At 51.1% G+C, this 238,345-nt stretch overlaps 82 protein-coding genes across 82 annotated transcripts; 46 read left to right on the forward strand and 36 right to left on the reverse strand.

The window, feature by feature from the left end:
• Positions 1-591: 591 nt before the first annotated feature.
• alkA (DNA-3-methyladenine glycosylase II) lies at positions 592-1,895 on the forward strand (the record flags this gene model as incomplete). Its single annotated transcript, XM_025546526.1, has 3 exons — positions 592-1,565; positions 1,643-1,765; positions 1,832-1,895. 3 exons carry the CDS (start codon positions 592-594, stop codon positions 1,893-1,895), a joined length of 1,161 nt encoding a protein of 386 aa, XP_025400785.1.
• A 296-nt stretch (positions 1,896-2,191) lies between these two features.
• On the reverse strand, positions 2,192-3,233 carry BO70DRAFT_334426 (ubiquinol--cytochrome-c reductase subunit 7; the record flags this gene model as incomplete). The annotated part of the gene is made up of 4 exons (XM_025541016.1): positions 2,192-2,480; positions 2,689-2,742; positions 2,812-2,920; positions 3,118-3,233. The coding sequence occupies 4 exons, from the start codon at positions 3,231-3,233 to the stop codon at positions 2,391-2,393; spliced, it is 369 nt and encodes a 122-aa protein (XP_025400786.1). The 3' UTR covers positions 2,192-2,390.
• A 1,096-nt stretch (positions 3,234-4,329) lies between these two features.
• BO70DRAFT_361064 (putative mitochondrial carrier protein) lies at positions 4,330-5,814 on the forward strand. Its single transcript, XM_025542958.1, has 2 exons — positions 4,330-4,501; positions 4,552-5,814. Exons 1-2 carry the CDS (start codon positions 4,420-4,422, stop codon positions 5,322-5,324), a joined length of 855 nt encoding a protein of 284 aa, XP_025400787.1. The 5' UTR covers positions 4,330-4,419; the 3' UTR covers positions 5,325-5,814.
• An 813-nt stretch (positions 5,815-6,627) lies between these two features.
• BO70DRAFT_361065 (uncharacterized protein) lies at positions 6,628-7,219 on the reverse strand. Its single transcript, XM_025542959.1, has 2 exons — positions 7,128-7,219; positions 6,628-6,880 (listed from the first exon to the last, which is right to left on the reverse strand). The coding sequence occupies exons 1-2, from the start codon at positions 7,167-7,169 to the stop codon at positions 6,650-6,652; spliced, it is 273 nt and encodes a 90-aa protein (XP_025400788.1). The 5' UTR covers positions 7,170-7,219; the 3' UTR covers positions 6,628-6,649.
• A 403-nt stretch (positions 7,220-7,622) lies between these two features.
• BO70DRAFT_361066 (uncharacterized protein) lies at positions 7,623-8,224 on the forward strand. The gene has a single exon (XM_025542960.1). It carries the CDS (start codon positions 7,892-7,894, stop codon positions 8,093-8,095), a length of 204 nt encoding a protein of 67 aa, XP_025400789.1. The 5' UTR covers positions 7,623-7,891; the 3' UTR covers positions 8,096-8,224.
• Positions 8,120-8,938, forward strand: BO70DRAFT_361068 (iron sulfur cluster assembly protein 1). Its single transcript, XM_025542961.1, has 2 exons — positions 8,120-8,524; positions 8,624-8,938. The coding sequence occupies exons 1-2, from the start codon at positions 8,272-8,274 to the stop codon at positions 8,779-8,781; spliced, it is 411 nt and encodes a 136-aa protein (XP_025400790.1). The 5' UTR covers positions 8,120-8,271; the 3' UTR covers positions 8,782-8,938.
• Positions 8,939-10,171: 1,233 nt separating this feature from the next.
• BO70DRAFT_361069 (ABC1 kinase family protein) lies at positions 10,172-12,795 on the reverse strand. The gene is made up of 4 exons (XM_025542962.1): positions 12,198-12,795; positions 11,527-12,131; positions 10,901-11,473; positions 10,172-10,792 (listed from the first exon to the last, which is right to left on the reverse strand). Exons 1-4 carry the CDS (start codon positions 12,638-12,640, stop codon positions 10,545-10,547), a joined length of 1,869 nt encoding a protein of 622 aa, XP_025400791.1. The 5' UTR covers positions 12,641-12,795; the 3' UTR covers positions 10,172-10,544.
• Positions 12,796-12,990: 195 nt separating this feature from the next.
• On the reverse strand, positions 12,991-17,669 carry BO70DRAFT_378864 (serine/threonine-protein kinase; the record flags this gene model as incomplete). The annotated part of the gene is made up of 10 exons (XM_025545296.1): positions 12,991-14,021; positions 14,069-14,519; positions 14,567-14,771; positions 14,819-15,709; positions 15,756-16,544; positions 16,594-17,026; positions 17,078-17,142; positions 17,200-17,229; positions 17,289-17,423; positions 17,457-17,669. 10 exons carry the CDS (start codon positions 17,667-17,669, stop codon positions 13,193-13,195), a joined length of 4,041 nt encoding a protein of 1,346 aa, XP_025400792.1. The 3' UTR covers positions 12,991-13,192.
• Positions 17,670-18,509: 840 nt separating this feature from the next.
• On the reverse strand, positions 18,510-20,339 carry BO70DRAFT_224106 (dihydrofolate synthase). The gene has a single exon (XM_025538752.1). It carries the CDS (start codon positions 19,889-19,891, stop codon positions 18,641-18,643), a length of 1,251 nt encoding a protein of 416 aa, XP_025400793.1. The 5' UTR covers positions 19,892-20,339; the 3' UTR covers positions 18,510-18,640.
• A 488-nt stretch (positions 20,340-20,827) lies between these two features.
• On the forward strand, positions 20,828-22,090 carry BO70DRAFT_289116 (uncharacterized protein; the record flags this gene model as incomplete). Its single annotated transcript, XM_025539305.1, has 1 exon — positions 20,828-22,090. A coding segment is annotated over one exon (1,263 nt), but the record flags the coding sequence as incomplete, so codon positions are not given.
• Positions 22,091-22,645: 555 nt separating this feature from the next.
• Positions 22,646-24,057, forward strand: BO70DRAFT_312747 (kinase-related protein). Its single transcript, XM_025540220.1, has 2 exons — positions 22,646-22,962; positions 23,052-24,057. The coding sequence occupies exons 1-2, from the start codon at positions 22,923-22,925 to the stop codon at positions 23,720-23,722; spliced, it is 711 nt and encodes a 236-aa protein (XP_025400795.1). The 5' UTR covers positions 22,646-22,922; the 3' UTR covers positions 23,723-24,057.
• A 1,533-nt stretch (positions 24,058-25,590) lies between these two features.
• BO70DRAFT_312749 (putative GPI anchored cell wall protein) lies at positions 25,591-26,614 on the forward strand. Its single transcript, XM_025540221.1, has 3 exons — positions 25,591-25,861; positions 25,913-26,061; positions 26,114-26,614. The coding sequence occupies exons 1-3, from the start codon at positions 25,764-25,766 to the stop codon at positions 26,356-26,358; spliced, it is 492 nt and encodes a 163-aa protein (XP_025400796.1). The 5' UTR covers positions 25,591-25,763; the 3' UTR covers positions 26,359-26,614.
• A 506-nt stretch (positions 26,615-27,120) lies between these two features.
• On the forward strand, positions 27,121-29,922 carry BO70DRAFT_428293 (ribonucleotide-diphosphate reductase subunit RNR1; the record flags this gene model as incomplete). The annotated part of the gene is made up of 4 exons (XM_025547958.1): positions 27,121-27,139; positions 27,258-27,415; positions 27,468-28,408; positions 28,455-29,922. 4 exons carry the CDS (start codon positions 27,121-27,123, stop codon positions 29,920-29,922), a joined length of 2,586 nt encoding a protein of 861 aa, XP_025400797.1.
• Positions 29,923-30,092: 170 nt separating this feature from the next.
• On the reverse strand, positions 30,093-30,780 carry BO70DRAFT_361078 (uncharacterized protein). Its single transcript, XM_025542963.1, has 3 exons — positions 30,667-30,780; positions 30,487-30,568; positions 30,093-30,403 (listed from the first exon to the last, which is right to left on the reverse strand). The coding sequence occupies exons 2-3, from the start codon at positions 30,566-30,568 to the stop codon at positions 30,294-30,296; spliced, it is 192 nt and encodes a 63-aa protein (XP_025400798.1). The 5' UTR covers positions 30,667-30,780; the 3' UTR covers positions 30,093-30,293.
• Positions 30,781-34,158: 3,378 nt separating this feature from the next.
• On the forward strand, positions 34,159-34,476 carry BO70DRAFT_277263 (RlpA-like double-psi beta-barrel domain-containing protein; the record flags this gene model as incomplete). Its single annotated transcript, XM_025538995.1, has 1 exon — positions 34,159-34,476. A coding segment is annotated over one exon (318 nt), but the record flags the coding sequence as incomplete, so codon positions are not given.
• A 1,163-nt stretch (positions 34,477-35,639) lies between these two features.
• On the forward strand, positions 35,640-37,986 carry BO70DRAFT_386502 (putative MFS monosaccharide transporter; the record flags this gene model as incomplete). The annotated part of the gene is made up of 2 exons (XM_025545826.1): positions 35,640-36,276; positions 36,323-37,986. Coding segments are annotated over exons 1-2 (2,121 nt in total), but the record flags the coding sequence as incomplete, so codon positions are not given.
• Positions 37,987-38,574: 588 nt separating this feature from the next.
• Positions 38,575-40,587, reverse strand: BO70DRAFT_361080 (glutamate dehydrogenase). Its single transcript, XM_025542964.1, has 4 exons — positions 40,482-40,587; positions 40,025-40,300; positions 39,634-39,920; positions 38,575-39,524 (listed from the first exon to the last, which is right to left on the reverse strand). The coding sequence occupies exons 1-4, from the start codon at positions 40,525-40,527 to the stop codon at positions 38,754-38,756; spliced, it is 1,380 nt and encodes a 459-aa protein (XP_025400801.1). The 5' UTR covers positions 40,528-40,587; the 3' UTR covers positions 38,575-38,753.
• A 5,675-nt stretch (positions 40,588-46,262) lies between these two features.
• BO70DRAFT_423553 (uncharacterized protein) lies at positions 46,263-47,211 on the forward strand (the record flags this gene model as incomplete). The annotated part of the gene is made up of 4 exons (XM_025547595.1): positions 46,263-46,517; positions 46,677-46,693; positions 46,760-46,778; positions 46,819-47,211. Exons 1-4 carry the CDS (start codon positions 46,311-46,313, stop codon positions 47,209-47,211), a joined length of 636 nt encoding a protein of 211 aa, XP_025400802.1. The 5' UTR covers positions 46,263-46,310.
• A 1,936-nt stretch (positions 47,212-49,147) lies between these two features.
• On the forward strand, positions 49,148-50,481 carry BO70DRAFT_423555 (uncharacterized protein; the record flags this gene model as incomplete). Its single annotated transcript, XM_025547596.1, has 8 exons — positions 49,148-49,212; positions 49,288-49,293; positions 49,323-49,432; positions 49,567-49,591; positions 49,736-49,756; positions 49,814-49,915; positions 49,967-50,063; positions 50,211-50,481. The coding sequence occupies 8 exons, from the start codon at positions 49,148-49,150 to the stop codon at positions 50,460-50,462; spliced, it is 678 nt and encodes a 225-aa protein (XP_025400803.1). The 3' UTR covers positions 50,463-50,481.
• On the reverse strand, positions 50,482-51,157 carry BO70DRAFT_224275 (uncharacterized protein). Its single transcript, XM_025538753.1, has one exon. It carries the CDS (start codon positions 50,917-50,919, stop codon positions 50,515-50,517), a length of 405 nt encoding a protein of 134 aa, XP_025400804.1. The 5' UTR covers positions 50,920-51,157; the 3' UTR covers positions 50,482-50,514.
• Positions 51,158-51,396: 239 nt separating this feature from the next.
• On the reverse strand, positions 51,397-55,143 carry BO70DRAFT_395360 (uncharacterized protein; the record flags this gene model as incomplete). Its single annotated transcript, XM_025546527.1, has 2 exons — positions 51,397-52,104; positions 55,060-55,143. 2 exons carry the CDS (start codon positions 55,141-55,143, stop codon positions 51,397-51,399), a joined length of 792 nt encoding a protein of 263 aa, XP_025400805.1.
• Positions 55,144-55,445: 302 nt separating this feature from the next.
• On the reverse strand, positions 55,446-56,782 carry BO70DRAFT_378874 (uncharacterized protein; the record flags this gene model as incomplete). The annotated part of the gene is made up of 4 exons (XM_025545297.1): positions 55,446-56,100; positions 56,378-56,469; positions 56,516-56,635; positions 56,718-56,782. The coding sequence occupies 4 exons, from the start codon at positions 56,780-56,782 to the stop codon at positions 55,745-55,747; spliced, it is 633 nt and encodes a 210-aa protein (XP_025400806.1). The 3' UTR covers positions 55,446-55,744.
• Positions 56,783-59,059: 2,277 nt separating this feature from the next.
• BO70DRAFT_351844 (uncharacterized protein) lies at positions 59,060-60,206 on the reverse strand (the record flags this gene model as incomplete). The annotated part of the gene is made up of 10 exons (XM_025541758.1): positions 59,060-59,155; positions 59,229-59,231; positions 59,334-59,354; positions 59,440-59,455; positions 59,525-59,679; positions 59,737-59,738; positions 59,790-59,811; positions 59,866-59,898; positions 59,961-60,006; positions 60,139-60,206. The coding sequence occupies 10 exons, from the start codon at positions 60,204-60,206 to the stop codon at positions 59,060-59,062; spliced, it is 462 nt and encodes a 153-aa protein (XP_025400807.1).
• A 454-nt stretch (positions 60,207-60,660) lies between these two features.
• nut1 (putative RNA polymerase II mediator complex subunit Nut1) lies at positions 60,661-64,256 on the forward strand. Its single transcript, XM_025541017.1, has 6 exons — positions 60,661-61,388; positions 61,445-61,695; positions 61,743-61,805; positions 61,852-62,358; positions 62,407-62,938; positions 62,993-64,256. The coding sequence occupies exons 1-6, from the start codon at positions 60,773-60,775 to the stop codon at positions 64,084-64,086; spliced, it is 3,063 nt and encodes a 1,020-aa protein (XP_025400808.1). The 5' UTR covers positions 60,661-60,772; the 3' UTR covers positions 64,087-64,256.
• Positions 64,257-65,115: 859 nt separating this feature from the next.
• On the forward strand, positions 65,116-67,026 carry BO70DRAFT_395362 (uncharacterized protein; the record flags this gene model as incomplete). Its single annotated transcript, XM_025546528.1, has 4 exons — positions 65,116-65,279; positions 65,346-65,379; positions 66,582-66,838; positions 66,921-67,026. The coding sequence occupies 4 exons, from the start codon at positions 65,116-65,118 to the stop codon at positions 67,024-67,026; spliced, it is 561 nt and encodes a 186-aa protein (XP_025400809.1).
• Positions 67,027-69,558: 2,532 nt separating this feature from the next.
• Positions 69,559-70,168, forward strand: BO70DRAFT_361086 (uncharacterized protein). The gene has a single exon (XM_025542965.1). The coding sequence runs from the start codon at positions 69,571-69,573 to the stop codon at positions 69,817-69,819; it is 249 nt and encodes an 82-aa protein (XP_025400810.1). The 5' UTR covers positions 69,559-69,570; the 3' UTR covers positions 69,820-70,168.
• A 175-nt stretch (positions 70,169-70,343) lies between these two features.
• On the forward strand, positions 70,344-70,613 carry BO70DRAFT_361087 (uncharacterized protein). The gene has a single exon (XM_025542966.1). The coding sequence runs from the start codon at positions 70,450-70,452 to the stop codon at positions 70,606-70,608; it is 159 nt and encodes a 52-aa protein (XP_025400811.1). The 5' UTR covers positions 70,344-70,449; the 3' UTR covers positions 70,609-70,613.
• Positions 70,614-74,064: 3,451 nt separating this feature from the next.
• Positions 74,065-78,237, forward strand: BO70DRAFT_224527 (ras GEF). The gene is made up of 3 exons (XM_025538755.1): positions 74,065-74,082; positions 74,273-75,014; positions 75,086-78,237. The coding sequence occupies exons 2-3, from the start codon at positions 74,511-74,513 to the stop codon at positions 78,158-78,160; spliced, it is 3,579 nt and encodes a 1,192-aa protein (XP_025400812.1). The 5' UTR covers positions 74,065-74,082; positions 74,273-74,510; the 3' UTR covers positions 78,161-78,237.
• A 412-nt stretch (positions 78,238-78,649) lies between these two features.
• BO70DRAFT_224512 (uncharacterized protein) lies at positions 78,650-79,273 on the forward strand. The gene has a single exon (XM_025538754.1). It carries the CDS (start codon positions 78,830-78,832, stop codon positions 79,181-79,183), a length of 354 nt encoding a protein of 117 aa, XP_025400813.1. The 5' UTR covers positions 78,650-78,829; the 3' UTR covers positions 79,184-79,273.
• Positions 79,199-82,434, reverse strand: BO70DRAFT_312767 (putative DNA mismatch repair protein (Mlh3)). Its single transcript, XM_025540222.1, has 2 exons — positions 81,986-82,434; positions 79,199-81,933 (listed from the first exon to the last, which is right to left on the reverse strand). Exons 1-2 carry the CDS (start codon positions 82,230-82,232, stop codon positions 79,364-79,366), a joined length of 2,817 nt encoding a protein of 938 aa, XP_025400814.1. The 5' UTR covers positions 82,233-82,434; the 3' UTR covers positions 79,199-79,363.
• A 4,122-nt stretch (positions 82,435-86,556) lies between these two features.
• BO70DRAFT_361092 (putative bZIP transcription factor (MetR)) lies at positions 86,557-87,321 on the reverse strand. The gene has a single exon (XM_025542967.1). The coding sequence runs from the start codon at positions 87,285-87,287 to the stop codon at positions 86,706-86,708; it is 582 nt and encodes a 193-aa protein (XP_025400815.1). The 5' UTR covers positions 87,288-87,321; the 3' UTR covers positions 86,557-86,705.
• Positions 87,322-89,985: 2,664 nt separating this feature from the next.
• Positions 89,986-91,464, forward strand: BO70DRAFT_370295 (CENP-N/CHL4 family protein; the record flags this gene model as incomplete). Its single annotated transcript, XM_025544727.1, has 1 exon — positions 89,986-91,464. The coding sequence occupies one exon, from the start codon at positions 89,986-89,988 to the stop codon at positions 91,462-91,464; it is 1,479 nt and encodes a 492-aa protein (XP_025400816.1).
• Positions 91,465-92,186: 722 nt separating this feature from the next.
• Positions 92,187-93,561, reverse strand: BO70DRAFT_370296 (RING finger protein; the record flags this gene model as incomplete). The annotated part of the gene is made up of 6 exons (XM_025544728.1): positions 92,187-92,281; positions 92,363-92,484; positions 92,549-92,793; positions 92,851-92,912; positions 93,023-93,189; positions 93,248-93,561. The coding sequence occupies 6 exons, from the start codon at positions 93,559-93,561 to the stop codon at positions 92,187-92,189; spliced, it is 1,005 nt and encodes a 334-aa protein (XP_025400817.1).
• Positions 93,562-93,667: 106 nt separating this feature from the next.
• On the forward strand, positions 93,668-95,470 carry BO70DRAFT_224765 (trafficking protein particle complex subunit 13). The gene is made up of 6 exons (XM_025538756.1): positions 93,668-94,063; positions 94,119-94,125; positions 94,180-94,303; positions 94,356-94,874; positions 94,930-95,414; position 95,470. Exons 1-5 carry the CDS (start codon positions 93,997-93,999, stop codon positions 95,221-95,223), a joined length of 1,011 nt encoding a protein of 336 aa, XP_025400818.1. The 5' UTR covers positions 93,668-93,996; the 3' UTR covers positions 95,224-95,414; position 95,470.
• Positions 95,471-96,171: 701 nt separating this feature from the next.
• BO70DRAFT_378883 (uncharacterized protein) lies at positions 96,172-97,576 on the reverse strand (the record flags this gene model as incomplete). Its single annotated transcript, XM_025545298.1, has 7 exons — positions 96,172-96,398; positions 96,684-96,742; positions 96,805-96,867; positions 96,926-97,011; positions 97,062-97,134; positions 97,195-97,317; positions 97,552-97,576. 7 exons carry the CDS (start codon positions 97,574-97,576, stop codon positions 96,216-96,218), a joined length of 612 nt encoding a protein of 203 aa, XP_025400819.1. The 3' UTR covers positions 96,172-96,215.
• A 1,591-nt stretch (positions 97,577-99,167) lies between these two features.
• Positions 99,168-99,763, reverse strand: BO70DRAFT_224779 (uncharacterized protein). The gene has a single exon (XM_025538757.1). The coding sequence runs from the start codon at positions 99,676-99,678 to the stop codon at positions 99,307-99,309; it is 372 nt and encodes a 123-aa protein (XP_025400820.1). The 5' UTR covers positions 99,679-99,763; the 3' UTR covers positions 99,168-99,306.
• Positions 99,764-100,088: 325 nt separating this feature from the next.
• On the forward strand, positions 100,089-100,427 carry BO70DRAFT_361099 (uncharacterized protein). The gene has a single exon (XM_025542968.1). It carries the CDS (start codon positions 100,204-100,206, stop codon positions 100,402-100,404), a length of 201 nt encoding a protein of 66 aa, XP_025400821.1. The 5' UTR covers positions 100,089-100,203; the 3' UTR covers positions 100,405-100,427.
• A 172-nt stretch (positions 100,428-100,599) lies between these two features.
• BO70DRAFT_395370 (dDENN domain protein) lies at positions 100,600-104,149 on the forward strand (the record flags this gene model as incomplete). The annotated part of the gene is made up of 4 exons (XM_025546529.1): positions 100,600-101,245; positions 101,323-103,635; positions 103,690-103,944; positions 104,010-104,149. The coding sequence occupies 4 exons, from the start codon at positions 100,600-100,602 to the stop codon at positions 104,147-104,149; spliced, it is 3,354 nt and encodes a 1,117-aa protein (XP_025400822.1).
• A 1,688-nt stretch (positions 104,150-105,837) lies between these two features.
• On the forward strand, positions 105,838-108,394 carry BO70DRAFT_361100 (type I 3-dehydroquinate dehydratase). The gene has a single exon (XM_025542969.1). The coding sequence runs from the start codon at positions 106,238-106,240 to the stop codon at positions 108,305-108,307; it is 2,070 nt and encodes a 689-aa protein (XP_025400823.1). The 5' UTR covers positions 105,838-106,237; the 3' UTR covers positions 108,308-108,394.
• An 805-nt stretch (positions 108,395-109,199) lies between these two features.
• Positions 109,200-111,753, forward strand: BO70DRAFT_370301 (transcription factor domain-containing protein; the record flags this gene model as incomplete). Its single annotated transcript, XM_025544729.1, has 7 exons — positions 109,200-109,298; positions 109,368-109,434; positions 109,492-109,882; positions 109,934-110,097; positions 110,147-111,161; positions 111,217-111,513; positions 111,549-111,753. The coding sequence occupies 7 exons, from the start codon at positions 109,200-109,202 to the stop codon at positions 111,751-111,753; spliced, it is 2,238 nt and encodes a 745-aa protein (XP_025400824.1).
• On the forward strand, positions 111,576-113,898 carry BO70DRAFT_428310 (uncharacterized protein; the record flags this gene model as incomplete). Its single annotated transcript, XM_025547959.1, has 4 exons — positions 111,576-112,193; positions 112,244-113,572; positions 113,726-113,784; positions 113,845-113,898. The coding sequence occupies exons 1-4, from the start codon at positions 111,959-111,961 to the stop codon at positions 113,896-113,898; spliced, it is 1,677 nt and encodes a 558-aa protein (XP_025400825.1). The 5' UTR covers positions 111,576-111,958.
• Positions 113,899-114,004: 106 nt separating this feature from the next.
• Positions 114,005-116,959, reverse strand: BO70DRAFT_386518 (putative pH signal transduction protein PalA). Its single transcript, XM_025545827.1, has 7 exons — positions 116,921-116,959; positions 116,630-116,867; positions 116,519-116,573; positions 115,570-116,464; positions 114,944-115,518; positions 114,494-114,896; positions 114,005-114,438 (listed from the first exon to the last, which is right to left on the reverse strand). Exons 1-7 carry the CDS (start codon positions 116,926-116,928, stop codon positions 114,111-114,113), a joined length of 2,502 nt encoding a protein of 833 aa, XP_025400826.1. The 5' UTR covers positions 116,929-116,959; the 3' UTR covers positions 114,005-114,110.
• A 1,091-nt stretch (positions 116,960-118,050) lies between these two features.
• Positions 118,051-119,309, reverse strand: BO70DRAFT_288813 (putative mitochondrial carrier protein; the record flags this gene model as incomplete). The annotated part of the gene is made up of 6 exons (XM_025539296.1): positions 118,051-118,254; positions 118,307-118,644; positions 118,702-118,920; positions 118,981-119,054; positions 119,105-119,139; positions 119,196-119,309. The coding sequence occupies 6 exons, from the start codon at positions 119,307-119,309 to the stop codon at positions 118,051-118,053; spliced, it is 984 nt and encodes a 327-aa protein (XP_025400827.1).
• Positions 119,310-122,145: 2,836 nt separating this feature from the next.
• BO70DRAFT_361106 (putative sterol carrier protein) lies at positions 122,146-123,788 on the forward strand. The gene is made up of 2 exons (XM_025542970.1): positions 122,146-122,654; positions 122,719-123,788. Exons 1-2 carry the CDS (start codon positions 122,161-122,163, stop codon positions 123,599-123,601), a joined length of 1,377 nt encoding a protein of 458 aa, XP_025400828.1. The 5' UTR covers positions 122,146-122,160; the 3' UTR covers positions 123,602-123,788.
• A 261-nt stretch (positions 123,789-124,049) lies between these two features.
• BO70DRAFT_334498 (putative oxidoreductase, 2OG-Fe(II) oxygenase family) lies at positions 124,050-125,272 on the reverse strand (the record flags this gene model as incomplete). Its single annotated transcript, XM_025541018.1, has 3 exons — positions 124,740-125,272; positions 124,645-124,678; positions 124,050-124,571 (listed from the first exon to the last, which is right to left on the reverse strand). The coding sequence occupies exons 1-3, from the start codon at positions 125,003-125,005 to the stop codon at positions 124,050-124,052; spliced, it is 822 nt and encodes a 273-aa protein (XP_025400829.1). The 5' UTR covers positions 125,006-125,272.
• Positions 125,273-126,262: 990 nt separating this feature from the next.
• Positions 126,263-128,503, forward strand: BO70DRAFT_288869 (iron-containing redox enzyme family protein; the record flags this gene model as incomplete). The annotated part of the gene is made up of 1 exon (XM_025539300.1): positions 126,263-128,503. The coding sequence occupies one exon, from the start codon at positions 126,263-126,265 to the stop codon at positions 128,501-128,503; it is 2,241 nt and encodes a 746-aa protein (XP_025400830.1).
• Positions 128,504-129,737: 1,234 nt separating this feature from the next.
• Positions 129,738-130,858, reverse strand: BO70DRAFT_428317 (gamma-glutamylcyclotransferase family protein). Its single transcript, XM_025547960.1, has 3 exons — positions 130,738-130,858; positions 130,107-130,638; positions 129,738-130,048 (listed from the first exon to the last, which is right to left on the reverse strand). The coding sequence occupies exons 2-3, from the start codon at positions 130,552-130,554 to the stop codon at positions 129,795-129,797; spliced, it is 702 nt and encodes a 233-aa protein (XP_025400831.1). The 5' UTR covers positions 130,555-130,638; positions 130,738-130,858; the 3' UTR covers positions 129,738-129,794.
• Positions 130,756-131,291, forward strand: BO70DRAFT_224954 (uncharacterized protein). Its single transcript, XM_025538758.1, has one exon. It carries the CDS (start codon positions 130,957-130,959, stop codon positions 131,224-131,226), a length of 270 nt encoding a protein of 89 aa, XP_025400832.1. The 5' UTR covers positions 130,756-130,956; the 3' UTR covers positions 131,227-131,291.
• A 105-nt stretch (positions 131,292-131,396) lies between these two features.
• On the forward strand, positions 131,397-133,364 carry BO70DRAFT_428318 (putative aspartate-tRNA ligase). The gene is made up of 4 exons (XM_025547961.1): positions 131,397-131,617; positions 131,671-132,411; positions 132,470-132,744; positions 132,824-133,364. The coding sequence occupies exons 1-4, from the start codon at positions 131,573-131,575 to the stop codon at positions 133,248-133,250; spliced, it is 1,488 nt and encodes a 495-aa protein (XP_025400833.1). The 5' UTR covers positions 131,397-131,572; the 3' UTR covers positions 133,251-133,364.
• Positions 133,365-133,759: 395 nt separating this feature from the next.
• On the forward strand, positions 133,760-135,454 carry BO70DRAFT_289460 (MFS general substrate transporter; the record flags this gene model as incomplete). Its single annotated transcript, XM_025539316.1, has 3 exons — positions 133,760-134,285; positions 134,536-134,792; positions 134,885-135,454. The coding sequence occupies 3 exons, from the start codon at positions 133,760-133,762 to the stop codon at positions 135,452-135,454; spliced, it is 1,353 nt and encodes a 450-aa protein (XP_025400834.1).
• Positions 135,455-137,432: 1,978 nt separating this feature from the next.
• BO70DRAFT_378895 (uncharacterized protein) lies at positions 137,433-138,030 on the forward strand (the record flags this gene model as incomplete). Its single annotated transcript, XM_025545299.1, has 2 exons — positions 137,433-137,585; positions 137,642-138,030. 2 exons carry the CDS (start codon positions 137,433-137,435, stop codon positions 137,921-137,923), a joined length of 435 nt encoding a protein of 144 aa, XP_025400835.1. The 3' UTR covers positions 137,924-138,030.
• Positions 138,031-140,953: 2,923 nt separating this feature from the next.
• Positions 140,954-141,743, reverse strand: BO70DRAFT_225000 (uncharacterized protein). The gene is made up of 4 exons (XM_025538759.1): positions 141,614-141,743; positions 141,343-141,558; positions 141,182-141,293; positions 140,954-141,128 (listed from the first exon to the last, which is right to left on the reverse strand). Exons 1-4 carry the CDS (start codon positions 141,713-141,715, stop codon positions 141,022-141,024), a joined length of 537 nt encoding a protein of 178 aa, XP_025400836.1. The 5' UTR covers positions 141,716-141,743; the 3' UTR covers positions 140,954-141,021.
• A 139-nt stretch (positions 141,744-141,882) lies between these two features.
• Positions 141,883-143,561, forward strand: BO70DRAFT_386526 (uncharacterized protein). Its single transcript, XM_025545828.1, has 3 exons — positions 141,883-141,970; positions 142,041-142,674; positions 142,731-143,561. The coding sequence occupies exons 1-3, from the start codon at positions 141,937-141,939 to the stop codon at positions 143,458-143,460; spliced, it is 1,398 nt and encodes a 465-aa protein (XP_025400837.1). The 5' UTR covers positions 141,883-141,936; the 3' UTR covers positions 143,461-143,561.
• Positions 143,562-144,740: 1,179 nt separating this feature from the next.
• BO70DRAFT_428323 (guided entry of tail-anchored proteins factor 1) lies at positions 144,741-145,788 on the reverse strand (the record flags this gene model as incomplete). Its single annotated transcript, XM_025547962.1, has 3 exons — positions 145,477-145,788; positions 145,176-145,362; positions 144,741-145,072 (listed from the first exon to the last, which is right to left on the reverse strand). Exons 1-3 carry the CDS (start codon positions 145,561-145,563, stop codon positions 144,741-144,743), a joined length of 606 nt encoding a protein of 201 aa, XP_025400838.1. The 5' UTR covers positions 145,564-145,788.
• Positions 145,789-145,867: 79 nt separating this feature from the next.
• BO70DRAFT_312821 (uncharacterized protein) lies at positions 145,868-147,224 on the forward strand. The gene has a single exon (XM_025540223.1). It carries the CDS (start codon positions 145,898-145,900, stop codon positions 147,071-147,073), a length of 1,176 nt encoding a protein of 391 aa, XP_025400839.1. The 5' UTR covers positions 145,868-145,897; the 3' UTR covers positions 147,074-147,224.
• BO70DRAFT_361119 (4F5 domain protein) lies at positions 147,098-147,883 on the reverse strand. Its single transcript, XM_025542971.1, has 3 exons — positions 147,792-147,883; positions 147,630-147,714; positions 147,098-147,549 (listed from the first exon to the last, which is right to left on the reverse strand). Exons 1-3 carry the CDS (start codon positions 147,852-147,854, stop codon positions 147,509-147,511), a joined length of 189 nt encoding a protein of 62 aa, XP_025400840.1. The 5' UTR covers positions 147,855-147,883; the 3' UTR covers positions 147,098-147,508.
• A 185-nt stretch (positions 147,884-148,068) lies between these two features.
• On the reverse strand, positions 148,069-150,520 carry BO70DRAFT_386529 (uncharacterized protein; the record flags this gene model as incomplete). The annotated part of the gene is made up of 10 exons (XM_025545829.1): positions 148,069-148,950; positions 148,990-149,064; positions 149,095-149,274; positions 149,305-149,481; positions 149,512-149,545; positions 149,579-149,715; positions 149,755-149,878; positions 149,922-150,084; positions 150,151-150,320; positions 150,467-150,520. The coding sequence occupies 10 exons, from the start codon at positions 150,518-150,520 to the stop codon at positions 148,325-148,327; spliced, it is 1,740 nt and encodes a 579-aa protein (XP_025400841.1). The 3' UTR covers positions 148,069-148,324.
• A 2,438-nt stretch (positions 150,521-152,958) lies between these two features.
• On the forward strand, positions 152,959-155,759 carry BO70DRAFT_378902 (uncharacterized protein; the record flags this gene model as incomplete). Its single annotated transcript, XM_025545300.1, has 4 exons — positions 152,959-153,428; positions 153,488-153,729; positions 153,785-154,117; positions 154,563-155,759. The coding sequence occupies exons 1-4, from the start codon at positions 153,239-153,241 to the stop codon at positions 155,757-155,759; spliced, it is 1,962 nt and encodes a 653-aa protein (XP_025400842.1). The 5' UTR covers positions 152,959-153,238.
• A 671-nt stretch (positions 155,760-156,430) lies between these two features.
• BO70DRAFT_334526 (hydroxymethylglutaryl-coenzyme A reductase) lies at positions 156,431-160,293 on the forward strand. Its single transcript, XM_025541019.1, has 2 exons — positions 156,431-159,735; positions 159,789-160,293. Exons 1-2 carry the CDS (start codon positions 156,683-156,685, stop codon positions 160,066-160,068), a joined length of 3,333 nt encoding a protein of 1,110 aa, XP_025400843.1. The 5' UTR covers positions 156,431-156,682; the 3' UTR covers positions 160,069-160,293.
• A 1,377-nt stretch (positions 160,294-161,670) lies between these two features.
• BO70DRAFT_395394 (putative longevity-assurance protein (LAC1)) lies at positions 161,671-163,296 on the forward strand (the record flags this gene model as incomplete). The annotated part of the gene is made up of 4 exons (XM_025546530.1): positions 161,671-161,827; positions 161,970-162,280; positions 162,348-162,635; positions 162,703-163,296. 4 exons carry the CDS (start codon positions 161,671-161,673, stop codon positions 163,294-163,296), a joined length of 1,350 nt encoding a protein of 449 aa, XP_025400844.1.
• Positions 163,297-163,878: 582 nt separating this feature from the next.
• BO70DRAFT_312837 (uncharacterized protein) lies at positions 163,879-166,592 on the reverse strand. The gene is made up of 4 exons (XM_025540224.1): positions 165,719-166,592; positions 165,313-165,599; positions 165,136-165,260; positions 163,879-165,087 (listed from the first exon to the last, which is right to left on the reverse strand). The coding sequence occupies exons 1-4, from the start codon at positions 166,374-166,376 to the stop codon at positions 164,214-164,216; spliced, it is 1,944 nt and encodes a 647-aa protein (XP_025400845.1). The 5' UTR covers positions 166,377-166,592; the 3' UTR covers positions 163,879-164,213.
• A 979-nt stretch (positions 166,593-167,571) lies between these two features.
• On the reverse strand, positions 167,572-168,564 carry BO70DRAFT_395396 (DNA repair protein RAD10; the record flags this gene model as incomplete). Its single annotated transcript, XM_025546531.1, has 2 exons — positions 167,572-167,805; positions 167,860-168,564. 2 exons carry the CDS (start codon positions 168,562-168,564, stop codon positions 167,572-167,574), a joined length of 939 nt encoding a protein of 312 aa, XP_025400846.1.
• Positions 168,565-168,887: 323 nt separating this feature from the next.
• On the forward strand, positions 168,888-171,387 carry BO70DRAFT_361128 (mRNA-binding ribosome biosynthesis protein NOP4). Its single transcript, XM_025542972.1, has one exon. It carries the CDS (start codon positions 169,065-169,067, stop codon positions 171,315-171,317), a length of 2,253 nt encoding a protein of 750 aa, XP_025400847.1. The 5' UTR covers positions 168,888-169,064; the 3' UTR covers positions 171,318-171,387.
• A 180-nt stretch (positions 171,388-171,567) lies between these two features.
• On the reverse strand, positions 171,568-172,111 carry BO70DRAFT_386536 (putative progesterone binding protein; the record flags this gene model as incomplete). Its single annotated transcript, XM_025545830.1, has 3 exons — positions 171,568-171,746; positions 171,826-171,921; positions 172,003-172,111. 3 exons carry the CDS (start codon positions 172,109-172,111, stop codon positions 171,568-171,570), a joined length of 384 nt encoding a protein of 127 aa, XP_025400848.1.
• Positions 172,112-174,427: 2,316 nt separating this feature from the next.
• BO70DRAFT_395399 (uncharacterized protein) lies at positions 174,428-175,243 on the forward strand (the record flags this gene model as incomplete). Its single annotated transcript, XM_025546532.1, has 2 exons — positions 174,428-174,669; positions 175,159-175,243. 2 exons carry the CDS (start codon positions 174,428-174,430, stop codon positions 175,241-175,243), a joined length of 327 nt encoding a protein of 108 aa, XP_025400849.1.
• A 62-nt stretch (positions 175,244-175,305) lies between these two features.
• BO70DRAFT_395400 (general amino acid permease) lies at positions 175,306-176,851 on the forward strand (the record flags this gene model as incomplete). Its single annotated transcript, XM_025546533.1, has 4 exons — positions 175,306-175,517; positions 175,582-176,317; positions 176,384-176,760; positions 176,812-176,851. 4 exons carry the CDS (start codon positions 175,306-175,308, stop codon positions 176,849-176,851), a joined length of 1,365 nt encoding a protein of 454 aa, XP_025400850.1.
• A 107-nt stretch (positions 176,852-176,958) lies between these two features.
• BO70DRAFT_361131 (uncharacterized protein) lies at positions 176,959-177,699 on the reverse strand. Its single transcript, XM_025542973.1, has one exon. It carries the CDS (start codon positions 177,609-177,611, stop codon positions 177,102-177,104), a length of 510 nt encoding a protein of 169 aa, XP_025400851.1. The 5' UTR covers positions 177,612-177,699; the 3' UTR covers positions 176,959-177,101.
• A 219-nt stretch (positions 177,700-177,918) lies between these two features.
• Positions 177,919-179,451, reverse strand: BO70DRAFT_361132 (putative JmjC domain protein). Its single transcript, XM_025542974.1, has 2 exons — positions 179,428-179,451; positions 177,919-179,355 (listed from the first exon to the last, which is right to left on the reverse strand). The coding sequence occupies exon 2, from the start codon at positions 179,032-179,034 to the stop codon at positions 178,006-178,008; it is 1,029 nt and encodes a 342-aa protein (XP_025400852.1). The 5' UTR covers positions 179,035-179,355; positions 179,428-179,451; the 3' UTR covers positions 177,919-178,005.
• A 275-nt stretch (positions 179,452-179,726) lies between these two features.
• BO70DRAFT_289415 (transcription factor domain-containing protein) lies at positions 179,727-182,345 on the forward strand (the record flags this gene model as incomplete). The annotated part of the gene is made up of 6 exons (XM_025539314.1): positions 179,727-179,884; positions 179,997-180,073; positions 180,159-180,204; positions 180,268-181,009; positions 181,063-181,314; positions 181,371-182,345. 6 exons carry the CDS (start codon positions 179,727-179,729, stop codon positions 182,343-182,345), a joined length of 2,250 nt encoding a protein of 749 aa, XP_025400853.1.
• A 702-nt stretch (positions 182,346-183,047) lies between these two features.
• Positions 183,048-184,897, forward strand: BO70DRAFT_225372 (casein kinase II subunit beta). The gene has a single exon (XM_025538760.1). The coding sequence runs from the start codon at positions 183,356-183,358 to the stop codon at positions 184,436-184,438; it is 1,083 nt and encodes a 360-aa protein (XP_025400854.1). The 5' UTR covers positions 183,048-183,355; the 3' UTR covers positions 184,439-184,897.
• Positions 184,898-185,329: 432 nt separating this feature from the next.
• Positions 185,330-185,910, reverse strand: BO70DRAFT_225384 (uncharacterized protein). Its single transcript, XM_025538761.1, has 2 exons — positions 185,622-185,910; positions 185,330-185,566 (listed from the first exon to the last, which is right to left on the reverse strand). The coding sequence occupies exons 1-2, from the start codon at positions 185,818-185,820 to the stop codon at positions 185,478-185,480; spliced, it is 288 nt and encodes a 95-aa protein (XP_025400855.1). The 5' UTR covers positions 185,821-185,910; the 3' UTR covers positions 185,330-185,477.
• A 3,575-nt stretch (positions 185,911-189,485) lies between these two features.
• On the reverse strand, positions 189,486-196,475 carry BO70DRAFT_395405 (bZIP transcription factor; the record flags this gene model as incomplete). Its single annotated transcript, XM_025546534.1, has 5 exons — positions 189,486-189,620; positions 189,697-190,268; positions 190,328-190,458; positions 196,306-196,361; positions 196,431-196,475. 5 exons carry the CDS (start codon positions 196,473-196,475, stop codon positions 189,486-189,488), a joined length of 939 nt encoding a protein of 312 aa, XP_025400856.1.
• A 2,248-nt stretch (positions 196,476-198,723) lies between these two features.
• BO70DRAFT_225568 (branched-chain amino acid aminotransferase, cytosolic) lies at positions 198,724-200,376 on the reverse strand. Its single transcript, XM_025538762.1, has 4 exons — positions 200,028-200,376; positions 199,669-199,966; positions 198,911-199,609; positions 198,724-198,852 (listed from the first exon to the last, which is right to left on the reverse strand). Exons 1-4 carry the CDS (start codon positions 200,254-200,256, stop codon positions 198,840-198,842), a joined length of 1,239 nt encoding a protein of 412 aa, XP_025400857.1. The 5' UTR covers positions 200,257-200,376; the 3' UTR covers positions 198,724-198,839.
• Positions 200,377-200,841: 465 nt separating this feature from the next.
• BO70DRAFT_428343 (putative protein kinase Scy1) lies at positions 200,842-204,240 on the forward strand. Its single transcript, XM_025547963.1, has 2 exons — positions 200,842-202,579; positions 202,650-204,240. The coding sequence occupies exons 1-2, from the start codon at positions 201,142-201,144 to the stop codon at positions 203,960-203,962; spliced, it is 2,751 nt and encodes a 916-aa protein (XP_025400858.1). The 5' UTR covers positions 200,842-201,141; the 3' UTR covers positions 203,963-204,240.
• A 370-nt stretch (positions 204,241-204,610) lies between these two features.
• BO70DRAFT_370329 (dipeptidyl peptidase 3) lies at positions 204,611-209,389 on the forward strand (the record flags this gene model as incomplete). The annotated part of the gene is made up of 9 exons (XM_025544730.1): positions 204,611-204,738; positions 204,818-205,697; positions 205,762-206,854; positions 207,674-208,234; positions 208,302-208,338; positions 208,407-208,542; positions 208,627-208,979; positions 209,052-209,316; positions 209,369-209,389. 9 exons carry the CDS (start codon positions 204,611-204,613, stop codon positions 209,387-209,389), a joined length of 3,474 nt encoding a protein of 1,157 aa, XP_025400859.1.
• A 580-nt stretch (positions 209,390-209,969) lies between these two features.
• On the forward strand, positions 209,970-212,568 carry BO70DRAFT_361149 (putative RSC complex subunit Sfh1). Its single transcript, XM_025542975.1, has 4 exons — positions 209,970-210,582; positions 210,678-211,844; positions 211,913-211,997; positions 212,064-212,568. Exons 1-4 carry the CDS (start codon positions 210,230-210,232, stop codon positions 212,160-212,162), a joined length of 1,704 nt encoding a protein of 567 aa, XP_025400860.1. The 5' UTR covers positions 209,970-210,229; the 3' UTR covers positions 212,163-212,568.
• Positions 212,236-213,159, forward strand: BO70DRAFT_225664 (uncharacterized protein). Its single transcript, XM_025538763.1, has one exon. It carries the CDS (start codon positions 212,470-212,472, stop codon positions 213,118-213,120), a length of 651 nt encoding a protein of 216 aa, XP_025400861.1. The 5' UTR covers positions 212,236-212,469; the 3' UTR covers positions 213,121-213,159.
• A 40-nt stretch (positions 213,160-213,199) lies between these two features.
• BO70DRAFT_288768 (uncharacterized protein) lies at positions 213,200-213,979 on the reverse strand (the record flags this gene model as incomplete). The annotated part of the gene is made up of 2 exons (XM_025539290.1): positions 213,200-213,256; positions 213,350-213,979. The coding sequence occupies 2 exons, from the start codon at positions 213,977-213,979 to the stop codon at positions 213,200-213,202; spliced, it is 687 nt and encodes a 228-aa protein (XP_025400862.1).
• Positions 213,980-215,174: 1,195 nt separating this feature from the next.
• pex20 lies at positions 215,175-216,167 on the reverse strand (the record flags this gene model as incomplete). The annotated part of the gene is made up of 2 exons (XM_025546535.1): positions 215,175-215,993; positions 216,054-216,167. The coding sequence occupies 2 exons, from the start codon at positions 216,165-216,167 to the stop codon at positions 215,175-215,177; spliced, it is 933 nt and encodes a 310-aa protein (XP_025400863.1).
• Positions 216,168-216,547: 380 nt separating this feature from the next.
• Positions 216,548-218,218, forward strand: sec13 (GTPase-activating protein SEC13). The gene is made up of 6 exons (XM_025547964.1): positions 216,548-216,717; positions 216,779-216,823; positions 216,917-217,032; positions 217,102-217,132; positions 217,225-217,634; positions 217,704-218,218. Exons 1-6 carry the CDS (start codon positions 216,715-216,717, stop codon positions 218,026-218,028), a joined length of 930 nt encoding a protein of 309 aa, XP_025400864.1. The 5' UTR covers positions 216,548-216,714; the 3' UTR covers positions 218,029-218,218.
• Positions 218,173-222,299, reverse strand: BO70DRAFT_334583 (putative MFS myo-inositol transporter; the record flags this gene model as incomplete). The annotated part of the gene is made up of 7 exons (XM_025541020.1): positions 221,997-222,299; positions 221,630-221,926; positions 220,420-221,560; positions 219,201-219,641; positions 218,847-219,147; positions 218,685-218,779; positions 218,173-218,625 (listed from the first exon to the last, which is right to left on the reverse strand). The coding sequence occupies exons 1-7, from the start codon at positions 222,188-222,190 to the stop codon at positions 218,173-218,175; spliced, it is 2,922 nt and encodes a 973-aa protein (XP_025400865.1). The 5' UTR covers positions 222,191-222,299.
• Positions 222,300-222,393: 94 nt separating this feature from the next.
• BO70DRAFT_361154 (putative AAA family ATPase GCN20) lies at positions 222,394-225,273 on the reverse strand. The gene is made up of 8 exons (XM_025542976.1): positions 225,143-225,273; positions 224,364-225,089; positions 224,232-224,312; positions 223,873-224,176; positions 223,636-223,809; positions 223,499-223,585; positions 222,969-223,437; positions 222,394-222,895 (listed from the first exon to the last, which is right to left on the reverse strand). Exons 1-8 carry the CDS (start codon positions 225,203-225,205, stop codon positions 222,544-222,546), a joined length of 2,256 nt encoding a protein of 751 aa, XP_025400866.1. The 5' UTR covers positions 225,206-225,273; the 3' UTR covers positions 222,394-222,543.
• Positions 225,274-238,345: the final 13,072 nt, after the last annotated feature.

Consider the following 238,345-nt stretch of genomic DNA (forward strand, 5'->3'; position numbering starts at 1 on the left):
GGAGAACGTGATCAACCCCTCTCAGGGAGCACTGAGTCAAGCTCGGTGGAACTGTCCTGTACCACTACTGAAGCTTATGTCGGACTGAGACCATGATGTCGATGGTCTTGACCGGCATTGGCATTACTCATGGGGAAGATATCCTTTGAACGAGGCAAGCCAGAGTCAGAGTTCGTCCATCCATCATACCCCTATCCTGGCATCGACCAGCTCGTGTTTCTGCACGGGGACTGTTGCTCAGCAGCAGACGGGGAGGAGAGGTTGCGCACGAATGTCAGAATGACATCACATCAGTAGAACTGACCGTCGATTGAACGCCTCTGGCAGTGGCTTGCATCTTCCAAATGCGGGGGAGAAGAAGTAAACCTGCGACGAAGAGGCGGTATCGTATGGCTTCAAGTCCGGATGCGAGGCTCGTGACTTCCCGAGCTTATGTACTCCAACCGCCCAGGCTAGCCCCATGAACGCTGACAACAACAGTGACTTCCACAACCTCACCCAATGCCTATTAACCTGCAGGTATACATACATGCATACATCCATCTATAGTACTCGGTACATCTCATCTGAAACAGCAGCTCTATGATGACAATGACACTACGACGCTCCGCTCGTCTGAGCGCCGTACCCAACAACTCCATACCGCTCCTGCAACCGGCGGTCCAAGCAAAGCGCGCCATCAAAACCACCAACCCCAATGGCATCTCCAAGACACGAAAGCCCTCCGCAACAGCAAGGGGGAAGAAGAAAGCCCGGAATCTCAACCCAGAACACCCTCCCCTCACCTCCGCCCCGAAACCCCAACCTCAATCCAAGACACCACCACCACTCCCGTCCACCAACATCTGGGACCCCTCCCCCACTAATCAAACCACACGCAGGCTACACTCCACTCCTCCCCCTCCCCCGCTTAACCGACCAGTCGAACCGCACCTCACCAACGCAACGCTCCTAACTCCCCACGGCTCATCGCTGGTCGCCTACCCAGCCGGCACGGAGGACGCATCGCCCAGCAAGACCGGCCGACCGCGTCCCACAGCCACCACAGGCACGCTTCTCGAACAGGCCGTTGCGCACTTGATCGCCACGGACCCGCGTCTAGAGCCCGTGATCAAGCAGCACCCGTGCTTGCTGTTCACACCGGAGGGCCTCGCCGAGCAGATCGATCCGTTTCGGAGCCTCGTGTGCAGCATCATCGGGCAGCAAGTCTCGGGCGCCGCGGCTAAGTCAATCAGGGATAGATTCGTGGCGCTGTTCGATGTCGATGGTCACACGGGCGCGGGCGCGGGCGCGGGGTTCCCATCCCCCGGGGATATTATCAAGAAGGATATCGACACCCTGCGCACAGCGGGTCTCTCGCAGCGGAAAGCGGAATATATCCATGGGCTGTCGGAGAAGTTTGCCGCCGGCGAGCTGAGTGCCCGCATGCTGCTGAATGCGAGTGATGAGGAGCTGGTGGAGAAGTTGACTGCCGTACGGGGGCTGGGGAAGTGGTCTGTGGAGATGTTTGCCTGCTTTGCGCTGAAGCGCACCGATGTGTTCTCGACGGGGGACTTGGGCGTGCAGTATGTTGTTAACTGACTGCGCTATGGTTGCATGCATGTGCGCTGGAAAGTATGACCCGCTGACTGACCGGTTATAGGCGAGGGTGTGCGGTGTTCATGGGTAAGGATGTAAGTAAGTTGAAGGGCAAGGGCGGTGGTAAGTTCAAGTATATGCCGGAGAAAGATATGTTGGAGCTGGCGGCAAAGTTCGCTCCGTATAGGTATGTGCTATGTGTGCTACGTGCTACAGTCAGGCTTGGCCAAGCGTCTTCTAACGGCTGGCGTAGGAGTCTGTTCATGTGGTATATGTGGCGGGTTACGGATGTTAATATCGCCGTGCTGAGTTCCTAGCGCTGGCGTGGTTTGTAAATGTGTATGATATAATGTGTAGAGATGTTACAGTTATGTGGCTGATAAGCATGGATAGTGTAGGATTGTGGTGGTGGTGTAGATAAAGTATTGGACTTGGGAAGCGTTGTCGGATGAATTGGCTTCATCCGAGCTACAACCGACATCGTAGCGTCATGCATAGTACCCTGACGACCAGCAGCCCCTCCTCACTCAGACAGCAACATCAAGCCAGCGTCATATAAAACCACCAACACTACAACATACAGCTTACAGGTACAAGGCAAGAAGAGAACGAAGACGAGTGAATTTGTACAGTATCAGTACACATAATTGAGTGCATAAATCAAAAGCTTCAATTAAACGACCAGCCAAATGCGCTCATCGCAGCATCATGACCGCCAAGCCGGACAGCAAGTGTGTCTCATCTTGTCCCGCCCATCTATAAGCCCCAGCGGCATTTTGAAGGATACCGATCAACCACTTTCGACAAGCCATTTACCGCTTGACGACGAGGGCGTCGAGGTCGACACGCTCCTGCTTCTCCTTCTCGATCTCGCGGATGATGGGGCTGAGGTACTCGACGTCCTGTTGGAGAATCAATCAGTATCAGGATATGTAATGAAGGGTTGTTGCCGGCCAGGGTAGGTAGGCATCTGATATGGGGTCCCCATCGGGTTGCCAATCCGCCTCACGGGATTGGCCGAGACGGAATGGATTGCGGAGAAACCGAACACGGGCCCATCGGTCTGATGCATGAAGGGGAAGGATCTGAATTCGACTCGATTCGACTCACCTCGGAGGCCTTGGTCTGCTCAGCAGCGGGGAGAAGGGTGTGGGAGACGGAGCACTATATCACACGCGAGTTGTGGTTAGATGATGAGGTTGGGTTTCGTAGGGTTGCATCGTCCCGACGCACCTGGAATGCTCTGCGGATACGGAAGACACGGTCGTAGGCCTCCTTGGGGGGGAGACGCTTGAGGGCCGTCTGGACGGTCTCGCTCTCCTCGGGGATCAGGTCATCGGCCCTGTCTTGGTCAGCTCGTCGTGCTGTGGGGATGTGGTGAGGTGTGAGTTGAGGGTCCAATCCCGGGACAGGCGGCGACCGGAATCGGGTCTGGAAGGTGATTGTAGCTCAATTGACACCCGTGATTCCATCCGTTCCCTAGATATCGGATCGCTGCTGCTGTCCGGGCCCCGGTGGGCAGGAGGGCAGGATGCCTACCTCAAGCCGAGTCTCCTGTAGCCGGCGGCGTCGGTGTACCACTGGGCCAGAGGCATCATCCAGCGGTTGAGCCATGGGCGCTTGACGATATAGGAGGCGAGGGAGGGAGCGGACATGGTGACTGATCCCGTGCGGGTATGAAGGGGTCCAATTGACGGGGGGTGGTGGTGTGGAGGGAGGATCGCGAAATGTCAGTCAAGCTGAGTAGGAGTTGGCCCGACGTTGGAGATTGTGCAAAACGGAGGTTCGGCGGGTGACTTTCCCAAAAACATCCGGCTGCGTGCCTGAGGCAGACCGCTCGTTCCGAGGGGGGCTGCACGTGACGGGTGTGTGTGTCTGGTGTGTCTGGTGTGTCTGCCCCAGGCATCCGCCGGCCTCAACACCGAGTCACCGACTCCACCTGACTGCCATAACGACTAAGACACCCTCCCAGCTTAATTCATCCCGTCCACATTGATCCCCTCCTGATCCATCCTGTTCCATCCGCTCCGGCTCACCCGACTGCCCGGACATCACCCCCCAGCGGCTCGATTCTTCTCCTCCGTTCTGGCTGGCGGGGATATCGGTCATTGGCCGTTGAACTTTTTTCTAGATCTTCTCTCTTCACTCCGATAGGGACGCTGCTTTGCCCCCTACACCCCGCCCCGTCTGTGCTCCAGATAGAGCGACCTTATCACACGCACGCACGCACACATATATAACGGTCCGACAACATCGCCTTGCTCGCGAAATCTTTTCTACCACCCCCGCCACGGTAGATTTCCTCTCCACCTGTGCTCCGAACGACACCCCTCCTCCCTCTCACCACGACTCGACAAGGCTTCTGCTGGGTTCCGGAGCGAGCACCGACATGCTCGGATCCGGGAACCCTCGGTGACATAACAGACGGATAAGAGTACTGCTTGAGCGCTGGCTGGAAAGATGTTTTCTGAAGGGCATGGCCCTTCCGGGGCCAGCGGCTCTCAAGAGCAGCAGGATACACCGTCTGACGGCACTCCATCGCCCGCCGTTCACGCATCGGCCGAGCCTTCCGCCCCGACGCTATACGATCGCCTCCAGATGATCTCAACGCGCGTGCCGGATTACTATATCACACCGTTCTGCGGGGCCAGTGCCGGTGTAGCGTCTGGGATTGTGACATGTCCGCTCGATGTGATCAAGACCAAGTTGCAGGCGCAGGGGGGTTTCGCGCGGAGACGGGGCTCGGCGGTCACCAAGACATTGTACCGAGGCATGCTGGGTACGGGGAGAATAATATGGCGGGAGGACGGCGTGCGGGGGCTTTATCAAGGGCTGGGGCCCATGCTGCTGGGATATCTCCCGACGTGGGCGGTCTACCTGGCTGTCTATGATCGATCTCGGGAGTATTTCTACGGCACGACAGGTGAGGGTATTGGATCTGCTGCTCTGGCAACGGTGCTGACGGTGGAACAGATAGCTGGTGGCTTTCAAGAGGATACGCTTCGATAACAGCGGGCGCATGCTCGACACTAGTGACGAACCCGATCTGGGTGATCAAAACACGACTCATGTCCCAAAGCCTCCGGCGCAGCAGCTCGGAAGGCTATCGGGCCCCATGGCAATACAACAGCACGTGGGATGCGGCTCGCAAGATGTACAGAAGCGAGGGAATCCGATCGTTCTACTCGGGTCTCACCCCCGCACTGCTGGGACTCGCGCATGTCGCCATTCAGTTCCCGCTCTACGAATACCTCAAGATGGCATTTACGGGCTATGGGATCGGAGAACACCCGGATACGGGCAGCTCGCACTGGATAGGGATCACGTCCGCGACGTTCCTCAGCAAAGTCTGTGCCAGCACCGTGACGTACCCGCACGAGGTGCTCCGGACCCGGCTGCAGACGCAGCAGAGGACGTCGCCGACATCATCCCCGGAAGAGATCTCATTTCGCGGGGGGGTTGACCATCCCCAGGATCGGGGCAGACGTGCGGGTGCGTCGTCGTCGGATGGGATGCCCAATCGGCCCCGATACGCGGGGGTTATTCGCACATGCCAGACCATTCTGAAAGAGGAAGGCTGGCGTGCATTCTACTCCGGGATCGGCACGAACCTGTTCCGGGCTGTCCCGGCGGCCATGACGACCATGCTTACTTACGAGTATTTGAAGAAGACGATCAGTCATATGAAGCATGAGGGGGAGATGAAGCTGCAGATGCACGAGGGCCGAGTGAGCGAAGGAATTTAACAAACACCCCTGAACTTGAAGGCGTACGAGCAGCAGGCTATCCATGCTGGAGTGGCGGGCATTTAAACTTAGTGCCACAGGCCCATTTACATCCCTGCTAGCCGTACCCAAGTCGTTATCATACCTGATATCTTCTACCCGGGCCCGCGCGCCCTATCCCATCCCCAATCATCCTCCTGCTTGCACATCGTCCACGAGACACCCTCGGCACATTAAACCCAAACAGGGGCTAGGTTAGACCAAAGCTCTGACATGTGAAAGCATCAGCCAACAATTCCATTCCCTCTGTTGACGGTCCTTGGTGGCATGAGTTTGAGCGTCCTTTGTTGTGTTTCGATAAACCCGCAGTTGCAATTGTACATACACACACTTGATATCTGCCCTTCCTAGAATATATGTTTTCTGTCAGTTATCTTGTTCATAGTTGTTCACCGTGTTTGCTTTGCTGCGGGATTATTGTCATTTCGACTAGTACGACTAGCAGTACGGAATAGTTAACATGCATAATTGTATAGCGTGTACGGAATAACTACTTAGTGTGTACACTGTAACTAGTTACAGGGTCCGGAATGACATCACCCATCTTCAAGATCACGTGCCTCGCACACTAAAACCGCCGCGCGCGAAATTCTCTGCGGTTTCTTGTTCCCGTCGCACAACCTCGTCGCTTTCTTTCTGGCTATATGAAGCCATTGAGGCTGACATGTTGTTATGATTCCAACCAGATTGGCCTGTCTATAATGGATTGACGGGTTGATTGGTACGCCTATCAGTTTACATCTATTTATCTATCCATTCATCCTTGCTCCAGGGCAAAGGATAAGCAGATTGATCAATCTGTTGATGACAGCCTCTGACTGACATGGGGGTTATCATTGTGTTGATTCCATTTATATGATGAATACTTTTTAATGGTAGATCCGGTTTTCAAACATGGATATGATCATTGATACACTGAAAATTCTGATTATGGATGATGATACTTTGATTCTTTGATTCTGTCTGCTGGCTGTCTACTATCTGGGTGCTGGACTGGGTGGTTGTTGGTTATTATTTATTGGATGGAATTGGGGGGGATAGTACTGCGTACTCGAGAGCAATGAGCAATGAGCAATCAATCGATGATAATAACTTTTTATTATTTCATATTCAAATTGAAGAAGAGAATCTCTATAAACATGCCAGATGTTGGACCGTCCTTCCCCCCCCTACCGTAGAGGGTTTATGTACCATAACCACAGCCACAACCATCACTACCTTTATTTACACAACCACCCCCCCCTCCTCCTCTTCTTCCCACCAAACCATAATACTACATACTGAACTTAATTCTTCTTCGCCCCCTGATTCTGACTCTGGCTCTGACTCTCCTCCAACGCCTGCTGCACCCACGCGTTCTGCGAATCGGTCTTCGCACGGGCCGCGGTGGTAGCGGTGGAAGTAGTGCCGACAGTCGGCGCAGACTGGGCCTCGCGACGGGCAGTGCGGATGGAACTGATGCAATAGGACCCGAGGATGAGGGCCATGGTGAAGGCGGCTATTGGGGCATTGAGGGACTGGGTTTCTTTTGTTAATAATACAGGATCATTTCATATCTGATTCATGGAAATGAAGTCATAGGTGTAGAATCTATCACCGCGAGAGGGAGAGAAGTGGGAGGGAGGGGATTAGTCATTTTTGATATTCCCCTTGGGATGGAATGGAATGAATATATATATAGTATATACTTTGCGCCAAACAGGACGGATGGGATCATGGAATCGGGACAGGAAGGAAGGAGAGACGATGGAGATGGTGACTCACCCCTGATGATCGACCGAGGGTGTTTCCGTTTGCTTTGGCCATTGAGGTATAGATAGATAGATAATAAGATCAAGGTATGGACGGGTCTGGGCTATGTATGCTATCTACTGTACGGAGAGTAAGTACTGTGTAGTGTAGTCCAAGGTACGGAGGCGTAGACCCTCGGCCCGGGTTAATCCGCCGCCGTTATCAGATGGAGGAGGCGGTAAGAAGGATCAAGGAAGAAATACCAACCGGCCGTTCGCGCCGTCTTGCTTGGTAATGCCGCCTGCAGAAGTTCCCGTTGGCCGAACTGCCGGGGGGAACCACGGGGAACCACTCCAACATCTGCCTCGCGACACATACAATGGCCCCCCTGACGTGGTCCCCTCAAAATTATCGCGTAGAGGGAATAGAAATATAAAGAAAAGGCTCAGCATCGTCCTCCCGATACACCGTGTACACATCCATAGCCAGTCAGCGACCACCCACCACCGGTTCACTGGAACGTCATCGCCTATCTCCGAGGCCGGTCCGCGGAGGCGACGGGGTTTCCCGAGGAGGAATAGCGCCGGTGCAGAAACGCCGTGGAATCTCTTCCCCCCCAATTAATCAATCGCCGCGGTCTATCAATCTTTCATCACATCACTTACACCTTCTCTCTCTCTCTCTCTCCTCTCCTCCCACCTGTTCACCACCACCACCACACCACATCACATCACATCAAGGATACCTCTCAACTCTTTCTAATTTCTTTTCCTCACACACACACACACACACACATCATGTTCCGTCGTCTCGTAACGGTCGCTCCTCGCGCAGGCAGCGTCCTCGCCTCTCCTCGCATCGTCGCCCCGGCCGTCTCCGGCCTGCAGTCCCAGACCCAGTCCATCCTGCGCTCATCTGCTCCCCAGCGGAGGGGATACCACGAGAAAGATATGTCCCCCGATCCCCTTCTATTGTTTTTTTATCAGCGAGGAAAATACTGACAACAATGCACTGCTGGACCACTACTCCAACCCACGTAGGTAGCTCCCAACACCATCACCATCACCCCAAACGTCATCACCAGCGAACGGAAAAAACCACCCAACTCGCGCATCCCACCCCCATACCCCACATCTAGAGTTATTAACCAAGGACGGAAATAGGAAACGTCGGCTCGATGAGCAAATCCATCGACGTGGGCACCGGGCTGGTCGGCGCGCCCGCCTGCGGCGACGTCATGAAGCTCCAGATCCGCGTCGACAAGGACACCAACAAGATCAGCGATGTCAAGTTCAAGACCTTCGGATGCGGCAGTGCCATCGCCAGTTCGAGTTACCTGACTGAGTTGGTCCGCGGCATGACCCTCGATGAGGCGGCTAAGATCCGGAATACCGATATCGCGAAGGAGCTGTGTTTGCCTCCTGTTAAGTGTGAGTTTCCCTTCCTCTCTTCTCTTCTGCTTTGTATTCTATGAATTTTGTGTATGAAGGTGGTGTTGGGATGCGATGGCGATGCTAATAATTCGATAGTGCACTGCTCCATGCTTGCCGAAGACGCCATCAAGTCCGCCATCACGGATTACTACACCAAGAACCCCCGCGCCGTGAAGACCGATCTGTCGGGCACTGGTGCGTCGATGGCCGATGTGCAGGTCGAGATTGAGAAGACCAGCAGTGCTACCATCTAAGGTCTTTACTCTTTAGTACCTTCTTTCTTATCTGAAAAAAAAAATCGACCAAAAAAAGGAGTTTTTTCGTGACGGAGGAAAAGTTGACGCTGGGATACCATTGATTACTACTACTAGTACCACCACTACTACTATTTTATTGAAGGAAGAATGGGAGCAAGGAAGTTCCATCTACGACGGCTGTAGATGGCAGACTGACTGATCGAACTGGATGGCACTGAATGAGCGAAGTGCGATAAAAACGAGGAGGACACGGAATAAGGATTTGATTCCCGGGCAATAAATACTAGCCTACCTTTTTTTTTTTTTTTTTTCCTTTTCTTTTGTTTGTTTTGTTTTCTTTTATCTGTTTTGTTTTGATTTGTGTGATGTACAGCATTCAGTACAGGTTTCACACCGGGGTGACATTATTCTTTTTTACTCTCTTTTTCTTCTTCTTTCCCCCCCCCGCTCTTGAATTAGCAAGACAGGAAGATTAGCAAGACAGGAAGGTTCTCTTGCTCTTGCTCTTGCTCTTGCTCTTGCTATCACTGTCGCTGATGACGAACACAACTCATGGAGCGAGTGGGAGAGTATAAATCAATACAGTACAGGGTGTTCTGTTACCTTATCCTTGGAATTAAATTAAATTAAATATCCTCTCTACTCAACTATGCATATACTGGCATCTCCGTATGTACTATATTTCTAGCAAGAATTTTACTGGGCGTATACCGGATATGTACTTGATACCGATACTGAGCAAAAAGAATGAGTGAGGGAGAGATGAGGGGAAGGGGGGAGGGACACGCATGTGTGATTCGCCACAAAACTGACATCATCATCGCCCATCATAATCATCCAGCATCCAGAGTTTAATCTGATAACTCGACCCGGATCACCAGACCCGACCCCAGACCCAGAGTTAGGGAGAAGTATAATTTGGGTACTAATCGAACTAGCTAGCTAGCTAGCTATTTGGGTTGTTAGTTAAGTATGCTATTTATGGTTGACGTGCATGGATGGGATGGGGCTTGGCTCGCAGGGTTCTTTCTTGTAGAACTGGCTGGGTTTGGAGTCTGGATTGGACGGTCTGAGGATCTGATAAGGGAGGAGTGTCTCCAAGGTACTTACTCTCTTCTCTATTCTTCTCTACTCTTTTCTATTCTGCACTGCTCTACTCTAGTCTAGTCTACTCTGCACTGCTCTACTCTAGTCTACTCTCTACTCAGTGACAGTGACAGTGATCAGTTGATTAGAGCACGGAAGTGAGGTGGTTAGTAAGTATCTATTCTATTGGAGGTGTGAGTGTCAGTGTCAGTGTCAGTATCTACGCATTTAAATACCTAGAAGATACCTGGGTAGGTAGGTAGGTAGGTAGTAAGTGGGAAGAAAGTCAACCATTACTGCCCTGATATCTGATATCTGAATCTGATCCTATGTATTCTCTCCTCTCTATAATAATAAGTATACAGCTTTTTCAAGACAAACCAACAAATCAACAACGTAGTCTAGAAACAAGGAAAGATAACAGAGAAAAGAGAAAAGAGAAAAAGAAGAAAGATGAAAGAAAAAGCCACAATGATAAAGAACAGTAACAGTGACAGTGAAATAACAGTACAGCAAAAATAATAAAAACGCCATATGTGCCATGCACATGCCTTCTAATCAACAAGGCAGAAAGATCAAACATAGACAGACAGGCAACTCACTCCTTGAACAGAAAAGCAAACTATAAATCAGTATTCCAAGAAGAAAAAGGAGGGAGAAAAGATATAGTCTATCTATAACCACCCAAACCGACTCTTCAGCGCCAACAGCGTCTCGTAAACAGATAACTTCAGCTCCACGCGCAGAAACCCGGTCCAGGCGCAGAGGAAGCGCCAGAAGTTGCGCGGACGGAGCAGGCCGCCTGTTTCGCGGACGGCGTCCATCTGCTCCTCGAAGACGGTGCGGGTGGCGTAGCGCGCGAGGATGAGGAATGTGCGCATGGGGCCTTGGCGGGTGTGTAGGTTTTCGTCGAGACTGCGGGCTGTTTTGGTCGTTAGTGGGTGGATGTGGATGTGGATGTAGGTGAAGATGTAGATGTGGATAGGAATATGGATGGGGGAGGAAAAGTGTAGGGAGAAGGATGACTTACTCAGGTCATTAGTTTTGAGAATCAACAGAATGATCCGGGGGACCTGCCCAAGCAACTCCACAAGTTGCTGCAGCATGCCCTCCGCCAGCGAGCCAGACATATTATCTCTCTCCGCGGACGTGCGCGCAGACGCGATATCCTTCTTCTTGAGCACCAGGTAATCTCGGCCCGTGATAGCGCTCGCGAAGAGCGGGAACTGTTCATCGGTAATGCCGGCGACCTTGCGGGCGTATTCGCGCATGCGGGGGATGTCCGAATCGATGACCGCCAGCCAGAGGTGGGCGTAGTTGCGGCGCAGGTCCGTGGGGATGTCGCGGTACAGACCGTGGTCGTAGAGGATGATGTCGAAGTTCTGGTGACGGCGGGTGGGGTTCAGACGGATGGCGATGTTGCCGCCGTGGGGGTCGCAGTGCAGAGGCGCGTTTTCACCGAAGATCATCTCGTTGAAGATGTGCGCCAGGGCGGCGGACACTTCGTCGCGGTTGATGTGGTTGGCGTCGAGGAATTCCAAGTCGTCCGGGCGGCGGCCGGAGATGAATTCCATGACGAGGATTCGTTTTTGAGCCCACATGACTGGGTGGATGGGTTAGTGTGTGTATGTGTGTGCATCGGGGATGGGACAATACCATCAGGGATGACCAGCGGCGCGTCCGAATGCTGCTTGAAGTACTCGCTGGCCCGCATGGCATTCTCGGCCTCCATGCGGAAATCCAGCTCCTGGGGCAGAGACAGATCCATTTCCCGGGACAGCCACTCCAGGTCGTATTCCGGGAAGAAGCGTTTCAGCATCGAGAAGGTGAACCGAGTCAGGGCCAGATCCAAGGGCACCCATTCGGCCAGTGCCGGATGCTGCACCTTGACGGCAACCTTCTGGCCCGTTTCCTTCAGTGTACCAATATGCACCTGCGCCAGGGAAGCGGCGCCGATCGGCTCCGGGTCGAAGGACGAGAACAGCTCGTCGATGGGACGGCCCGTGTCGGCGAGGAACATCTGCTCGATGGATTCGATCGACGAGACGGGGCACTTGTCCTGGAGCGGGATGAAGGTCGTGGTCCATTCGATCGGAAGCAGATAGCCCATGCTACTCAGGTGTTGTCCCAGCTTGATGAAAATCGATCCATTCTTCTCCAGAACCCGGAGAGTCCGTTCCGCGCATCGCTTGTGACAGGCTCGAATCGCCTCGCTCCGCTCCTCCGGCGTGGAGGTTTCTTGCTTAAGCGTGACCCGATAGCTGTGCAATTGGATGAGTATGCCGTATCCTTGTGAGGTGCGCAGTGCGCAGTGCACTTCCACTTACTCGTTGATACAGACCGCCAATGCGCCGACAACCCGCCCTGTTCTCGCCGCCGCACGGTAGAGATGCTGGGCCTGATCCGAGAACACCACCGCCCCAACAACGATTGTACCTCCAATCACGGCATACTTGATGACCCTGCGGCGCGACTGACCCGGTCCGGACTGGTTCTGATTCCTGTCATTGTGTTCCGGTTCCGATCTGGCGGTCTCGAGCAACGGAGAGGTGCGGGTGGCGTAGGAAGCCCGGAAGATGGACGGGGCAGCAGCAGCCTGGGCGAGGGAACGTGAAGGACAGATCGCAGCAGGCGGACGGGTCGAGGTGGAAGTCGTGGAGATGGGGCGGTGGGAAAGGAGAGGCCGCCAGGCGACTTGGGCAGGAGATCGTATGACCGCTGCGGGATCAAAATTGGACGCCCGCAGCGGAATGCGGAGCGCCGCCCTCATCCCGAACAAGTGTCCACAAGGCGAGACCAGGCGAGTTCAGCAGGGCACTGGACGGGGTGGCTCATCCGTGCCAGCACACAGCCTGGAGAGGGAGGGAGGGAGGGAGGGAGAGGGAAGAGGGGAGGGAGGGACTGGAGGACGAGAGTCGGGGTGAAGGTGGAAGGTTGAAGATCCGCAGCGGTGGCCGCGGCGCATTTTCGTGGCTCTTCCTGCGCCGGGCCCGAATCGAGCCGTCGCCACCACAGCATAGCGTCTACTTCATGTACTCCAACACATTCAATGTACTTCGTATGTTCTCGGCGAATATCTACACAGACAATATCCCCCCCCCCCCCCCCCCCCCCCAGGCGGTCCCGCCTTCCTGTACCTGATCCCTGCCAACGCACTCGGACAAAAGCATAATCCCCCGTTCCCCATTACCATTACTCCTTCCTATGCAATGCAATCCCCTGCGCCGATACCTACCACGTTTCTACCTCCAGACACCGTTTGACATGGCCCGAAAGACAAGGAACCGCCCAGTAGTTGATTAGGAAGTCCAACGACCGTCAACTATGCACCCCAATCCGAATCAGTATGGGTCGGCCGTCGGCGCTGAGGAAGGATGGATCGTCGACGAGACATCGCAGTCGACGGCCTGGGCTCCTCTTCCGCCAGAAGGTCCACCTGCGACAGTCGGTTGGCGACGTTTCGCGACATGCGGTTTCTCGACGCAGCCGCACCGCCGCTTCCACCCAGTCCCACCGAAAGAGCTGGGCCAGTACCATCTCGACTCCCGGGTCGCAGTGCCAGCCCGGAACCGCTGAGAGTAGGCCGCGTGTGTCGCTGGCTTTCGCGTCCGTCGAAATACTGCTTCGATTGACTGAACCGGCTGATCTGGGGGGTCGCGGGGGCGGACTGGTTCGTGAGCAGGCCCGGGGACGTCGTCGATGTGCTCTTCCGTCTCATGCCGGGCTTGCGCTTCTCCATGTTGTACACTTCACTCCGTTCGTTAGACTGGACCAGCTTGCCCGCCATGTCTCGCACCAGAATGGCTGGGTCGTGCTCCAGTTCGCGGATCGCTTCCAGAAGACCGTATCGCGCAAGAAGGCCGCCTTGTTCGTCGCTGGAGTCGCATATACTCGAGATGATACGCAGCAGGTTCAGTCGTACCGCGGCCTTGTTGTGGTGCAATTTCTGGCCCAGTCTCATGAACAGATCGGGCCGTGCGAAGGTCGAGGCAATAGGCGGGCTCAATCGCAGGAGTTTCTGCAGCGGTTCGAGGATGTTTTCAAATGCGTTCGCTTTGGATACCGTCAGGCACCGGACAATCGAGTCCGTAAACGTGTCAAAGCGGTTATCCAAAAGATGTTCCTCAACCTTGGCCGTCTCCTCTTGAAGCCTGTCGACGGGTTAGCTCGGAACTGACGCTGCATGGACACAACTTACCAGGTGAAGATGGCGTCCAAAGCAGTCACCTGCCAGTACGGATCAGAGAGCAACGAGATGTAAAAGGCCAGACCCTTGTTGCGCCACAGTTCACGGCGTCCAACCTTTCCTGAATGCGCCATATCGCACAGGATGGGCAGGGCGAACTCCTTAAGCGGTCGCTCAGTCTTTACGATCTTCTGAAGCAGCGGGACAATGCCATTCAGCGCCGCATCCTCCTGGCGGGACTTGTTCAGACGGCACATGTTGTAGATCGTATTCAGGATCTGGTTGGAGACTTCGCGGAAGTGCGGCCGTTTCATGGTCGACCGCAGCAGATCCGTCAGCACGTCGATGGCGTTGGAATTCTGGAGGGAGTCAAGGGTCGTGGACAGCATCGACAGGTTCTTAATAAACTTCAACATGGTTATCTGATGCACGGGCGTCATCCGCTTCAGCTCTTTCAAGACTCCTGCGAAGGGGTTAGCAGAGCACACCCGGGTGTTGCGTATGACTTACTGTGCAGCACCGTCCGCTCCGCAACCATCTCCTTGACATGGTTCTCGGCCTGCGAGAAGATGAAGAAAATGTTCGCGATCCGGCCCTCAACAATCTCAGCCAATGTCCCCTGTTCGTCCAACACTCGGCTCAAAACAAGTGACAGTGGATCTAGGACAGAGTTTCGAGACAGAATCCTGCAGAAGTCGTTTTTCGGCGTCGATCCCTGGTTCTCGTCAGCATCCAAAAGGCAATTTGTCCAAGGGCACTCACCTGTAGTTCAAAAACGCTCCAGATACCGTTCACTCCGATGAGAACCAAGTCCCGTTCGTCTTCATAGTCATCTTCCAAGAACTCGACCAGTACATTCAAACCGCCCGCGCTGACGAACATCTGAAGGGTCAGAGTAGACGTTTGATACATCTGCTGCACGAAGGCCGCGGCTTCCAGTCGGATTTCCTGCGGATACTTCTTGGCGGCAAACTCGTTAATGATGGGAATGCCTCCCACAAAGCAAAGATTTTCCTGGACCTCGTAGTCATTGAAGATGATAGCGTTGACAATGCGCAACAAGCAGAGAATAATATCGCGACGACGGCATATGTCCAGAATCTCGAGGATCGGGAGCATCCCGTGCGCGCTGATGATGATGTTTTTTGTCTCCGGAAGATCACAGAAGACATTCAACAGCTGCTCTGAGATTTCACCGAGCACATCTTCATCTTGAGAGGTTTTCAAATCGCTGACGAAAGTCTCGACCTGACCCCGAAGCCGAGCATATTTGTCACGGGCGATGTTGGCCTCCAGGTCCATTTCATCGAGCCCTTCTTCGAGCTGGGCGAACGGATCATCCTCATCGTCTTGGTCACCCAGCCATGAGTTGTTCGACAGCTTGGTATTCAGCATCAACGTGCTTTGACCCGAGCTACCCTCACTCTCCGGCTTGTCTAGAGTGACCTCTTCGGCCCCCAGGATATCGGAGAAATCCTCGTCGCGTTCGTTCTCGGTGAATTTCTGAATCTCGATGGACGATGGGTGACGCTTAACAGATAGCCGCTTCCTGAGCTGAGGCTGGTGGTCTTCTTCGTGACCTGCGGATGCCTGATATCGGACCACCTCCTTTGAAGGCGACGGCATCATATCACTGTCTTCCTCGTCGGTTTCCTAGGAGTTGTTAGAAGAGATTCCGCCACAGTATGGGCATGCTCACCTGAAAAGCGCTCAGCTTGTCATCTAGGACATCTTCATTGGCCTTGATGAGGTCGGAGTAATCTTCGATCGAGTTTTCTTTGAAATAAGATGCCGGGCGCTGCAGTCTCAATGGTGGCACAGGCGTCTGCAGAACTGGCACATTGTGGTGCATCGCGGCCAGGGCGGCCTTTGACTGAGGTGTGTTCTCGTATCCAGTTTGCTTCGATGTAAAGGGCCGAATGGTTCGAAGAGGGTCCGCTTCACCGGACTGCTGCGAGAAGGAATCATCGAAGTCGTCGAAGCCGTCATCGGACCTCAATACTGTACCATCAAGAGACGCAAATGCCTTGAGCTTCTCAGACGAGAGCATTCCCCCGAAGTTGTCCTGTGGTTGCAGATGAGGTAGCTGCAACGCACTGGGAGAAATAGCCGTGGCGAAGTCGTCATCCCAGTTGTCTTCTTGAGTAGAGGCGGGGGAGCGAAATCGATCTGTCACATGCTTCGAGACCGGGCTAGGGAGTATGTCTTTGGTTGGTGTGTACCGCGAAGGAACCATATCCGTGCGCAGAGGAGCGCCCTGGTTGTCGTATCTGTACGGCTTCCGGACGGTTCCAGCATCGGGGGATCGCAGAGCCTCGTTCCACTCCTGGACACTTTTGACCGCTTCCTCATACTCAGTCGATTTCTTGGGGACCACGGAGTCAGACCGACGGGCATTGACTATCCACGGGTGCTTGAGAAGCTTCCTCGCCGAGACACGGAGGTTTGGATCCTTCTGGAAGCACTGCATCAAGAAGTCCTTCACAGCCTGTGGTACTAGTCAGAGACGGAAACCCAAGGGGAAGGAATGGACTCACTGGTGAAGCTCCCTGGGGCAAAGGAGGGTGGTCATCATTGACAATGCGGAACAGGGCTGGCATGGGTTGGAGGCTATAGTACGGCGGTTTACCCTCCAGAAGCTCGATAACAGTGCAACCAAGACTCCATATGTCCGAAGCTGTCGTGGCACCCGAAAGCTCAATCACCTCCGGGGCCATCCAGTAGGGCGTGCCAACAACACTTGATTCGCTAAGACCTGTTGTCCTGCTGGCGACACCAAAGTCTGCCAGCTTGACGAGGCCCTCTTTGGTAGTGAGGATATTGGCTCCTTTGATGTCTCGGTGGATAACACCTTGCTCGTGGAGATAGAGAAGGCCATGAAGGACCTGGGACATGTAGAGGCCAACCAAGTTTTCCGGGAATCGACCGAAATTCTTTGCGATGGAGTGTAGAGAACCATTTTCGCAGTACCTGGATTGGTCAGCCCATCCACTTCGGATAACAGTCCACAAAGCGACTCACTCGAGTATGATGTTTAAGGTTTCAGCAGACTTCACGAATCCTTGGTACTTGACGATGTTGGGGTGCTGCAACCATAGATCAGCACGGATCAGATAGCACAAGTGCAGGGGCAAACAACTTACATCCAGGTTCTTCAGCAGATCGATCTCCAGCTACAAAGCATGATATCAGTGAGAGCGCTTCAGCGTCACGTTGCACGAAGGACCGTTACCATAATCACACGTAGTTCGCTCTTGGGGAGATCCGCCAGTTTGATCTGTTTTACAGCGACGGTCTCCCCCGTGTTCCAGTTCAGTGCCCTGTAGACGGACCCAAACGCACCTTTACCCAGACAGTCGCCCAATTGCTACAACGTGCCGCGGTTAGCATCTCATCACACCAAGGCCAAAGGCCACAGGAACGGCATCCATACATAATCCTTGAGCTCCGCGACATCCTTGGCCGACGACTTGATGACCCGGTCATCCTTCGCCTTATCCTCGCGTTTGGCCGGGCTGGTGTTGAGTCTGGTCAGTCGTGTTTTGGCCGGCGTGCCCTGCACCTTGGACGGCGGCTGCGGCCCCTCACTGGCGTCGCTGGCTCGGGAGACCATCGTCAGGAAATATGTGGACCCCGGCGTCCCTTCGAGTCAAGTACACTAAGCTTCAGCAGACAGACAGACAGACAGTCGCAGTATCAGTTAGACGACGGACGAGCAGCGGGTGGAAAAGGCAGGCGCCAGGAAAGCGATCGGATCGTTCATTTCATGTCAGCACGACCTGGGATACAGCAGAGAGCTTGGGTCAGTGAAGGTCAGGTCATGTAACACATTGCGGGGCAACAGCAGGGGAAACAGAAAAACAAACGGCGCCGAAAACCCACGACAGAAAACATGGCATGATCGAGGGGAGCGAGGAAGGCAGGGAGGGAGCAACACATACAGGAGCGAGCGATCCTTGGTTCTTCTCGCAGTCGAAAGAGCCGCGTCCGTTGCACGCGTCGGTCTCTCTGCCCATCGAAGAGTTCGCCTTCAAAAGCGACAGGACCGGGACTGGCGCCGGTCAGTGAAGGACCCGGAAAACCGCAAAGCTGGATCCTGCAGACGGACTTGACTGTTCGAGGAGCGAGGGGGGGGGGGAGGGAGGGGGAGGAGAAGACCACCGCTGAGGGCCGATGCAGGGAAATCAGGCGGGTGTTTTGAACTTTCCTTTTCTCCACAGACCACCAGCTGGCTTGGGCCATGACGCAGCGCCCGGCCGCTGCTGGAGTATCTCCGGTCAGCCTTATCAGACCCCAGCTGGAGCTCCGGACTGGAGGAGCTGTCGGCCATTTTTCTGGGGTCGAATTTACTGGGTCTGCATGCTGGGGTGGAAGGCTATCCGATGATCCGATACTGTTCTGCACATGCGCAAATCCTCATCACTACAGTACTTACTAGTACTACTGTTTTACAGTGGAAGGACAAGGAAGGGATACAAAGACTTCCGGATGGAATTACCAAGGAAACACTCGCTCATATACAGATACGCCAAAATGCTGCGATGGAAAAAAGGGTATCTCTCGGTCGGCTACAGGATGTCTGCCTCATGTTTGCTCCCGTGCCCCGCGGAGAAGTCGTAGAACGTCCGACACCAGGTAAAGACTGCCAGCAATCACCATCGGCTCGCCCTGCGCTTCCCGACAGGCCCAGTTGATGGCAGCCACGATATCCTCCCCAAACCCCTGGATTGGTCCGATCCCCGCGATGGAACTGACACACGCAGCAACTTCCTCGGTATCGGTCGCTTTGACCCACGGCATGCCATCGACATCGCCAAAGGCCGTCACTGCCACGCGGTCGCCAGCCTTGATTATCGAGTGGAACAAAGAGGCGATATCCTTCCCACGAGACGCGGCGATGACCCAGGTGACGCTTGTCCCGTGGGGACGCAGTTTGTGGTCCACGTACTGCCCCAGAACTTCCGCCGACTGAGTATTATGCGCACCATCCAGCAGCACAGGCTCTTCGCGAGCCGCCAACGGCTGCAGGACAATCTTCTGCAGGCGCCCCGGCCACTCCACGTCACACAGTCTTGGGATAAGCGCATCGACCTCAACTTCCGGGCGATACTGAGCGAGGGCCAGTTTCAGGGCCGATACCGCACAGGACATGTTCGCTCGTTGGTGGGGTTGTAGGTCAAGCGTAGCGAAGAGACGGGCGAGCGACGGCGAATGGCTCTCCGGCGCATCGGGGCGCGTGTAAACCGCATCGATCTGGAGCTCCTTGATGCGGTCCTCGAGAGTCCGGATCGCCTCGGGCGAGTTGGTGCTATCCACCACACACGGGACTCCCGGCTTCAAGATCCCCGCCTTTTCCCGGGTAATCTGCTCGATGGTATCTCCGAGGAGGGACTGGTGGTCCAGGCCGATCTTCGCGATGACCGAGACCAGGACCTCGGTCAAGATATTTGTGGCATCCAGCCGCCCGCCCATGCCGACCTCCACCACCCCGACATCGACGCGCTCATGGTTGAAGATTTCGAAGGCCGTCGCCGTCAGCAGCTCAAACTCGCTGGCTCCGATGCCCAGGGTCTGGTCGCGCAGCTTGACTCGAGCCTCGATCTGCCGGAATAGCGACTCTTGGACGACTTGCTCGCCGATGGTGATGCAGTCCCATCGGTCAATCAGGTGGGGGGAGGTGAAACGGCCGCAGCGCACGCCTCCAGCGGACAGCAGGTGGGACAGGTAGGCACTGATCGAGCCTTTGCCATTGGTGCCGGCGATGTGGATGGCCTTCCAGGTCAGCGGCGTCTGCTGGACGAGCCGCGTGATACGGCTTAGGCCGAGCTCGATCATGGCTCCAAGTGTGCGGTGGATGTGGTAAGGACGGAAGAAAGCCTCATGGTCGGGGAGACGACGAGGGGTGAGGGTGTCATGGGGGAGGAGGAGGAGGCTAAGAGGGCGTTATCAGTGGAACTTTCACCGGTTCTCGAAAGCCGCCGATCGCTGTGACTTTCCGCGGGCTTCGGCAAGACGATCGGGGAAGTGTCAGGTCACGTGAGACGATAATGGTGCGCCTGAGGCAGGTCTGCCAGACGCGAGCGTGATTACACTTACGCAATACAGAACGGTAAGTTTCGGGAGGAGCAACGACGGGACCCAGTCCGTACGGGGCAGATACGGGGGCAGTTACGGAGTCGATACCCCGTTCATAAATTGCCCTTGGGGGTTTTATTGATTCTAGATTGATTCTAGATATAGAGCAAAGGCATCAAGGGCAACTACTTCCCACTTCGTACAAGGTAGGGATATGAATAGACAGCAGGCTGAGTGCAATGTGGCTGTACTGGATTGTACGCCGGGACTGTGGCACCATCCACAGCGTCACGCTACGGCAGCCTGAGGCGCGAAATCTCTTCGCCTCCGCTATTCATTCAAGGAAAACCGAACGTCGCCGCCCTTCTCCATCAACACACGCCTGGCCGTTGTCGTTGTCCCCGCAATCCGGGCTCCTCTCGCGTCGCCTCACCGTCTTCTGGATGTGGCTGCCCCTTTAGATTCAATTTGTTGAACTGTCTCTCTTTGCTCTCCCCTTCCCCTTCCCTTCCCTTCCCTTCCCATCCATCCACTTAGCACTTAGCCATACCTAGCCATGGGTATCCCGTAAGTTTCCAAGTTTTTCTCTCTCTGCCTGCTGTCGGGTTACGCGCTCGTTGCTGCATTAGGCTAGGCCAGAGCGCACGAAACCAGCTGTCATGACTGACCGATCGGGGCAGACTGTTTTGCGAGTCTTCCTCCACGGAGGCCCCGAAGAACAATGCCATCAAAGACCCGTGTGCCGCTGCGCGCTCCGCAATCCGTCGCCAGCCTACCCTCCGCCGCCCTTCGCGCTATGGCTCCACCCTGCGCAGCGCAACCCTCCGATCGCCCTTCCCTCGTCCGCTGGTGGATGAGATCGAGCGCGAGGCGAATGGCCTCCCCCGCCATGTCCGCTCTCCGCTGTCGAACCCCAGCACCGCCGACGACCCGTTCGATCTGACCACCGGCCTCCTGGATTCAAGTCGACGCGAAGCGGGTCAGCGGCTGCTGAGCGATGCGCTCCGTCATGACCGTCCGGGCCAGCGCCTCAGAATTCCACAAAACTCGTCTTTCCCCGACTTCTACCGCCGCCCGTCGCCCGGGGTCGAGGTGAACAACAACAGGCCGGAGCAGGATGCTCCATCCTTCACACCACGCTTCGCCCCTGCGATCGCATACCACAGGACGTCGTCTCCTCAGGCGCACCCCGATGCCCTCCGCCTGTCGCGGTTCCTTCGACCGGATAGCCTGGGGGATCTCTCGATCGCGGCGGCCTTTCCGTCATTGCGACGCGTCGGACAGCGATCGATCAATGAGGCGACCCGCCCTGCCCGCGAAGCGATGGTCGATGGCCTCGGCGATCGCCAGAGAAGTGTCAGTCCGGACGACGACCATGCCAATGATGCGTGGGAGACTCTCCTCACTACGATCACACCGGATACCAGCCTCCCCAGCGCCGATTCCTCCTTCACGTCGGCCTCTGCATCGGGGACGACTGCTTCGACGATCGGGACGACCCGGAGCTCCGCAACCTCACTGCAACCCATGTCCAACCCCATGGACTCGGGTGCGAATGCCCTACAAAGAGCGCTTGATCCGTACCCCGAGTTTCTGAACCCGTGTGACTATTCGAGCTCGACCGACTCGGAAAGCGATTCGGAGTCGGGGATCTCGCAGCAGTCGCTGTTCCGGCGGTACCGACGTATCCGGCAGATGGAGTCGCTGCGACGTGCCCAGCATCTCCAGTCGACGATGAGCAACCATCCTCCAATTCCCACCATCTCCTTTGCATTCTCCGATTCTTCTTCCTCGGACCCCGACCTGCACCAGATGCAGGCCATCCTCGACCGACTGGCGCGCCGGGAGGATATTCCGGACGAGTGGTGGGCGGCAGCGGGCCTGTCTCGCACCCTTGGGCGTCGGATCGGGGAATCGCATGGCGCCGAGACGGTGGACGGGCCACTTCCGCCGCGATGAACGCATCGTTTTTAATCTTCTGTTACTGTGTCAGATATCGAAATATTGGCCTGTCGGCTCTCACCTGCGGCGACAGGCTCGCGGTTAATTTAGCGAGGGGATCTTTGTGAATTGTTTGGCGTTATGGTGTTCTCAGCTGCAGGGGGTCGGTGTCTCGTGACCTCTGGGCTAAGGGCGGGGGAACGGCCTCTTTTTTTTTTTCGGACTGGGATGTTGATACTAGGAGTACATATCACTGAATCCACTTGTACCCATAAATATTGTTGGCTGTGTACGTAGTAATCAAAGCTGGCTGCTGTGGGCATGTGACCGACAATCCCTGGAATCCCAATCCCAGTCCCTGAGAACAAACAGTCACATCACCGCCTCCGTCCAACCCGGCGCGGTCCCGCCGGTCCCCTGTGACGTATTACTATTGGAGCTCCGTAGTCCGGCGGCAAGGCGATCGCGAAAGCCCCCACTCTGACGACAAGCCCCGCCGACGCATTTATCCCATTAAACTGCCGAGCTTCCACTGCCATCCAGACCTGCCATCGCCTGCTTGATTCGGTACCCGAAGCATCCACCTCCGCCTATCGACGATTCCTATTCTAGAGGGGAATATCACATCCTCGTCGCCCTCAGCTCCCACACCACCCACCCACCCACCCCCGCACTTTCTCCCCATAGAGGCACGCCTCGCCGCACCGCCGATTGCTGTCCGCTACGGGACCGCGGATCTCTGTGCTGGATCGATCCATCCATCCATTCATCCATATAAACAACCGCAACCGTCTCTGGGTCTCTCGCGCCGCATAGATAATAATCATAGCTCATAACACACTCTGCAAGAATGGACGACCAGGTGGAAAGGCTGGTCGATAAGATCTGGAGTAAGTCTGTCGCGTGCTCAGCTCAGCAGCCCCATTATCCCCCAACGACCATTACCAAAGCACAACAACTAACTAAACCCCCTCCCCAGACAAATTCCAATCCCAACCCCCCTCCACCCGCCTCCTCGTCGCCATCAGCGGGATCCCCGGCTCCGGCAAAACCGGCCTCGCAACAACGATGTCCAACCGAATCAACCACCTGCACACCACCCAACACCCGCAATCACCACAAATCGCGACCTTCGTCCCCATGGACGGCTACCACCTGACCCGCGCGCAGCTCTCGCGGATGCCCGACCCGGCGTACGCGGTCGCCCGCCGCGGCGCGGCCTTCACGTTCGACGGCGAGAAGTTCCTGAAGCTGGTGCAGGCGCTGCGGGAGCCGGTGACGGCGGAGACGCAGAGCCTGTTCGCGCCGAGCTTCGACCACGCGGTCAAGGATCCGGTGGACGACGATATCTCGATCCCGGCGTCGTGTCGCGTCGTGTTTTTCGAGGGGAATTATCTGAGTTTGGATCGCGAGCCGTGGAGGGCCGCCGCCGGGTTGATGGATGAGTTGTGGTTTGTGGAGGTCGATTTCGAGGTCGCGAGGAAGAGGTTGGTTAGGAGGCATGTTAGGGCTGGTATTGCGAGGGATGAGGAGGAGGCGGAGAAGAGGGTCGCTGAGAATGATCTGGTTAATGGGAAGGAGATCGTCGAGTGTAGGTTGGGGTTGCAGGAGGTGGTGGTTAGTCGGTTTGATCCGGCTTGGGATGCGTAGGGGGTTGGTGGTGGTGGTGGTGGTGTTGGTGTGAATGGGGATAGGGATGGGGCTTACGGGGAGTGGGTTTGGTGAAGCGTTGCAGACTATAGATGTCGTCAAGATTTGATGTTACCTAGATTTATGATTACCCTGGCCGATGGACGGCCGATGATGAAGACGCTAGCATATGGTTGCGGAGGATGGTTGAATGGACTCGGGCTACTGCAGGAGAAATAAGAATAGGTGTGGTATACAGTAACTGCTAAGGTTGGCAATGTAGACCACAGGGGAGACATAGACGGGATGTTCTTTTGCCGCAGCGGTCTCCCTGAGTCGAAAGTAATGAGAATCTGTGATCGATCCTGTCTTGGAAAGCTCTACCCAATGGATGAATGCCGATATAGAAACTTGATATCGATAGTATGAAGTTGATGGATATTTTCTCGCGGAGACAGAAAGTACCTAAGTAGGGGGTTTTGAGCCCGATATCACCCTAATAACACCAGCTATAATCACAATGCCGGTGTTCGTTCAAGATGGGACGAGTATCCAGAGTGATATTTCTACCACCTGACAGACTTCATCTACTTGGATTAAAGTCTCTCTGGTTGAACTGGTTACAACCGTTGGGAAACCTAATCCTTGATTCTAGAATCGCCTTACTACAACGGTGTATTTCTTCCTTGATAGGGTATGCCCATTTTGCATACATCAGTCTGGCTTGCACCACATAGTTCTTGCACGAGGCAAGTATCAACCTTTGTAGATCTTTTGAGAAAAGACTTCGTTTTGCGGCCTTTTCTACACACAAGAGTTCAGTAGAGATTTCGCATAAATGTCAGCAGTGAAAGAGCTGTGCTCCTCTATCGGCACTTGACATCAGTCTTGAACTCTTTCTGAGTCCTTGAATCATCGCCGCTAATTTAGTTTAGTATCATCTGTAGCCCGCAGATTAAAGTCACCGAATAACCTGAAATAATGATTGCTTCTCGAAGCTGAAACGGACCGTTGGAAAATGCAGACGGTGTTCTGCAGCAAGGGCAATGGCAGTGATCTCCGCCGCAATTCTCATCGGAAAACCATGGCCGAGGGGTCGAATGGCAAGACGTTGGATGCAACTGGAAATAAACTATCCGCTAGTATTATCCCGGTTATCATCGACGCTGTCTCGATAACCTCTAGAATTATGTTGCGGCCTGGGTATAACAACTTAACAGGATTGTTACCTAAAACCGCCGTAGTGTTTGCTACGCAAAGTTAAATTGTCCCCGCGCAGCCATGCCTTACGGGCTACATCGTAGGGATAAACATAAACAGCCCCAGACCCTTGCCTCGGCCCCTATGGTAAGGAGGGCAAGTTACAGCCCCAAGCCTTATGACTGACCCTGGTTGATCTTGCGCATTCTTGAGTACAGTTACTGTGCAGTGGCGGTTAAACTCGACCTGTATATACTCTGCAATAGATGCTTACTAGCTAGGAGTCGCGGTTGTTGCAAGGTCTTGCTAATGGGTGGGATATTGGTGGGGAATGGCTTGTACTATGTAATCTCAGAATTTAGCATGGCTCAAAGGCCAACCGAGATTCGGATGACACTTACCCGTCCGATGAAGTTTGAACCCCCCATTATTAGCCTGACCTGTGCAAGCAAAAGAGATAGGATTCTTAGTGTGACCTGGGGAAGTCCGCGGGCACTAGCCAGAGGAGTACTAGTGCACCCCACATATGCTGTTCAACTACCAGAATTCACCCTCTGATTGGCCAATAATTCGAGTCCCGACCAGACCAGATGATCGGCAGGGTCAATACTCGATTGGGAAGCTGCCTGTTGGGGGCTTCGAGATGCCAGTCGCTCTTTCTCTTCTTGACTTGATCTTTCTCGCGGTCTTCTGAATCTCTTTCCATCCTGTCGCTCTCTTCCTTCACAGTCTCTCATCCAGCCAGCACCCGGCCAGTCGTTCGTTCTCACGCTCTTTTGTGCTTTCATCACCCCGCAAGAACCCATTCCCCAAGAAACTTGAATCTAACTAAACGTGTCGCTCCCATCTCAAATCTACCATCATGTTGTTCGCCAAGTCCACTCTCCTTGCCACTTTGGTGGTTCTCTGCAACGCCGTTGTTGCCTCACAGACCAACGCTTGTCTGCTTTCTGCAGTGGGGTATGAATTGTCGCTGCGACGATTGTAAGGCCATGCTAACGTCGAGTCTAGCTCCCAGCCAAACCCCGCTGATCTCCAGGCTATCTGCGTCACAAACGTCGACAAAGTGAAGACCAAGATTGCGGATCTCTGCGGAGACGAGACCCAAATGGCTATGGTGCAGTTTGAGGACACTTGCGCGTCCGCAGGCTACAAGGACGGTACGTGGTTGACCATGCCGGCGGAAGAACAGCAATTGACATTTCTGTCTAGTGAACCACACATTTACAGCTTCCTCTGGCATCGCCTCTTCTACCTCCGGACCCAAGACCACCAAGACGGGCCCTGTCATTGTCAACCCCACTGCGTCTCGTTCTAGTGTGATTCCCTCCTCCAGCTCTAGCCAGTCCCATAGTGCCTATCCGAGTCAGACCGTCTCGTCGGGCTCGTCTGACCGCCAGCTCTCTGCTGCTGCGTTTGCGGCGGTTGTGTTTGTGGGATTTGCAGCGACGCTGTAGGTCGATCCACTTCTGTTTCCAAGCCGTGGCTTTGCGTCACCCGTGTATCTCGTTCGATTCGTGTCGCATTTATTCGGCCACTGTCACATGTTATATGAGCGTATCCATCTGCAGGGACATGATGTTCGGGTTCGGCAACGGGCGTGATTTCCTCACGAGCTCTGTATAGTTAGCAATGGTAATTATTCTCGTGCGATGGGTCCCAGTGGGACTCTATTAGTAGCTCTGAAGCAGTGCTGCTGCCCAAGCTCCGAAGGCCGCGTAGAGTTGTAGACATCGGATATAGCGTCCGAGATTCGGGCTGATTTGTAAGAGGCGACTCGGCTCGTCGCGGCGGACGTGGCGTGAGATTACCAACCAATACTTTGGTTGTTGTCGCGAGGGCACGTGACCGCGCACGTCGCGTTCCCGAACCCAGTACGGAGTAGTACTACAGTAGTACTGGTAGCGGCGAGATGCAAGGGCAGCCCATTTGGTCCAAACACGAAAATTCGCGTGGCTATCCACCGTAACGCGTTGGCCCCGGCGACGTCAAATATCTACCCTCTGCCCCTCCCTCCTCTTTTCTCCCACCCTCTCCCATCCTCTCCTCTCCTCTCCTCAGCTTCGGTCCGCAGGACTTACCATCACGAATTTTCTCCTCTTCTTCTTCTTAATCATATCCTAAGACTCTAGGCTTTCTTTTTCTCTGCAGTAATCTTTCATTCATATACCCTCTGATAATCTTTTTCTTTGCCCGTCTTCACAATTTCACCACCCAAAATGTTTGTCTACAAGAGAGGTGAGCGTCTGCCGTCGCTTTGGATCCTGTCTGGCACGTCGTTGCTGTCTATCGGACGAGCTATTGGGCGTTGCCACCCATTTCTGGACATCGCTGACATCGTTGACGCCTCGATCAGATGGACGCAAGGAACGCGTACAGTTCGACAAGATCACGGCCCGCGTGTCGAGGCTCTGTTATGGCCTTGATCCCGAGCATGTCGATGCTGCTGCTATCACCCAGAAGGTCATCTCTGGTGTCTACCAGGGTGTCACCACCGTTGAGCTGGACAACTTGGTACGTATTTCTCAGCCCCGACCCCCGATCAACTGCTGACTTGACCAACCAGGCTGCCGAGACTGCGGCCTACATGACCGTCACACACCCGGACTACGCCATCCTCGCCGCTCGTATCGCCGTTTCCAACCTCCACAAGCAGACCAAGAAGCAGTTCTCCCTGGTCATCTCAGATCTCTACCACTACATCAACCCGAAGAACAATAATCCCGCCCCGATGATCTCGCAAGAAACATACGAGATTATCATGAAACACGCAGATGAGCTTAACTCGGCCATCGTGTACGACCGCGATTTCAACTACAACTTCTTCGGCTTCAAGACTCTGGAGCGGTCGTACCTGCTGCGGGTCAACGGCAAGGTGGCGGAGCGTCCCCAGCACCTGCTGATGCGTGTGTCCGTGGGAATCCACGGCAACGACATCGAGAAGGCCATTGAGACCTACCACCTGATGTCCCAGAAGTTCTTCACCCACGCCTCCCCCACCCTGTTCAACGCTGGTACCCCCCAGCCCCAGCTCGCCTCTTGCTTCCTGGTCGACATGAAGTCGGACAGCATTGACGGTATCTACGACACCCTGAAGACCTGTGCGTTGATCTCCAAGACCGCGGGTGGTATCGGCCTGAACGTTCACCGCATCCGTTCCACCGGCTCCTACATCGGTGGTACCAACGGTACCTCCAACGGTTTGGTCCCCATGCTTCGGGTCTTCAACAACACTGCCAGATATGTTGACCAGGGCGGTAACAAGCGCCCCGGTGCCTTTGCCATCTACCTGGAGCCCTGGCACTCGGACGTCTTCGAGTTCTTGGATCTCCGCAAGAACCACGGTAAGGAGGAGGTCAGAGCTCGTGATCTGTTCTACGCTCTGTGGACCCCGGATCTGTTCATGAAGCGTGTTGAGGCGAACGGTGACTGGACTCTGTTCTGCCCCAACGAGGCTCCTGGCTTGGCCGATGTCTACGGTGATGAGTTCGAGGCTCTCTACGAGAAGTAAGTCTGCTGCCCAGTGTGTGATTGCTCCTACTAACAGCCCCAGGTACGAGAAGGAAGGCCGCGGCCGTAAGACCATCAAGGCCCAGAAGCTCTGGTATGCCATCCTCGAGGCCCAGACCGAGACCGGAAACCCCTTCATGATGTACAAGGATGCCTGCAACAGGAAGAGCAACCAGAAGAACCTGGGTACGATCCGTAGCTCCAACCTCTGCACTGAGATCGTCGAATACACTGCTCCGGATGAGGTTGCTGTGTGTAACTTGGCTTCTCTGGCTCTGCCGACTTTCGTCGATGCTGCCCGTGGCGAGTACGACTTCGGCCGTCTCCACGAGGTGGTGCAGGTCCTGGTCCGCAACTTGAACAAGATCATCGACATCAACTACTACCCCGTCCCCGAGGCGGAGAAGAGCAACTTCCGTCACCGCCCCATCGCTCTGGGTGTCAACGGTCTGGCGGACGCTTTCCTCGCTCTGCGCCTGCCCTTCGACTCGGCGGAGGCCCGCCAGCTGAACATCCAGATCTTCGAGACCATCTACCACGCCGCTTTGACCGCGTCGTCTGATCTGGCCAAGCAGCTCGGCCCCTACGAGACCTACGAGGGCTCGCCTGTCTCTCAGGGCATCCTCCAGTACGACATGTGGGACCGCACCCCCACTGACCTGTGGGACTGGGACGCGCTCAAGGCCAAGATCGCGCAGACGGGTGTCCGCAACAGTCTGCTGGTGGCGCCCATGCCGACGGCCAGCACCAGCCAGATCCTGGGCTTCAACGAGTGCTTCGAGCCGTACACGTCGAACATCTACTCGCGCCGTGTGCTGGCGGGTGAGTTCCAGGTGGTCAACCCCTGGCTGCTGAAGGACCTGGTCGACCTGGGCCTGTGGTCCGACAACATGAAGAACCGCATCATCGCGGACGGCGGCTCCGTCCAGAACATCCCCAACATCCCCGCGGACATCAAGGCGCTGTACAAGACGGTGTGGGAGCTCTCCCAGCGCACGATCCTGCAGATGGCGGCCGACCGTGGCGCGTTCATCGACCAGTCGCAGTCCCTCAACATCCACCTGAAGGAGCCCACCATGGGCAAGATCACCAGCATGCACTTCGCCGGATGGAAGATGGGTCTGAAGACCGGCATGTACTACCTGCGTACGATGGCCGCGTCCGCGCCCATCCAGTTCACCGTCGACCAGGAGCAGCTGAAGGTCGAGGACACCAACGTGGCCCGCCAGAACCTCTCCCTGAAGAAGCGGGGCACGGGCGCCGCCTCCAACACCTACTCGGCGGTCCCTCGCGGCCAGACCCAGGTCAGCGGCGACAGCGAAGACGAGACCACCGGCAGCCCGCGGACGCTGGCCGCGGACTCGGCCCCTCGGGCGCAGGAGGCCGAGAACGCCGGACAGGAGGAGGACGGTGAGCGGGCCAGCGAGGCGCGCGAGAACGACATCTACTCGCAGCAGGTCCTCCAGTGCAGCATCGAGAACAAGGAGGCGTGCGTGATGTGCCAGGGCTGAGATCTCTCTCTCTCCTCTCTTTCTCTTTTTCTGCTTCTGGACCGGGCGTCAGGGGGGGTTTCTTTTTTCTTTTTTTTTTTTTTGTTGCTGTAATTATTATATCACGAGACTGATGGATACTGTCTTGCTATGCTATGGTACGGGTTATGGGCTGTTATGTTATGATGGATGTAGTTAGTTATTTTCACGTGATACATATTCGGGTTATTTCCTTTTCCAAAATTTGAATGAAATCAGAGTTTGTTTATTATATGAACGAGGGTCTTTCATCTTTGGATCGTATTTATTTCTCGATGATTATTTATTGGAGTGGGGTAAAGTAAAGAAAGTAAAGTAAAGTAGAGTAGATAGAGAGACGAGAGGAGGGACAGTTAATGATCGCCCTTCGACTCCGGAATGGTATCCTTGGTGTGATCCTTTGCCTTGTTCATGATGTCGTCCGCCTTGTCCTTGGCTTGGCCGGTGTAGTTGGATCCGGAGTCTGCAGGGTCAGCTTCCGTTCTTGGGAGTTGTATATATGTAGATGATAGGGATAGATGAATGGTGGGTGGTATATTTATGTACCTCCAGCCTGATTCATCATCTTGTCATAGTAATCCTTGCCCTTAGACTTGACGTTCTCGAGGTTCTGCTTGAAGGCGTCCATCTAGGTAGGTAAGTAGGTGGGGTATTTTGTCAGCTTTTTTTTTTTTTTTTTTTTCTGGTTAGAGAGAGGTATGTGATGTGATGTGATGTGATGCGTACTTTTGATTATTGTAGGTAAGTAAGTAGGTATTAGATATTTTAGAGATAGGATAAAATAGAAAATGGCAAAGACAAAACGCAACCACTCTCTCCTACTCATACGCATACTTATACCTTCCATGGAAGATAAGAAAGAAGATGAATCATAGACTTGCTTCTCCATCATGACGTTGGACAGTCTGGATTTATCTGTGGCGAAAACAGGTGGGAGTAAGGTTTGGGGAGATAGCATGAAGTATGTATGTATGTAAGTAAGTAAGTAAGTATGTAGGTAGATATGCAGGCAAGTGTTGAGGTAGGCGATTGGTTGTAACTTTGGATGAAGTCTGGTTGGCAACTCTATCCCCACGGCTGGGCTGCTGCATCCATCGTGAGTGAGTTGGGATTGTGACATCGTCGACTTTTAGTCATCCATCTTCTCTTCTTTTTTTTTTCCCTTCATTATTATTCACTGCTTATGTGGTGTATTTCTTGGGATGGTTGTGAATGTGATTAAACAGACCTCTTATTATTAGTTACCAAGAAGGGGTTCTAAACCCTACACTTGACTGGCTCTCTCGGTTCTGTTTTCCTGTTCCTGCTTACATAACTCCATCTCCATCTCCATTCCCACCAGCTGTCAGTCAGTCAGTCAGCAACAGTGACAGCTCAGCTACACCCGCTGACCAACACAACCTTTTTTTTATTTTTATTTTTATTTTTATTTTTATTTTTATTTTTATTTCTTCAGTCTCAGCCGGGTACCTGCACCTGTCTTCTCATCTCCGATCCTCGCCCCCAGGGTATCTCAAGGGAAGAAGAAGAAGAAGAAGGAAGAAGTTGGATCGGGCGGTGGGGGCTAGTTGTTTGGGTGCGGTGATGTTGGTGGAAGACACTCGATTGTATAGGTTATGTTCGAGGTCTGCCAGCTTCGCCACCACCACCACCACGGATTCCAAAAGAATGAATGGGAATACTACTTCGTACTTAGTACCCCGGCACTTTCTGCAGGATTGTTGGTTTCATATCCGGTCCGGTGGATTATTGGGTTTGGGCTGGATTAGGTAGTGAGTACTATCTAGTCGATAGGTAATAAATACCTGGTGTAATAGTGAGAGGAAATGCTCCGATGTGATGAATGGCGACATTCATTGATTATTGATGCATGGATACATGGATACTTAGTAGGACTCGGGTCTGTCTGTGCCTTTGTGGAGGGTGGGTTACACAGACCCAGATGGTTGAACAACGGAGATGAAAGTCTGCAGACGACAGACAATGGTCGTGGAACATATCAGAAACCCAGAATGGCGGACTCGAGGGGGATTTTAATTAATTGCCTGGACCGTGTGTCCCCCCGTCCAGTCCACAGTCCACGCGAGTGATGGAAGGCTGAAACGGGACGGTCGGGTTGTCAGACAGTACGGAGTAGATACCAACTAGATACTCTATAGATACCATGTACAAACGGGCAAACCAGTACTTAACAACCCCTCTTTGGCGGTTTGACAGTGGACTGGACTGCCCCCGTCACACGATGCTCCCGGTGTATTCAATCAGATCGCAGCCTGGAAAGAGGGGGTTTGCGGAACTGCTGGTCGGCCTGGGCTGGACTCTCTGCAGCCCACCAGTAGGGCCCTCCATTGTCTCCATCTTGCAGCCTCTGGAATCCTCTGGCCCTCTCGATGAAATAGAAAAAAAAAAAAAAAAGTCAAAAACGCCGTCCATCAGGGCCTGTGGCGATGTGACTGGTCGGTGCCTGACTGCGTCGAGGCGCGCGACACGTCATGCGAGTGAGAGTGGTTTGCCACTGCCCGATGCGATGATGATGACAGATGATTATTACCTAGTTATTACCTGTTACCTACATATTGACTAGATACTACTCCGTACTTACCTAGTAGTACTACCTACCTACACTGAAAGACAAGAAAGAACAAAGAGCGCAAGTGGCACACTCAGGGGTCTGTGTGCCATCCAGGGACCGCCACGCCGATCCCCCTGAGGGCGGAAAAGAGAGCCCGCCCGCAAGTCCGGCGTACAACCACCACACCACAAAAACAGGCACCACCACCACCACCCGACTGGAGGGTGACCCAGTGGCTGAGGCACCACCGCAAAGTCAATCCGGAAGGCTAAGCAGAACTTTTTAGCACACTTTATCCCTGCTGGCCATTCAGCGCCGCCCCGGAAGCCCAGGAACGCCCGGCTGAGACACCGGCGCCAACGGGGCCCGCCAATCAGCCGATCTGCTGGGGCTGTCTCGAACCGGAGGGTTCGAGACGGCTCTTGGATGCGAAGTCACTTTTCAGACAGGTCTTACCGGAGAGACGTTTCGTTTGCTTGCGTCTGTCGGTGTCCGAGGGAATAATCAGGTCAGGTACCTACGACCTACTGACGGTAAGAGTAACAGGAACAGTCAGGAACAGTCAGGTACAACCCAACCAGGCTGCTACATGCACCAGGACAGCTGTCGGCCCGTCCTTCGCCAACCAGGGGAGTGCCCTGGCAGAACCGGTGTGGACTGGATGAGGGCATTGGCGGAGATCGAGGGTTCAGCAGACCGTTCCGTTCACGAGCTGGCAGTGGGGTTGGGTGGATCCCTGTGGCTTTTCCTTGTTGTTGGTTCTTCCTCTTTGACTCTCGCTTTCACTTTCACATCCAGCCCTGGCCAGTTCCGTCCAATCCAATCCAATCCAATCCAATCCAGTCCAGCCCAGCCCAGTCCAGTTTAGTCCAGTCCTTAGCCTACCAGTCATGGAGGGGTCTTTCCGGCGCAATAATGCACTTCCCGTCTGCATACAAATACTCTCCGCGGCCCTCGCTTCATCTCTCTCTTCTTCCTCCACTACACAGTCCCGTCCTTCCTTGACAGCTCGGTCATTCCTTCTTTGCAACCCTCACTCCTTCTTGGGTTTCTTGCTTCGTACTGCTGCGCAGTCTCATTCCTTACCTCTGTCGACCAGAGCACCGTCAATCCAATCCTTAAACCCTCATCCCCCCCACCACACACAAAAGCCTTCCTCGACCATCCATATAGACCACCAACTCTATACAATGGCTCCTCTCTCCAAGACTCTGGCTGTCGCCGCCCTCTTTGCGGCCCTGGGTTCCGCCGCCCCCGTCGAGAAGCGTGAGACTGTCGTCGTCTACGAGACCGTCACCGACGTCGTCTGGACCACCGTCGATGTCACCAGCACCGTGAACGCTGCCGGTGCCGCCGTCACCCCGGCTGCTGACGACGAGGAGTGGCAGAAGAAGAAGCCCACCACCACCACCACCGAGGAGTGGGAGGCTGCCTGGACTCCTTCTATCCCCGCCTGGACTCCCTCCATCCCGACCTTCACCCCCTCCGAGCCCGCCTGGACTCCTGAGCCCGAGCCCGAGGCCTGGACCTCTTCCTTCTCCACAACCTGGGCTGCCGCCACCACCTGGGCTGCCACCACCACCTGGGCCGCTCCCACCACCATCCAGACCACCACCGCTGCCGCCGCCACCACTGCTTCCTCCAGCAGCGGCAGCTACAGCGGCAGCTGTGACGAAGGCTCTCCCTGCACGGGTGACCTGACCTACTACGTCGCGGGCCTGGGATCCTGCGGCATCACCAGCGACGGCACGACGCAGAACGTGGTTGCGCTGCCCGTGGGCATGATGCAGGACAGCGACTGCGGCAAGACCGTGACCATCACGTACGAGGGCAAGACCAGCACCGGGACCGTGTGGGACAAGTGCATGGGCTGCGACGACGTGTCGATCGATCTGTCCGAGAAGTTGTTCGGCGAGCTGGGCAGCATGGCGGCTGGTCGTCTGAAGGGCGCCAAGTGGTACATTGAGTAGATTGTCGAGTCGACTCTGCTCGATGACCGACTTTTGATTGACGACCATGACTACCTGCAACCAGCCCTTCCTTCTGTCTTTCTCTTGGGATTCTTGAGATCCTTGAGATCCTTTTTTGTCACTCGTTGACTGTTCTTGTGCATATTGTTCTGTCTGATGGCGATGGTCCAGGGGACTATCGATGATTCTTCTCTTCATGACACCACTGGCTGTCTGGGTATCTTGCTTGGATAGTCTTCGTATATACCATTTGCTTTTGCCGATCTGGCTACTTGAACTGTTACCTCCCTGTAGTTGGCCATCAGCCGTATGTCCACTATAGAAATGTAGTATTCGGTTCCAGACACCGGATGAAAAAAAAAAAGAAGAAAGAAAAAAGTTAAACATACCCAAACAGTGCCCCACAACTGACAACTCTCCCTTGGCAGTTGGCACACTCACCATCATCCTCCACCATCATCATCATCATCATCATTCATTCCACGCACGCGTGCAGCACGTTGACGCAGACGTACTTAGCGTAGCGGCTGGGCGGGCAGGCAGGAGTCAGCCTCGGAATGGGAAGGGGCGTGAAAAAAAAGGAAAGGAGACGAGGTGAAGTACTGCCGTCTGCCCTCAGCGGCCCCTGCTGAGCGGAGGCGCTGCCGGAATTCCAGAAGATGCAGATTGATAAACGCCACGTCGAGTAAGGACAATAAACATTAGCTAAGCCCCACAGCCACGCCGGCGCCTCTCCGCTTTCCCCTCAATTTCTGTTTCCTCAACTCCTCACTCCTTCATCTTCATCTTCCTCCTCCTTCCTTGCTTCCCGGCTTACTCTTGAGAATTTTATCTCCTATATTATATTCCTCTCTCCCCATCTCCCCATCTCCCCATCTCCCCATAGCATGCCCTGAGCCATGGCCCTCCCCCCCTTCCCTTCGCAGCCATGGAAGACCAGCGGCCCACCGTCCTCACCGTCTCCATCGTCCTCTTCGTCATCGCCTCCGTCTTCGTCGCCCTGCGCTTCGTCTCCCGCATCTTCATCGTCAAGCGCGTCGCCCTGCACGACTATTTGATGCTATTAGCCTGGGTATCCCCCCCCCAGTCAATTGCCCACGTCCCCATCCCCTGCTAACCCTCTAGATCCTCGACTTCGGCTTCTCCTTCTCCCTCTTCTACGCGACCCGCAAAGGCCTCGGCCTGCACGATGTCGACATCCGTCCCGACCAGCGCCCTGGCCTCAACCGCGCCGACTATGCCTTCACCGTCCTCTACGTGAGTGATCATCCTGATCCTCCCGATCCTCATCCTCAGCGCCGCAGCCTCACCCTCCCTCCTCCCAGAATCCCGCCCTCATGGCCGTCAAATCCTCCATCCTCGTCTTCTACCTCACCCTCACCCAGGGCGAAAAGATCTTCCGCTGGGCTAACTACGTCACCCTCTTCGTCGTCAACGCCGCCGGCCTCGCCCTGACCTTGGTCAATGTCTTCCAATGCGACCCCGTCAGCGCCGCCGTCGCCTATCCCCTCCCCGCCGGCGCCCAGTGCATCGACATCCTCACCCTCTACCTTTCCTCCTCTCCCGTCAACATCGTCACCGACCTAGCCATCCTCTTCCTGCCCAACCCCATCCTCACCCAGATGCGACTCCCGCGCAAGCAGAAGATCATCCTCGTCATCACCTTCAGCTTCGGCTTTTTTGTAGCGGTTGTCGACGTCATCCGCATCGTCTACATCCAGGACGCCGCCACCTCGCGCCAGATCGCCTTGAAGGAGATCCACCTCCAAGATCCCCAGGGCGACGACCTGAGCTGTACGTTGCTCCTGCCTCTCTGGTAATAATGTGCTGATTGGTGTAGGGTATGGCGCGCTCTCCTTCATGTGGTCCGTCGTGGAAGTCAACGTCTCCGTCATTTGCGCCTGTGTCCCGAGTCTCAAGCCGCTCGTCGCGCGCATCATCCCTAAGCTGATCCGCGACACCGATGGCAGCTCGCAAGCCGCCGACGGGCTGCCGCCGGCCGCCCCAGACCTCCCCCTTCCCCCGGAAATGGCCGCCATCACCGGACCCACGCGCACTTCGCCCTCGCAGCCGGATAACAAGGCGTCGCACACGGAAAGCCACAGCAGCGCGAGCCAACTGGGGTCCGCGCGCGTCGACCTCGCCGATGTCCTGACGTCCGCCCCCGACCCGCCCCCGGATGCTGAAAACCGCACCAACACCGTGACCAGCACCTCGTACCCGCCCAGCATCACCTTCTTCGATTTTGTGAACATGAAGAAACCGGCCAACATGCTCAAATTGAGCAACAAGGAGTCCATCACGCCGATCGCGCTGACGACCATCCTGTTCTTCCTCTGGGGCTTCGCGTACGGGCTGCTGGACATCCTGAACGAGCAGTTCCAGCAGATCCTGCGCCTCGACATCTACCGCTCGTTCGGGCTGCACGCGGTCTACTTCGGGGGCTACCTCGTGGCGCCGTCGCTGGTGGGCCGCGTGGTGCTGAAGCGCGGCGGGTTCAAGTCGACGTTCATCACGGGGCTGTGCATCTACGCGTGCGGGGCGCTGGTGTTCTGGCCGTCGGCGGTGCTGACCTCGTACGTGGCGTTCGCGCTGTCGAACTTCATCGTGGGCTGCGGGCTGGCGGTGCTGGAGACGGCGGCCAACCCGTTCATCGCGCTGTGCGGGCCGCTGGAGAACTCGGAGATCCGACTCAACATCTCGCAGGGAGTGCAGGCGATCGGCAGCGTGGTGTCGCCGCTGCTGGCCAAGAAGGTGCTGTTCAAGAGCGTGACGGACGTGTCGGCGCTGGTGGAGGTGCAGTGGACGTACCTGGGCATCGCGCTGTTCGACGTGCTGCTGGCGCTGGCGTTTTATTACTTGCCGATCCCCGAGGCGTCGGACGAGGACCTGGAGGAGCTGGCCAACCGGCGGCGGGCGGACAACCGCGCCAAGGTGCTGGGGGTGCCGGTGGTGTGGCTGACGCTGGGGCTGGGGGTGTGGTCGCTGTTCTTCTACGTGGCCGGGCAGGAGGCGCTGTCGATGAGTTTCGAGACGTACGTCCAAACGGTGCATCCGGACAGCTCCCTGGGCGGGTTCGAGCGGCTGACGGTCGCGCACACGGTCTTCGCGGTGGGGCGGTTCCTGGCGGCCTTGCTGCAGTGGTTCCTCAAGCCGCGGTGGATCCTGATGCTGTCGTACGTCGGGATGATCGTGTTCTCGGTGCTGTGCATGAAGACGACGGGGCGGCCGGCCGAGGCGATGGCGCAGATGGTGTACCTGTTCGAGAGCGGCGCATTCAGCATCATCTTCGCGATCGCGCTGCGCGGCACCGGCCGCCACACCAAGACGGCCGCCGTCCTCCTGACGGTCGCCATCAGCGGCGGCGCCTTCTTCCCCTTCGCGCAGTACGCCGCGCAGCTGGCCGGCGGCGTGCGCCACTCGTACTGCGTGCTGGTCGCGCTGTTCGGCGCCGGCGCCATCTTCCCCGTGTATCTGAACCTGGTGCCGGCGGCCAAGAAGCAGGTCGACCCCGTGCCGAACGAGCACCTGCGCCATCACCACCGGCGCCGCAGCCGCGTCAAGCCGAACGTCGTGCCGCGCGAGAAGGAGAACCCGTCCATTGGGGGGGTGTTGTCGCGGCGTCGCAGCGTCGTGGCTGACCCGCTGCCGACGCTGCAGCTGGAGGCGTCGAAACGGGCGTCGGGGGGGATCATGCATGAGCTGGCACCGTGGCCGGAGCAATCGTGATGTGAGACATTGTATATAGTTGGGATTTACTTGATACCCATAGGTTTTTCGCACAATCGCTGGTTGGGGGTTTGTATATATAGACTAGACCTGACTAGAGCTGACCTGATTAGATGAGAGATAATTTAATGAATGACTTATGCTTGATAGAGTGATTGATACTGTGCTTCAACCTGGGGTATATGTTACTGCAGTGCACTCACGAGCCTAAGGGCACAATTTCTACTTTACTCACATTTTGACATGTACAGTTTACATCTAGAGAGTAAACTTACTCTTCTACTTCCACTCACCGTCCAGTATAGTCCAGTCTACTACGCCTTAGATAACTCCATCCATCCCTTTACGAAGAAAATAAAAAGTGACAAAGCAAGGATTCATCATCATCATGCAAGCTCATCTAAGCATAAGCCGAGAAGAAGAAGAAGGAAACAAGAAGGCGCCTCTATCCATCGCGTCGCGCTGAAAAAACCAACCAAGCATATAGGTACTATACGTTATCATCAACCATAAGCAGCAGCAACAGCCAGCGTCGGATCGATCTACCACCAATCACCCTGGTCCTTCATAGCGGCAGCGACCTTGGTGAAGCCGGCAATGTTGGAGCCGGTGACGAGAGAAGGCAAGACACCCTCGGCGGGGGTGGCGTACTGGACGGCGGTGTCGAAGCCGTTCTTGAAGCACTCGCGCATGATATCCTTCAGGCGGGCATCGACCTCCTCGGTGGTCCAGCTCAGACGGGCCGAGTTCTGGGCCATCTCCAGGCCGGAGACGGCGACACCACCGGCGTTGGCGGCCTTGCCGGGGGCGTACCAGATGGCGGCGGCGCCGGGGTTCGCCGAGCGGTGCGCCTCGAAGATGTCGATGGCCTCCTGCGTGCAGCCCATGTTGGAGCCCTCGGCGATGAACTTGGCGCCCGCCGCGATCAGCGCCTGCGCCTCCTCGCCCGACACCTCGTTCTGGGTGGCCGACGGCAGCGCCACGTCCACCTGGCCGACGTGCACCCACGGACGGGCGCCGGCGATGTACTTGAACTTGGCGTCGCTGAAGGTGCCCGCGCCCACGATGCTGGCCAGCTGCTTCCGCTCGACCTTGACCTGCGCGATCTCCTCGATCTCGGCGGGGGTGAAGCTGCCTTCACCGTTGATGATCAGGGAGCCCTGGCTGTCGCTCAGCGACACCACCGATCCACCCAGCTCGATCACCTTCAGCGCGGCGTACTGCGCCACGTTGCCCGACCCGGAGATCGCCACGCGCTTGCCCTGGAAGCTCTCCGCGCCGTTGGTGGCGTGTGCGATCATATGCTCGACGTACTGTACATACGGATCAGCCTAGCCCTAACCAAGACCCAACCCAACCCCCGGTAGGTTCAAACAGAACCAAACATGAAAGGAAAGGAAAGGAAAGGAAAGAAAGACATACGTAAACAACACCATACCCAGTGGCCTCGGGACGGATGAGAGAACCACCCCAGCTGCCACCCTTACCGGTGAGGACACCCTCCCACTGGTTGCGGATCTTGCGGTACTGGCCGAAGAGGAAGCCGACCTCGCGGCCGGTCACGCCGATGTCGCCGGCGGGCACGTCGGTGTCGGCGCCAATGTGCTTGCACAGTTCCGTCATGAACGAGACGCAGAACCGCCGGATCTCATTGTCCGACTTGCCCTTGGGGTCAAAGTCGGATCCTCCCTTACCACCACCCATGTTCACTGCATCCTCACAATTAGCATCATCATCATCATCATCATCATCATCTTCTTCTTCTTCATATATATCATGTGAAGATGGAAGAGAGAAAGGAAGGAAGACATACACCCAGTCAACGCATTCTTGAAAATCTGCTCGAAACCCAAGAACTTCAGGATGGACAGGTTGACGGAGGGGTGGAAGCGCAGACCACCCTTGTAGGGGCCCAGGGCGCTGTTGAACTGCACGCGGAATCCCCGGTTGACCTGCACATTGCCGGCGTCGTCCTCCCACACCACGCGGAACTGGATGATGCGCTCCGGCACCGACACCACCGCCAGCGCCTTGCGGTATTCGGGGTTCTGCTGGAAGAGGGTGCTGTTTTCGAGGGTGGAGGCGAGCTCTATTATTATTATTATTATTATTATTATTTTAGTATCAATATGGATCAAGTTTGAGGGGATGGAGGGTGGAGGGGGGTTGAGTATTTTTGTGGATTGGGGGGGGGGGGGGGGGGGATTAGGGTTGAGGTTGAGAAGAATGTGAGAGGAGAGAGAGGGAGGAGAGAAATGGCGTAAACGTACCCTTGTAGGCCTGCTCGAACTCGGGCTCGTGGGGAAGGTTAGACATGATGATTAGATAGGAGGAAAGAACTTTTTTTTTTAAACCGGAGGAGGGGGGGGGGGGGGGTATAGTAAAGAGACCGGGGTATATGCAAGAGGAATGAGAGTGTGAGAAGAGAAGGAAGAGAGAAGAAGAAGAAGAAGAAGAGAAAGAGGGAATGCGCAGATTTATGTCTGTCTCCCTTCTTTTCTCCCTCTCCCTCTCTCTCTCTCTCTCTCTCTCTCTCTCTCTCTCGGTCGACTCGAGGGGCAACCCGCCAACCCGCCAACCCGCAGCGGAGACTCTCCTCCGGACAGCAGCACCACGGTTCCCATCCACCATCCACATTCCACCATCCGGAGTCGGACAATACAGACAGACGGCGGCAGGCACCACGACCACGGTAAGTGCAAGCCGGCTGCCGAGCGGGTTGCGGTGGCGCCGAACTTCGGGGCGCCTTAGTCGATACTCTCAGGTCACAGTTTCGCCCCGTTATCAGCCGGCTCTATCGGCGGGAATCCGCTGGCTGGTCCGCCGCGATCGGTGGCGATATTCCTTTCTTCTTTTTGGCAGTACTCAGTACTTCTTACTCCCTTGCCTACTGTGTATGTAGTTTGTCTCTTTCAACAAGGGAGGGGAAATTTTATAAAATTTTACCCTGAATAAAGATACACATGACACGACACTACACTACACTACACTACACTATACTACACGCACACGCACATTGGCCCTGGCAGGAAGCAAGATAATGCACGCCAAGAGATCCCATCCCATCCATATCCCTACTAGACCAGTAACTACTTTACTTACTTTACTTTGACTTTTTTCCTCCTGCCACTGCAGAGTGCAGAGTGGCGGACCAATCACCTTGATCCTCCTCCCCATCCCATTGGCCCATCCACCCTCGGAAGGGTGTCCGCCCCACGTGCCTCTTATCTGATGGCGTTTGCAATTTCAATTTCTTTCTTGTTACACTTTTTGGCACGCCATCCATATCTCGACCCTCAAGTCTCAAGTCAAGTCAAGTCGCCTCCTCGCTCCGAAAATAGGACGATAATTTGCCCCCCCCCCCCCCCCCCCCCTCCTTGTTCCTTGTTCCGAATCCAAACTTCCCCGGTGAGCCCCGATGTGTGGATTGTGGACGACGGACGTGGGGATGACTCCAGGTGTGTGGACTGTGGACGGCACGGGTCTGAGGGGGAGGGGTCTGATCATGCAACCTTTCTACCACCTGTCTGTCTGTCTGTCTGTCTGGAGTGGAGTGGACTGGTCTAAGTCTGACACGGGTTTGGAGTAGTGTGGGTGGTGGTGGTGGTGGATTTTATTTCACCGGTTTCACCGGTGAGATTGAGATTTGACGGTACACCATTTATCCAACAGTAACAGTAGATAAAGAGAGAGTCTGCTATGAGTGTGTTGTATGCTGTATACTGTGTGATGCCTGAAGAAAAAGAAGGATGGATAGGGTTAAGTGGACCAGTCAGACCAGTCAGATCAGTCAGATCAGTCAGTCTTGGTCTTGGTCTTGCTTGGTACAGTGTGCCCCTCCCGTAGGTGAACAATCTCAAAAGTTCAGTCACACATCGACTCGGGGACTTCATCAAGATCCATCCGAGTCCAATTTCCCGGGAGGAGAGGGGGGGATAGTTACTAGGTAGTTAGTCAGTGGGTGGGATGGGGGATGGGGGCATGTGAGTTGAGCCAGATAATAAGGTTAGGGTTGGGTTGGTTGGTGTGTTGGACCGGATTGGCGGGGGTAGTTTAACCAGTAGATATGTACGGGTGACTGACATTAGTACCATGCATATTATACTAATTCACAGGATGGCAAGTAGAGTAAAGTATCCCTACCTAGATAGATATAGATAAATACCCATTCCGATATCCCAAAACCAAGACGGAACCGCCCGGAACAGAAGAATCCCCCCCACCACCGGAGTCATCAGCAGGGTCCGGCAAAGACCAACCCACATAGACAGACATACTTAAGCACACCGAAAACAGCTTGTTCGCCTTAGTTAGGGTCGCAGTGGCCTTCGCTAAGCCCCCGTGGATGCCTCCGGGCCAATCAGCGTCCCCGGCGACAAAACTAGTCCCGCCCCACCGGGGCTGGACGATCGGATCGCCCAAGAGGTCGGACGGACTGACTGACCATTTGGCCGGTGGTGTGGTTTGTTCGCCTGGAAGGCTTGTTTGGGGGGATCTTAGTTTTGTGATTGGGTTTGGGGTTTAAAGTGATTAGGTTGGAGGGGATGGGGTGAGTTTGGGAGGGCTGGGTATGATTCAATGGGAAAGGACGAAAGGGGAGGGGGGGAGGGTCTGGTGGCTTGACTTGACTTGACTTGATTTGACTTGATCGGGAGGGGATTCAATATGATTAAGGTTGGGTTGGGTTGGGTTGGGTGGGTGGATGGATGGATGGATGGGAATACCTGTTTGCTGGGCCATTCAATTAGGGTTGCTTGGGAGGGGGTGAATCAATCGCTGCTTGGGAATGGGAGTCTTCACTGCTGATAGCTAGTCAGTGGGTATATCAGCCTCTCCTCTGCTCTCCATTTCCATCTTTCGTAAATACTCTGGTCGGTAATCACCACATCTGATTTCTGCTCGATCACACTGGTGTCATGGCCTACCTATCAGCCATATCTGTCATAATGAGGCACTCATATTGAAATACCATTGCCAGGATGGCATCAATGCAATCTGCAATACCATCACGCATGTGGAAAGTCATTGGAAGGATTGATATTTCGATTCGGAACTTATCCGGAATCCAATGTCTCGCGCTTAGGATGTTATATCTGCTGCACTCTGTCGCTGTCTTCCATCTGTCCTAGCGTGGAGATCCTGGCCCGGCTTCAGGGCTTCGAATCCAAACTCTTCACGGACTCCACTGCGGGTGATGCTTGGTCACATTAGTATCACCCCTTCGGGGGTTAACTAGATACCGCCTGTGACTGTTTTCTTCTTTTCTCGCTGGATGTCCATTGAAGGCTCGTTTGCTTTCGAAGATTCAGATTCAGCGAAAGTCTGCCAGGTTGAATCACTTCTCCTGGCGGAACAAACGCCGCAAGCGTATCCTGCTTGTGCAAGAAACGGCAGACCTCTATATGATGTATGGCGTTCAAATTGCAACGCATCCAGAGAGTACTCGGACGAAGACGGGGAAGAAAGCGTCCCCTGTCCGATTTTGGGACGCATTGGAGGCTGGGAAAAGTGTCTTTCCTGTCTTTCGGTCCTGTGAGTAGCAGAGCTGGAGCGTCTCTTTCGAGGGTGGAGAGATATATCGCGAATTATGTTTGCGAAACCCAGATATTGGGTGGTGTCCGAATCATTCTACATGTCCTTGACGACTGGACGGCAGGGAATGGACATGGTAGTTCCATTCCAGCATCAGATCATCGCATTAAGGTGCTGTCATGCGGTCATTGATGAGTCCCTACCAGCTTGGTCAGTTATCCGTGCTTAGAATAGCTGCGTGCGCGGAGCAGACATCTACGGAGATCCCAGTCATACAGTGTACCGAGGCACTCAGTCTCTTGGTGCTGTACAGTCAGGTCATCTCCTCTGGCTGAGAGAGCTTTATATTCTGAGATATATCGGGTCTGTTCTCGCCCCCATGCGGTCTAATCGAATGAGCACGCAGAAATATGATGTTTCAAGGACAGTGACGGCCAGATACAACAAACAACAAGGGATAGAGAGTTTGGTCCTCCGGCATTTGCACCATGCAGCGTGCCCGAAAGCCCGAGTTAACTCGGGGCACAGCATAATGTGACCCTATCAGGTGGTGGTGGTGGAAGCCCTATGCGTCGGTATCAGCTTCTTCTCAGTCCCGCTGTGTTTGTGTTTGCGTCTACACAGACTGGAGCCGTACTGCTGCTAATTAGCCTGGAGAGCTATTGGTAAGATGGGTACGATGCCTTACGGTGGATATGCGGCAAGACGAGGCAGAGATCTCCTCCTTATTGCGGAGGAAGTTTACATTACATCCTAGGGAAGAGAGCCCACGGACGGATCTATTGCTGTCATCTCGCAATAGTCGGATCATGTCAGACTGGTGCATGCAGAGGAGCTTTGGTTCCGCTGTCTGTCTCGGGACCCAGAAAACCCTGTATAGGGCACGCTCCTTATGCTCATGCTCTCTATAGTACTATTGGGGGTAAATGCTGGCCCGCAAATACGCCAGAGACCGCTATGATATCTGTCTTTGAGCGGCGCTGAAGTATTTGCCATTCAAGTCTTATTACCCCTGCCAGGACGTTGAACCAACACAAGCATATCAATTCGATGGATATGTCAGGGTCGATATACGCGAAGGAAACGCTGTCTTTGGTCACACATCTCATATCTTCCTGAAAGATACATGCATTGGCATCGCGAAGGCCGCCAATTAATTGGTGTCGGCTCAGAGAGAACAGAAGAACCAACCACCCCCCATGGGGGCAACATTTCTGGATATCTCAAGACACCATGGATACTGAAAGATTGATGTCGTGGACATTGCACTCCGCAAAGGACATCTTATATGGGCGTTATAAGAAGACAATGATTCTATGATCGGCTTAAAATCATACAACTCACTGTTCAGTGCGCAGGTTGTTGCATGGGTCTCGACAAACGGCGAGCAGCAAGTGTGGCTGAGTGCTGTTCGAGAAAAAGGTCATATTGACAGACTATATACAGCACCTATTGATCCTGTGGTCTTGTTATGACTGAAAAGCTGGGGGATATCATCCTAGAGACTAACATCGGGATGAATTCGATGGGAACTAAACTCCTATAACACCAGATTATCTGCATACTGCCAGTCATGCGCTATTGACAGTCGATTTATTTGTCGGCATCAAGAATGTTTCGAACCTAAATGTTAGTGTTGACAACAAAATATCCAACGCATCCGGTGGCATCAGGACATCATTGTATGCCACACTCTCTGTCATCCATACGGATATCACCACGATACAAAGAACGATACTATGCTTCGAGAATACTCTACCTTTTGCATCGGCTTGTGTCGCACAGTAGCCATGGCACGAATCTTCAGTGGACCAAAGGAAAGTTGTTTCTTCTCAGATAATGACGACTTCGGCGATACACGGCTTTCCTTAATCCGACTCTGAACGATCATATCGGAGTTTTATCAAAACAGACAATGACAGATTCCAACTTGGGTCTCATATGGGGAGCTGGAGACTAATGGGTCCAGGATCATGATAGATGTGCCGCCAAAGAAGCATAAGGGGGTTTTTCACGAGCTGTTTACAGGCTAGAGCCCCCAGAGGATTATAATCCAACCTCTGAGCAGTACTGGGAAGCATAGTGTTCGATGAAGGGCATTATCCGAAGAGAACCACTAGGCCTGCTATGTTGACACACATATTGTCCAGGTCCTCACTGGAACCAGCCCACGGACATATGTGGTGTCCTATAATTATATCAGTATACCACGACAGAGATCCATCATCGAGATTCATTCTGGATGGTGTTGCTCGCGGCAAGCCTTGGTATTCCTATTCCATGATCATCACAGAAGACCATACTTTGAATACGTTTTCGTTGAAAGGGATATGCTTTATATGATATATCATGACTGCGAAAAGCGCAAAGCACAAAGAACCTTATGCATGCGTGGGAAATTTCCAAGAGCGACTGGCTCTGTATTATCTGGTTTTGTTATCTTTCTTGGCCCGTGTCGACCAACATGTCTCGCGTGCGCCAGTCAGGGGCTCTGTTACTCGAGAAATGAAGCATATCGGGAACTTTTGAATGTCTCAGAGGCGGCTCTCTCCAGTGCCTGAAGCTGAATGCGAGTTTCCGCCTGGACTACGTCGCGAGTAGTAGTCGGCTATCTGCCAGAAAATCGGCCGTGTGTGTCGCGTGGCACGAATAAAATGAGTCCTAGTTCTATGACTGTGGCTATTGTGAGCTGGACATGCCAGAAGAAGGGCAAGACGATGCCATCTATGACAGACTGCATGGTAGATTTTGGGGCAGAGGGTGTCGGGCAGTGCGTACGTTGTTGAAAAGAAGAACATACTCGACCCTGATATTCAACATATTACCGTTTTCAGGCATTACCCTGAGCAGTCATGACGTTTTACGAACCCTCCTATTGCTGGTGAGCAGAAACCTGGAGTTTTATATCAACACCGAACATTATTATAAAATAGCTTCGGCTGCGGGTTAGGTATGTCTCTCTCTCTCTCTCTCTCTCTCTCTCTCTTTTGGCATAGAGTGTTGATTTTGTGTATAGTCCAGATATGTCGGCCCTCGTATATCAACGCGATAGCGTCTTAGAACTTCCCTGAGCAGAATTTCATTCAAATGGCATCAAGTCTGTCCATACATGAGACATACGACTCCCAGGGTACTGCTCCGCTGTCTTCTATGCAGGATGCAAGTGGAAAGACCATGCGTTGCGTTTTTGGCCCGCCAGTTCGTCATATTCCGATCTTCTGGATTAGAGCAAAAGCAGTCATCTCGCTAGGTATCAATTCACACGATGACCCAGAAAAAGATCTAGTCCCAGGCTATGCTCTATCGACTGTTCATTATCGTCGCCTCATGGATGCAAGCCATCATTTACCTGCAGACGCCAGCAGCGATTATTTGGTTGCTGGCGCCGTTGGGATATCATATCCAAAGAATATGTCCGGGAAAGGTGCCATGGGCAATGGATATGAGCCCATCTTTGATGTCGAATGAAGAAAGACTGACGCGATTGGCACAGATCACAAACTATTTTCTGGGAATTGTTCATGGACAGGTTGCGTAGAGACGATCTTCCGTCGACATGGTATATCTGATGATATGCTTATATATTAGCTCCACATTTCGAACACGGAACTGGGAGGATCTGTCCGCAGCGGACGAAAGTTCGAAGGACATTCCTCGGCTTATCGAAGGGTCTTCTGTGTCCATCCATCCATTGGATTAGCCCCCAGACGTTCTGCTTCAGATCTATCCGCATGGTGTATGGCGTCCAGTGGATCATGGAGTTTCGTGACTTGGGTCCTTGTCAGGCCTTTGATATCATGACCTCGCTAAAGAAATCGTCCGACGACAGGAGTGTAGAGAAGACCAAGGTCGCCAGGCCCTTCCATCCGTGTGTTGCAAGGACTATACGCCCAGTTCCGCGATGATTGGAAATGCAGAATGGGACGACGACCCAGCTGCGTGCTCGCCTCATCAAAAAGTGTGCTGCCATCGCTTCAGTCCAAATCATCTCCTTGGCCCACTCTCCCGACACGTATCAAAGCAACTCTTTGATAGAATAGAGGATTCAAAGCCGAAACATGGAGTCGGATAGCAACCACCCACATACTCGCCGCGCGCAAAGGGTAAATCAATCAATACACTGCTGATTCTCTTCTTTAACCGCTCGATCGTCGATCCTGTCTCTCGTGACCAGGCGCTTCTCCTTAGCTTGTTGTGCGAATCATATCGTGTGTACTATACCTTGTGCACTGCATGAGAGATCGAGTCGGTCTGCGAAATCTCTCGGCCTTTTCACGGTCGGAAATGGCGTCCCAAGACCGACCTGGCTGGGAAGATTGCCTTCGTTGGGGAGGCGAGGCAATCTTCCCACTTTTCAGACTCTATTGTCTTTGCTTGCGTATGATGATTATGGCAGTACTGTCGCCTTCGAAGCGCTGCGCCCAGGGAAGGACAGTGAATGAAGATATCGAGAAACCGATGCGGATATTGGAACACGCCCTCCTTATGCGCTGAGCGCGGAACATTGCAAAGAGGCTAGAAGGCCCCCCATGCTGACTGACCTTTTTGTCTAAAGTGCTGATGTCCGGGATGCGACTCGGACGCGATTGTATACTCGCTTCTGAGAGAGGGTTCGCACATCCGATCAAGGGATCCAAGCTGGTGGTCGGCAATTACAACGCCGCACCGAGGCGTTTGGAGTGAACGCCATTTAATCAGACTGAAGAAGCATTCACCATGCTAGCTGAGAAGTGATAGCATCAGAAACCTTTGATGTAAATCATGTTTATTTTCTCTCGGGTTTGTCACCAGTGATGTGATGTAAACCGAGGTGATATATATGATATATATCTCTTCAAACTTAGTATAGCGAACATCAAGAACTGAACGGATGCCACTGTTTAGACAAATCGATCAAATAACAAAATTGGCAAACGTACTAGATAAGCTAACTATACAGGAGGGAGTGCCCCGACATTTAATACCTGTACACATACAGGTCCTTCTGTATATAAATACCGTATGGTAAAACTGATGCCATGTATTTGTTGTTCCACACAATACATCCTCGCTGTCAGGAACATGACTAGATAACTACAAAGTACACTAGCCAACACTACTTCCCTTAGTACAAAGTAGATAGTAAGTTGGTAAGTCTTAGATCGTACAAAACAGCCCTAGTCTCCTCTCCCCCCGCCCGACCTTCAAACTTAGCACTAGCACTAGTACTAGTACGAGTGCTAGTCTTCAGACTTCAGAGTTCAGTTCAGCCGCGCCACCAACCCGCCAAATCGAAAACTCCAGAAGAAGTTTAAATAACGCCAGGAGAGAGGAGTTTTAACCCGGTTGAGGCTAGGGGGGGGGGGGTTCGTGTTGTCCTAGGTACCGTACCTACATTAATAGTAACTTCCTTTGTTTACATGCCATGTCTCTCGCCTATCTCAATCTATCGTCATCGGCATCGTCATCGTCATGCTCAATTGCTTCTAGGTAGGGTAGTCTGCTTTGTCAATTACCATAAGTGTGTATGTAGTAAATAGACTACCTACCTACCTACCTACGGAGTACTTTGTAAGTATGGATAACTAACTACTATCTAGTATATGGATAAGCAGTAATGCCAAACCAACCAACCAACCAACCAATTTCAATCAAATCCACCCCGATCTCAGTCCGCCGTCCGGGTTGTCATCACATCAGATCAGATCAGGTAGTTAACCGATCGATGGACGCGATCCGCGAACCAAACCACACACCACAACATGAACTAAACTGGCCCCAATTATTTTCTCTTGTTTTGATGCCGTCATGCATTTTGCATTACCTACCTGCCTATGTAGGTAGGTAGATGGTTACTATGGAGTATGGGGTATGTGCCAGAAAGAAAGAAAGAAAAGGTTAGGAGTTTTTGGTTGGTGTTTAGTTGGGGTAGGTTGGTGCTGTTTATATCATCTCTTGCTCCCCCCCTCCCTCTCCCTCTCTCTTTGCTGTGTGGGTACTATGTATGGAATAGGAAGGTAGACAGTCTATATAGGTAAGTAATTACACAGTAGCTACCTACCTACCTACCAACCTATCCATCCATGCCTAGGCAAATAGTCCCTAGTAGGGGGGGGGGGGGGGGAAAGTACTATACGTACTCCGGACAAACCGGTGGGGCGCGGTCGGCTACCTACACAGTACTACACAGTATGTAAGTAAGTATGTATGTATGTATGTATGCATACTGTATGTAGTGTCTCAGTTGTCTGCTCTACTCTACTCCTCTCTCTACCCAGCTGTCTATTCTAATAGGTACACAGCATACGCAGCTTGCTGTCTTACAATTCAGTTCACGGTCGGTACCTTACCTACATTCTAATTCCAGATTACAGAGTACCAGATGGTAAGGAGTAACTATAGTAAGTACCTAAGTAAGTAGTGGGCTATCGAAGTGGGGGTGGGTACATAGTACTTTAGTCAGCTACTGCCTAGCTAACTACCTACAGAGCAGCGCAGCGCATAATAACGACTACTACCGCGTCCAGTCGATCCAGAGTCCCGAGTCCCGACAGACAAAATATTACTACTATGTACAAACTACGGAGTACAGTATATCATACTATATCGCCTCAGCACGCAAGCTAATGCCGCAATCCGCCTCCCAACACCCGGAGCTGGGAATCGTCAGGGGTCGGGGTCAGGGTCAGGGTCAGGGTCAGGTTCAGGCACCAGAATACTCATCTGAGGGCCTGACCTGACCGAGCTGAGCGGCGGGGGTTTGGTGGTGGCGACCAGCCCGGCCCAGCCGACTCAACTCACTAGTATCTTCACTATCTTCAGTCTTGAGTCGCTACCCGACAAGTGCAGGGGTTGGGTGGACACGCACACGGACACGGAACACGGAACACGGAACACGGACATGGACAAGGACTCGGACTCGGACTCGGATATGGTCACGGTCAAGTCACGGCCAGGGCCAGGTAGACATGCCCATGGACTGGAACACTTCCTTGGAAATGGACGCAAGCCATGTTGCCAGTTGCCAGGCACCAGGCCATTGGGGTGAAAAAGGGGCAGATAGAAAAGGTGTAAGGGGGAGAGAGAGAGGGGCCAGGGTCCAAGGACAAGGGCAAGGACCAAAGACCAGCTACGGAAACAGGTAAGCAAGCAAGCAAGCAAGAAAAATAAAAAAAAGAATCCCGGTTCGTGTTGCATGTAGAGTGAATAAGTGGAAGAGTGAGTGAGTAAGTGGTATTCGGATAATTAATTTTTCCCCTTGATTGTTTTCTCCTTCGTATTTTCCCGTGTTCCTTCAGTCGTATAATCACCAACCCCTTGCGAGAGGGCAGTACGCCGTGCGCAATAATTGAAGCCAGAGAACCAATGTGGGCCCCGCGAAATCTATCACGCTCAATATCATCCAAAGTAATCAATCAATCAATCAAATCGTATGATCGTCGTTCTCTCATGGCAGAAAACAATAATAAAAAAAAATATTCGCTATGAGGGTCACCAACTCCGTGCTACCGCCAGCGTATTCTGGTGTTGTGTTGTTGTTGAAGATGGGTAAAAGAATAAGAGAAGGGAAAAAAAATTATATGAGAAAGAGAACCGTGTTCTCCTCGGGAGAAGGGAATAGGAGGACACGCACGCGCGCTGTTGTACTGGTGCCGGTGCTGGGGTGAGACTGGCTCACCCTTGCGAACTCTGTGGTTGTGACAGCTGCGATGACGAATCTCGGAGGACATCAGGCGCTCGCGGCCCGACCATCCAGTCCTCCATCGCTAGCCACTCGCTCCAGCTCCGCTCCGCCGCCTCGATCTCCGAATCTAGCGGCCCTTGCAACGGACGCAGGAACGGGATCGTCTCCAGCGGCGGGATGTCGTAGTCCTTCTTCACCGCCGCCCAACCGCCGCTTTTCGCCGCGAACAGGTAATTGCGCCGTTCCTGTTCGTGCAGAGACCCGATGCCCGTGCTCCAGTCGTCGCCGAAGAAGCCGTGCAGCACCCCGGGGAAGTCCATCCCCGTGGCCACGAGCCGGCGAATGTATGGGATCAGCGAGACGGCGGACAGCGGCGTCGATGTTATCGGGGAGGCGGAGGCGGAGGAGGCGGAGGAGGCGGGGGAGGGCGATTCAGCGCGCGAGTTGGCGACAGGGTTCGTTTGCCATTGGCAGGGGAGGCGGATGTTCAGGAACGCCGACAGCGCTTGCACGGGGACGCTGTGCTGCGCATGGTCCAGGAAGTAACGCTGGCAGTTCTGATATCGCGGGTACCATTCGAAGATGTCGAAGTTGTCGCCCGACGCCTCGGCAAGTCCCACCATCGTAGCCGGGTTGAGGGCTGGCTGGCGTTCATCTGGGGCCCGGGGGTCGGCTGATGGCTCGAATTTCGGGGGTTCCTGTTGAGAGCATGCTTCTTAGTCTTGTTTCTTTTATTTCACTTTGGTCGAGACTCGAGTCCTGCCCGCGAATCGAGCCATGGAGAGGGGAGAGGTGAGGCCCGGTCGATCTGCGACGGCGAGGCAGTGACGTCGACGGCTCGCGCACCGCATCCATGCAACACCCACCCGCCCGATCGCGTCGAGCTCAGAGACTGGAAGAAGGGGGGGGGAATTACTGGTGCGAAAATATACTCCTGCCACGGCGGACGAGGACCGACACTCGGTGTCGCGGGTTCGGGGCGGGCGACGGGGAGGGGGAGGAGCGGAACAGATTCCTGATCGCGAAACCTAAGCCTCTACCCGGGTGAGATTCGTTCATGGACATCTGCTAGGCGTGGTCCATTTATGGGGAGAACAGGAACGGTTCATGACAGGGCATGGGGTCGGGCCAGCAGAGAGCAAGAGAGAGACAAAAGAGAGAGCGAGAGCAGCCCGACAAGGTGGAGGAGGGACGAGGCCTGGATGACGGGGGGGGGAAACGGGGCGCATTGGAAGACATAAAACGGGGAGCATGGGACATACATAAAGCTTCGGACTGAGACAAGGGAAAAGCAAGCGAGCCAGAAGGGACGGGCGACAGGGAAAAAAGAGTCAGGTTGCGGAGCTGCGCTGGAGTGGACTTGTATGATTGTTTGGGATTGGGAGGGGACTAGAACGAGAACGGGTCTACCCGATAAAGCCAGGCCGCGAACTGAGACTGACTGGGTTGGGAAAGACAGGAAGACGAGGTCGAGAAAACGGTATCATATAAATAATAAGTAGCAGCAGATTCGGTACTTTCTTCTTTCTTTCTTTTTTTTCTTTTTTTTTCTGATCATCACATTTTTGCCCATGTAGTGAATTTTGGAGACGCAGCCAATAGTGGGAGGGGAGAGCAATAATGGCACAGCAGCTAACCCTCCCCCAAACTGGGTAGTGGTCCGTTGGGGAGTTTCAAGGGGAGAGGCACTGGAGGGCCATCGGCAGGTGGATAATTGGCAGATTGGATTGGCAATTGGCAGGGGGGAGAAAAAGCAGAATAATCATCAATAAACTGTAAGTGTAAATGCATTAACTTTCACGGCTCCCCTTCTCTTCCAAAAATAAAAATTAAAAAAAAAAAAAAAAAAAGACGAAACCAGGTACAGATCGGATGAAAAGGGTGTTTGGTGCCCCGTCCCTGGGCTGAGGGCCGTAGTTAGTGGATGGCGAAAAGCGCTGGTCATCGCGTGTCCTTTTGCCCAGTGGATCCGGGAAAATGCTGATAGGACCATCGCCAGATCCAAGATATCCGTGCAGCTGCACGCTACCTTCCTCCAGTGCTACTACTTAGGTACTTATCTGGTAGATACGGAGTACCTGGATAGGTGGTATCATACCTTTCTACCTATCGGTCATGAGTCTATCCCCGGGTCAGCCGGGGTATGAAGCAAGTAATAGTCGCCTCGAGGCGGCATCCTTCCGACTATAGTGCCTGGGTAGTACGGAGTAGGTATACCACACTCTCTCTATAGTACTACTCATACCGTGCACCGGTTGGGTGGAACCGGTTTATCTGATGTCCATGCAGTCGGCAATTCTTCCTGGCTCAGTGGGAATCCGTGGGATGATGGGAACGGAAAACAAACGCATATATTATACCAATCAGGAAAATACAAGAGATGCAAGATCGTCCCCTCGATCAGACCCAGTAACTATCTCGCGCGGTACGCGGACGGTACGTACCAGACAAACAACCCCAGTCCCCATACCGAACAGCGTACCGTGGACGGTACCAAAGTAACAAGCAGCGATCAATAATCGTACAGTAAAAGTAGTAAGGTAACTTCCCTCCCAGGTACCCAGGCAAGGTGGTCGGTATATAGATTCTAGCCGGGTGGAATCACGATGGGAATCAGGGCATCCCTTCCATCCCCTTCATTTGTCAACCATGTGGATCGTGATACCAGGGAACAGCTGCTTCACTTGTACAACCCATGTCGCTACCTAGTAGTTATCTAGTAGTATATCCAGGCGGGATGCGGTGTAAGTGGCGTTTCCATAGTTTTGTCTGCTAGTCGCACACCCGGCGGTCAGAACCCCCTTCCTTGGGCCATCGTCTCTCTCTCTCTCTCTCTCTCTCCAACTCCCGAAGTAATGCGTCGGTTCTTAATCATCCGAGAAGCTCAATAGTGACATCGGGGGCTGACAAGAGGCCTGACCTGACAGACAGGTAGGCCAAGCTGGCAAGGGCGTCCTAGGTCCTGCATGCTGGGGATTGGCGGGGTACAGCCCTGACGACCCTTTTCTTTTCTTTTCTTTCTTTTTTCTTTTTTCCACTGGCGTCATCCATTTGACTCCCAGGAACAGAGTTTCCGCCGTAAGGATGAGCTGATGAGCTGGTCAACGGCTTCACGGCCTTATTTCCCCTTGACGGGGACTGGCACCGCCACAGCCGCTTGACGGCCGTCGACTGTTCGACGGTCCTCTCCTCTCCTCGGTAATCGACCCTCGACAATGCCTTTCTTGTCGCATCCCGATCATGACCCAAATCCCGATCGATGGGTCTGATATAGTGCAAGTCATGAACCACGAACCTATCCCTAATCCCTACACGGTAATGGGCGGGCAGGGATGGCCAATGGTCGGGATCTGTGGTAGGCTGCAGCAAGACAAGTACTGCTACTAGAGTAGGAGTCTAGGACGAAGACAGCAGCCCCCCCACTGCATCTTAGTTGCTAGTCCTGTGGCTCCGTCTATGCAGCTTTCTCAGGGCTCACACGCAGAGGGGAGGTAAAGTAAGGTATGGTATGGTAACGAGTCCCGATCCCGATCTGCCTCTCTTTGCCTGCTTCAATTCCCACAATCAGTCAATATTTCGGCTCTTCATCAATAAGTAACTCCCCAAGTGATCCAGCGTGATCTTCCGATCCTCGTTGCACCCGTGCTAATCACGACGTCGTCGTCGTCGTCGTAGTAGGACTGTTGTCGCTGGACTCCTTCGCTCTCCGCTGAGCCGGCGCCAGAAATTTGCCACATCGTGACGCCCGCGGAATTTTGACACCAGCTCAGCTCCACTTGCTGCAATATCGAAAAAAAAAAAGGTCGCCGCTGCACCTTACGGGGTGAGTTATTGTGCCGCTAGGCCAATCGCATGGCACACGCCCGCGTCGATGACGTCTCGTCTCGGTCTCTGTTGACGTTTTCCCTCTTCGGTCAGCGCGTACCTGCCCCAGCTGATACACAAGCGCAGCTGCGGCAGAGAAGGCCCTCCGCTGGTTCTGCGACGGTGCGTGGATGTTTTGGATCCCAACCCTTAACAGGCCATTCGATTCTTCGGAGGCGCGGGATCGCATCATCTGCAGGTATCTATCTCCAGGCAGGCATTCACACATTGCAGCAGGGTCAGAGAGCGGAGGATGAGCGGTGAGGGTAGCAGGGCTCAGAAGGTACTAACTGGCCATTCAGTACCCGCACCTTGCGGCTTACCAGACGCCATGCTCAGGCCCCAGGGTGTAGGTGATGTACGTCCTCCCTGACGGCTCTGACAGACAGATACCTACCGAGGGCCCGAGACAATACCGTGCGATGCACCTGGGTCGTATCTCTGCACTCTGAACCACGGGTCACTGTGGCTCGTTCAGCCCGGTGGCTGTGTGTCTTGCTTTCGTTGGTTGATCAGCGACAACTTTTGCTTTTTCGCGTCAAGATCCTCAATGCGCGCCGCCCCAGAAGGGGCTAGGTGCAGATACTGAGGGCTTTGATGCATATCCCGCGGTTGAGCATCATCCCCTACGGTACGACATCCCACTAGGCCAATGCGAGATAGCCGTTGACCGCGGTATATGACACCGACTTCGCTGGGGTAGGAAGCATTTTCCGTTCTGTCAGGGGGTGGCAGAAAGGGACCCGTATTGCAGGGGAAAAGCGCCGAATGGAGCCCAGATGGGGAAGATTTCTGAGAGCTCAAACCAATATACGAACGGACCCCGCCTGCTATTTGGTGGTTCAATTCATGCAAGGTGAGCGAGCCCTTGGGCCTTAACCGCCCACACCTCTGGTTATGTGTCCAAGTCACCTGCGACCTTGCGATGGGACAGCATCACCGATTCCTGGAACTCATGGGCATAACGTATGCAAGAGCACGTTCCCATACCCCACTGATACAGTTCCAGCCCCTCCAATTGGCCGCCTAATAAGCTAAAGGTGCATCATGCATTGTGCTCATGTTGGTCCGCATGCATTTTTGCCACAAAATTTGGCCCGTACCTACCGACCGGCCTCAATAGGGTCGGGAAGAAGCCATGGAAGTGTGATATCTCATTGAGCAGCGAAGGCCGACTCGGATCCGAGACGGCCATGCAACTATTGGGGCGGTAGATGTAGGGGATGATCGGATCAATGAGCTTACCTTGGTTCGATGCATGTTTTTCCACGGATGTAATTTACGCATCCGTTCGGTACCGCTGTACGGTCCCTCTCTGCGGCCCCTACTCCGTAGATACCATAGGTACCATGGAACTTTTTCTGACTGCGTCAAAGGCAGGCATTCCTTCAATCGCCTCCAGTTACTTCCGTGACTGCAACAACTGCAACTTCCTGCTGACACTTACTATACCGTGCAGCACGCACGGGGTTCTAGGTGAGTCCGGAGACGCCGAGCCACAGGGATCGGCATTGCAGCCACACGCCCTTGCCACCGTGGCGCATCGGCCGGCTCCAGCCACAGATTATTGCCACTAGTCGACACTAGCCACAGATCACTGCATGGATCAAGGGTTTGAGCAACACTAGCTGCGTTTTAGTGTGTCGCAAGGTTTCAGCGGTGATCCCAAACAGTAGCCCGTGCTGCCCAGTCAGTTTGGCCTGGGATTCCTCTTTGCGCGATATGAGGTCTCCACTGATGGCTCCGGTTGCAGTGAGCAAGTTCGACCACTAGTTCTACTAGTGACTGATAATGTTATACGAGCAGGATATGTTCTAGCTTGCCCTGTCTGAAGATCAGCGCCAGTATGCTTATTTCTGAGGAAATGAGATCACGGTTCATGAGGTGAGTATCAGTCCTCCATGCCCACATCAATGGCTAACTATAGCCTGGCCATGTCTTATCCCGAAGCAGAAAGGATTGACGGTTGAGCAATAACACAAGTGGCCTGAAGACAAATGCTCTCGCCAGGTATCAATACTCCCACTAGGATGGGTTCATCATGTCGGCTCTCCTTCAAATCCCCACCCGAAGCGGGGGAGAGTCGTCTACTGATACAGAATAGCCCTAGCAGATAGAACGGTGCCTTTCTAGTGCTTTTTAACACACATAGGAAGGACTATTCTGGGTACATTTTCTGGAGTCGCTGCATATGTGGCATCCGAGTACCTCCAACTGGCCTATAATGTGCAGTTGCTAGCATCAGTATCCATCTAGGTGCCTGCTGATCCAGACCAATGCGATGCCCATGCACAGGGCTACAAGGTGGTCTTCCTTCGATTTTCGAGGGCTATACGAGCCTAGACGCAATCCTGGTCGCACTTTGAATCGGTCTGGGCGCTAGAGGTACGTACACCTGATGTCTCAGAGAAGGCTCAAAGCATGCTATTAGAGATGCTTTTGTCCGCCGCTTCTTGATGTAACACCAATGTTTGTAAGCGGTCTGGAGATGAAAGCAGCCCCCTGTACTCTCGTATATAACACGAGCTAAAATAAGGACCTGCTTACCTCTGTGCTTGTCGTGTTACAGATGTCGTTTGTTGCGTAGTAACGATGACATTGGTTTTAGGTTCATTCTGTGTGAAAGGCAGATTTGGTATGGATAAGCACCAAACCAAAGACCGCGTCATCAGATGAGAATGACTACCATATCACGGTGTACCTGGAAAGCCTTTGAGGCGTCAAATAGGGCGCACGCTATCTTTGGTTTTTGAAGTCTCAACCAAGGTTCGGCACCAGTTTAACTTTCGAGGGCCATGAGCTGCTGAATCAGCGCTCTCAGGGCTAGCCACGTCCAGTAAGTTGCCCCGTTGTTTTCGGCGTACGAGACGGCCAGGAACCGTCATCTCTTTACCTCTGTTGTAACTAATCCTGGTGTTTTAGTCAGGATAGAGTAGTCCCACCGACCCATCCGTTTGTCAGGAACCACCTTCCGATCTCCGGCCCACTATCTTTAGTCGACAGGAGTCTCAAGTGTGTAGCGAGTCAGAATTTGAACCCGTTGACTTTGATTGGCAGACGGCGTGCTATTAAGGGCTTCGATTTAGGTTCAGCACTTGCCAACCCTACCCCCCACCCAGAACGTTCCTTTATACCGACGGCCTTTCCGCAAGCGGTAACCGGTACTCTGCCACTCTGGATGGCGATTTTCGACATGCTTGGCCCGGCTAAACAAAAAAGAGAGCATCTTGGTTCCCAGAAACTCTCTTCCCTACTTAATCTGAAACCAAACGGCCGATGGATCCTTGGGGGCCCAAACCCACTTAAGGAGACCAACCATATACGACTGATTATTTGTCCTTCTAGTACAGAGTACTAGCTAGACTCGGCACTCACAGTAGATAGTAGTATACTTCAAGTAACAACCGAGAAGCTAGATAGCCAATGAATGGATGGGGTCTGCGATGGATCTCCTACTCCTTTTGTCTTTCTGTCCGATATCCCCGTTCACATGAGAAGACCCAGAGAAGTCAAGTCGTCTATGTCTTCCTTTTGAGTAAATGCCCTTTGCGATGGCCTCTTAGTCGATGGTGTCTGTGTCTGTTCATCTGATGACTATTCTTTGTTTCGGCACGGCAATGCCGGGTAGTTATAGTTTACCGCTTACTCATTCCTCGGCAGGGACGGGCATTTCGGATGTTTCTACTACCTTAGGTACCTATGTATGTATGTATGTATGTATGTATTTTGGATGTTGGACGTGCTGCATCTGTCTGACTCTGAGGGAGGCCTTGGAGACCGAAGACTAAGTCACTGAAGAGACGGTGTGGTGTGGTTGTTTATCTGTGTGGATGGAATCTTCAGGTTGGTGCTGAGTAGACCGTAGGGACTAGTTACTCCTAGGGACTACACATTATACATGTCATTTAGGCAACTACACATGCATATGACAGTCAAGCCTAGTGTACGGAGTACATACTACCTAGATAGGAGTAGTATGTGCACTAAAAGCAGGCTCTACGTATGTAGCGTGGTTCGGAGAATTTTAATATTTCATGTCATGTCATGTCATATTCTGTCATACCATGTTGGGCGGTACCTTAGGCTTGGAATGTTAGAGTGTGACGCGTCATCGAAACAGGGAGATATGGAGATATGGAGATAGTTATGGGTCGAGGTGGCTGACAAACCTGGCTGGCTGAAAGACTGAAAAATATGGAGTGTCTATGCTATACCCTGTCTTCTTTGTCGCTGTCTTGTGGGGGTTGGACGCACTGTGTAACCATACAGAATCTTGCTGTATGTGCATTGGGGTTGGAGTATAAAGAATAGAGATCGTATATGTAATACGGAATAGTTACATGGTATGGAAGTGTGGTATTGCGTGTATTGGTATTGTACCGTAGGTAGATCAGATCGGAACCACCATACTGCATGGATAAGTAGTAGGTGACTCTCCACCTAGATACTAGATATCTAGCGCATACCTCTGTATATAGTACATATTACCCATCACATTTCTGCTAGGAGCAAGACATACCTAAGCTAATCCTGTATGTATCCTGCCAGAGTGCCAATATAAAATAGAGGAAATACGATTCCGAGATGCTGCATACCGTACATCCCCTCTCCAACTGAATCTTCATGTTCTGTAACAACATACCGTACCGCAGTCAGTCCTGTAGTGATTGTTTGATACTGCTATGCTTACTCCGTACCCTGACTGGAGGTGTGTAGGTCGGGACCATAAGAAGTACCTAGGTAGGTAGGTAGATGATAATATCACATGTACTCTGTACTCCAAAAAAACCCAGAGATCGGCAAGGAAACCATCCCCAGTCCGCACAAGATCTTATCCTCTTAACTATCTTGGGAAGTAGTTTGCGTACTCTTCATCGGAACCCCCCACGCGGCCTCCAATCCGATTGTCCGCGTCCGTTGAGCCGCCGATGAGCATTCCATGGTTCAACTCGTGGGATCGGTGAACTTGTGAAGATGGGCATAACTCGGTAGACGTCTTCAATACGGGTGGTACGGAGACAAACGGCGAGCGTGAACCTCGGTATGAACGCTGACTCGATGAGATGTTCCCAGTTTCTTCAGACCAGACTCGCCAATTCGGGTATCATGTCCGGTGCGATCGCCTCAGACTGCGTGTGTTTGAAGCACGGGTCATGTCTATCGATCGGGTATTGGTCCTGGATGCCACGGTCTCTGTGCACCGATATGTAACTACACGATGTATAGGTAAGCATAAGTTGTCCAAGTTGTCCAGTTGTCGGTCGCTGACTACGACCATGTCATGTGATGTGTGCTGAGATAAGCCCACGTGACCAGCACCTGACGTCGTCCAAACAATAATGATTGAAGGCTTCCCGAATCGACAACAATCAAGACACCCCCGGCAAGATGTCCAAGCCATGCTATCAGGGTGATCGCCTGGGTGTATGAACTGATAACTCGGGCTCGCGTGTCTGATATGCCCGCCTCAAGATCCGGAATCATCGCAAAGAGATCTGGAACATGACGTCCTCCGAACAATGGGGGATCTTCCTCCGACGATGTTTGCTGCATCGCATCGATGCCGCTGAGTTCAAGAGCCTGACGCGGCTCCTATTGCAACGATGCCCCATTGCTGAAGCCCCGCTGCTGGACGTGCTACTGGAGACGCGACTCGCCACCGGCATCAAATGGGACCCGCTCCTCCCCCTGTATATCGACTGTCTTTGCAAGATGGGTTTGGTTCAGACCTCCACGGTGCTGAACTGTCTCCTGAAGTACTCGTCCATTCATGATAAACCGCAGCCACCGGGCCAGGAGGCTGTGCAGATCAAGCAGAGACAAAAGTGCTACACTCTGATGACCGATATCCGAGTCGTCCAGGATGCCATGCTTTCCGTCTCCACTGGGACCACACCAAAGACGTTTTCAGAAGCCATTTGCATATTCAATGCCATTGTGGATTGGATCCAGGCCGTGGTGGCCTGGCACAATGGTCATATGGATGCAAGCCATCAGACGGGGGGGTTGATGGGCTCCCCGGATGCTGTTTCCTTATTTGAGTCGTTGGGGATTTTGCTCGCTGCCCTATCGGGCACTGGAAAGGGCTTAGAGGTTCTTTCCGCCGTTTCTCATGAAGGTACGTAGCTTCTGAGCCTTGCTGTCCCGCTTTTCTTAGGCACTGACATCTGCTAGCGCTGAAAATAAAGCTTGGACAGGCTCTTTCGGCTTATCTTCCCCTCTGCGTGGAAGTGTCGCTGCCGCTCCGCAACCGTTTGGATAGTCTGCAGAAGGAGTTTGGACTTTTTGGAGAGCCACCGTCCAAGGCATTGGATGTTTCGATGATGGGGAACGTGAATGTCAATGCGCTTCAGTTCGAGGACTCGGTCATGGATGGGCCCATGATTAACTCGAGAGCTGGTCTCTACGTCTATATAAATGCCATGGTATTTTTCTTGCCCTATACGTTATTGATCATCACTGACTTTTTCAGCTGGTGGGCCGCCCCTTGGTCGACGACAGCATGTTGCTTAATTATCTTTCTAATCGATATGGGGTAAGTGAGACATCCCAAATTGTTGTTGCAATACTGACTATTGCAGGGACACTATCAAGCTCTCATTGAGGAGACCATCACCGCTACATTCGATGTGCTGTCTAATGCCAGCTATCGTAACGAATCCAGCCGATCAATGTTCCTATTCCGTTCATTTTTGGTAAACAAGCTGCCCTCCTTTATCGCAGCCATGCTGGCAGCTTCAATGGTGTCCTTGCCTATGGAGCTTTGCATCAGTCACGCTCTGAGTCGACTGGATCCAAACACGTTCCCATCGTTTTCGCAAATGTTTGCTATGCAGAGCAACACGGCCCTGTCCGACGTGCGGCAGGAGTTCCTATTCGCCTGTGCCTTGCATAAGTTGATCCCCGAGTCCAGTATTGAACGACTTTTGGGCGAGAATCCAATGCAGACCCTTCCTGTCGGGGGCCCGTACAACAAAGATGAGCTTGTGTCGCAAATAAATGCCAATCCGGAGCGCGCAGAGCAGCTGATCAATGAAATCGAATCAATGGAGGGCAATGCGGGGGCGATCGTGGGGGCTATTACAGATGTATGTTTTGATATGGATGTGTTTCCAGCTTGAGACTGACTTCTTTAGGTTATGCATCACCTCTGCAATCAGAAGGAAACCATGACCCTGAAAAACATCTGCAATTCGCTCTCCCGTCGGGTCCAGGCCTTAGATGTCATCCTGCTTTTCCGCAGTGCGAGACAAGTGCTGCAACCGCTCTGCGCTCTACTGGATGCATGGCACTGGGACGAGGATCAGGGAGAAAGTCAGCCCGTCTACGACGAGTTTGGAAGCATCCTATTGCTCGTGTTGACTTTCAAATACCGATACGATTTGCGACCATGTGACATCGGAATTGGAGGCAACCCTTCCTTTGTCCTGCGTCTGCTCGAGGGTGGCTCCGGTAGTGAGAAGCTTGATGATCTGAATGAGAAACAGAACAAAAACCTTGGCGCCTGGATCAATGCCTTGTTTATCGCCGAAGGAATCAGCGAGGAAACCATGTCGTCATGCAGTCCGCAAGAGTTCTACATTCTGGTGACTACGCTGTTCAGCCAGAGTCTGGGAGCATGTGAGGCTGGGAAGCTTGAGTTCGACACCCTCAAGGGAGGTTTTGAATGTGAGTATCATATCGATAAATCAACACCTTATAACACGTCTTAATAACAAACAGATCTTCTGGAACCCTTCCTCCTCCCATCGCTTGTCCTGGCTTTGAATTGGCTAGGCAACCACATCTGGGAGACCGAAAATGACCCGACAATCTCACTCAAAGCGCTACAGTCCCTGGTAACTCCCAGCTCGATCTCTGGAGAAGCGAAAGAAATCCACCGGACGGTACTGAACATCACCGCCCGCTCTCTGGAGGAACAGCTCAAGGACGTCCGAGCCCGACACCCATCCCGCACAGACATCAAACCCATCATGGACGCCCTCGAACCGTACCTATCGTTCCAACGCAGCGGCAGCTGCCATCGCAGCGAGTTCGAGCCCTGGACCACTCATTCCCCCGGAGGACTGCTAGGCAGCATGCGAAACACCTTCCAATCCCTCGTACTGTGGAGCACAAGCCCAGACATGAGCATGGCCCCGCAATCATACACGCACCGACAGCTCATCGCAGGCATCCGGGTGCAGGGGTCAACGCGCGTCCTCGCCGCCTTGGTCGAGGAACTAAAGCTCCAGACCGAAGCCGGTAACGGCGACCTGGCACTAGACATCGTGGCAACCCTGATCTGCGCTCCGCTCGCCGAGTCCTTCGCCGTCGACCAAAACAACTACTCCCAGCACCCCATCGACCCAACCAAGGAACCCCTCCCTCGCTGCCCGATCCTCACGCTCCGCGACGCCCTCTTCCTGCTGCACGAGAACGTGCCTAAGATCTCCGAGAAAGACCCCCTCCGCGCAGAGGTCATCGTCCGTCTCTACCGCCGCGTCAACGTCCTCATGACCCCGCCCACCCAGGTCCCTAACCTGGACATGAACAACATCATCCAGAACATGCAGCTCGGCGTCGGCGGCCCGGGACAAATGGATCTCGATTCCTCCGGTGGCCCTGGCCACGACGATAACATTAATCAGATCCTGGATAGCGCCGCCGCCGCTGTTGGAATGGACGGCGGACAGAGTATGGGTGGTATGGGCAATATGGGCCTTGAGTCCTCCGGTGGAGGCCTCGACACGAGTATTGATGATGTGTTGAATGCGGCGGATATGGCTGTTGGGAATCCCGAATTTTTGGATTTGGATATGGAGGGTTTGTTTTAGGTTATGTTATGCTATGCTATGCGTCTTCTTAGGTTTTAGGTTTTGGGTTGTTTTGTTGGTTATATATAGCGCAGTTACTATATATCAACCACATTTCCTTTTTTTTTTTTTCTCTATTTGTGTGCTTTGGATAGTAGATGTTTATTAACCAATGTGCATTATTGTCATTGTTCTCTCTCTTTTTCTTTTGTTATATGCACAGTAGAGAGTATATATAGTAGTGTGAATTGCTTCACATTGCCCTTCAAGGCTGCGATATCTCAGAATAAACAACTCATTGTTGGAGATTCCTCAGGGAAGTGATAGCCATGAATAGCCAAGTACTACCTACCCACAATCATAGACTCCAGCGCAATTTTCATTTTATCTCATCTCATCTCAATTATTAACCGCATCGACTATATATATATATATATTACTGGTAATAGCATAAATTCATTCCCGCCCACTGATGCATAGTATTTTCGGTAAATGCCACACATACTACTAGTTAGTAGTTAATACATACATTATATATATAAAACAAATCCAACTTGAAGGATTATACGCAGTATATGTACGGATAATCAAACAATCAGGATTAATGCGCCTGAAGTTGAATACGAATACACTAATTCCAACATGTGCGATTTAGTTTAGCTGGTAATGCTAAGAAGCTTCCAGCGATACTGCTGCTTTTACGGCTGGTTTGGAATTGGATTGGATTGGATTGGAATGGACTGGGTAATTATAAAAAAGAGCTTCAATCCCCGCAGGAATATAACGGCTAGGAATATTATTTAGGAGAGGCAATCTGTAGATGTGAACGCGCTTTGGCTGATTTGGGCTCCGCTGGTGGGTTTGGACGTATATCTACTAGGGTTTTACTCATTCTATGAGAGAGACATTCGGGGGCGACGGTGGTCGGTAGTAGGGTTGAATTATCGCTGGAGAGAGGAAATCGCACAATGTGTGCTGTTGCTCTCTATTAAGTCTCCAATCCGTCAAATTCTCAATGTTAAAGAGCTTTTCATCGTGTTGTGTCGCATGATGCCACTCCTTACTGGACTTCGCGTCGAACATAGGAATTTTGAAGAGCTAGGATATTATCGCAATGCGGCATTCTCCACCAAAATCCTGTCTCAACTGTCCAGACTCCAGTCTAGACACCGCTATGTAAATGTTTGCGTCCTGCATGTCTTGAATGTACAAATGTACGTGCAGATGGTTGTTGTTCCGACCAGGGGATGGCAAACAACCAACTGACCACTCGGGAATAGGCAAACGCTGACCTCATACCATGTCAAGTATATGGTACCTCCGAGCCCCTTGACCCGTCGGACACGATCCGTCGCTGAAGGAAAAACTACCCGATGTGATAATGCAGCCGAGTCACACCGCACGTGAAAGGGGCACCTGTCAACAAGAAGCCGCGTTGCAGCCCAACCACTGGCTGACACTGTGAAATACTGTCCTACGAGTGAGTCTGCATGACTTGGTTAGCGTGCATAAGCTAGGCTGCTTACCCGGATCGGGAGGCCAGCGAGGCATTTTGAGTGGCTGAGGCTTCTGATACTGGTGGCCAGCTGCAGTAGCCCTCCCTCTAGTACGGAATCCTCGTGGTCGCTTCCAATGGCATCGCTGGTTTGGGAGATAATCCCGACAGAAGGCACCGATACGCTCACCTGCCGACATATAGCCCCCTTCCGTCGGTATTTCTTATTATAGATGGATCAAGAATCGGACTGTTGCTTGTTCCGATCCCTGATTTCGAGGTGGTGGCTGCAGCTGCCTAGATTCTGCAGCGTAACATTGGCATTCTTTCCCTGGCAAAGGATTGTCATAGCGAAGATCATGATTATTGTGCGGCAAACACCCCGTCAAAGGACCAGCACTAGCCTCTAGTCGATTGCGGAGTAGGCTCAAGCATCGGGCGCTCCGTACCAATAGCGAATGTGGCAGCGGATGAGGCAACTAATATGGCTCGTGCTTGACTTCCCGAGGTCCCGAGGGTCAAACTCCTGGGTATCCGGCACAGATTGGTGGCCCAGGCAGGTAAGCCGTGCCCAGCTTCAACTGACAACTGCACACCGATCGTGAATCCACCGCAACGACTGTCGGCTAGTGCGCCCAGCCCTGCCTGTCTGCCAGTGCCCCGACCACAGCAAACTGACAGCTGCCAATCAGACCGCCTATCACGAAAATGGCTTGCGCGCTGATCCTTCGGTGGAATCGCCTATCAAGGAAATGCAATGCTCGCATCATCTATAGCATGCATCCGCAGGATCCAGCTTCAGCTTCACTTTCGGGATTTGCCATCTGCATTGGCGGAGTAATCCGTACGCCGCAGTAGGAGAAATTGACCGCTCTCTACTAGTTGGGTCCGGGTTGTATGCAGGTCCTGCAGAATCTGGTCGCACAAGCGAATGGGAATGTGTGAGGTTTCCCGCCGTCAGAAGCAAAATGGACCGTGCATAGTGGAAGTCACCTGGGTAGTACTAATTCTGGTTCTTCAGGACCAGGTGGACGTGCGCTCGTGCAGAATCAAGGCGTCGAGAGCACGAGTGGGGAGGCATACGAGATGGCTGGAGTCCGAAGTCGCTGGTCAAGTCGCTAATTCACACCTTGGTCGGACGCTAAATGGCAACGAGGATCCACAGTCCACTGTGTTCAGTGTTCACCCGGACGGCAACTCGACAAACCTCACGGAGCGAAGGGGATTTGATCTATCTACTCCGAATGATCTCATCGACTCATCTGGGAATTCCCTGCCGTGAGAAGTAGGTATACTCTTCCTGCATAGATCGACGGAGGCGGTTCCAACCCGACATACCAACCTCCACTCTCATGTACAGTGAGTCAGATGCCATCAGTACCGGCACGACGCATGAGAAGGAGCAGAGTCCCATCTGGCGAAGACCGTGGTCCGAATCGATGGTTATCACTCGAGCGACGGTGTAGATTTGTACAATAGGTTGCGATGATGCGGAGACAGTTCCACAGTTCTTCACTGACTCGAATAGGACGATGCGGTGAATGTTCGTGAGTGGCGGCTCCACATACCTTCAGAGTTTAAGATACCCGATGCTCCGCAGACGGGATATCTGGACTTGACGTCTGGCGTTGCTTTTATTATTAGACTTTAAGATAGTTGTTGGCGAGTGAACGTGCGATGTGATTGTTGTGGATCGATGGGGCAAGGGACGGTTGAGAGATCCATCGATGGAGCAAGCAGTTGAGAGCAAATGAAACGCCAGGCCGTAGCAGTTTGATTGCGTAGAGTGTGTAAGGTAAGGACTGCCACCGAGGATGACGAGAGACAAGAAGGCGAAACCCGAGAGAAATCGCCTCGAGGAAGGAGCCCGACACGTGACGGTCACCGTCCTGAGATCTCAGGCGCTCCACGATCACGGGGCGCGGCCGCGACTTGCTGGATTCCTTCGCGACCGCTGCAATGGTGGACTGACTGACATCCCTTTAATCACATCATTGACATCACCCCCCCCCCTGTTACCCGACGAAGTACGGAGTATCTACACCCTGGACTCGATAGACGGTGCCACTTGCCCCATCGACTCATCGAGCTCCTGTCATCGACGCGCGACGCGGTCAATCCACTGACCCAGGCTGGCACGCACCTCCTCCCCTCCTTCGCCAGAACAAGGGCTGAGCACGACGTCGACTGCATTACTAGCCTGGCTCGGACTCAATGCCAGTCGTGCCGTCCCGCGTTGCTGCGGTTTCCCAAGTGGGGTGAAGCTGTCGCGGTGATTTCGACCAGACTATCTACTTGTCGACGGTCCTCGCCCACTCGTCGAGGATCCCGTCTTTTGAGAACGCGCGGTGGGCGATGGACGACGGAATCTAGCGCTTTAGTGCCTGGTGGTGGAGACGGATGGGCATAATGAGGCCGATGTAATTTCGGATCCATCCTTTTTCAGTCCTAGCGGCTGGCACGGGGAGGCTCGACAGCCGTTCCTGCTGTTAGTGTCCTCCTGAGTCGGTCTTGGGGCCTTGGGAGTTTAAGGAGCTAACCAGCATCTGCTCCGCGCTCTCTGATTGCTGCAATCTGCGTCATTACACAGTAGCACTATGTATCACTGTGTGTACGGAGTCGACAGGAGGCATCAAAAGCCTAGCGGTGACGGGGATCGTGATGGGAAGCTCATACGTTAGCAGCGCCGACCCCTGTTAGTCGAGTTAGTCCCGCATACGACGCTGAGCACGTGCTGTTTCTAGGCCCGGCCGATGAACAAGCCTGCAAGCCTTGTCCACCAGCTCTGTCAGGATCTCTTTGTTCCAAAAGACCAGGATTTACGGCTCTGTGCTAGGCAGCGCGGTGCTTCCTGTTAGCTCGGCAGACTAACTGACAGGGGCAAGTAGAGCTGACATCCATTTTGCCTCTCCGCTGGTCTGGACTCGAGCTTGCCGGCATCAACGGTCGGGCTGTCAGCAATCCTACTAAGCACTTAATGGGGACACGACGTGACGACAGCGCCGTAGCGCTCCTCCATATAACTATAGTTCAATAATCGAATCAGCTCCCTTTGTCCCTTGTGGCTCGGGGATCAGCACTTGCGACCTGTTATTTGATCTATCATATATTGGTCGGCCCAGTGTCGGCCACCTCTATCTATTCCAGTTTCCTGGTGTCTTTGTCCCCCTCTGGCCTGAACCTTCTCGGCACGGGAAACAGCCATGTTCAGTACTCCGTAACTACATCATAATATCGTTAATCAGGTGTACGGCTGGCGGAAGACATGTGAATCATCCGATCTGGGGCTTACCAGATCCGGCATTACGCAGCCATTTGGCATCTCTGGGGTTACCCATCACCTCCCTTCTCAATCGGGCCTGCTACATAAGCGAGGTCTAATGATAGGGGCGATCAGACCCGAGAACCAAAGGGAGGGATGGAATCATGTGGGAGGATGGTCTCAATTCTTGGTACTCATGTGGGGAATATCGTGGAAGGCCATGCCCATGGCATTGCCATGCCTTTTGCCCATGTTGCATCCACGTTATCCGATCCGCCCGGGGACCATCCCATGGTCACCTATCGGCATATCAAGCCATGTCTCCTCTCCCGCGCGCGCGGAGGGGGGAACCTGGTTGAGATGCGGATAGAGTTCGCGACTATCCAGGGGCCCAACCCGCCACCGATGGAGAGGTTAAAAGAACAAAGGACTACGAACATAGTTGGAGATGGAAGTGAAACATCTCTACGAAGTACTTACATATGATGTACGGGGGACGGCGTCCTGGGCACGGCATGCATTCTCGATGGATATGTGGCACCGGGCCGGCAAGTAATCAATCCGCTTCGAAACTCAGCAATGCGGCCGGTGGAGACATTATTAATGATTGGGGATGGGATGTCTCGGTCGGTAGACCTGGTCCTGGGAGGTAGAGTTGGGGATCGGCAACGGTTAGCGAAGTCTACCATGATCCATTTGTCAGACCCGAAACACAATATATACTATACCAACTATCTCGGACGGAACCATGGTAGGGCTGTGTTGGTGCCCTTGCATCGCAGATAATCTATTGGCATGGATGATCCTGAGCACTGATAATTCGGACTGTCCGTGTCTATCTACCACCTACGTAAGTATCGCCGTGAAACAAGAGCTCCTTCCCCTGTGTCACTGTCACTGCCACGGCCGTTCATCCCGGAGTCAGGATTCAGGTACAGGACATATGTCAGGAGTTAGTAGTGTGCTTCAGAGTGACTGGCCGTACGACCTTAAGTGAGACCGAGACCTGTCCGTCTGTCAAGATCTAGAACCCAAACCAACGGCACTGTGATGTGATGCGACGTGAGGCGACGTGAGGCGACGCGATGCGATGCGACGATATCCGAATCCTAAGCTATAACTACTCCTTGGGTAGGCGGAGACAACCCTCCGCAGGGCCGGTGGATTGGGATTTTGATTTTCTGTAGTGAGTGAGTGAGTGAGGTACCTGGGTAATGATGGAGATACGCTCACTGATCCTCGCCTAGTGCGCCACTCAGCTCCGAGCAAGAAGTATTGTCTCCCGTCTCCAAGACCGATGGAGCAGCCAGATACCCAAGAGTTGAGCCCGGGAGCCGCTCCCCGGCCGTCATTAGAAGGCAGAACAGAAGGGACAGGGACCACTATCTAGTCTATCTGCTATGAGCTGGGCAGCAAAGCAGCCCGAACCAGTGAGGGAGGGAGTGGGTCGCCATGCAATCCTTCAGGCCCCATCATCCTGTGACAGTCGACAGGTCAGGTTCTTTCCCCATTGGTCTCCTGGGGTTGATTGGCGCGGATTTGCGCCCATCGGTTTCTATTTCGAGGATCCGTTTACTGCATTCTGCTACTGTGGTTATTTAGTGCCCGTACGGAGTAGATACTCAGGATGGCAGATAGACAGACACAGAGACAGTTAGTCAGTCAGTCAGTTAGGAAACGCGGGTGTGTTTTGATAATCCGAATATTCAGATTGCCCCTGCCGCTGCCACTGACCGTCACTGTCACTGTCACTGTCACTGTCACTGTCACTACTAGTCTGGTCTAGTTGAGGCGAAGGATCGCCTGACATTATAGTAGAGTAGAGTAGATAGATACGTAAGTACGCAGTCAGCAGCATGCCAGCAACATCAGCAGCAGCAGCAGCAGCACCCCCCCGGCCCAGAGCCAAAAAAGCACACCACAGGCGTGGGTAGGATCCCAAATTCCCCCCGACCCAAGCCCAAAGTACCGGACCAATGGCGAAAAGCAAAAAAAGCGGATAATGGACGGATGGGAGGGCCTCGAGAAAGTTCTCTGGGAATCCCGGTGGGATGGTTAACTACTCACTATCTATCTAGGTATGGTACTCTGCTTGCCTTGCCCTTGTCGATCTTGCGAATTTGCCCAATTTTTTTGCCTTTTCTCGGCGTACCGGTACCGTCCTTGGGATGATCCCACATGGGAGGGGGGTAGTTATGGGGTGCTTTTTTTTTTTTTTTTTTTGACTTTTAGGTAGGTGGGTAGTAGGGAGCTCTTTTAGGTTTCTGGGTCGGCTTTTATGGGCTTTTGTATGTACCGGGATGTGCATCATAGGTGGGTGGGTGTAAGTATGTCCGTTGCTATATATACAAACGTGAGGAGTTCGAGTTCATGTGTCTTCGCCACCAAGTCTGGGTTGGCATCTTGGCCGGGCAGTAAGTAGGTAGTAAGCAAGTAAATAAGTATTCCGTACATAAGTACATATAAAAAAGAAAGAAAGAAAGAAAGAAAAAAAAAAAAAAAAAGGAAGCCTGGCCTTAAACTCAAACCCCTGTTGTTTGTTGCGCATGCAGGTCTTTTTTTCCTTCCTCCTCTGCTTCCTTCGGTCGGTGGGACCCCCCGACCGGGCCTAGTGGCAAAGCTCAAGGTTCGTCCGTTTGTTCGTTCCCTCTCGACTCTCGACAGATTAATTAATTATTATTATTTGCTTCCCCTCTCCCCTCCCCTCTTCAATTTAATTTGGGGAAGCTATGGAGTAGATATGGTGGACCTTTTTTTTTTTTTTTTTTTTTTTTTTTTTTTTTTTTTTAATCGTGCTTTCTTCGAATGAGCTTGCGCGGTCATTTCATTTGGGAGGGGAATATATGGGGTCTTGGGAGGCTGTCAAACTCAAGGCAGGCGAGTTTTGCTTCCCAATTGAGTCCCCCGTCCATTCACATTGCCTCTATTGGGGAAAGGGCCGACCGACCGTTTTTAATATGGGTGCTCTTCTTGTCTAATGTCTTGACCTGACTGGACTGGACTCGGCTTTCCACCCTGTCTCCTCCGTAGGTTCTCCGGACTGCTACTCCGTACCTCGATGCTAGATCAGCTAGATATCTACGCTACACTACGGTCTACCTAGCTGGCTGGCTAGTCGCAAGCCCGGCGATGGGCAAAATAATAATAAGACATAATAAATAATAATATAAACAATAATAATAGTATCCCTGCTGCGGCGGCGCAGGCGGCGACGGTGGTGGCAACTGGCTGGCCTGGCCATAATATTAATGAATTTTAATACTCCGGAAGAATCCTAAATGAATGAACAACGCGACTCGCGATCGCACATCGGCAACCGGGGAAAAGTGTTCCACTTCCCACTTCCAAATTATGACTCCAATTCCATTTCCAATTCCGTATCACTGATGGATTGACAAGTCCATCGTTATCGAGGATCGAGGTGCAAGGATCGAGGATCAAGTGCCTATCATATCGCATGTGAAACATGGTCGAAAGGATATTTTGAATGCCCCATCCTTCCATCTCATCCATCCATTGCCTGATCCAACCCAGAACCCAGATAGACGGTAGCCCCTGCAAGTGCGGACGGACTGACTGACTGTACCCTGGTTTGGCGTCGGGTGTGTGATGGCAGATCATAACCGTTTAGGCAGGACTAAAAGGTTAGCCGCGTTCGCTGGGGGAGAGGTAAAAGAGAGAGAGAGAGGATTAAAAATAAATTCATAGAGGAGAGAGGGGGGGGGGGGGGGGAATATTAAAAAAAAAAAAAAGAAAAAGAAAGGGAAAAGAAAATAACAAGAAAAGAAGGACCAAGACCCGACCCGACCAGACCAGACCCGAACGGGCGATTGTACTTACTGTGTACATACTGGCGGTTTAATTGCTTTTGAGCTTGGATGCTGGATGGAAGTACTTGGGTAGATAGATACGGTATATGTGCTTGAGATTATTAGCAGGGCTGTTATTTATTGTTATTTTGGTGTTCATTTATTTTATCTCGAGTATCTATCTGTCTGCGCCGCATTATCTATATCCATCTCAATCAATCCCTATCCCCATCTCTCGATTAATCAGTCCATCAACGGTCGGGTTGTACGGAGTAGAGTGTAGATATACTATGTTCCATGATCCGACGCATCCTTCTGATCCAAAGAACACCACAACAACTCACACGGGGACCGATCGGCTGCTCCACGTCCCAATCGAGTCAGGGATGCGCCGCTGGCATATCCACCGGTTCATCCAGTGGATACTGGATAACCATCACTAGGCCCATCACCTAACCAACTAGCTTGGCCAGTCCGTCAGTCCGTCCGTCAGTCCGTCACTCGGTACCTGCCTGGTACTTTCCTGCGTTCCCTTCCCCTCATGGGGGTGGCATCCTCCTCCTCCTTCTCTATCCGTATATACACACAGACATCCCTCCACCCTCCCGCACCTCCCCTCCGCCTTCTCCTCTCCTCTCCTTCCTCTTCTCCCACTTCCGCTCCTTTTCTCCTCCTCCCCCTCCCCCTTCCCTTCACGACTCCCCACCAACCCACCCTGGAGCCTTCGGTCCTTCATTCATTTGCTGCTGGTGGCAATTGACCTCGTCCTCGGAATCGACCGAGTACATCCCCGTGAACGACCCGGCCCGCATTGCGTTCATTCCCGCCCTTTCGCTCCTGCTCCCTCCTGCTCGCTCGCTCGCTCGTGTCTTGGATCTGTCGCGGCCCTTGCGTGTTTCCCTGCGGCCGACACCATCCCATCCCCCTCCTCCTTCACCACCAGGAGATTGAGCTCGTCCGCCCTGTCGTCATCGCCGCTGCAACCCCGTCGATCGGTCTTGTTTGGAGGAAAAGCTCCCCCTCCGTTGTCCCGGCTTCCTTCTTCCTCGCGCCGCTGTGGGACGCCCATCTCGAGATCTAGTCCGGGGTCGGATCGGGATCCTTGCGTGCAACCCAACCAACCCACTTGATCCTCGTTCGAGTCAGTCCCTTCGACGTCGAGGCAGGTTTTCCTCATCCCGGTTTTTCACTGGCTGCTGTTGTTTGCCACCCCTCGAGCTTGCTTGTCCTGTGCGGCCTGGTTACTCGCTCGCTTTTTCTCCCACCAACCTACATTTTCCCGTCCCTCGTGCTCAACCGTGCTCCTCGTTTTGCCCCGGCACCAGGAAACGTGTCTACCCTCGCTACAAAGCAACTGGTATATAACTTTGCTCCTGTGCTACTCCTAGTATACGCGACGGCATCCGAACTCCTTTCGTCGCTATCCGACGTGCCCTAGGTCCGCGTTCAAGGTACGTTAGCAACCGGTTGCCCTTCCCCGGCATTCCTTCCATTCCCTCCCCTAGAAGCGAGCATTCCCCGGGAGACATGCAGAACCCATCCCCTCCCAAACATCCTCCAAACACCCCTAGACGCCCTCCGGTAGAAAGCAGACCATCAACGTTCCTGCTGGCCCAAGCCTCCCATTGACCTCTCCGACAGGATTCGACTACATTGCGGCCACCGACATCATCGCGGCTCGACTAGCTCGACTATCTTCTTTGTCTATACCGCCGGCTCGAACAGACCCGACCCTTCTACGAATCTAGCAATTGAACAGAGTGATGAGAATGATCGCTGCATCTTCCCTCGTTTAAGCCTTGGTCAATGACCGTTGTGCGTCCGGCTGGGCCTATCCAAACCGAGGACGATCTCCCATCAACTCGAACAGCAAGAAGAAATGGACCCAATGAAGCGACACATTGCGCCGTTGAAGATCGAAAAGGGAAACTTCAACTTTCACACCGACCGCTACCACCACGCTCAACATCACTTGGAAATGAGCCCTCCGTTGACGCCCTACAATTCCAAAGACAACAACATGGAACCCACGGAAACGCCGAGGGCCGTCTTCCACAACTACCTCCGTGCATTCTACCCTTACCACCCATCCGGAAACTTGTCCCCGTCGACAGTCACCCTGCCCTTGGATCAGGGGGACGTCATCTTGGTGCATTCGGTACACACCAATGGCTGGGCCGACGGCACACTCCTAGACACCGGCGCTCGGGGCTGGCTACCCACCAACTACTGCGAGGCGTATGATCAACAACCCATGCGTCCGCTCCTGAAGGCGTTGACCGACTTTTGGGATATCATCCGAGGAGGCTGTGGGTTCCCTCTCAATAACGCTGGCAACCAGGACCTCGTGCGAGGCCTGATTGCGGGCGTGCGTTATCTGCTGGTGAGTCTCTGACACCCTCTGAACTTTTTTTTTTTTTTTTCGGAACCGGTTGGTGGCTGATGTGCTGGAAGCAAAAATCGGAATGTCTCACCCGGGATTGTATGCTGGTAACCGGCCACGACGGCCTGCGCCGGAACCGCAAGGCATTGTTGGCGGATCTCTCGTCCCTGGTCCGGACCACCAAAAAATTCCAGGAGGTCGGTACTGGCGCGGCGATGCAGGATGACATCGATTACATGGTGGATGAGATGCTGCTGAAGGCCTTTCGCATTGTGACGCGAGGCGTCCGGTTCCTGGATGTGTGGAACGAGGATGTTGGTCTGAGCAGGACGATCGCGGAGCTAGAGCAGCAATCGGCACAGCACCAGCAGGACCAAGTCCCACTCGGGACTGAGACATGCCCCATAGCCGAACCCGCCCCATCAGAGGCCGATACCGAGCGCAACGAGTCGAGACTTCTCAACCGGAGCCGATTGGACATGAGCCGGGCCTCCACTCGCCTGGACGACGCGCTTCCGCCCCGCCCGGTGTCCGTGACGACCAAGCGGATTTCCATCTCCCACCGGGTCTCCTGCTCGGCTCCAGCTGCCGCGGTCCGCAACCCCAACTTAGCGTCCGAGCGACTGAACGCCGCTTACGATGCCTTCCTGGGCGTCCTGGGCTCCTTCATCGGCCTCCACCTGCACTCTCGCTCCTCCACGGAGCTGGTGGTGACGACCGAACAGGCCGTGCGCTCCTGCCGGGCTCTGCTGACCGTCGTGGAGGCCACCTGCGAGCATGACCCGCAGGGAAGTGGACTTCTGGAGCACGCCCGGGACACCATGTACGAGCGGTTGTCCGAGCTGGTCTATGCGGCGCGGGACGCCTTCCGACCGGCCCATTCCCCCGACGATGAGCTGGTGTTTTTGCCCGATGAGGGGAAGCGTCTGGTGGATGCCGCCACCGACTGCGTGCGCGCTGCGGGGAACTGCCTGGCCAAGGCTCGCCTGATGCTGGAGCAATGCGGCGATTTTGAGCTCGAGGCCATGCCCCAGGATGTGGCCCCGGTGGCCCCGGTGGCGGCCAGCCCGCTCCCCGACGCCAACAAGACCCCGAAGTCGCCCAAGACCAGCACCTTTGCGGGCGACCAGCCGCCGCGTTCCCAGGAGGCTTCCCTCCGTCTGCCTCCGCCGCCCATCCAGATCCCCAAGACCAACAACCGCTACTCCCCTCCCACCCCAGGCTTGACGGAGGACAACACGCCCTCCTCCTTCCAGTCCTTCCAGTCCCGCGGGGGAGCCGGCACCCCCGTTACCGCCAACACCGACCAGTCCTCCTTCCCCTCCACCTTCTGCACCGACCAGTCTTCCTTCCCCTCCACTATCAACACCGACATGTCCTCCTTCCCCTCCACCACCAATCTCTGCACCAGCCTCGACAAACTCTCCTTTTCCTCCCATGACACCCAGCCTATCGAAGCCACCCCCCACAGGGACAGCCAGCCCAAGTCGGAGTTTGGTGAGTCCTTTGGTCGCGGCGTGACTAGCAATGGGAGTAGCTTCACTTTCAATAGCCGCCTGCGCGATTCGGAGATGAGTGGCGTATCTCAGACGTCGACTCGGGCCACCTCGCCTGACATTGGCAACCACTACCAAGTTCCCTCATTGAAGGGTAGCATCAGCCACTCCACCCTCGCGGAGGAGAATGAAGAGACAGAAGCCAACATCTTGGAGAAGACATACGCACACGAGCTGATCTTTAAAGATGGCGCCGTGATGGGCGGAAGCTTGCGCGCCCTTGTTGAGAAGCTGACTGCTCACCAATCCACTCCAGACGCCCTGTTTGTGTCAACCTTCTACCTTACCTTCCGTCTGTTTGCCACGCCCCTCGACTTTGCGGAAACCCTCGTTGATCGATTCAACTACATCGGGGACACCCCTCACGCGGCGGGGCCCGTCCGTCTTCGGGTTTACAATGTTTTCAAGGGCTGGCTCGAATCGCACTGGCGCCATGACTGCGACAACAACACGCTGGAGTATATCGTCCACTTCGCCAACACCACGCTCATGTACAACCTTCCCTCTGCAGGAAGGCGACTGGCCGAGCTTGCAGAGAAGGTCTCCATGGTGCATGGCCCGGTTGTTCCCCGCCTGGTGTCCTCCATGGGAAAGACCAACACTGCGACCGCACAGTATGTGCATCCCGACACTCCCCTGCCACCGCCCATTCTGGGCAAGAAGGAAATCAACCTCCTGAAGCAGTGGAAGAACGGGGATGGGACCATCACCATTCTGGATTTCGATCCGATGGAATTGGCCCGCCAGTTCACAATCAAGGAGTCGCGGATCTTTTGCACCATTCTTCCGGAAGAGCTGTTGGCGACCGAATGGATGAAGAAATCGGGGTCCTTGGCGGTCAACGTTCGGGCGATGTCGACTCTGTCGACGGACCTGGCGCATCTGGTGGCGGACTCGATCCTTCAGCTGGAGGAGCCGAAGAAGCGTGCGGCGATCATCAAGCACTGGGTCAAGATTGCCAACAAGTGCCTGGAGCTCAGCAACTACGACTCATTGATGGCCATCATCTGCTCCCTGAACTCGTCGATGATCTCCCGTCTGAAGCGGACGTGGGAGGTGGTGTCGCAGAAGACCAAGACAATCCTGGAGTTTCTCCGTGGCATTGTCGACGTCTCGCGCAACTACGCCGTTCTGCGACAGCGCCTGCAGAACCACGTGCCCCCTTGTCTGCCATTCGTGGGCACATACCTCACGGACCTGACCTTCGTGGACCACGGCAACCAGCCGTTGCGCAACCTGCCCACGGACGAGGGCGAGATGGCGGTGATCAACTTCGACAAGCATGTCAAGACCGCCAAGATCATCAGCGAGCTGCAGCGCTTCCAGATCCCGTACCGGTTGGCGGAAGTGCCCGAGCTGCAGGCGTGGATGCAGAACGAGCTGATCCGCGTGCGATCGAGCGGCGAAAAGGGTGCGCAGACCTTCTACCGTCGCTCGCTGGTCCTGGAGCCCCGGGAGGCGCCCCAACAACGCAACATCCAGCCCGAATCCAGCTCCTCGTCCATCCTAGAGAACGCCAAGGACAAGTTCGACTTCCTCTCCTGGACGCATCCCTCCTCCAAGGCCAAGTCGGTCGCAACAAATGGTTAACCGCGCTGCTCGATTGCTCACTCTTAACGGCAGCCTCTTCACGATTTATGATAGTCACTTCTCTTCATGTCTTCCACGGCTTTACCCTGATACCTCTCACATCACACCTACTCTCTCATCTTACTCTTACCCTCTCACATCACACCTACTCTCTCATCTTACTCTTACCCTCTCACCCACTCTCCTGCACACACACACACACACACACACATACCCTTGGAAACACCCCCCCATCCTCCTTCTACTGTGTATACCTTCAACCTTATTACCTGCTACCTGCTTTCCTCTCTCTTCTACCACCATCCCCATCCCTTAATTTCTATTTCTTTTTTTTTCTGGGCGGCGGCACTCGTGATCTTTCCTCATCATATCGGTCTGGTTGGTTCCAAAAGCGGGATTGCAAAATCATCCATCATTCGTCATTCGTCATACGGGAATGTGTGTACATGCATACATGCAACAGGGGTGAGCATGGTCAAAAAAAAGGCGTGATTCCCTTTTTTTCGTTTTTATTATATACAGGTCGGAAAGAGCCTCGCGGCTCGTTGATATAAGCAGAGTTGGGTTATTCTTATTCCTACTTCTGATGTTGTTGTTGTCATTGCTGTCATTGATAAGATGCTTTGATGCCTGACTTGACCTGACCTGACCTGATTGCTCAGCTTTTTCATGATTGCGTCTCTTTCCTGTTTCTCTCTTTTGGATCCCGTTTTCGCGAGCCTTCTGTCTCACTACTTACTGTCTACGACTGACTGCCGTTGCTTTTTTGTTTTTGATTATTATTTTTTTTTAACATTTACATTCTTATCACTGTTTTACTGGTTGACTTTGGAGGGTTATATGGATGCATTGCTTGGGATTGGATTGGATTTGGAATGGACTTGGACTTGGATTTTGATTTGGATTGGCCTGGTTTTGGTATGGATCTGGGCCCGGAATGGATGGATGGATGGATCTTGGGAGGAAAGCCTTGTACTATCTCTGTATATACCATGTTTCAACATCTATCATATCATATTATAACATAACATAGTGTCTGACTGACTAATTGATCACTCTGATCTTGTTCCATTTCGCTCTCTGTTCATGCATGGTAATCTGACTATACAGTGACATAACATAATATAACATAACAGTAACTGTAAAATCATATACTGTAGTTGTGGTTGGTCCTAAGTGCCAGAAATAATTTGTACGGTTGAATCAATCCACCTGTGTATCCTGCCAGGATTTGAATGCGTCGATGAACCCGGGACCGTCATACTCGTCATACTCGGACGAGGGATCTTGATCCAAAGCACCGCCCATATCCAAGATAGGGATCATCGAAGGCCGACCGTGCGCGCACTGGAAGGGAAAGACACAGTCCGCCACTCGGCCGACCAAGCTCTGGCATTCATCCACGCCCAGGGCATCATTGAACATGATTGCCGTGCGACACGCACGAGAATTCAGCAGGTCAATGATCCCTCGAGGACATCCATCCAGTCGCTCTACCCAGCCGTTTTTGTCAGGGTCCACCCGGTCGTCCAGATCGACTGAACGGCCCTGGCCATTTTCTTCTTCGCGTCTCCAGATCTCTCCGCGAATGAGATCGGTCACCAAACCGGCCTCGGTCCGGCAACGCTCTGCAATGAGGGCTGGGAGCGTGCGTACGAAAATAAAGGCGTTGACGTCTTTGGGCCCCTGTTCCACGGTATATTCTATGCCCCAAAATGCAAAGAACTTCTTATACTGTCCAAAAAGGGACGCCTCCGGGGTTGGTATCTCAAAAATGATTGGTTCCAGATTGATGGTTTGGATGCGTCCAGGGTCACCGCTGGACGCGAACAACCCTGCCAGAAGCGCCTCGACCCGGCATCGCTCGTCAGCGGCGTGCTGGTCGATCAAGACCAGACTTGAACCAGGATCACCGGGACTACTGGACACCGCCCGCATCTTCGCCAAGATGAATTTCTGGTCCACCTGGGCAATGATTTTTGCATCTCTTAGGCCCTGCTTTTGTAGCTTGCCCTTGAACTTCGACACTCCCAAACTATCCACTCCGAAGAGCTCACCTGATCTGTCATTGGAACTAGATCCAGGGCGGCCTGCTGCATCATGACCTGCACTGATGTCTATAATGCCAATAGGCTTCTCAGGGCGTTCAAAAATGGGATTTTTCCAATTGTTCAAAATGTTTTCGACCCATTCGTTTTGGGATTTACCCGAAGCAGCCGACCTTGGCCGCTTCACGCCATTCGCAGCCATCGTTGGTCCTAACAGAGCACCGGTTGAATGGGGCCTCTCCAAAGCTGACACCGCCGAAGGTTCGAGGAGCATTGACTGCCCGGTTCTGGAATTGACCATGTGGCTCCTCCCAGTATAGGGATCAACCCATGGCACCATGGTGTCAGCCTGTGTCGCATCTTGGTTGTCAGTCGCAATGGATTGATCTGCATCCTGCGGCAGAAGGTCTGGGTGTTCGGTAGGAGAGCCCTTAGTGTGACGAACTCCGGACATTGGTTCGGACTGCTGCAACGGAGAAGTTTTGACGGGCGTTACAGGAGCAATTTCCGAGGGGACCGTCAACTTAGGTTCCGCTGCACGTAGGGGCGAACGTTTGGTGAACGGATCGTTTTTGGCACTTTTGATCCTGGACCAGTTCCCAAAATGATGACTGACATTGGAGGGTCTCCGAAGGGAAGGGAGTTTTAATTTCCCACGAAAGACATCTTCCGTGCTAGAAAGGTGATTCTTCGTGTTTGAAGACCTTCCAGTCATAGAACTGTGGGAACTCGTGTTTGGTTTCGATATTTTCGGTGCCTCTCGTTTCCTCTTCCTAGAACGCGGGCGTAGACCACCTTGCCTCAGGAACTCATTGATCATGGCAGAAAGAACGTCGATGATACGCTGAAGCGACCTTTCCGATTCTGGCAAGTCTTGTGCATCGCCATCGATGCCCCGGGGATCTTGAGTATTGATACGTATGTAAAACATAGGCCACTTGTTAACCGCTTTGGACGTAGATATAGCCTGCAAACCATGGCCATAATCATCCTTGAATGGCATACCACTTCCCGCTAAGGTCGAAAACCCTCCCGCAGTTCCAAAATCGGACAGAGCGAACAAGCGATTGACTTCGCTATAGATGAGATTCGCATTGCTCCTGGAAAACACCGGATCTGGACCCATAGAAACAAATTGAACCTTCTTGGTGGGACAGGGCGTCAGTGAAAGAGCAGCATGGATCGAAAAGTCAGAAACGTTGGCTGACACAGCATCCCAACTGCTGGTATTCTGATGATCAGCCAGCCCCGCCTGGGCTAGGATGGAGCTGATGCGATGGAGGTCCAGCTCATCGCTACTCACTCGTCCCCGTGTTCGGGGGCAAACCGTAAGTCTTCTCTCTCTACCGACGGAGACCACCAATTTGGCCATTTGGTCATTAGCGATCATCAAAGATACCAAAAGTTGCCTGAGCTCCCCCCACTGCCGTTCCAGTTCATCCGGCCGCTGGAGCGCCACAGCCCGACTTTTTACACGCACAGGCATGTTCCCGAATAGGTCGTTCACCGTGACACTGGTCCCATGGGCGCTGAACCTCAGCTCCTGGTATACTGGGGCTGGCATCAACCTGGCAACAGGCGTCGAGTGATGGAAGGTGACCGTGTTTGTACTCGGATGATGGAGATGATGAGAAGTGATAGTAAGCAGGGAAAGTGCAGAAAGTGAGGCTAAGAAGAGCCCTCTGCGACTGAGTACGTCGTGATTCGAATGGGATTTCGAAGTATCTGCACCATCGTCAGTGAGCCGATGAGGTTATCAGGTGACAGTCCAACATACGGTGTGCCTTCGCTAGCCCTCCGCCTAGTTCGAATTCAGATGGCGGAATCCCATCTCCGTCATCCTCGACGACGCATCCGCCACGCAGAAAATCGACCGTGACATAGAGGGTGCGGGCATGTGCATCCAAGGCATTCTTGACTAGCTCCACAATGACTCCATTGAGGTGAGTGATGGCCGTTGAGGACTTGATCTTTGCCACTACATCTGGCGGCAAAGGGTGGATCCTCGAGTCGATTGGGGGCATGGCAAGGGGTATAGGAATCGGCTAGTCCTTTTGAAGGGTCATATTGGCATGAAGCGGAACCGCTCCCGGATGGTAGACCCCGGCGGGTTGACACGTAAGTCTGTCACACGACAGACAGGTCGGGACCTGAGAGTGCATGAAACCAGGGAACAAAAGCACGAAGCACTAAGGTTGCCGAGTGGAGGTGGTTGCCATGTTGAATTGTTGATGCTGGAAGGCGGAGAAGCGAGGCTCAGGAAGGAAGCGGCGGGCGGGCCGATGATGTCGCAGGTCACGTGATGAGGGGAGCTCTTGCCAAGACGAGGTATACGAAAAGAGCAGGAGCGATGGACATGTCAAAGGTCCTTCCTCTACAAAGGATACTATGTATACTAAGTACTTTAATTAGTAGTAGTAATCTTCCCCTTCCCATGCAGTTGGCCTGTTTTGATATCGTCGGTAGTCGGCCTTTTGAGTCAATAAACAAACAGCTATGCACCAAGACAAGAGACGATGATGACCCATACTCAAAAAGTCTACACCGTGGAAAGCCCCCGTTTACAGTTTGTACGCCCGTGTTCGGTTCATGGATTGCCGATCGAGCTTGATGTCCAGATCTAGCAGTCCCCCCCCCAACAACATAGAGCAACATAGCCGAAGTGGGTTCGACATCTCGCCCCTGGTTATTAAATCTCCATGCAGGCAGTCGATCCATCCATGATTTGCTTTTTTGCGTGCCCGTCGGGAGTGTTTCACAAGGGCCAGGCAATTGGACACGAGGGCATCGCGCGGGATGACATGCACCAGGCTAGGTGGGATCCGTAAGCAGGAGTCCATGCCACCCATGGATGATGGCTCGAGCACGCGGCCATGATTCGCCGGGCATGCCCACGACCAGGGGGGTCGAGTAAGCGAGCACCCGAGATACGCGCCATCGCATCATTGCATTTGCAGTAGCCCAGATGGTCAATGGTGGCAGGTCCTGTAGGCTGTTGGCCCGAGCCCCTGTCAGTTTCAGAGCCCAGACTGGAGACTGGCGGGGAGATGATTGTCGGGAGGAAGGGTGAGGGCAGAAGCACGGGGAAAGACAGCAGAAGACAAGAGAATGGAGATACGGACGGAGTATACGGAGTACTTGTATACTATACTTACTAGTACGTCGTAGTCCTACATTAATAGATGCATGGAGGCGCCAATCACGTGCCCCTCCCTCCCGAGGAACTCCTGACTTGGAAGGCCTCAGTCATGATTCCCTTTCTCACTTCTCTCTCCATCGCTCCATTTCCCTTCGTTCTGTTCCGCGGCTTTCTCTGTGGCTCTTTTTTCTTCTTGAATCCTCCCTTCCCCCTTCCCCCTTCCCCTTCCCCCTTCCCCCTTCCCCTTCCCCTTCCCCTTCTCCCCCTTGCCCGTCCGTCCTCCCTTTCTTTGCTCCCACGCTGCCACCACCCCCCGTTCGTTTCCTCGGGCATCCTCTCGATCGATCAACCGCCTAATCGCCCACTCTCCACTCGCCTACTCAAATTATCTGCGACACTGACGGTTCCGGTGGTCGGCCAGAAACAACCCCCCCTGTTGTCCCGCTGGCTATCTTACCTGTGTATTGCTGGAAGGCCAGGATGGCTACCGCCGAGGGGCCCGCCAGGGCGCATGGTGCGTTGCTCTGCTTGACAACCCCTACAGTGCTATACGTTCTCTGAGCTGTCTAACGCGCGTGGGAAACAGATCGCAATGGACGCCGCCACCCCTTTTCCAGCTGGATGAAGCGACTCGCCAGCCTAAAACATTCGACCGATTCGGGCGCCAACCGCTGGTCCAACAAGCGCCATGCGATGCCCAAGCACAAGAGCCGAAGCTCGAAAAACAACCCTTACCCGCTGTCGGGCACCCCCAACTTCGTCGGCGACTACACTAGCGATCTCAATCCCTCCGAGGCGAGCGGCGATTCCGAACAGAGATCGTGCTCCCAGAGCGAACCCTCCCTCGCGTACTCCGGCTACGAGCAACATATCCCCGCCACCAGTGCCAAGTCAACCGCCCCCACCATCTCGACCAACGGCGACACAGCCATCTCCGATGCTGCGTATTCCAAGGCAGGGACCATGGCCACGGCGGGGGGCGGCATCAGTTCGCAGGGCGGGGGTGAGGGGAGCACTTTCTCGTCGCCCGCGCCCTCGGTGCGGTCCTTGACCACGACCTTGACCACGGTGCAGTCGGCAGCGCCGTCGGGACATCTCTACAATGCGCAAAACCCACATCACACGACTCATTCCAATTCACTGCACAACCCGACTCAACAAGTGCAATTTTCCCATCAATTTCCCTCATCTCCAGCCACGGCAGTGCCGCCCCACCTTGCCCCTCATGGCCAGTCGGTCACCTATAGCACTGCGACGGCCAACAACCTCCTCACCGACAACGCGTCCATCTTGACCCTTGCCTCGTCCTCCAAGCGACGCCGGAGAAACTCACTGGACACGAATGCCTCGGTTCGGGCCCTGGCCCCGTCCTCGGTGTTCGGGGGTAGCCGCGAGAGCCTGCCCCTGAGCGTGCTGAGCGGTAACGTCGGAGAGCCGTCAACCGCCTCGTCCTTCAACACACCGGGTGTTCTCAACAGACCCAGCTTGGTGGGATTGGCCAGTGTGGAGCGCGCCAGCGTCTACTCGGCCTCTGGCACTGCGCCCTTGCCAGGGAGCGGTGAACGCGGCAGCTTCCACAAGGGCGCCACCGCAGGAGACGGTGCTAGCATCATCAGTGCGGCCCAATCGCACAGCCGTCACGACAGCAACACGGCCAGTATCACCGGAACCGGCATCAGCAGCGCATGGCCCGGTCCGTCGAACAACCAAACAATACCCGCCACGGGGCGCATCAGCCGTCGCAGCTCAGGATGGGGAGAAATCACCGGCGAGGAAAGCGACGAGGAGAAGCTAGCCGACAGGAAAGACGACGAACCCGAGCCCAAAGCCGACCCAACCGACGGGACAAAGGAGTCACCTGAGGAGTAGGGGGGGAGGGGAATCTAAAATCAGATTCTGGCTTGTTATCCATCTCCATCAGCCATTCAAGCCGAATCTTTTTTTTTCTTCCCTACCCACATCCAATTTTTGTTTACTGCAACGAAGTTACGCAAGATAAGATATTCCATGACAGATTGAGTGACCGGATCCGCTACATATTGCTTTTAGTGTGTGTGTGTGTGTGTTTTCTTTTTTACTCGGCTTCAGTAATGACTAATGCAAGGAGGGTGAATAGAGACCTTCCCCTCCCCCCTCTAGGTACATACCATGCCTATACTTACCTACTTACCTACTTTAACTACCTACCTCCCTACCTCCCCACCTTACTTCATCTTACCTACCCATCCTATGAGGCGTTAACCAGCGTTTACCACCACCCTCCTGGCTTGTTTTATGCACGCGTGCTTCTCCTTCTTCCTCTTCCTCTTCTTCTTATTCGGTAGGATGGATGGACAAACAGAATAAGGAATCGAGGCGCTTACCTATCTGATATCCCATACATGCATGGTGTTGAGAATTGATGTCTATGTCTATGTCCATGTTTATGTTTATGTTTATGTTTATGTTTACAGAGGTGTCTACAAAGTATTATTTATGCTTGCAGAGTATCATTCATATTTACAAAGTATCCCTTCTTCCCTTTTCTTGTGCCTGACAAGCACCATCGTACCTTCTCTTAAAAAAAATCAAAAATCAAAACTTTGCATACGGACTGACTGGGGTTGCATTTTAGGCTAGATATGTACCTAACTGTGTATCCCGTACGAGACAGTTGGGTCTGGGTCTGGTTCTGGGTCTGGGTCTGGTTCTGGTGCTCAAGCGGGTCATTTGTATGGGTCCGTGGGGCAACTTGGTCTGGCCTGGCTTGGCTTGGCCTATCGCTCTGCCTGCCTGTCTGGTTGGTTGGTTGGTTTGGTGGTGCCTGATGGATTGAATTGATACGATAAATAGATGGATAGATGCCCTTAAATAACGCGATAGGGATTTGGTCGTGTATACAGCTACGAATATGCGATGTAGAATCGACTATCAATATCATGAGATACTCCAGTAAAAAGATGCAGTGACCATAAAATAAAGCTAGCAATGGAAGGTAAACAAATAGGTATAATCATTCATTATCGTGCTTTTAAACAGGGGGCTGCATAACAATCGCAGCTATCTGATCAGATCATATCGGATCTTTACTTCAGACGGTAAAAATAAAGTAAAAACATCACTCATACCTCCGACGACCTCAGGCAGGCGGGTATCCTCCACTTTCCGTGCACCACAGACGCCATCCCCTTCATGTACACCATTGGATATGAGAAAAACAGGAAACAGAAGGGGGGGGGGGGGGGATAAAAATGAAAAAAGAGGAAGGGGAGATTCAATGACTCTGCATAACATCTCATCATCTACAAAAAAAAGCTCAAATGAACAAGAAGAGGCAAAATAGACAAACCAACCAACCCATATTTTCAAGGGACTAAGGTTAAGCGGTGCCCACGCCGATCTTCGACTCGGAGCTACTCGACGCACTGTCCTTCTGCTGGTGAGTAGCCAAGAACTTCTTGAACATGGTAGCGATGTCGTGCTCCGACTGCCGGGCCTCTTCCGAGGTCTGGCCGTTCTTCTCGGTGATGAGGTTCTTGAGCCATTGGTTTTCCAGCTCCAGGGCGGTGACTCGGGCCTCCAGGGCGTTGTTCTTGTCCGTGGTCTCCTTGACCGTCTTTTCCAGGGTCTGCTCGCGCATCTTCTTCTTCACGCGGAACCGGGCACTGGCCGCGGTGTTGCGGCGGCGCTTGTCTTCTTCGGCAGCTAGGCGCGAGGCCTCCTCTACGCTCATAGCCGCAGTCTTCTGTGTGTTCTTGCGCTTCGGTGCGGGGGGAGACGCAGCGGTGGTAGGGGCAGGAGTGGGGGCCTCGACTGGCGATGTCACCGATGACTGAGGAGAGTGCTGCGAAGCGGGTTGGCTGGGAGCGGTGTTGACTTCCAGAGGAGCATTCGACAGGGATGGGATGGCAGGGAACTGGTTGTTCTGGACGGGCATAGGCCGTGTGTTGACGGAGTTCATAGTAGAGGGGACGTTGTTGACATTGCCGAAGCCTTCTAGGGGGCGTTAGTCAAGGGTCTGCAATCGAATCGTTTGGAATGATGTGATCAAGTGTTCGGGAAAGGGAATAGATGCCCAAGCCGGGCGAAGGGGATATAAAGCAAGGCATCATTGGCATCGACCGCGGCCAGATCCTCATGATGTGCCACGACCCAAGGCTGTATGCACCCTTCCACCAGATGGAGGTCACGTGGTATGGCGCAATAAGGCGAGCAGTTGGCGCATTCCACGCCAATGGAAAGCCGCTGCACGTTCTGCGATCGCCGCACAGACGAAGGGGTCTCATGCAGGAAGCGGGCCAATCAAAACACGTGCAGATGATGCCAGTGGGAGGAGCAGCCGGTGTCTCAGAAATATAGTACCTCATCCACCGCTAGTACAAGGCTCCACGAGGAAGGGATTTTTGCACACAATGGCAGGGATGGAAATCAAAGGTAGTGGGCAGATATGGGGTATGACGGATATGGAGACAGATACAACACGGTCAAATCCACAGCCATCCAGGAACGGTGCAATGGCTTTTTTCAGCACTTCGTAACATAGTACTACCGTTGCGACCGTAGTTGCCCGCATTCGCCCAGCTCGGTTCCAAGGGTATCGAACGGATGACTTGAAGAAAACTGTATTCACTCACCTCCCAGGAGGTTCAAGAAATCCATGTCCGAACTGGCATCACGAGAGGGTTCCCTCTTCACATTGTTGTCCTCCAACGAGTCAAACGACGGCAGGTTGAGATCGCCAAACTGATCGAAATCGAAGAATTCGGCATTGGTGAAGAGCGACAGTTCGGAATCGAAGTTGTAGGATTCCTGCTGTTGCTGCTGCAGGGCCTGGTCGTAGGGCGACGGGATGGCATTCAGATCGTCGAGGTATTGGGAGAAGTTGGGGGGCCGGCGGCCGTTGAATTCGGACATGATGGCGATAAGGCTTCTGGGGCCTCTTTCTCACAAGGCTTGACAATCCAAGGGGGTCGAGGTATTCGAATGTGACGTTGTAATCAAAGCCTCTGGCCGACGCCTCTCTTCACCGAGGCGCCTTCTCGTCCGATCTACCACAAGGCAGTGTGTCGACAAGTATAAATTCCGCCGGGGAGTGGCGTGCCACGAGGGTGTCGTAGAATGGGGACCAATCGATGGGGATGGAGTCGGGGTTGCGAGGTGGGTGGTGGGTTGCTGGGTGGTCGGTGGGCGATATGGAGATGAAAGGGAAGGAGAGAGAGAGGGAGAGAGAGGGAGAGTCTCGTTCGAATGTGGGACGCGCGGGTGGCCGGAGTCGAAAAGAGTGGGATTTTGCGCCAGGCGGGGGTGGAGCGAGGGCTGGATTGGATTATTAAGGCAGGAAGTTATCGGCGGTCGCCGTGTGTAATACGAGTGACTAACCTTCCCACCACTTGCCCGTACTCCGTACCGTGTACTTACCACACTAATCCTATGCACTTCCCTTTGTCTGCCTGCATCATCACTGAATTGTGCCATTAATATTGTCCTCTATCCTGGTCTGATTGTGTCCCCCACCCCCCCCTCCAGAGCGACCGCTGGGGCCCTGAGTACCTGCATTGGGTGACCGGGAGCCTCACGTTGCCACCCTCCAGAGGCCTTTCCCGCCCATGACATCGAAGCCGAGTCATCCATCCCTCTTCCGGTGGCCGAAGTCGGGCTTGCGGAACCATACTTCAGGCCTTCCGTCCTGCCCGGTTCGGATCTTGGGGCCAACCGGGTGAACCTAGGGACCAACCCAGCAACTAGAACCACCAAGCAAGTCCGGTTGAGCAAATTACACGATGCTAGATAGACACCTCGCACTTGGAGCATAGGCCGAATCCTAAGGGTCGCACCCCCGAGTCTCCGCCAAAGCCTTCCTGGTACTGTGCAGGGTGCCCGCTGGAGACACCCTGGTTGGTCTGCGGGGGAAGACGACTTCGGCGACTAAGCCCGGAGAATGCATTGTTGTGGTGGGCTGGTGGGTTCTGGTGGTGGGTTCAACCACGGGGTTTTCCGCGGGTTGCGAGGAATAATCACCACCCTGCTTATAAACCCCGTCTCCTATTGACTGGCATGCCCCCAAGAGGTAAGCCTATTGGGTTCAAAAGGGTAAGAGTTTCCGCTAGCTTCACTTTCACTTTCACTTGTAAGTACTTGCATTCTCATGCTTCCTGACCACTGGCTGCGCGTGAAGTAGTAGCATTCGTCGTATGATAATGAATTGGTCCATTCGTGCAGGGGATTGCATCTTTTGGAGTGAAAGTGTCGACATGTAGCCAGTCATGAGACCGTTATGAGGATCGGCAACGCCCGTGAATCAGCGACGCAACTAGAGATTAGACACAGGCCGACGCATGAATCCCATGTTGGAACCTGAGGGGCCCTCATTATTGTTGTTGAAAGGAAACCATGCGGGAGTCCAAGCGCCTAAGAGACTGACTGTATTAGTGATTTAGTGTAGGCCCGCGCCCAATCACCACGTGACTACGTAACTGCTGTTGATGCCTCAGGAACCAACCAACAGCTCGCATTCCGAGGCTCCGCGGCCCATGAGATTGTTTTCCTCCACCAAGCAAAACCACAACAACAACCACAATAACACCACCCCGCAACATCAACCACCGCGGCGATAATGCCTAACACCCCTATCCGCTAGGCCAACCTTCGACGCAAGAGCAATGGCCCGTCCCAAGTCCATTCGCGCGCCCACCACCGCCAGTCTTCCTAGCAACCTCCGCCTCCCCTCCTCCACCCCGTCGCTAGTCAAATCCTTTGGGAAGCTCACCCGGCAGGCCCTGCTGGATCTCGCGTTCCAATGGCTCGATGATCGCAATGTCCAGTCCTTCCCGCCGTACCTCCAAGAGAACGAAGACCAGAAAGAGGACGAGGACGAGGGACTCAGCCCCTACCCGGCCGAGCGCACCATCAACGATGTCCGAAACGCCTACCAGGAGCTGCAATTGCGCAAAGGCGGCAAGCGCGAAGTCATCGATCGCATCCTCGAAGGCGACTGGCGACACGGAATCACCTTGCGCCAGCTGGCCATGGTCGATCTCCGCTACATCGACGACCACCCCGCAAGTCTGCGATGGACAGCGCTGGAGCTCGCGCGCATCGGCGCCCAACAATATCCCCCGGATTCCTCCGCCGACATGACCGCATGTCTCCCGCGCCTCCATGCCTCGACCTTCCTGAACAGCCTCCAGCAACAGATCGCCCCGTTAGTGAAAGCGCACTACTATCTCGGCCGCTCGACCTCCCTCCCGCTCACCTTCCTCCGCATCTTCGTCACCAACTCCCCTTACCAACACCCGCGCCAGGCCGCCGACTCCCTCACCGACGCATCCCGAGTCATCTACATCGCCTTCCCGGATAGCTGCCCCTTTATCTACACGTCCATCGCCTCAACGACCGGCTCCAAAGCCAGCACAACCGCGACCCCCCACCCCGTCGCAACAGACCCGCGCAGTCTGCAGCGTCTCGTCCGAGACGCCATCCCCAAAGCCCTTTCCCTCCCTCACCAGCGCTACACCCTCAAAGCCACCTCTCTGACCGCCAAGAGCCTCCAGGCTCTCCTGGCCCTCCGCGGCCCCGGCCGATCCAACCAATCCAATGGCGCCTTCAGCATATTCGCCGACGCCGCACTCGAAGGCAGCCCCCTGGACCCGCGTCCATCCAACACCGTCTCCCCAGAAGAGCACATGAACCAGCAATTCCACCAACAAAAGACCACAGAACCATCCGAACCAACAGACTCCACGGACGAAAAGAAACTCTCCAAACGCCCAAACCCCCACACAGACCCCCGCGAAGATCCACACGTCTCCAAAAAGCGCTCCCTCGCCGTTCAATCCCGCTTCGGCACCTCCGGCTCCTTATCCTCTGCTCCTCTCGACCGTCTCGACGTCCGACTCCTCGATCCCCCAACCCCCACATCAAACCCCGCCTCCAGGCAAACACCAACCCAAACCCAAACACAAACAACCCCATCCCTATCCCTCACCTTCACCGGCACAGACATAATCTCGGGGATCCGCAAACTCGCCGAGCTAGGCGTCGTCGACGCGAAACGGATGCCGTCCTGGATGACGGGCGAAGAAGCGGTTAGTGTGGCCGTGGTGCGACAGGGCAGTCGGGTCGTCAAGGACAGTGGATGAAGGTAGCGGAAAGGAAAGGAATTAATGGGCTGGTTGCTCTTGGATTCTTCTCTGTGCTGCGGTCTGGAGATGAAACTTCATACGTGGTGGGTGGGATGGATATATATGACCTGCGCGGCTGCGTGTGTCGCAACCCGCGGTATCGCGCTGCGCTTGGGCGGGCGGGCGTGGTATCGCAATCCCGACCGTGTTGGTCGTGGGCGTGCACGCGGCTTATCTGGAGGATTAGTTCGTCGGGCGGTATATAGCTTGTGAGCTTGTTCCCCTAAAAGGCTTCCTCACTTGGATGTGTTGAACGGGCCGTGGGTGGTCGGTTCTTATGGTGCAGAGCAGACATGTCGAGAACAACCTTGATAGTATGAGATGGGGTGTCGGGTTCAGTGTCTTGGACCCTGAAGCTAGAGGACCCTGCATCTAGCATTGAACGGAAATACGATGGCAATTTAGATGTCCAATACCTGGACCAGATGTGAACATTGAGCCTTCTTTATCTTACGAAGCGAGAACTACCATCTAGCGCTGGAGTGAAATTAAGTTGAATATTAATACCCCAAAAGCCTGTATGATACAAGTTGTGCTGAAAATGCCTGAACCGCCCTAGTCGTACACTCCCCATTACCCAGAATACTCCAGCAAAATCCCAGCCGTACCGGACGGAAGCTGAGGGTTCAAGGAAAGTTGCATGGGTTGAACGTCCATTGAGACATGACCCAATTCCATACTTATGAACCGCCGTAGTGATATGAATGTCTACCACTGTGCGAACCATAGGGATACGATTGCTGGTGCACCCAGTAAGGATGATAGGTTGAATAATCTAGGAAAACCATAGTCAGCATGGATCCTTAACTGGAATCGCAAACCTATGACAGGGGCAGTCACAGTGTCGGTCTCATACCGCGCATCCTGGAAAGACCAAACTGGTCAGCCACGTTGACGTATCCGTCAGCAGAGACGTTGCCCTCCTGCACGAGCTTGTCAAGATCCACGTTGCTGGGCTTTGTTTCCCAGGGGGAACGGCTGAGGAACGTAGATATGGCGTTAGAGAGATGTTTTCTGAGAAGACGTCTAGAATCGAACATACCAATAGACGCATCTGACTTCCTGCCGTTGCCGGGTCTGGGTAGCGGCCCACTGCTGGAAACAAGTCTTGTGGATATTGTTTCCACATGCCGCTTGGCACCAGACTGTCTCTTCTCTGTCCGGCTCAAATTCCATGAAGCAGATCGGACAGTCTCCTTCAACTGGCTTTCTATTTCCATCGTTGTTCTCGGTGGCCTTGGGCTGCTCACGGCTGATGGGGGAGGCATTGTACATCTCCCGGAGCTCCTGTGGTATGGACAGTTACCATCACGAGTCTAATTGGATACTACATTGGCTACTTACCGACGACAAGAATGCTAGCTGGTACTGGAGATGATGAGGAGCTTTCAGGGCCTTGACTAGGACTTCATATGCCACGGTTCTCAGCGTCACGGACATTAAGAATAACGGGCACGCATATGGTGGTAATAATGACATGGTTGTAGGGAGATAGGTACTAGTGTGTTAGACGTACCGTAGCAGATATGCTTGCATTGGTTACCCTTTCTAGCATCCGGACAGCTGCAGGTCGGCACCTTCCCTATCACCGTCTTGTAGATATTACCAGTTGTCCCGACAATGTCGAAACTCATCTCGGGGGCAACTTCAACATTAGTGGCTGTATGTCCAACCACAAACATTCTACACGCGGCAATGAACATCAGCTTCGGATATGACCAAGATGGTAGATGCAGCATACCGCTGGGATAAAGCACGCGCGGCCCTCTCGAGGTAGGTCTTAGGAGGATGAGTGCGAAACCTCTTCGCTCGACGTTCAGGGGGTGGCTCATCTGATGATGTTTTCGCTTTCGCTTTCGCCCTTTTCTTCCAGGGGGCAGCAGAGCCACTAACCAGAGTGTGACCGGGGGGACATGTCAGTTCATGTACGTTTCGCCGTCTTCTCGATGACGCGGGTATGCGTGTTGTGGGTCTTGAACGTGGAGCTCGAGGGTTGGCTGGTATGAGGGTGCTGGCATACTGCCGTTGAGCAGCAGTCATCTTTGAGATCCCCATTCTCGAATCGACAGCTGCCTTGAGAGAGAAAAAGACGTTCCTGGATGCGAGTCGCGGTGGCGATTTCGGTGTAGTTGATGTGTAGACCACCGCTAATCGATAAGCAATCGGGGCCCCAGGATGACATAATCATCACGTACCTGTGGAGGGGAGACGGAGCAGAGCAAACGGCCACAGCATCAGATGTCAGACGCCGTGCAGTAAGTCTGTGCAATAAGTCTGCCTCATTTAAACGTTCATCTTGGATCGTCGTCACGATCCTTTCGTGTGGAGGCGAGAGATCGAAGCATTCCGGGGTTCATTTCGAGATCCTGGTCGATGCGGAGGTTTGCAGCGTTTGGCCTGTTTGGCCTGTTTGCCTGTCCTTAGCGTTGCGCGATAACGACGGAATGACGCCGCCTCCAGCTTCGCTTCAATCGACAATTACTCCCCTCCATGGCACGCCCTCGCGCTCTCTCGGGCGCCGACGCCCCCAAAGAACCACATGCCGTCTCCCTGAAAGGTAGGAACTGCCGGAGGACTTGTCCCACGCGGGCCCTTGGCTGACCTCTGTCCAGTACTGCGGTAAGCAATGCCTTCCACCAGCCGTCGACCCTTCCTGAATCCTGACCTTGCAAGGCTATCACGGCCTTCTTTATCCTATCAGTACCCCCTCCCGGTGGCGGAGACGAAGATCTCGAATAAAGCTTCGCTGAGCTATCCCGCGGACAACATCGATGATCAGTTTATCCTCACGCCCAATGTATGCGGGACTTCCCGGCCGATCCCCGTCTCTTCGCTGACAGCTCAACTAGTTAACACTGCCCCCGGCCTTCGGATCCGCATACGTCGGGGAGACATTTGCATGCACCCTGAGCGCCAACAATGAATTGCCAGAAGAAGAGACATCGCGGGTCGTCACGTCGGTCCGCATAGTGGCGGAGATGCAGACACCATCGCAGGTAGCGGCTTTGGACCTGGAGCCGGCCGAAGATACGGCTTCGAAGGACGGGATACAGAAGGGCTTTTCTCTACAGAAGATCGTGCGGTTCGATCTGAAGGAGGAGGGAAATCACATCCTGGCGGTCAGCGTCAGCTACACGGAAACGCTGATCGGGTCGGACGCGCAAGCCGCCAGTGGGCGAGTGAGAACGTTCCGCAAGCTCTACCAGTTCGTCGCGCAGCCCTGTCTCAGCGTGCGAACGAAGTCCTCGGAACTAGCGCCATTGGAGGTCGAGAATAAAGCGCTGGGTCCTTATGGGAAAACCCGTCTGCTCCGATTCGCGCTGGAGGCGCAACTGGAGAATGTGGGCGATGGGCCTGTTGTGGTCAAGGTAGGTCGCGGGGGTGGATATTTATAGCAGCGTGTAAAGAATCTAATTTTGACAGCAAACGAGGCTCAACCCGAAACCCCCGTTCAAATCGGTATCCCTGAACTGGGATCAGGAGGGTCCGGAGCAGACGGATCCGCAGCCACCGACGCTACACCCGCGCGATGTCCTGCAGGTCGCGTTTCTGGTCGAGCAGGAAGAAGGGCAGCAGGAAGGCCTTGAGACACTCCAGAAGGAGATGAAACGTGACGGACGAGCGGTTCTGGGCCAATTGTCAATCGAGTGGCGAGGCGCGATGGGAGACAAGGGGTTTCTGACCACGGGCAATTTGTTGACGCGCAGACGCGCATGAGAGAGTCAGTCAGACAAGGAGTAAAATGTACGGATGCATGTCCGGAGTACCGTGTACCTGAGAGATGCAGTGGTTCCTTTGCCCCTGTCCCCTGTGTAACCACCACCACCACCATCACCACCTACCTACGGAGTACCTACCTATCTAGATACCATTCCGGACACCGCAACAGCAAACGCCGACCGGTGCAGATCACAAGTATGTACCGTCTACACATCTACCTACCGGACTGCAGTCCTGATACACACACAACCCAGCGGTGATTTACCCGGCCAATCAGCCATGCATCCATCCCTCCATCCACCGCGCTTGCAGGATGGATGAGCATGAAGCCAAGTCGAGATGTGTAGCACAGATGCAACCCTTTCCAGGGCAGCCAATCCCGAGCTTCCGGCATGTGTGGTAGTGGTTACACGGGAATAACGGGAAGAACATCATATGTTTGGCCCATCTGTATGTACCTACATCAAAATATGTACGTACCTATCTATGTATGTACCTAGGTACATCAGTAGTATTTCTGGTGCGGTCGGTAGGAGGAGCAGGAGGAGGGCGCGCAAAGGTACGACGCAACGGGAACTTCGGTGGCAGTCTAGCCTTTCTTTTGTTCTTTCTATAGATAGATTTAATTCTGGGGAGGGATAGGTAGTAGATAGATAGCCTAGTTAGTTTGATCCAGGCCAGGGCCAGCCATGTGCTATTTGTGTGACAAACAATATCTAGTTAGGTGATCATCAATTCTGGCCCAGGAGATATCTAGGTAGGTAGGACAGACATCTGTTACCTTGTTTTGTTGTACATACGCAGTTCCATACATAGATATTATTTTTGGGTTGCGCAGAGACACAACCCACCCACCCTCAGCCTAAATTTACCTCACTCAGCCCACACATCTCCCGGATGGATCATGGATGGGATGGGACGACGAGCCGTGTGTTGTGCATGTGTGTCGTGTCGTGTGCGTCTGCCCCTCGGCCCCTTCCATCCTAGTCTTACCAGTAAGAGTGTAGACTGCGGGATGGGTGAAACGGCATGTTGGCGCTGCTGTGCTGTTGGGTTGGTTGGTCGGTCGGCATTTGCATCTGAGAGTCTAGCCCTTCCTTTGGACCTTGCATGCCGATGACAACGACACCGTCACCGACACCGACAATGTCATTCACCCTACTACTCACAGGCTAGGTTGGTTAGAAGTTAGAACACCCGTATGACTGGGATTACTATTAATAAGGGTATGACTGTGACTACTATTCAGTCAGGATGGATGTGAAACCGAAGGCTGGACACGACATCTCGAACATCGAGAGAACATGTAACACTGCGCTGAAGGAGTGCTAAATCTGGATGTGGGACGGAGTTGCTAGTAGTGACAGACTGAGAAGAGGAGATAGTTATCCCATCTCATCCCTATTATTATGGATGTTGGATGGACGGAAAACAATACCATACGGAGTGTCACATACCTTAGTACATAGTACCCACTTATTCACACCCACCACCCCCTTTCTTTCACCTCCCCTCCCTGATCACATAATATTTATCCCATGTGTGATCCATCCTGCAAATTGAAAATAGTTTAGTTACCGTCCCTGTCACCGGCACGTTTCCACTTAACCCACTGTCCACTTGGTCTGTTTGTAGTTTGTACTGTCGAGGACGGTGTACTCCGTACATATCGTACCTAATGTAGGTAGTATGTACATACCTGGTCGACAGATGGACTGGACTGGACCAGGCTGGACCGCACTGGGCGAGTGTTGTAACAGCCCTAGGAACAGATCGGAAGCAGTTCTAGCTCCCCGAAGCAGTAGTAACACCACTACTCAGACGGGCATATGTACCGTAGGTCCGTAGGCAGGTGAGATGCTTGGTTCTTGGCCCTCATGTAGACCGTACATAGGTTGATGCAGAGTCCTGCGGGTCAGCAGCAGTCTGGGGAAGTAGGGCTATGCAAGGAACCATTATTGGAATCACCATCATCTCGTTCATTCTTCTTCTTCTTCTTCTTCTTCTTTCTTTCGTTTTCTTTCTTGCTTTCTTTTTTCGAGGGGCTGAAAGTTCCCATGGCAGCGAGTATCCAAGGGTTAAAAATAAAACCTAAAATTTAAAAATAAATGCATTATTCCGTATAGATAATAATATCTGCAGGGTTGAGGCTGGTTGGGTTTGGGTTTTGGTTTGGGGGGTTTTTTTTTTCTTTTGCATGGTGGTGTTGTGTGCTGCGATGGAGGGAGACCGCTTATTTGGTTAGTGTTTGGTGGCTTGTTCTTTTTCTGCCACTCTGTTTGATCAGACATAATGGGATTTGTTATTCCACTGGGTGGGACGCACAACTGGGATTTAGGTTTGAAGGCATGGTGAAACGGAATCATCGGCATCGGCCTTATCTGTTCTGTCGGAATGGGTTCGTGGTAGGAGGGGGGGAGGGGGGGAGGGGGGGATGAAACCGCGAATCGGTGTGCACTATGGACAGGGTGTTCATCGCAATAAGATTTGATTAGGATTCATCATTATCCTCTCAAATTTAATATCTGGTCCTGTCCGGGGTGTCGACCGGCGAAGTGTAGCTTTTGGCACCGCATTATCGTCATTGCTTCGGCTCCACATGGATCATCAGCCCAACCCCGGGCCATTTCCCTGGGAATTCTGGGTGGTCGGGAGTGGTGGCCCAGAGGATCATGTCGGGTGGCTCTCAATATCCGTCCTATCATTTTCCACTCCTTTTTGTCGGAGGTAGAGGCTGGGGGATTGATTGGGGATTTCCGTCCCCACTCGAGTTTGCTTGCTTATCTGTCGCAGATTTGTACAAAGTAAATGCAGTCTGTTCCTGTTCCTGTTCCCGTTACCGTGTAAACTCTTCCACCATGCCAGTGATGGCGGCGGCGGCGGACTGGACCTCGGCAGCCATGTTCCGCAGGAGGCAATCGGCATCCTTTTCCCCTTTTCAGGAACCATTGTCCAGTTCCAGCTCTAGCACCGCCGGTTCCATGGCTGCGATGCTGGTCGTCCAATCATGGAAATGCTGGAGTACCAAGCAACTTACTGTACATCCTCTGAGGGCGACATAAGTACGGGGTACTGTGTACTACTATTCGCACCGCGTGGCTCAATGCCCCCCCAAAAGCGTCAGTCGTAAGAAGGATGGCTGTGCGCGTGCGTGGATTGTGGGCGTAGGTCGCAAGTACATAGGTACCCCTCCGTTGGTCCAATCCACCGCACGATCAAGATTCCCGATCGGAGTCCCAATGGGGACGATAATGATCGGACCATGTGTCCTAGGAATGTATAATGGGAATAATAATGGATGGGCTCCATGGCAAAGACTCGCATCGCAGTGAGTCGTGAGCTGGCCCACATGGCCTTGGACCTTGATTCTCTCAGCCCCAAAAGTTCAGCACTCGGAGATATATGATCCTAGCCGACGTAATGGTCTGTGTTTCCATGGTTGTCCCGAACGGTAGTTCTCTGGCCTCAATGCAACGAGGGCCATTCAGGAGGAAGAGTCGCCGGTGAGCCAAGCCATTTGTGCGCGACGGGTTCCACCGGGCCCAGCGATTGATATGCTCCCGTCCCTGTCCCTCACAGATGGGGGATGCAAGCAGCAAGTGGGTGCCTCGAGTCGAAGGGCTGTCCGGTCAGTATATACGCTACCTACCTCATTGTACTGGAGTGGTCGTGAAATAGAGCCAGGACCAGGTAAGCTTCGGGGGTTATTATTGGCGGTGGTACCAGTACCTTGCGTGTTTCCTTTTTTTTTTTTTTTTTTTTTTGACCTTCCGGACAAGGCGGGCGGAACAGAAGATCCTGGTACCACCGCTGATGCCGGGAGTTGCTGGCTGGTTGGGTGAATGCACCCATCCATGCACACTTGCAGTAGTTCGTTCCTGGCTGCCTGGAGCACGGAATACCCATCTGGGGCCCGAGGACGATTATGTACTGTGTATGTGGTTGTATGTAGTAGTACTGATGTGGTAGTACTGTAGCAGTAAGTAGTACTGTGGGAGGGAGAGGAGTCGTCGTCGCAGCAGCAGCAGCAGCAGCAGCAGCAGGGATGTTCCCGTTTCCCATCTAGGAAGGCCTGCACGTTTATTTGGGATGGTTTTCTTTTCTTTCCCTGCCAGCTTCTTCCTTTTGATCTTTCTTTGTTTGACATGGTGATCCACCTGCAATTGATATCCCAACCATTGGTACCGCCTTTTTTCTGTCTTTTTGCCTTTTTGTCTTTTTTTTTCTTCTTCTTTTCTTTTTTGCTCCTCCGTATTTTCTTTTTTTTGGGGGGGGGTCTAGAATAGTAATGGATTGAAATTCCCTGAGGGAGGTTTCATCATCGATCGGTAGTTGGCAGTGGTAGTGTGGTAGTACTCCGTACTTAGTTGAGGAACAACAATAATAATAATAATAAATGTCGCGGTGACAGTCAGTCGTGCGTGTGCGCAGGGGAAGCGGGGAGTCAAGCATCTGCTACTGCTAAATAGATACTAGGCAGTCGTACTCCGTAGTTGATAGTATTGGTGAATACCGAGTGGTTAGTGAAGGGACCGAGCAGGAGGGAAAGAGGGGACACACGGGGGGCGCCTGGGCTGGAATTGATTGGGCTTTTGGCAGCCGTTTCGCTTCCCCCCCCCCCCCCCCCCCTTCTAGTACTCCGTAGTAGTAGTGTCGACGGCCTACGCAACCATCCGTCTGCATGCTGCGCTCTAGTTCGAAAAAAAAAAAAATAATATCCCAACGCCAAAAGAAACCCGGGATGTTCAATCTTGCCAAATAAAATAGAAACGACAGGCCCAGGAGGTCTGAAATAATTAAGAAGCAGGATAATAATACGACGAACCCACCACGGAGTCAGTCACTCTTCCCATTCCCATTCCTCTACACAAAGAGACACCTGTCAAAGCATTCCTCCTTTTCTAGTTTGTCTCGTCCTTCCTCTCCGGCCCCTCACCTGTCTCTCCTCTACTGACCCGGTACTCCTTTTTCTCGTCAATGCGCAGATCAACACTCCGCATCCTCCTCCTCCTCCTCTTCCTCCCTTCTCACCTTTTGTCCTTGCCCTTCCACCTTCCATCCTCTCGTTCCCCTCTCTTGCGTCTGTACCGCCGACGCCGGAGTCTCCCCGTCCCCGTCCCAGCCTTCCTCCCCCCCGCGGTCGCGACAGCGTCGCATTTCCAGACTTATGCGTTCTAGCTCCCACTGCCTTCCCTACCCACCACCCGTCCCCTCCAGAGCCCCTGATTGCTGAAAATTACCCTGCCCATTGATGTTCGCCGCAGACTAGGAGCATCCTGGGATCGTGTTCGCTTCATGCTGTGACGAAGTCGACGAATTGTGACGATTGATGAGAACAACCCTGCGCCCTCTCCTCCGCGATCATTCGACGAGATGCCCTTCTCCTCCTTCTCCTCCTCCTCTTCCTCCTCCGCCCCCGAGGCGCCCACCACCCCGCTCGCAGACTACTTTTGGATCGCTGGTGTCGATGGCACAGAGGTCCTGGATACATATCGCAGGCTAGGGGAGGAATACCGGGCCAACAATGCCACTTCGCCGGGTCCCGCCGTGACCGATACCATCGAGGAAGATGCGGACGCCGAGTCCCACGATCTCCATCTGGACAGCCTTTCCCGTCCCATCTCCATGGCTGGGAACCGCAGCTCCGTCCAGCGGTTCTCCATGCGTCCAGGAGACTCCGAGCCGAACGAGAATGGCTCCCATAGCAACCGGAGCAGTATGACCATCAAGGGTGCCCCCTCCCCCCGAGGTTCCTCCTTCCTAGATGACTTCGATTTCGATCAAGCATTGGTCAAGTTTGCGTCCGAGCGGGAATCGTTCCTGTGCGATCTTAGCCTCAGCGCAGGTGCCATCACCCCCTCGTCACGTCCCCGCTCTAGACTACGCACCCAGAAGATCGTCTCCGAGGAGACTCCCCAGCCTACGGGCTTGATCCGGTCCAGCATTGGTAGCGTGCGGCGACACATGGCATTTAGGGATATGAACAGTATGAAAAGACAGCCATCGATCGCCCGCCAAGGTAAGTCGTGATCCCGTCGAGGGGAAAGTATGGGGCAAGGGATAAAGGCGGCGATTGCTAACTGGAGGCATCTACAGCTTCTATCCGGACCTCGCGACGCCTTAGCAATTACAACTCAGTCATACCCGTCCCCCAGCCGTTGGAGATCTCCCCCACCATGCATCCCTTGAAACGAAGATTCGAGCCTGTCCTGCTCGATCGCTATCCCACCAAGGGAATGTCGGACGAATTGAAGCAGCGGGGAAACTTCCCAGATTACGTGCCTATGTTTGCTTTCCCGAACGACATCAATATCGTCTCGTCCGATCAGAGGCCGCGCTCCACCTGGCACGGATTCGTCATGACGACCGACAACGGTTCGCGCCTGCACGCCATCTGCATTATCATCTGGATCCCGTTGAACCAGCAAGCGGCCGAGGAATTGGAGAAGCGTTGCGAGGAATGGAGAAAGGACAACATGACGGATGAGGAACGAGAGCTGGCAGCAAGTCTTGGTGAGAGGCTGGCAAGCGAGCGGGCCAAGCTCTCAAGACTTCTGGCTCAGCTTCCCACGGTCCCTTCGGGCTCCGAGTCGCGAGAACAGTTGGAGGATGAAATCAGTGCGGTCGAAGAAAAGATCGGGCTGATGACCGACCTCCTGCGGCCGGTGCGCCACGGCGCAGCATCGAAAATCGAGGGGCTGACTGATGGAGACACCGGATTCTGGATCCCCCGCGCCTACGGTATTCTTGGACGGGAGGAGAATATGACCAGTTTCTGGAAGGAGTGGCTCAAGGCCGTCGTTATCCCCATGACCGACGGCAGCATCCAACGAATCCCCCCAAGTTCCCCGCGGATGGGCATCTGGCAGCCATTGGAGCGATACGTGATGAATCTGTGCACCGAGGCGTTCAGCCCCAACTCGTCCAAAACCCAGGTGGAGCTCTCTGTGCGCGAACTTCGTCTTTTTGCCCGCAAGGAGGCGACGAATGAGCTGCCAGGTGCTCGCAACACCGATATCTATGCCTTGTTTCGGGCGCTATCTTTACCGAACATCGTCATCCTGTTCGAGTACGCTCTCACCGAATCGCGCATTATCTTCTTGTCATCCCACACCTCGATGCTGTACCTGGCAACCAAAGCACTCGTCGATCTATTGTTCCCGATCCAATGGACTGGAGTGCTGATCCCCATCCTCCCCGCACGACTGGTCCAGGCCATCGAAGCCCCCTGTCCTTACATCATAGGTATTGAGCGCCGATACGAGAAGGTCGAACTACCCTCGGATGATTTCGTGCTGGTAGATCTGGATGCCGACCTTATTGAAAGCACGGTTCGGCCGACTCCTCTCCCACGCCACCAGCGGAGGAAGCTGCTTTCCCTTCTTCAGCTGGCAGCCCCTCACCATAGCCGATGCGGAGTTCCCACCGGGCCGCCTGCTTATGCTGTTGAAACGTACCCGTTCGATTCCTTCATGTCGGAGAACTCCTCCATCTTTACCTCCAAGGCACAATCGACGCAGTTGGCGAAATACGTCAGTCTGAATTCGAGTGCGTTCGGACAGAGCTCCGTCCATCCGAGTTCGTACCAGCCACTGATTTTCAACGCCTATCTGCACGCCCGCTACGAGCAGGCTGTCTCGAGGGGGTATTCATCCAGGGGTCCCGACCGACCGGGAACTGGATCGACATCCAAGACTGGCTCTCCCCCGTCCCCTAGAGACATCTCCCCAACGTCCGGACATTTCCCACCAGGTCCTGGCTCCTCCGGAACGGCCTTGCAGGCATCGTTGCGAGAGAAACGCTCCGGTCACTTTGATGCGGCCTCTCGGCGTAGTTCTTCGTTCGGAATGGAGATGCGAACCGGTGTTCCTCGGCGGCCGAGCGCTCCTTTCTTGGGCCACGCTCCCAACCTGTCTGTTACGACACTGAACACCGACTACAACCCCGGGTCTACCTATGCGCCATCGGTTTATGCACAGTCCACGGTGGCCGCGTCGACAATTGTTCCCACGGCTTCCGCACAGCCTATTCACAACTCCGAGGGTACCTGCTGGGTGGAGGGACATTGCTTGCAGGTGCAGCCGTGGGACGACAAGGCCACTTGTGCAATCTGCGATGACCGGGCTGAGGATAACATGTACAAGTGCACTGCCTGCAAGACCGTGGTGCACAACCGTTGTGCTCTCCAGATATGCATCGTATGCCCGGCCGCGTTCCATCCCGAGCAAATCCGTGCCGCATTTGTTAGATGCTTTGCCAGTTTGTTCTACACTTACAAGAAGTTCCTTCAGCCGGCTACCGGCGACAAGAAGAAAGCTGGGTTGACTTACAACTTCAACGTGGAGGCATTCATGAAGAGTTTGCCGGGGGAACACGCGGAATATATCGCGGTTCTGCAACAGACCCAAGGTAAGGCGAACTAGCCCTTCGCATGTGAAGTTGCAATGTCTGACATGTCGCTAGGCTTCAACGAGTTTATCAGCGAAAGGGAGCGGATCAACCCCAAATCCCGGGATCCTCGGATGGCACTCTTTGACGAGATCATCCTATCAAAGCGCAATCGGGGCCGGTCCTCCATTTTCTCCAGCCGTAGTATGACCGACTTCCTATCTGACACGTCAAACCACCTCTGGCGAACGGCGAGTGCCACCTCCTTTGCAGGGGGAAGCAGAAGCCAGCAGAGCATCTCCGGGGATTACACCCGTGTGATTTCAAGAGGTTTGTGTGGTCTATTCTCCGCTCACCCAGGCGACCTTGGCTAACGCTGAAGCTTTCATTGACAGCACCGGCAAAGCTCGATACAAGCCTGATGAAAGAACCCCGCATGATCCATGGGGCGCCTCGGGTTTCGAAGACGGCAAATACTGCACGCAGGAAGCCGCTCCCCAAACTCATGAACGGCCTCGCCATTTCACCTCCGTAAAGATGAAAGATCACATTGGTGGAGTGCACATTCCGAACGATCACTATTGGATATAGCACCGCCCCGTGTGACACACGTTTGCCACGTATTCTTACGTCTCTCTTGGCTATGGCCTATTTGCTATTGCATGCAGATAGCTCCGTCCTGTGGATACGTGCTGTGGGTTGCTATTACGAAAAGCACTTGCGAGTGGCCCGTCACAACGTTTGAAACACTCGTCGCACGGTGCGCCAAATGCCGGTACAACAAAATTCCTTTAGATTGCAGACCATGACAAACTGCAGTCGGAGCTTCTTTCATACTGAAAACTGAGCAGCTCGTACAGCAGAGGGCTAAGATAGACGGCCTCGGAGCATGTACAGGTTCACATGAACAGAATCCAGTCTCCCGCTCGTCTCCCGGGCAGGATTGCTCTGGGGCTGCTGATCCTGCGCCCGTGGAGATGACGAATCTCAATTGGTGTCTCGCAGGTTGATGATCTTTTGGCGTGCCACTCACCCCCGGCCCTTGCAGTCTCAAGTACATACATCAGTCATCGCATGCATATGGGCATCCCTGTACACATACCTTCACATACCTCCCCTCCCCCATACATACATCGTGTCGCACCGATTCCCCTGAACATGAACGAGCATCCACCGGTTTTGGAGCAGGTCTACTTTCTTCCCTGATGTTATTTACTGTATTTCCCCTTCTTCGTCGTGCCCTTTTGACTTCTGATTTCTAATACCCCTTTCGATTGGTTGGTATTTTCTTTTAATTTATTTTGAATGCCGTCTGAGCTATTGGTGGATTCTGTCGTCATGTTACATAAGGACTCGCCTGTACCAATTGACCACTTCCTGCACCTTGGATACATTGGAGTAACATCAGATGCCCTGGCTGTAAGGCTGGTTGATGTGGCCGTTGCGGCGGACCGTCCGGAGTCTCCGGGTACATCCTGAGCCACGACGAAGACGGTGGCCAATCCGAGGGATGCAACGTCAACTGGCCTCCTGGGTACTACGCTGGGTCACCGCTATTACTGTGTAGACCCGGGCGCTGGTAGTGGATAGACGGGTAGGTACGGGCCAACAAGATGCGACCTAGATAACGTTATGGGGGTTTTTTCCTCGTATCATGGGAGCCTTATGGAGCGTGGACGGTAGAAGGATCGGCCTGATAGACGTGGCTCTGTCCAATGACAGGGATGAGGGATGGTGATCGCTGGAACCACCTATTTGGCTGCCTGGATATTTGGCTGAGGCTATTGTCAGATAGGGCACGGGGTACTGTCCGGGGCTACAAGCCTCCCTGGTAGGTACCTCGTAGGTTTTACTTAGGTAGACGAAAGTCAATCTGGGCAGTAACTGCAAAACCCTGAACCCGCTCATGGCGATCGTCTCGGTATGGGTACTGCGTCTTCCGTCCGGATGAAGAGAAGCATCCCCCAGCAGAGACACCTTAGTAGATAGATCTCAGGGCTGCATTCTCCGGCCTGAGGCCTGAGGCGGGAGAGGACCAGCCGGGCCCGCCGGTGATTGGCGGAGAAATGGACTCCGCCCCCCGGCAGGCGGAGTTGGGATTCCGGGGAAATTCAGCCGTCATCCAAACCTCCACAACCTCCAATCTTCCTCCCATCCCATCCATCCATTGTCGGGTTAATCTTCTCGCGTTGTCCCGAGCAGATGTCGTCCCTTTTCTCGCCTCCCCCCCCCTTGTCCTCCGGTCCCCTCTTCCACGCTTTCTCCCACTTCGTTGGTCAGCTTTAGTCCCCTAGTATCGCCCCCCCCCAGGCCTCCCCCGTCCGGCTATTAAACACTACGCTCTAACCCGCCCGCTCTCCGCCCGCTCCCGTCTGTGGTACTTGACATCCTCACTGTTTCTGTTCTGGTCGGTGTACTCAGGCCCTCGTGCAGACAGCCTTTACTTACATTCCCTCCCCTTTCCGACATCGGTTGGCCATCATCAATGCCACTCCAGCCCTACATCCCGTCATTCTACTGCTGCTAAACAATCAGGCGGTGAAGTCGCATTCGATCACCGGCATCCGACCGCCACTGGGATCAAGTATGAGAACGTGCAGTACACTGCGTATGCAATGAGATGATGCAGACGGCCCTTCATCAGCCTTTGGGCATGACACTTCTAGCTGATGCCGCTGCCTCAACTCTTACCGCTATCAAAGGCTCCACTTCATCGGCCTTCGCTTCGACCTCCCAGATCCTCCCCCCTGAACCCGCGCGGACGGTAGTGACGGTCTACACGCCAGGACAGGAGGCTATCGTTCAAGTCGTTGCAGAGATCCTCGGCAAGCCATGGACCACAGAAGCGTCGCTGTCCACCTTGGGCAGGGGTAGTACCGCGGTTGTTGTGGGGATTTTGGCTACGGAGGATTCAATTCGGAGTCTGCAAGATGACGACCACACGGCCTGCATTCTGGTCAATACCCATTGTGTCGACGACGGTTCGTTTCCGGTCGAAGCGCTCAGCGACTGCTGCCATTATGAATTCCTCTATTCTCTCCGGAGTCCCTTCTTCCGCCGTGACCTCACCCGTTTCCTATCGCTGATACTGGGCCAAACAAGACCGCACGAGGACCTGAAGACCAAGAGTCGGACCAACTTCATCTCGACTACGTTCCCGGACGTCCATGCAGCTCTTCCCAACCTCGACATCCTCTCCGTGGGATCGGATGCTGTCGAGATCCGCGTCGATCTACTGGTCGATCCCTCTCCGCAGGGGATGTCCAGCCCGGTCCCGAGCCTGCGCTATGTGGGACAGCAGCTGATTTTACTGCGGCAGCATACGGAACTGCCGATCATCTTCACCACTCGGTGCACGAAGGAGAACGGCAAGTTTCCGATGGATGACCCGACGTTGTTCTACAAGTATCTCCGTCGGGCCATCCAATGGGGGGTAGAATATATCGATGTCGAGCTCTGGCTACCCGATGATATTCGGAAACGACTGTCCGAGGTCAAGGGAAATAGCATTATCATGTCTGCCTTTCACGATTTCTCGGGGACGTGGAAGTGGACGTCTCCGGACGCGCCCCGGATCTTTGCGGAGAGCGCCCAATATGCGGATATTGTCAAGATGATTGCCATGGTCAATACGATCGAGGCCAACTACGAACTCGAGTACTTCCGGTCAACGGTCAAAGAAAGCCACGGCTCGTACCCGCTGCTATCGGCCGTCAACATGGGGCAGATGGGCCAGCTGTCTCGTGCGCTCAACACCGTGTTTTCGCCCATCACGCATCCCCTGCTGCCGATGATCGCCGCGCCGGGGCAGCTGACCGCGGCCGAGATCAACGAGGCCCTCCACATCATGGGGCAGCTTCCCAAGCGCGATCTGTACGCGATCGGGTCCTTCCGATCGACTCCACAGTCGATGTTTATGGAGAAGTGCTTCAACGAGCTCAGCCTGCCGCATACGTTGACCTCAATCGACCGGGGGCCCACGGGGTCCATTGAGCGGGTGATTACACAACCGACCTTCGGAGGAGCGTCCGTCCACCCGCCGATCACCAGCGGGACAGCATGTATCCCCGCCGTCAGCGAGGCCGCGCGGGCGATCGGGCTGGTCGACACGATTGTCGCGGTGCGCGGGCCGGCACCGCAGCCCCCGCTGATGGGCGAGAACGCGACGTGGAAGGGGATCCGGGCGACCCTGACGCGGGACTACGTACCGTCGGCGTACCTTGGACGGGCGGCCATCATCCTGGCGGGGAGCGAGAGCGAGGCGTCGGCGACGATCTTCGCGTTGCGCAGCCTGGGGGTGGGCGCGATCCACACGGTTGGATTCCGGGCGCACGGGCCGTTGGCGGAAGGGCTGGAGCCGTTCACGTCGATCCAGTCGGTGAAGATGGTGGAGCAGCCGTTCGTGATGGTGTCGGCGCTCCCGCCGGAGAAGTCGTTGCTGGTGCAGCCCTTGCTGCGGCATTACCGCAGCAGCGGGCGTGCGTCGCCGCCGTCGACCCGGGGGAAGGTGTATCTGGACCTGACGCGCGGCGAGCGCACAGGGGATCCGGTGGGGGTCGCGGTGCGGGCCGGATGGACGGCGTATGGGATCGAGGATGTCGATGCGTGGACGACGGTCGAGACGCTGCGACTGCTGGTGGGACAGAACGTGCCGTTTGATTTTGTGCGCATGGCGTCGGGACGGGTGTTTTGATGGTGATGATGGTGATGATCATGATGTATGGATGGAGGGATGGATGTATAGAACAAGTAAATGGTCAATGAAACTGTGACGACATGACTCCATACACAAGCGTGAATCTTGCCGTTACATCCTTCCCATCTCCGTTCTAATCTTGATATAGAAGTATATATGCTCGCACCGTATGACAAGGCTGATCCTTCCCCAACCACTAGGATAGTGGGGACCGCAGTAGCAAGCAGGCTGGGCAGTTTAAGAATAGGTAGAATGTTGTGCAGGCCTTTAAACGGCTGTTAGCCTGCCTAAGACGACTGGGATTGCTGCTAGTTTGGTTTAGAGTCATATCTCCGGCTGCACTATAAGCAAAAGCAAGTAAAAAAAAAATCCAATCGGCTGCAGAATAGGCGATCAGCTCGCTCGCTCGAGTCTTCAGGGGGAGTGTATTATGATCCCTTGCAAGTACAAGTGTGGCTCAAGCGGACGGGCATCCGTGCTCGAAGCGGGAAAACCCCGCCGCGGGGAGAATGATGAAGCATTTAAGCATTTAACCGCTGCTTGCTTGATTGATTCCGCTGTCAATTGATTCCTGATCGTCTCATTGCTGCATCCCCCGCATTCCCCCGGCTAGCCTCCTTTAGGCCTTAGTCCACCGGCTTCTCCACGTTTGTTTAAATCCGGGGTCACTCGCTTTTCTTTCCCTTCCTCTTCCTTTTCCTTCCCCTCTTCCCGCCGCCTCTTCTTCTTCTTCTTCACCTGTTTTCCCCCATCTCCAATCCTCTCCTCCCCACACTCCCTCCCCCGTCTGTTTTTCTTTCTTTTCTTTTTTTTTCCCCTCCCCTCCTGTCTGATCGTTTTCCTTCCTTCTTCCCTCCCCCTCTCATGTCCACACACCACAGGCAATGCCATGTCCCGCCCCCAGGTCAGCATCGACCGTCTCACCCCCCGTCGCGCCAATGCCGAACCCCGCGAGTCGATGAACTGCAAGTCCTGCAGGAAGCGAAAGGTGCCCCCCCCCCCCCCCCCCCCCCGACTGGCTGCTCCACCCCTCAATCGACCTCCGCTGACCCTCCAGATCAAATGTAACCGCCTGCGCCCGAGCTGCGAGGCCTGCAAGGTCTTCCAGTGCCCGTGCATCTATGGTTAGCCTCCTCGTTTCCACCCCGCATCACAGCGTGGGCCTTGCTGATCCCCGGTAGACGCCGTTCCCAAGAAGCGTGGGCCCAAAACGGACGTCCTCGAGGCCCTGCTGAAACGCGTCGACGGGCTGGAGAAACGCCTGCAAGAGGACTCTCCCATCTCGCCTACCTCCTCCACCTCGCCCATCAAGTCGCTAGAGCAGCATCTGCTCCAATCCAGCTCTGCCTCGTTTCGGCCACCACCCCCTCCCCATGGCTTTCCAGCACCTCCTCCTCCTCCACCGCCGCCCCAGCCGCAGCCTCGCCTGCCGGATGCCATGCTGGACACCTACTTCGCTCGTCTACATGGGAAGCCGTACTGGATTCTGGACGAGAACACGACGCGTCAACGGCATCAGCATGGCCAATTACCGACTCATCTGTCGATGGCTATCTACGCGCTCACCTTAAGGTCTCTCTTCCTCCGTAACGTGGGTTGAGTGCTCCGGCTGACTGGCTCCAGATACACCACTCCCAATCCACCGCAGGGGAGTCTGGATCATGCTCGACAAGCCCGACGACTGGTGGACATCGATAATCCGTCCATCGAGGGAACCCAGTCTCTACTACTGCTCTCCCAGACCTTCTTCGCCTACGGCTGCGGCAAGACGGCCTACATGGTCCTAGGTATGTGGGATACCGGCTTCTAAAGACAAGGGACTGATGGACTTGCCAGCTAATGCTATCTCGATGGCTCTGGCCTTGGACTTATATCGAGAGGCGCCCGCTCAAACACTCTCCCCGGTGGAATGCGAGACGAGACGGCGTCTGTTCTGGACGGTTTACGTGATGGATCGTTTCCTCACCTGTGGCTCCAGGCGACCGGGCCTCGTCAGGGACCACTCCATCGTCCTGCGCCTCCCAGGCATCGGATCCGAGCCCGGGGAATTTTTCAACCCGGTCGGTCCCAACATCCACTACTCTTCCGACCGTCGGAAAGGCCCGAGTGGTCCAGCACTTCTGGTCGATATCACACGCATTCTGGGCGTCACCAACCGGTATCTGGCCGCCGGGGGCGTCAAGGGGGATTCTCACTTCCCGTGGCACGCACTCTCCAACCTATCTAAGATCCGCCAGGAACTGGACATCTGGGCAGCCGGCACGCAGGATCTGTTCGCGTCGATCGAAACGCTATTCGGTCATCCGGAGAGTACGCTGCTACTGCTAAGTAAACTGATCTATCATCAAGTGCACTGCCTGCTCTACCGACCCTTCCTGCCGATCGACCTGGTGGAGCTGCGGGGCACGGGGCAGCACCAGTCCTGGCAGATCGAAGCGACGACGCTCTGCTTCTCGCACGCCAACGCGATTGCCGAGCTGGTGGAGCTGGCGCGGCACGCCCCGCGGATCGAGTGGCCGGACCTGGTGGCGTACTGTGTTGGCACGGCCGGCACGGTGCACATTCACGGCGTGCACTACCAGGGGCGAGAGGGGGAGGTGTTTGCATCGAGTGCAGACTTCCTGGCGCGCGAAATGCACCAACTCTCGTGGCTGCGGCAGTGCTGGGCGGGGGTGCAGCATCAGCGGGAGATGCTGCAGACCATATCTGTGTGCCACGCGGATGTGGTGCGCACGATGGCGGTCCGGCCGGTGCGGTTCGCACCGGTGTTTCACCTGGAGGACTTCATGGATCGATATCCGGGGCTGGTTGTGGATGGAGGGCACGTCCGACTCGTGGACGCGGACGAACCGTAAGTGGGCTGCTCATGTCTGTTATTGGTTTTACTCGCTCTGACAATCGCCTAGGCTCGTACTGGATCGACCAGACTTCTCGGGCCGACTGTTGTACCCTCAAGTGCCTGCACTGCAGGCGCAAGGACGAGCATCTATCGGCTTCCAGGCGTCCCCACCGTGGCCTCAGCCAGAGCTGAATCTCCCCGACGGCAGTCTTGGGTTCTCCCCGGGGGTGGGCAACTCACCCGCTGCCTTTCTCGCGGAGACGTTTACAGCGCCGACGCCGCCGACGCCGCCGACGCAGCCGCAATACGCAACGTTCCCCTTCGAGGCCACGCCGGGAGGCCCGGCATTGACGCCGGACGCGCCGTCCCAGGGCAGCTCGGGCGGGGCGGGGACGGGAGCGGGGGGGCGGCCGGGGCCGGCGATGGCGAGAATGACCCGTTCTTGAGTCTGCTGGAGCAGTTGGCAGAGAACGAGCATTCGCAGGGCGGGCCCAGTGAGCTGGATTTCTTCCTGGCGGAGGGACTGGAGCCGGTGGCGGTTCCGGGGGAGGCGGAGAGCGGAGCCGGCCTGAGCATGACGGATGGATTGGAGGACGCCGACTGATAGATACCCTACCCTGTACATTACCTCTCGCTCGTACATAGCCCTACCACTGCATGCGTATAGCAGGCGCAGCTTCATCGCTCCATCGTGGCCCGCTGGCTGGCGGATCACCTGACATGACATCATCACGACATGCGGGACGGCATACCAGCACGCGGCAGACAGTATCTTTCCCCAACTCAACTCACCTCGCCTCGAATGTCGAATGTCGAATGTCGAATGTCTAATCCCGGACGGCCTCCCCACGAGACCGACCATTATGGACCACCACATCGACACGTTCGCCACCAAAAACCACTGGACCCAGGGTTCGCCGACCCGGCCCTTCACGGGCATCATCCGGCTGTACATGGCCGATCAGCTGTCGGCGGAAACGGCAGCCCGGGAGATTGTCAGCGTTGTCAATGAAGTCTACTACAATAGCGAGAGTGCGCTCGTGGGTATGTACCTACTGGATGTGTGATGTCCTTCGGTGACTGACCAGGCACAGAAGACAACCTCCTCGACCTGTGGCGGTCCGTCGTGCATACATCGCGCATCCTCCCGCGATGTATATGCAGCTCCCTGCACTATCAGAACCCATATCCTCCCCACCCTCACGATCCCCTCACCACCACTTCCGCCCCCATCAAGATCAAGACCAATGCCCCTAATCTTAATGCCTCCTGTCCCTGTCCCAAAACCACCCCCCTGCAACACAAGCTCCTTGCCCTCCTGCACCTTCTCACCGAGACTCCGACCACCGACCCCATCCCCTCGACCCTTCTCCCCACCAAGGACACCACGCCTGATGAAGATGCCAGCGACAGCGACAGCGAACGTGGCTACGGCTATCGCTACCACCCCTCCCTCTCCCCCTACCTAGGCTCCACCGTATTCTCCCCGTTCCGCCACCCCCACGCGTCCTCCTCGTCCTCCTCCTACTTCTCCTCCTCGTCCACCACCACCACCAGGCCCAGCCGACGTAACGCCCACCCGGACCCCGAAACCAAAGTCCGCCACAAGCGCGGCATTCTCTGGCCCTCCCTCCCGTTCTTTGGGACGGTAGTCGGCGAAGCATTCCTCGATTCCCCGGGCGGTCTCTTCTGCTATTACCACTCCGCCAACCCTTACCCCTACCCCTACCAGCCAAACGAGCACATCGACGAAGACACCGACCACCGAGAAATCATCCTCACCGGCTTCTCCCCGCCGGAAACCGAAGCCTGGATGAACCTGATGACCTTCCTCGCCCTGATGGGCGCGGAGGGCATCTGGACCGGCTCCGTCATCGAGGACGTAGCGGGCGGCGTATTAGGTGGTGCCATCGAGAAGGGCTTCTCGCTTCTCCCTCCCCCGCCTCCGCCCCCACTGCCTCTCCCCTCATCCTCTTCCTCCCCATGCGGTGGAGATAGACCCGCAAGCACGTCCATCTCCACAGACACGCACACAAACCTAACACTCAACAACTCCAACGACAACCCGCCCCTCCGCCAAATGGTCATGGATCTCGGTGTCGCCTGCGCAGGCATCTGGGGCGTGGTCTTCGGGGAAGATCTTTGGCGAAGGCGAGGGGAGGGCCAGACGGGCCTGAATCGGGATCTGGTGGTGGGGATCTCGTTGGATACGTCGGCGGCGGAAAGGCAGAGGCAGAGAGAAGCCGAAGAAGGGGAGGGGCTGGGGAAGGGACTGGCTATTCCGCGGGAACGGTGGGAGCTGTGGATTGGGCGGTTGAGGGGGTTTAGTGAGATGCGCGGGTTGAGGGTCGAGACGAGGCGTGTCGCGGCGGAGGCGGCGGGGGTTATGGAGAGGGCGTGGGGGGACGGCGAGGGCGAGGGGGGTGAGTTGGGCTGTGTATAGTATTAGTATTAATATTAGTATTAATGGTGTGGTTGTGGTACTCGCTAGTTGTCTCATCTCCCTTGAACCAGTCCTGCCCACTATCGACCTTCTTTCGTAACCAAACCAATCCTTCCAACCGCAATGGCGACAGGCTCCCATCCATGGGTTGCGGGCGTGTTCACGGCCCCCTTCTTTATCCCGCTCAGCTTGGTACGAGAGTCTCTTCTTCTCTCCGGTCCGGGCACTCACTACACAAGGCTGATGATCCAGTATCTGTACACTTACGGCGTGGTGGCGCCTATACTTGCCGCCGTGGAATCATAAGAAACGGAGTGATGTGGTAGACCTGTCGAGGATCGCTAGTATGGTTTGCTTCATGCAAGGAAGTGCTTTTATTAGATAGGTAGAGGAGGCGTGCCATTATATGTATGTGTATGTGTATGTGTGTATGTGTATGTATGTTTATATGCACCCGGTAATCCATTGTAATTGTATGCTTGATGGTCTGTCGTAGCTCCAGATGGATAGATGTAGTCCTATGAAAACTTCACCCCCTTACTCGGATCCCACTGGCCCGGCTGGAACCGGATGCCCATCTCGGGCGACCAGATGCCCGGCGACATCGGCGGCCGGGCGTTGGCCCGCGTGGGCTGCGGCGCCGTCATGGGCTCTGGCCGGGGCTGCGTCGCCGCCGGGGGTTGCGCTGCCGGATACGTCTGCGGCGGTGCGGCGCTGTAACTGGGCTGCGCGGTGTACTGCTGACCTCCGCCCGAGTACGACGCCTGCGGCGTGGGCGGCGCCGGTGCCTGTCGCAGCGGCTGAGAGATGTTCAACGTCGCCATCGCGGCCACACTCGAGATGTCCCTATCTGGAGTCAGTTATCTGACGGATGAAGGAGAGAAGAAGGAAGAAAACTCACCCCTCCATCTGGCTGGCCTCCATGCGTCTCTTGTGCACAAACGCCTTGCTGTCGTCCCGGAACCTCCCCACGATCTTGGCCAGATCGTTGTAGAATTTGCGGCCCACTTCGATGTTCGACAGGATCTCCTTGTACTTCAGATACCCGTTCTCCAGGTCCTGCAGCGCCTTCTCCCGCTCCTTCGTCGACGCATCCCCCGTGTGCGTCCGCGTAAATGCCCGGTTGGCCTCGCGCACCCGCGCTGCGATCGCGTCCTGGTCCTGCTGCTCCTGCGCGACCATCTCCAGCTCCGGGTCGTACAGGTGCAGCTGCTCCTCGAACAGATCTTCGAACTGGCTCGCCTGGATCGCCTGCATGGGGAACTCCCGCTCCAGACGGGCCGTCTCCTTGATGAGCGCGGGGCCTGGTACTGTTAGCCGTTGTTCAACTCCCTCGCTGGCGTGCACTCACTGATGTCGTCCGCCCGCGCCTTGTCCTTCAGCGCCTGGGCCTGGCGTTTGCGGCGGCTCTCCAGACGGCTCACTTCGCTCAGACACCCCCGGAGTCGGCTCACCTCGCGCTCGACCTCCGGCGGAATCGCCGCATACCGGCTGCTGGGCACATACATCTCCAGATCGCGGTTCGTGCCCGTCAGGACCCGGAACACTGCCTCCGAGCCTTTCAGCTTCTGCTCGACCAGGTTGTCGCTGCTCTGCGCCGACGTGAAGTAACCCTCGATTTCGCCCGAAGTTGTGTACAGCTTCCGCGCTGCCTCCTCGGACGACGCCCGAGACCAGCGATCGGTTCCGTATTTCCGCCTTGAGGCATCGTCCTCGGCCTTTTCCGCGGCCAGGAGTTCCACGCCCTCGTTATACACAGCCCGGTCGTTGCCCTTCACCGTCGCGGTATCCTCAAGCGACTTGCGCAACCGGTACAAGCCGTCCTGCTGACGCATTTCCTCGGCGTGGGACACCAAGGTCGGCGGCAGCCCAAGTGGCTTCTCGAGAGCCTGCAGAGAGCCCGGGAGATTCAACGATGATAGCAAACTAGCCAATTAGCTTCGTCCGTAGCCTAGCCTTGTAGTAGCCTCAACTTACTCTCTCAGCTTGTCCGTCATTGTTTCCAGCTCACCAATAATGGTCTCGTTGATCAGTCGATCCCGACGGTCCGAATAGATGCTGGCTGCGATATGCACGGCGTACGGGACCAGCTTGGAGAACAACGGCTGACCCAACGGCCCGTTGTCGCCCAGCATCGAGATAGCATCCGTCACCTGAGACGGCGCCTTGGCGGCAACCATGCTTGCCCGGTCGATGAGCTTGAGCTCCGACTTGGGCGGGACCGGGTTCAAGTAGATGATATCGTTATCCTTCTCCGCGCGCTTCAGGTCCTCAGTCACCCGGTTCTTCAGCCCCTGTAAATCCCCGACCACCGTGCGGTTGATCCAGCGCGACTCCTTCAAGGCTTCATTGACGCACGCCTCGCTATCCCTCAGTCTCGCCACCTCCTCGCCATACTTGCGTTTCTCCAAGCAGTCGAGCGACTGGCGGTACTGCGCCGCGGCCGCGAAATGGTGATGCTTCGCCGTCATATGATGGATCCACTCCGGACTAATGGCATTCGACTTCACCGCATGATCCCCGGCGTCTGCGTAGAAATCCGACACCTTGGCCGCCAGCCGCGCAATCGACGCATCCTTCAGCCCATCCTTGACGGCCTTCTGCCAGAAACACTCCTGCGCCTGCGCCAGCAGCAGCTGCTCCAGACTCTGCAGCGTCATCTCGTCCATATCCTCTGGTGGCGACGTCCGCAGATCGGGTAGAATATCGGAGCGCAGGTGGACCAGGATGCCGGCCGCCTGGCAGAAATAGTTGCACGCCTGTTTGAGGCCATCGGAGGTGGTGCGGTTCACCGAGAAGGCCAGCTGCGAGTACAGCGCGCCGAGGTTGAAGATGACGTTTGCGAGTTCGAATCGGATGTTATCCTGCGAAACTGGGCCCTGTCAGCGGACCGACCAGACCCATCTTGAATATCTGTCCCACATACCCGGTCGAGAGGTATTGAATCCAAACGCGGGGAACCACGGGAATTCCACTCCCACCTGCCATGCGTTAACCCCGTCCGTCTACTGCCCGTATCGCTTTGTGGTCGACTCACATCCACCGGAAACTTCCCCCCCAGCCACTTCAGCTGCGCCGCGTACGTGACGAGCCGGCTGATCCCGCTGATGTGCGGCTCCTGGACATTGATCGCTTCGTTTCGCAGCCGGTCGATGATCAGCAGGTCCTCTGCGAACATGTCCGGGCGTTGGTCATATTTCGTGGAGATGTACTGCGTGATGGCATCCGACAGGGAGACGGGGTGCGAGCGCCGAAAGGGGACCTGGAGGATATTACTGGACGGGGTTAGCAGATCCTCTATCACAGACACCGGAGCAGCAGCACGTACGACGCCATGGTGTTGGTCGAGGGAGCGCATGGACATGCAGGCCAGATTGTCGGGAAGTTTTGTTGACGGAAAAGCCCAACCCCGCCCGGGCAACGGATGACGTTCTGGCGGCCTGAGGCATCACTTTGCTAGCTCCGGGGAGCTTTGTACTTGGTCGTAGTTATACATTGCGCACGGCTCTTCTACGTCTACATATTCCGCGCGCATGGGTGGGATTCTCCTTCAGAGTGTGATTGAGATCAAGGTAACCTTCCAGGATGATGTCTCCCCAGAACCTTTCGTCAACAGCCTCCCCTTTAGCCTTCAAAATAGCCCCGTGGAATCGATTTATTATACTGGTTACTAATCCTAGCACTGGGCTCGTCCAACGACTGCATTTTTAAGGCCATCTTTTGCAGTGCCGCACGCCTAACCGGATTGGTCGTCGACAGCAGAATACGTCCAGGAATTCCGCGCAGACAGTCTGCAGTTGCAGTCAGGACCTCTTCATACGAAGGGTGATTAGTAGAAAAAAAAATACCAGGAGCTCATCGGGATGATTACGGAGGCGATTGGCGATTTCACCCAGGGCAAAGCTGGGGGTATAGGTCTCCGATGAATCCATGTTGAAACGATGCCTTCAGCGCGGGATTTGGGAGCAAAGTGACGGAACAGACACGGGCGGCTGGTAAACGCGGCAAAGGGATTTCCGAGGCGCGTTGGACGTTGGGATGGGAAGCGAACGAATGATGATATTGTGCCTCGTTCAAGAGTTGGGGAGTTGGGGAAACATGTAAAGGTATGTGTGTGTGAGAGAGAGAGGGAGAAAGGAGAGAAAGAGGAGAGGGGTGACACTGTCTCATCGTAATGGTCATATACATACTAGGAGCCCTCTCGGTGTTCAAGTTAACAGAGGTTGCCTTAGGCAGGCGGAAAGAGTCTTCGGATTTCGTTATTCCTTAGAATCACTTTTCTGCTTGCAAGTCCCACCATGTACATAACCCGGAGTATGTCAGATCTACATTCGTATCAATCTGTATTTGCGAAGCTTAGCTCATGCACTATGTACGAGAAACCGTGAGCAAAATCAATTCCGTTTCTCCAAAGGTCCATCCCAATGTCCCCAATGCATGTCCTTCCATATACATGCACTAGTCCAGCTGGTTGATTCTCATCTTGATGTACTCGAAGATACTCAGCAGAATCATGTTGTTGACGCCAGTGCGGATCAAAATAATCGACAACCCCTTGTACATGCTCGACTTAGCAACCGCCGCAGACGCTTCTCCAACCTCTTTGGTCTTGCCCAACAGCACGCTCTGCGCGCGGGTCTTGCGGGTGTCCAGCGGATAGGTCTATCGTTGTCTGTTAGTTGGGTACTCCATTGCTCGGCTACACGCCACTTACACAGAACCAAGGGACAGTGCTGCAGATCGCCCCGGCGATCATCGGCGCTCCAAAAGGTGACTTGTCCGGGCCCAGCTCCTTCGCCGCGACCTGTTTGACTGTCTCGTACACGGTAAAGTACAGGCCCGAGCCGAGGGTATCGCGCATGGCGTGGAGGTGGAATCCAGTGTAGAGTCCGCGGAATCCGTATCTCTGGACGATCTGGCGGATCGCTTCGATGGTGCCAAGACGCGGCTTGCTGCGCAGCGAAGGGTCACTGACTGCATTGGGGGACGCCTGGGCGCGGTTGGACACCAGGACGGAAGTCTGAACCACATTCTTGGCGAGCTCGAACGGACCTGGCGTTTATCAGTATGCAGTCTATGTTATACAGAGTACACGGAGGCAGCTCTTACAGGCAAGTGGGGAGGTGATCAGGCCCGCGAAAAGACCGGCGGCAGTAAAGGTGAACAGAGTCGACGCGGTGGGGCTGCTACCCGGCTGGTTGTAGAGCGCCAGAGGCGACTCGCCCGTCATTCTCTCCATAAAATCGGAGATACGGTGCTTGGCGGCATTGTAGGTCGAGAAGTTCATCACCCGGACCGCCGTCACGCTGGCTAGAGGGGGCAAGGCTCCTGAGACCCGACATTATATTAACCATCCGCCACGAGAATCCGGGAGTGATGTCGACCTACCAGCAACGTAACCGCGGGGTCCCTCGTTACGCCACAGGTAGCGGACGCACTGGAACACGTTTTTGAAGTTGTGTCTGTCGCAGTCAGCAGGTGGAAATCAAGCAGCGCTGCAGGTGGCACTTACGTTTGCATGCGAGTCTTGACGTTCTCCAGAGGTGTCTGTCGACAGGCCCGTCAGTTCCTCGCTCATCTCACTTCGCGTCCGGAATACTCACCACGGCAAGAGTGGCGCAGACAGTCGAAGTCGCCGAAGCCACCTGGGTCTTGTATTTCTTGAGCAGCCGATTGCGCGTGGCTTCGTCCATCATCCAGGTATTTCCGGTCGACATGGTTAGGGGAGGAGGAGGTTGGGAGGGGGGAGGGGGAAAGGGTGCATGTTCAGAGCGTTTGTCAAGAGTCATTCCTGGAGGTATCCCATCTGTGGCAGATGAAGGCGCCCCGTGGTGTGTCGCTTAGTCGTCGAGGACGGTTCTGGCGGATCGTGAAACGCAGGCTGGGGAACCCTATGGAACGCAAAGCGGTCTCTCAACGTGCGAGCAGACCGTTCAGCGTCCCACAATTGTCCATGAAGCGGGCCTTGTCAAGCCGGGAGGGTGTTCTCTGGTCCGGGGCGAGGAGGAAGGGGTAATACGTGATCTGTCTAGGTGGGTGGTGTGTATACAATCACTGGCGAAAACAACAGCGCACAGCTGTAAGAACAGAACTCGGGCCGGCTGGGGAAGCCAACACAGATAGTATAGGTATAATTTTTTTGGTCTAACCGTGCTCGCCGGTGCAGCAAACCCTCTCTGCCCTATCCAAAGGTCCTGATTGTGTGCAAACGATGTTGTCCAAGCTACCTAGAAAGAGCGCACAAGTATTAGCTATCTGGATTGTGCCCCCTCCCTCTATTTTCACCAGCGGCATAACAATGCCCCACTGGCATTCTCCGCACTCGCATGCACGGGGAGAGACGCTGATGACTTACCTCCCAGAGACGACCTCTATCCTCAAGGATCGAAGAAGGCCAATGAAAGGGGGCTGGCTGATGGAGGGCCGGGCGGGCGAAGAGTAGAAAGTCAAGAGGGAGGAGCAGACATCACGACGGTCGACGGACGGGTAACGGAGTGAGTGACTGACCACTACGGTTAGCAGGCCCGGCCATCTTAGTAAGGGCAAGGGCAAAGGCCATGGCCGAGAATCGATCGGGCAGAGACTAGACAAACTAGAACAGACTGTCACTGGAGAATCAACAGGCATGTGGACCACCCCCCGAACAGGCCTAGTGCTACCTGGCTCTGACGTCGTCGTGAGGCATCCAGTGTGACTTCTCGAAGGCCTGATCAACCGCGGTCGCGCCGTGAGCATCCTGACTGCCCGCCCACGGTACGCGGGACATGGCCATTGATCCCAATCCCTCAGTGACAGCAACACAGGGCTTTACGGCAGCACAGCAGTGTAGCAAACAGCAATCCAGCAACACAGACACAGAATCTGGGGGGGGGAGGGGGGGGGGCAAGGGAGGTGTACCGCACCGGACCAAACCAGTCCGCAGTGGTAGATAGTGGTAGTACTACCCGCCTCTACGGAGTACTAAGTACACTCTTCTACCCCGCCAGCCCGTCTACTCGCATCCTCTCCTCTGCCACCCCGCCCACGGGCCCCTTGCCATTGGCTCCTCCCCAGCGGATGGCTTAGTTTCATGCGATGGACAAAGTACTCTGGACGCACGCTATCAACACTATCGACGGACGGGCGGGATGTATCAGGGCTGGTTACTCCGTCGTCGATCGCCTGGTGGAAGCCAGGTACATAGTAGTAGTAGTAGTAGTAGTAGTAGTAGTAGTAGTAGTAGTAGTAGTACCTTCTCCGGGCTCCAATCACAATACCTATATAGCAACTCTCCCTCCCTACCCCCATGGTCGACGTTGATCATCAGTAGATAGAATGGGATGCCCCGCAGTAACAAGCGATGCCACATGCAAGCGGGTTAAGCCCTCTTCCCGTCTGCAGGCCTTCGACTTCGTGATCTGTGCCGTCTTCGCTCGATACGATACCTCAGAGGAGGATCTCAGGCATGATCTCACACTGAGGAGGACGGACAAAGGAACGCCCATCCCTACCCTCCTCCCGGACTTGCCTCGGGTTGATTGTCTGGGGCCAGATAAGGGCAATTGTTGACAACCATGGTTTTCCAGCCCGTGCCACCCACCCCGAGAATGGTGTCGTAATGTTGCCAGAACCTGGCATGACCTGGTTCCAGTCCCCCGAATTTTTGTCGAGCAAAGTATCCGGCCGTCCTCATTGGATGGAGCAAGATAGAGTCTTGTCCTGGTGATGCGCTCCCAGTCTGGGGAGGGCAAATCATGAATCTTATTATGTTGACCAGATCCCCCCGTCACAGCGCCCATTGTCGATCCTCTGCCACCTTTCCCCAGAGCGGGCGGACAATGGATCAGGATTTGGCTGGGCCAAGCACCGACTCCGCACCGATGGAGCAGTAGTCCTGTCGGCCCCCTGCCGGCCAGACACCTTGCTATATCTTACTTATTGTGTACCTAACTGGACTCTTGATTGGTAGGGGTTGCTGGAGCATCGCAGCAAGCGACCACGTAACGAGCCGGGGTAGCAGACAGCAGACTTGCTTCTAGGTGGTCGAGGTCATCCGCTGATTCGTAGCTGTGTGCGGGTGCGTTCAGTTAGTATTATATACTTCCGGATCCCAGCACAGGAGCAGGCTGTGAGAAAGAGCTGGGGATCTCAAACACTCGGTCCGGACGCCTTCACATGAGAAGACCGAATGTTGAGGTTGAGAGGATCGGTCGATCGATGCCACTCAAGGGAAAGAAAGCACCCTATGAATGTGGGTTATGCAGTGGTTATGCGAGGACGGGGGAGAGAGACTTACCCAGTTGGGATTCTTATCCTCGGGACCTCGGTCGGCACGGCTGCCACGGCTCCCCGCAAATGAAGACAGCATTGGGCGTCTCCGCATCAACCACATACTTACTTATATATTAACAATTAACATCCTTCGAAGGCTTAACTCTATTCCGCCTGTTTCTTGATCGAGATACCTTCGCTGACCCCCCCCCCCCCCCCCCCCCCCCAAAACGACCTTTCCGTTACTGCATCCCATCAAGGCACTAAAGGCACAGGTAAACTTACTTATCACCCCCATTTTTACTTACTCCAACAAACATGGGGAAGAAGCCATCCGGTCCCGCCTACGTCCTCGGCGTGGGGATGACCAAGTTCATCAAGCCCCGCGGCAAGGTCGACTACAACGAGCTTGGATTCGAAGCCGGGGTGAAGGCCATGTTGGACGCGCACATCAACTACGACGACGTCGAGCAAGGCGTCGCGTGCTACGTGTACGGCGACAGCACGTGCGGTCAGCGCGTATTCTACCAGTTTGGGCTGACCCAGATCCCCATCTACAATGTCAACAACAACTGCTCGACCGGCTCGACCGGCCTGGCCATGGCCCGCACCATGGTCGCCCACGGAGCCGCGGACTGCATCCTCGTCGTCGGCTTCGAGAAGATGAGCCCCGGCAGTCTCCAGTCTGTCTACAACGATCGCGCCAACCCCACGGGATTATTCGGTAGTATGATGGCCGAGACGCGGGGAGTCACCAATGCCCCCGGCGCAGCGCAGATGTTCGGCAACGCGGGTCGTGAATATATGGAGAAGTGCGTCCTAGATGCCTCGTGGCTGTCAGTCCCTCGATTGATATACTTACTAACCGGAATCCAGGTACGGTGCCAAATCGGAAGACTTTGCCGAAATCGCCCGCATCAACCACGAGCACTCGAAGCGCAACCCGTACTCGCAGTTCCAGGATGAATACACGCTCGAGCAGATTCTCAAGGCGCCCATGATCCATGAGCCCCTGACCAAGCTGCAGTGCTGCCCGACCTCGGACGGGGCGGCGGCGGCGGTCATTGTCTCGCAGGCCTTCCTCGATGCGCGCCCTCACCTCAAAGACCAAGCCGTCCTCATTGCCGGCCAGCAGCTCGCCTCCGACAACAACACTGTCTACAACCGCAGTTCCATCGACTTGATGGGTTTCGGGATGACTCGCGGGGCGTGTCGCGCCGCCATTGCCGAAGCGGGCGTGAATGTGAAGGACATCAAGGTGTGTGAGCTGCACGACTGTTTCTCCGCCAACGAGATGATCACCATCGATGCTCTCGAGCTGTCGGATCCCGGAAAGGCACATGAGATGGTCCAAAAGGGCGATATCACGTATGGCGGTAAGATGGTGATCAACCCCTCGGGCGGGCTCATCTCCAAGGGGCACCCGCTCGGGGCCACGGGTCTCGCGCAATGTGCAGAGCTGGTCTGGCACCTGCGCGGCTGGGCTAACAACCGGTTGGTCAGCGGGACTGATGCCGCGTTGCAGCACAATCTGGGCTTGGGCGGTGCGGTTGTGGTGACGGTGTACAAGAGAGCAGATGGCAAGGTTGCAACACCCGTGCCGTCGGACGTTGTTGCCAACGTCACGGGTCTGGGCTACAACCCGGCAGTCACAGCGAAGGGCTTTACCGCGGAACAAGCCAGATCAGTCCAAAGCAAGAGTCACAGGGACAAGTGGGCTTTGGGCAATGCTCAGGATAGGGTTTTGGCACGTTTCTAGTGGTGGGACCACATTACTCAGAATGAAGCTTGAAGCGCGTTGTTTGCCCGGACTACAACATGAGGCCTTCCGGCTTCCTGACTTGGTACTATAATTTCTATCATTTCCATGGCGCACAGGATATCTGATGCTTGGCCTTTTTATTCTCCTTTGTTATGCGGAATACCAAGTGATCAATACTAAGCGGATTCACGACCCAAGAACCCAAACATAGGCCAATTCCATCCTTGTAGAACTCTGACAACAGTAGATTGTATAGAAACCAGCATAGAATCAAGTGTCATGTTTCGATCCGATATAGCTTCTTCCTTCTTTCCAAGGCAATGTCTATACAGACCCCAATTCCACGTTTAAACCCCATCTCCTCAACCCAATTCCCTGAGACTCTCACTCTCAACATAATTCCAACTACTTACATTGCCTCCCCCCCAAACCCAAAAAAATCACATCACACCTTATCCGGCCTAACCAAATAAATCACCCCATTCCTCACCCTCTTCTCCCCCGGCGGCGCCACTACCCGATGCACCGTCGACCTCAGCACCCCCCCCGACCTCCCCGCCAACTCATCCGCAACATTCACCAACACTGCGCCCTCCACCACGGGAACTGTGAGCGGCTCCCCCGTCTGCCTCCCGCTCTCATCGTAGGCCGGCACCTGCGTCGTCTCCTCGTCGTACCACAGCAACGTGGCCAGCCCGAAATCCGTGTGCCAGGGGTGGATCACGGTGCCGGCGTCGTGGATGGGGGGTTTATAGACCAGTTTGAGGGCCGTGTCGCTGGGGGTGCCCGGCAGGGAGGTTAGTTCGGGGATGGTGCTGGGGGGTAGGTGGAGGGAGGTGGAGAGGTGGGTGAGGATGGTTTGGATGGCGGTGTGGAAGGTCGTTATTGTGCGGGTGATGGGGGTGGCTTGGGGGATGAATGTCGCGGGGAGGGACCAGTCGCTGAGGTGGTATGAGTCGCGGGGGATCTGAGGGGGGTAGGGGGGAGATTGGTTAGTTGAGTTGATTTTTCTTTTAGTTTTAGGGGGTGGGGATGCGGACCTCGTAGTACTCGAATCCTTTGCCGACGTGGTAGCTAGAAGTGGAAATGATTAGTTCAGAGTGAACGTGCAGATGAGGGTATGTGTCGTGCTCACCCTCTCTCCATCCCCTCGCGCAGACTCTCGATCTTCTCCGGAGAATCCTGAGGGAGATTGAAAAAGTGCTGCCCCGTCCGGAAGAGGGCCGGCACGTCCTCGACAATGGTCTGTGTTCTGGGGCCCCGGAGGTCGAGGTAGAACATGCCGGTTGTCTGGCAGGCTTGCACGAGCTTCTGGATCTCGGCGGGATCGTTGTTGGCGAGGGCTTCGTAGTTGATGACGGCTAGAGAGGCCATTCTCTTTGAGGGAGTGGTGACGGTCATGGTGTTGAGGGAGAGAAAGGATGGTGGTGAGGATTGAGAGGGATGGTGAGATACTTCAGCACTGTTCCCTGGGGTGGATTGGAGGTATATAAGCCGGTTGTACTGCCATGAGCTCGGAAAGGAGGGTTGGCCTCGACTCTCAATTGCATCACGAATGACTGTTATTCAGCTTGCCATGACGATGCGAGGCAAAAAGATTCATCCCGGACTTCCCCACGCAGGGTCTCGCAGGGGCCAGAGCCAGGTTCTACCAACAGGCGACTTGTCTTGCACGCCACCTTTCCGCCCGCTTCGGGCACAAGTCGGAGTCCGAACCAGATGATCCTCATGCAAGCGAATGCATCTCAGCCAGAATCTCCGTCGCAGGGTTGACGCGGCCCCTGCACCGGCAAGGTACGGAGGCCGTCTGGCTAGTAGTACTAAGATTCAGCATCTAGCGCTTACGCTGTAGATCTATAGCATTCTCGATAATCGTCACTCCATTTCCCACCTTCTGGAGTAGCCCCAGACCCGTGGGGTCAAGCAGGGGCCCTCGGACTAAGTTGGCAGGCGACGGCCCTCTACCCTGCCTAGGTACCTGCAGACAAAAATAATCAGCTATGAAGTATGCGTCCAAAGCCTGTTCTCGGAGTTAATGCACGGGCTTTATCGACATCTTCTGGCACGGATCACGGATGCATCTCGGATTAGAGCTGATCACCGTGCAAGAAGCCCCCATTGCTAGGATGTTATGTGTAGATTAGGCCCTGCCGCGATGAGCCAATCGGCCATCCCGGAGACCCGGAGGCAATGCAGTCATCATCCTGCTTCTTAGGATCTTCACTATGAGCTGCACTTCAGCCACATGCGCGAGGAGGCAGCAACTTCGGCCCGATGAAGATTCCCTGATGGATTGATGCGGATCGCTAGCTCACGCATTGACAAAACGAACTGAAGGATCCAGACCGTCCTGATACAGGGATAAAAATCCTCAGAGACTCGGGGGTGACCAGTCCGTCGGCGTGCGTGTGAACAAAGTACCAGCACAAATGACGGAATGGAACTCGGGCGTCGGGTCTCGTTGGATAGACTCTCCAGGTATGGCAGTAGCTGAGGGCATTGACCCCTGTGGCGCAATGTGAGGTTTTCCAGTAATAGACGGGAGATACATATATGTCTGGCCCGTGAATATAACGATCGCTGCAAAAGAAGACTCACCCATCTCAAGGCTCCTCAAGCAGAGTAGAAGTCGCCATGGACTTTCCAGGCATTTTCATCATGTCTCACTATTCTTTTGTGCTTCCCCTGGCAGTATTACTGCCCGCTGTCTTCTACTACTTCGGGATCAGTAAGAAGGGAGGCTCATTTACGTCGATCGACAAGATTCAACCGGCCCAAGAAGTGAAAAAGTCAAGGTCCAAGCCCACCGCGCCCAAGCCAGTCCAGTGGTATCGGGACCTGTTCTACCAGCTTCAGCATCTGGAAGACCATCCTGCAGTGCTCGAGCCCGCCCGAGATGAGCTCCTGGCCATGTTCTCGCGGGGCATTTCACTTGCCCTCGAGCGGCCACAAGGGAGTATCTTCTCCATCGAGCAGTACGATGCGAAAGGTATCTGGAGCTTCATCGAGGGCGAGCATGAAAAGGTCCTAACGGAGTGGACGAGTTACCTGGAACGGAGGAAGCAGGGACAAAGTCCAGAGCTGTTCGCAACCACACAAGCCGCCAAGGCATGGCTGGTGCAACAGGCCCCCGTTAAGTTCGTCGACGGGGCCTGGCTCGCCCACACCCACAAGATCACCACTCCTTTCGCCCTCCGGCACGTCACCAAAGATGCCTGGCAAGTTCTGTCCGAAGAGCTGGGCGATGGCGACCTGTCCAAGCACCATGTCTATCTGTACCGCCAGTTGCTAAAGGAGATCGGATGCCCCCTTCCAGAGGGCCACAGCGCCGACTTCATCAAGCCGGCCCACTGGGATGGGGTGAACAATCGCGGTGCGTGGGAAGCCGCTGTTGGCCAGCTTCTGATCTCCCTGTTCCCCAATGAGTTCTTGCCCGAGATCCTTGGCTTCAACATGCACTACGAGCTCATCACCTTGGACACCATGCGGGCTGCTCATGAGCTCAAGGCTCTCGGTATCAACCCCTACTACTTCCTCATCCACATCTCCATCGACAATGCCGATTCCGGACACACAGCCATGGCCATACACGCCGTCACGCGCTACCTGGACATGGTGCGAGCAACGGAGGGAGAGGTGGCTCTTGAGCAGGCATGGAAGCGTGTCCAGGTTGGGTACACTTTATCCCAGACACTGGGTAGTGTTTCTCACGAGCGGAAAACGTCGAGTTCTTCGATTACCGTCACGACTCCCAACATACCCCTCGACCCCCTCAGCGCCCGTGTGATCGGCATCTTCAAAGCCAAGGCGTCTGTCTCTCACCAGTTCCACTGCCACAGTCGGGCACGGATTGGAGGTCAAACTTTAGCTCAGTGGCTAGCTCCAAGCATGTGGACAGACCCGCATCCGCAGCAACACCTGGACCTCCTGACGGCCCTGAGCCAGGCTAAGCCGTGGATCTACCCGGGCTCGAGCAGCAAAAGCCTTCTCGTGCGAGAATTGTCGTGGGAAGGACGCATGTTTGGTGCATTCACACTTGACGAGCTCGCCGCTCTTACCGCATGGATCGACTCCTTAAGCCCAGACAATAGTGCGTGGCTATACTGGGGCTTCACCTACAGGGCGCCATTGTCTTCCAAGGCTGCCGTGGGTGAGCTACAGGATCCGACTCGTCATCATCCGGTTGTGCCACCTTTCGATTCGGACATCACAGACGCAGCAGAGAGCCTACTCACGACCGAATCCCAGGAGCCGGACTCCGAGCTTCGGATAGAACATCAGCCATTAGCTGTACTATCGAGCGACCAACTACCAGATGTAGTAGCCCTCTGGTTCGCGCACATTGGTCTGCTCGAAAACACCATCAACGCCCCCTCGCAGACCGCATCCCCACTTTACGCCAGCATCCTGCGTCTCCTGCGCGCACAAGCCGGGTTCGCCGTCGAGGCCCACATTGTAGCTGGTATGGATGAGATGAAACGGCTCTCCTGCCCCAGTCTGGTTAACATCGGCCTCGAGCTGGTCTCCCACGCCGGATGGGGCCCCGGTGCCACACCCTCGAGTCTGGAGGATGTCTTGCAAATTACGGGCCGACACGGCCAAAGGCTGGAAAGCGCCAGACTGGCGCACAGGATGCTCCGGTGGGGTGCGCGGCCCGGTGCCAACCTTGGCTTGCTTCTGGGCCTGGCGTTGGCTTTTTTGGAGCTGAAGGATGCGGTTGCGAGGACGCCCGGGCTGCTGGAACCGGAAAGCCGGGTTATTTTGGAGGCTATTGTGGCGAGAGAGAGGCAGAGCCTGGGAGAGTGTGCGCAGGAGCTGCGGGGCGTGGATGGGGCGCAGTACAAAAGATTGGTCGGAGGGTATCGGTTCGGCAGGAGTGCTCTGGAGAAGTGCTTGTAAGCGACGATCAGGAACGCAGCAGGGATTGGCTAAATCTTGGAATTGTGGACATAAGATGTGTTAGAAAAGACAGAGTTGATTGGTAATCCCACCAGGAGAAGGCTACGTGGAAGGAAGTACTGGATAACTAAGTAGTAAGTGGTGTTGGGGGAAGGAGGACGCCCGTGGATCACGTGACCGTGTCCGTCCAAAGTACGAGGCGCGCACTAGGATTCTTCGGGGGATTTCGCTTGGCGACAGAGCTTGGGCCTTCAAGGGAAGAGTCAGTCCATTTTGCTCCAAGTCAGCCTCTGATTGATGTCTTCATCGTTCACCTTGCCTGATTGAATCCAGACGTGGCTAGTGTCACTACTGTGGCACTCCAGGGCACAGGCTAAGTCTTTGGCACTGCTCCACTCCGCCCGCGGCCCGAGCCCCCCACGCCCCGCCCTTATCAGGCCCTCCGCTCCGCTTACCGTCGGCTGGGGGAAAATCAAGAGTCGAGCTCGACTACTCCAGACATGGCATTTTCCTTCTTCCATGCCATTTCCACCCGCTTATGGTTACATTCGAACCATTCCGATCAAGTATAGCGCCCTGACCACGTCTTCACAAGGCCAACGTAAGCAACCCCACTGGCACCGGAGACTTCTATCTAGCGGCAGCACAGCCCGTGTCTAAAACTCTGAAGAATCTCATCTCAGCCCTTCCGTAACTTACGACCGCCGTCAGATTATAGCAGGCCTTGGCGCATCTGCCGATCACGGAGCTTGACGCGGTTCCACCATCCGCAGTGCCAATACTGCCAAGCAACATGGGGCCGTAGTGGGCCAACGGTAGGGGAGACCAATGATGGGGTGAGATGGAAGTACGTTTGGATTGTTTGGGGGTGACACGGACTGTTTACTTCCGTCTGACTCCCGTCGCAGACTAGGCGGTTGGATCCTTCGATCGCCATTGGAGATGGACTCTGCTGGTGGAAGGCTTCTGGCGCATCAACGCGCATTCCTGTGTAGGATTGCGGCTGACGTGTCAGCTATAGAGAATATCCAGGCTAAGGCGAAGAAGCTGTCTAAACTGTAGTGCGACTGTCTCGCCGTTTCGGGTAAGCATCCCGACCCTCGTGAGGGATTTGCGTGACAGTACCAGCTAAATGGAGGAGAGGAAGAGACTAAGAATAACAGGAAGTATATTTGATGATTAGCCAAGTCGCAATCCTGTCGTGAGAGTCCATCGTCCTCTTTAGATAACGCATGGATGCTGGTGTTGGTGGCGGTGTCTGTAGCGCTTTTCCTTGAGCCCCACTACCTTTTTATGCAGCTTGCGGCATTGTCCGGGCCTGAGAGCAGATTTTTGCCTGTAGAGATAGGGATTCAACCGGAACCGGCCGAGTCTTGCCAAAAACTTGCGGATGCAATAAGGCTTCGAGGTAATACTCGGAAACGCCAAGCATGCGAGCGTCGTCCATGGCCAACTGCATCCGTGCCATGTATTCGTCTCTAATGTCACCGGGCACTTGGTACTTGTAACTAACGTACACAAGTGCCTTACGGTGAACCCTTTCCGCTTATGTTGGTGTTAGTATACACTGAACATGTCTTCAACCGCTTAGGGATTCACTGACCTCGATTGTGCTCTGGTGCATCCGTCAAGGATTCAGGTTCCGTCATCCTAAATCCGGTGCTGTCCCCTGCGAGAATCCGAGCCGCATCGGTGGTCTTGCGACCCTCCCATCTTGTGTCTGGGAACCGCTCAACTTCGATATCAAATTCCATCTCCGTGAAGTTCTGCTGTGCGACTCCCTCGTAGTGGCGTAATGCTTGGACATCGCTGGTAGACACCCTGAACATGATGCCCTCCACGAAATCGTCCTGGGATCCTTCGACCACGTTGCCCCCACCGCGGGTATTGGTTTGCCATCTGTAATTCCGGAGGATGCCTCTCGCAAACAGCGTGCTATCCGGATAGCGCGCCGCCATCTGTTGAAGGTGCATGTTGCTACCGTAAGCGAAATACAATCCTCCGGCCCGGGACTCATCGGGGCTAGGGCATGACTGTCTGAAAGAAGACATCGCGTTGGGATCAAAGTGTTCTGATTCAAAGTAATGCGTATGGGATAGAATTGAACGTCTGAGACAGAAAGAAGTAGCTTCGGACTACAGAATGCGTTCGACGATCAGGAATCAATCAGAAGCCATGCAAAGTCACGGTAATAAGGCTCAACATTGGGAAAACCCCTGACGGAACCCACTTACCGATCTCTATGGGTATGTACTATAGTGCGGCCCGAAGAGGCCCATTGCCATCAAGGCAAGGAAGATGTGCCTCGGAGGGGATTGGTTCATTTACAGATGATGGCGATGGCAAGTTGGCAACGGCCGCACCCCACAGCCCCCCACACCATCCCCCACTGGCTCAACTGCAAGTAAGCTGCAGATTTTGACGATCAGTGTTTCTGCCAATAGTCTGCCCACATGCTGATGCTGGACCAACAGTGTCTCGGGGTCATTGGAGTTGTGATAGGTGGAACCCCTCGTCAATTCCTGCTGCCAACTTTCATCTCCTTCTGTCTGAACGCAGGCTTAGTGGTAACAGCCTGCACGGCACTAGGTGGAATGGCAAGCATCAAAGTCCATGCAACAAGACCCTCCCATTCCGGCCAGTATTACCATCAGGCAAGGATCTATAGTCGGCGACTCCGTGATCCGTTGGCAATTAGCATAATTGAGGAACATACGCAATAGTAAGAATATTTACCAATTACAGCGTGTTCCTTTTCACAACTGTCACTGGCGTGATAGCCTGGAGGATGAGAATGACGCAGCCAGCGGAGTCCCGTAGGGCTTCCATCCTCATCTCCGGTCTTCGATAGAAAGATCTAGATCCGCATGGGAGCGCATAGACAAGGGGGCATATGAGGGGCAAGGGTACAAGCATCTAGATGCTGGTTTAGTCCAGGATAAGCCTCCTTGACTGGTACCATCGTATATTTTCTGGGATTCTGTAGAGGACACAACGGTATTTACTTCTTCGCCGCCCTCTTCCACATCACAGGAAGTCCCAGTGAATTTTCTGCTGCTCATTAGCGCGATGCCATCATCTGATATCAATACAGTCGTCATGGTCGAGAACCTGGTGAGTCGTCAATTCTGTCGCATATCATAATAGCCGACTGACACGTTGGCCAGGCCAACCCCGGGCTTTATGCCTTGAAGGGGGAGAAAGTGGGCTTTGATGCCAGAGTCAACTCTGTCTGGAAGTCTGAATTCCCGGGACAACTGAGCCTGGAACTCAGAGTCCAAGAAACCTTCCTTACAGCCAATATTGACTCTGAGGCCATTGGGGAGGAGGCATGGGAGAAGGCTCAGAAATTGACCCCAGAGTCAATTGTTCGCGTGACAGGCCATGTCCATCTGCTGAGTGACAAGTCTAAATCCAATGGCGACAACAGCTATGCCAACGACCATGTCAACGGCCACAAGAACGCAGTTTCAGGCACAGCCTATGCAGTTCGGGTGACTGAGTTGACAGTAGTTGCACAGGCGTCCCCAAACCTGCCTTCATGCCACCGAGATGATCTGTCCGCACTGGGTCTCGAGGGACGCCTGAACAACCGTATTCTTGATGTGCGAAGCGCCGCTAGTGGAGCCATTTTCAAGCTTCACTCGGGCATGTGCCAGCTTATTGTTGAGTTCCTCTGTTCAAATGGCTTTCACTGGACGCATACGCCGCGCATCATCAGCGCCACCATCGCGGGCGACAACGAGTACTTTCATCTACCGTATTTTGGCCGGGATGCCTGGCTGGCTCAGAGCTCGCAGCACCACAAGCAGATGGCTCTTTCGATGGATATGGAGCGCGTGTTTGAGATCGGACCCGTATTTCGGGCCGAAGTGAAGTCTCGCACATCTGCGAGGCATATGACTGAGGTATGTTCTCCTGTTCCTCATTTCCCCAAGCCAACCGTTGACCCACAATCAACTCCAGTTCACCGTCCTGGACATAGGGATGGTCTTCCGGGACGACTACCACGAGGTTGTCGAGTTGATCGAGTCGATGCTCGTATTTGTCTTCCGAGGCCTCCAGGAGCGCAAGCAATATCGGCATCTCACGGAGATCGTCCAAACATTCTATCCCTCTGCGAGGCCATTCCAGATTGGCCTGGACGAGCATGGCAAAATCCCCCGGGTCACGTTTCTGGAGGCCAAACGTATCCTGCGGGAGGAGCTTGGCATCGAAACGGAGGACACAAAGAACTTCACGTGAGCCAATTCTCCTGATCCTCCCCAGTTCTCCCCCGCGTTTCCCCGTGTTGACAGAAATGCCTCAACCGATAACTAGTGACGAAGAGGAAGCCGCTCTTGGCCGATATTTCCGCGCGTCTCCGCACCTGGGGCAGACGGACGTGTTCACCATTGACCAGTATCCTGCATCCATGCGCCAGTTCAACTCGCAGGAGAACCCGGATGCGCCCGGGCTGTCCAACACGTGGGATACGATCGTAGGCGGCCGCGAGATCTGCTCGGGCAGCCAGCGCATCAACGGGTACGACGAGCTGTGCGAGGCCATGCGCGCTGGGGTGTGTGGCCCGCCGCTGGACCCGGAGGCCGAGAAGTGGCAGTCCTACCTGACCGCCTTCAGGGCCGGCATGCCGCCACATGGAGGGTGTGGACTGGGGGTCAATCGGCTCCTGCAAGGGTTCCTGGGCTTGGATGATGTGCGGGAAGTGACTTTGTTCCCTCGAGATGTGAACCAGCTGGCCCCGTAGACGGTGGGTCGAGTTATTCTCACTGCTCCCAATGTCAGTCACGAATAGTATATTTCCGCAGTTGTGCCTGATTCGGTGGTGACTTGGAACAATCTCATTATTGACAGATCAAATTTGTGACACTGTAAGCTCGAACCGAAAGGCACCGAGTCCATCACAGGAAGTAAGCAAATACAGATGGGTCACACGCACTATGAAACTTCCAGCGTGGGGGCGTGGCTCGGGAAGTGCCGGCCCCCATAGGCTCCCGACATGCGGGGTATAGTACCAAGACGCCGCCAGCAATCAGCGATGGATGGAGCCCGTCAAGTCAAATTGCCGACGCCGACGGACGCAGACGGACATGCCCGAGTCCTCTCCATCCTTCCGGCGCCCATCTTTTCCCCGACTGTACTCTGCACTCCAAATGCCCCCCCCCAATGCCAGTCCTTCCGTCTTATTTCTTCTCCTGCTTTCTCTCCTCTCATTTCCCTCCACATTCACCCTGATTGTTCATTGATGAGCAAGCGATGGCAAGACAAATCCAAGCAATCCCCCTCGCAGCCCGGGAGGACACCAGTTCCGGGGTCGACTCGCGGTCGGACTCAGCCGCTACAGCCCCGGCACCAGGCTTACCACCAGTATCCCGCAAAAAGCAGGCTGCAGTGCTCTTATCGGCCTTCATGGCCATAGCCCTGACCATAGGATACGATCAGTGTTGGGGCGTGTTTCAAGAGTATTACCTCTCGTCCAGCCAGGATGTTCTGGTGCCCTCTCCGGCTTCAGAAGCCTCGCCGCCGACGGCGCTGCTCACGTTTGTCGGCGCCTTGTGCTATGGACTGACCTGGGCGGGTGGGATTCTGGTGAACCCAGTGCTAGCACGTATTGAGCAAGGCATCTGGGCTCCGACCACCCCCTCGACGCGCCTATGGCGCCGCAGATTCCTTCGCCTGTTGACGCTTAAGACCATCACCATTTCTGGAGTGCTCATGATGGCCGCTGGGTTCTTGCTGGCCTCTTTCAGCAGTACAATATGGCAGCTTCTGCTTACACAAGGTCTCCTGGCTGGCCTAGGAATGTCGTTCGTCTATTTTCCACTTCTAGCCCCTGCGCCACAGTACTTCACCAACCATAGGGCTACGGCCATGGGTTTTGTCGGTGCTCTCTTTTCTTCTTGTCAAATAATGCCCTAGCACATGATGTCTATCTAATATATCCCAGCCGAGACAGACCATGCAATCCCCTCTCACCCTCGAATCTCCAGAAGTACGATTGCTAATCCTTCGGTGCACTTCTTAGATCCTAGCTGGCGGCGGCATCGGCGGTCTTATACTTTCTCCTGTGATCCGAGTGCTTCTCAGCTCCGTCGGTGGTCGTTGGACCCTCCGCATCTATGCCGTCTTTAGCCTGGTTGCTGGCTTACCAATTGCCTGGACAGTTCCCCGGAGTCGATTGGTATCAGGTTCGACTGCAGAAGGACCGGAGAGGCCAAAAACCCACGTCTCACGCGAACTGGCCATGAGATCGACGTTTCTTTTCTCTGTTGTGGCTGCGTTCCTCCAGGTCAGTAGAAACATTTACCTAGCTTTCTCAATGAAGCGGTGTCAAATGTACTACCACCCCGAGACATTACTCTAACTGTCACCCCTCTGCAGGCCGCCGGCGCCCAGCTACCTCTCTCTTTCATCCCCTCCTACACCGTTGGCCTTGGCCTATCATCCTCAACAGGCGCAGACCTCCTGGCCGCCAGCAACGCCATTAACGCCGTATCGCGCGTCCTAACAGGCTACGCTGGCGATCGCCTGGGCCGACAGAACACGCTTGTCATGACGCTCTTCCTCGCTGCAGGCAGCGTCTTCGCCTTCTGGCTCACCAGTGTCCTGACAGCGACCTCATCCGCCTCCAACTCTCTCTGGATGGCTTTCATCGTGCTTTACAGTTTTTCAGCCGGCGGGTACTACGCGTTATTTCCCGCACTTATCGCCGAGGTCTTTGGCATTCGTCAGTATGCCTCGGTGAATGCATTTATACTGTTTGTCAGGGGGCTGGGAACAATGTTCGGGAGCCCGATTGGAGCGCAGCTGCTGGGCAATTCGGGAGAGAAGGCGACTGCGTACGCAAGTATTGCATATTGGGACGGGGCGCTCTTAGCCGGCGCGACGCTTTGCTGTGTGGGTGTCAGGTGGGCAGATGGGAAGGGGAAGGGATGGAAATGGATTGCCTGAGGTCTGGCTGGTACAGGATGGAGATGGACAAAAATAGGTTGTCTTGCGTTTTGTATAGAGAGTACGGAGTACTTTGTGCGAGCTTTCTCCCCTCATCAACAATGGTGAAATTGGTTGTCTTAGATAGTGACTCACTCAGCTCCACTCACACATTTTATTCGGGGGCTTCTGCCCCAGTGAGTACGAATGGATCATCACATGGACAATCCCATGATGGATTGCGACATTAATTCTAGAGAGCTTTTGAAGGAAGGACCCACCCACCCAACCTCTGTTACGATGGATGGCCCGGAACGGTCACGTGGGCGGAGCGGGCCTACCTCCGTTCCGGCTCAGTACCGCAGCCCAGTCAGGTTCCAGGGTCGTACTACAAGCTCAGAACCATTCTTTACAGCAGGTATAGATATAGCTCATAGGCAGCCAGAATACGTAGTGACTAGGAGGGGAAGAGAAGTAAACGAAGCTGTTTACCAGACTATTCTGACTCTGTCCACAGTAGACAGACTAATAACCCGAGTAGAGATAGATACCTCCCACCCCCAACTAACTAAGTGGGTCGTCGCTTACATCAGCGCCCCTCCACGGCGAGCAATAAATTTTCGCGTTTCCCGCCGTGTCTTTCCTCCTTTCTTCTTCAAACATATACCAGGTCTCCAACATACCCTTGTGGATAGATGTGTCCGTTCCGTCTGCAAATTTCAGAGTGAGACCCAGAGTGATTGAATGCTCGTTCTAATCCCATCGCCTGACCAGGGCGGCTACCACCGTCCATACGAGGTTGTTGGGTTCGCTTTGAGCACACATCGCCTTGGATAACTGCATGCCAGTTTTAGCTGCTAGGCCCGTCATTCCTTAGAATGACAATCGTTCCGGACTGGCGCAGGAAGTAGATGATCTTCCTTCGTCCCAGTCGTTGCTCAACCGTACTTTTTTTTTTTTCTCCATGAACTAACCACAGGTCTCTCTATCCCTCTCTCCATCCCTTCTTTAAAAAAAAAAAAAAGAAAAAATCCAGACAACTCAAATGTCCGGCACTTTCGAAGTCTCGTTCGTCAGTCTATGATATTCGAGGTCAAATTTGTGCCAACAGTGATTTGCGGACAAGAAAATCTTGCTCTTAGCTTCTCCCTCGTGTTGCGTCCGCTGTCAATCCTACATGGGGCGGTACGTGTCAAAAGTAGGGAGGTACATACCATATCCTTCAATTCAATGGGTATAGCATGCTGAAGCGCTTCAGTGGAATGTAGTACTATAAGTTTCCCAAGTAGTCCGCAATCTGCATGATTGGCGCCGCTGATGCCGTGGCGAGTGTCCGTCCCTGCGCGTCGGGATGAAACAGACGCGTTGCGTTGCGTTGCCTGTCGCATGGCGGCCGAGTCAACACGCGAGCCTCCCGTTGATCGCCCCAGCGAGTGAAGTTATGTCGCGCAATCAAGGGCATTCCGTCCATAGGAGAAGCGATCTACCACCTGGAATGTACTCGCATCCTGGTGAATGGGCAATCCAGGGCTACGGGAGGCTCATCCATGCCCTTCAAGAGTCCGTTGCGCCCTGAATCCAATCCCTTGCATCTGATTCAGGCTTGAGAGATCAACCAACCAAACAAACACGATCCAACCCAAGGGTTGATATCAAACCCTTGAAATTCTTCAACTGTCTCCAATCTGGATTCCCACCCGAAATGTTTACTGGGGCGTGAGTGAACGCGCTCCTGGATCCCTCGTCCCTGCCGGGGAATGCCAGCCCAGATGTAGGATATAAAGTACCCATTGGTCTCGTCCATGTAGCAAAAGGCAGGCAATCATTCAGTTTCATCTCTGGTCTGGTCGTTTGTCCCACGCATTACTTTCCTTGTAACTGCAATCTCTCCCCCACTTGGCTATAGATCCTACCCATCTATCACGCCTGTCCACTCCTTTCGACTTCATTCTTCTCAATCCAACCCAACCTGTTATACCATCCCCATCTCATCTCCACAATGGCCCGTCTCAGCATCTCCGCTCTCGTCCTCTGCCTCGTCCTGGCCCTGATGGCAACCGCCCAGCCAGTCAAGCGCGAGGACCCTCTAGCCCTCAGCGGCAACGACTTCGACGCCAAGGTCGCCGAGGATCTGGCTGCCCAGTCCCTCCAGGTAAGAACGACACCACCCCCTCTACAACCCATCCGTATACTAACAACAACCCACAGTCCGCCAGCGAAATGATCGACCAGATGACTGAGAAGGCCAACAAGGACGACAAGAACAAGACCCCGACCTCCAGCGCCGCTGCTGCCGCTCCCTCCTCCAGCACCGCCCACACGACCGAGAACAAGGAGCAGCCTGAGCCTTCGGCTACGACCCCGACCACCTCCTCTGAGGCCACCCCCGTTGAGTCCCCCAAGGCCAGCTCCTCGCACATCGTCAACGACGACCCCCTATCCAACATCCCTCTCATCGGTGGCCTGCTCAGCGGTGGCGGTCTGATCTGAGCGTGAGGAGAGTTGCGATTATTTTTCCGGGTGGTTGGTTTTGTCAAATCAGATCGGATCGGATCTGATTCTTCTCCATGCGTTCTGGGCTTTACGTGGGATGACAGCCTTTTCTTTTTTCCTTTTCTCGCTTATAAAATCTGCTTTTCACCACAATGGTGGTGGTTTGTGTGCATTTTTGGTGTTGGGAAACAGTGGTAGGGGTAATTGCTACTAGATAGATCAGATAGAAATTGATGATCCGGTTTACACAATGCATATGTGAAATTGGGGTTACTGTGATGTACTGCTCCTTCCATGATCTGCTCACATCAAGACCCTCTCCAGATTCCAGAGTGGTTGATCAAGATACATACATGCCTTAGATTCTAATTATTAAACACACCGTATCTAATATCTAAACCACTTCCGTGGATAACAATCACTACCGAATACTAATCTTCGAAAGGAAGGTACAACGGGTCGCTCCTACCGACTCTTCCACAAGTATCTGCTTGAATATGCTGACATCCTTTTCAGTTTAGTCGCCCTATTTTATATGGTGCTTTTATATTGTTTCCCAGGGAAAAGTCCTGCTACAACCATGCTATCTGACAAAGGTCTTTGATGAGTGCTTAGGCATTGGAAACCCTCTGATTGAGAAAAAGGTAGGCACCTAGGGATGTAGGAGCAGTGAAGAGGAGACGCAGGCAGTGATAGGTGAGCAAATCAGCAACGACAATTTCACACAACGCTTCATCAACAGCTTCTCACAGTGCCTTATCGTGGAATCCATGGAATGACTGTGGACTGATAGCCCCAGGAGGCCATAGCCAATTAACATAAAATTCCACCCAGTACAGACCAAGAAATAAAATGCAACATACCCACGAACCAGTCATAAAACAAAAATATGGAGTCCATGGGACAACCATCCCAACCTCATATGGCGATCAGTCATGAGCTTGGGGGTCAGGGCAATATGTCAGATGGACCGGTTCTGCATAATATTTGTGCGTCGAGAATACTAAACGCTTGGTCAACAGGCACCACTTGGGCTTCAGCTCGGAGGGTCGTGACTTACGGATGTTTCGCTATATTTCGTCCTTAGGCAGACTGCCAATCCTCCGGTTGGCACTGTCCCGCCATTGCTTGTATCTCGGAGATGAATTGGAATTGGACTGGTCGCTATCACCAGCACCGGCCGGGCTTCGGGTTCGATAGCATGATCGTCCGCGGGAAGGCATCTCTACTGACGTCTGCGTATTGAGATCCAAGCTGGTCTGAAGCAGGTTCTAAAGACAATGGCGACAGCAACGGCGGGAACGAGCGCGACTATCATTGCGAAGGCTGTCCTACAGAGAGGAATAGTGAATGCCGAATGCGCTATTTGCATCGGTGAGAGGCTGACATAGGTGAGAGCGCGAACGTCCTGGGCTCCGCGCAGGTCTAAGTCGATCTTGGCCGAATCTGTCGTTTTGACATGTGTCAAGCTCGCGGGTTTGGTGTCCATTCGGCGTCCCAGAATGGAATTATCGTCTGATAAATCTCCAGCTAAAAAGAAACTGGGGGCACCCAATTCACGATGGAATGCAGGGGTCCGACAGAAATCATCCAGTATCACATTACTATGATGGCATCAACTTGGTCCGTGTCTTCATCATGTATCATGCGAATGAATGTGCCCCAAAAATGACGGCTTTGGTGAATATGCCCTGTAGTGGGATATGCAGTTCAGGACGTTCGCGCCAGGTGGATGTTCTTTATGTTCCCGTGAAATTGAAGTTTGGTCTCTGCGTGGGACTTCGCTCCGTGGTAGGTAGTGGCTTTATTTGTACTGATATCCTGGGAAGGTTATAGTAACGAATTGTCGTCTGTAATATCGAGTCCGATTCACTTTGGTGTTCCACCAAACCCAAGCTTGACTGATATAGCAAGTCCGTGTGCACCTAGCCCGAATCCTGCTGGCACCAGATTCCAATGCTAGATCGGTCGATGTGACTCCAAAGATGCAGACACCACCGGCGCGTTGCCTGGGAGAAGTACACAGAAGGATATTCGAATTCCAAGCATGGACGCATAGCAGAGTCCTGTTCTAAGATAACTTTATGATGTCAAAGGTGGTTGAGATGACCTCGGGTATTTGTTGTGGACGCTTCGAAACACCGAGATGTATTCGCTGATCCATGCTGTCTATTTAGCGGCAGGCGAAGGTGAAGAGGTGAGAGTGAAGGTCTCTTAGCCTGGTTGTCGATGATGAATTCGGTCAGGCAGAACTGCTGCGGCAGTGGTCATTTTCGTGCGAAATGTCCGGCCGTGAGATGTGTAGGGCCGGTAGGAAATCAGTGGCTGATTTCCGGGACCGCCAGACTGGCGAGATAGTGGAGAACTGAAGGGAGATGCGGGATGCAGCGGGTCAAGTGGCATTCCGCTATCCAGGAATCGAACAGGGAAAGCGATCACCTCTGGCTGCCGCTATCGCGTACGAACAGGCATACGCGCAGCATGGCTTTCTGCCACCAGGCAACCCACTTCCTCCGCGGGACCGGGCTTTTCACACGAAAAATGGGATATATTACGGACACATAGTAGAAAGTCTTGTATATATTGATCCTTGTGGGCTTGGAGAACGAAAGGAAGAGATGGTGGATATGAGAGTAGATATAGTCCTCAGGGACGAGACGACGGTAACGCTAGATCCAAGGTGGATGGGGTATCTTTCGTGTTGTCTGAAGTCTAGACCTCAAATGAGTCAGAGTAGCCATGGCGGGGCTCCCAATGAGAAGGTCCAGCATCGTTCAAAACTAGTATGCACGGTGTGTTTCACAGGGTCGTCAGGCAGGCTCCCACGGTTGCATCCCCCAGCAACCAGTCAAGAGCCAAGATTCTGTGTCCTGAGAGCTGCTTTCCCGAGCTCATATGCAGTTGCCCTTGCTTGGAGTCACCGGATTCATCTAGACCTGGCCATACCCATGGGCAGATGATGTTGTTTGCACTCTCAGCCGACTTGTAACTTTGGCTTTCCAGGTTTCCGAGGCGCACACCTACTGGTTTCTGTGGCAAAACTCATACGGGGAATTTTTATGTCACCTGTTCGGAGGGATTTCAAGCAAACGCGCCTATGAACTCTGATTCTGGTTTGCTCGCTGCTGTCCCTCGTAGAGACCCGTGTAATACCCAGCAAAGTACCAGGACATCATGAGGTTTTTGAGTCCCTCGTCTTGAACTGGAGACAGATCAGCCAGATTCACTCCGAGGCGAAGAAACAGGGGAGCTTACCCTGTGATAGAGCGGGATGGGGCATAGGAGCTGCTGCGACGGAACCGGGTCCGGCCGTTTGAGTAGTTTCGTGGATACTCGGCACAGAAGACTGTTCCGGCCCTCCCATCGTCTAGTGAAAGTGAGCACAGTGCCCTGCAGCCGCAAATAGAGGTACACACCTGCGTCGTGTCCACCTGTGGAACCTGGTGCGCGCCTACTGGTGCTGTCGTACTGGCAGCAGCGTCGACTACCAGCACGTCGACGTCGGCGTCCATGTGGTCGGCCGTGTCATCGACGGGCTGGTCATCTTGAACTAGCCCAGCGTTCTCTGCCGCCTCTGCTTCCCTCAGGACATCCTCGACGTTCTCCCCTTTGGCCTGGATGCTGTGGTAGAGCTGTTGTTGTCCTGGGTCAGAGAGTGGATCACGTGCACGGGGGAGAGGCTCGTACTTTGTACTCCTCGACGGCCTCGTCCCAGCTCTGGACCAGGGCCGAGTCGTCCCAGATTTCCTCCTGTGTCAGCGGCTTATTGGCATTCTTGGTTTTCCCCATTGCCCCGGAAATGTGTGGTGGAGGAAGGTGAGTTAGTGGGGAGGAGGGAAGTAAGTACTCCGGACGGAGTAGTTAGCTTAGAAAGGTCGACGGCCGGGCTGGAACTCACCGCTTGGCGGAGGAAAAAATGCGAGCAGAAAAAAAGTTTCCCGCACCGTTCGCGATTCCTCCGATTGTAGTCCTCCAGGAACAACCTGCAATCTCCCTCCACACACAGCAGGATGGCCCCCGACAAGAAGGACAAGAAGCGCAAGGGTATGCAATCGCCTCTCTTTTCTTTTTCCCCCCTCTTCCGCCCGTGTGTTCGTCCACTGACCCCTCGCAGCTGCGGCCGCCGTCGCCGCCGATTCGCCCGCGAAGAAGACCAAGAAGGTCGAGGCCAAGCCCTCCGAATCCCCCAAGGACGCCCCCAAGTCTATCCTCAAGAAGGCCAAGAAGAATGAGCCCGCTGCGAAGGCCGAATCCGATCCCAAGGTGAAGGCCAATGGCCAGCCCGCCAGACAGGTCAAGCCTCGCAAGCGCGCCGCCGATTTCCTCAGCGACAACGAGGACAGCGAGCCCGAGGTCGAAGCCGCCAAGCCCAAGGCCGAGAAAGAGAAGCCCAGCACCAAGAAGTCGAAGAAGGAAGATGGAACCGCTGCGCCCGCCACGAAAGCGAAGCCCACCAAGCCCGACACGAAAGCAAAGAAGGCCGCGCCCGTCGCCGAAGAGTCCGACAAGGAGGATGAGCCCGTCGCCTCGGAGGCTAGTGAGAGTGAGGTTGAGGAGGATGACCGCACCGTCGCCCTCATCCGCGGCTTCGAGAGCAGTGGTGACGAGGATGAGTCCGGCGATGAAGGCTTCGACTCCAACAAGGCCGTCCCCAAGATTCCTGATTCCAAGAAGGCCAAGCGCAAGATCCTGAAGAAGCAGAGGGAGAATGCCGGCAGTGCTGAGGAGCCTGGTACGGTTTACGTTGGGTGAGTCTATCCCGATATGTATTGTTTGACGGCAGTTCTAACCAGCTGGATCCTAGACGCATTCCCCACGGTTTCTACGAACACCAGATGCGCGAATACTTCTCCCAGTTCGGTGAAATCACCCGTCTGCGTCTCTCTCGTAACCGCATCACCGGTCGCTCTAAGCACTACGCTTTCATCGAGTTCGCGTCCACCTCGGTGGCCAAGATTGTCGCCGGAACCATGGACAACTACCTCATGTACGGCCACATCCTGAAGTGCAAGTACGTGCCGGCAGAGCAGCTGCACCCGGAGATCTGGAAGGGCGCAAACAGACGGTTCAAGCGGACCCCGTGGAACCGCATCGAGAAGAAGCGTCTGGACAAGGGCAAGACGAGGGAGCAGTGGACGGAGCGTATCGGCAGAGAGCAACAGAGACGCCTGGCCAAGGCCGAGAAGCTCAAGACTGCCCTGGGATACGACTTCGAGCTGCCGCAGCTGAAGAGCGTGGACGAGGTCCCTGTTCAGGAGGCCAAGGCCATCGAGGCCTCCGAGCCGGCCGCCGAAGAGCCCGTCAAGGCCATCGAGGCCACCTCGACCGAGGAGATCAAGGCTGAGAAGCCCGCTGAAGATACCCCCAAGAAGACCAAGAAGACCAAGAAGGCGGCCCAGTCCCCTGCTGCGCAAGAGACTCCCAAGTCGGAAGAGAAGCCCGCCCCTAAGAAGAGCGCTGAGGTTGCTGCCTCCCCTGCCGGCCAGAAGGCTAAGAAGGTCCAGAAGAAGACCAAGACCAAGGCCAAGGCATAGAGCGATAGTCCTTAGATTCTACTGTATTTCTTATGGCATCAAACAGTTTCATTCGGAGTTAGTTCAATTGTACATGAAAATAGCGGGACATCAGCTGCACGTTCAGATTGGTCATCCGTCCTATATCAGTCCACATTTTCAGTAAGATTTTACCTTAGAGACTTAGAATCGATACCCCCACCGGTTTCCCCAGAGACCTCTCTATCCCGTTATAAATAAGATACGCATGCGCAGCAGTTTACTTGATACCGGTACTGTATCTAAAGGAGGTACTTAGTACTGAGTTACCACAGTACTGAATTAGAAACCAGCCTCTATCCAATCCAATGCCACTTCGCCGCCTAAGGCATCAACCAAGACCAACGCCCAGAGCCCCAGGTCACATGACCCGCTAATCCCAATCCACCCTAGCGGACTCCACTGACTAATCTCGCATAAAAGGCCGCAGGCCCTAGCCAATTTTTTCCTCCTCTTTCTTCTTCCCTTCCAACTCCTCGCTCAAAGAATCGCATTCAAAGCTCACACACAGAGATATACCCTTCCCAACTGGGGAGGGTGCTCTCTTCCCCCTCTGCTTTGGGAGAAAGTCCCCGGACACCCTGACTGTCTAAACGTCCCTCGTGGACCCAGTCAGGCAATGCGGAAACGCGCCGCCATAGAAGCAATTCGATAGCGGCTTATTGCCCTGTTCCCTCACGGTGCCGGTGCTGTGCCCGACGCTATCCGGGGTCTTCTCTCCGGGTGGTGGATTCAATGGCGGCATGGTCTGGTGCTGGAGAGGGGCTTTATCTGGGTTGCCTTTCGTCGTGTTTGGATAGTCATGCGATTGCCTGGCTTTGATACCCTTTATTGGGTCTGAGCGGGTAACTCAATGGGGCTCATTCTTGAGGCGAGGAGTTCATTCGTCTTTTTTTTCCCACATCCGAGTCTGTAGCTTATGGAAAGCGGTGATTTTGTGTCACAGATGCTCTGTCAAAGGAGTCGGACTCTCTACCTTCTACCCTTTCTTTTTTTTCTTTTTGCCTTCGGGTGATTGTGTTCGTGTGATGATATACCAATCATAGAGTCAAGCACAGAGACCCCATTGGGGTTATTGACGATAAACGATTTAAACTTCATATCTGATGAACACATTGAAATATCTGCTTTTTGTTCCAATCTCGCACATTAGATAGCTTGAAAAAAATATAATGAAGCTTAAAAAAATTGCCAAGTCCTCTATTTTTACAGTACATCCAACTCCACGTAGCATGCCATACAACATACATAACAAGCGTTATTCATTGTGTCTTCTTAGCCCCAGCACCAGCAGGAACAGAAACAGGCTCTGCAGCTGCCTTGCGCACAAAGACGGCCGTCACCACCTCCGCGATGGTCGTAATCGTCGTCGCGCACACGTTGCTCCAGACCTGGATGCTCACCGACCCGAGCGGAGCGCGGGGGAACGACAGAATCCACGCCACGTAGTAAGGAACCCAGCCCTCCGGCAGCATGAAGACGGGTGTTTTCGAGTACCAGAACTGAAGGAAGAGCTTGAGACCGGTTGTGCTGAGCCAGCGGGCGGTTTTGACGCTCCAGTCGAAGGAGGTTTTCTGGGAACTGAGCTGTTTGTCTATATCACACCGACCGCACCGTTAGCCTTCCTCTTCATTCTGGGAGATGGTTGTAAAGACGTCGAATGGCTCAAAGTATGTAAAAGCAGAGCCTGTACGTACTGATAGCCTCATACTCCTCCATGGTTTTATCATGGCGTCGGCGGAGTTTCGCCCATTTCGCAAACTGGTCCTGGGAGCTGGTGTTGTTCATGTCCCGCTTCAGCGCGAGGGCCTCGCGCTTCAGTCGGTTTTGTTCGCGGGCTTTCTTCGACGTCGGGGTCGGGGCCTTGAGGTAGAGGATCCATAGCTAGACGATGCTGTTAGTTTCCTTCAACTGTGACGTGGCCGAATATCTCATGTAGCTGTTGGGAGGCGGAGGTCCCTGCGTAAGCAGCAAACAGCTGCTGGGGGCGAAACGTACCAAGTTATCGATGGTGCTCGCCCCGATGGTATTCACCAGGTAGATCGCAACATGGATGAAGAAGACGGTCCAGAGGAGAGACAACATGGCGGGCGCGAGGGAGAACGGTGTGGTGGAGGGGGAAGAGAGAGAGGAGCAGATCGAATTGCAACGGAGAGGAAGCAGGGCCCAGCAGGTGGGGGAAAAGACCACGAAACCCGACCGACAGGCGCGGAAGTGGTATGTGCAGTCTCGGACAATAGTTATCAATTGACAACTCACGGAGGTGGAAATATGCTGTACGGGACACGAAGGAGAAGAAAGAGGCCGGTGAGGCTGCAGGAAAGATGACGTTTGTCACGTTGTTTTCCGCCCGTCGGCCGCGGCGCAGCTGTGTCGCCGGCCCTCAACACCTCCCTGGACTCGACCCGGTTGATTCCCAATGTCCACTTCCCCAGATAATGACTCCGCATATCATGACCTCGCCCGGGTTTTCTCGGCCAGGCGCAAGGACAACAGTGTCCTAGAGATCGAAATCCTTCCTCCCGGTCTCGGCCCCTTCTTACACGATGAACATTCGATCGGAATCACAAAGAAACACCTGGTCAAGGCTTTTGTGACAGCCAGACAGTTGTTTTTCAGAGCTTTAAACGGGCCTTCCAATCTACACGATGACGGCAGCTACGACCACAAGCCCAAGACCCCGCAGAGCGGATCCGAAATCGAGAAACCAAGGGACACCCTCCTCACTCCCACCGAGATAATCCTCCTCTTCGACTGCGAACACCTGACAGCATGTAACTGGCGCAAAAGGCGGCTGGCCGCTTTGATCCAGCGGCACGATTCGACCGATGCCGACCATGTCCGCTCCGAGACACTCACTCGGGAGTTGGAGGCGGAACTCTCCCTGATGACGACCTATCTTTGCTCTCCGCTGCATCGCCATACTAAGTCGCCGACACTATGGGGTCATCGGCTATGGGTGCTGACCCGCTTGCTCCGTGTTCGAAGGCGAAGGCTGGCTCAGAATACGGGTGAGGAGGAAGAAAGCAACGTGGAGCTGGAGTCAACCCTGGAGGTGTTGAAGAACGAGTTACATATTGTCTTTCGTTCGGGAGAGCGGCATCCCAGAAACTACTACGCTTTTACATACATAAGGCAGCTCCGTGAGCACCTCTCTGGTGTTGGTGGAGACACCAGAGCCACCACAGACCTGAGCAGAGTGTCAACGTTCCTAGCAAGGTCGATCCTGGATTCCGTACTGGATTGGTGTCTAGCTCATCCGAGCGATATTTCGGGTTGGTCACTTACTCTCTATCTACTTGAGAGTGTTCATGAAGAAGATGTCTGCACCAACAGCATTGACCGAGTGGTGCGATTCGCGCTGGATGTTGGCTGGGAAGGTGAGAGCCTCTGGACGGTTGTGGATTTGGCCACTAAACTTGTCGGAGCCGGAGAGTTGGTCAGAAACCAGCGATCGAGGCCTTCGTGGGATATGTTGGTAGCCCCGGCCTTGTCAGACACCGGGGCGGAGACTGGGTGGAAGAGCTGGTTGGGTAGGGCAAGGTCTACTTGGGCGCCCGATGCCACAGCCGGTAATGAGACCTGCGAGTCGTAGAAAGGATGAGACGCATGTCCGGGGGTATGTTGTCATGATTTGTTTATACTTTGTACACCCATCTATGGTAGGGTTATAATCTGGTGCAAGCCCCATGCGCCATCTTTATATGCAAAACTCGAACTTTGTCGAGTCAAATAAACGCCTTGCTAAATACCATGCTCTCATCACACGTTGCAACAACGCTCAACCCACCCGAAAAGGCCGAAGGCCTCACGGTTGTAGTTAAGTGACGCCGCAGTGCTACTCTGTAAATATGACCAAAGCAAGAACCATCCGTCGTCTAACAGAACCGAGTCGGTTTCCAAAATGAACGTATATAGATATACGGGGTATGGTGAACGAGGCCCCGATGCGATAAATCATCCGACGTATAGACAAGCATCTCGCGGAAGTGTATGGTCTTCCTCTTCGTGATATATAGACGGGGCATATTTATTTCTTTGTCGGAGCCCCAGCTGCTTGGCGTTCTGCGGCTAAGAAAGGAGAAAGAAGTCAGTAAGGAGCTGAAATAAAACAGACGAGAACAGCGCAAACACTATGTCAAGGGACATACCCAGTCTTTGTTTCTCTCGCATCTTTTCAGCGTCGTGCTCTTTTTTTGCCTGTAAACCACCCGCAGAAAGAGTGGTTGGCTTTTTCTAGGCCAGGCGAGTCCGGTTAGTAGCTGGAAGGAAACGTGGGAATATGGCACAATAAGAGAAGAATTCTCACTCACCTTCTTCGCGTCTTCTTTCTGTCTCCGTTCACGGGCCTGGTCTCTCTGGTTACCCCGGGCCATTGTAACTCGATCAGGTGCGTTGGAAAAGTGGTTTCGGATTTCGGTTTTCTGGCGTGGTCCTCTTTGAAGGCGACTTGATGATGGGGTGGGCTTATAAAAGGTGGTTGTTTTTTGCCTCCTTGCCAGCAGGCTGGAAGGTTTTCCCCCTGTCTTTTTTTTTTTGGGCGTCTGCAGGCCCGAGCCGCCGGCCCCCGCCACGGCATAAATCCCTCTCCAGTTGCCTCCGGCATTTCACCCCTAACCACTTGGCTAAAAGCACTGCATCGAGGAGTTGTGAAACATAACCACTAGCTACTGAGGCGCTCAGCTTCCATGAGTATGTCGACGGCCTCTCGCTCGGGTTCGCTCCAGACTCGTAATGTATGGAACAACCCCAAGATCTCGTCGTGAAAAGGGCCCAGCCACATTTCGTGCCTGTTCACGGCTTGTGCAATCATCTTTATTGCCTGCGCATGCCTTCCCTGGTGTCTCTAAAATAGAGCAGTGAACTTCAAGGTGTAGGCATGTTCTGGGCCGAACGTGTGAAGGCAGTCGGCGATGGTTGTGTTGTTTAGTTCTGCAGCCTTATCGATATCGCCCATTACCCAGTATGATATACAGGAGAGCTGCTGTTTTGCGTCGAATGTCTCACAGTGTGTAGGACCGTGCATTTTCAAGTCCTCTTCCAAGACCTCTAAGCTCAACCCCTCCGCACCTTTCCAATCCTCGAGACCAATATAAATATCGATCAAACCTTGTTTGCAATCTCGAGTGGTTTGATTCTCTGGGCCCAGTTGTTCTTCACACACCGTTTGGATGGCCAATTCTTTCCCGCCTTGCAGCTTGTTCTGGTTGTGGTAGATCGTTGCAAGTCTATTGGCAAGGTTCAAACTCCACAGATGATCAGGACCATAGTTCTGTTTGTGCCAATTCCAATCCTTGAGAGTAAACTCTTCGGCCTCTTTCCACCGACCTAGGTGAGAGTAAATTGCCCCGAGGTGTCCGATGGCATCTATAGAAATTTCATGCTCTTCGTCGTAGACGGACTTTGACTGCTCCAAAGCTTCTGATACCAGGGCTTCTGCCTCTTTATATCGACACTGCTTTCTGTAGATGCCTGCCAAGTTAAGCATGCTGGTCAGGGTCAGGAGATCACTACTCCCTAGCAGCCGTTTCCTTGTCATCATGACGAAAAAGTCCAGCTCCTCGGCCTCTGTTAGTCGGTCCTGCCCTGAATATGTCGAAGAGAGGCCAGCAATACTTTCCAAAGTTTCCGGGTGATCCATGCCAAATTCCTTCTTATTCTCCTCCACGATAAGGAGGTCCAGCTTCTCTGCCTCATTCGTACGGTTCTGCGACCATAGATAATACGCTATTCCTTCTTGAAGGTACAACCTCCTTCTCAATAGCTTCCCATGTAGCTCTGGCATGAAGCTAAGAACTGACAACGCATGGGGTAGGTAGGCAACACAAATAGCCCAGTTTTCGTATTCCGCATTTGGAAAATGTTCAGCAAGAATATCCATAGCTTCGACGGCTTTATCGTGGAAGTTACGCTCCATGAGCAACCACTTGCGCACAGTTAGTTGTACTAGACGGTGAATTGAGAACTTTTGCCCATCCCCGTTTGCCGTAATAAGAGAGAACGCTTTCAAGACGCCCAGAGCCCTTGTCAAACCAAGCACTTTGTCGAATCTCTGTTTCAACAGACTCTCCGGGATGTCATATTGGTCAAGGAAAGCAACAAGACAGAGAGCATCAATGACTTTTGGCTCATGGCTTTTGATATGACCTAAAGTAATAATTAGAGTAGTAGCAAGGGCATTGGGGGTTTCGCTGTCTCTTCCTAGGGTCTCGAAGGGCTCGCACAATAAGTTCATTGCTGTTTTATCGCTATCCTTATGCAGCTTGATGTACTCACTCACGGTAAGTACATTCTCCTGCATGAAAGAAGCAGCTTGCACGATCGCCAATGGTAGGTAATCAAGCAGCCTAGCAAGATCATTCATATTTGATCTGGTATAGCAATCTCCGCCCAAAACAGACTCGAGCAGGCATTTTGATTGTTTTTTTGCTCATAGTTCCCACTTCAACTATGTTCTGAGCAACGCTCCTGGTAAATCTGACACCGGCAGCTCGGTTACGAGTGGTAATCAGAATTGAACCATTCGGGCTCTCCGGAAGGTATTTTAGGATACGCGACTCTTCCACGAGCGGAACAGCTGGCTTTGAAGCCTTCTGATTGTGGTGGCTCCCTGAGGTGAAGAGCGAAGCTTCTTCAGCGTTGTCAATGATTAGCAGCCAGCGTTTAGACTACTTCTCCAGCCACCTTTTGACAAGCGACATATTGTTGTGATCCTTATCGCTCAGGTCCTGTATATTGCATTCATCTAAAATATCGGTGTAGCCTTTTTTGAATCGATCGACCGTGTTAGCATGAATCCAGAATATCGGTACGTCGGGGGTCTTCCACGTGGATCCGATGTGCTAGCTCAATGGCTATTTGAGATTTTCTGTTGTTGTTAGTCCATGGCCTCCCTGAACACACGAGAAAATAGTTACCCAACACCCCCAAGACCATATAATGCCACTCGGGAGTGAAATTTTCCCAGGGGCATGAGACGTTCTATTACTTGATGGAAAGTATGCCCGCGGCTAACAAATCCGGCATTCCGAGTATAAGGCATCATGACTGTTCGATCGGTTCATTGTCAGTAGATGTCCTGTATGTATATTCAGCTTGCAACACTTACAGAACGATGGGTCGACCTCATCGGCTATTAGGGTAGAGTCTGACTCATTGAAACAATCCAGCGCCGTGCGCTTTTCCGTCGCTGAGATCGCGAACTCAACAATCAGAGAAGAGACATATTGATAGTTATCATCTTCATCGCAAGAAAACTTGCACATTTCTTCGTGGTCGGCATTCAGTGCGATCGTTTTCTCACGCGAGTCTGGCAAGCCAAGGATGACAGATTCCTTTTCAACTATCTATTGCAAGTAGTGAGTGTCCTGCAGAGCCAGATTCTGGCTGATAAAGTAAGGGCTTACTATGCCGATGCTTTTGAACGGTAAGGTCTCATAGAAGCTCAAATACTCATAGTTTTCGAGGAGCTTATCGAAATTGGATGAGAGCCCCCGGCCATACAGATTACCTTTCGACAGAGCCTTCAACGGTGTGTTGTTTGATGTCTCTATAATTTTGCAGCCACACCGCCAACACGTGCCATGTGAGTTCCTCGATGGGAGGTCCCAAAGTAAGCTGTTCCGAATGTTGAGGTACATGTTGCGCCATATATCGCGCTGAGCTTGGCTTGTACAAGTGCCTGCGGCCATATGTCATCAGGGAAAGCTTGATATTGGCTCCGATACTGGAAGCTATACCTCTTTTACGACAACTCCCCCAAGGCTATGGGCAATGAACAGCAAAGGTCAAGATTTGCAGCTCTACATAGAATGTAAGTTCCGTCTGCCAAAAAGAGTAGATCAGTTGTTTATTACATCTCTCTCTAACCTTAGCCTATCCAGAAGAACGTGTGCCTGTTCTCTCACTCCAGCTGCAGACGACTGGATTGCAACTTTGGAGTTGTAACTGAAGAGAAAGATTCTCGCTCGTGGCAATTGTTTGGGGAGGAAATATCTAATCTAGAGCATGCAGTTGGATTCCCAAGTCTTCTCAGCATGATTGCGTTTGCTTTTTGGGTTCAGTCCGTGGACAGCAACGATGCTATTCGATATTAGCAAGCAGGGCTTCCTAATAGGGTGGAGGTAGCAGCTGACTCAACATTGGGATCCATTCCAGGCGAAAGGATACGCAAATAATACTCGCATTGAAGACAGTTAGATTTCACCTTCTTGCACCAGGAACATGCCCACCAGGGCTCTTACCATTGCCGAGTCATTCCCTCCGGTACCGGACGTCAATAGGGAGGAGTAATGACCAGCCCAGCAACAATACTAGGAATGGCAGAGTTATGACTGTTCAGGTATAGTATCTGTGAGAGCAGTAGATATGATGAAGCTGCCTGCCACAGAATCCATAACCCAGGAAAGTGCTGAAACAGGCAGCCGCAGCCAGTCTTCCATATGAAAGAAATATCTCCCAGCGACGGGCAACCCCTCATTACAAACGCCATGCACGCTACTGCGCCGCATTATCTCCGATCCCAGTCCAACTTGTGCTAACGTGTGCTAACGTGTGCTACCTTGGAGGGGCGGTTGTATTGCCGGCATGATTGGGCGATTGTATACAGTGGCCAGAATCCCTGTAGTTCTGTGGTGCTTAGCGCCTCGCATGCATGTTGGGAAGGCCGATCATTGCTCGAGGCGGGCTGTAGCCGCCCGAAAGGAGGAGAGCAACGCGCCAATGAGGATACCACTTGGACCAGTGTATCAGAGGTGATGCCTAGAAATATTATCATTAGGTCAGCTTGCTCGAAAGCCCGTTACACATCGTATAAGAAAGTTGTGTGGGATTGGGAAGAACGGTCAGAACGGTCAGAACACGGCGGTGGATGGACGGCGAAGCGGACAAGGAAGAAAGATCGAAACATTGGCAAAGGAAAGAAGAAATCGCCGTGGGCGCTTGGCTTCCTGGGGCATCCATCCATTCACTGGCAGTGGGGAGGACACAAAGGGAAGGAGACAATGGCGATTCTACGCCTTAGTACGCCTTATACCTGCCGCTTCATCCCATTGCTGCCAGCCTCGACCGTCAATTGGCATCCATCTATTTCGGGGAGGGTGAAGATATCTGCTATTGCCGTCAGGCATCATGGAGATAAGCGCCGGTCTGTAACAAATCTCAGCGCCACCAGTCTCTCTGGCAGCATCAACAGCCTCGTGTAGGCGCTGGGGAAGGGGTCCATCGGGAGACCCTAGGCAACAAGGTCATTCATCGAGCCATTCAAGAGACAAAAGCGTCCCGAACGGGTAGGAAGGGTCCTTCAGGACTGGGGATGAATGGCTCTCGTCTGTCGAATAGAGATCCAAGAGTGTTTCACCCCCAGCGTCCCGCCTATTGTGTCTATTCTTGTCTTTGTTGGGCAGTCCATTGAGGCCAGCGGGACTGACCGACTGATTGACTGAGAGCAGATAACACCTGCTGGCCCTTCTCGATCCTCTTCTTGGGTCTCCAGCTCTCCGTTCTTTCTTTAATTCTCGAGTTGACCTCGTGGCTCTTTCTTTCCTTTGCTCATTCAAGCCATATCGGAAAACGTCTTGCTGCTGGACAGCACACACCTCGTCCTTTCTTTCAACCTCGTTGTTCCTACTCCAGAGTACAAAAGCATATCTTTGCAGGGGCTCGTACCTACGAGGGGACATTTACATAATTTGCATACTAGACTGACATAAAGTACCGGCGCCCTGGAGCTGCAGCCTCACATCCCACTCCCAAACATATCATGATGGCCGCCCTGAAAGAATCCTTGGCCGGGCCAGGATTCGTAATTCTTAATGCGATCCGAGTCATCAACATCATTGTCTTTCTGGACCTCATTGCTGCCAGCGTCGTCATGCTCATCAAGATCTCGCTGTTGACCAGCTTTTTCTTTTTCGAGGCCGTCTCTCACGTCGTAGCTGTGGGAGTTAGCAGTGAGTAACTTTCACGACCCCTTCCCTGATACACAGTGCCTAACCCTCGGTGGCAATAGTATTTCTCATCGTTTCCGAGCTCCCGGTTTACCGTGGGTATTTTGACAAGAACTGGCCGTTACTGGGGCAGGACTCTGGGTTCATCACCTTGGCGGTCCCCATGCTGATGCTGGGTGTCGGTGTCTTGGGAGACCTGAACACGAAGGCCACTAGCCAGGACGCTCTTGGGCTGGCATTCTGGAGAATCGTGCTCTCGGCTGGCATTCTAGCCATGATCATGAGCGTGGTCAATGTTGCTGCAGTGAGTTCGATTCTGCATTTGTTTGTCTCGGTGCTAATAGAGGGATTTCACATAGAGCTTTGTTTTTGCCGATAGTGATCTTGGTGTCAGTGCACGACATGTGCGGGTCTATGGAGCTGTCGCGCCTCAGAAAGTGATGACTCGAAGTAGCAGTCAACGCACATTCCAGCTCAGCGTGAAGAAGGAAGAGACTCTGCCCACGTATAGCCCACAGGGCACTCTGAGGAGGCAGATGTCTATGCGACAGAATACCCGATTCCCCCTGAAGATCTCTTCGCCTGTAGACCCGATCAACCTCAACGATGCAGCGTCGTCGAAGTACTCAAGAGACTCGGCAGGGGTGACGATTCCCGATATTTCTCATCACCCGGCAATGCACGCAGCGCAGGTGTGACATGGCCCGGAAGGCCAAGCGTTAGCAGAATGAAAATTAGCGAGCATCAGACATTCAGAATGATGGGGTTTGGAAGTTCTCCTGCCTAGTTATTGGATTTTATTCCTGTACACAATTTTCCCTCTTCGTTGCAGAATATAACAGAATGCTTGTTGCCTACTATCTATACATACCTGTTGTTGTTCCTGAGTATATAGTAGAGTCTCCGTACTCCGTCCGTAGCGTAACCACCCCTTAGCGCCCGCCGGCGATAAGATACAAAGCCGCTGTCCTTGAGGCCAACTTGGATTTCTTGGACTGATCAACACCACTACACCACCACCACAACCTAGCTGTTGTCAGGCAATGCAATAGCGCCATCCCAACGTTGACCTGCCGGAAAGATGGCTGACCTCGGATCTTTATTCTCCACGTACGCTGCAGCTACCTCCTCCCCCAGCCAGACAACCCACCCACCACCACTAACCTCCCCGCTCTCACCCGCTATAGCCTCAAATCCCTCTTCATCTTCTTTGCGCCCATCATCATCCCGCGGGCAATCAACTACTACCGCACCTTCCGAGTATCCCTCGCCACGCGGCCAGCACCGCGCCCTCTCCCCCAAGATGCCACGCGCGCCCTGAACGTCTTCTTCTTCACCATCACCCTATGCCTGTGCCTCAGCCTCCCCTTCAACCCGCACGCGCCACACCAAAGCATCTTCACCCTCACGCATTCACGCCTCAGCACCTCCACCGACACCATCTTCGCCCGTCTCGCCCGCCTGCGCCCAAACGAGACCCTCACTCCCGCAGACACCCTCCTGAAATCCCACTTCTCCGCCGCCGCCGCCCGCTCCCTCTACCTGCGCTTCGGCCCCGACGCAATCACAAATTGCCTCTTCTGCTCCCTCGATAGTCCCAGCAGTTATGCGTTCTACTACATCCCCTTCCACGTCCTCGTCCCCCATCTCCTGCACCTGGCTGTCATCGGCCTCGTCACCTCCGCCGCCTTCGCCGGCCTCGACGCCAGTAAATGGCGCTCCGTCTTCACCATGGCTGCCATCGGCTTCGCCCTCGTTGACGCCTACGTCATGCTGACCTATGAGCCTCTCAAGTTCGCATCCGCGGCTGTCCGCGCTGGCGTCGCTGTGCCGCCGAGCTCGTATTACCAAATTGGAATGCTGCGGCCCCTGGCGTTCGCTGTCTTTGATGGCCTCTGTGCGCTTCTCGTCTACCTCTCCGCTACGCGTCGGTATTTCTTCTCCCCGCCGTCGAGGGCCGAGCAGGTCGATCAGCTCGTCTCGAATTCGCTGTCGGCGCTTGCCGGGACCACCTCCAAGCTGCATGCGGTGAGCGTGGCGCGTAATGCCGTGGTCAGGGATAAGGTCCTCAAGGACCGTGACGATGCGTACTGGCGCACTGTGGTGGCGATGAATATTGATAACCCTGCGTTCAAGGGGGGTAATGGAGGCGTGGCGGGTGATGGGAATGGAAATGGGATGGCCCCGCCTACCTCCATCTGGGAAGAAGAGGAAGTCATTCGCGCCATGTCCCGTGCCATGGCCGGCCAGGGCGGCATGGATCTGGCCAAATTGGGTGTGGATGCGGCCGAGTATGTCAACGGTATTACTGCCGGCTTGGAGGGTAACCAATAAATAGGTTGCTCTCTTTCTTCCCTTCGCTGATATAGAGTTTGTACAGTTTGTATACTAGCTCCCTTGTATAAGAACCTTACTCATTCACCTGCACATTTATTGGTGTTCTTTCTCTTTTGTTCTTTTTTTGGGGGTGGGGGGGGGGTTTACTGAAACGGGGTGTTGGGGATTGACACGCGTAGGCCGTAGCTGGTATGTACTTTTACTGTAAAAGGTCAGACCTCAAAACAGAACTAATCGATGCAATCATTCGACGCATCCTGATCACTTGCCTATCACACCAATTCAGCGAGTCTGGAAGGTCTACTGCAGCGGTGTACATGATTATATCACACTATTACAAAGTGATAGGCCCGCAGAGTCCGAGATCGCAAACATCGATCGAGTCAGCAACAGTTACTACGGACGGCTACCTAGCCCTATTCCAACTCTGGATAGCTAGAGACAGAGGCCGGTGCACGGCACGATATCTAGCCTCTAGGCAACACTTTTAACCGCTGCACAGCCACTTTGACTCGTTAGCTGGAGTCTACCACGACGCATAATACCGACAGATTCGCGGGACAGAGACTGGATACGGGGTACAAGTTGCGGTCCGCAGATGCATATATATTCTATGTCACTTGAAGCAGACTACTAGAATTCCGCTCCTTCTTACCGTTGTCTCCCACGTAAGATTTTAGACAATACTAACGAGCCGCCAATTGATCCGCCCAACAGAGTGTCGCGTTTCCCCGAAATCATTTCTCTGTTTGACATTCCAGCTCAGCTTATTATTTCGCCCCTCCCTCCTAAGAGAACAATTGATCGAGCCCGTCTTTCTGTCCGTCTTTTCTCTCCTTCTTGCCGGCCTGTCAAGAGATAGATATACTCAATCACGATCTCTTGTCTTGATCCTAGTTTATTAGTACTGCCCTCCGAGGATGGCTGCCTCACCACTTCCCTCGCGTTCTCGCAGGGACCAGCCTGTCCCCCCCCATACAACGCCGCCATGGCTCAAAAGGAATATCACACCGGGCCTACTTTCCCTCTCACGGCTTGCGTCTTCCCACCCGATACACACAATAGCCGTTATCGCCTTGCTCGTGAGCTCCGTATACACCGCCTTGCTGGAAGACAGTATGTTTGATCGAGGCAAGACGGTGAGAAAAGCGGATTGGTCGTCGCTCAACCTGGGAAATAGAAGACTCTATGCTGGCCCGGACTCTGACTGGAGGTGGCAGGCAGATGATTCTGATGTTTCAGTTCCGGCCGATGTCGACCATGCTGCGCTTGTGACATTGGTATTCCCGGAGACCATGCCAACCGATGCCACCTTCCAAGACTTGCCAATGACCTCCTTGCTTCACTTACCGAGCAATTTGTCCATCACGCCGTTGCCATCGACGTCCAAATCATTGAGCGCGTACACCAGGGATCATGTTTTTGCTTTCTCCCTCCCTTTTAGCCAGACTTCCGACTTCCTCGCGATGGCTCAGGAGATCCCGAATGATGGCCCCGGTCAAGACGCAGAGGACGAAGAACAGAGAATGTGGATAATGAAGGCTGCACGAGCACAGACGCAGAGCAGCCTGGCAGAATGGGCCCGGGACAGTTGGGCCGAGTTCGTGGACCTTCTCAAGAACGCCCAGACAGCCGATATCGCCATTGTTCTGCTTGGGTACATTTTCATGCACATGACGTTCGCCTCGTTGTTCCTCTCCATGTACCGCATGGGGTCTAAATTCTGGCTGGCCACGAGTGTGCTGTTCTCAACCACATTCGCTTTTGTTCTCGGCCTATTCGTCACCGTTGAGATGGGCATTCCCGTCAATATGATTCTCCTCTCTGAAGGCTTGCCATTTTTGGTCGTTATCGTCGGCTTTGAGAGATATGTCGGCTTGACCAGGGCTGTTTTGTCGCATGCCATGGATCGTCGCAGCCAGTCTCACGAGAAATCTGAGGAATCCTCAAGCATGATCCCATCCGCCATCGAGTTTGTCATTAGCGAGAAGGGATCTGAGATTGCCAAAGAATACATCATCGAGATTTCCATCCTGACTCTGGGGGCTCTGTCTGGGGTTCAAGGAGGTCTAGAGCAGTTTTGCTTTTTGGCTGCATGGACCTTGTTCTTTGATGGCATTCTGCTCTTTTCGTTTTACACGGCGATCCTTTGCATCAAACTTGAGGTCAACCGAATGAAGGGCCAGATGGAGGTACGCCAGGCACTAGAAGACGATGGCATCAGCTCCCAGGTCGCCGAAAACGTAGCTAGGAGCCACAGCAAAATTCAACCAGGAACAACCATTTTCGGCAAGATGACGCAAGTTCCTAGGTTCAAGGTCCTTATGGTTGGCGGTTTCTTCCTGGTGAACACTGCAAGCATGTTCATGGTTCCCTTCCGCAACGCACACTCGCTCACAGACATTTCGGACTGGGCTCGCGGTCTGGGCGGTATGGTTACGTCTCCCCCGGTTGATCCTTTCAAGGTGGCTTCCAACGGACTAGATTTGATCCTTAACACGGCCAAATCAAACAGTCAGCAGACAGTGGTCACGGTCCTGACCCCCATCAAGTACGAATTGGAGTTTCCCTCTGTCCACTATGGCTCCCCCCGGACGGAAGCTGCTGGGGGTGCCATGCTCCTTAAATTTGGAGGATATGGTGTCGGTGGCCGGATGGTCGGTGGCTTGCTCAGGAGCTTAGATGATCCTGTCTTCTGCAAGTGGGTTATCGCAGCCCTGGTGCTAAGTGTTGCCCTCAATAGCCATCTTTTTAGCGCAGCTCGTCGAGGCGTCAAGCCTCTGAGCAATCCTGGTCACTCTGTTAAGTCCGAGGATCAGGGACTCTCCAAGAAGAATGGCCCTGAAGTGGCTGTGCTACCAGAAATAAAGAGCCAGCAACTCCCCGTCGCCTTGGCTCCGCTCACTGATACATCAAATGAAATATCAAGCAAGCCCAAGCGCACCCAAGAAGAGATAGAACAGATGCTAGCAGAGAAGCGTGCACATGAGCTTAGTGATGAAGAGGTCGTCGAACTCACGTTGCGTGGAAGGATTCCTGGATATGCCCTAGAGAAAAATCTGAAGGATTTTACCCGTGCAGTGAAGGTTCGCCGCTCCCTTATTTCTCGGACCAAGGCCACGGCAGATATCACGCAAGACCTTGAACGATCGAAGCTGCCATATGAACACTACGATTGGTCCCGGGTCTTCGGCGCATGCTGCGAGAACGTTGTGGGATACATGCCAATCCCAGTTGGCTTCGCGGGCCCCATTGTCATTGACGGAAAAAGCTACTTCATTCCCATGGCTACCACCGAAGGGGTCCTCGTTGCTAGTGCCAGTAGAGGAAGCAAGGCCATCAACGCTGGTGGGGGAGCTGTGACAATGTTGACTGCTGATGGAATGACCCGGGGCCCCTGTGTTATCTTTCCGACACTACAGCGGGCAGGCGCGGCGAAGATCTGGCTTGACTCAGAGCAAGGCCAGAACACAATGAAAAAGGCATTCAACTCAACGACGCGTTTTGGTCGCCTGCAGTCGATGACCACTGCTATCGCGGGCACCAACCTCTACATCCGCTTCAAAACCAGTACGGGCGATGCGATGGGCATGAACATGATTTCCAAAGGCGTGGAGCGCGCGCTGGATGTTATGATGACCGCCGGATTCGAGGACATGAATATCATATCGCTAAGCGCCAATTACTGCGCCGACAAGAAGCCAGCGGCCATTAACTGGATTGAAGGACGAGGGAAGAGCGTTGTGGCCGAAGCTATCATCCCGGGTGATGTTGTTAAGAGTGTACTAAAGACCGATGTCGACACCATGGTCGAGCTCAATGTCGCCAAAAACATGATCGGGTCGGCCATGGCAGGATCGGTGGGGGGGTTTAACGCACATGCCGCCAACATGGTGGCGGCCATCTTTATTGCGACAGGGCAGGATCCAGCGCAGGTGGTGGAAAGTGCCAACTGCATCACTATCATGAAAAAGTAAGGATCCCTCTTCAATTCCCCGGCAGGCAATTCTAATCATCCACGGACAGTGTCCACGGATCTCTCCAGATATCCGTATCCATGCCCTCCATTGAAGTCGGCACGCTGGGAGGCGGCACCATTCTCGAGCCTCAAGGGGCCATGTTGAACGCGCTTGGGGTTCGGGGACCGCACCCCACAGACCCGGGTGCCAATGCCCGCCAGCTCGCTCGCATTGTCGCAGCGGCCACTCTGGCGGGAGAGCTGTCGCTCTGCGGCGCGTTGGCTGCTGGTCATCTTGTCCGGGCCCACATGCAGCACAACCGTTCCACTCCAGGGACTGCAAAATGATGTCTGAACTCTGTACATAGACCGAATCAGCAAATGTCACAGGGCAATAAAGAAACTAGTGGATGAATACTAGAAGAGAAAGAGACACGCCTCTGTGGTGGCGGTTAGTATTCGCTTATAGGGCCGGTTGATATGCCGCCGCTTCTCCGCACTTTTTGCTAAGTCAAGGTTCTTCTTCAATCAATCCCTTGATTGAGACTGGAGCCCGATGATCAGACGACCTAGTTCGGGATTAACAGATCCCTCGGTGAAATGTGAATAATATTGACCACGGCCGCCCGGGTAGTAGTACAAACATAATAGTACCTTAAGGTACGGAGTAGATTTGGTAGATAGTAGATGGTGGTTACAACTGGGGACGGGGACAGCCTTTGAACCGAGCAGGTGAAAGCAAGGCGGACGGCGATTGGACTGAGGAAAGAAGGGAGAGAGCTTGAGGGAGGGAGGGTACGGAGTACCGCCCGTACGGAGGACGGTACGGAGTATTGACAGGTGGGATACATTCCCGCCAAGGTAATGTACACAGTAGGGGTGGGTGGGAGGGGACTCTGGTTGTTGGCCCAGGCGCATGGGCGGTGAAGCGCGTCCCCCCGGGCAGCAGCCAGTGGGAGCTGGGTGATTGTCGGGGGGCCATCAGCGGTGGACTTAGTGTGGATGTCCCCAGATGATCCTCCCCCCAGCTGGCAGCCAGAACCACCGCGTACGTAACAGACGGGGTGGGCCGGGCGGCCTTGAAACCGACGTGATACTTAGTACAATCGATCTTAGGGGGAGGAAGAGGACTTTACTCCGTTCATACGTTTCCTTCCCCTCATTGGTAATTTATATATATTTTTTTTAGATCGCGACCCTTTTATCCGCCCTCTCCTCTCTCCTCTTCCAATTCCGCCACTCCTCCTTGTGTATCTCGGGAATCAAGGAGCTCCTGTTGTTAATTGGGGCGTTCTTGTGCTGTCGTTGTTATTTTTGCTGCTGCTGCTGCTGCTGCTGCTGCTGCTGCTGCTGCTGCTGCCGCTGTGTCCCGTACTCAAGCCGTGCAGGGCGGGTGGTGTTGTTTGTTGTTTGGTTGAGATAGATCGAGAATAATCAATCCCTTCCGCGCAAGACCGGTCCGGGAGACATTCTCTCAGCTGGGTTTCGATCTTCCCTCGATAAATTAATCTTAAGCCGCAGAGGAGCACCCAAGGACGACGAAGCTAGCTTTGGCCGAACCCAACAAGGAATCGTCCTGTCCCATTAATCAATCAATCCCAGGTACCCGCCGTGGAACCGCGGGCGGTGCCCTTTCTGTTCCAGCCCTCAACAATTAAGCTGCTTGTTGTTGCTGCTAAAAACGGGCAGGCAGTGGGCGGGAACCACTTTCGCCCGCTCTCGCTACGTACGCCGTCTCTCGCTCGCTCACTCTCTCTCTCGCTCCCTCCCTCTCTCTTCCCTCCGGCCAGCTTGACGGTCGCCCTTCTGGCCCTTTTTATTTTCCCTTTCCCTCGGATTCCCCCCCTGTCCCCGCCATTGGTCACACCTTTCCCTGCCCGAACCGTCGCTACTGCTGCTAGGGTAGGCTTGTGATCCTGACACTCTCACCTCGCCCCCTTCACTCTCGCCATGGCCAGAGACGCTTCGTCGCCGGCCTCGCCGTCCGTCGCGGAGCTCAATGCCTGCGTTTCCACCGCCACCGGCCACCATCACCACCACCACCACCATCACCGCCCGTCCACCAAAGAAACCACATTCCAGGAATGGATGCTGGCCAACCAGATCGGTATGAACCAACCCAATCAGTCTCTGCTTGGAGATCCAATCCGTCCCTTCGTGCATCAGTACATGCGCGGGGGGAGCGGAGGGGGAAGATGGATGCAATTGCTGCTGTTGAATGTTGCCGCTAACCAGAGGTGTCCGCATAGGAATTTCGCTGACCATCCTGTCCATGTTACTGGCTGTCCACCATCTCTACCCTTCCCTGAATCCTTACACCGCCCCATTCTTCCAGCTTTCCTACTACCAACCCGCCACCGGGGACTATGTGCAAGGATGGGATGATATCTACTTCGTCGTGAGCTCCGCCATTGCTTTCATGGCCATCCGGGCAATTGTCATGGAGTGGATTCTCCAGCCCGCAGCGCAACGCTATGGGTTAAAAAGGAAGGCTTCTGTCCGCTTGGCCGAGCAGGGCTGGCTCACCCTGTACTATGGGTTCTTCTGCTCACTTGGACTTGTTCGTGCCCCGCACCGTCTACATTCTGCCGCGATTGTGTGCTACACATGCTGACCATGGGAAACAGTACCTTTGGTCAAACTCGTACTATTGGCGCGAGTTTAGCGCTATATGGGATCAATGGCCCGCACGCAACGTTTCGGGGCTGCTGAAGTGGTACCTTTTGGTACAGTTGGCGTTCTGGGTGCAGCAGGTCCTGGTCATCAACATTGAGGAGCGCAGGAAGGATCACTATCAAATGCTGACTCACCACATCATCACTATCGCCCTCTTCGGATCGGCCTATGTCTATGGTTTCTACAACGTTTCAAACGTGGTCCTAGCACTGATGGATGTTGTGGACCTCTTGCTCCCGGTATGTGAAAACGGAAACCCGGTCGTCCATTGGAGGAAATGAGAGCTAATATCAATGCGATAAACAGACGGCCAAAATCCTCAAATACCTGAAATTCGAGACAAGCTGCAACATCGCCTTCGTTGTATTCATGGTTGCGTGGCTGGTAACGCGTCATATCTACTACCCGCAACTGTGCTGGTCCATCTACAAGGACGTTCCTGCCAAGATGGCGTACGGGTGCTATTCGGGCACCACTGCGGAAATGACTTCCACCAACGGATATCCCGACTCGTGGAGGTACCTTCTCTCCCCGTTCAAGAACATCGAAGGACCCATCTGCATGAACCGCACCGTCAAGTGGATTTTCCTGTCCAGCCTTTTGGCCCTTCAATTACTGTCTCTCATCTGGTTCACCATGGTTATCCGTGTGGCAGTAGGAGTGATCCGTACTGGCAACGCCGAGGAGCCTCGCAGTGATGACGAAGATGAGGCAGAAGAGGATTCGGCGGAGAAGGATGGCCCTAACGGTACTCCCGGGGTGCCTGATGGCACCAGCGCGGAATGGCGCCGCGCCAATGCATCAAATGTGCGGCCTCGGGGTCGCGGACGAGTTCGTCTTGGCGACCAGAGCGACCACAAGGCCTTGCTGGGCAGGATCGGATGCGACAAGCCCTCCTAAGCACCATTCTCATTGACTTTGCGCTTCTCTTTTCTAATGATATCACGGATATGGATATGGACATGCTGAGATGCTGATATCAATAAATATCAATCACTTTGCCAGCAAAAAAAAAAGAAAGGAGAATAAATTTCAAACCGGGAAAAGTTCATCTTATATCTTCTTCCAGTTATCCGCAGGTTCTCATCTTACCTTTACGTTTGATACCATTGCACTTAGTTGGTTGTGGTTTGCTTTTGTTTGCGGTCTATTCTTATCTTTTATTTTTTTTTTTTCATATTTTTTGCCCCTCTCTCTTTTCTTTTTTAAACGTGTTGATGCGGAGCACACGACAACCTAACCTCCATACTTTTGATGCTGTTCTCATTGCTTCTGTTTTCACTTATACTACCTTAGAGGATATTGCTGGTCAATCCATGTTGATACCTGCCTACTTAGGATCGGTCGATTGATCTCGCATTATGGCTGCTGTTCTTGTGGTTTAGGGGCGTAATACAATACCCACTGGTCGATGAATATTTGTATGATAGTCTCAGCGAGAAATAGATGCTTATGAACTGAACTTCAATTGATCTTTTCATCCTCCAACCATCGATCAAGCTCCCTGGTTGATTATTTCGGGGTGGTTCTGATGAAAACACATTAACGAATGATATTCAAGATAAGTTCGACCAGATCAACTTGTCTCCGTTCCCCCCATTTGCGGTTGTTATACTAGTACCCACGTACTCCATGCCTGAATAAAATTTCGAATAAGACCTTGATCAAGCATAACTTGCCCACCTGCCTGTATACCCCGAGTTATATACCTAAACACCATCGTCATTCATCATAGCTCATTATAAGTCGCCCAATTTCAAGTCAACACAAATTAAGCTTAACGTACAGAGACGTATATGGAGAGCGGAAAGGAAAGTTTACGTGAAAACATGTATATTCATATCTCCTTTACTCTGGGTTGTACCAGAAGACAAGGGAAAAGTCATAATGTCCTCACGCATCTGGACCTCATTCCAGAAGTAATCGGCGCCGTGAAGGCGTTTTTGTTGTCGGGCTGCGAGCGCCTCGGGGTCCACATAGTCGGATCCGAGGGCGCATTCTTGTTGCGTTATGATGAAGTCGATAAGCACTTGACGGAGTCTGTCCCAGGTGGTACCATGGCGTTTCCATTCAAGGAGCTTAGCAACTCGGACCATACGGGAGACAATCCAACATCTGGCACCAGTATCGCCTGCATCGTTCATGGGGTAACCGCCATTGTTGAGGAAGAGCCAGAGGACAGATGTAATACTTGGGTTTGTGTATGGGTTGATGTTTCTGATTTCAAGGTTCAGCCACTCGAGGTATTCATCAAGATTGGAAGAATTCATGTAACAGTCGTAGAGTGAAACTGCGATGAAAAAGAGACAGGCCATGCATGTATATTCATCGATAAACCGAACATCTCGGATTCCATGGTCATAATCGGGAAGCATAGTGAGGATTGTGTATAGCTGTGTGCCGGAGCTGAAATGTTTGACGCGCTGAGAAGAGTCGTCGGCTAGAGTGCAAGAGGACTCTAAGGCAAGGCGTTCCAACTCATGGAGCTGACGGAAGAACCGTAAAAAGTCTTCACAGGCGCGGAAACGTTCGCAGTAGACTTCAGAATCTTCCATCGTGGTCGGGGTATGACATGTAGCCAGATGTAGATTTGGGTCTAGGAAGTCCCTCGCAGGAGGCACGTCCGGTACCGTGCCAGTCCAGGGTAGTGAGGTGCCGACGATCGCTTTCGAAGCACAACTGAAGTCCACCCTGAGAACTGTCAGCAAATGTCTTTTATGCTTACAGACAGTGAATTACCAATATAAAACTTTCTCCAGGAAAGGGCTGGAAAGTCGCATGCCTTGCATGCCTCCGCGGTTTCTGATCATCGATGCCAACCCTGTGAAGTGCATCCGCTCAACCGACGCATCCTTTGACCATTTCTTCGGGAGGTCAGCCGAGTCCATATACAGCAGGACACAATGGATGTGGTACCTCTATGACAGCCATTGTGGCTACAGCGTAAATAGTTCCATCGTGCTGCCCAGTCGAGTCTTCTTTAATGCGCTCGTTCATCAATCTCAGCGCCCGCATTTTATGTGTTAGACTCTGCACAGAGTCGGTCTTCCCTTCTACACCCGCGCGGTGTTTCGAGGCAATGGCAAGCATAGCCTGAAATGGAAGAACGTCGTGCAGAGCGAATTGTCGAAATATCTCCATCAGAGGGTTGTTTGCGATTGAATAGGCAAATTTGTACATCATAGACGGGTACGTTACCACAACTATAGTCCACATATTCACGTAAGCCCTAGTTACCAGGGGTAAGGAATATTTGCAAGGGATCTGAAGCGCACATGACGCCTCAGCCCTCAGGCGATAGTTGCGGCAGAATACAACTTACAGTGTTGGATCAATTCATGATCGACATTGCTAACAGGGATTGGATAACAGCTAAAAGGATCTCGAACTGCGCCCTCTCCAGGAGTGGCCTGAGGATCAGAGATCTTGGGTTTATGTGTGTCGACCACAAGCGAAGATGCATCTTCGTGCTTGATTTTGTGCAATTTAGGAATGAGCAACCGTGAAGAACTTTTGGGCTTTTCTGGAGTTGATCGTTCCTCCTCACTACTCGGCGAGCCTCTTTCTGATTTGGTTGGAGACCCATCCTGGACCTCCTCCACTCGAGAAGAGGACTCGGTTGCATGAGAGTCGGAAGGAGAGCGGGTAGTCCAACCACCGACAGGTACACGAGCTGTCCCAAGTCGAGCGATGCTGTCCAAACGGCGTTGATGCATGTACTGACGCATGGCATGCCGGCGAACCTGGCGCCGGGACTCGTTATCGGTGACTAGGACAAACTCGAAGTTCCTGGACCCGGCTGCCTGCTGGGCCGGTCTAGAAGACCGGCCTCGAGAGGAACCTGGGCGGTCCCCCGCATGATCATTGGAATCTGGACGAGCATGCGGAGGGCCCGAGGGACCAACAATATTCACATTTTGGAACTTGAGGTCTGTTTCGGCGGTTGGTCTAGGTTTCTGGCTCCCCTCCTCCCCCATCATCTCATTGTTCGACCGGGACCGGCAAACAAATAGCACCGGTCAGGCCCTGGGGTTGGGGACTTGGGGAGAGGTCGAGTGGGGACTGGGGGGACCAGGGGCTTTGCAGCTATGCCAGTGGGGAATGCCAGACGCCGAATGGTTCGATCGGGATCAAGCCTTCATCACACATCACACGCTGCTCTCATGTCACTAACACTAGGCCCGTGTCCGTGAGAGATGGCGCATTGCAGAGGGTGTCGTTGGACTCTCGAAACTTCCAATGTTCGCCGTCAGCCCGATTTCCCCTTTGGGCGACCTCGCCCCACCGCTACGCCCCACGTGATAGTTAGTCACATGGATGACTCAGCGCCGGGGCTGCTTCGAGCTCCTCCAGTTTGACAGGTTTGTCTTGTGCTTGCTCCTGAGGCACCCTATTTGTGGGTACTATAGTATACCAGCTCGGAGGCTCTTGCAGGAAACTGTCTTACGGAGTGGTTCACCTCGAAGCAGTAGATAGATACTACCACGTATCTACGTAGTACTCTTATGTATCTAGGTAGCTCCCTACTATATTCTACCTAGGCCTTTCAGAAACAAGCATTGGTACTCCACCGACTTAAAGATTATTCCGGATCCTCCCCCACGGGGTAAGCTTGGCCAGTCAGACCCTCAACTGATATCGATACACGTAATCCACGACAAGCCCCTAGTTTCCGACTATCGATGCTGCAGGGTCGCTAGTGCCCAGGGCTTCCATCCTTGCGAGCCAGTGGCCGATGCAGCTTCATTACCCTCCGAACTTCCCATGTCAACTTCAGCCGCGCAACCCAGTTGCTGAGGGGCAAAGTAAGCCGGATGATTGCAACCCAACCCAAGAAAGGTACCTTGGTACGAGAGGCCCTCTGTCCGTCAGTCGCAGTGCTCGCAGTAGCTTGAATCTTGATCTCGAGCGTGCGCGCGGAACAGCTATCCCATCAAGATAATTGACTAAGACTTGACCAGATGGGCAATATCCGAGCGTACCCGAATGCATATAATGAGGAACGGACCTTTGAACTTGACTTGGACGTCACAAAATCCTCGGATGATCACGGTTTTCCCGACATGCAAGCTAATACATGCTTCGTGTGCCGAATCCAATATGACTTATCATGCAGCCGCCCGCTCTGGAGCAGGCCTTATCCATTTTGCCAGAATGAATGTAGCCGGCATCCGATCAACTACCATTCTCTCGATATTTTGCCAGCGCCGCCATGATACCTTCGCTTAGTTGCTCCTCTTGACCTAACTCCTGTGGCCGTGGATCTTCAACGGCTTGACTCGATAAGTCCAGACGACGGTTTTCTGCCTCTGCTGAAATCGGGTCTTCGTCATCCTTCTCATAGGTTTCGGGTGGGGTTAATTCCCTGCTGCGATCCGCAGCGGATACTATTCCTTGGGCTCCCGCCAACTGTCGGGAGGCAGGTGTGTTTTTCACTGAATCCACCCTAAAGCCTTCTCTTACAGTGCCACACCACTGCTTGACCTTCTTCTCCCCCCATCCGGGTACTGCACTGATCTGGTCCGGCTGGGCATTTATTGCGTTCTGCAAGCTCCCAAAGGTCGACAACAAACTTGCCGTATCAGACTTGTTGATGCTTCGGGGCGTCGTGACAAACTCGACAAGGGACTCCTTATACGACTGAGCCTGTTGTGTGCGGATGGCAGTTGGCTGGGAATTCTCAGATGACTTGAACAGTTCCAGATAATGGGCGGCTTCGGGCGCGGACCAGCAAAGAATCAGCGTGAGGTTATTGATGACGGACGTCTTGGAGAGTTCCTTCAGACTATCTTCGTGGTTTGGGATATCAACAATAATCAATACAATCCGGAGCAGATATTTGCCTGATACAAGTCGGATCCGGGAGTATATGTATTCGGGATGTAAGCGGTGGTACTTTAGCGACAGGAACAAAGCACATGTCGTGTTCCCGATCACGTAGTCCGCGGGTATATCTGCATATTCCCATGGCAGTAGCTTGATATGATTCAAAATGGGATTGCCCTTCTGCCTTGTTGAAACGAGTATGGCTGATGGTCCAGATCGGTTGGGAAGCGCCTGCGGCTTGGGCTGTTGGACCTTCGACGGAGGCTGCGGTGTAGAGGGTCCTGAAGCTCCAGGAGTAGCTATCGAGTTCGAACTACTCCCTACACCAGACTCTTCCGCCATTGCTCGAGGGAAAGTTGTCCAATTTTTATTTTAGTGATCAAGTCCCTCACGATGGAAGGAAACCAGATGCTCTTGTCGTGATATTGCCATATGAATCCGGCTTACACCAAGTCTTGGCAGTAGTAATGTTTCTGATCGGGGGGACAATGATGCTCGGCCGCGATCCGCACGAGATATCGGTAATGGCATCACGTGATTTGAGTAGGTATAGGCCACTCTTGCCATAGTACTACTCCGTACACCTAAACTTTATTAATTGCATGATCCAGTCAAAAAGGCAGTGACAAAGAGACAACGACACGTTGTATAGGTAGGAAGCTTTGGCTGCTGCCACCCTATTAGCGGCAAACGAAAAGGATTACTTCGTGTTGGACAACCTGGACTGCCATGTCGACTCACCGCCCAGAGACCCGCTTTTGCCTTCCAAAACTCAAATCGGCGTCGGGATTTTTCTGCCGCTGATTTTGCTAGAGACAACAGTCACTTCAGACACACCCATCATGGCTGAGAAGGTCGATTTCCAGGGGGATTCCCCCGAGGCCAGCGACGCTGCAAGCAGCCCTGAATTCGATACTGCGCCTGAATCGCAGAAGAAGAAAGCAACCAAGGACAGTTCGGACCCGAACCAACCAAGAAGAGAGCTTTTCGTTCGTTCGCTTCCCGCCTCAGCGACAACCGAGGGCCTTACGGAACATTTTTCGCAATCCTACATTATCAAGCATGCCATTGTTGTCAACGACCCGGAGACGAAACTGTCGAAGGGCTACGGTTTCGTAACATTCGCCGATGTGGAGGACGCAAAGGCCGCGCTGGAAGAACTCAATGGCTCCGTCTTTGAGGGAAAAAAGATCAAGGTTGAATATGCGCAACCGCGTCATCGTGTCGTCGATGAGAACCTCAGACGGAGCAAGCCGTCGGCTGAAGCTCTGGAACTTAAGAAGAAGAGAGAAGAAAAGAGGGCTGCGACTCAGCCCCCCAAGCTGATCGTTCGCAACTTGCCCTGGAGTATCAAGGAGCCCGATGATCTGGCCGTTCTCTTCCGCAGCTTTGGAAAGGTTAAACAAGCTACCCTTCCGAAGAAAGGCACTCAGTTGGCGGGCTTTGGATTCGTCGTCTTGCGCGGAAAGAAGAACGCAGAAAAGGCGTTGCAGGCAGTGAACGGGAAGGAGGTTGACGGAAGAACACTGGCCGTTGACTGGGCTGTTGAAAAGGAGGTTTGGGAGAACCTACAAAAGGATCAGGAAGATACCGAAGATCAGGAACCGAAGGATGTCGATATGACAGATGGAAAGGAGGAGGCAGGAGAAGAGGGTTCAGACGATGAAGCCAACTCTGCTGAGGAGGACGATATTGAAGGCGTGAGTGATGGCGAGGACGACGATGATGAGGAGGAGGAGGATTCCGACCAGGAGGACGACGAGATGGAAGATGAAGAAAAAAAGGAAGACGACAGAAACGACTCGACTATTTTCATCCGAAACCTTCCTTTCACCTGCGACGACGATATGCTCTACGAACACTTCACTCAGTTCGGACCCCTTCGGTATGCGCGAATTGTTGTCGATCATGAGACTGAGCGTCCTCGTGGTACTGGCTTTGTTTGCTTTTGGAAGTCAGAGGATGCAGCATCATGTGTGCGCGACAGCCCCAAGCAGCAGGACACCCTTGCTGCGGACAAAGACAAAGCAAAGAAAGCTGCCACCGCATACAAACATTCGGTTCTACAGAATGAGAATGCCGATCCCACCGGACGGTATACACTGGATGGTCGTGTGCTGCAGGTAGCTCGTGCCGTGAGTAGGTCTCGTGCTACACAATTGGAAGAAGAGGGGGTTTCTCGCCGACTTGTTCGTGACACCGACAAGCGTCGACTTTACCTTGTTTCCGAGGGTACCGTTGGGCCGAGCTCGCCTCTGTACAAGAAGCTCTCTCCGTCCGAGATCAAGATGAGAGAAGACAGTTTTAAGCAGCGACAGAACTTTATCAAGAAAAACCCGGATCTTCACTTCAGCTTGACACGTTTATCGATCCGTAATATCCCCCGTCATGTCACCACAAAAGATTTGAAACAACTCGCCCGCCAAGGAATCGTTGGTTTTGCCCAGGATGTCAAGAAGGGGATCCGCCAACCTCTATCCAAGGAGGAAAACGACAGAGCGTCCGACATCATGAGGGAGGCTGAAAGGCAGCGGAAGCAAAAGGGTGTCGGTGTCGTGAGACAAGCTAAGATCGTCTTTGAAAGCCGAGATGGCCACAAGGTCAATGAGGATAGTGGTGCAGGCAGAAGTAGAGGTTATGGTTTCATTGAGTACTATACCCATCGTCATGCGCTGATGGGGCTACGATGGCTCAATGGCCATGCCGTTGAGGCGCCTAAGACTGGCACGGAGGATATTGCTGACAAGAAGAAGCGGCTTATCGTCGAGTTCGCCATTGAAAACGCACAGGTCGTCAAGCGCCGCGATGAACAACAAGCTAGAGCACGCACTTTCAGGAACGGGGATCAAGACGGCGAACGCAGCTCGAGAAGAGACAACCCGAAGAACAGGGGCCCTCCCAACAAAGGCCCTTCCAACAGAGGCCCTCCCAATAAGGGTTCCAACAAAGAGGGGCCTCCCAATGGTCAGAAGAGAAAGCGCTCCGAGACCAGCGATAAAGGTGGAGAGGGAGAGGATGCCGAGGAACAAAACAAGATTGCTAAGCGCAATCGGATCATCGCGAAGAAGAGAATGCAGCGACGATCTCGGAAGTGAACGGCTTAAACCGGGTACATATATAAAAGTCAATGTGGGTTATATACATAGATAGCTAATGATTACTGTGCGTATATTCGTCTGAAACTACGGAGTAATTCACTGCCATATTGAGCGCATCACGGCGAGCTTGCCCTAGAAGACAATTGTAGAAGCCCGAAGCCAGCGTCGAGTCCACGGCACGGGTATAAGTGATTATTGTCTTAGAGATTATAGGAGGGGTTAATTTGCTATTATTCCATCCTCCTCTTCAATAGTTCGTAGCATCCTGCACTTTTCCAACAATATTGTACCGCTTGCTGAAGAAAGTGAACCATTCACTCAGGACTGTTTTTTCCTTGTCCTCAAGATCATACCAATCGGGTTTGCAATCTTCGGGCTTGAGCGATGAGGAGGCCAGGGCGCGAGAGGGATCCTTTCCGGCAAAGACTAGTAAATCGGACGTGTCAGTATACCCAGAAACGTATGTACCGCGGGGCAAATAGCTCAAAGGAGGGCAATGCCTTACCATGATACTGTCCGCTAGGGCTGTAAGCCTCGTTCCGACTCACATCGAAGACCACTCCTTTGATCGCAACCAGGGTGGGACGGTTGGGATCAGTTCCTGGCACGATACTCGGTTAGCTGCATGTTTCCCTAAGCCATACAGATGCATCCATGCAGTATGGCAATGCGACTCACGCACCATCGCACTTGGACAGTTCTTCGACGGTTATAGGATCATCTTTCGGGGAGTCGAGCTGGACGGGGACTCTGGGGGAAAAGCGTTTGGGCTCTGGCTCGTGCTCGACCATTGTGGCGGTTGTTGGGGGGGAAGATCGCGTCCCTTCCAGGTCTGAAAAAGCTGCGACGTGAAGAAGGACTTCGAATTCACGGTTGTTGTTTGGCGGTCGGTCGGAAAAGTCGAGGTTCGGTCGCGGTCAGACAGGCGCGGGGCAGGCGGGGAGAGGGGAAGCTCGGAGCAGCGCTACCGTGGATCGGAGGGGGAGCCCGTGTCGGTGATGTTATCGTCCTGCTTGCACCTTGGAGGCTTTGGTTTAGGGCCACGTTCATTGGCTCTTCACAGCCTGAATACAGTACAAAGCACCTCTTCGAAGGGCCCACAGCTCCTGAACTTACATAGCTTGGGTTAGGTTCGCCCCCCCCAGACTTAGGATCGCCTTGGTGGCTCGATAAGATCTGTCTATTTTCTACAACACAGTAGTAGGACTGTGTCATCCCCTGACAGCTGGATCCATAATGGTCGATCCATTCAGATCTGGCCCCGACTCTGACAGATATGGGAGGTCCCGTGGTCGGCAGTCTGACGTCAAGGACGCATCCAACCCGAGGTTAAATGCGACGGATTCCACCACATTGTCGTCCATCCTGGATGCTGTTGCCTTTCAAGTATCAGCTCCCAGCTTGAGTACAGTCTAAACAGCTGGCAATAGATGGCAAAAATGTCTTCCCATCAGAACCAGCAATCGGAAACCGTCGATGTGTCGTCCTCAAACCCTCTTGCACAAGGCTCCCAACTCACGAACAGCGAGAGACATCGCAGGTCAAGCTCTGTCGAATCCGACTTATCACACCACCTTTATTATGAAGACAACGATTGTTTCTTCCCGCCGAGTTGGCTAGGGAAGAAGCCGCCAGCTCAACGTGGCAGCGAACCGAGTTCATCGGCCAAGGAGATGCAGACAAAAGCAATCCGAACATGATCGGCCGGGAATTTCATCTCTACCATTTCCATAATATATGACGAGCTATCAACATGGACTCATACGACTCTTTCTCTTCCATTCTTTCTTTTAAGCAATGCCACCCAGTCAGCGAATCTTCCTTCTAGTATTATGACCTGGAACGACTGCTGTTAACCGGTTGGATCTGTCAGATCATAACAGGCTCCTATGAAGGCAAATCGACATGTCTCTATTCTGCTCGTCACGTTCTGTCTATAGGAGTCCGAATCCATGCCATCGATACTCACTTACAGCCTTTATCTGTGCTCCCACAGTCAATAAGATCGCATAATGTCATTGTTAAATGGGCGTCCAAAAAGTCAGGGGGGTCCCTAAATACCTGGATATGAAAATGGAGTGCATTCCCATCCTTTCCCCAATATGGAGTTAGTTTCCCCCGCCCATTACTGCTACGTACCAGTGGTAGTAGGCCTCCCATGTGTCAGAGTGTACTAGGTACCGTACATGGTTTCTGCGGTGTGATACAGTCAGCTGCACTTAACTCAATGAATTGAAATTAAGGTCCTTGCATAGCTGTACACCCGATTAATACTATTTAAGTCTTGGTGAGATATAAACAGAACATACCCAGATCGGGTACTACAAGTCTCATATGCATCAATTGCCTCTATTCGTGAATGATGAATAGTATTTACTCGATACTGAGGGAATGGTACGGCAATTACTGGAAGTAGTTAGGGCGGGGACAATCTCAACCAGGGCCCAACTTTTCCGGCGCCCCTCTGCCCCTCTCTGTCTCTTCCTCCCTTGCTCCTGAAATCCAGCCCTTGAGTCTTCAGCCCTCGAACTCGTGCAACCTTCGATTCAGGAAGAGATGACGCCTCGTCGCCGTTGTATGACAACTCCGCTATGCTCGGGTTGACATCACCACCATTGCTACTAAGCAATCCATTGGCAGGCCTCAAGACACGAATGTCTACTCTCAAAGCCGTACCAAATTCGCTATATGCCCCCCCTCCGATGTGGGGAGACCGGATGGAGTCGCCGGTCCTGGAGGAAAGCCCTCCTCCGCACTGTGATTTGCTTCTGCCATCCGTGCGCGGCGCAAGACCCTTGCCTCAAAAGCTACAGGGTCGAATCAAGCTGCGCGATCAGAAAATATTCCCGTCCATAGTCTCATGCCAAATCTTGCCTAGCTGAGCTAGTCTGCCATCTTTCTTTGCGGTCTCCCTTCGCCCGCACTCTCTGTTCCCTTGTCGCGCTTTTCCTTCCACAATTCCCCTCCATGCTCCTCCGGTTCTCCCCTGATTTACTTCCCTTCCTCCTCTCCTCATGTCATAGTATATCATCTCCGTTATTTTGACTTCTCCAGGTTGTCGTAATCTCCAACCGGTGTCTTGACCGTCGCCGAGCCTCCGCTTTCCAATGACCTTTGCAACGGCTATCAACAACGAGGGACAATCCTCTATTACCAGTCGCCATGGATTGTCAGCAGAAAAACACGCCGAGGATTCCACAGATGTCCCTGCAAAGGCTGCTATTGTCAATGACGGTGAAGAGGCCATCGGGGATGATTCGAAGATCCTCGCCTTCGATCATACGCACCGCAAGCTAAAGCCTAGACATATACAGCTTATCGGGATCGGGGGTACAATTGGCACGGTGTTGTATGTGCAAGTTGGTAAAGCCCTGATAGAGGGTGGCCCTGCCAGTTTATTTTTGGCATTTGCAATCTGGTTAGTCCAATTTCTGCTTGATCTACTATCATCCCTCGCCTTGGTCTCAAACGAAACGGGCGACTCTCCCAAAAAATATCTCTGTCATGGGTAAGCTTCCGGGGACCAATGCGGAACAACATCATATGAGGCTTCGATCATGTAACCAGTGGTAATTGCCTCGGGACAGCAAGCGTTAAATAACTTAATAATAACACATTCTGCGCTGTGCCTCAAAGACAGCAAATTTCCGAACCCCCACGTCTACTTGGGTGTGCCTGCAGCTATTAGAATGAATCACGGAATCTTATACATGTCTGGTTTTAGGTCTGCGGTCATTCTATGTATAACAGTTTGTACGAATACCTGAAGCACTTTCTCCCCTTCCTGCACAGCAAACATAGCCCTCCCCGTTGGGCCTTGCTCTATATCAAATCCCAGACTCCAGGGCGCCGAGCGCCGATTGTTTCAATCGTCTTTGATGGCCCAGCGCAACCACATGGACTACGATTACCCATGGCTCTAGTTCTGCCCTTTTCTGATGTAGCATCTACTAAGATAGAATATGTGTTACTAGGTTTGGCCGAGATGGTGACATACTTGCCGATATCCTCGCCCTTCATCCGGTTCGCAGGTCGATATGTTGACGAAGCCTTTGGAGTAGCTGCTGGGTACAACTTCTTTATCTTCGAAGCCGCCATGGTGCCGTTTGAGGTCACGGCATGTAATTTGATCATCAATTACTGGAGCGATGCGGTTCCAGTAGCCGGTATTATTGTCATCGTTCTTGTGCTATTTTCGTACGTCATTTGTCTCCGGCACATTCAATGAATCTTGGAACTGTTCGAACTAATGGACCCTTAGACTCCTCAACATCTTCGCAGTAAAGTGGTACGGCGAGGCCGAGTTTTGGCTTTCCCTGAGCAAGGTCTTGCTCAGCGTAGGCTTGATATTCTTCACATTTATTGCTATGCTCGGCGGTAATCCTCTCGGTGATCGTTTCGGGTTCCGATACTGGAGGAACCCTGGATCGTTCGCTGAGTATTACAAGACCGGAGACCTGGGTCGATGGATGGGCTTTCTTGCGTGCCTCATCCAGGCCAGCTTCACAATTGCTGGCCCCGACTATGTTTCAATGGCTGCCGGTGAAGCCGTGAACCCCCGCGGCGTTTTGCCACGGGCCTACAACGGGATATTCTACCGACTCACGGCTTTCTTCATTCTTGGTGTACTGTGCATCGGTATCCTAGTTCCCTACAACGATCCCGTGATGGCTGCGGCATTCGAGAAGGACTTGCCTGGAGCGGCTGCATCTCCGTATGTAATTGCAATGGACCGGTTGCACATTTCAGTCCTCCCGCACATCGTCAACGCAATGATCCTTCTTGCTGCTTTCAGTGCAGGGAACAGTTATGTTTACTGCGCTAGCAGAAGTTTGTACGGACTTGCCCTGGATGGCAAGGCCCCGCGCATCCTAACCAAATGTACCCAGACCGGTGTGCCGGTTTATTGTGTGACGGTTGTGCTCCTTGTCGCGCTGCTATCTTTCCTGCAGGTTTCCAACGGATCCGCAGTTGTTCTGGAGTGGTTTGTCAATCTGGTATGTTTATGCTTGGAACAGGCCATACTTTCCCCCGATCGAAATCGCTTACTCGCAGCTATCTAGGTCACGGCATCACAACTGATCAACTTCTCTGTCATCACGTTCACCTACACCCGGTTCAGGAAGGCTCTGATGTCGCAAGGCGTTTCCCGCGACTCGCTCCCATACCAGAGCCGAGGCCAGCCATATGTCGCCTACATCGCGCTAGTCTCGACCTTCATCATGACTTTCGTGAGTGGATATACTGTCTTTTTGCCTGGGAGCTGGGACGTACCAACTTTCTTCTTCTCGTACACGATGATCGGGGTGTTCCCGATCATCTTCATCGGATGGAAACTTTGGCACCGCACAAAGTTCTTGAGCCCTGAGCAAATCGACATACTTACCGGCGTTGACGAAGTGGATCAATATACCAGAAACTACATCGAGATACCCTCAGGGTAGGCATGTCCGCTACCATAATCAGAGATCAGGAAAGCTAACTCCTACAGTAATTCGCTCTCGAGGTTCAACGACTGGTTATTTGGTTAGGAACTTAGGCATAACATAGCAATGGTTAGAGAGAAGCAGGCGACTTGTTTGTTCAAATGGATGGAAGCCACGGACTACCTATCGTATAAAGAACATCCGGTAGACCAGGAGTTATGTACTATTCTTACAGCATGAATCTACTTAAAATGACATTAAATATATTTTACACTCTATCATAGATGAAACTTCAACCTCCTCCAAGCAATTGACCTCATATCCCATATACACCAATACACCCTGGTCAACAGCCTCAGTTCTGACCTTCCGCCTCCGCCTGGTTCTTCTTCAAAGCATCCAACCTCGATTTATTCCTCTTGCCCAGCACCCTCAACGTATTCGTCCGTTCAATCTCCGTCATCTGTTCCCAGTTCGAGATCCGCGACAACGACCCATCCTGATTCACGACCAGCGGTCCCAGATGGTCCAGCTTCACTGTCGACCCGTCCCCGCTGACATCCAGCTGAGTCGATGAGGCCGCGCTGTTCGTGTCCGGGAGAGCAAGGTATTCTTTCCGTTCTTCTTGAGGCTGCTGGTTCTGATCTTGGTTGGAGGTGGGCTGGGGGTCTGGCGAGGAAGGCATTGTGGAGTATAGGTGGGAGGCAGAGCAGCGGGGGTGGATTGGTAGGTTTGCTTGGATTCGTGGACTGAATAGGACGTTGGTTGTGACTGCGGATGCGACGGCGACGCGAGGACCGGGGAAGAGTGGGTTTAGGATCAGGTTGACGAGTGAAGCGCGTGCAATCGTGGTAAACATGTACATTATATTATATCTTTGGGGGGTTGGCTGCGCTGGGGTTGAGAAAGAGTCGGTCGGTCGGGTGGGTGTGGAATATTTAGGTGCGGTGGATGATTTCATGGGGTGTCGGAGGCGGAACGAGAGCATTCTGGAACGTTGCCGGTTTGATAGATGAAGAGCACGGAACAGGTTATCTTGTCCTCCTCTCATAGTGTGCAAACTATTTTTTGGGTTATACATATGATGGATTAAATTTTATGGTTTGTGTTTTTCTAGTGAGGGGGTTATTGTAGGTCCATATTCGGCCAGGCCGATTATTCAGTAGCGACAAACAGATTGGCTTTGGAATACAGGTCTAATGTGATATAATTCTTGTCTACATGATATCGCTATCATTGGTTCTGACCATGAATGGTGATCAACGAAACCACCAATTGACCTGTTGAAAGTAAGTATGCGTACATATGTTGATGATCAGGAAACTTACAGAAGCGGTCACACCCTTTCCCACTCCCTTGATGGTATGCCACCATCCCCGAGGTATAAACAGCCCATCTCCAGCCTCCAGACGTGCCTCGTATCCGCACGGTCCCAAAGCAGCTTTCGCATCATCCCAAACAGCCTGCTCGAGTAACACCCTCTCCTGACCTTGCATCATCTCCTCACCGCGAATGGCAGCAGCTTCGCGACCAGCGCTCCTGCCTAGCTCACGCCTCACGGATCCAAAGACCTTTTGCCCATCATCGGGTGGAAGAAGCCGCACGATCTTTTGCCCGGCAAGCTGAACGAAAAGGTTCGGGTTAGGGTCCCGATGAAGAGGTGTATACGTGGGCGGATATCCGATCCAAACATTTGTATCGTAGATGTCTCCTTTCCCCGCTTGCGCTACCAATTGGGGCGTCGGAAAATCATCGCGAAGCTTTTGTGGCAGATCCAGAAGTTGGCACTGCGCTAGGTAGAGCCGCGTTGGTTGTGTCTCGAGCGTCTCTGCGGTGAGGATCCATTCTAGGAATAGGCTGAGCGGTGCGTGAAACTGTCGAAAGGTGAGCCCATCTGCTTGTTGTTCGGAGGTGTTGTTATCTGGTAACGGTTGTGTGAGCTCGAGTGGGACGAAGGAGCCGGCGTCATGTTGGCTGAGGTATGCCGTGTTCAATTGAGATACATCGGGGTCGATCAAGGAGGGCCGGAACCAGCGCTCGAAGGCCGGGATATCGTGAAAGTATCGACGAGGAAGGATGACAGGGCGCTCACGGGTAAAATAGCCGTCACGAAAATGATTTATGTCAACATCTCTCAGAGTCTCTGGCGGGCGGTACGGAGGAGAGGCCGTGACGGATCCGGATTGGGAGGTGAGGCCGCGTTGCTGTTGTTGTCTTTGGCTAGGGAGGCTATATTTGAAGGCGGCAGATGGCCAGCAGGGCCAGCCCTGGAGTTTATTGTGACGCATCCATTGTCGAAGCTTCATTCAGAAGGTTGTCTGCTGGACCACTTGGGGATATTGTTTTGGATGGCTCATGGCTCCGGATCGGCGGTAGAATTGGTTGGCGCTGCTGCCCGTGCCGCCCTGATCATCAGGTCGGGGAATTTCCGCTCCGACCCGGATTGATCAGTTGGCTGGATGGGGGATCTCCCCAAGGCACGGAGTCCTGATTGAGTTTCCAGCAGTCAATGTAAATAGTAGATGATGTGAATGCCCCGCGAGGCCTGTGAGGGATAAACGCCATCCTGCATAGGAAGTTACAGGCAAGATGTAAGTCGCACACCGCAACTAAGTCGAGTCGACTCCTGTCAGCCGCCGATAACGACGGTGGATAGAGGGAGGGAGCAACTTCAGCCTTACCCAACAACCCCATTGGAAACCCGGCGCCGGCACCACCACCACCACCACCACCACCACCACCATAACCCATATAGAGAACTGACGGCTGACCGGTCCAGTCAGAGTTGCTGCGCTTGATCTCTTTTGTTCTTCGGGTTCGATTGCCAGATTTCCAATTCCCGGCGATCCCTACCCGGTCCGGTCATCTGGGGAAACGGAAACCCCGCGCGCCCTCCAACTGTCGAAAGGAATTCCTCCGCACCGGTCGCTGCCTTCTTCCATGCCAACAACCAATCGCCCAAGTCTGTTTATCATCCAGGATGGCTTCAGAATCGCCCCAGCTCGATATGGCACCACCCTCGACGGAGTCTGGGGATCAGGGTGCCGCCTCCGCTACTGATACTGCGAAGAGGAAAGCGGAACAGACGAACGGAACGCATACTCGCTCCAAGCGGAATCGCTACATCTCCATCGCGTGGTATGACCCGGCCCTTGAACTTTCCCCCCCCCCCCCCTCTATTCTACCCGTATAACCCTTGGATCTCTTCTCCAAGATATTAGTCCGATTAACGCTGAGCCACTTCTTCTAGTAACGAATGCAAGCGACGTAAGATCAAATGCAATGGCCAGGTGCCGTGCCAGCGCTGTGGACACCTTAACCTCGAATGTCAGTCAATGTCCGCTGCACGGGCAGTAGTACCCCCTAATTTCTCCGCAACGCATGCAGCCGCCTCAACTGACCGCTTCGATAGGCCGATATGCTCCGAATTGCTGCAATAACAATTTCAAGGATTCGGAGTATGTCAATACATACTTTCCATGCGCATCCCTGTTCAACGGCTGATCGGTTTTCTTTCATAGGGAGTTTCGGTCGATGAAAGACCAGATCAACACACTGCAGGACCAGGTCAATAGCCTCTTCACTAACTTGAAGGATCTCCGGTCGCAAAGGTCATCTCTCGATTCCCCGAACTTCGATGGCTTTTCCCGCGATGGCTCGCAGTCGGTGTTCACGCCTATGCATGCCCCCCCGCTGGCCAAACCTCGTAGCCGGCACCCTCGCTTTCAGGGTCCTACCAGCTCTGCTTTCAACTTCGATGTCGCGAGGTCTAGCCTTCAAAATATGGGTATTGCGTCGGCAGATGAGGTTATAACGGATGATTTGACTACGGCACAGGCCACCCCGGCTGGCTCGCCTCCACACATAGGCCCCTTTGTCACCTCGATACATCCCCAAAAGGATCCGATATGGACCATCAAGCGAGATGAAGCCCTCCGCCTCTGTCGCGTGTACGAGGAAGAAATTGGAATCATGTATCCCCTTGTGGATATAGACCAAGTGGCCCAGCAGGTGAATTTGCTTTACACATTCATGGAGGCCGCGATGCGAACCGGGTTCGCGCAACGAGGCCTACCCGGTGCAGATGGTCTCACCGACGACAACACGATTCTCTTGAAAATGATACTTGCCACAACACTGGTTGTAGAGGGGGGTGGCCAGAGTGCACTCGGTCAGCGGCTGTACCAGAGCGTGAAACCAGTTGCCGAGTCCAAACTCTGGGAAACGCTCGACATCAAGACGATACAGCTCTTTGGCATAATTGTAGGTGCACCGATCCCCCCCAATAGATTTGTGGCTGATAACTCTGGCAACAGGCGACTTTCCATTTCCATACGGATGATGACGCCATGGCTTATCGCATCATAGGCCTAGCCACGCGCATGTGTCTTGAATTGGGGCTCCATCGGCGCGATGCACTGATCAAGATGTTCCCTGACGAGGAACAGTGGGCTTCGGTAGTCAAAATATTCTGGACAATCTACAGTCTAGACCGACGCTGGAGCCTTGGCACAGGCTTGCCATTTATCATTCAGGATGAAGATATAGATCCGAATCTTCCTGAGCCGGTACGTTATTCTATTTGGTGTGATGCGCTGGAGGGGTTGCTAAGTTGCCTTTGTAGGACGCTTCATTGCCGTATCTGAGGTGTATGATCTCATACAATCGCATAAGCTCGAAGATTTGGTACTCCGGGCTTGGATCCGAGGGTGCCACAGACATACGTCGGGATGAAATCGGCTATTTGGACTATCAAATCCTCCAATGGTACAAGCAAATCCCAGAAGGGCTGAAGTTCTACCCCGTTGAGTCTCCGAAGCATAACCATGGCGAAACCACCAACCGCGGTCTGCGGCGGCTAAGGGTTCTTCTTTATTTGCGCATGAACCAGCTCCGGATCCTTATTTATCGGCCAGTCCTTCATTCCGCGGCAAGCATTGCCGAAGACAAGGGTCATGCCCAGACAGTGATAGATGTGGCCAAGGACACCATCAGAGTGCTCGCCCGGCTTAATCAGACCTCTGACATTTATCGCAGCCAACAAATTACTTTCAACTACTTCCTCGTTGCCGCTCTGGCGGTCCTCTTTCTTGCTGTATGCCATGCACCGACAGAATTCAACCGACAGGTGCGAGACGAGTTCTACATGGCACTCAACCTGATCAGTGGGTTCAGCACCAAATCCTACGTCTCCAAGCGACTGTGGAAGGCTATCAAAGGTCTTCGCAAGATCGGCGAGCGGCTTGGGGTGCTCGTCCGGCCCTTTGGATCCGACACCAACGACCCTCATTCAACCGCGGCGGTCGCCATGGCAGGTTTGGCGGGCCACCCGATCGATGACTTGTCGGTATATGGACCGATGAATGGCGTCGCGGAGTTGGGTAACAGTCCGCTGAATGGCCTCCAGATGAGCCACGAGCTCACGAACCTGTTTGAAGCGGTGGGTGGATTTGGCAACTTTATGGCTTCGGGTGCGGCTTCCGATAGTATCAGCGGGTTTGTGGGCCACGATGGCGAGATCCAAAACACCGGGGAGGGACTTTCGGGTGTCCTTGGCGATGAAGGGGAGTGGTCACGGGTGATCAGGGATTTATTCTAGGATGAAGTAGCTTATCTGTATGGCTGACCTGACAGCTGCCGCAAGTAGGGACAGCATGGGACAGCTATACCGTACCATAGATACCACGACAATTCACGGCCTCAGCAGCAGAAACGTTGAGTGTAGGATGCGATCCAGACCGTCCGGGTTCCCCTTGGGCGCCGGGCACGTGACCGTGCGGGAGGAGGGAAATAGCCGCCTTCTCGGTCGCCAACCTCCCTCATCCCATCCTCCAAAGCCAACCCCAGAACATGTTCCGGCCGTGAATTAATTGCTTGCTGTTGATGTGGCCACCCCTTCTGTGATCCGAACCCCCTCCTCCCTCTCTCTTCGTCTTGTCCCTTTCGAGTCTTCGCCATCCCTCCCGTGGCCCCGTCTGCCTGCCCATCGTTCATTCATATCTGACCCTCTCTGTCCACCACCCACCTTTCCGACCGCCCCACGAACCTAATTTCGGAAGCCCCTCGACAACCTCCGTCCCTCGATCCAGGAAAGAAGGGTCAAGGATTTCCGCTTCCTCCTCGGCCCAAATCGTCGGGCTCAGCTGGCTAAACCCACCCTCCAGCTTCTTCGCACTCCCAGTCGATGTTCTTGTGAGAATTTGTTTGTCAGTGGGGAAGATTCCATCCTCAAAACACGATCGCGTCTACGCACCCTCATCGCACAATCCACCTGCCCGCATATTGTCATGACCGCGCCGCTTATCAGCAAGACACGGTCCCTCCATTAGCCCTACATCGGACGCCATCGGCAGTCCACCTAACCCTCTCGAATCCCGCCTTCCCTTCGCGAGGAGGGTTCACGGCCTCGGAACTTGTACCAGAACAGTTACAGCTGGTGCAGGTTTAACTGGCGCTCCATCTCGGACGAGATCTTCCCCAATCGATTTTTCAACGTATCTCGGCAACGTGTCGAGAGTGACAGGTTCGGCGTTGGCCGACGGCCTAGACAGGCTGGATCTGAGTCAACTGTCTGAATCAACGCCCTCATCCGCGTCCGATTCCTTCGATATGTCGTCGTCGGAAGGTGCACCGGAGTCATGGATCTCCTCGTTTTGCTCCCTGATGGGCCATGAGTTCTTTGCGGAGGTGTCGGAAGATTTCATCGAGGATGACTTCAATCTGACGGGTCTGCAATCGCAAGTCCCCATGTACAAGGAGGCGCTCGAGATGATCCTGGACGTGGAACCAGAGGATGACGAGGATGACGAGGAGGAAGAGGAAGAGGAAGAAGATGAGGACGAGATCTTGGGGGATGAAAAGCCGCCTGGATATCGGAGGGCCGGCGCGCGGACGCATGCACGCGTGGCGAGCGATTTGAGCGTCATCGAGAGCTCTGCCGAATTACTGTACGGGCTGATTCACCAGCGATACATCACTTCGCGACCCGGAATCCAACAGATGCTGGAAAAGTACGAGATGCAACATTTTGGTGGCTGTCCCCGAGTCTACTGCAACGGATGCAAGGTCCTGCCCGTGGGACGCTCCGACACGCCCGGCCAGGAGACGGTGAAACTGTTCTGCCCCAGTTGTCAGGATCTGTACACGCCCCCCAACAGTCGGTTTCACTCGGTCGATGGGGCATTCTTCGGTACTACCTTCGGGTGCTTGTTCTTTATGACCTTCCCAGATCTTGACATCGGACCCCGGTTGGATAGCTCCTTCTCTGCTCTGTCTCCGACGCGCTCATCGTCCCTGACCTCCTCTTCGATCAACAACCAGGTGGCCCCGGATGTGCCACCTCCCAATCAGCCAGCCGAGATCAACGGCGTGCGCACGGTCAACTTCAGCCCAGGTCTCGGCCCGGGCCGGATCTACGAGTCGCGAATTTATGGCTTCCGCGTTTCGGAGCGGTCGCGGTCGGGTCCACGCATGAAGTGGCTACGGATGAAACCCACGGACATTCGAGAATTGGATGAGATGGCCCGGTACGAAGCGCTGCACGGGGAGGCCGATAACGACGGCGACACCGAGATGGGCAGCGGCTCCGGCACCACGCAGAGCGCAGCTATCGCGAAAAGAAAAAAGGCTCCCATGCGCAGACGGCGATACAACCCTGACCAGATGAGCATCAACGGAGCAGAGGCCGGATAACCCGTCTCTTCTTAAGTTGTGTTGTTGTGTTATTGTTTTCTCAACTTTCCGAGGATTGTTTTACCCGCTTCTCTTAATTCTTTGTTCTCATTTTTTTTGTTCTTTCTTCACTTCATTATTGCCTGTCTGTGCTCTATCTAGTGAAGTTTTGAATCCTCCCCAAACCCTCTAGCTCTCTGCCTCCTCATCATTCGTAGTCTATCATCATCCATCATCCCCCCATCATTCCCGCAACTCATATACGACTACGACTACTCCTCCTCTTGCCTATTGATCCTGTTTGTTCTTCCTATGTTCGTTTCAGCTCATTCCGTTGACCTGCATCGAGGCGTCATTGAGTCGAATTTCTTCGTCTTTGGCGTACAGATTCGCGTTCGAATACAGTACAGAGGAACCATTGATAAAGTATGATATGTATGACCTATTTGATCCTGGTGTGATTAAGAGAGAGATGTAGATTTTTTGTCCCATCCGTCTGCTATCTGCTGTTTGGTCGAAGAGCACATCTCTATGCATTTGTCTCTTGCTTTCCTAGCCATTCTGCCACCAGACATAGACCTACTGCCGTGCGTGTGGATGCATGCATGCATGGCGAGTGTAGAAAGTAAACAGGTATATCGTGCTCTTAAGAGCCTTCTTGCCATCTTTCCTTCCTCTTCCTCCTCCTCCTCTTTCCCCCCCGTCTCCGTCTACATTCCCGGTGCATCCAATTATAACAACAGCCTGCTAAGCTCTCGTTACTAGTCTTGTTAAAAAGGATCGCTTGAAAACATCCAAGCTACTCCGTGGAGCCGGGTATATTAGTACTAGCAGTATAAATATTCCGCAACACAAGCAATGGGCGCTGCATGGGCATTATTATTTATTCTCATGATCTTCCAGAAGTCTTCGCTGCGAACAGAGTCACGCACGGGGTTGCATGGTCAGGAGGTGATATTCTGGCCACATACGTGTGCCCATCCGCATTTACGCTACTCTGATGGGTGTCACTATGACTGGAACCAGGAAGCACTTACTCCCCTGTGATAGGAGGGATATGTCAACCGCATGTGATCACATTCTGGAAGTTGGGTATTAACCGGCGGTTTCCACGTTGTATCATCGTATATATGATCCGTAGATACGGGCCTTTTTTTTTATCACACGTGGGTTTAAATCCAGAGGACAGGAAGTAAGCACCAACCTCGGAGTGCAGGAAAGGCCGATACCACAATAGGCGGGTCCAGGTCCAGAATGGCACCACCATCCGGCCGTCTGTAATCTTCAGACCCTGGTGAGAAAATTAAAGTGATGATGGGGGAAGAGGGTGCTAGGCTGAGGCAAGAGCTGATGATTATTGATCGGATCGGGTCTGGTTGATTGTTCCGCGGGTCATTTGTCATCCCCCTTAACTAGCGTGGCGTCACGAAATGAGAACCTAGAATGTCGATTAGGCGTCCAACGGCTGGGATGATGAGTGATACTGAGTGACGGGAGGTGCGCGCCTGTGTGAGTGAGTGAGTCAGTCACTCAGTAGTAGTCATGGGGCCCTCCTTTGGACCTTGGAGTTCCCAGCGGCGCCAATCAACGAACCCTGCCGTTATTGGCAATTGACAGGAATAAATTACTCGATTCCTGCTGCATCCTGCCTACCCAGATAGGCATCATGTATGCGACCGGGGTTCGGATTTCGCCGGTCTCACCGTCCGCCGTCTCCGTACGGGACGTGCGCCCAACTCCACCGGGTTGTGCCACTGTGGAGGGACTCGAGGGAGAGGGTGGACTGGACGAGACTACTGACGGGCGGAGAAGGACTCGAGGACTTGGAGTCAGTCCTCTTTGAGCCGCCTGATGTAACTCATGCTTGACGAATCCGTGCCCCGATGCTGGGGGTCGCATCCTAGTGCCGCCAGATGGCTTTCAGCCTATACGAGCTCCGACCGAGTCAGGATGTTTGATACCATCGGAATCCCTGACGTCCGAGCCGCCGGCTCCCCCGTGCAACCCAACCCGGCTTCTGGGGTCACTGCAACCTTAAGGGGAATCCAGCTCGCACAATCAATCGTGGCCTCAGCCTCAGCTGGGGGGTTGAACGCCCTGGCAGTCGATACGCCCTGCTAGGTGGGCGCCCTTACGCGCCTGGCTGGTGCCAACGAACAATCCTCATCCCTCCCCTTTTCGCTCCCGTGGCGCGTTGCACAGGAGGAGAGTAGAAGGCAGACACACACACACACAGAGAGAGAGAGAATGAGAGCGATGGAAAGCCCGAGGAATTCGCGATTTCCTCATCTATTCAAACTGTCACATCCAGTTTCCCCGCCTTATTGGCTGCAGCCCTCGTATACATATGTCCAGTACTCCGTATGACCTGCCGGTTTAACGTATACCACGCTATCGGGCATATCGCGCCTGGGTTCTCGGGGTTCAGAACGCAAACCGAGATCCCCCTCGGCTGTAACAGTGCCGGTAGACCGTTGACAGGGTCGCATATCGCCCCAGCAAGTGATATACGAACAAAGGCAACTGCACCCAAATGTACCCATCCGGCAATCTCTCGGGAGTTCCCTCAATGTCCTGGACCAGTATAAACAAGCCAAAGGAGGCCGGTAGCAGCACACCATGTGAACTGACGATGGTGGCAAACGATGGCCCCGGTAACCCAGTAGACTTTAACGCACAATGCTATCTCGAATCGACCAGGGTGTCTTAGATAGGGATGAGATGAAGCCCAGCCGGTAGCAACAGTACGGGTTAGCAGTACCGTTACTGGAAAGGTACCTGAGGAGAAGATAGCATAGCCCTGGAGTGCGTAATTGATGAGTTCTGCTCTCTCTGTTCTGCAGAAACGGACAGATATTACTTCATACTGGCCGGGGACATATAGCAGGGATGGTATTCCGAGACATTGTTGCCCAGATGTACGGAATGAGTGAACGGCGATCTAGTCAGTCAGTTACCAGCCAGGCCCGTCAGTGGGTATGGTGGATAGGTAGTGTGCAGCGCTGAAGATCCATGACAGCAGAGCAGATAGATTCGCCAGTCGCATCTTTCTGCAGTGGTCTACCGCCAACAGAGTCCTGTCTCGCGATGATAATAAGTCCATGACCTGTTGTTGATGCACACTATCTACCCGGTTCATGCACCACGTCAGTGCCGAGAGGTGTGGAGGCGCAGCAGCAGCAGCAGCAGCAGCAATGCTGTATGCATGCTCGTAAATTTGCAACCTCAGAAATCCGAAGCGATGGACAGCCATCTTCTCGCAGAGCCCCACCAGGGAAAGACACGTCCGGACCGTGGACCACGGATGGATCTCCCAGTTCCAGCGATTCTTTCAACCCTCTCCCGTCGTTCATGGGGCAGGAGAAGGACAAAGCGGGTTGGCCGGAAGCGGGCTCGACAGTCGCAGGGGCAGGGTTCTGGCCCTGGCCCTGGCTGTCGTCCGTACGGACGGAACGGAGTCCTGTTTCCGTTACTACCTGTACGGAATTACCATCGATTATTACCGGACTAGATACCTTGCCTAGCCATCTGCTAGTACTGCTGTGGTGTATCTTGATGGCGGGGTTTCCAATCACTGCTAAGGCCTATCTCCGGTCGGATAACACCGGCCTGCTGTGTTTGTTTCTTTGAGTTTCAACATTCTCTCGAATGGAAATGGGTAGAGAAAGGGGGGGGGGCATTCAATGCTTCTGGAAAGCAGTGGTTCTTCCAGGTAACACTGTCCATTCCTCTGCCGTGCTGCCATGCTGCCGTGCTGCCATGCTGCCATGCTGCCATGCTTCCCGTCGTTCCTTGACGGGGTTGCTACGGAATTAATTAATCCTTCGCTCGAATGGGCAACTTTCGGTCCCGATTTGGCAAGCCTTGCGGTCAATTTGTCGGCAGCCTTGGGGCCGTCCCCCTCCCATGATCAGGAGTACTATCTACTTAGTTAGGCGCGTCCGTAATACTACAGTACGGAATAGCAGTGGTAGCTAGTAATTGTTAATTAGCTAGTACTAGTCGACTCATGCAGGACAAACATCTCATTCCAGCCGTACTCCAATCAATGGATTCTGTCAACGTGGGGGCCCGGATTGGGTTGACTGTCCTGTTCATTGAATTTGAAAGGGCGCCAAACTGTGCACTCTACCCATGGATCGATCCATGATGCCTGCCTGCTCTCCGCTGTGCCAGACAGTCTAATACTATCTGTCTACCTAGGTAGATACCTACACACTAGATACCATGTAAATACACACTAGATACATAGCGCTGGCTCCGTTGGGGGCCACGCTAAGTACACACACGAGCCCACCAATCATCGGCTGCAGCAGCGACGGGAGGCGAAAAGCCTCCCCGTCTGGGTTGGCAGCCCCCACTTGGCGCGATGCACAGGGATTCGGGATGGGTGGGCTCTGGAGTGGCCGGCTTGGACCCATAGTACTCTAGATAGGAGACAGACACTACGTATCTAGTGCTAGGTAGACACCAGCTAGACCACGGAGTGCGCGATTCCGGGGATGATACGAAGGTGCGTGTGGTATGGTAAATCATCAGAACAATAACAATTATAATAACAATAACAATGACAATAACAATAACAATAACAATAACAATAAAAATAGCAATAACAATAGCAATAACAATAGCAATAACAATAGCAATAAGTCATCGCCGATAGTTCAGTACAAACGTAACATATGTTTCCCATAGTAGCCAAATTTCCCACAGATACACCAGTAGTCCTACTACAACAGAAACAGGAACGCCACCAGAGATGCTTCTACCGAGCCACAGTGCCAATATAACCAACCCGAAGACATTGTGCCTGACCTGGCACGACTTCTGTCGAAAGCGAACCGGGGAACGCCCTCTAAACGAAGAAAATGGACAAAAAATGAAACCAAGAGCAGTAAACAAGTACCGGAAAGCGGAAGGAGCAAGGAAAGCAACTGGATCACATGTTGACAGTCGTGAGCCTGCAATGCATCATCATCACCGTCGTTAAATCAGAAGTAAAAAAGACATGGCAAAAGCGGAGAGAAAACCGATACCCCCTCTAGTCTCCGCCAGGAACAGCATTGAGTCACAGCAAGGGATACAGATGGGGAGAACATGGGTCTGACTCGGGTGTAAGAGGACCAGCCATCAGTGGTTCTGCTGGCGTGGAAGGGGACGGGGAAGAGTGATCATCGCTGTAGACGGAAGACAAGGGTGGCATCTGGAGAGACGGTATTAGCTCCGCTAACCCTGGAACTCCGGACAGACCGCTGTCATGTAGAGAGAGGGGCATGTACAGGGATATTAGGCTCAGGAAGATGTTGAGGTGTCGGGCCAAGATCAATGCCAGCCATGGATGCATAGCTCATGCTGAATGGGCTGACAATCTCGTCGTCGACGTACGAATGGTGCTTCCTTGACGGCCCCGAGGCGGACATCGTGAGGGGTAGGATCGAAGGCAACTGGGTTCCGTACTCCCCATTATATGGCATTTCATTGTAGCTGCTTCCGATTGAATGATATGCAGGTGGTTGTCCGTAGGTTGAGTGTCCGTATGTATCCAAGTGCGAGTACGAGGGATAAGAGAACACTGGAGGAGGCGATGCTGAGAGCTGCCGGGTGCACTGATGTGAAAACATCGATCCCCGATCATCTTGCGCCGAGTAACTCTCATAGGAGGAGCCTCGTTCTGTGGACATGTGGCGGTTCGTACCCGAGCTGGACTTGGATACCCGGGATTGCTTGGTGCGAGTCTTGACATTGTGTACCACCTTCGGCAGCTCTGGCTTCTCGGGGGATCGTTCCGGGGACGTCGAAGCTGAAGCAGCTCTTTTCTCCAAGTCCTCCAGGCGACGTTTTAGCTTTTTACCTAGAGAAGCATCCTATCAGCTCAAGCCGCAGTGATTGCATAAACCGACGATGACTTACGGTAGTTTCTCTGCGCAATTCGATTTTGTATCCGGCGTCGCTCAGCAAGATCCGAGATCTTTGTCCAATCCTCGTTCGGGTTGGCATTAGGACTGAAAGCACTGCTGGTTCCATGGCTTGAGCTCCTGGAGCTGGAGGAATGGTATGAGTAATTGGAGGACCGATGCATGATGGGCGAAGACAAAGCAATCCAATGCGGGCGGTCTTTAGAGAAGGAAGCAGCAGATATAAAAGGACCAGAGTTGGGGGGTGTTGATATCGCTGGAATGGGAGGTTGGAAGAGAAGAGAGGCTGGAGGGAGGATCTGGATTGACTATATAGATTTGGACCCAAGTAGCCTTCACGAGTCAGGAATGATCAACATCTGAAACTAAGAAGACACAGGAAGCAGTCAGTATTTAAAAGAAAGCTAAGCCATGGGTCGATCAGCTGGAGAATAGTAGGCCTGTAGCTTATGCCTGCTAAGCCCCGGGTCCGAATCAAAGCAGTCCGCCAGTGACAGTCGATTGTACCGTTGCGATAGCAGTGTTAGTCCGTGCTCCGACAGGATTTTTTTAATTGTCAATTATTCTAGCATTTTTCCCTTGTTAATTTGATTTGTTCATTTTATTTATTTTCTCGCTTTTGTTTTTCTGTAAATGGAATAACAAATTCCGGATGGCTCTTTGTTCCGCGGGACGTGGTAGTAATAATCCCTGGGAGACACTTGCAGGGTACGCATGGCTTGACCATGTGTTGGTAGGGAGCTTTTCCCGAATGGAATCACAGATGTGCAGGGCTGCGTCACTAATTCCCGGTGTGGGCTCAAGGAATCTTGGGAGCGTGAGGCTGTTTTAGCGGGCCCCGATGGCCGATATGGCCGAGAGGGGGGGGGGGCGGAGGGTTGCACAGGACGATATCAGGCAGTGCTAGGCTAGCACCAACTGCGGGTTTGTCCACCAATCTCAACCATGTGGCTCCAATTCCATATCGAGATGCCAAAGATACCGACTAGGCTGGAGGGGCACTGTGTATTCATAAAGAGCAATGCATTACTCCGCATCGAGTAGACACTTTGACTCGGTACTGCAATTGGCAGGGGCTTTGCTTTTTTTTTTTTTTTTTTTTTTTTTTTTTTTTTTTCCTCGTTGGTTTTTGTGCGTGTGTTTTGTTTCCCTTTGGGATACACGAACCCCAACTCTTTATAAATCTTGGATTGAATGTCGTCCTGTCGAATTCCTCAATCGTCGGTTTCTGTTGAATTGCGCAATGCTTCTGGGGAGGGGGGGGTGCGCAACAGATACGGGCCATAATAGGCACCGTCTAACCTAGTATAACGACCCTTAGCGATAATACCGATTCATCCAACCGAGATCGATAAGTGAGTGACACCCCGAGAACTGTATGTGGGGGAAATGGAAAGGCGTCGAAGGCTTGCTCATGTCCCAAATCTGTACACCGTAATACCAATGGATGGCCTAAATTAGCAGTAGTTTCAAGCGAGTGGCCCAATGACATTCGTTCCCTGGGCATGAAACGAATGGAGGGTAGTGTGCGTGGCTTCAGAGGAAGTTGTTGGTGTGCAAGGAGGGGGCTGAAAGCGCGGCTTTGACTTAGTGGTATGTTGGGGGGTATTGATACAGTATCGCTGGTCTTAGTTGATTCCAGGTCAGGTATGGCGGTGGTTACACAGGCACGATGCCGGAAGGAATTAATTGTCATGATCATCAGGATTTCGATTGTCTCATTTTTCTTGAATGGACTCTGGAGAGTGTCTTGGATTCTTGTAAGTATTTGAGGTCATACTGATGATCCGCATACTCTTGCTGATACGGAGTATATACACCGTACACCACCTTCCCTAAGGTAGGAAGGTAGGTACTATACCTTAGGTAGGAGTATACTGTAGCCTGTACCTACTAGGCTACGTTAGTAGCTGCCCGTCTACGACTATACTATCCTTTCCGCTTCTTTCTTTGTTCAAGGCCCGGCTGGTTCTGGCGAACCATGGAAGGCAGAAATCTGTCTCGACCTTTGGCCGATTGGTAGCTAATGTCACCATACTTTAGCAGCGGTTAGCGGCGTCATCCTTCAAGCGGCGGTTTTCCCCTCATATCGTATTTTTAATGCTGCCTACTATCCATCACTGTGCAGACTAACCACACCATCGGCAACGCGCAAAATCTCCAGCGGTCGCTTTCAGCCTGTCCGGCTGTAGTACCTATTTGTTTACCTGGGGCCGCATGTACATCGATCGATGTCCGATTGCTTGCTGCTAGCGTCGACGGGGCAGTTCGGCCCCAACAAGCCTGCCAGTCAAGGCACGGAGTACACGCAGACTATCTACCTACTCCGTAGTAGTAAAGCAGTACGGTAGCATAGGCACATAACGCTGTACACAATTACTTAATTTCCGTCTTTTCTCTCTTGGAACTCTAGTAGTATTGGCATACTTGGGTATTGAGATTCTATTAGAAAACTGTACTCCTCTGTGCGTATCTAATAATACTTACTACCTTGCTCCGTACAAACCTTCTGCCATGCATAACTCTCAAAATAGCCTGGCTTCCCAGCCAATCCTGCCGGGGAGAGCCGATTCCAAAATCGGGCGCAGAGTACTATTGCCGACCACGGGTAGGCAGGCAACTGTGCGTCTCCGACTGACCAACTGCGTCGCCTATCTGCAGGCCGACGACAAGAAAAGGGACGCCTGGCTCGTACATAGGAAAGGGTGCCTCGATTCACACGAGCACCTCGTCTCTAGTGCACGGTCTCGACTTCTGCCACGTTGCACCCCTCGATCTTGGCAGCACACTAAGGATAAAGATCTCACTCTCCGAACGGGTGGTGGAAGTGACGGGGCTCACCCACCTTATTTCGCAAGTCACATTCCTGGTCTGTAGGTAAGCCACAGCCATTCGGCCACTACCTGCTTTCTTGGACAGATCGTGTGTTTCATCTATCTCGATTGTCAGCGATGTTATAGCTTACTGATCCGTGAGCCCGGTAGTTACTCTGTACTTAAGGAGTCGAGGCGGGCGCAATGAAACATGGAGAAGGCATGCAGATCAGTTGATCAGTTGATCAGTTGATCAGTTGATCCGGAGCTGAACGAGCACAGCCCAGCCAGCGAGTAGATAGGTAGATAGTGGGCAGGCTGAAGATGGACGGCGGACGGCACGACAGGACAGCCTTGTCTCGGAGCCTCGGAGGCTGCTAACCCCGGGCTTCACTTTCTGATTTGCATCAAGCCATTCTTGACATGTGTGCATCTGACAGTAACGGGGATTCCATCTCCTCTCTTTTCCCCTCTTGCGGATGTAGGTTCTCCGTATCTCGCCCGCAAATGCGTTTCCATGTGCTCAGTTCCCTCCCATAAGTGGGTGCATACAACATTCCAGCCCCCCCTGCTAGGTGGCTATGAAATAGCGGGTACGGCGGGTTTGTAGAGGCACTACGCTGTGCTACCAGGGAATAGCCCCCAGTAATACGTTGTAAAATCATTGCCCGATCTGGATTCCAACCTGAGACTGGTGCTAGGGAACCAGTACATAGGTACTAGTATCTACATTAGCGGCTGCCCATACAAAATGAAACCCTGTAATCCTAGTATGGGGGACGGACGGAACGAGGGGAGGCCTGTGGCAGACGAACGGGCCAATCATAATCTTAGGAAGCGAGGCTTCTCAGCCCCAAGGTGCCCCTTTCAGCGAACCACTTTCCTCGTCTAGGGTCCAAGTCTGGAGATGCCGACTAGATAGTATGTATATCAATATGCCCTTGAGGCTCAATCGCTTGCAGATGGCAGTCCTTTAATACATACACTGCCTCAATGCTAGTATCCGGCTTAGGGCCGAGAGAAGTCATGGTTCATGGTTCATGATTCATTGGTCAGACTGTTAATTCGTGCAAGGGCCCCCAACCTGAGCTATACATAGGATGCTCCAGTTGCAATGCTCGGACTCTAAGGCGGCGACGTATTTTCAAACTCGCGACTAGACAGGTGCCTGCCCTGGCTCGTCCTTCTGTGTGAGTCTGCACCTGCATGTCTGTACATACTCATCTGATACAAGAATGGTGACCCATGACTTTACCCGTCCCCAATTCATGTAACCCTATCTCGTATGTGTGTACCTGGTCATCCTGCAGTGCTCTTCCCCAAAGAAGTTCGCGTGTCGAACATGGGCACCGCAGCTGGGCGCTTACAACCATCATTGGTCGGGGCCATGCTCGTATAGGCATGCGTGCATGCCGGCGGCTTGCCTAATGGTCGCTTGATTCGCCTGTGACAAGTATCTATTGGGGGCCCCCTTGGCGGCCAAGAGTCATCAGATACGGAATCGAACCTTCTGGCACATGTCTAGAAGCACCCGCGTTCTTTCTTGGCGCAGGGGACAGGATAATTATGGAAGTACTCCGTTCTGTAGGTGTATGTTTGCTTGATTATCACTGCCCGGCTGTCCCTCGACTAGCCAGCCTTTGTGGCGGCATCTGAGATAATAATAATAGTAACATCAAGCGCAGTGGGCTTGACCGTTGACTCTAGTGGTATGTCAGCGTTCCTGATAAACACCATGCCATGTATGTTGTTGTATATAGACTACTTAACTTAAGAAGTAGTACTTATTAAGCCCGATGAGTGCTCTGTAAGCCGTACCCCATACTTCATAGTTGCACAACGCACGCCCTATTACAGTGGGGAATGCCTACTCCCTGGGACTCTGGGAGAGACAGACAATCTGCCTCGAAATACGGAGTAGATATGTTGTTTTAAGGGCAGCTTTTCCGGGTATGTAGCCTGGCCGTGTGTGTGGCCAGAGCCAGACTACCTCATTTCCGCGGATGTCCATCCTGAGCGACCATGAGTCACGTCTCCGCGAATCATCTCGGCCAATGATGGCAACATGGTTATCTTGGAGCCCCGCAAGCTGGCGGGAGAGATGACGAAACCCACTTCGACAAAGTACGGGGATTCCACGTGCAGAAGTCACGTCGTCTGACGGGCAGTGCGGGAAGGATGGAAGGCGTGGTGGTGTTATCCTTATCAGGCATCAGACACAAACCCGTCTCCATAGTCCGTAGTACTACGTATTCCCGTATAGTAGATAGTACCTGGTCAGGACTAGGTAGATACTCCGTAGATAAGCAGTCAAGCCGATGAATCCGAGCGGCGGGTTAGCGGCACGACCGGATAGATGCCTGAGAATCTCCCTCAAGCTTTCAGGAACCCAATCGGACTTCCGTGGCTCTGGCGATCATCATCATCATCATCATTATTATTATTATTATTATTATTATTATTATTATTATTATTATTATTATTATTATTATTATTATTATTATTATTATTATTATTATTATTATTATTATTATTATTATTATTATTATTATTATTATTATTATTATTATTATTATTATTATTATTATTATTATTATTATTATTATTATTTTTATTATTATTATTATCGCTGTAGTCCATCACACGTCTTGGTAACATTTCGAGGGGCGCATTGACACCGTCCTACCCCCAGGGATCAAAGACTCAAGACAATGATGTCTCATTCACTGTTTGACTGGTGGCTTCCTGCCAATTTTGATTTCACCTAGGATATTGCACTGTTGGCCCCATCGTGCCAAGTGAGCCATGTGTTGCTTCACTAACACGAGATTCCAACAACAACAACAACAACAACAACAACAACAACAACAAGAAGAAGTACTACTACTACTACTACTACTACTACTACTACTACTACTACTACTACTACTACTACTACTACTACTACTACTACCATCAACTTTGTTTCTCGCCCCATCTCTAGGGGTGACTAGGTTCAGAATTGAGCAATATCATGGAATCGCCCCCATCTACGCCTCCCCTTGCCACAGCCTGCTTCTTATTGCGAATTATTGACCATGTGGCAATTCTCATACTTATACCATTTGCACCAGCTGGATAAGGTACTAGCACATGAGGGTGCTGCGGGCCACTGGCCTACATATCATTAGCGGCTCCCGCCAATTTGCAAGCTCGAAGTGAGTACGCGAAGGTAACCTAAGAGAGAATCAGCGCAGAGATGAGTTGCACAGGAAGAGTATTCTAGCCGGATGGCTCTGGAGATACCATATGCTTGTTGAAGCGGTGGTAAACGAGAGCGCCAATGAACATTGACAGATACCCCAGTCCTCCTTGAGTCCTAGGGTTTTCATGAATCTACGCCGACCTATACCGTGCACAGAACACTATTCTTCTATGAAGCCTTGACATACTGATATGATAACAGACAACACTGCATGTTTGATCCGTCCGTGAACCAACTAGACTCTGGTATGTCTGCAACCTGGTTAAAATAGACCTTCGCAACACGGGCGACGGAGATACCCTGCTGCAGAAACCAACCAGGCTGGCAAGGATGTAATTTGGGCCTGCCTGCCTGTGCACCTGGAGCTGGTTGTAAACCCAGCCTGTTTTGAAACTGTCAGCCGGTGCCAATGAACACCACTATGAGTTGGTGTTTCTATGGCGTTCAATCCATTGCGAGTACCTCTCATGGGATGGACACCCGCTCGTGCTTGCCTGTCAGAGCAACAGAGCCTCAATCAGGTGTGTGCGTGTGCGGGTGCGGGTGCAGATGCGGGTGCGTGTGCATGCGGGTGGGCCGTGCTTTGGCTTCCCTTCCCAGGTAGCAAGATCTACTAGTAGTATGGTAATTAGTCGGTTGTCGGCCTGTCCGACAGGAGTGTGACAGATAGTTCGGTCAGTAAGCTGTATTGTCCTGATGGGACAATACACTCCAGATACCTAGGATAGTACCTAGTAGTTAATCGCAGAGTAGGTAAGTCGAAACTCACAGTGGCTGAACTGCGATTTCACAATATAAACTACATATCTTGTTTGCCTTGAGCCTTGAACAGCATATATTAGTTTATGTAAGCGCAGTATAGCTGGATCTAGTAGTTATTCATTCTCCGCAAGTGTCTTGTTACCGCGATGGGAAAGGACTGGAGCCCTTGACGGTAAATAAGAGTGCGAACTCCACCCAATTGTTCTGCCTGTAAACAGTCATCGGCCAGCTTCAGGTGTTCATTCCGTCACTGCGAGATAGATGTTAATTGTCAATGGGGCAAGCCTTCGGTGGGACTTCCTTCAATCCTTCTTGGCCTCGCCTATCAGCCTCGATTGCTGCTCATCTGCCTCTGAAGACGTCTTTCTAAACACCAGGCCCCTCCTGTTGCTCGGGGCCCGAAAGGGTGGGGGAGGGGCTGCAGGGTGTCTACCTGTTAAAGGAGGAGAAGAAGTGAGAGAAGAAGTGAGAGAAGAATGAGAGAAGAATGAAAGAGAAAAGAAGAATGAGGAACGAGGAACGATAGGTATAAAAGGTTATCTCGTAGGATAGGTTTCCCCCCAGGTGTCTCAGCTTTACCTCTTATTGCTTGTCACTTCCAACTATATAGTCTTTAAAGCTCCCTCCATAATGTGTGAGATCAGAGACAGAGAGTGAGCTATGCCACTTAGTCAGTCGATTGGTCATGGCTGTACGAGAGGGGCAAGAAAGGCGTTACTGGTCTCGTGTGGAGTTGAAATATAGTATTCTGCATCGGACGGAGCGCTTCGTAAGTGCCTGTCGAGTCACCCATCTCGAAATGGAATGGACAAATATTGGAGTCTCTGACCGAAATATATGATGGATTCTGCCGGCATAGTGTTGATCCAGCAATAGCACCGATGCCTCCTTTGATACCAAAGGCTTACAGGCTTGGGAATTTACTGGTTTCTTCTTTAGTTAGGACCAAGATTATTAGGCCAAATGGGCGCTCTTACGGGTAATCACAACGCTACAGAGTACTGTATAGAACGTAGATCGGTCTTCCGCTTGATTGATCGGGACTAGGATTACACGGCCACCGGCCGTAGATTTCTAACGTCAGATTGGTAGAAGTATTGTGCACTTCGCTATTTACAGAAGCAACTGCGCAAGAGCCAGCCCACACAGCTACGACCTGCATCTCTGCTGCTGCCACGTCCAACGCCATCGTCATCCATCTCTCAAGGGGTAGGATAGCCAACCGAGGCAGGAAACTTGCCTTATGCAGACAGCGAGTGGCTTTCTTAGGAGGTGGGTGATTGCGTTTGCCAGGAATTGGAATTTACAAGTTCCTTGCGTAGACCTCCAGAATCAATCATGGCTGTTAGACGGCTGTATGCTGTGCATCTGGCCCGGGGCTGATGTCGTTGGATCTCTGGGATACCCTAATCGAGGCTCTTCCTTCCTATTCAACCCCACATGCAAAAGACGCTAAGCGGCTGCTTCGCAAATTACTTGGAAGAAGCAATCTCCCATAAGCTGCAAGACGCAAGACATTCGCACGTGTGGAGGCTATGATTTTGCTCACCAAGAGATAAGAACTGAAATCGGAGTATATCAGGAAAATAATAGTACTAGACCAGGCCTTTGTATCCGTCTATCAAAGAAGACAACCAATTAAATGCAGCGGCGTGGATTTGATGGTTTAGGCACCATGTATTGTTGACTTATAGGACATAGCTATGGGAAATGTTAGCAAGTCCCACGGTAATGCGGTGAAAAGAAAGGGTTGTCTCACCTCCAGGGATGGCTCTCGTCGCCATATTGAATTCCCTCGATCCAATTTTTCATCTGAAGAGCGATTTCACCAGCTTCTTCACTTTCCTTCAAACCGCAGTCGACCAGCTTACCCCGGTAGCTAATTGTCCGCACAGGGCTCACGATAGCTGCAGTGCCGGCTCCAAACACCTCAATCATCCGCCCCTCTTCAGCCGCCTCGGCGACCTCGGACATCTTGAGCTTGCGCTCGGAAATCTTCCAACCCTTAGGCACCAGTCTCTCCCTGGCTAGAGCTAACACGGAGTCCCTAGTGACGCCCTCGAGAATGGTTCCGTCCAAAGGCGCTGTCACCAGCTCTTTCTGTCCAGTTTCCTTGTTCTTCAATGCGATGAAGAGGTTCATGGTACCGACCTCGGTAATGTATTCTTCTTTGCCAAAAAGCCACAAGTTCTGTTGGAAGCCACGCGACGCGGCTTCCAGCTGGGGGAGGACGCAAGGAGCGTAATTTGCACCCAGTTTTTTATCTCCAACACCACCAGGCCAAGCGCGAACAGCGTAGTCGGTGGCTTCCAGAGAAATGGCCTTGAATCCAGTGGGATAGTAGGGGCCAACGGGACTTGCGATCACGAACAGAAGAGCAGAGCCTGGCGGTCCCACGCCAAGAGTCTTCTGTGTACCGATCATTGTGGGCCGTAAGTACAAAGAATATCCTCGGGCACTAGAAAGACAATGATAAGTTGTGGATTCTAACAATGGGGTAAGAGATATCAGACTCACTTCGGAATGAATTTACTGTCCAGTTTGACGAGTTCCCCAATCAACTTAGTCAGCGCATCGCTGTCAAAGGAAGGCAAGGCGATGCGCGAGGAAGACTTGTTCAGGCGCTCCATGTTTTTGTTTGGACGGAATAACCGGATCTGATCATTTTTGTCTTTGTAGGCCTTCATTCCTTCAAAACATTCGAACGCATAGTGAAAAACACAAGCCGATGGGTCGAGGCTGAGATTCTGGTAGGGAACAATACGAGGGGCATGCCAGCCCTCGGCGGCTGTCCACTCGACGGACAGCATATGATCTAAAGTGGGAAGATACATTAGTAGCTGACTATACGGCGTCGTCTGAGAAGCTACTCATACCAGTGAATGTCTTTCCAAAGACTAGGTCCTTCGGAGCGGTCAATTCTTTAGGGGTAGTCGTTTTCGTAACCACAAGTTTCGCAGGATCAAGGCTAGCTAGTTGAGAGGCAGTGGCTGGCGTGACACTGAAGCATCTCTTCCATAACTGGGCCCTTGTGGGACTTGGAAGCGCCCGAGGAGCAGCGAAGTTTTGCAACGCCCCCCGACGAGCGAATTGAAAAGGTTTCATGGCTAATTGCCGAGTCCGATGATGCTGCAAGATGTATGAATTCAAGGCCAGGGGTCTGGAAAAGAATGGACGCGGAGGTTGCGATGGAAGGACCAGAAGCGGCTGTGGAGCTTTATTAAAAAGCGGATAAAGACGGTCTATGACTCTTTCCCCCGGACTGCGGCGACAACTCCGAACCGCCGCCCACTGATAAACAGATCCGACAAGGGGTTCGCACCACAACAAGCAGCAGGAGCACTCATTAGACGCCGGCCAGATCTTTATCTGCACCGCCACCTGCAGGCGACGTATAATGATACGGCGTTCTTACTCCGCAGTAGTCGGTCAACTTATTATTCCCTCCTGATCACGCGCCCGCAGACTGGAGTACGGTCCAGGTCCGGCGTCCGACGTCGGCCTCAGATAGTACCCGGCAGTAAATTCGCGGGTCCAGCTAGGCGGTGAGCCCGTGGAAAAGAAGGGAATTGTGGGGATGTTCCGCGGCAGCGCCTTTGATTGGCGTGCGCCCCCCCCCTTACACGTGATGCCTTTCGCAGCCACTGCACCGATGGATCAGCTAAATTCGAGACACCATTAAGGACCGGAGAGCTGTCATGATAGGGAAGAAGCTGATTACGTTGTTGTACACTTGAAGGCCTCAAAATACCCCTACTTTCCGCCCTTGGCGCTCCCATACTTTCCTTCCTGAATTCACCCCATGTCACTACTACTCATGTAATTTTGGCTACTTTCTCTGTTGTGTCTTGTTCCTCCGCAACGTTGGGTTGAATCGCATCCTGCCAGGGCATATTTCCAGTGTTTCGACTGCCACCTTGGATGGAATAAACTACTGGTCATCGTCTCTCCTGTCTCTGATATATCATCCTTTGCGTTGAGAAGAGGAAGATGTTTTCGTCTGCTCTCAAGTCCCTGAGCTCCAATATATCATCCAACTACCAGATCTCTCCGCATCCCACCGTGGTCTCTGGTCCGTGGAAAATCCATGACGGAAAGAAGAAATCGACCGGCACTGCCGCGTCCATATTTATCTTTGACAAGAAGGTCCTGGAACCGCGGTCAGGCGGAATTGGGGGTCGTTCCAGTTCTTCTATAAAGAAGTCGCAAGAAGATGCTGTTGAACGCCTGAAACGGGAGGCCAGCAATCTTGCGCGGCTCCGACATCCATCAATCCTTCAGGTTCTAGAGCCTGTGGAAGAAACACGCAGTGGGGGTCTCATGTTTGCTACAGAACATATCACTGCATGTCTCTCTGGATTGCTGCAGGCTAAAGATACGAATGAGAATGCTTCTAGGATTAGTTCGAGGTCTAGCCGTTACATGGTAGAAGAGATCGATGGAACGCGGAGGCGGAGAGACCTCGACATTGACGAATTAGAGATCCAAAAAGGTTTATTGCAAGTCGCGAAAGGTCTCGAATTTCTTCACGAATCCGCGGGACTTGTCCACGGGAACCTGAACCCCGAAGCCATCTACATCAACGCCAAATCCGATTGGAAAATATCTGGGCTTGGATTTGCAGGTCCTCCTGATTCTACCGGATCACGATCTTCTCTTCCTCCTCTGGCCCTGTCAGAAGTACTTTACCAAGACCCACGACTACCCCCATCCGTTCAGTTGAATCTGGACTTCACTTCGCCTGATTTTATTCTGGATTCCCACGTGACGCCTGCTGCAGACTTGTTTTCTCTTGGGCTTATAATTGTAGCCCTCTACAACTCGCCTCATGTTTCTCCCATGCAAACTAATTCGAATCTAAATACGTACAAAAAGCTTTTAAGCTCACCATCCAGTACTCCGTCGCAAGGCAACAACTTTTTGTCTTCGGGCCCAATTCCAAGGGATGTCCTTTCGCACGTTCTGCCTAGGTTGATAACAAGGAGGCCAGCTCAACGCCTCAACGCTCGAGAATTCCAGCAGTCCCAATATTTTGATAATATATTGGTCTCGACTATTCGTTTTATGGAATCTCTACCTGCGAAGAACTCCAATGAAAAATCGCAATTCATGCGCGGACTGCAACGGGTCATACCCGAATTTCCAGTCTCTGTGCTGGAAAGGAAAGTTCTCGGTGCCTTGCTGGAAGAGATGAAGGATCGCGAGCTCTTGCCTCTTATCCTGGGCAATGTATTCGCAATTCTACAGCGCATCCCGAATGCACGTCGCACGTTTCCGGAGAGAGTAATTCCTCAACTGAAAGAAGCTTTTCCGACAGGGAAAGGAGCTCCTAATGAACGCGACTCTAAGCGAGATGCGGGTCTTATGGTCGTGCTCGACAACATGAAAGTTGTGGCAGATAACTGCTCCGGGAAGGAGTTCAAAGAAGGTCAGTTGAACTGGAATGGAGAAAGATCAAACTTGCCTGGCTTTGAAGACTATTCTTCTAACCTAAACAGACATTCTACCATTGATCCGGCTGGGACTTGATTCCTCAACACATTCATTGGCCGATGGTGCAATCAAATGCCTACCGGTAATTCTTCCGGTTCTTGATTTTAGCACCGTAAAAAATGAAGTCTTCCCTCCAATTGCATCTACCTTTAGTCGAACAAACAGTCTTGCCATCAAAGTACGTTGCTTGGAGGCATTCACTGTTCTCTGCGGCGGCTCTCTGGATAGAAAGGAAGCAAATGAAGATGATCTGTCGGGCATGGTCCAAAAAAGCAAATCGCAATCCGCCAAATCGTCCATATTGGACAAGTATACGATACAAGAGAAGCTCGTCCCATCAATGAGGGCAATTAAAACAAAGGAACCGGCCGTAATGATGGCTGCCCTTGGAGTCTTTCGACAAATCGGGACTGTTGCGGACACCGATTTCCTTGCGCTAGAAGTCCTGCCAGTCCTATGGAGCTTTAGCCTGGGCCCTCTCCTTGACATTCACCAATTTGCGGAATTCATGACATTGATTAAAAGTCTTTCGTCTAAGATTGAACGTGAACAGACCAAAAAGCTCCAAGAGCTTTCTTCGGGGGGAGATTCCGGCGGATTTTCAAACGGCGCCGGAGGTTCGTCTACAGCCTTGAATACCTCAAGTCACTCTAGCATGGATAATACAAGAGATAATTTTGAGCGTCTTGTCCTGGGACGAGGAGCGGTAACTCCAAATAACCAGGATACTGACCCGTGGGTGAACCTCGCTCAGGGATCTTCAACGACACAGGCGACTGCTCAAAAATCGGCATCTCTTGGATTTTCTTGGTCGTCTAGTACTGCGATCCCAACCCCGAAAGGAAGCGTGACTTCCACGGTCTCGAGTCTAAACGTGCGGTCGGTAACTCCTGACTATAACTTGAGCTCTTTCCCATCCCTGGACCCCGCTACCATGACCAAGTCCCCCTCAGCGCAAGCATTCCCTACGCTACAACATCCAACTCCCTCTTCCTGGAATATCCCAACTGCTCTAAACAACCAACGATCATCCCAGCAGTCGAACGTTCCCGGTCCTTCCCTTGGTGGGCTGGCCAGCATGAAGGCAAATGCTCCTATGTCAGGCCAAAGCCCCCAGCCCGTCCCTAACTATTCCGCTTTCTCTATTCCCCCACCCCCATCAATCCATGGCTCCATAGGATCATTTGGGGGCCCTGGTGGACTCGCCAACACTGGGGTGTCTGTGACTGCCACGCCCAGTCCGTTCCGGAACAACCCTTCGCTCCCACCACAAGGCACACCGAAGCAAGGCCTTGACAAATATGAGAGTTTGCTATGACTTGGGGGTAAGATATACAATTGACTTGATCATTATGTGCATATTGTAGCCACTATGCTTCGACGTTCTTTGGTTCTCCTTCTCGATCGTAGTCACAGGTTGGGCATACACGATAATGCATCACTCTGTTGCTGCCTCGGACGTGGTTTAGAAGAGGACTCCCAACATTTAGTGTGTTCTGTTCCTCATCATTATTGCAGCACTGTGGAGAGATGCGGATATCCACCCTCCATTGAACCTGGACAATAACAACTTAGTCACACGATAGGCGTTGTCCGGTACTCCGGCGGTGATGATTACGAAGTCGATAAGTGCAGACTCCACTCCGCCAAGCAGTCCGATAACAGGAAGGGCAACCTGACGTACGGACTACTCCGTAATGGCCGAGGGTTCCTGGCTGCCCAGCTTGAAAGCACCAGAATGCAACATCCTCCTCTTCGCTACGCCTTGAGACGCTTTCCGTCGGCCAAGTGTTCTGGTCTCCCCCACCGCCCCTCGTCATTACTACTACTAGTACCAGGAGTACCCCGCCGCCGCCTTCTTCCAGTCTATGGCCGGCCTTCTTCTTCATTAGCAGACAGCCGTTTTTCCCACTCTTCTTGCTCTAACCCTCTCATAAAGACCGCAGCGGCTTATTGCATATCGACAATGGACGACAAGGTCAGGCAGCATTACCTGGCTGACTCACCTCCCACGGTAGTACGTTTGGAAGTCAAGCCACACTTTGACAACCTCAAGGATCCCAAGTTGCGGAAATACGCGCACTATTTGAGCAGGTTCGCTACAGCACCCCGAGCCATGCATGCTGCATTCTGGCTGAGGCATGTCCCGCTAACAACCCTGGTCTGATTTTAGAGCTGCTTTCGAAGGCACTCGTATCACACTGCGCCAAGTCTCACCAGAGTCGGAGCCTATTTACGATCTCATTCTTGAACTACACCGGGCCTGTGACGGTGATTGGAATGACCTCGCTCGGCAAACAGGGGTCAGCGATGAGAACCTGCGATTTTTCTTAGAATACGCAGCCCAGTTCCTTGGGAACTGTGGCAATTACAAAGGATTCGGTGACTCGAAGTTCATTCCCCGGTTGCCTGTCGAAGCCTTCCGGGATTTGGCTTCTGTGACACCGAACACCAAGTCTGCCTTCGATCTGGCAACTGAGACTGGTGGTGGCATATACGAGACAGATGCTCAGTCGCGTATGCACCTTGGCTACTCGGAAGGGAATCACATGACCACGTATTACCCGGAGTCGCCATTGATCACTAAGGAAGAGATCACGGCTATTGGGGACTTGATGGAGCAGAAAGGATTGCCATTGGAGAACACCAGACTCAAGAAGACGATATCTGGCGACTATGAGTTGTTGATTGCCGCAGGTGTCTCTTCGCCCCCTGTTCGGGATAGAGATCTCGGTGATACAGACACCTTTGACCTGAGTGGAAAGTTCGAAGGGAAAAAGCTTCGCCTTGTCTTCGGTGACCACCGGGAAGAAATGGCGAAGATCGCTCACAGCGCCAAACAAGCAGGGGTTCATGCAGCGAACGATAACCAAAAGCGAATGTTGGATGCATACGCGCTCTCTTTCGGCTCTGGCTCAATCGAAGCATTCAAAGAGAGCCAGAGGATATGGGTCAAAGATCAGAAACCGGCGCTTGAAACGAACTTGGGATTTGTAGAGACGTACAGAGACCCTCATGGTGTAAGAGGGGAATGGGAGGGGTTTGTTGCTTTGGTATGTAACATTGAAGCTTGAATCTCTACAATACTTGCCACTAATCATAAATTGATCCATGCAGGTTAATTTGGAACGAACCCGAGCTTTCGGTAAGCTGGTGGACAGTGCTGAGTCCATGATCCCCAAGCTTCCCTGGGGTAAAGACTTTGAGAAGGACAAATTTCTCAGTCCCGACTTCACATCCCTTGAGGTCCTAAGCTTCCAGTCTTCCGGCATTCCCGCTGGAATCAATCTGCCCAACTACGACGATATCCGGCAAAACCTTGGATTCAAAAATGTCTCCTTGGGAAACGTCCTCAGTGCCAAAGCCCCTAATGAGCCCGTCCCCTTCATCTCAGCGAATGATCTGGAGGTTTATCGCAGTTGCCGTGATGCCGCATTTGAAGTCCAGGTTGGCATCCATGAATTGCTCGGTCACGGAACAGGAAAGCTGTTGCAGGAAACCGGCCCGGGGGAATACAATTTCGACGTATCAAACCCGCCCGTAAGCCCGGTGACAAACAAGCCTATCTCTTCATGGTATAAGCCTGGACAGACTTGGGGCTCAGTGTTTGGGGCTCTTGCTTCTTCTTACGAAGAGTGCCGTGCGGAATGCGTCGCAATGGTACTTAGCTGTGACTTCAACATCCTGAAGCTCTTTGGCTTTGGTAACGGCCAGGAAGATCTTGCGAATGAGGCAGGTGACGTCCTTTTTGCGGGATACCTGCAGATGGCTCGCGCAGGCTTGGTGGCCTTGGAGTTCTGGGACCCCAAAACTCACAAATGGGGCCAGGCCCACATGCAAGCTCGGTATAGTATTCTGCGCACTTTTCTTGACGCTGGAGACGACTTTGTCAGGCTTGCATACACGAAGGAAGACCTCTCCGATCTGGAGATTCACTTAGACCGTTCCAAGATCCTGACCCACGGTCGGCCTGCCGTGGAGAGATACCTGCAAAAGCTGCATGTCTACAAGAGCACTGCCGACTTTGAGGCCGGTAAAAAGCTCTACGATGACATCACATCTGTTGATGATTGGTGGGGCACCGAGGTGCGCGAGATTGTCCTAAAGAACAAAGTTCCTCGCAAGGTGTTTGTCCAAGGCAACACCATCCTGAATGGGGATGAAGTCACGCTCAAAGAGTACGAGCCTACGCTTGAGGGACTGATCCAGAGTTTCGTTGAACGCGACATCTAGATGTAGCCGTTCAGCGAGGAGGGTTATAGCGCATTTCTTTCCGAGGATGTTGCATTGCCTGTGGGATAAGGGTTGTTGTACCTAGCCGATAAATGAATGGTTCTACGTGGATTCTTTCCCATCTACTTAGTTACTCTGTACTGGCTGAGTCATACCCCCAGACAATGGAGCGGCCACGAGTCATGTGATTTCCAGCTGTGTGAGATTGCCGCCTTGACCGGGCGACTCTGGGCTTTCAGTAAGATATACGAACTAGATACGATCATGTTAAGGAAGGAAATACCATCCGACATAAATCCCACCGGGGTCGAGTGTGTGGGAGTGGTGGACGTCGATGGTGGTGCTTTTTCCCTATTCTGTCGGCGCAGTCTCCGGGAGGGTTGAGCCAATCTCCGAAGCCGACCATGGACGGGCCTGTTTCCTGAAGAGCTGCTGCTGATTCCAGGCCCTCGTGCCCGCTAAGCGCTTCCTCCATCCTGTCTGTCTTTCTCCTCTTTCCAACTACTACTAGTACGGAGTACACTCCACTCACACGGCTTCTCTTGCATCACCATTGTTCCTTCTTCCCCCCCCCCCCCCCCCCCCGGCTCCTCTCCCCTTTCTTGCTCCACATCGTCCCCGATAGATTTCAACTTCTCGGACCCGTCACCTCCCTTTATGATCGCATGATTGAGCGTCTCTAGAGACATGACGGTGGGCTCCTGATCGACCTCGTGCAACTGGAGTATTGGTTCCCTCCGACCACCCAGCCACTTTTAGTGTCATCTTCGCAGCCTCCGGCAAGCATAAAAGCCAGCACGCTATTCTCTGCGCATCGGCACGATTTCCGGCACCTTGTCGTGGTCACTGAACTCTTCTGGCTCGCCTCTCACGGCGCGGCCGCACCATTTAACAGACTCCGTGGTGGAGGACGACAACGACTTCTATACCGCCTCGCCGCTGCCTTCCCAGTACCCGGAAGCTTCCTCTAGTCTCTCTTCGTCACATCCTCCTTCGTTTTCGTCTCTTGTCTTTGATCCTGCGACCGAGTCGAGTCGCCGGAAAGTCCCTTTCTCTCCGTTCGAGTCGGCCTCTGCTCTAACCTCCACGCCTCTGACCCCCGACGAAGAACCCGAAGAGCCCCTGGAGCCGGACGCATCTTTATCTTTGGTCGCGGAAACGAAAGCTTCCTTCTCTCGGGACCAAAAGTCAGATTCCCCAGGGAAAAGTGCCGAAGAGGGAGAGCCTCCTCCACCCTATACTGAAGGATCTAGCCCCATCGAATCATTCACCTACGTGATGGCTGCAGCGGGAGGCGCGTCGAGTATTATCACTCAAGTGCAGCAGGCAGGAGGACCACCAATCAATACACTAGGAGGTACTAGAGCCCATAAATTTGCGTGCTTGGGAACACTTTGATGGCTAATGGTTTCTGTGAGTTGAAGATATTGGTGGTGATGAGCATATAACTCTTGACCTCCGGTGAGGCACTTTCCTCTTCTGTCTCAACCTCAATCAAAAGGGGACATATATGGCTAATCAAAACGCAGGGGCACTCGATTCACACTCTCTCGAGATGAACTGTTGACTTTACCGGAATTTGTCCTTCTATCGCTTTTTCCGAACGGCTTGCTTCCCGACGGACACATGGGCACTTTTCATGAAGGTGACATTTACCCAGTCGACGTAAGTGATCAATTGTTTCCCCCCAGTTTGACCCACACTATTCGCGGTAGTGTTCAGATCATGTCTCACGATATCTACCTCTAGTACGACCCGGCTTCTCTACAGTACATGCTAGACTTTTTCCGCTCTGTTGCTCAGTCAATTCCATCATCATCGCCATCTGCGTCAACATCTCCGGACTTAGAAGTTGCCCCCGATTCTATGCAAGGAACCGCTAGAGATATGCTCCAGGACCGGGCTGGTATTATTGTTCTCCGGGAGGATCTTGATTTTTATGCGATACCGCCTCGTACCGATATAGACCATCCTGAGATGATTGAGGTTAAGCGCGCAGCGGCAAGGGCATTACTGAAACAAGATGGAATATTCTCTGGACTGAGGAAGAGTGATGAGGTCGGCTCAACCGAGCAACATCTGATTGAGATGCTTACTGCAGGGTGAGTTATCCTTTCGACTCTCACGGCATTCGGAAATTTGGGTGATTCTTTTGAGTTACTAACCGATCTCAGTGGATTTGATCGCGATGACCGTTGGGGCCACCGTGCCCCAGAGCCTAACAAGGCAGTAATTTGTAGCCTAGCTTTGGCCAAATTGCGTACTGACATTCGGGGTGACCTACCGAATAACAATGCCGTCGGTATGGCCCAGAAACTGCTCCTATTTTGGAGAAAACCGGCCAGAAGGTGCTGGTGGGAGGGCATAGAGCTGGATGACGTTGAGGGTGTTGAAGGAAAAGTGAAGATCTGGGTCCGTAGAGTTTGGACTCTAGAAATGGTGTGTCATCTGTCGCTGTCCTTATCACGTTCCGAAATTAACCATTTTACAGAGCGTAATTGGGCTTCGATAGCCTGCGTCCGGCGATTGTACTCTGAACCAAACCATGTGCTGGTTCCCCGGCGTCATTGTTTTTTCCTCGTTCCCGTCATTTTAGATTCGCACCATCATCAGCACATTCGTTTTGAGTTGCTCAGTGCACATTTTTGCGGAGTTGATGATATCCCCTATATCCCGAGTCTGCATCCGCACGCATCGGCCCAGAGGACAAGAGGAATGGCGTGTTCAATAATCATTGGGTATTGTGTCATCTTGTTTATAGTTACCCTCAGCTGGCTTGGGCCTATGCCTCGATTTGTATCTTCATTTTCCATTGTCGTCTTACTTTGGATCCCGAGACGTTTGGATCCAAAGGCTTTGTTGTTGAGTTGACCCTCATATAATGCTATTCTGCAGTTATAAATAATACTATATCATGAACATCCACCCCCGAAAAAGATGCCATCCTCGCAGTCTGCCATAGTTCCAAGTTTCAACATCGGGTAGGCAGAGTATCACGTGATAGTATTGCCGAATGAGGTCTAGCGTATCTGGCCGAATGTCTGGCAAAACGCGACGAACAGAAAAGGCGGAAGCTCGACCGCGATCACCGTCAAGGAAGGAGCTTTGGCTTCAGTTCAGAGTCCATAAAAGACCTGACTCCAACCACCTGGGCGTCATTTCCTGCTGTGACTGACCTACTCACGCGCTTTTCGTTCCAATAGCGATTGCTCTTTCTCCCTACTAAAACCCCCCACTGATTCCTCTGCTCCTGGCTACCCTTCCCTTCCCTTCCCTCATTCGAATTCCAGGCCGCCCGTTCGCCGACCGATCTCCGCCCGTATCTGAAAGGGACATGTCCCTGACCAACTAAATGGCCAACATGTCCCCTCTCCGAGGTTATGTCACATCGTATCCGCCACGAGTGCGCCAATATGGCAATGCGCTTCTCACCCCAGTTATTCCACCGAGCCAGGTCGGCCCCACTCCGCGGACGACGAAACGAGGCACCGCTGCCATCAATTATGCGGAGGACGGCTTCGATGATGATGAATTTGACGACAGCGAAGGGCTCCGGCGGCCCACTGGTCTAAGAAGCCTGCGGCGAGAGGAATCAACTTTCGACAAGATTCCATCGGCGGAAAAGCTGGGGAAAGAAATCCACGCTCCTGTCGAGGTTCAAGGGGTATTTCGTGACTGGATGATCAAGAGGATGCTGCGTCCTGCGTATGTGCATATCAGCCCGCCACTTATCTCCTCGAAACTTGCTTTTGTGTATTCATCATAGTGATGCTGACTTTTGGCCTGTATCGCACCACCAGTTGTGCCGATCAACTGCAAATTCAGGCGCAGCTTCCTCTTACCCTTATTCCTATTCGAATTGACTTGGAGGTTGCAGCGCATCAACCTTTAGAACCTTTCCCTTTACCGCGGACGGTCCTTGATCCTACAATCAACCCTACTTTACCCGCATACCGACGACCGGAACCATTACCTGCGTATCGAATCAAAGACACATTTCTTTGGAACCTCCACGAAGCTCTCGCAACACCTGAAGAGTTCGCCATTGGTTTTGTTCGCGATATGGACCTGCCAAATCCACAGGCTATGACAATGGCCATTAGCAACCAGATCCGCCAACAGCTGGAAGAATATGCTGGTGTTGCACTACATCCGTTATTTCAGAGCTTGCAACCGAAACCTTCTGCTCCACGACCCGGTGTGTCGCGGGACGTGTCTGCTACCCCGGCTTCTACTCACGCCGCAACGCCCGACAGCAGAGCCAATCAGGTAATGGTAACTAAAGAGCCGCTAGTCAATGACAGTATCTTAAACCCGGACGACGCGTATCGGTGCATGATCAACTTGAACATCAACTTGCAGAACAAGCTATACACGGACAAATTCGAATGGTCTCTGCTGCATCCCCCGGGCATGGCTGAAGAGTTCGCCAGGATTACTTGCGCGGACCTTGGCCTCGGCGGAGAATGGGTTGGCTCCATTGCACATGGTATCTTCGAGGCTGTTTTGAAGCTGAAGAAGGAAGTGTGTGAAAGTGGCGGACTCATTAGTGGCATAGGCGGTTATGGTAATGAGATTGATAATCAGGCCGCCAATGGTGCTGAGGCGGGCTGGCGTTACGACCCCGAAGGGTTGGGCGACGAATGGGAACCAAAGGTGGAAACGCTGTCCAAGGAGGAAATTGAGAAGCGAGAAGGAGATCGTGAACGTCAGATCAGACGCCTGCGTCGAGAGACAGCTAGATTTTCGTCGACTACCGGCATAACGCCGGATACCTCCCGACACGGCAGTGGATATTTTGATGTTGACAGCGAGACACCTCTGGGTAGAGGTGAGAGGAGCAAACGAAAGAGGCGATTCCGGAGTCTGAGCCCGGCGGGAAGAGGAGGTACTCCAGGTGGACGAGGTACTCCTGACACTGGTTCAGGAGCTGGATATGGTGGAGGGGGTGGAACGCTCTCTGACTGGTTTGTTTCTCCCTCAAATGATCTTCCTCGCCAGTATGTTTTGCTAACCAAACTCCTTTGTTCTTTAGGGAGCGACAAAATTGGAGGTGCAGCAACTGCATGGTATGGGGTACCGCAGTTTGGGCCGTGCGAGATGGCCCGACAGGCCCAAGGGTAAGAGCGACGTGACTCGGCCAAAAGGCCCCCACATGAATTTCTGGCTGACTTGGGATATTCCAGACCCTCTGTCACAATTGTGGCCTGTTGTACGAACGAGACAAGGTGGCGCCCGAATGGTCAAGAGATCTGCACCGTCACGATATGCCAATCGGTCGGTAGAGGATTCCAGCAGATGGATCAAGCCAATCTTCCCCTCTCTATGCTTCGTACTCAAACGACAGAGATAATAATACTCTGAGCTGATGCAATATCCCAAGGTCAACAGACAGCACGTCTGTTTGTTTTTCAGGGCCAGCTTTATATGGTACTCCTACGATCTTGACGTGGTGAAATCTCGTCAAGACACCTTGTTTCTGTGTCGGAACACAGTTTATGTACTATCTGATTGATGATATCTCTCTAATGAACCTTTATAGTGGGGACAAGCATTTTTATTCCCAATATTTTTCTCGTTTTTTTCCATTTTATGAGGCAGGAAGTTTTTCCTCGCTCTAGGTATGACATTCCCCAATCTTACTTCACTTTTCCTCTCTCTCTCTCTCTCTCTCTCTCTCTCTCTCTCTCTCTCTCTCTCTCTCTCTCTCTCTCTCCCTCTCTCTGTCTCTCTCTCTCTCTATATCCCTATCCCGTCTATCCTCTCTATGCCATATTTCACTTCTCTGAGCTTGTTGTACTACAGACATGCATACTTGCTACAATGGCTGGATGGGCGATGCCCCCTTCCCATTTTCCTTGTCTTCCATTATCTTGTTTTATTTATCTGAATACTCAGGGCGAAACCGGAGGCAAGGATGGAGTTAGAATCACTGTACTCAAAATTTCGCCCGGGCAGCTTTCAAGCTTGGTGGGCGTGGTCGATTATTGCTTTCAGTTGTTGGTACGGGCAGCTTTTATGTCAGGAAAGGCGCCGCCTGCTGTGGCTCCGAGGTTTTACAGGCGAAAGTATGTAATTGAATTACTTCCAGAATGTCCATCCTGTATATGCGCTTCGCTGAGTGAAGCCTGCTCCTCGGCGGCATGCTTCGATTTTCTCGCAGCTAAAATGATAGAATGGTATCCCTCCTTCCTGCCTGTCCATGCCATGGACTCAAATATTATTAAGATCCACTCGGCGTGAATAGTCAAAAGGCCCACCGCAAACAATATGGAGGAAAGTGGGGAGAAAAAAGAACAAAGAAACTTCCACTCCGGTCACGTCATTTTCCATAGACAGACTGACGTCCCCTTTTCGTAGGTGGCACTTCGAGTGGCTCCTGGATCCCGTTAGACTCTGCATACTGGAAAGACACGTGCCGGTTTGGGAAGGAGAGCATCGGAGGTGATAATGATAAATCCCTGTCACTTACCGACTGGGCACGCCTTTTTCTGTTCTCCATGCCAACAGGTTCCTGCCCTCCATTATTATTACTAATATTCATCTTTCGGCGCATCACACTATCCACAGCTCCAATACAGATGACATTTCCACTTCCCACTACCTTGATCCCGGTGTTGATGTTGAGTGTTAGAGATGATGATCGATCATCGTTGTCGGTGAGATTCAAGATTCCTGTGCGGTGAAGCACTGAGATAATAGACGTGGCCATCTCAGTCAGCTTCGTCTGATGCTGTCGCTGTGAGGATTCCAGTACAGCTGTCGATGACGAGGGAACGGAGGCTGGAGTTAGGGGTGGTGGCGCCGTTGGGTTAGGGCTGCGAGCGGCGGGTCCTTTCATGGATGATATGAGAACACTGTTCCCATTTCCGAAGACGGCAATGGATGCATCCATGTAGATATTCACAGGTCGGCAGGTCTCCCATTGGATGGTGTCCTTGCTTTCGGCCTTGCTCGCGGGTTCCTGGCGAGGAAGACTTTCTGGTGTTGTCGGAGAGTATGGAGGCGGAGGCGTCGAGTTTTTCTGGCTCTGTGGGCTTTGTCGCGCTGCCGTTGCTAACTTCTGCAGACGATGAAGAATGCTTTCAGACGGGGGCAGCATCGTGGAAAATGTATACTGATGGGTCTAATACGCAACGTATGATATGGAACATAGACAGAATGAATGATGGGAACAAGTAAAATTTATGAAACAATGTTTTGCAGGGGCAGGGTGATTGCCCTTTAAGATATAGAGCAAAACAGGGGATGATGGAAAGATGTTGCAGATACCAATTGCTGCTGTTGAGAACAATAGCATGCAAAGTAAAATACATCAAATATCCCCTGGGAGTACTCGATGATCTAGGGAAGAAAGTATACATCAATAGGCCAACAGGCATCCAACAATATCCATTAATAGGTTAATAAGCCAAGGCAGCACGCCATCTGACCAAGACAGCTAGGAGATACCTCCCGGCCACTTAGAACCCTGTAGTTTTGAGTGTTGGTCTGCCACAATGCCATCGCCTCCTGAATTGAGGTGCTTCGGACGTCATATTGTTCTTCCCGATCAATAGACAGAATAAAGTCACGTGGATGTTTGGGAGCCCCCCCTCCGATAACAAAATGACCCATCTGAATAGAGGAAACTTCTCCAAAGAGGTGTCGTGTAACTCATGGAATGGTTCCCAGTCATCTAAACATCTAACACCGATTGACACTTGTGCAATGTAAACTTAGTCGAATGCACCTAAGAGCCTTCCCACATTAACCCCTTCTAGCCAAGTGTCTTGATGCCTGTAGCCAACCACTTTCTCCTCTTTCCGCCTTCTTCGGACAAAAATTGTTCAAGCAGGCAGTATAAGCCAAATGTCGGACAATCGCTTAAGCCCAGCGATCCATATGATTCGAGTTTTCGTACAAGGAATAGCCATCGCCAGCACCAAGTCGATTAGACGAGTTTGTCGCATGGTTGGCCCCCCATAAAAGGGGCCTGCTTAGTCTCTTGTCTGTGCAAATCCTTGTACGTAGTATCTGGTCATCGGCACTGCTTGATCAGCCCATCCAGCCTTTCATCCCAACTCTACAATGCTTCAAATGACTTACTGATAGTGTTGGATGAAACTTCATTGTGGTCGTTATGATCCATGGGCCTTGGTGTCTACCCCGACCGTTGTCGCTGGCCTTCTGGATAAAATCTCCCGCCTGGGTGGAGTGACTGTAGAGTCTAGACAGTGATCAGCAGAAACAAAAGCTATTTTATAAAGACTTGGTTATACCAGCGCTCGTTCCACGCCAGCCGAACTCTGAGTTTATCACGGACTGGTACTGACTTCGCGGAATTTGTCACCATCGATGTGGACCTCGCGGTCCCGAATGCGGCGCATCAAGGCAAGAAAGTTGCTTTCGCGAAACTTTTGGCTTTGGTCATGCTTTACACTATCTAGCAGTTGCCCCGCAGTTCGGGCAAGTTCGTCTGCGTTGTTCACACGTCCTTGCGGGTCATTCGTGTCGGCTTGGGAGATGGTATCTGATCCGATTTTGATATTTTTTTCGGCGGTTTCTTCAGTGACTGCAAGGGGTTCAACTCCCTCCTCGACATATTCCGCTTGTGTTTGCGTAGTTTGCGCTTCTTGTAGTATCATATCCACCCTTGCCTGCTCAAATGCCGCCTCGAACGCCGGTTCATCAAATGCTTCTGCCGGGAGTTGTTGATTCGCCTTTGATTCTTGAGTGGGGGCAAATATAGCGTTATGTATAGGATAGTGAGGCGAATATGATGACTGAAGTCCTGAGACCTGTGGTTGAATGTTCTGGTCAGGGGGTTGATGCATCTGCTGCCTAGCAAACTCATTCTGCCAGTCCTGCTGCGAAATAGCCGACATCGCTGCTACAGAAGCAGAAGGTCCATGACGTTGGATAAGTGGATCTGTGGGCCCCGAAATATGCATTTTTCGAAAATCTGCCGCCCAGCTTGACGCCTCTGCGGGACTTGATACTGCGAAATTGGATGTGGGTGTGGCAAACTGGCCTGCATGCTGTACAGTAGGAAGGGGTGCTCCTGCCGAGTTAGATTCGAAGGCCGCAAATTCAGGATCAAGTGTCCCTTGGTTAGAGGTCTGCGACCGGAAGCTCTGACAGATTCAATGTCAGTAAGGCGTAAGGCTTTCCTTGAAGAAATGCAGGGAACCTACCTGGGAAGGGAATCCCCGAGGTATCAATCTATCTTGCTGAAGGGTTCGATCAACAGATGCGTGCTTCTGAAAATTCTGGAGCGCGTTTGAGGGGCCACATAATGCATCACTCATGGTGCCAAATAAGTCTAACTTGTGGCTAAGGACACCGAGCAAGTGAAGTAAATTGCTGTCTGCTGTGCTGGGTGAATGGGTTTCGCGACACGGTGGATAAAGGATCGTCGACGTTATGTGTTGAAAAGACGATGCAGAGGTAAGACGTAGCTCTTCGTATGATAACAAGTAAATGGTGGAGGGAGGCAAAGTTGCTAACGCTCAGAGGACTTTGAGGAGTACTCCGTAGAGAGAGCGATAAATAGACCGCGGGGCAGGGCGACTGAGGACTACCGAGGCTCAGCTCACGTGCTAGAAGCGTGACCGTAGATGGCTGACTTAGCCGATAAGATAAGATCGGACTTCGGACTGCGGCTGACTGCGAAACGGACAAGCTGGCGGTGTTTCGCTGTTTCTCTTGTTGCGTGTTGATTTGGCTCTCCACGATCGCCTACTTCCCCAGATCCCCTTTTCCTTTCGTTGTACCTTTTCAACAGGGCCACCTGCGAACTGGAGCTCTTATTCACTTCACAAAGTCATTTTCACTCAGAGCAGAAAGCTGGTCAACATGGTGCGCCTCCCACTTCCAAACGCCCCGTGCTCTATTAACATCACTACATTGGGGAATCTAGGCGGCTGCTCAAGTAATCTCCAATTCTGGGCACGATGACATGATTGTATGTGACTCGAAACCGAAATCCTCGCTTCATGTTGCGATTGCATTACGCGATCTTTGGCGGGCGCCCCCTGAGACTGACCTGGGACCGTAGCACGACGCTGGTCTGGACTACTATGGCCGCCGATTGGCGACATGTTCTTCGGACAAAACAATAAAGATTTTTGAGATTGAAGGAGAGACACATCGATTGATCGAGACCTTGAAAGGGTGAGCATTATATTTTACCGTCACTTCGCGGCGCGGCTGTCAATTCTGATCACCGTACCATTGAAACAGACATGAAGGTGCAGTGTGGTGCGTCGCATGGGTATGTTATGGTTGCGTTTATTGTCCTTCTAGGGGAGAGGGGGTAAGGAGAGGGTCATTTGCTGACAAGTCTCATACTCTTGTGTTCTCCAGGCGCACCCCAAATTTGGCACCATTCTAGCTTCCTCGTCATACGATGGGAAGGTACTCATTTGGCGCGAACAACACCAGAATGCCACGTCACCCATTAGCGGCGGAGCTTGGACGAAGGTATTCGACTTCTCTCTCCATACTGCTTCGGTGAACATGGTCTCCTGGGCCCCGCATGAGAGTGGCTGTGTCTTGGCCTGCGCCTCCTCAGATGGACATGTTAGTGTGCTTGAGTTCCGCGACAACAGCTGGACCCACCAGATCTTTCATGCTCATGGCATGGGAGTGAATTCAATCAGCTGGGCACCTGCTGCCTCCCCTGGCAGTTTGATCAGCTCCAATCCTGGACCAGGCCAGCAGCGGAGATTCGTCACCGGTGGAAGTGACAACCTGCTGAAGATCTGGGACTACAAGTACGTTCAATTCGTCATTCATAACCTCGTAATTTCAAGAAATTGTGCTGACTCGGTTTCCCATTCCAGCGCCGAATCCAAGACCTACAACCTCACACACACTTTAGAAGGCCACTCTGACTGGGTTCGAGATGTTGCTTGGTCACCTAGTATCCTTTCCAAGTCCTACATTGCCTCTGCATCTCAAGACAAAACAGTCCGAATTTGGACATCCGATGCGTCTAACCCTGGTCAGTGGGCCAGCCAGCAACTTGAATTCGATACTGTGCTCTGGCGGGTCAGCTGGAGTCCCAGCGGAAATATTCTTGCGGTGAGTGGCGGCGATAACAAAGTCAGCCTGTGGAAAGAAAATCTTAAGGGGCAATGGGAGAAGGTAAAGGATATCGAGGAGTAGAGTTTCTATCTTCGTTTCATTAACTTCTGTTCTTCATTCCTCGCGCGATAATGGATAAATTGGATGTCCGCCGTGTATTTCATCCAACCGAGATGTTGCTTCGAGAAAAAAATCAAGATAATCCGAAAGAATGTATATAATTAGTCACTGCTTCCAGAAGAGAAAAGGGCCCCTATCCGCTGTATTCACCATATCGATCCATCGGCCCATCATAATTATGTTTCCTGGGAGAATCACGCCCTCGTAACCATGAATCCAACGGAAGTCTACCTCCAGGTCAGAAGGTGGCCATGCTTCCTCAAAAAGCCAGTCATTCTCGTGCGGTACAGTCTCTGCATGATCACCAGGGGTGAACTGCTCAAGCTCTAGCTCATAAATCACAAAACAAATACGACGCCAGCCAGGGACACCCCCCTGAGGAATGGGTATTGGCTCATAGAATCCTCGTATAAAATTTATTGCCTCCTCCTGAGAACCTGGGAACTCTTGGATACCGTGAAAATACGATCTTTGAGAATCGAGGCTCATCGCGGGAAGTGTAGTCTCGAATACCGGTGGCCAATTAAAAGGCTTAGGATCCGATTGAAGATGAAGAAACTGCGAACGCGGCACCAAATTAGCTCTAATCTAGCTTTGATGTGCATCGGGGTTAGCACCATGGGTTCAACTTTTGTCCAATGGGTATCAAGGTCTGCGCATGTTTGACGGTCCTCGAGACTACCTAACAACTTTGGGTATGGGTGGACACATGCTTTATTACACAAGAACGAGTTGTTAGCTGCTCATTGACTGGAAAGAGTAGTTTAAGAGCTACTGACAGTTGTATCCCAGCCAAGAGAAGTTGGTTTGCGTGCCTTTGGCAACAAGTTTGCCCCGTGTATTGAGCCTCTGACATGAAGGCAAACTAGAGAAAGATGGGTAAAATGTCGCCTCATCTGGATTTAGGAGATGACGAAGCCAGAAATTACGTATATGGAGGATTCTCTCCAAATCCAGCTTTTCTGGACTGACGAGGGGTCTGATAACGTCAGTTCCGTAGGAGTAGACAGCCCCAATATCATAATCCGTTCTTAGGCAACGAACAGACATTAGAGGATCTAGGGCTAGCTCGGTCAGGCACTATCAAAAGTCAGTGATACTTACTCTTCAGCACGTATTGATATGAAACATACTAATTGTACGGTACAGAAGAGGTCAGAAGGACGGTCTGTGTCCTTCTGGCCATAACCGTTAACTGGCCTATTTAAAAAGTCGGATCCTGAAAGGACATGGCGGACTCTCTCAAGATTCTTGGAAGTCAACAGCTCGTTCGATCCACCAAGCTCATGATATTCTAAAAGCATGTCCCTAATTACCATCAGCCAGAGCGTCTGTTCCTCTTTCTGGCCGTGTTTAAAACTGATGTTTTGTGAGAGGACAATGGAGCGGATCTGGTATTCTGTTTTGAGCTCGGCGGAAGTACGATATGGCATTGAGTCATAAAGATCTCTGAAGCATCTTCGCCAAATGGAGGACGGATCTGTGAGTATTTGGGCTGCCAGCGACGAGCTGCACTGGGAGAAATGTGCAATATCTGCGTCGTCTGGAAGCAGATAAGTGATGTGTTGAATCAACTAAGGCGGTTTTTAGCGCTGCGTATACATTATCATGTCAAGGGAAATCACCTCTGGAGGCAGTCGAAGTAATGAATTCTCCGGCCCTGTAGAACAGGAGTCCCCGGAGATCGACCTTCGAATGCTCATGTTTCTCACCCTCTTGGGTACGCGACGCTAGGCTGTCGAGCTTGGTGCCATACATTTATGAGGTGCCCAACTTTTTCAATCTAATCTCGGCCAAGAAATACCACGTAGTAGATAATAAACGTTCGCTCAGTCTCCTGTATGATCAAGCCCGGTTATAGGAAGTGCTCTTAAATCTTCGTATACAATGAGGGAAAATTGACTTGGATAGCCAACTGAGGCACGGGTTTGAAACAGCAATCTCACCTTACTTGGAAAGCGTGGGAAAATCTCCCGGTTGACCTCGATCACAGCTATCAATTGATGCTTTAATAAAGATAAGCTTGGTCTTTGATGACAAGCCAAGGAAGAGGATGACCGTGAGTGAATCAGCCGCCTGGAATTGGTGCCGCTTCTACCTTATCATCACTCTGAAACTGATCAGAAGTAGATTCCAAACAATGGAAAAGACAGGCCGATGAGACCTGGGTCCCGAAAGCCGATTTATCTGGCAGGGAAACATTGATAAATATATGAATGAGTCTACATATTGAACAGATCGGGTATGAGAGCACTATTCACCAACTAATCCAAGAGCTTTCAACGAGATAATGCATATGCATGATGGATCAGATCTCCCAGCGCGGAAGGGCGAACATCAGCTCGCATCCACATCGCGACGGCCTCGCCTCAAACTTTCCTGAACTCCCCAGCCATCAGCCAATAGCCCTTTCACCTCTTCCAGGCTGAGTCCACTCATCTCGGGATAGATGGTCCATACACCAAACCAGCCGCCCACACATACGGCCGCATAGGTCGTGAAAGTCCACCCAGGAGACAGCCACTCCATCATTGGCAAAAATGTAAGACCGACAATAAAGTTCGACCCCCAGTTTGTGGCGGTGGCCAGAGCAGATCCTAAAGAACGCACATTCAATGGAAATAGCTCTGCTTGCTGCCAAGGTACATTGCCTAAGCCGAAAGCGTACGATGCTGTGTAAACAGTAAGGCACAGAAGGATCAAAACAGGCGGGGATGGGCCTTTAGCTAGATCATTGTCTCCCTCTGCTCGTACCATGGAGCCAGGCGATGATTTTGGCAAGCCCATCGAAGTAAATATCAATGCGCAAGCAAGAAGCGAGAGACCCATGACTGGTATCGAGCAGAGAAGAATGCGACGTCGGCCAATCTTATCGATAAGGGCGAATGCGAGCAATGTAAACAGGAAGTTGGTCATTGCCACCGATAGAGAGGTAAGAGTTGGCGATGAGAAAGAAAGTAAAGAGAATATAGTTGCCGAGAAATACATGAGGCTGTTAAACCCACACAGCTGCTGTACTCCTTGCAGCATAACCGCGATGACCAATGCCCGCCGATTACCACCGTCAAGAACCAAACTGCGAGCACGCTGCGTGACGTTCTTGATCCATTGCACGTTGCCTGCGGAAAAAGCGTTGACTTGGTCTAATTCTTCCCGCTCTTCAGCTGCTTCCTGCTGGATCGCGCGCATTACCCTCTTAACAATCAAGTCACCCTCAGGATGCTCTGCGTAGACCTTGGAAAGGACATGTGTAGCTTGTTCCTCAAAACCTGCCTGCACCAACCATCGAGGGGTTTCCGGTAGAACCACAACTATAACAGATTGAAAGACCGCCGGAAGCATTCCAATTCCGACAATATAGCGCCAGCCTGCAGTGACAGGGGAAAACAGCCAGCCAGTTATGTAAGCAATCACTTGGCCACCAGTGATAAAGAGGCTTAGGATTGTCACAAGGCGGCCTCTAACAAGAGACGGTGCGAGCTCCGAAATATACCTACAGAAACAGTTATTAGAAGGAACGTCAATCGCATATCACACATTCTGTCTGCCTTTCTTCACATACAGGGGGGTGACCAGGCTTGCTCCGCCAACGGCCAAGCCCACAATACTTCTGCCCACAATCATACCCCATACTGTGCTTGTGATAGCTTGTATCAAAGCGCCCAGTGTGAAAAGCACATCTGCAACGAGAATAACCCTTCTGCGACCGAACTTATCCGCCAAGATTCCCGCTAGCGGGCTCGCAATCAAGGCAAATAAGCTTGTGCAGGACGTTACCAAGCTCTTGTCTAAAGTGGTAAGAGGGCGATCAGAGAGGTCGGAGCCAATCGAGACTAGAGTTGACGAGATGACGCCTGTACTGTTTTGAGTAGATCAATGTCAGTACTACATTCTGAATTTGACGTGTACGAAAGAAGGTCTATACATACTCGTAGCCAAACAGCAATCCGCTTATACCGGCAGAAAAAGTCAGGGCCCATATGAACCAGCCGCCTGTGTGTTTCGTGTCCAGTGTAGACCTCAATCCATTACCGCTGTCATGATGGGGGTGGCGGTTTACCAGGGGGCTCGAAGGGAGCAAAGGCGCATTGGAGTCGGGCTCATTTCCATCCCTATCATTCATGACTTAGATTTCTTCACCATCCACAAAAACATTCATAACTGTAGTTCCACACAGACAGGCATTTAAATTTATCCCGGACAAAGTCTGTGATGGTGGGAAGGCGGTCAACCTTGTTATAGGAGGTTAGGGGCTCCGGAATCCGGAGAGGTGTTATGCTTTTAGCACTCCGTATTTTTACATAATATGGAGCTCACAAGACACCACTGCGTACTACTGTGTATACCACATAAGGTAGTAGACTACTACCTACTAGGTGGTACCTACTCAGTAAATATATTATGGTAACAGTTTTTGGAACATCTAATAAGTTCCATGAAATAGTCACAATATTACCGATCCAGGCTCTGCCTCCTTTAGTGAGGTGCTGCTACCCCGGCCTCATTGGCTTGGGAACTGATCAGTTTCTTATAGGCGTTGACAGTGCCATCAAACTTGTGCACTGTGCCCCTGTCACAAACCCAAAGGCTCTTGCACACATTTTGCAGCATAGTGACGTCATGAGAAACCATTACCACGCCTCCTTCAAAATTCTGTAGCGCCTCGGATAGCGCATCCATACCTTCGATATCCAGATGGTTGGAAGGTTCATCCAAGACGAGAATGTGCGGGTTTGTCAACGACAAGCATGCAAAGGCAACACGAGATTTCTGACCTCCAGACAAGAGTTCCATTCGCTGAAGGCCCGTCATGCCGGTAATACCAAACCTGTAACCCAGGCGCTTGTCAGTAACTGTAATGGCAAACATGGTCGACTCGAGGCAGTAAGGCTTAGACTTACGCTCCTAGATGTCTGCGATACTCTTCATCGGTTTTTCCTGCGTAGGTCTTTGCCATAAAGCTCACAGCGCTGGTTGTGAGGTCTAGAGCATCTACATGATGCTGAGCAAAGTACCCAATTCGCAATCTGGCATGTTGCGATATGAAACCAGCCGTGGGCTGCAGCTGGCCAGTAAGCAATTTGAGCACAGTGGTCTTACCAGCACCATTGGGTCCGACAATTCCAATACGTGAATCAAGCTGCACATCAAGCTCCACATTAGTAAGGAGGGGCCTGTCTTTCGAATATCCGAAAGACACATCTGCCATCTGCACAATTGGGGGCGAAAGTTTTTCAACATCCGGGAACTTGAAATGCACAACATAATCACTCTCTGGAGCTTCAAGGACAGGCATTCTTTCCAATTTCTTAATTCTTGACTGTGCTTCAGAGGACTTGGCAGCATTGTAACGAAACTTGTCAATAAATGCTGATGATGTGTGTTAGCTTCATCATGACAGATCCAAGATAGGAACGCAAGAAAAACAGACCTTGCAGGTGCGCTCGTTCGAGCATCTGTTTCTCATATTCACGCTTGGCATTCTTCTTTCGTTCCTCCTTGGTTGCATAAAAGGAGTCTAAAAATTGTCAGCTAGTATTATTGGGGTTCAACTGATAGTCAACTGACCGAAATTGGCACCCTTATAGTAGTCCAATCTTTCAGAGTGTTGATGTACAATGTCTGTAGCCACCTCGTTCAAAAATGCTCTGTCGTGTGAAACCACAAGGATTGTGCTGGGGTACGTTTGAAGATAATTAGAAAGGAATGTGATGGACGGCACATCCAACATGTTAGAAGGTTCTGTCTGCAATTAGCAATCATCTCAAAGCAGTAGCCTTGAGGCCAAAGGATAATATGACGCACCGTCCAACAAAAGAAGATCTGGCTCGCAAAACAGAGCTCGTGCTAAAGCCAATCTCATTCGCCAACCACCAGAAAAGGTCTTCGTTGCAAATTGTTGTCTCTCGGGCGAGAAGCCAAGACCAGCCAGGATACTAGCTGCGCGAGACTCTGCTTTATCTGACTCCATTTCCGCCAATTTTGCATGAATGTCGTTCAATGTAATATCAAGACCCTCTCTTTCATGATCGAGCCTAGCAGCATCCTTTGAGGTGTCTGCCATTGAGGACCTTTCTGCTTCGATTTCCGCCAACTGCTTGGTAATTTTCTACGATTTGGTCAATATGTTGGATACCCTCAGTCATAGGAACTAGGCAACTGACCTCCAAATCAGCAAGAAGGCGCTTGCGCCACACGTCGGCGTCCAAGACTGCTTGCAATGCCGGAGTGTCATCACCCGTGATCTGGCAGATGGAGTAAGCGATAATCAAATTCAACAAGAAAAAAGGACATACCTCTTGTTCGACATGAAGAATAGAGATGTGACTTGGGATCGCCACCTCTCTGCGACTCAGAGCACGTAAGAGGGTACTCTTTCCGATACCGTTCTGACCTACCAGACCATAGCGACGGCCATAGGCTAACGTGAGCGCAGCGTCGGTCAAGATACGGTGGCCGGTAACAGAAATATCGATACTGTCAATCTTTATGTCCTTGCTCTTCGACTGCGAGTCCGAGCCCAACTGGAGAGGGTTAACAGCCATGAAAAATTCCTCGTAAGACATGGTACTATCAGGCTCGTTGAGAAGACGAGACGATTCATATTGTACCGTCTTCATTTGCTTCTTCTCCTGCTTGGCACGAATCTTGCGTTCTGCCTTCTCGAGCTTCTTGCGGTCTACACGAGACTCCACTTTCCGGGAGTTAGCAGACTCCAAATCTACATTACCTCCGGCAAGTCCCAGGGTTGATGAGATATTCCTTTGTGAGCCCACATTAATAGCCTGGTCGAGCTTTTTAGCCGTGAAGGGCATTTGTCTGCGCTCTGAATCGATACCATCAGAAGCGTTCAGCGAAGAGATATATCCGTTCACCAGGTTGCGAATGGCCTTCTCATTTTCGAGAGTGAAGTCCCCCGATGCCGAGACCAGGAGCTCGGTTACCATGTCCGCCGCTTCCGACAGTGGTGATGGGGTATTGGCATCCTCAACATAGGCCTTTGATGCATGTGTCAGATAACCCTGTATGTCGTCAGCAAAATAAGTATAACAAGCAGCGTGTGGCTTGTACTTGCCACGGAGTATTCTGAGATAACATGGTCGAGGCCGGGTATCTGTGCCTGTAGTTCCGTCTCCATCTCGTGATAGAAAGGAAACGAGCTCGCAGGGAAAGAAAGCTTGGAAAAGGAAGATACTCCAATTTAAAGGCCTTGTTAGGCTAATATGTTAAAGCGCTCCTGAAAACGGCAGCTTTCTTCTGTCTAAGAGGTTTTCTTCCCGACTTGACTCTGGCCGTAACAGCTTTCGAGTGGCGGCAGATTTGTGGGGAATCGGCGGGCAGATAAACTCCGCTCCGTATCTAGTCGGTACTCCAAAGCTGCCCGCTTTGGGGCAGATATTTCCAAAAGTCGAAACCTATTTCTCATTCCTCTGTTTAGTTCTATCAACTTCACATATGCGTCGGGTCTCTCTCGGTTGGGTAGCAAACAGTACAATACTGGTTAGACTTCTTCGTGGGTAATTCATTATCATTGATAGAGTGGTTACGAAGTACTATTTCGTACTATATGCGCCTATCCGCCATTCTGCCTACTAGTACGGAGTACTCCGTACATTTGTGTAGATACCTACTTTGTACTCCTTGCTGCATTGGGGCCTACAATAATGACCACACGCAGGCTGTTAACTACTTGGTAGGCTTCTGTGCAAAGAAAAAGGATACCAACTTGAAAAGATACGGGCTATACAGCTAAAGCCCCAGCCGCTAAATCTAGTTTGGGGGTAATAATAGTTTACAATGGGGACCTACACATATAAAATCATATAGTTATATATATGACCACATTAGTCATTAGCTAGCAACCTCCACATCTCTCAGACCAAGTGTCTCATAAAAGATAAGATTTACCATTCTAGTCCTGATCCTCCCGGAGAACAAATGCGATTGTAAGAGCAAGGGGTATGTAATGGAGATATTAGTACTCCGGTGTAGTACTAGTTAGTGATCTCTTGAGTTGGTAGGTACTACCAAGGTAGTTTCGTAAGTCATCGTACTCATTCCTGGTAGTTAAGGAATACAGGCGCTAATTGGCGTTTGCACCCCTACTACAATATGGGTTGCACTTTGGCACACCATGTATACTTATTTGGCCGTGCTTTGGCTACTCCACCTGTTTTCTACGGGTAAACAGAATAATCACTGTTTTCGCAATTAAAGCTTAAACATTTACATATACATCTTTAGGGTAGTTAATTCGTGTTTATTGGGATGGTTGTAGTATGCTAAGAGGTCGGGAGTTTTATTTTCAAAGAAAAGGTCATATAGGACTACAGAGTAGAACCAGAATATAAGAATATTTACAAAGTATAAACTATCTTTTTTATAACTGTTTGTTCCTTCAAGAGTAGAGTTTTATAGTTCATGCGCGTACAAAATAGTGGTAGAACTGTACAGCGGGGTGCCACAGTGTGACTTTAGTATGATAGGGGCATATTGTGATAGAATAACCCAGCTATCGGGATAAAGATCATCGGGATAATATATTATAGTGATTATGAGAATTGTGTTATCAGGATGACATATTATAATAATTATAAGAGTTATAAGATTATTAATAGTAATTCTATATCTCTCTGATATCTATAAAATATTAATTTCTCTATAAGAAGCTACTGATTCTTCAAGAATCAGTCTATCTTATAAATATAGACTATCTTTATTATTATTAAATAAATATATAGTATTTTATAATTAATTTTTTATCTAATTAACAGGCTTTCTATTTTAATAAATAAATTTTATTATATTCTAATTTTTCTTTTTTCAACTATCTAAGAAAGATATTATTTATTAAAAATAATAAAAAAATAGAAGTACTTAGTAATTAAATTAATTCAAAATTCTTACTAAATATTATTTTTATTATTAAAAAGATTTAATAGCTAGAAGATTATATTTATTAATTAAAACAAGCTATTAACTTATAATAAAAAATAGCTTATCTTTAAAAAAATAGCTTCCCGAGCGAAATTTTCTTAAGATATTATTAATTCTTTTTTAAATTAGAAAAGAATAAAAAAAAGATTAAATTTAAAGATATTTCTTGCTTTGCTCTGAATTTTAATTTCTAAAAATATTAAAAATAGATTACTGATTTAGAATATATATTTAAAGATATATTTAAGAAATATTTATTAAAGAAATATAAAATTCTTACTACTATCAGCTATATAAATTCAGTATATAAATAAAGATAGTATTATTTTATAAATAATAAAAATCCAAAAGAGAGATAATTTCTTAAGAAATTATAATCTTAATTTAAAGATTAGACTCTTATATTAATTTAAAATATTATTATTTTTTAATTAGATATTATAATTTAATTTAAACAGACTTATTAATAATATAATCAGAATCCGCGAGAGTTCTATACTTATCTTAATATCTTAAAATAATACTTTTCTTATTAAGTAAAAAAAAAAAAAGTCTTATTCTACTTTGCTAAGTTATTATTAAATCTAAATTATTATATTTAAGAATATATTTCTTATCTATCAGAGAAGTAGAATAAAATAATAGCTATTATTACTTATTATTATAAACTATAAGAAAATAGAGAAAAATATAAGTAAAATAATAATTAATTTAATAATTATAAGCCATGCAAGCACTTCTAAGAAATTACTAGTAAAACTATTAAGAAAGATATCTTAAATTATAAAAAAAACTCTATTAAAAAGAATAATAATTAATTATAATACTTTATATATAAAAGTATTTAATATCTTATAAATTAATATTCTATTAAAAATAAAAGAATCTAATCTGCTAGAATCTATTAATTCTTATTAAATTTAAAAAGAAAAGTAGAGAAATTAAAATAAATTTTATAATTTTAATTTTTTTATTTATAATAGAGATTATATATTATTTTTATATTTCTATTTATATTTAAAATAATCTTAAAATCTTTGCGGATCTGAATAACTATACTAAAATAGATATTATTAATTATTAGTTTATTAAAGTCTATAATCTTTAATATATTCTGATTACTACACCAAAGATTAAAGCTATTAATTAAATTATTATTTTTATTTATAATATATAAAAAATCTTTATTATTATTATTAATTTGCGAGAAGATATCTATACTTTTAAATAGTATTATATAGAGATTAATTAGAATTTCTAACTAAAAAATAGCTTTATACTACTTTTAATAATTATACTTTATAATTTATATATTATTTTATCAGTATAAAATTATTAATAATAATTTAATATATTATCTATTTTACTGCTTTCTATTATTTAATTTACTAAAGTAACTTAAAACTTAGTAAGAATATATACTATTATTAAGTTTTTTAAAGATATCTAGCTATTAGAAGAAGAATCTCGCGATTTATTATTAAATTCTAAGATAATTTTTATTAAACTTAAGTAGTTCTAAGATATATTTTCTATAGATTTTTTTTAACAGCTATCTTCTTATAGCCCTGCAGATTATATTATTAATATTAAATCTAATAAAATACTCTCTTATAATTTAATATATCTCTTATTTAAAGCTAAATTTAAGATTTTATAAAAATATATTAAAAAAAATCTAAAACTAGATTAAATTTAATTTTTAAAGAGCCCTGCTGGAGTTCCTATTCTCTTTATATTTAAAAAAAATAATAACTTATATTTTTATATAAATTATAAAAATCTTAATAAGATTTTTATTAAAAATTATTATTTTTTATCTCTTATTTCAGAGATTCTTAACAGAATTTTGGGAAGTATCTACTTTTTAAAAATTAATATTAAGAATATATACTACTAAATCTATATTAAAAAAAATAATAAATAGAAAATAATATTTTATATCTAATATAACTACTTTAAATATATAATTATATTATTTAGATTAACTAATATTCTAGTAACTTTCTAAAATTATATATATACTATATTTTAAGAATTTCTTAATAATTTTTATATAATATATCTGAATAATATTTTTATCTTTTTATTAAATAAAAAATCTTATATAAAATATATTTATTAAATTTTAAAAAGACTTTGAGAAGCTCAGCTCTATATAAAACTATTAAAATATTTATTTTATTAATTTTAAGTTAAATTTCTGAAATATATTATTAACTCTGATAAAATATTTATAAATTTTTAATAAATAAATAATATTATTTTATAATTAATTTCTGAAAATTATTATAATATCCAGATCTTTCTTAGATTCTATAATTTTTATTAATAATTTATTTAAAATTATTTTTATATTATTTTATCTCTTATTTCTTTGCTTTATAAAATAATTAACAGACAGAAGTTAGAAAAGATTTATTTAATCTTAATTAAATAAATTACTTTCTGTTATCTTATTACTATTTTTTAATAAATATTTTTATTAATATATTTTAATTCTATAAAACCCCGCTGTTTAGAAACTGATATATTAAAAGAAAAAATAAATAATATTCTATTTTAACTTAATACTAAGAATATATTTTATCTAGTTATATTCTAATTCTATAAGTTTTTTAATACTAAGCTAAATTATAATATTTTAGATTAAGAGCTATTTACTATTATTTACTCTTTTAAATAATAATAATAATATTTAGAAGATATTTTCTAAATAATTAAGATTCTATTAAACTATTCAAACTTGTAATTTTTTATATATTAAATTTAGATTAATAAAAAATAAGCTTAATAACTTATAAATTTAATTCTCTATAATTTTATTATTAAATATAAAATAAAAAAATTAAATCTAGCAGATAGACTTTTTAGAATATTTTCTAAATCTTAAATAAAATCTACTTCTTAAGAGAAACTGTTGACTCTGATTTAAGTATAATTTATAAGTATATTATTTTTAATAATAAGAGATCTTATTAAAGAAAAAATCTAGTTTAAATCTTAAGATATACAGAATTATTCTGGATTTAATACTTATATTATATTAAGTTTAAAGAATCTTAATAATTAAACTAATATAAAGACAGCTGACTAGACTGCTTAAAAGAATTTATTTTAAAAAAGATTTATTTTCTAATCTATAATATTATAAATATATATTATAGAAGTTTTATACTCAGATATATATAATTCTAAATTTTAAGAGATAATCTTATATTTGCAGAATAATAATCCAGAGATATAATAATAAAAAACTACTATTTAATAAAAATAATTAGATTAAAAATATTAAATTATTAAAATAATTAATTATATTTATTTCAAAGACTAATACTATATTCTCTTTTCTAAGACACTATATCAGATATTTATTAAGCTATATTATAATAATTTATTAGTAAGATATTTTAAAAAGACTTAAATAAAAATACTGCTATATAGAAAGTTTTACTGAAATAGATTATAATATAATATAATTAAATATATCTGAATTTATTTAATATACTAAGAAATTACTGCTTTAAAATATTAATTATATAGTAGTCTTAAATTATTACTAATTTTATTATATCTTTTTATTAAATTAATAATAGATTTTATTACAGGGCTGCTCTCTATTATCTAATATAAAAAAACTATTAATACTATTCTAATTATTATTAATTAATTTTTAAAATATTATTTTTTTTTTATTATTTTATTTATAATAACTATCTCAGATCTTATTAAATTATTCTATAAATAGATTAAATTAATCTTCAGATCTCTAAATAAGATTATATTTAATTAAAAATTAATTTTTATTAGTAAATTCTAATTAAATTTAATTTATAATAACTATATAATCTTGAAGTTTTTAACTATATTTTATTTTTAAATTAATAACTAAATAGAACAGATAAATTAAATACTTAAATACTATTTTTAATATTACTTCAGTCAGTATAATATTAACTAGCTATTAATTCTTTTAAATACTTAATTCACCTGTAATAATATAAATAATATAATTATAGACTAATTATTTTATAATATTTTTTATAGCTTTTCACCGGATTTTTATATTAGAATTAAGACTAATTCTCAGCAGCAAGAAGTTCTAGTAATATAGAATAAAATTAAGAAATTTAAAGAAATAAGAGAACAGCTATAAAAAATATAATAAATAGCTATAAAAAAATAAAAAAAATATTATAATAAATATAGAAAACTATTCTATTTTAAAAAAAAAGATCTAGTTAAGTTATTAACTTAAAACTTATAATTTAAAGAATTAAAAAAACTGGCTCCGAAGTTTATAAAACTTTTTCAGATTCTTAAATATATTAGATCTCAGATATATTAATTATATTTATCTAAGAAATATAAATAAATCTATAATATATTTTATATTTTCTTGTTAAAATTATAAAATATTAAAAAAGATTATAAAAAATTACTTCTGATATCTGAGCTAGATAATAAAAATAAATAAAAAATTAAAAAAATTAAAAATTATTAATATTATAATAATCAGAATTACTATTTAATCAAGTAAAAAAAATAATCAAGCAAGTATAATTAATAAATTTCTAATAAAAATATAAAGAATACACCCGAAGCTATAAAGTAATACTAGAAATATTATAAAAAATATTATATATTAAAAAAATAAAAGATAATTACTAGTAAATTACTCTATATTTTTAAGAAATAAGCTACAGAAATATTAATTTCTTAATATTTCTTATTAATTATATTATTATAGATTAAATATATTAATAAATATAAAATTATTCTATTATAAGACAGCAGAGAATATTTAAATATATTTAATTATATTTATTATTTATTTATAAAATAAATAATAATAATAATCAAACTTTTTTATTATAACTTAGAAATATTTACAGAGAAAGTAGACTTTAAAAAAAGAATATAAAAATTTATAATTAATTTAATAATATTATTCTTATTATTTAAAGTCAATTTATTATTATTAATATCCGGGTATTAAATATATACTATAATTCTCATTAAATTAAAAAAGTTCTGCAGAATAGAAATCCAGTCTATATATCTTAGATTATTAAATAATAAATATAATAATATTTTTATTTTATAAATATAATAATTCTTCAGTGAGACACAAAGATCAGAATAGAAAACTAACTATACTAAAAAAATATAATAAATCTTAATAAACTTAGTATACTTAATAGTAAACTTCTAATAAAATATTAATAATAAAATTATAAAGATCTTATCTCTTAATTATAATAAGAACTTATATGCTTGGCGGTCTTAATACTTTTTAATAAAAATTTATAAATATAAATACTCTTTATATTATTAAATATTTTTATAAGAATATAAATCTCTTCGCAGATAGTTTATTTAATATTATTATTCTAATATTTTTTCTTCAGAATCAGAGTAATTTATTTAATAATTTTTATAAAATTATAAATATTTTTTAGCAGATTAGTTACAGACTTGAGAAATATCAGTAAATTATATATATATAATATAAAATATATAAAACTCACGGGATTATAAGTCTTCTTTTTTATAAAATAGAAATAATATAGAATAAATATCTTTATATTTAATAAATAACTAATATTATATAAAGCACTTTTCTTAAAATTAAAATTATTATTTATATATCTTAGATAATATATATAAAAGTTATAGCAGGCTTTAATAGAAATATCCTGCTTAAAACACACTGTTCTCTTTATTATTACAAAGTAATTAAAAATAAGATTAATATTTAATAAAAAAGAGAATAATAGTAATACAGTATAGATAAAAATAACAAAAATTATATAAAATAATAAAAAAATATAAAAAGAACAATTATAAATTATTAAAGAAATAATAATTATAAAATAAAAAAGAAGAAGAAAAAAAATAATATAAAAAATTCTTTTATTTATACTTCTTTACAGAAGATTTATTTATATAAATATAATATAAAAAATTTTTTTATTTATATTTTTTTGCAGGAGATCTATTTATATAAATATAATTAAATATTTATAAAACTATACAGAAACAGTATATAACTTTATTTATATTATATATTCTATAAGTTTTTTATTTTTTACTATCAGATTCCCACTATTTCAAATCAGAAATATATAAAACTATTTCTAATATCTAAATTAGATGGCTTGTCTTAGCAGAGAAGAGTATTATTTATAATAGAATAATTCAGCTATCGAAATAAAGATTATCAGAATAATATATTATAATAATTATAAAAATTATATTATTAAGATAATATATTATAATAATTATAAGAGTTATAAGATTATTAATAATAATTCTATATCTTTTTAATATTTATAAAATATTAATCTTTTTATAAGAAGCTACTGATTCTTCAAGAATCAGTCTATCTTATAAATATAGACTATCTTTATTATTATTAAATAAATACACGGTGTTTCATAATTGATTCCTTACCTAGTCAACAGGCTTTCTACCCTGACAAGTAGATCCTATCACACATATCTAGGCGGGGAGCGAAGTCGTGGGAATTAAAATCAAACTATAAACTTAGGAAGAAAGGTTCAGAGAGAATAAAACTAGGTAATAAAACAACCAGGGAAATAGATAGATTGATACCTCCTACTCACCTTGAAACTTGGAACCAACATGTTATAAGGGTGCGTGTTGAGGTAGTGTGAAGAAAGTATATCTATTACAAAGTCAAGATAATATCTATATTACTTAAAATATTATTATTAATCTTTTATCTAACTTTTCTTATAGATAAATATATCTATAAGAATTTTATAAATTATATATTATATTAATATAATTATTTTATAAGAAACTATCTTTATAATATAAATATTTCTTATAATATAATATATTATAAAAATTATAAAAATTATTATTTTTAAAATTATTTTTTTTCTAGAATCTTAATCTCTAAGATTATTATTTATAAAAAATTAAATATTATTAAAATTACTGTAATAAAATATTTTTTATAAAAAAATTAATTTAAAAAAAATAGTTTTTTTTTTATAATATTTATTCTATATAAATCTACTATAATAATTATTTATATAACTATAAATATATTATTTTTTACTATATTTTAGATCTTTATAATAATAATTAAATAATAAATATAATAAGTATTCTTATAATTATAGTTAAGTAATAAATATAGTATAATATTTCTAATTTAGATATAAATCAGGGCTCAGGGCTCAGGGCTCAGGGCTCTGAGAGAGAATATCTTTCTCGAATTCTCTCTCTAGGTTATAAGGGTGCGTGTTGAGGTAGTGTGAAGAAAGTATATCTATATCTATCATAAAGTTAAGATAATATCTGTATTACTTAAAGTATTATTACTAGTCTTTTATCTAGCTTTTCTCGCGGATAGATATATCTGTGAGGATTCTATAGATTATATATTATATTAGTATAATTACTTCGCGAGAGACTGTCTCTATAGTATAAATATTCCTCACAATATAGTATATCATAAGGATTATAAGGATTACTATCCTTACACATGTTATACTAGTCAGTCCAACAAGAACCCAGAGACCCTTAGTAGATTAATCACTATGGAGCGCCCCCTACCTTTCCATTGAAATAACAGATAAAAGGTACTTGATGACTGATGTAAAAATTAAGTAACTCAACCTATTAGATAAATATTTACTTAAATTTTTTATAAGAGTGTGTGTTAAGATAATATAAAGAAAATATATCTATTATAAAGTTAAGATAATATCTCTATTACTTAAAGTATTATTATTAATCTTTTATCTAGCTTTTCTTATAAATAAATATATTTATAAAAATTTTATAAACTATATATTATATTAATATAATTATTTTATAAGAAATTATTTTTATAATATAAATATTTCTTATAATATATTATATTATAAAAATTATAAGAATTATTATTCTTATAATTATTTTTTTTTAGAATCTTAATCTCTAAGATTATTATTTATAAAAAATTAAATATTATTAAAACTCTTATTATAAAATCTTTTTTATAAAAAAACTAATTAGAAAAAAAATAATTTTTTTTTATAATATTTATTTTATATAAATTTATTATAGTTATTTTATATAACTATAATTATATTATTATTTATTATATTTTAGATTTCTATAATTATAATTAGATAATAAATATTATTAATATTTTTATAATTATAATTAAATAATAAATATAGTATAATATTTTTAATTTAAATATAAATTAAAACTTAGGGCTTAGAGCTTAGAATTCTAAGAAAGAATATCTTTTTTAAATTTTTTTTTCGTAACTCTCTCTATTTTTTATTTTTTTTTAAATCTCTGTGGCCCCCTCTCTCTAATTATTATTATTATTATAAATAAATATTTATTTAAAGAATTCTTATAATTATTTATATTTTTATAACTATTTTATATTTTTATAATTATTTTATATTTTTTATAGCTTATTTTATATTTTTATAGCTATTTTATATTTTTATAATTTATTTTATATTTTTGCAGCTATTTTATACTTTTACAGCTATTTTATATTTTTTATAATTTATTTTATATTTTTATAATTATTTTCTATTTTTATAATTTATTTTATATTTTTATAATTATTTTATACTCTTGTGACTCTGAAGTATCTATATTAGATTATAAAATATAATATTTTATAATGTTTTATTAACTTATAGATATTTATTATTTTATAAATCTAAAATATATATAATCTAATCTAAGAACTATAATTAATTATCTTGATATTTTTTTTATATTATATATTTATTAATTTTTTCTTCTGTGAAGAAATTATTATTTTTATTATTAAATTTTTATTTATTTTTTTTTATTTTTTTTTTCTTTCTGCGAGTATTCGCGGTAAGTAATTTCTTAGAAAGATTTATTTTATATTTTATAACTAATATAAAATTAAAGCAGTCTATCTCTATAATTATTATTATTATTATTATTATTATTACTGCTGCTGTTACTAATACTGCTGCTGTTTCTATTATAATCTTTTTATTTTTTTTATAATAGATATTTATCTTCTTTGCGGAGTATAAAAAGCTAATATATATATAATTTATTATTTTATTAACTAAGACTTTTAAAATAATCTAATTTTTTATAATATTATTTTTTTATATTTCTCTTATAATCTATTATTATAATAATATTATTATTCTAAATAATATTCTTATTACTTTTATAATTTATAAATAGCAGATAAATAGATTATTTTTTTTTAAAAATATATTTAGATTTATTTAAAATTAATCTACTCTATAAAATATTAAGATTATAAATTAAATTTTAACTTAATTTATAAATCTATTTATAATAAACTAATTTATTAATATCTTTATAATTATATTAATAATTCTATTAGATCTTTTTTTTTAGATAGAATTATAATTTTTATTTAATTAAAAAAAATATTAAATTATATAGCTAATAATATAATTTATTTTTTTTATTAAATTTAATAATTATTATTAGCTAGAGATCTAAGCCCAGCTCTATAAAATTTTTTTTATAATTAAAATTAATTAATTCTCTTTTTTTAATTAAATATATAATATATATTATAATCTCTTAGACTTAAGAATATTTATAATATATATTAATAATAATTATAAACAGAGATATAATAATTATATTTAGATTAGATATAAAATCTATTTTTTATAAATTAAATAATTAATTTATTTATTTTTATTTTTATAAATATTTATTATATCTTATATTTTAAACTACTATTAGATAAGAATTCTTATAAATAATTTTTTTTATTATTTTATTATTTTATTTCTTTTTTATTTTTTAAATAAAAATTATACTTATAAATAAATTTTTTATAAAGTTATAGATAATATAAATTTATAATTAATTTTTAGATATTATTCTTACTAAAGTAATTCTTCTATTTAATTAAGATTTTTAAGAATTTATTTTAATTTTATAAAATTAATAAAATCTCTGGATAATATTTATAATTATTCTTTTTTATAAAAAAATATTTTTATAAATTTATTTTATTTATTTTATAATATTTATAAAGTAATAATATATAGAATATATTATATATTTATAATTTTATAAATAATTCTAGTCTATAGACTTATAAATTTATTTATTTAATAATATAATAAAATTTTTTATTTTATAAATCTAGTTTCTTACTAGTCTATCTTTACAGAAAATATTTTATAAATAATTAAATTATTTTTTTTAATATAAAGCTTTTTATTTATTTTTTATAATTATAAACTTATTTCTGTTTTTTATAAATAAAAATTAGATTTTTCTCTATTTTAATATAGATTTTTTAAATATATTTAATTTATTTAGAAATTTTAATCTCTGTTTTTCTTTTTTTATAAAAGTTTATTTTAATAATTTATAAATATTCTATAATAATAATATAAAAGAGTAATTTCTTTATAAAGATTTATAAGATATTATTATATATAAATTCTATAATAGATAATAAATCTATTTAATTATTTTATTTAAAATTAATATAATTTTATAAATACTACTTAAGAATATTATTTAATTTTTTAATTTAATTATTAATTTATAAATAATAAGCTATGCTTAATTCTTTTTTTATTATAAATATATAAATAAAGTTAGATTAAAAACTCTTTATAAAAATATTATTATAATTTATAATAATTTTCGCGGGTATATTATATAAATAGAAAATTTTTTTAATAAAGATTTTTATAAGATTTTTTTTATTAAAATTTTTTTATAAAAAAATAAAATAAGCTATTTTATTATATTAATTTATTATTATTAAAATATTATTAAAAATTTTTTATAAGTTCTTAATAGTACTAGTACTTATAAATAGATTAATAATAAAATTTATTATTATTTTTTTTAAAAATTTTTAAATATAGATAAGAGTTTTAGTAATTTTATTATTTTTATAATTTATTTTATTATTTTAATATATTTTATAAACTTAATAATATTTATTTATAAAATTATCTATTTTTAATTATTTAAATTATTATAATATTAGTATTAATATTTTTTTATTTATAAAATAATCTGTAATAGAATTATTATATAGTTTTATAAGTATTTAAAGCTTAAAAATATATTTATTTAAAATATATAATTATTTTTTTTTTTATAAGAGATTTTATAATTTTTTATTATAAAATTTTATTTATTTTCTTTTTTTTTTATAACTTAAAATCTTTAAAATTTTTTAGTTTTTTATAGATTCTTTTATATTTATTAATTTTTTATTAATATTATAAATACTGCGGCTAGTAGCTTTATAGAAGAATTTTTATATTTTTTTTATAATATAATTTTTTTT

Source organism: Aspergillus heteromorphus (assembly GCF_003184545.1).
Source record: "Aspergillus heteromorphus CBS 117.55 chromosome Unknown BO70scaffold_8, whole genome shotgun sequence".
NCBI lineage: Eukaryota > Fungi > Ascomycota > Eurotiomycetes > Eurotiales > Aspergillaceae > Aspergillus > Aspergillus heteromorphus.

Coding starts and splice junctions, on each gene's coding strand:
- BO70DRAFT_361092 (XM_025542967.1), bottom strand. CDS start 87,287: ATGAACTCCGTCAACACACGGCCTATGCCCGTCCAGAACAACCAGTTC.
- BO70DRAFT_428343 (XM_025547963.1), top strand. CDS start 201,142: ATGTTTTCGTCTGCTCTCAAGTCCCTGAGCTCCAATATATCATCCAAC. Junction 202,580..202,649: donor CGGGAAGGAGTTCAAAGAAG/GTCAGTTGAACT, acceptor TAACCTAAACAG/ACATTCTACCATTGATCCGG.
- BO70DRAFT_361064 (XM_025542958.1), top strand. CDS start 4,420: ATGCTGCTGGGATATCTCCCGACGTGGGCGGTCTACCTGGCTGTCTAT. Junction 4,502..4,551: donor GTATTTCTACGGCACGACAG/GTGAGGGTATTG, acceptor ACGGTGGAACAG/ATAGCTGGTGGCTTTCAAGA.
- BO70DRAFT_225568 (XM_025538762.1), bottom strand. CDS start 200,256: ATGAAACCTTTTCAATTCGCTCGTCGGGGGGCGTTGCAAAACTTCGCT. Junction 199,967..200,027: donor CTTTGGAAAGACATTCACTG/GTATGAGTAGCT, acceptor TTCCCACTTTAG/ATCATATGCTGTCCGTCGAG. Junction 199,610..199,668: donor GACAGTAAATTCATTCCGAA/GTGAGTCTGATA, acceptor TTGTCTTTCTAG/TGCCCGAGGATATTCTTTGT.
- BO70DRAFT_361078 (XM_025542963.1), bottom strand. CDS start 30,568: ATGGACGCCTTCAAGCAGAACCTCGAGAACGTCAAGTCTAAGGGCAAG. Junction 30,404..30,486: donor GATGATGAATCAGGCTGGAG/GTACATAAATAT, acceptor CTGACCCTGCAG/ACTCCGGATCCAACTACACC.
- BO70DRAFT_386518 (XM_025545827.1), bottom strand. Junction 114,897..114,943: donor GGCGCGGGCGGACGACATCA/GTGAGTGCACGC, acceptor TAACAGTACCAG/GCCCCGCGCTCATCAAGGAG. Junction 114,439..114,493: donor GAGGCCAGCCAGATGGAGGG/GTGAGTTTTCTT, acceptor GACTCCAGATAG/GGACATCTCGAGTGTGGCCG.
- BO70DRAFT_224512 (XM_025538754.1), top strand. CDS start 78,830: ATGATTGCGTCTCTTTCCTGTTTCTCTCTTTTGGATCCCGTTTTCGCG.
- BO70DRAFT_224765 (XM_025538756.1), top strand. CDS start 93,997: ATGGCACGCCCTCGCGCTCTCTCGGGCGCCGACGCCCCCAAAGAACCA. Junction 94,304..94,355: donor AGTTTATCCTCACGCCCAAT/GTATGCGGGACT, acceptor CAGCTCAACTAG/TTAACACTGCCCCCGGCCTT. Junction 94,875..94,929: donor ATGGGCCTGTTGTGGTCAAG/GTAGGTCGCGGG, acceptor TAATTTTGACAG/CAAACGAGGCTCAACCCGAA.
- BO70DRAFT_361132 (XM_025542974.1), bottom strand. CDS start 179,034: ATGCGTCACAATAAACTCCAGGGCTGGCCCTGCTGGCCATCTGCCGCC.
- nut1 (XM_025541017.1), top strand. CDS start 60,773: ATGACGTCCTCCGAACAATGGGGGATCTTCCTCCGACGATGTTTGCTG. Junction 61,389..61,444: donor TTCCGCCGTTTCTCATGAAG/GTACGTAGCTTC, acceptor GACATCTGCTAG/CGCTGAAAATAAAGCTTGGA. Junction 62,939..62,992: donor CCTCAAGGGAGGTTTTGAAT/GTGAGTATCATA, acceptor AATAACAAACAG/ATCTTCTGGAACCCTTCCTC.
- BO70DRAFT_361154 (XM_025542976.1), bottom strand. CDS start 225,205: ATGGAGACGGAACTACAGGCACAGATACCCGGCCTCGACCATGTTATC. Junction 224,313..224,363: donor TTCTTCATGTCGAACAAGAG/GTATGTCCTTTT, acceptor TCCATCTGCCAG/ATCACGGGTGATGACACTCC. Junction 222,896..222,968: donor TATCGCAGACATCTAGGAGC/GTAAGTCTAAGC, acceptor CCTGGGTTACAG/GTTTGGTATTACCGGCATGA.
- BO70DRAFT_361086 (XM_025542965.1), top strand. CDS start 69,571: ATGGTAGGGCTGTGTTGGTGCCCTTGCATCGCAGATAATCTATTGGCA.
- BO70DRAFT_225384 (XM_025538761.1), bottom strand. CDS start 185,820: ATGACAAATGACCCGCGGAACAATCAACCAGACCCGATCCGATCAATA. Junction 185,567..185,621: donor GGCCTTTCCTGCACTCCGAG/GTTGGTGCTTAC, acceptor ATAAAAAAAAAG/GCCCGTATCTACGGATCATA.
- BO70DRAFT_361131 (XM_025542973.1), bottom strand. CDS start 177,611: ATGTACATGTTTACCACGATTGCACGCGCTTCACTCGTCAACCTGATC.
- BO70DRAFT_386526 (XM_025545828.1), top strand. CDS start 141,937: ATGGCCCCCGACAAGAAGGACAAGAAGCGCAAGG. Junction 141,971..142,040: donor GAAGGACAAGAAGCGCAAGG/GTATGCAATCGC, acceptor GACCCCTCGCAG/CTGCGGCCGCCGTCGCCGCC. Junction 142,675..142,730: donor CCTGGTACGGTTTACGTTGG/GTGAGTCTATCC, acceptor GCTGGATCCTAG/ACGCATTCCCCACGGTTTCT.
- BO70DRAFT_361068 (XM_025542961.1), top strand. CDS start 8,272: ATGAGCAAATCCATCGACGTGGGCACCGGGCTGGTCGGCGCGCCCGCC. Junction 8,525..8,623: donor GTGTTTGCCTCCTGTTAAGT/GTGAGTTTCCCT, acceptor ATAATTCGATAG/TGCACTGCTCCATGCTTGCC.
- BO70DRAFT_334526 (XM_025541019.1), top strand. CDS start 156,683: ATGGCTGCCTCACCACTTCCCTCGCGTTCTCGCAGGGACCAGCCTGTC. Junction 159,736..159,788: donor TGCATCACTATCATGAAAAA/GTAAGGATCCCT, acceptor ATCCACGGACAG/TGTCCACGGATCTCTCCAGA.
- BO70DRAFT_361069 (XM_025542962.1), bottom strand. CDS start 12,640: ATGAGGGCGGCGCTCCGCATTCCGCTGCGGGCGTCCAATTTTGATCCC. Junction 11,474..11,526: donor GCCGCTGGTCATCCCTGATG/GTATTGTCCCAT, acceptor CCATCCACCCAG/TCATGTGGGCTCAAAAACGA. Junction 10,793..10,900: donor TCTCAAAACTAATGACCTGA/GTAAGTCATCCT, acceptor CGACCAAAACAG/CCCGCAGTCTCGACGAAAAC.
- BO70DRAFT_224106 (XM_025538752.1), bottom strand. CDS start 19,891: ATGATCGAGCTCGGCCTAAGCCGTATCACGCGGCTCGTCCAGCAGACG.
- BO70DRAFT_361119 (XM_025542971.1), bottom strand. CDS start 147,854: ATGGCCCGGGGTAACCAGAGAGACCAGGCCCGTGAACGGAGACAGAAA. Junction 147,715..147,791: donor AGAAAGAAGACGCGAAGAAG/GTGAGTGAGAAT, acceptor CGCCTGGCCTAG/AAAAAGCCAACCACTCTTTC. Junction 147,550..147,629: donor GCGAGAGAAACAAAGACTGG/GTATGTCCCTTG, acceptor CTCCTTTCTTAG/CCGCAGAACGCCAAGCAGCT.
- BO70DRAFT_361065 (XM_025542959.1), bottom strand. CDS start 7,169: ATGGCCAAAGCAAACGGAAACACCCTCGGTCGATCATCAGGG. Junction 6,881..7,127: donor CCCTCGGTCGATCATCAGGG/GTGAGTCACCAT, acceptor AAAGAAACCCAG/TCCCTCAATGCCCCAATAGC.
- BO70DRAFT_224954 (XM_025538758.1), top strand. CDS start 130,957: ATGCTGATGCTGGACCAACAGTGTCTCGGGGTCATTGGAGTTGTGATA.
- BO70DRAFT_428318 (XM_025547961.1), top strand. CDS start 131,573: ATGCCATCATCTGATATCAATACAGTCGTCATGGTCGAGAACCTG. Junction 131,618..131,670: donor TCGTCATGGTCGAGAACCTG/GTGAGTCGTCAA, acceptor CACGTTGGCCAG/GCCAACCCCGGGCTTTATGC. Junction 132,412..132,469: donor CTGCGAGGCATATGACTGAG/GTATGTTCTCCT, acceptor AATCAACTCCAG/TTCACCGTCCTGGACATAGG.
- sec13 (XM_025547964.1), top strand. Junction 216,824..216,916: donor CTGGGCACGATGACATGATT/GTATGTGACTCG, acceptor CTGGGACCGTAG/CACGACGCTGGTCTGGACTA. Junction 217,033..217,101: donor TTGATCGAGACCTTGAAAGG/GTGAGCATTATA, acceptor CCATTGAAACAG/ACATGAAGGTGCAGTGTGGT.
- BO70DRAFT_312821 (XM_025540223.1), top strand. CDS start 145,898: ATGTCCACTTCCCCAGATAATGACTCCGCATATCATGACCTCGCCCGG.
- BO70DRAFT_361128 (XM_025542972.1), top strand. CDS start 169,065: ATGGCTGAGAAGGTCGATTTCCAGGGGGATTCCCCCGAGGCCAGCGAC.
- BO70DRAFT_361066 (XM_025542960.1), top strand. CDS start 7,892: ATGTTCCGTCGTCTCGTAACGGTCGCTCCTCGCGCAGGCAGCGTCCTC.
- BO70DRAFT_361087 (XM_025542966.1), top strand. CDS start 70,450: ATGGCAGATAGACAGACACAGAGACAGTTAGTCAGTCAGTCAGTTAGG.
- BO70DRAFT_361106 (XM_025542970.1), top strand. CDS start 122,161: ATGGGGAAGAAGCCATCCGGTCCCGCCTACGTCCTCGGCGTGGGGATG. Junction 122,655..122,718: donor GGTCGTGAATATATGGAGAA/GTGCGTCCTAGA, acceptor ACCGGAATCCAG/GTACGGTGCCAAATCGGAAG.
- BO70DRAFT_361100 (XM_025542969.1), top strand. CDS start 106,238: ATGCAGACGGCCCTTCATCAGCCTTTGGGCATGACACTTCTAGCTGAT.
- BO70DRAFT_312747 (XM_025540220.1), top strand. CDS start 22,923: ATGGACGACCAGGTGGAAAGGCTGGTCGATAAGATCTGGA. Junction 22,963..23,051: donor GCTGGTCGATAAGATCTGGA/GTAAGTCTGTCG, acceptor CCCCCTCCCCAG/ACAAATTCCAATCCCAACCC.
- BO70DRAFT_224779 (XM_025538757.1), bottom strand. CDS start 99,678: ATGCTTGACTCCCCGCTTCCCCTGCGCACACGCACGACTGACTGTCAC.
- BO70DRAFT_312837 (XM_025540224.1), bottom strand. CDS start 166,376: ATGATGGGGGAGGAGGGGAGCCAGAAACCTAGACCAACCGCCGAAACA. Junction 165,600..165,718: donor TCATGAATTGATCCAACACT/GTAAGTTGTATT, acceptor TGTGGACTATAG/TTGTGGTAACGTACCCGTCT. Junction 165,088..165,135: donor CTGGAGAAAGTTTTATATTG/GTAATTCACTGT, acceptor GACAGTTCTCAG/GGTGGACTTCAGTTGTGCTT.
- BO70DRAFT_361080 (XM_025542964.1), bottom strand. CDS start 40,527: ATGTCTAACCTTCCCCACGAGCCCGAGTTCGAGCAGGCCTACAAGG. Junction 39,921..40,024: donor CAAGAATGCGTTGACTGGGT/GTATGTCTTCCT, acceptor GTGAGGATGCAG/TGAACATGGGTGGTGGTAAG. Junction 39,525..39,633: donor CTGGGTATGGTGTTGTTTAC/GTATGTCTTTCT, acceptor CCGTATGTACAG/TACGTCGAGCATATGATCGC.
- BO70DRAFT_225000 (XM_025538759.1), bottom strand. CDS start 141,715: ATGGGGAAAACCAAGAATGCCAATAAGCCGCTGACACAGGAGGAAATC. Junction 141,294..141,342: donor CACAGGTGGACACGACGCAG/GTGTGTACCTCT, acceptor CACTTTCACTAG/ACGATGGGAGGGCCGGAACA. Junction 141,129..141,181: donor CCATCCCGCTCTATCACAGG/GTAAGCTCCCCT, acceptor ATCTGTCTCCAG/TTCAAGACGAGGGACTCAAA.
- BO70DRAFT_361149 (XM_025542975.1), top strand. CDS start 210,230: ATGGCCAACATGTCCCCTCTCCGAGGTTATGTCACATCGTATCCGCCA. Junction 211,845..211,912: donor GGTGGAACGCTCTCTGACTG/GTTTGTTTCTCC, acceptor TTTGTTCTTTAG/GGAGCGACAAAATTGGAGGT. Junction 211,998..212,063: donor ATGGCCCGACAGGCCCAAGG/GTAAGAGCGACG, acceptor GGGATATTCCAG/ACCCTCTGTCACAATTGTGG.
- BO70DRAFT_224527 (XM_025538755.1), top strand. CDS start 74,511: ATGGACCCAATGAAGCGACACATTGCGCCGTTGAAGATCGAAAAGGGA. Junction 75,015..75,085: donor CGGGCGTGCGTTATCTGCTG/GTGAGTCTCTGA, acceptor ATGTGCTGGAAG/CAAAAATCGGAATGTCTCAC.
- BO70DRAFT_428317 (XM_025547960.1), bottom strand. CDS start 130,554: ATGTCTTCTTTCAGACAGTCATGCCCTAGCCCCGATGAGTCCCGGGCC. Junction 130,049..130,106: donor TGCACCAGAGCACAATCGAG/GTCAGTGAATCC, acceptor CACCAACATAAG/CGGAAAGGGTTCACCGTAAG.
- BO70DRAFT_312749 (XM_025540221.1), top strand. CDS start 25,764: ATGTTGTTCGCCAAGTCCACTCTCCTTGCCACTTTGGTGGTTCTCTGC. Junction 25,862..25,912: donor TGTCTGCTTTCTGCAGTGGG/GTATGAATTGTC, acceptor CGTCGAGTCTAG/CTCCCAGCCAAACCCCGCTG. Junction 26,062..26,113: donor GTCCGCAGGCTACAAGGACG/GTACGTGGTTGA, acceptor ATTTCTGTCTAG/TGAACCACACATTTACAGCT.
- BO70DRAFT_225664 (XM_025538763.1), top strand. CDS start 212,470: ATGAGGCAGGAAGTTTTTCCTCGCTCTAGGTATGACATTCCCCAATCT.
- BO70DRAFT_312767 (XM_025540222.1), bottom strand. CDS start 82,232: ATGCCCCCAATCGACTCGAGGATCCACCCTTTGCCGCCAGATGTAGTG. Junction 81,934..81,985: donor AGGGCTAGCGAAGGCACACC/GTATGTTGGACT, acceptor ACGATGGTGCAG/ATACTTCGAAATCCCATTCG.
- BO70DRAFT_361099 (XM_025542968.1), top strand. CDS start 100,204: ATGCGCAGATCAACACTCCGCATCCTCCTCCTCCTCCTCTTCCTCCCT.
- BO70DRAFT_225372 (XM_025538760.1), top strand. CDS start 183,356: ATGTCGTCGTCGGAAGGTGCACCGGAGTCATGGATCTCCTCGTTTTGC.
- BO70DRAFT_224275 (XM_025538753.1), bottom strand. CDS start 50,919: ATGCAACACGAACCGGGATTCTTTTTTTTATTTTTCTTGCTTGCTTGC.